The sequence below is a fragment of the Biomphalaria glabrata genome, chromosome 9 (assembly GCF_947242115.1).
Source record: "Biomphalaria glabrata chromosome 9, xgBioGlab47.1, whole genome shotgun sequence".
In the NCBI taxonomy this organism is placed as follows: Eukaryota; Metazoa; Mollusca; class Gastropoda; family Planorbidae; genus Biomphalaria; species Biomphalaria glabrata.
Window position 1 is genome coordinate 28721691 of NC_074719.1, and position 288358 is coordinate 29010048.

At 35.8% G+C, this 288358-nt stretch overlaps 15 protein-coding genes across 40 annotated transcripts in view; 9 read left to right on the forward strand and 6 right to left on the reverse strand.

Annotated features, from left to right (window-relative positions):
• Positions 1 to 1201: 1201 nt before the first annotated feature.
• LOC106056743 (transcription initiation factor IIB-like) lies at positions 1202 to 19573 on the reverse strand. Of its 2 annotated transcripts, none has more exons than XM_013213584.2 (10): positions 19476 to 19573; positions 11420 to 11527; positions 10060 to 10141; positions 9844 to 9951; positions 9442 to 9528; positions 5318 to 5447; positions 5128 to 5237; positions 4354 to 4448; positions 4131 to 4207; positions 1202 to 1673 (listed from the first exon to the last, which is right to left on the reverse strand). In XM_013213584.2, the coding sequence occupies exons 1-10, from the start codon at positions 19493 to 19495 to the stop codon at positions 1540 to 1542; spliced, it is 951 nt and encodes a 316-aa protein (XP_013069038.1). In that variant the 5' UTR covers positions 19496 to 19573; the 3' UTR covers positions 1202 to 1539. The 2 variants fall into 2 exon arrangements, with proteins under 2 accessions (XP_013069038.1, XP_055898769.1); XM_056042794.1 differs by lacking the exon at positions 19476 to 19573 and adding an exon at positions 15680 to 15726.
• Positions 19574 to 19675: 102 nt separating this feature from the next.
• Positions 19676 to 31513, forward strand: LOC106056744 (endonuclease G, mitochondrial-like). Its single transcript, XM_013213585.2, has 5 exons — positions 19676 to 20052; positions 24532 to 24703; positions 26090 to 26202; positions 30059 to 30140; positions 31273 to 31513. Exons 1-5 carry the CDS (start codon positions 19676 to 19678, stop codon positions 31465 to 31467), a joined length of 939 nt encoding a protein of 312 aa, XP_013069039.1. The 3' UTR covers positions 31468 to 31513.
• Positions 31514 to 33135: 1622 nt separating this feature from the next.
• Positions 33136 to 64792, reverse strand: LOC106056742 (endophilin-B1-like). 5 transcript variants are annotated; one of them, XM_056042791.1, is made up of 12 exons: positions 64521 to 64792; positions 60280 to 60421; positions 59778 to 59906; positions 59257 to 59390; positions 58543 to 58635; positions 54227 to 54247; positions 53676 to 53708; positions 49687 to 49701; positions 45025 to 45114; positions 44261 to 44361; positions 40556 to 40748; positions 33136 to 36373 (listed from the first exon to the last, which is right to left on the reverse strand). In XM_056042791.1, exons 1-12 carry the CDS (start codon positions 64596 to 64598, stop codon positions 36266 to 36268), a joined length of 1137 nt encoding a protein of 378 aa, XP_055898766.1. In that variant the 5' UTR covers positions 64599 to 64792; the 3' UTR covers positions 33136 to 36265. The 5 variants fall into 5 exon arrangements, with proteins under 5 accessions (XP_055898766.1, XP_055898767.1, XP_013069035.1 ...); XM_056042792.1 differs by lacking the exon at positions 54227 to 54247; XM_013213581.2 differs by lacking the exon at positions 53676 to 53708.
• Positions 64793 to 64807: 15 nt separating this feature from the next.
• On the forward strand, positions 64808 to 80403 carry LOC106056740 (uncharacterized). Of its 5 annotated transcripts, XM_056042783.1 has the most exons (14): positions 64946 to 65107; positions 65640 to 65780; positions 66080 to 66212; positions 66351 to 66495; positions 67087 to 67257; positions 67578 to 67692; positions 67803 to 67876; positions 68701 to 68945; positions 69540 to 69671; positions 69914 to 70014; positions 71496 to 71652; positions 72125 to 72214; positions 76945 to 77077; positions 78184 to 80403. In XM_056042783.1, the coding sequence occupies exons 3-14, from the start codon at positions 66092 to 66094 to the stop codon at positions 78383 to 78385; spliced, it is 1686 nt and encodes a 561-aa protein (XP_055898758.1). In that variant the 5' UTR covers positions 64946 to 65107; positions 65640 to 65780; positions 66080 to 66091; the 3' UTR covers positions 78386 to 80403. The 5 variants fall into 5 exon arrangements, with proteins under 5 accessions (XP_055898759.1, XP_013069029.2, XP_013069031.2 ...); XM_056042784.1 differs by lacking the exons at positions 64946 to 65107; positions 65640 to 65780 and adding an exon at positions 64808 to 64864; XM_013213575.2 differs by lacking the exon at positions 65640 to 65780 and having other exon boundaries at positions 64938 to 65094.
• Positions 80404 to 81466: 1063 nt separating this feature from the next.
• Positions 81467 to 94275, reverse strand: LOC106056741 (uncharacterized). 2 transcript variants are annotated; one of them, XM_013213579.2, is made up of 5 exons: positions 94141 to 94275; positions 88800 to 88910; positions 85228 to 85380; positions 83275 to 83396; positions 81467 to 81591 (listed from the first exon to the last, which is right to left on the reverse strand). In XM_013213579.2, the coding sequence occupies exons 2-5, from the start codon at positions 88905 to 88907 to the stop codon at positions 81495 to 81497; spliced, it is 480 nt and encodes a 159-aa protein (XP_013069033.2). In that variant the 5' UTR covers positions 88908 to 88910; positions 94141 to 94275; the 3' UTR covers positions 81467 to 81494. The 2 variants fall into 2 exon arrangements, with proteins under 2 accessions (XP_013069033.2, XP_013069034.2); XM_013213580.2 differs by having other exon boundaries at positions 94183 to 94218.
• Positions 94276 to 100826: 6551 nt separating this feature from the next.
• Positions 100827 to 117197, forward strand: LOC129928322 (uncharacterized). Of its 10 annotated transcripts, XR_008779923.1 has the most exons (6): positions 100827 to 100945; positions 102929 to 102986; positions 106230 to 106562; positions 107572 to 107631; positions 114625 to 114815; positions 116392 to 117197. XR_008779923.1 is itself a non-coding variant. In XM_056042195.1 (5 exons), the coding sequence occupies exons 3-5, from the start codon at positions 107586 to 107588 to the stop codon at positions 116614 to 116616; spliced, it is 462 nt and encodes a 153-aa protein (XP_055898170.1). In that variant the 5' UTR covers positions 100827 to 100945; positions 102929 to 102986; positions 107572 to 107585; the 3' UTR covers positions 116617 to 117197. The 10 variants fall into 10 exon arrangements, 5 of the variants coding, with proteins under 5 accessions (XP_055898170.1, XP_055898168.1, XP_055898169.1 ...); XR_008779924.1 differs by lacking the exon at positions 107572 to 107631; XM_056042195.1 differs by lacking the exon at positions 106230 to 106562.
• Positions 117198 to 117258: 61 nt separating this feature from the next.
• On the reverse strand, positions 117259 to 125839 carry LOC106056739 (coiled-coil-helix-coiled-coil-helix domain-containing protein 5-like). Its single transcript, XM_013213574.2, has 4 exons — positions 125611 to 125839; positions 123709 to 123849; positions 122190 to 122359; positions 117259 to 117473 (listed from the first exon to the last, which is right to left on the reverse strand). Coding segments are annotated over exons 1-4 (342 nt in total). The 5' UTR covers positions 125613 to 125839; the 3' UTR covers positions 117259 to 117444.
• A 5408-nt stretch (positions 125840 to 131247) lies between these two features.
• On the forward strand, positions 131248 to 133484 carry LOC129928358 (uncharacterized). The gene has a single exon (XM_056042552.1). It carries the CDS (start codon positions 132005 to 132007, stop codon positions 133205 to 133207), a length of 1203 nt encoding a protein of 400 aa, XP_055898527.1. The 5' UTR covers positions 131248 to 132004; the 3' UTR covers positions 133208 to 133484.
• Positions 133485 to 139611: 6127 nt separating this feature from the next.
• On the reverse strand, positions 139612 to 179464 carry LOC106058557 (E3 ubiquitin-protein ligase MIB2-like). Of its 2 annotated transcripts, XM_056040562.1 has the most exons (13): positions 179326 to 179464; positions 178307 to 178530; positions 172816 to 172987; positions 171335 to 171447; positions 166733 to 166924; positions 165714 to 165868; positions 165009 to 165252; positions 162864 to 163035; positions 162624 to 162730; positions 157503 to 157700; positions 145167 to 145288; positions 143783 to 143890; positions 139612 to 143311 (listed from the first exon to the last, which is right to left on the reverse strand). In XM_056040562.1, exons 2-13 carry the CDS (start codon positions 178506 to 178508, stop codon positions 142805 to 142807), a joined length of 2292 nt encoding a protein of 763 aa, XP_055896537.1. In that variant the 5' UTR covers positions 178509 to 178530; positions 179326 to 179464; the 3' UTR covers positions 139612 to 142804. The 2 variants fall into 2 exon arrangements, with proteins under 2 accessions (XP_055896537.1, XP_055896538.1); XM_056040563.1 differs by lacking the exons at positions 139612 to 143311; positions 143783 to 143890 and adding an exon at positions 143899 to 145008.
• A 7062-nt stretch (positions 179465 to 186526) lies between these two features.
• LOC106058559 (uncharacterized) lies at positions 186527 to 192454 on the forward strand. Its single transcript, XM_013216015.2, has 4 exons — positions 186527 to 186620; positions 187520 to 187670; positions 189591 to 189734; positions 190395 to 192454. The coding sequence occupies exons 1-4, from the start codon at positions 186602 to 186604 to the stop codon at positions 190816 to 190818; spliced, it is 738 nt and encodes a 245-aa protein (XP_013071469.2). The 5' UTR covers positions 186527 to 186601; the 3' UTR covers positions 190819 to 192454.
• A 31831-nt stretch (positions 192455 to 224285) lies between these two features.
• LOC129928385 (uncharacterized) lies at positions 224286 to 225320 on the forward strand. Its single transcript, XM_056042607.1, has 2 exons — positions 224286 to 224515; positions 224921 to 225320. Exons 1-2 carry the CDS (start codon positions 224286 to 224288, stop codon positions 225318 to 225320), a joined length of 630 nt encoding a protein of 209 aa, XP_055898582.1.
• Positions 225321 to 241900: 16580 nt separating this feature from the next.
• LOC106079420 (uncharacterized) lies at positions 241901 to 250277 on the forward strand. 2 transcript variants are annotated; one of them, XM_056039997.1, is made up of 5 exons: positions 241901 to 241999; positions 242472 to 242611; positions 245473 to 245623; positions 247323 to 247472; positions 248854 to 250277. In XM_056039997.1, the coding sequence occupies exons 3-5, from the start codon at positions 245535 to 245537 to the stop codon at positions 249245 to 249247; spliced, it is 633 nt and encodes a 210-aa protein (XP_055895972.1). In that variant the 5' UTR covers positions 241901 to 241999; positions 242472 to 242611; positions 245473 to 245534; the 3' UTR covers positions 249248 to 250277. The 2 variants fall into 2 exon arrangements, with proteins under 2 accessions (XP_055895972.1, XP_055895971.1); XM_056039996.1 differs by lacking the exons at positions 241901 to 241999; positions 242472 to 242611 and adding an exon at positions 242099 to 242398.
• Positions 250278 to 252351: 2074 nt separating this feature from the next.
• On the reverse strand, positions 252352 to 264066 carry LOC106079419 (Golgi-associated plant pathogenesis-related protein 1-like). Of its 2 annotated transcripts, XM_056040741.1 has the most exons (7): positions 263838 to 264063; positions 262470 to 262513; positions 260662 to 260676; positions 257267 to 257370; positions 253396 to 253526; positions 252883 to 252951; positions 252352 to 252678 (listed from the first exon to the last, which is right to left on the reverse strand). In XM_056040741.1, exons 2-7 carry the CDS (start codon positions 262482 to 262484, stop codon positions 252545 to 252547), a joined length of 468 nt encoding a protein of 155 aa, XP_055896716.1. In that variant the 5' UTR covers positions 262485 to 262513; positions 263838 to 264063; the 3' UTR covers positions 252352 to 252544. The 2 variants fall into 2 exon arrangements, with proteins under 2 accessions (XP_055896716.1, XP_055896717.1); XM_056040742.1 differs by lacking the exon at positions 260662 to 260676 and having other exon boundaries at positions 263838 to 264066.
• Positions 264067 to 266544: 2478 nt separating this feature from the next.
• On the forward strand, positions 266545 to 276652 carry LOC129928111 (uncharacterized). Of its 2 annotated transcripts, none has more exons than XM_056040739.1 (5): positions 266545 to 266679; positions 268175 to 268327; positions 269562 to 269685; positions 271450 to 271589; positions 276344 to 276652. In XM_056040739.1, the coding sequence occupies exons 2-5, from the start codon at positions 268197 to 268199 to the stop codon at positions 276516 to 276518; spliced, it is 570 nt and encodes a 189-aa protein (XP_055896714.1). In that variant the 5' UTR covers positions 266545 to 266679; positions 268175 to 268196; the 3' UTR covers positions 276519 to 276652. The 2 variants fall into 2 exon arrangements, with proteins under 2 accessions (XP_055896714.1, XP_055896715.1); XM_056040740.1 differs by having other exon boundaries at positions 266573 to 266679; positions 268134 to 268327.
• A 3142-nt stretch (positions 276653 to 279794) lies between these two features.
• The window catches only part of LOC106058151 (uncharacterized), a 23902-nt gene continuing 15338 nt past the window's right edge, over positions 279795 to 288358 (forward strand). The window contains exons 1-2 of one of the 3 annotated variants that reach the window (XM_056040738.1): positions 279795 to 280109; positions 284310 to 284464. In XM_056040738.1, the coding sequence (XP_055896713.1) occupies positions 284372 to 284464 (93 nt within the window). In that variant the 5' untranslated portion in view covers positions 279795 to 280109; positions 284310 to 284371. The remainder of the gene's footprint in view (positions 280110 to 284309; positions 284465 to 288358) is intronic. The other 2 variants (XM_056040737.1, XM_056040736.1) reach the window with 2 other exon arrangements.

Consider the following 288358-nt stretch of genomic DNA (forward strand, 5'->3'; position numbering starts at 1 on the left):
TCCCCTTGTTATGAATGCTAAGTGTTGCACGTGTTGTGAACTGAGTGATTAAGTCTTCGTTGAATGTGCGATAGAATGTGTTAAGTCAGTATGGTCTTGCTCCCGGTCCAGGAAGGTTGGACGTTTACTTCCTGGACTGGTATATATGCATTTATATATTTATAAGTTGATGGACTGGTGTTTTGTGTATTTCATAAGAGTGATATAATTGTGTGCTTTATTAAGTATTATCGATATTCGTGAATATAAGGAGTTAGAGTTGATGTATATTAAGTGTTCGTATTTGAGTTAAGCAAGTATTGAATTATAATTGAATAACCAAGAAAGTATTATTTAATATGCAAGAAACCCGCTAGTGAGCCACAGGAACAAAGTCAAGAAACACAAGACAAGAGACAAGCAGCAGCAGCATATATATAATAGAACCCCTGACACGTATTTCGATGAAATGTTCTTCATTTACCTATGGTCTTAAACACAAACATTTGAATTCATCTGTTGCTATGGAAGCCAGATTGTAGTAATTTGTAATGAGCTTTTAAATGTTTTAGCATGCTTTTAAATGTTTTCCATTTCAATTGAATAAAAGCCATACCATGATTGTAGGTCCAACCACACCTGCATGAAGGCCAGTTATCTGTAACTCAGGGAAGGGAATGCTTCAAATGATAAACTTTCTGGCTAGTATAATCATCGACATTTGTACAAAGCTCTTTATCAGCTCTGTCAGTGTGGTACACATGTTTGAACACGTTCTTTCTCCCACTGTTGGATCAAGTGGAAACTTTGTTCCAAGCAAAACAGGAAGCAATAAAAAAAATTAACCAATTAGTTAATTAAATATCAAAAAGGGAAATAAATCTTACATTATATATATGGCTGTAAATGTGGAGTATTTAGAAAAATATTTTGCTTGTTCAAAAGTCTATTCATACATGAATACAATTGTTTGGGCAGCTGGTGTGTGTGTTGGCATTGCAATGGGTGCTATCATTCACAAGTATAAAAAAAGATCAAATAGAGTTGTCTACCCATGTCCTTTTATAATGTTCAAGCTCCATAAAAATCTCATTTCATGACACGAAAGACTAGCTAAACAATTCTTAATTGTTCAATTTCATATAACTATGAAAATGATTGGTATTTTTTTCTGCAAGACAATTGGACTGGACTATATTCACACAAAATTAACAACAAACTATGGTTTATAATCAGTTTATTCATCACTGACTAAAAATATTAAACTATAATGTGTGTGAGAAAACAAATGATTTACAAATGACATCATTTACATACAAAGTGTATTTCTACACCTGTGAACACCTCTCTATGTTTAGAAACAGAATTTCCCAATTTTTATTGCACTCTCAATTATTTAGTTTCTATGTAATTTACAAACATTTTTATGGCATAGAAAAAAAAAAGGAAAAGTGTTTCATGCAGACAATGAGACATGTGAAAACAATTTGATTTGAAACTTTGATTTGAGATAATTAGTTTTTTTTTGTTAGGTAATACAATTGTCTTGTCTTAATAACTTCAGTTGGCTGGCAGGGCATCTATTGGTGTATAAAACTTGAAGTCTTTGGGGAATAATTCCTCTGCTTTTGGAATCATTGACTTGTAGGACTGCCTGATGGTTACTTCAGCTACACCAGCAATGTCACCAATTTCTGAAAAAGTTAAGAACTTTTTAAAACACTTCAATTCTCTAGCCAAATTGTTCAATTTGTCAACAATAGTTTACAAATCTTGCTAGGAGACATAATCAACATAACATAAAAATAAACTAAATGGAAGGTCAAACTCTACTGGTTAAATTTAAGAGTTCATCTTAGGTTAAAATTAAAAACAATTGCTTAACAAGTGTCTTACAGATGTAAGGTGGGCTCAGCACCATGTTCATTAGTTAGGCCTTAAAGTACTGAGTTAACAAACAAATAGTGTCATTATCAAGGCTGAACTTAAACAATTGTACTTTCACCCAAATCAATACAGTGATACTTCAATGGAGCTACTGTGATACTTCAAAGGAGCCATTGTGATACTGCAAATAGCTGTTGTGATACTCAAAGGAGCCATTGTGATACTGCAAATACGCTATTGTGATGCTTCAAAGGAGCCATTGTGATACTGCAAACAAGTTATAGTGATACTTCACAGGAGCTATTGTGATATTTCAAATGGGTGTTTATAAGGATATTTAAAATTTATCTCTTAGAATGAAATTCTGATAAATTAAAAATATTTATTTTAGAAAGAAAAAGTGATTAACAACAAATTATCTTAAAATAATCCGTTTCAAAGAGAATTCTTTTGACAATAATATAGGACACTTCAGAAATGGCAATATTTAGGCCATAAAAGCTCAAATTAATTTCAAATGAACATTTGATTTTGTACTATGCAGACATACAAAATTAAACATTTGAAGTTCTGTTCACCATTTCAACAATAACTTTCTTATTAACTCTTTCAGTGCTCAGGGAGTAACTTCGCTAGTGCTGGTGAGTGCAGCATTACTCTCAAAAAGTAACTTGGTAGATAATATTTATTTCACTCTCAGAAAGTTACTTAGAAGATATTTATTTAGCTCTCTTCATAAAGTTAAACTTTGTATTTCATTCTCGTATTTTTATTTTCCAGATGTGACAGTGATTGTTATTTTTTTTTTTTGGTAGTCAATGGGATGTAGGAACAAAAAGACAAAATTGTGTTAGTGGTTCTTCTTTTCAGTTTAAATTACAGTACCAAAAAAAAAAAAAAACAATTTCTTAGTGCATTTGTTCACCATTAATGAAATAGAAAGTGACATAATGTGTGAAGTTTTGTGATTTTTCAAATTTTATGGATTAAATGTATAATTAAAAGGTTAAATCTTTCAGTACCGGTATCAATTTTAATCAATTTTTTAAAATATATTTTCTTTTTCCATACTCAGTTTAAACTCAATAAAAAAAATATTTCCTTGAATAATTTATTTTCTAAAACTTTTGTAACCAATTCATTTTCCTTTGAAATAAAATTAAATATATGTTAGATTCTAGAGTAAAATAAGAAAATGCAGTTAGTTTTAATAACTCCACCCCATCGTACATTTTTGTTTGTCCTGGAAAACTCCTTTTTTTTGTTCTATCCAAATAATACCTATTGAAGTGAAGTGATTGCAATGACATAACACATGAACTGAAGAGCAAAAAAAAATGTTGACAAACACCCAGTTCTACGTCACTGAATCTCTGCCATTCAACTGAGTCATCTAAAAAGAACAATTTGAACAACAGCAGTTATCTGCCTTGTGGTAAAGAAACATTTAGCACTTAAGTCTGTTAAGTACTCTATGCTTTATTCATTGGCCTTCAGTCTTAGAACAACTACGGTTCATCCATGTGGAGCACCTTTTGATGTGACTGTAGAGGCCATTTTCTGTAGAAACATTCCTGTCCCCATAAAATGCAGGTGAAAGTGGCATTTGATTTGGCAGTAGAGGATGCCAATACTTTTTGGCTGTCCATAGCTTTCTTAGTCACCATTTCTAGGGCTATGTCTATAGTTAATCAACATGAATATCCACTGTTTTAATGTCACGTTTTATTGCATCTATGTATTGGAAGTGGGGACAACCAATTTTTCTTTTGAGAGTTGCCCATAGAGAATGACTTTGGAAATTCATTTGTCCTCCATATAGGATGGCAATGTCTGAGGGTGGAATATATACTGATGCAATCTCAGCAATGAACTACCCCAGTGTTGCTCATTCTGTCTGGCCATGTTATTTTCAAGATATGGGGAAGACAATGCAAGTGGAATGTGTTTGTGCTCTTGCTTCACATATGTGATATATGTTTAGCTACTGTACAGTAGGGTACTCAGGACACCAGTGCTGTAGACATGCATCTTAATTTTCTTGGAGAGTTTATTATTTTCTACAGACATGCAAATTTTGTCTATAGAAGGTTGAAGCAGCTTTCCCAATGAACTTTTTGATATCCTAGGGAAAAGTCATCTTTGATTGTGGAGCCTAAGTAGCAGAATTCATGCACAACATCTGGCAGGGATTCATGATAAATAATATATTATCATATTGAAATTAAAATAAAATGTAATCTGCCACTTGAATGAATTGTTACCTTTAGCTGTCTTCTTGTCCTCAGAGGCCTGTGATGCCATATAAATGGCAGCAGCAGCAACAGATATTGGACTTCGGCTAAGTAAAATTATAAAAAAAAGGTTATTAGCCAAATAGTTCAAATGTAACTATTTGTTTTTTTTTTGCGTAACACAAATAGGGGTCACATTATGAATCTAATAAGTGTAGGGTAAAAAATGGAGAGAAAAAAATAGTTAATTTACCCAGGCACAAGATCCATCTCAACAGCTTTTCTTGCTATATGTGTTGCAGCTTTCTGAACTGATGCAGGCAAACATAAGTTGGAACAAAATCTAGACTGGGTTAGAATAAACAAGAGCAAGAGTTTTAGATCTTCCAATTTTATTGTTACTGAGTGTACTGAGTTGGAATTGATACTCTTATTCAAAGTACTAAAGATATGAGTGGTGGACTTTGTGATCCTTTTATGAAGAATATATTAAAGCAATAATCCTCATCTTTATTAAGCTCTCTTGCAAAAGCCGTGGACAGAAACCCTGCTGTTATGCACTGTGCATGCATGTTTCCCAGACCTGTCGAGATGGAGATCAGTTAGTCTGGTGCAGTTGAGAAGAATCTGAGAAATAGTTTCCTCTACCTCCTTACAGCAAGGTCACCATGAGTCAAAATTTGGCCTCAGCTAATTAAAACACGAGCAAGCGGGACAATGGCTGTGCCATAATAGCTTGCTCTGCCTAGGAAGCCTACACCAAGGGAGGTGAGGTCAGAGAGTCTTATGTGCTGACAGAATCTACAGTCTTTTTTGAAGATGGCAAACATTTTCTAAAAGCTAATATTTGTGTAAACAAAGCTTGAAAGTCATTAAGTAAAAAATACTCCTTTAACACTACACTAGACTAGGTCATGACATTAGAACAATTTATTTGAAAACTTTAATAATAAAATGCGTCAATCTTCACAAAAATCAATACTATATTTTAAGATACTGATTGAATTATGGTGTGTTCAAAACTTACCATAAAGTCACCTGTTGTGATCAGATCAACATTGGTTTCCAAATTCTTCAGGATCAGTTTAAAAACACGTCCAATTTCCTTTTTACTTATCTTCGACACAGCACAGATTTCTAAACATCAATCAGATATTAAAAGGTCAGGGTAATTATAAAACAAAATCTTTATTATCCTATGACAAAACACTATCTACCTTTCAAGGTTCTTGGTACTCCCTCTTGTCTGCAAGCAATGTACATACAGGCAGAGACAATGGCATCATTACTTCGCCCTTTCAATGCTTTACTGTCATGAACTTGTTTGAACAGGGTACTAGCTCGATCCTAGAAAGATGGTTTATGTTAGAACATTAAAATTCAAAGAAGTTACAAAGCTTTCAGAATGATAGGTACTAAAATGATTGCCAATCACTAACTATTATTTTGTTATGATTGTTTAATTAAATGTGTATAATCACGTCTAACCCAAATAAGAAGAAAAAGAAGAAACAGACACTTCAACTGCAAGGGGAGGGAATAACAACTGTAAGGGAAACACAAACAAAGTTTTTCTAACAGATTTCTGACGTCATGATGTCTGATTTCTTATCTTTGTATTATCCTATTGGTTATCTCAAAACTGCTCTTTCATTGAAATCATCTCTGCAATGAAAGAGAAGAAAGATGTTCCTGTGACAGACCGATTGTGAGTGTGCTAGTATTATTGCTAGTGGGCTGTCTTCTATTTCTAAGGAACTGGGCTACTATGATGTAAGTGTGCTAGTATTATTGCTAGTGGGCTGTCTTCTACTTTTAAGGAACTGGGCTACTATGATGTAAGTGTGCTAGTATTAATGCTAGTGGGCTGTCTTCTATTTCTAAGGAACTGGGCTACTATGATGTAAGTGTGCTAGTATTAATGCTAGTGGGCTGTCTTCTATTTCTAAGGAACTGGGCTACTATGATGTAAGTGTGCTAGTATTAATGCTAGTGGGCTGTCTTCTATTTCTAAGGAACTGGGCTACTATGATGTAAGTGTTCTAGTATTATTGCTAGTGGGATGTCTTCTATTTCTAAGGAACTGGGCTACTATGATGTAAGTGTGCTAGTATTATTGCTAGTGGGCTGTCTTCTATTTCTAAGGAACTGGGCTACTATGATGTAAGTGTGCTAGTATTATTGCTAGTGGGCTGTCTTCTATTTCTAAGGAACTGGGCTACTATGATGTTAGTGTGCTAGTATTATTGCTAGTGGGCTGTCTTATACTTTTAAGGAACTGGGCTACTATGATGTAAGTGTGCTAGTATTATTGCTAGTGGGCTGTCTTCTATTTCTAAGGAACTGAGCTACTATGATGTAAGTGTGCTAGTATTATTGCTAGTGGGCTGTCTTCTATTTCTAAGGAACTGGGCTACTATGATGTAAGTGTGCTAGTATTATTGCTAGTGGGCTGTCTTCTATTTCTAAGGAACTGGGCTACTATGATGTAAGTGTGCTAGTATTATTGCTATATTGCTAGTGGGCTGTCTTCTACTTCACTTATGAGGAACTGGGCTACTATGATGTAAGTGTGCTAGTATTATTGCTAGTGGGCTGTCTTCTATTTCTAAGGAACTGGGCTACTATATGTTAGTGTGCTAGTATTATTGCTAGTGGGCCGTCTTCTACTTTTAAGGAACTGGGCTACTATGATGTAAGTGTGCTAGTATTATTGCTAGTGGGCTGTCTTCTATTTCTAAGGAACTGGGCTACTATGATGTAAGTGTGCTAGTATTATTGCTAGTGGGTTGTCTTCTATTTCTAAGGAACTGGGCTACTATGATGTAAGTGTGCTAGTATTATTGCTATATTGCTAGTGGGCTGTCTTCTACTTCACTTCTGAGGAACTGGGCTACTATGATGTAAGTGTGCTAGTATTATTGCTAGTGGGCTGTCTTCTATTTCTAAGGAACTGGGCTACTATGATGTAAGTGTGCTAGTATTATTGCTAGTGGGCTGTCTTCTATTTCTAAGGAACTGGGCTACTATGAGGTAAGTGTGCTAGTATTATTGGGGGACACGACAATTCGTTCACTGACATTTCGTTCACCGACAAATCGTTCACGACTTTTCGTTCACGCGACTATTCGTTCACCAGACATTTCGTTCACCAGACATTTCGTTCACGCGACTATTCGCTCACAGACAACTTGTTCACCGACAGTTGGTTCACGACAAATCGTTCACGCGACAAATCGTTCACTATCAATTCGTTCACAGACAAATCGTTCACAGACAAATCGTTCACTGGATATTTCCAAAAACAAAAAATTGCTAGAGATCGGTCCTGATCCAAAATTCTTTGTAAATTTTTGTTTGTTTGTTGTTAATATTTTGTTAACGAGGACAGTATGTGATAAAAAATTATACTGAAAAGAAAAAAGAGATCTTACAAGCAAGCTGAAACATTTAAATGGGACCTCACTTTACTATAGGTAACATTTTTACTTTCAACATGTAGGCCTTCTTTGACACTCATGTCCATCATGTAGTCTTGTTCGACCTACCCATATTTGCTTATCTTCTTAATAGCGGTCCAGATGTTTAATTAACATACCCATTTTATTGATATCTTTATAACAAAAACAAATCTTATCTTATATAATACAGACGTTTCTTCAAAAAGAAGATGATTACGTCCTACGCGTCATGCATTCTGCCAAGTCGCTGGTTTTCCTGACTAGCTCAGAGAGATAATTTAGCTTTTTAACAATGGTACTAGATTTGGTACAATATATGATTTCACTGTTCAACTCTGAACGTCACGTACTAGATACAGATCTAAGGTTAATACTTATCAATTAAGACATCTCAGAAAAAAACAACTAATTACATGTACAACACTATATATATATAGGAAATATTTTGGTTCCCAATCAAAAAATTATAATTTATCGCAATACAACAAAATAAAATTGTTTCAATAAAATTGTTATTGAAGTCCAAGCAATCAATCACATATAGAAATAAGTTAACTAAAATAAAAATAAAATAAAACTTCTTTTAAACTTGATGGAAAGTACTATACTATAGTGTCTAGTAGATATTTTCAATGTTAACAGATAGAACATGTGTATAGGCAATGTCCAATAAAGTTTTATTACTTCCAGAGGAGCAAGTCTGTCTAGCACTCCACTAGGTGTTAACTAGAGTATCCAGATGAATGGGTAGATTCCCGGTAGATGAACAAAAAAAGAGGGGGGTGTAAAGGTATATTAAAGGTGAAAGTAAAAATGTTACCTATAGTAAAGTGAGGGCCCGTTTACATTTTTCAGCTAGCTTGTAAGATCTCTTTTTTATTTTTTTTATTTTAAGTATAATTTTTATCACATACTGTCCTCATTAACAAAATATTAACAACAACAACAACAACGAAATTTAATAAACTCGGATTAGACCTGATCTCTAGAATTTTTTTGCATTTGGAAATAATAGCTACAAAAGTTTTAATGTAAATAAATTTAACACGCGACGAAAATATATAAAATTAACGCTATGTTACTATCCAGTGAACGATTTGTCTGTGAACAATTTGTCCGTGCCGTGAACGAATAGTCGCGTGAACAATTAGTCGTGAACCAACTGTCAGTGAACAAGTTGTCGGTGAACAAGTTGTCTGTGAGCGAATAGTCCGTGAGCGATATGTCGCGTGAACGAATTGTCTGGTGAACGAAATGTCTGGTGAACGAAAAGTCGTGAACGATTTGTCGGTGAACGAAATGTCAGTGAACGAATTGTCGTGGAACCGTATTATTGCTAGTGGGCTGTCTTCTACTTCACTTCTGAGGAACTGGGTTACTATGATGTAAGTGTGCTAGTATTATTGCTAGTGGGCTGTCTTCTATTTCTAAGGAACTGGGCTACTATGATGTAAGTGTGCTAGTATTATTGCTAGTGGGCTGTCTTCTATTTCTAAGGAACTGGGCTACTATGATGTAAGTGAGCTAGTATTATTGCTAGTGGGCTGTCTTCTATTTTTAAGGAACTGGGCTACTATGATGTAAGTGTGCTAGTATTATTGCTATATTGCTAGTGGGCTGTCTTCTATTTCTAAGGAACTGGGCTACTATGATGTAAGTGTGCTAGTATTATTGCTAGTGGGCTGTCTTCTACTTTTAAGGAACTGGGCTACTATGATGTAAGTGTTCTAGTATTATTGCTAGTGGGATGTCTTCTATTTCTAAGGAACTGGGCTACTATGATGTAAGTGTGCTAGTATTATTGCTAGTGGGCTGTCTTCTATTTCTATGGAACTGGGCTACTATGATGGGGAGTCAAAGCCTTCAGAAACAACACTTACCACTAACATCTTGGGAAGATTCAATCTGTCAGCCATTTGATTGATTTCTCTAATTGCTGTAAACAATGCTCTGTCTGAACTATTGATCTAGAACAGACATGATTACAATCATTACAAAACATTAGATATTGCTGGCAGGTGGTATCAACAGTTATAGTAGCACCTGATAGTTCTATTACAGTTCTAGTTGAAAATGATATGTACTTAAAATGATAGATTAGAAATTTTTTATGAAGCTACAGTATTACTAATACAGTTATTTTTTTAAATGCTCTAATAACTTTAATCTGTTGGCAATACTGGATAGACTAAGAATACTGTTCACCTTGAAGTGATTTTAAAAAGATAAATATTTTATCTTAGGTAAAAAGAGGCAAGCTCTAATTGCACTAAGAAATTCACCGTTCGTCTGTTTCTATACATAGGTTTTCCAAATTCATCTTTAAGGCTGTCACTTGCAGTCCCTGTAGCAATCATGGTTGACATGTCACTTCCATCAAATAGTGGATTCTGGTATCACAAAAGAGAACAATATCATTAGATAATCTGATGTAATACAAGCCTTTAGAAAAAGTAATTGTCATAGGCAAGCGCAATACTTTAATGACCAAGATTTACCTCAGCTGCACCAACACGAGAGTTGTCTTTGGAGTTTTTCTCATTACTAAACGTTCTCCATTCTGATCCAACATCAATAACTCTGAGGAAATTGTTGACAGTTCATTCAAAGTATGTACAACATGCAAGATAACTTCTCATTAAATTAATCTAGGAATACGAAAATGTTCTTGAAAATGTATTATGTGACAAGAAAAAAATTCATTTCGCTTAGACTTCTTAACGTCAGTTTGACACGGTCCTAGTGTGTGGATCAATGCTGGCATTGCCAGTGCTTTCTAATGAATTTTTTTTTTTTTCTACCCTATATGTTCTAAATTTCTTCAAACTTTACGTTGAATAGTTTCTCTATGCTTAAGATCTGGAATTTCCTATTTTCAATGTTTTTTACATAGAAAGATGTATTTAAAGAGTGTGGGCTTAAAAAGGCTTTATTTTCTTTAGATGATTTCTGGATGGTAGTCATATGAGATAATGAACTCTAGATAATCATTTTATGTGTTTTTAAATAAGTTATATATAAAGTTTTGTGAAAGAATGAATAAATAGTGTTAAAATATTTTCTATTCATTTGGATCATAATATATATATATTTTTTTTTTTTCTCCCATATTGGATCTAGAATAAAACTCAGAGACCTGCCCAAAATATGTAAGTTTTCATTTTTTATTTCCATATAAAAAAAAAATATAAAAAATAATTTTTGCTTTCATAAATATTCATTTGTCTTATACAAAAGGGCATGAGTTCTCCTTTAATTCTATAACAAATATTTAATAAACAAAATAGTTAAGATTTTAACCAAAGCATGCTAGTGCACTCTGAAAGTGCAGAAAAATTCATTCTATCCAAATGTGGAAAATAATTTAGGAAAGAAAATAAGATTAAAAGGAAGATTTTAACAGGGTCTATATTACATATATATTCTTCTCCTATAAAGATAAGAAAGGGGAACCTTTTTATGATGCATAAAACCTGAACATATAAAACCAATCCCTTAAAAGTTTAGTAGAATATGATTTGTTAGTGCAAAAATCATCCATTACCTACAATTATATTCCAGAACCAAATGATCTACAATTTTTAAAAAATTCATTTTACTTATAATTTTTATTCAGAAATGTAGAAAAATTTAAAATAACCAGGTTTCATTTTCATATAAAATTCAGCTTTAAGAAAAATACCATTTAAATATTTTTAAAGCAAAACTAAGCATTAAATCTATAATAATAATTTTTCAATAGGTTTTTATAAGGACTTTAAGAATACCTAATATGAGTTTAAAAAGTTCACTTCAACTATGACTAGCTGCAAATACAAGTGTACTTTCCAAACAAAGACATAATGTCTAGAGATGTACCTGTCTCCAACCACTAAACCACATAAAGAACAAATCATGTCTCCAGCATGGTAGTCTTCCACCAATGGAGTGTCAGGATGCTCTCGACAAAACACTTGGGCTGACAATCTAAATATTGTTAAAGGCAAAAAATTTTTATATTTTAAGCTTGTAATAATAGTGTGCTGCTAAAGAACTGGCTTTAGTTAGGTTAAGTTAAGAAACAAATCCTACTGGATCCACAGCCTCTCCATTAACTGTAGGGAGTTTGACTAGTCATTTAGATCCATAGGTCAACTTAAAGGTTAATTAAATTATATTAGTGCAACATTACATAAATATTCTTAGCCACTGAGAACGAGGATATGCCAAAACAACACAATAAAAAATACCAGAGAAAGTGTTTTTTTATTGTTTGTCGTAAATAAAGTTTCAAGGGCAAATGAAAGAGTTCCTGGGTATACCCTTACAGTCTGTTTCAAAGAGTTCCTGGGTATACCTTTACAGTCTGTTTCAAAGAGTTGTTATTAAATCACAGATCATAACCTGTGTTCTGAATTTCTATTCCTACCTAGATTTGTTTGTGCTTTATTAATTTTGAAATCAAGTTATATTACAAGGATGCAAAAGCACTTGACTTTTCATTACAACTGAAATGCAACCAGCTTAAGTAAATAAACAACTTGACATCTAACTTGAACATGAAAGAGAGAGAGAGAGACAGAGGTATACGTGACACACAATATATTTAGATATCTGAACTATTAAGGTGCAAATGCTTAGTGAAAATTGATGCATATTCATAAGACATGGTAGTGGTATGCACTTTCATCCTGATAGTTTAATCCTAGTGTGCTTCCCATGCAGGAGGTTTGGGCTAGGTTGTAATTATCTTCAGTATTGAATGTCAGAAACTGTCACATCAAGGATATTCACATACATTTTTCTGTCTTAAAATTGCAGTCTTGTATTAGTGAAATTAATATTATTTGATTCTCGTTCCCAATTAACTTTCTGTAACAATGGAGAACTTGGTACTTCCATAGCATTAGTTGCTATATGGCAACCTATTCAGACTAGTAATAAGTACTATTAATAGTAGATTAAGATTAAGTCCTCTTTTTTATTAATTCAAAGATGAGAAAAAGATGAGAAATAAGTGCCTAGTACTAGGCATCAATAGGTGTTGATTCACTCAAAAGCCTACATGTCAGAAAATTCTAATTGAATGTCATATAATTTTCATTTCATTGCATTTAGAAACAATGTTTAAATTGTATGAAATACTAGACTATCTATCTAGAATATTCTAGAATCTATCTATCTAGATTTAGATAATTAATCTTTAGAATTAATTAATTAAGATAATCTATAATTAAAATAAAAAAATATTGATTAAAAAGAAACTCAGAAAGATTAATTTAACGAAGTTTTATATTATTCATATTGATTTAACAATGATGATTCATTTTAACTAGATCTAGATCAATCTATTCTAATTCTAGATTAATCTAGATTTATATTCTATAGTAGAGATCTAGATCTAGAGCAGGGGTCGGCAACCTTTTGAGTCGGAAGAGCCAAAAATTACAATTTACAAAATTTTTTAATTTTAAAGAGCCACAACGTTTTTTTTTTTCCTTGCCAACAATACGTAGTACTCACATTACTGTTTGTTTAATGAAAAAAAAAAAAAGAATGTTTTCATAAGACAAAATATTTATTTATTCATATATAAGTAGTGTTTTCACAGCAGTAGATAATATATATATATATGGCATTATTAGATAATTGTTTTGTTTATGTTGGTAGCAAATAAAGCAGTTAAACATTTATTTGCAACACTAATTTGTACTTCAATAACAAACAATTAAACAAATTCAATGGGAGCGATGGCTTTGGTTTTAGAAAGTTAAATACATTTGGCTCATAACTTTGTTGTTTTTTAGTTTCAAACACGACTCTAAATTTTCATTTGTTTGTTGGCTTCTTACTTTTAATAATATCATGCAAGAGAACGCTTGCTCGGACGAATATATAGATCCGAATATAGCACTCGAAATGCAAACTTCTTCACCTCAATGTTGCAAACTGGAAGATTATTCCTTGCGCCGAATCAACTCGCGACATTTTTTTTTTTTGAAGATGTCCACCTGTTGCGTTACGTACATGCATTTCTGGACTTTCAACTCTTCCAACTTGCTTTTCAACTCTATAGATTTTGAACTCCACAAAGTTTTACTTTCAATCAATGGCATTTCTAGAAATCCAGTATCAATTTCAAATGGATCAATGTGGATTTGGTTACTATATGTGTTGATTTACTAGTAATGCTAGAATGATTTTGTTACTTTGTAATTCTTTATAACTGTCATAGAAAACTGTCAACAAATTCATCTTTGAATTATATATTTTTTGTAACTGTGCTGAAGTAATTCGTGTCAACAGTTGCACTGATCTTATCGCGATATTTCTTTAGACATTGAAAAAAAGTAACTTACCGCTCTTCTGCAATAATTTTTTTTTTTTAAAAAGAAGCCTAATCTTCTACCCTAACATCGGCTGGGTTTCCATTTCCTTGTGGTTTAACATTCAGTTCATTTAATTTCGCTGTTATGTAAAGTTAAAATTTTTGCAACCTTTTGTCGTTCTCTAATTCAGGGTGATAAATATCTTTTTCATTTAGGAATGTATTTAATTCATTGAAGCACAAACCAAAACGTTTCAACACCTTACCTTTGGAAAGCCATCTCACACTTTATTGTGAAGGAGATCGGAATACGCTTAAGAATTCTTTAAATTGACGTTGGTTAAGTGCTTTTGACAAGATGCTAATAACAATCTTACCGAAATTATGACCTCAACTATTTTGGCCTGAATCGTTTGGTCTAAAAGCGCTTCGTGGTGTATTATTCAGTGAAACGTAAGAATTTCGCAATTTATTTTGCTTCGAAGAATCTTAGTTGCTCCTTGTTATTTAAACGATTTTAATGTCTTCAAGGTATTTTTGCTCGGCATACGCTCTATCATCCCCTCTAGTTTGTCTCCAGAGCAGTAGCAATCCAAGTTCTTCTTTTGGAACTTGGGAAGACATACATGACAAAAAGGTTAACTTATCCTTGTCTTTTATGTTGCAAAACTCATCTATAGCAAGTGACAAGACAGAAGAATATTGAATATCTTCCACCTGCAAATATGTTACATTTAAAGACATTTTAGCTATTCTATCTTATACTGTTTTAGCTTTGATTTTTTTTTCAAGTTTGTTTTTCGAAATCATGAAAATGTTTTCCAGATGCACGTATAAAGCAGTCTTTGACATACCATATGTAAATGGTTGGCCTTTTTGTGCAATTTCTAGTGGTACGTACTGGTACCCCATCGTTTGCCAGATCAGCATTACTTGTAGATTGCTTCTAACTTTGAGAAGATAATTCGCTTCTAACTCATTTACCTGAAACAATAAACTATACGTCACAGCCGAAAGCTAATTAAAGCGTACATAGAAGCATCAGACGACGGCGTCATTCAAGAGCTTCCTACGGACTGATTACAGTGACAACGCTTGTAATGGGGAAGGGGTGTGGTGAAAAGCGAGTACAAGTGGCTGAAGACAGAATCAGTGCCTAATCCTCGTTAAACGATTCAGAACTTTTTGAAAAAAAATTCGACAAAATAAATAATATTTGCGTATGGAACGAAAGAGCCGCAGCTTCACATCCAAAGAGCCGCATGTGGCTCGCGAGCCGCAGGTTGCCGACCCCGGATCTAGAGTAGACTCTATATTCTATAACTATATTATTCTAGATGATTTTAAATTGCGTCTGACCTTTCACTACAAACATCATGATCATGATTTAATTTGTCTTTGATTATCAACACCGTCAACAGAACATTCGGTAATTCTGCAGGAGTTCAAGGGGCAGCCATCTTTGTTATTGTTTAGACTGTAATCTTAAATCTTGGGTTTTCTCTCAGTTTTGGGTTTTTGTTTGTTTTTATTTTTGTGGCTAAAAAATATGCTAGATCTAGCAATCTCCCTCTTTTTAAGCATAAGGCGAAATTCTAATAGGCTTAGATTTACATTTAAAACAAGTTAATATAAAAATGAGTATTAAAAATACAAACATTTGTTAAAAAACAACAAAGATAACAACATATTATGATATTAGATCTATACATATAGATATAGATCTAAATTTATAGATCTAGATCTAAATTTATAGATCTAGATCTAAATTTATAGATCTAGAATTGGTAATAGTTTAGATACGCAGATACCTTTGCCGACCACTATGTTGTTTGTTAAGCATATTTATCTCCCTTACCTATATTGAACTTTTAATAACTTTTTTTAAAGAGAGTTTTTGTTCTTATGCTGTCAACTTATGATTTTTTAAGTGTATTTACTGAAATGAAGGTCTAAATAAAATGTTATTAATAAATCGATGAACTTGTTGTTTCTTCTTTTTTTTTCTACTTATGAAATTATTAATTAAAAAATATATGTTAACAATTAGATCTATAATTAATATATTAACTCACCAAGCAAAGCGAAATAATGATAAAATAAAAAACAAATATGCATGAATTAAATGAAATGAAACACGCATCTAGATATACATGTTATGTTTAATTATTATTATTTTTTGAACAAAATTATGCATTCTGACTTAGTGATCTTTTTAGAGCAATGACAATAAATGATATAGATCTAGTATGGGAAACTTATTACTATAAGAAATAATACTTTTATGTTTATCTGTTGATGATTAAGACTACAGTTAGATCTATACATTTCTAACGAAATTTGAGCGCTCTCTATTTTCGTAAAATCACACCACGAAGAGAAAGAATTTTATGAAGCTGACACAGATCAGTGTCCCTTTCTCTTTCGCCGTGAGGTCTTCTGAGTGGAGTCTACTGTCTACCAGAGATTGTTTGGCGTGTGTTTTATGATCAGATAGGACTATTGTCTGTGTTTATAACTCTTACCACTCCACCTCTCTTGGAGGGAGGATAGGTCGAGTGTAACTAGATCACGAACGTCTTTGTTAAACGTTACGTAGCACCTGTTAAACTATCATGTTTCACAATCTGAAATTTACTTTGCGTAGAGTGGGGAACAAAAGCCAATGTATAAAGAAATAGATAAGAAGCATATACACTACTATTTGGATAATTTATGCATCTTTACTTTCGGAGTTCATTAAAAAAAAAATCCTCACCTATTACACTAAATTTGTTTAAGATGTGTAGTTGTGGGGGGGGGGGGGGGGGGGTTAGCGACTCCACCTACCAACCCTTCTCTTCACATGGATCCACTAGCGCCCATGTATTACATTCCGTTACGGAGTCCAAAGCAAGTTTTTCTCTCCCGCCGTACCGTACAGGTGGCGATTGTCTCCGTTTATTCTTACGTACCTTTAAACCCTCGCTGCGTCGGCCGTCACACGCGATCTTTGTCTTTACGGCAGAACTAGGTGTGATGTAACATCACCTTCCCCTGCTCAGAGCTTCGCCGGCGCCGTGGTCATATTAGGTCATCTACTGCTAGGATCGCTGGTATGCTCATAAAGGGAGAAGGGCAAGGTACGGTGTTTTACTTGGTCAAAATTTATCCTTCTTCGCCTTCTTTGTCGGTTCGTTTCACCGAAATGGAGTTCTACTGAGGTCTACGTCGGATGAGACTAAGACTGAAACGTGACGCAACATAAACCATGTCACGATCAAAACTCTCTTGGTTGTATCCTATAATGTCGGCCAGCTTCTACAGATAGTTATGTACGACTAAAACTCCCGTGGTTGGATCATATCGTGTTGGCCGGCAGTCTATAAGTAGTTACATCAAGAAGTAGTTACGTATGACAAATACACTCTGACTGTCATAGATTCTAGTCCCCCTCCCCTATTTGGTCCACAGAAGTAGTGACATACTATTTTTATCTTGAAGCTCTTTCATCTCATTAAAGAGATTTGATAAAGCCTTTGATTTTCATCGCCCCATCCCTATTTGGAGCCATCACAAGGTTACTAACTGTGATGCCATTGTAACATTTCCCGAATCTGTTATAAAAGGAGTTCCCTTCCACTCTTCAGTCCTATCGTTACTTTCTCTACCTTGTTGTAGATATTGCTTGTTCTTATATTGTGCATTGTTTTTCATTCAATATGATTATAAGTTTCCGTACATAATAAGAGAAGGATAAAGAACTTGTACTTATAGCTACCATATTTTTTTTAACAGCAGCATATGGAGCTGATGAAAAAAGATACCACATGGGCCACAACTGCAGAAATGCTTGCAGCTGCTACACTACTGCAAAGAGACACCTATACATTCTCACCAAACCACAACAAAACAAAATACTCATGGCTATTATTAAAACCTTTATTTCATGATGCAAACACATACATACTATCTCACACAGACAACCATATATGCTGCAACATAACACTATTGCATACAAATGGTAATCACTTTGATGTGGTTGTACCACAAGAGGCCACATGTAACTGTTTTTTGTCAAATCCACTGCTTGGAGCATGATGCTTTAGCCTAAATTTTTAAGTGTTGATTAATATTTCATCTTACAATCTATTCAGATTAGATCTATTTAGCTATTTGATTTTTTTCTTGCATGCTTTTAATATTTTAAATAACATTTAATGTCTATTATTTTCATGTATTTAAAGTCAGGGTACCGGTATCTATTTATTTAATTACTTTTATTTTGCCAATAAAAGATATTTTGTTAGGCTTAGAGTTATTTTTTTTATTTTTCTATTAATTTTTTTGTCTGTTGTTATTACTTTAACTACATGATTTTAATTTCGATTTTTAGCTATTTTTCAAAGTACAAAAGATTGTTTGCATTTTAAATGAATTTTAATATTAGATCTAATAGCTGCTAGAAAGAAAGACAAAGCAGCAACAGAAAAAAAGTTGGCAAGTAATTCAAGGGAGATAGTCTAGTACTAAGCCTTAAAACCAAAATGGCGTATTTCCAATGACAATATATGGTAATAAGAAATAAAACTTAAAAATATATATTTTAAAAACTATTTATCTCCGAGGAAAACAAATTACATATTTGTAATCTGCATTTTTTTCTGCATATTCTGAAAATATAAGAGAAACCTAATTTAGCGTTTCTAGTGTCGTATACTAATACCCTAGAATTTTCTAGGTCTAGATCTACATTTATAGATCTAAATCTAAATTTAAGATCCATACATTTAGATATTATGGGTCATTTCAAAAGACATATAGATAAAGGACGATAAAAATACTTAAATAGTGGTAAAAAAAAATCAGAATAATTCAGAGTAGATTCAGACAATATTTAACAATTAAAAAGAAGACAGAACAATAAGAAACGTATTGTATTGACACCAAGTTAAAATTAAAAGAAAAAATAGCATTGCTTTGAAAACACGGAAGTAATGTTAATTCTTGGTATTTTTTAAGACACTATCTTGGGATTTCTTTGGAACATAAACAATAACAAAATAGTAACAAAGATGGCTGCCCCTTGAACTCCTGCAGAATTACCGAACATTCTCCAGAATACTCTAGACTGTCTCTAAGTTAGTCTAACTCTACTCTAGATTCTAGATCTAGACTAGAACTTGAGTAGAACTAGATCTAGCTAGCAGCTAGACTTACTAGACTAGAACTTTACTAGAAGTAGTAGAAGTGGACTTAGTGAAGTGGTTAGTCACCGTCCGGTTAGTGGCAATACTCATTGAGTCATTTTTACTGAGCATACTGAGGGCATACTCAGATACTCCCAACTCCAATAGTGGCAATAGATGAATAGTGAGTGGATTATGCCATTAATCTGATTAATCATTATCATATGGCTATGTTATGTATCATGTATGTATACTTACTATACTATGACTATGTCGTCACTATGCTATGGATACTCCCTACTCTAGACTAGAGAGCTAATACTGTCTCTAGATTTACTAAAATACTTAATAGATCTAGATAGGTTCTATATTAAGTGCCTTTAAATTCATTTTTATTGTCATTAATAATCGAAATAATCTAGCGGTATGAAATACTCACTGTCTACCTCCCGACGTCATTTTTGTTACTAGACTAGGGAGTTTTAACTACAGTAGTTAATACAATTTGTCGAAAAATGCGATTCGTCAGTTAGGAACTTCCTTTAAAAATAAAAACAGCTATGGCGCCTATGGATGGAACAGAACAAATAATATTTTAAAAATAAGCTGTTCACTGTAAACAAACAAACAAAAATAACAATGCTCATACGGCATGTTTCAACTGTTATAACATCCTGCTGTGCGGGTGTGTATATTGGTTATAAGTATAAAGAAAATGTAGCTTCTGTTAAACACTACTTTCTTTCAAATATTTATGCGAAAAGTGCACCACCGTCTACGAATGATTCACTTGTAAACTCAGAAAACAATGTGAATATCCCCTTTCAAAGCGAATCGAGCAAAAGTAAGGTCGTCAGTAACGCAGGTCAAATAGTAAAATATGGATTTCCTAGTACAGACAATCTCAGGTCTTACGAAGATTTTATGTTGTCTTATGATCGGAGAACAAGGACTGCTAGTTGGGTGCTGGAACATTTAACTCCAGAAAAAGTGAACCGTGTTGATGGAGTTGAAAGGTACTTAAGTTAAAATCTTAATACTTAGTCTTAACTTGATAATAGTAAATAATACTAGATTACAACTAGATTAACTAGATAGTTTAGAGTTTAGATAGTAGATCTAGATCTAGATTAGATCTAGTCTAGAATTTGAGAATCTAGACTACTATTATAATTATAGACTAGTTTATATTTTTATATTTAATATATTAAAATATAAATATATACATTTATATATGGACGTCTATATAGACTATAGACTATTAAATTATAAATATACTTTAATATATACTATTACTATAGTCTATAGCAGTGTTCCTTAAACTTTTTTGTCTGGCGGCACAGTAAAAAACTAAAAAAATTTCGCGGCACACCATGAAGAGCAATAGTTATTTTATAATAAAAAGAAAAAAAGATTTTACCTGTTTTTAAGTATTACATTTAATGTGTAAGGTGTGCCTGTTTTTGAGAGCAAATGCGATCTAATCGAGGCTCCAGAGCCGACAAACAAACTTGCATTTCATTGTCTATTGTAAAGAAGTCTCTCTCTTTTCTTAGACTTGATTTCAGTCAGTGCTGAAAATCCAAACTCACAAAACCATGAAGATGCAAATGGAAGAATTATTTTGATTGCTTTTAAACTGATTGCAGGATACAATTGAAATCCAAAACACATCCAAGCTTTTCTCGGCAAAACTTGACTTTAGAAATGCATCGTTTTTAAAATCAATGAGCTGCTCTGCTTCTTCAGTTGTCAGATTTGTAGCTTCATTGTTTCCAAAGGATAGCTGACCCATCCATATTACTTCCAACTGTTGGAAATTAATGCTGCAATGCTGACTGCAGGTGTGTCAAAGTGTCCAGAATTTCGGGGGTGATTTCTTTATTTGAAGCACATTTATTGTAAGTAGGAAAGCAGGACTCCTTTCGAGATCTTACTTTGCCACAAAGACAATTTTTCACTAAATGACTTTCAGTTTTGAGAATGCAGTGATGATGGTTTTCTATGGTCCTTGAAGACTTAAATTCAATGAATTTAATTTGTCAAATTAATCAGAGAGAAATGTCACCTTAACCCACCAGAACTCGTCATGAATAGAAAATCCAAAGTCTTTTTTTTCAGCCTCCAAGAATGAAATCAGCTCAGCCTTGAGTAGGACGACACCTTTAACACTTTTCTCCTGGAGAGCCAACGAACATTGGTGTGATACAGGAGACATTTGTAGTCTGAATCCATTGCTTCACGAGCTGAGAGAAAAGTCAGGATGCAAGCGGTTGAGATTTGATGAAATTTACAACTTCAATCACTTGATCCAGAACAAACATCAAATCTTTCGGCAAAGATTTAAAGGCAAGAGCTTCTCTGTGGATCATGCAGTGAACAATTAATACATTTGGATTTTCTTGAAGCATGGAAGGACAGCCTTCAGTGCAAACGCTGACACAGTTTTTCCACTGTAGTTTGAATAGCAAAATGTTTTTGTTCACCACTTTGACAATATCTATGCATTTGGTCGTAGTTGGTAAGTCTTTGCAAAATAAGAATTCGTTGACACATTTTTCATCCATTATGAACCGAATAAAAGCTAGCAGCTGGGCTTTGCTGCTAACATCAGTGGATTCATCAACTTGAAGAGACCACAGTAGAGACACTTCATCGCCAGTCACATCGAAGTGTTCGCAGATTTGATCTTGTAAATCTGGCGATAAATCTTCAATTCTGCACGAGATAGTATCATTTGACAAAGGAACTTTTAAAACTTTTTCTGCGGCATCGGGTCCAAGGATAGTTTCAACAACTATTGCTAAAGCTGGAGCCATGACTGATCCAGCCTCTGTGTGTGCTTTCTTGCGTTTTGCTAATAACTTTTCTGCCAGCTTTAGGTAGTTCGTAAGTTTCTTAGCTTGTTTGTTTTGTTGAGCCCTGATGTTTTCCAAGTATTCCTTCGGTTGCGCTTTTACAGCTAGGTGTTTTGTTCCCAAGTGTCTCTTCAATTTGCTTGAAACAAGCGCTTCATTCGACAGAGTTGGATTGCAGATCAGACAGAATGGCAATGGAGCATCTTCAGGTCCGAAGATATGAAACCATATCCGAAGTAATCTTCTTTGTACCTTCGTTTGGTTCCTAGCTTTTCATTTAACGCTTTCGAAGTTTCATTCTTGCTAACGTATTTCTCCATGGATAACAATGAATGGCACTTATTGATAATTTGTTATTATTGGCATACACATAAACAATTTACATGAAACACATCGCTTATTATTATCGTTACCAATTCAAGAACTGCTATGCGTCTGCTAAGGCGGTCTATATTTGAGTCAATATATGTATAGTGGACAATTCCATAACCTGAAGAGCTAACACCCCTTTCCGTCACTATGGAGCGATCCACTAGTATTACTGGTCGTTGCAAGTGGGGATGTCATCGCAACATAAAATAAACATTTAATAGTAGACAGACCTGTGTAACGCTGCACGTGTGGTGTTCTGAAAATTCCCGCGGCACACTTGCAAATCTTCGGCGGCACACTAGTGTGCCGCGGCACACAGTTTGAGAAACACTGGTCTATAGTTATAAATAAAATAGTATAGACTATATAATAATATATCTAGTCATAGTCTTTTAACTTATAATTATATATTATAGACTATTATTTATACTTTATATATTTAGATCTATACTTATAATTAATTATAGAGTAATAATTTTTATAGATATAGATCTAATTAATCTAATTTTAGAGTAAAATTGCTCTATCAAATCTATGAAATATATAATTATATCTATATAATGGAAATATGGTATGTATACTATATCCTAGTCTTAGTTACCATAGACATAGTTAAATTTCAATTTAAAGAGACTTTCTTTTTTCAGGCATTTCTACTTGTTAAAATTGTTAGTTTATAATGAACTTTATAAATGATTAATTTCCCTTTGAAATCTAGATCTTGTGTAAATATGGTGGCTGAAGTCCAAAATCTGAGATTTAAAAAAACAAACTTTTTGTGATGTGAATTGATTAGTTTAGGACATTTAAGGTGAATGTTTAAGATTGTTTAAGGAACCTTTCATTTTTATGTGCATGTGATTTTGTGAAAGTCACATGGGCAGATTTGATGAATGAACAGCTGATGTTTAGTGATTAGATTCATTAAAAATGTGTATAAAGACTGTTTGACTAGCTGTTATTTTGTTTGCTTCTGGTTGTGGTCTTTGAATTAAAATTAGTTGATCTTAAAAATCTTCATAAACTACCTCCCCAAGGCAAATGTGGCTTAGATAACTTGAATTTATTATGTTAAAAATAAGTTACCAATTAACATGACGTGATGATTTATGCATACTCATGGTGTTTTTAGGGTTTTAAATCTTTCTAGTGGTGCAGTGGATTTGTCCCATCAACTCATTGATTGAAGTATGATTGAAATAATTCTTATTTATCAGTTCAAACACAAAGCATGAGCCTTCTGCTGACTTACAATTATAAACTCATTGAAAAAGATATTGTCTGATAAATTTTTGTTGTGCAATATTGTAACACAACACTAGCTGACTTTCTATAAATTTTGTTTTGGCCAGATTAATTATGCACATTTAAAGAAAGAAAAGTTACTTTATATAATATAATGACTATATACTACTTAGATCTAATTAAAGAAATGTTGGTAAAACTTTCGATTAAAGGCCTCTTTTGAAGAATGTTACGCAAGGTTACGAAATGTCTTGTATTCTGTAAATAGAGTTGATCTGTATGCATTCATTTTGATCCTCCTAAATATATTTGTAACCATTCGTAGTCAGTTGTTATATTGTTATATTTCTGGTGGTGGTGCAGAAGGGGTAGTAGTGTTTATGTAGTCAGCCAACACAAATTGACCCAGGCCAAAGCTAGATGAGTGGTCAACTGGGACGAGCAGCGATGGTCAATTGCAATGACTGGAGAAGTTTCTAGAGACATCTAAAGTGAACACTGCTCATGCTAGTCATCTCTGATGTAGTCATGTGATCAACCAGAATGGTCAAGTACATTCTGTCGGTTTCTGGAAGGCCAGCGGGGGACCCTGTATACATCAAGACAGTTCACTACAGACAACATGGTTCAGTGTGGTTCTGTATAGCACATTATGATGGTGCAGTGAAAAAAGTCAGTCCTGAACAGTTAAACCCAGTACAAGTCCGGGATAAAGTGGAGAAGCCATGGGAATTAGATAGAGTGGCTTGAGAGTTGATACGTGGTATGGTAATTAAAGGTGAAATATTTGTACAGCCAGTGTTACATATGGCAATTTCTAAAGTATTGGCTGTGATTTATTGAACATTTAAGTTTTAAGTTACTTTGGAGCCCTGAGTTGTTAATTTCTTTGAGTTGGTAGTGTCGTTTAGAGCAGTTTGTAGAGACTGGATAGTGAGAGCCGTTACAATAATATAAGGTCTGACTTGAATAATTTATTAACAAACATTTACTTAAATTACTTAATTTTGTTCTCTCAAGGTCAAAATTGAAATTTCTAGAGGATGAATCCATTCATGGTTACCATAGAGCCACAAATAAAGATTATTTAGGAAGTGGCTATGATAGAGGCCACTTAGCTGCCGCAGCCAATCACAGACAATCATTAAATGCCATGAGCCAGACATTTCTGCTTTCCAATATAGCACCTCAGGTTTGTTTGACTTAAATAACAGTTTGTGAATAAATTTGAGCTCTTTTACTTTTTCAGAAATACTGGACTAGACAACACTTTATAAAGCCAAATTAAAATGGTACAAATGTTTTTTGTTTGCTTTTTACAAACATAAGATGCAGTCCATTTTTTAGTGGCCCCTATAGGGAAAAGTCACTATTTAGTATTGTCTTCTTTATCATGTTTGGATCTAAAAAAAAAACTAAAATCACTATTAAAATTCTGCTTATGTCTTGCTCAACATAGACTTAATGGCTACTTTTTATCTTCAAAATAGTTTTTACATACTAGTTCTCCATTTTGAAAACGGAGATTCTTAAATCTAATTTTTTTATACCAAGCATGATAGTCATAAGAAAAGTGAATAAACATATAGTTTTGTATTCTGTGACTTAAGAACTATTTTCTTTTTAGTCAAATAAATATAAGCTTAGTATTTCTTTTTGAGCTACAGATACTTAACGTCTTTCAAAATCTTACATTTAAAAACAAGCAACTGTGTTTGCATATTATATGCACATAGGTATATGCATTTTTAAAACAAGTATTCAAAGACAGTTTGCACTAATCCACAACTATTCATTGTACTTTGGTCCGAGTTGAAGTAACCTAAAGAAAGAGGAATGAGGGAAACTGTGAGGCTGCCAACACATTTGTGTGACACATACTACCTTGTTAATCTTGTTGACATTGACATTAGTACATCATTAGCATCAACAAAAGGGGCTCATTAATCTGAAGGAATGATTGAATGTTTTAACATTGTAGTAAATTTATTTGCCAGTTTCACATAGCCTGCTGTGACATTATATCCTAAAGAAAAATGCTGTGTTGTGTTTTAATCTGGAAAGTCTGACCTCAGTGTTGATTCAGAAAGTTTATTATACTTATGTTTTTCCTCAACATTCATCTTTTGTAGGGTTTTTCTTATTTAGGGTTGATAATGATTACATACACAAAAGAGAACTTAAACTGACCACCAGCTGCGTTGGATGTAGCAAAATATGTAGATAATAGCTACTGACTGCCTACTGCACTTCTCTCTAATCTTCAGACATGATGACAAACCTTATTGTTAACTGCTTGTTAAAACATGGCCTCTCCATTAGAAATTATGGTTAGAGAAAAACCATGCTAAGTTCATAGACATATGTCTCATGAACCAAAGAATGATTGCTTCATAGTGCTTTGTATTGTATATTATTTCTTTATTAGGGTTACTATCAATTGCTTATTTTAATTTTCTACTTGTATCACATGATGTTCAAGTCCAATAAGTCAAATCATTTAAATATAGTTTATTCTAAAACATATTTCATGTTATCTTGTTTGGTGTACATTACACATGTTCTGTTTATTTAATAGGTCGGAGCAGGATTCAATAGAGATTCATGGAATTCTTTAGAGAAGTATGTTCGGGCTTTAGCCAGGAAGAACAAGAATGTTTATGTTTGTACTGGTCCTTTGTTTTTACCCAGGTAAGGCATTTTTAGACAAAAAAGTTTTAGAGAAAAAATATAAAATGAAAATGTGGTCTTCCAACATGAGAAACCACTATTAAGCAAAGAAGTAATGCTTTCAAACATACATGTCAATTACTGACACCAAGACCAGTCAACTGATGCAGCACTTTAAGTCTCTCTTGATTGATTAGTAAAGAGCTTGTTGATCTAATAGAAAATCTGGTTTGAATCTTTATAAATTCAAGATAGTTTGCTTGTTATGTTTTCTTAATAAAACATTTGGAAAGTAGTATAGATCAGATCTAGTTGTAATGAATAAAGTATTTGAAAATAACCTAAGTAAATTGACGAAGAGAATTATTTGACATGGTTTTATACTATCTAAGTTTTCACTGGGGTTTCACTAGACTTCTTAATATTGGTCCTTATATATATCACTAAACCTATCCCTTAGTCTGTTGGACCTTTGGAGCACCACATATAATCTATTGACTGTCTTTCTCCAGTCCTTTCTGTCTTTTGTCTAGACTAGTCACTTTCAATGACTGGCCTGTCCATTCTTTAATGTTGTCTTCTCATCACTTTCTCTGTCTGCCTCTTCTTCTTTTCCCTGGTACTGTTTCCTACAGGGAAGTTATTGCCAGCCCCAAGGATCTCATTATATGGCCATACAGTTTAAGTTTGCTTTTTTTTTTTTTTCCCAGTGGTCAGTAGGTCATCGTGGGGCCCAATAACCATTGTGATCTGTTTTGAATTTCCTCATTGTGAAGCAATCTTTTGTAAATTAGAAACAGTAGTGTGCCTAAGATTGTTCCTTGAGGTACACCTTAGTTTACTATTATTAGTGTTGATTTGGAGCCATTTATTATTACAGTTTGTTCTCTTCTTATCATTATCAACTAACTTCATTTGAGTGAGGGCTTGGGAGGCTCAAATCTTCTCTTGCAAAAGCCCTGGACAGAAACCCTGCTGTTTTGTGTAATGCATACATGTCACCATACAGGTTTAGATTTGTGGTTTCCAGATGGAGATCAGCAAGTCTGGGGCAGTCAAAAAGAATATGAGACATTGTTTTCTCTTCTTTCCTGCAGCAGGGGCACTGTGAGTCAGAGTTTGGCCTTAGCCATGAGAAATATGAGCCAACAGGACAGTGGCCTGTCCTGCACTGTGCTACAATAACTTACTCAGGCCTAGACAGCCTCCACCATGGGGAAGTGTGGTTAGGGCGCCTCAGACTCTGCAGGCTTTTTCGGATTTGTCGCAGCACTCAAACCTTTTTTTATTCTATTTTTTGGATTGTAGCCAGAGCATGATGAAAACTCACAGTCTGCTTGGTGGGTGATGCTAGCCCTCCCTGGTGGGCCTAGGAGTCAGCAATGGTGTTGCCAGTGAGTCAGAGCCAAGAAACTTGATGTAGGCTCCATAGCCTGCTCTTCCAGAGTATTGATGCAGACCCATCAGTATATACAAAAATGGCACTGGGCTTGGAGGCATTGATGGTCTCCAGTGCTAGAATTTGAAAGTTGTTTGATGAATGCCTTAGCTTAGTGTCGTTAGTGTCTACTACTTTCAAGCCTATGTTTGGGTCTTTGGGTGACACTAAGGGGGAAGGGGATGAAATCATGGAATGTTTTTTCTGTTGGTGGAGAGGCCAGCTTTATCAGATAGTCTAGTTCTCTAGTGGCATGATGCATAAAAGACTGCATCAGGATACATCTTCTGCATCTCCAACCATCCACTAGTTTTCTAGCTGGAAGGTATTCATCCAGCCTTTTATACCACTCAAAGTAAAGCAAGTTAGTATTGACTGTTCCTTCCTAATGTTTAGTGGACCTACATTAGCCTTTTTTTCAGCTGCATTTACTGGGCTTGTCCTAAAGGTTTCACAGACAAATCTTAGTGTTTGGGACTGTATCTTATTGAGCTACGGCATCCTAGAGCCATAAATGTGCACATGGAGACTGTTGTCTGTGATCAGGCTGCTCCAATATACAATGATCGAAGCATGTCTGATCAGGCTCCCCACTTCGTGGATGCCAGCTTCCGCACAATGCAAAGTTTCCCTGAGGCCTTTCTTACAACATCCTGGATGTGCTCACACATTTTTAGTTTGTGATCAGTTACACAAGGTACTTGGCTAGCTCCTCCATGCTGAGAGCCACTCCATTAAGGGAGAGCCGGAAAGGCTGCCTGAAAATGCCAGTCCCTATCAGGAAATCCTGAATACATTGATGCAAACCAATAATGCCAAAGACTATATTTTCATTTTTTAAGCAAGCTATGGTGGTGAACTTTGCCAAATGCCTTAGAAAAATCTAATAGCATGGTGTTTATTTGCTCATTATTATCTAGTCCCTTTGAAAAATCACCAATTAGTCCTATAAGTTGAGTTTCACATGACCTATATGTCCAAAAACCATGTTGTTATGGAGCGAGGATATTATGTATGTTTATATGAATGATTTATGCTGTTGCTACATATTATGTGTTCCAGTACATGTGATGCTGGTTAGTGATACTGGTCTGTAGTTTCCCTAATCAGATTTATCTCTTTTTTTTAAATATGTTAGTTGCATTAGCTTCTTTCCAGTCCCTCATTCCCCAACCCTGATTAAGGGAAGCCTAAAATGTATTTTGATCACTGGGGCTAGCTCAGGGTTTAGTTCTTTGATCAATCTTGCTGGAATACCATCAGGTCTAGATCGATGCTTTATTGGGTTTTATGCTAGCTAATAGATTTGGATCCCTTTTTCTTGTATATCTATATCTCCAATGTTTTTGACTTGGTTTAAGCTAAGCAAATTGTCTTTGTCTCCTGGGCCCAAGAATGCTGATGCAAAGTATTTATTTAAAATGTTAGCTTTAATTTTGTTATCATTATGGAGCATTTCCTTTTCTTAGATTTAATGTTAGGCCATACATTTTTATGGTTATCCACAGATATTACTTTGTTTATGTATTCACTCTGCAAATGTCTGCTAACTTTTTGGGTTAGGTGTAAGCAAAAGTACCACTCATTGGACAAGATATCTCTTAAACTGTCAGACGGATTCACATGAAATATGGTACACAGGTTCCTTTTACATCCTAGGTGCTCACTAAAAACTGGTTTTGACAGATTTGCAACCAGTTAACCGCAATTTGTGAGAAACCACAAACGTTTGTTTGTTTGTTTTTTCAGTATTTCCCCAAAAGGCAGCAGTCTATGTATAAAGCATTTTTAAATATTGCACAAATTTCATATTTTTAAAGGAAGTTTAAAAGCAAGTCTTGTAACAGGTACTATTTAGCCTTATGTCATTTCCGCTTCCTTTTAGTCATAATCTAAATAAAAAAACAAAAATAATCCTTATAGCATTAAAATTAAAAAGATAAGTCTAGAATAGTCTAGATTCTTATGATTTAAGAACATAGATAAAATGTTTAAAACTTACCATAGATGCTATATATAGATTCAAAATCTGAAGAGTATGTGGTCATCAATTGGAGGATCCTTTAGACCAGTGATGAGCAAAATTTTTGAGGAGCGGGCCAAAGAATTAAAGATTTTTTTTTGTTTCATTACAATAAAAAGAAAAATGTTTTTGTTAGCTATGTAAAATGTTTTACATTTTTCGGATGTTCCTTCAGAGTTGAAGATAATTTACTTCCTAGTCCAAACCTCCCGCAGGGCAATGAGGGATATGAGTGCGCAGGGTTTGAACCCCGGACCATTGATAAGTCAGAACAATAGTCCAGCACGCAAACCGCACGCCCAGGCAGCCATCCTATATGATTTTAGTGAAAAATATTTTTTTCATTATAAGTATTTTAAACTTTAAGAAATGAAATTTAGGCCACTAAATCATATTTTGTTTTATTACTTTTCCAGAAAAGAGGCAGATGGCAAACTCTATGTCAGATATGAAGTGATTGGGGAGAATCACGTAGCAGTGCCCACACATTTTTTCAAGGTACTTCTGTACTTTAAGACTGGTCACTAATTGAATTCGGCCTATTGGTAACTGATTTGTGCACGAGACTGGGAATGTGTAGAATACTGTAGCAGTCCCTTCACCTATCCTTTAGTTTGTTTGACCATTGGGGTACCACACTAGATATGTTGACCATCTTTCCCATTCCTCTGTCTTTTGCTTTGGGTAAAATCTCTTTCAATGACAAGCCCATTCATTATGTTGTCTTCCCATTGTTTTCTCTGTCTGCCTCTTTTTCCCTGGTACAAGTACTGTTCCTGAAAAAAAGTCTTTGTAAGCTCTGAGTGATATGGCCACAGAGTTGTTTTTTTTTTACAGTAGTTAGCAGGTCATCATGGGGTCCAATCGCTGTATTATTCCTGATCTAATCTCTTTATTTGTGATGCGATCTCTGTATGTTATACCTAGGATACCTCTTGTCAGTGTCCAAGATTCGCAAGCTTATAAGAATGTGTCTGTGACCAGGAAAAACATTAGTCTCGTTTTAGCGTCGAGGGCTATGCCTTTGTCTTTCCAGATTGTTATGAGTTTAGCAAGTGCTGCCATGGACTGTGCCATTCTGGCCAGTAGTTCAGGTTTGGTTCCTTCATTTGAAATGATAGTTCAAAGGTATTTAAAACTAATGACACTGTTAGCTTTTCACCCCCAATACTGATGTCTCTTTTAATCAATTATATAACACAAAAAAAGTCCTTTTAAAACTATAATCTTGTTTATTAGCTTTCACGCCCTCTAAAGATACCCACTTACCCACAATATCCATCTTTGAAGGCCACTGGTACAGTCTCTATTTATTAGTCTAATTTACAGAGCTATTATTTTAATTTAACTACAAGCCATCATGTTAAGCATGTAGAGTATGTAGTACAAAATATTTATGATGACACCTATGTGAATAAAAGATCAAATTTGGATACAAAATAATGTGTTTATTACCAGTTTAATAAATTATGGAATCATCTACAATTATGTAACAGTAACAAAAAACAAACTTTATGTATTATAATTTGACTTAACCAGTGTTGCATTCCACCAGCAACCTACCTAGTTGTAATAAAAGATTTTAGATAGAGATATACCGGTACTAATATCAATTTTTTTGTTTGTCCAGGTCTTAGTTGTAGAAAATAGCCAGGGCCAGTTTGAGCTGCAATCTTATGTAATGCCGAATCAGCCTTTACCTGAAGTTCGACTACAGAACTATTTGGTTCCACTAGAAGTCATTGAGAGAGCTGCTGGTTTACTCTTCTTCCAAAATATTCCCAAAAAAATGTTTACAAAAATTAATGCCAGACAGACTCCTTAGAATCTAGTAAATGAGACTGATATGTTTGATTAAATTGTTAATTAGCTCTTTGTGTTTCAATGTTTCTTTATTCACTAGACTGTGTAAGGGATTGAACAATTTACTTAGGTGAACTGCTAAATGTATGATGTAATGGTTGTAGCCTTTGTGGTCAAACTATTAATTGCTCCTTTTCAATGTTTGAATGTTTTTCTGTAGCTATTGAGGTTTTTGGTGTGGGATCACTAGTACTGGGCTTTATCCGGGAAGTGGGGTTATCTACGAAGATCTGATTTATGAATGTGTGAACATGTACTATTTACATTAGATTTTTACCAAATAATTAAATTTTTACTACCTTTACTATTTTAACTGTGAATAGACCTTTATTTTAATGATATGACTATAGAATTTGGCCCTTGTTGTTTAGAGAGAGAGTACATGGCCTAAATTGTGCCGATGTGCCTAAAATCAAATCAAATCACTAGTCCCATGCTTTCTCACCTGAGCTTGGGACTGGTTATGGTGCAGCTGTTCTTAGAAGACCTGGGTACCAGGTACTGTGGCACCAGTTGGGTAGAGGCTGTGGAAGTTGCTATAACTGCTCTCCAAGGTGAAAGATTGCTGCTCTAAGTCTCAAATGACCAAACACTCACCAAACTACTGGTACAGGAAAAATGATGTGTCCTAGTACCCTAGACAATTTTTTTTATTACAAACAGTACACAGCAGAATGAAGAAATATGTTCTGTATGAGGAAATTTGGTAGCAGTGAAATTCTACTTGTGGAATAGTACCAAAAATGTGTTTCAAATCTACATACTTTATTAAGATGTCTGAAATACTGGCCCCAAGATAAACCCTTTGGAATAGAAACTGCTGCACAGTCCATCTCAGAAATATGACATTATCTGAACCCTCCAATAGTGATATTGAGTGGAAAGCGTGGTCGAGAGGCCAAGTGCGCTTGAACTTGGCTTGTCTACCTAGAAGGGGGCTCGAGGTTCGACACCCGACTCGGGCAGAGTTGTGTTTACTGAGCACCTAAAGGCAGCACGGAAAACCAACTCCTAGATACCCCCTCCCCCCCACTGGTCCACAAATGAGATTGGACCAAAGCGCTCTGAGCATGCTATAAGCATGAAAAGTAGTGCTATATAAAAGCTATAAATATAAATATATATATATATGACCAAAAAATTGTATACACAAGGAAAATTATTTAACAGAGTTTGATAGTAGCTGTAATATGTTTGTGTTTGTACCACACCAGCTGATAGGCAGCTGTGAGTTTGTAATTGGAAAAATTCAATTTTAAAGAGTCCCATAAGTAGCCTTTGTCCTATAATTTTTTAGCAATGAGTTAATTGGTATACATAGACATTACTACAAACAAAAAAAACCCCAGTAAGTTTTGCACCTAGATCAAGAAGGCTATGGTGAAAGAAAGGGATTTTCAATGAAGCTTTTAATTTTTAAATTCTTAAAGTGACAGATGAGCAGTAAAAAAAAAGGATTTTAAACAATTGAAAAAGTGTTGGGGGGGGGGGGGGTAGTGTTGCTAGAAACTTTTAAATAAGATTTGCAGAATGCTGTTGGGTTTCATTTGCATTTCACAAGTTGAGATCATTTCAACATTGTTTAAGTAGCTGTATTTACAGTTTTAAAGAAAAAAACAAACAAGTCAAATTGTTTTTGCTTGTTCTATTTATTAGCAATGAAATGTTAATCCTAAGCTTCTTGATCTTATGATGATAACATTTGAGCATCAAACATGAGATTGTGACATATATAGAGACTAGATCTGACTAAACAAATATGTGACCTTGCTACCAGTCAGAGTTGAGTTTGTGCTAGAGAGGGAGGGAGGGGACTGAACCTTTTGTTGTCAGACCACAGGTTCAGTAAAATAGACCAGAACATCTTTAATATCACTAAGAACATTATGTTCAATAATATCTGATTAATTTTTAGAAGTGATTATGAATTTTTAAAAAGTGACTTTTAAAAAAAAAATGTTGAAAGTCATTCAAAAGAACAGAGTGACGTGAACCAAAAGGTCAATTCTGATGTTCACTTTTGTGTTGTATAGAGCAGACAAAGATCAAAAATATTTTCATTGTGTTGGATGCTCTCTTCCTAAGTAACAAAGTGGGGGTGCAGTGATAGATGCTAGCTACTAGGGTGTAATAGACAAAATAATGCTACACACTGAATGATTACATTCAACTAAACCCTGGAGTGGGGAGAGAATGTGTTATACAACACATATACAGAACCCAGTCCAAGATAGTACAATCAATGTTTTGTACACACAGCAATAGGTCAAGTTGAATTCCAGTAGAAAGCAAGGAGAAGAAACTGTGCACCAAGAAGAGTCAGTGCAGTGCACTCAATTCTCCAGACTGTATTGGAATGAAATAGAATTGATTCTAAACCACAATCTTCAACATAAAACTAAAAATATCCTAGATCCACATTATGCTGGGTAACAAGATGGCATAGATGTGTTAGTCACAGAAACATTCAAAGTGCAGCTGAACTGTAGTGTTCACCTCATTGGTTTATTGAACATGCATAGTTCATGGACCTTGGTAACCATTTCAATGTGTCACAACAGGTGAACAAAATGTTCAAGTAAATATGTTCAACTTTCAAGACATTATAGGTCCAATGAATAAACGTTCTCTACAGTGGGTGAGTGTCCATTCATGTCTAATGTATACACATAAAGAAAAGCACAATTCTAAGTCAGGAAATGAAGCAAGCTGGAAGAATGAATCAAAGTTCAATCCAAACACTAGATTGTGACTCTAGTAGAACTATGAGATGGGAGAGAAATCTATTTTCTTTGAAAATAAAATAAAATGATCAAGAAACACAAGATAGCAAAGTTGTTGGTTCAATGGAACAAACAAATGGGGAAGGGAGGGGGGGGGGTTAAAAAAAAGTAAAATATGCACTAGTTTTGGCTTCCCAAATGCCTTCTCTGTAATATGTAATGGACCAAAGACTGAATTCATTTTGAATTCATAGGTATGAACTATCTATATAATTTATGGTCATTTGTATTTTCATAATTTATATATACTTTCATGAAATGGTTTTACCTAGCTGAATAATAGCTAAACATATAGATACAAATATATGCTGTATTTTAATCATTTTAACATATGGAATTATTGATTATTGTAAAACAAAAAAAAAAGACTGAAGAAAAGAATTAAATTTCACACAACAATGTTGAAATAAAAAAAACCTACATAATTTTAAAGTTTGAAAGTTCAATATTATCAATCCAGGAATAAAAATGCAGCAAAAACAATTGGGTGCAACAATTGGATAATTGATAAGAACACAATACAACTTTCTAAAGTTACATCCCTTGTAGCACCCACATTTAACAGTATAAAACATTCCAAGTTACCTCCCTTGAGGCACTGGTAGGGATATAGTTCCTAGCAATACAACAAACTGTTTCCATGGGAAAGTCAAATGCATACTGAGTGAAAACAAGGCTAAATGGTTTAACATATACATAGATAGATAGTTTCAAGAATGAATTCAACCACTACATGACAATGTTCAATTAAAATAAATACATGTTCAATAGTACAATAATCCCAACAGCATCAAAAGCATAAAATAATAGTAGAAACAATAAGAACATTTAAAAATTTTACTTAAAGAATTAATCAGCTGGAAATATGAACTCATATTTGTGAATACTTGAATGGCTAGCAAAAAAACAATGATAGCTTTAAACCAATTAAAACTAAGCCAGGAAATAGCGAGTCTTTTCTTGGTGCACATCACATGCTAAACATCTTAGTGGTTGGCAATAGAAACCTTTGTATCAAGCACAGTAGTTGATCACTAGACAGTCAATACATAAATATGTGGGCAATGTATTTGCTCATGGTGTTTGTCAGAGCTTTGTTCTTTCAATATTTACACTTTTAGATTGAACAACTGCATTCTAGACAAAGTTGTTCCTAAGAAGTTCTATACATTAAACAATTGAGGGATTTCCTTATTCCATTCTGTGACTCAGAGTCCTAGAAAGTTGCTTTCCTCCAAAAAACAAACAAACAATGTGTGCACAAATACAATCTGTACATCTGTTTACAAACTGTGTCTATAGACTAGTCACATAGTCTTGGTTCAAACCAACAAGAAACAAAGCATTGCACAGGTTGAAGAGAAGTGCAGGGTCAAGAATTGACTTCCTACACATGACTGGACTGTACAGTCTATGTCTAGATCATTTCTAAGTGTCCATGGTGTTTTGAATGTTCGGTGTAGTGTAGTAACAGCTACATATAGGTTTTGTTCATAGTGTACAGGCAGAAATAATTAGGTGTGTGGCTCGATGTTAAATTAAAATATTACATTTTCAAATCTTACAAACTCAATACCTTGACAGTCTTGTATTTAGTTATATGTCTAATAAAACTCAAACTCTAGCTTTATCATTGATATAGATGAATTATCTATTGTGAGCTAATTTTACATTACAATTTGATAAACATATATATATATATATATATATGTTTATATATTGAACATTCCTCTAACACTGAAACTTGTCTTTCTCCTAGTAAGTATTTATGTCATTGTGTTCTGTTAGTTATACTTTAACATCAGGTTGTCAAAGTTAAATGCCATTCTACTTCTAAATATCAGTTAACACCAACCTATTTTCCAGACACCTGTAAAGGAAATAAGCCTCTCATAAGTAAAAAAAAACAACAACAACAACAACAAATTCTAAGTTAAACAATAGAAATCCCATAACCCCCTAGAAGACAGCATTCTCTTATTCTAACACCTTCAGGTAAGTGACAGGAACTTTCCCACGCTGAGAACCACGTTCTGCCATCAACCAATCTGGATCTAGGCCTTGAACTCTATACACCATAATCAACTAGCAAATACAACAAGAAAAAAAAATGTTTAAAATTATAAGATACAAATTAGAATAGTTTCATTATTTAAAATGGTAAATATTAAAAGCAGATTAATCATTCATAAATATTTTCCATATTTGAATGTGTTTTGAATGAATAATATACATATGAAAATGTTTGAACTTTAAATAATTAATAATGAGCAGCTTTTGAGTTGTTTTGTTTTATTGTTACAATGCATATATAGATTTTCTGTGAAACAAAATGTTAAAGGAAACAAAAAAGAAGTGCCTATTTTATGGTTGAATAAAAAGTGCATCTAATATTCTTACAACTATTAATGATTCTGCTCTGAACACTGAAAGAGGCATGAAAGTGTACATTAGGCTTACAAAAGATATTTTAAAAATGAAGTCATTTTTTTTTTACTAAATGGCCAAAGTTGCAGACAATTTCTTGAAAGTCATTGACCTTAAACTTGTTTTAATTTTTAAACAAGAAAAACATAAAAAATGCTTTCAAAATTCCTAGTTAACTCTTTCAGCCTGTTTTGCCAGTATACTGGCAAAACAGCTATACCTCATAGCCTGGTTTGCCAGTATACTGGCTTTTGGGGGGTGGCTTCTAAAATTAGTCCGTTTCTTGTAGTTAGAGTTTTTAAAGTTATTTCTAAAAACAAAAATAGTAAAAAGAAACGAAACCTTCCTTTTTTAAGCGTCTTTGTGCAATAACCTGGATTATTTTTTTGTTTTATTAATATTTTAATTAGTGTGTTGCTTAGTAAACATAAACAAACATGGATGCTATGCCTGGATGCAGTGGTGTTAGTGGTAGGCCTAAAAGATTGACGGTAGCACAAGCTACTCAATTGTTTTTAGCTTTAGAAAGTTCTAGTGATAGTGATAGTGAAGATGATTCAACATATTTGCCAGAAAATCATGGTGTAGATGATAACATTGTGAAGAAGAAAAGAGCTAGATATGATGATACTGTGGTTGACTCAGATTCTGACAGTGATAGTGGCAGTGAAACTAACAATGATGGGACTGGTATTATTGCTACAATTCCAGAACCAGATGATTTTAGACCTAGAACTAGTGGTAATAATGATGGGTGGCAATGGGAGAGGGTTGCTGACAATTGTCCTGTCAGTACTGCCAATACATTTAGAATGTCCCAGCCTTCTAAAAGTGGAGTCAATTCTGAGTTAGATTTGACAAGAGATTCTACACCATTTGATGTTTTTACCAGGCTAGTAGATGGTTGTATCATGACCTTTTTAGTTGATAGCATAAATGATTATGCTAAAATTGTGATTCAAAAACACAATCCTCCTACTGTCAGGTCCACTTTTAATAATTGGACAGACACAAATGTTGCAGAAATGTACAAGTTTCTCGCAGTTTTTATTTCGATAGGTCTACAAAACAAAAAGTCTGTCAGGGACTTTTGGTCTAATAAAGACATATATTATCAGCCATGGTTTAATACCATGTTTACAAGAGCTAGATTTGAGCTCTTGTTCTTTAGCATGATGCATGTAGGTGAAGCGGTCTCGGTCGGTAAGGATAAAGTTGAACCCTTCGTAAAGATGATGTGTTCAAATTTTCAAAAGGCATTTTATCCTTTTGAGGAGGTTGCTATTGATGAGATGGTGATAGGATTTAAAGGCAGGTTTGGACCATTACAGTACAACCCTAGTAAGCCTGAAAAGCACCACATAAAAAATTATGGCCTGTGTGATAGCAGTACAGGTTATGTGATAAATCTTATTACTTATTATGGAAGTGACACTTCTTACTCAGACTCATCCAACAGTATTACCAGCCATGCAGTCAAAATATTTGATACCCTTCTACAACCACTTCAAAGTGGGCATCATATTTTTGCTGATAGATATTATACATCAACAGATCTCTTAGAATATCTAACTCAGAAAAGATTTTATTATACTGGGACAGTCAACTTGGCTAGGAAAAATTTCCCTGCCGAGCTCAAGAAGCAAAAGCTGCGTCACAGAGAAACTCAATTTTACAAGTCTGTGGGCAGTATAGATGCTCTTTGTGTGGCATGGCAGGATAAGAAAGCTAAGAAGCCTTGCATTATGGTGTCCACAAAATCAACCAATCGCATCATTAATGTGCAACAGAAGCGCAGTGTTGTCGAGAAGCCAGAAATGGTTCACGACTACAATATGATGATGAATGGTTGCGACAGGGCAGACCAAATGCTCTCTTATTATTCTGTGCATTCTAGAAAAAGCATGAAATGGTGGAAGAAAGTCTTCTTCTGGATATTAGAAATTGCACAGATTAATGCCCTCATCATTTATAATGCCACACAGGTTACATGTGACCAGCCTTCAAAAAAGCTTTCTTTAAAAAAATTTAAAGAAACTTTAATTGATGGTTTAGTTGATGCTGCCACTGCACTGGGTGATGTTCCCAGACAGGTGAAAGTGAAGACTGTTAAAGCTGACAGCAAAATAGCACCTGGGCCTCATCTTGTTCATTATGAAGAGAATGATCGCCCTTGTGTCTATTGCAAGAGTCAATCACAACGGAAGCGCACTAGATTCTTTTGCTCGGGTTGCCCGTCGCAACCTCGGCTCTGTGTGAAACATTGTTTTCGTCTATACCATGAGGATCTGGCAAAACAATAGCTTTCAAGTAGTGGCAGTAGCATCAATGTAATGTAAATAAATGTATATATATGTGTGTGTGTGTGTAAAATGTAAATATTATTCCTATTTCACTGGATATTGTTTTTTGCCAAAAATGATTTCCAATTGGATTTACAACTCTACGCGTCTAAGGTAATATCTGTTTTATAATCTTCACTGCATGTTTAAGTGTTGTATATCAAATTATTCAGAAATGAATCTTCTTTCTAATTAATAAAAAGTATTTAGTCAAAATGGTCAATACAAACAAAATAGAGAGTATATATTGATGTTATTGCAAAGAAAAAAAATCTGCAAAAAAAAAATGACTATGATCTAAGACATGAAATTACAAATTATTTACATGTAAGAGAATAAAGAAAGGGTAAAAATGAATTCTTATGCATATCTATGTAGTTTGATATATAATTTATGTTGACTGTAATAATAAAGAAATTTTAAAAAATTATTTTATAATAGATATGGAAAAAAAAGTAGTTTAATTAAAATTAATGCGATTTAGAAAAAAAATTAAATTAAAATAAATAAGCAAGAAATTAGGAAAAAAAACTTCATTTATGTTTATCAAAATGAATTTACTTTAAAATGAGTACAAAATATACTCTTTTCAAGCAATATTATACATATATTATGTATAACAAACCTAGACAAAAAAATTTTTTTTTACTCTTTTATTTTTTTCCTTCCTATTCAACCTGTAAAATCATCTATACAAATTAAATAAACTACAAAAAGATTAAAATAGTTGTGTTGGTGACGATCTTTTCTTTAATTTGATATATAACTTTATTTATCTGTGATTTACCGTTTATGAGATAAAAAATATTTTCATCACCCTATTGTAAACAAAAACTGGTAGCCATTTTTGCCCGCATCCATTGCTATTTTAGCAACAGGCTGAAAGAGTTAACCAAATGTATAAACCTACTATACTATGATATTCTAAAGATAGGCCCTAAGATCTAAACCTAGAAGAAGATGCACAAAATGTTCCTAAACATTAATTGATTAAACTTTTATAGATGTTCCATTGAAGATAAATATTTTCTAGTTCTCTAGCCAAATTTAAATTTATTTCTTTTATACTTTGAAAAATTATAACAGGTTTTCCAATGTGTCCAAATGATATACATCAACAGTCAAATTTCTAGGAAAATTATTAAAGCCATTTTCAAAGAATTGAGTCTAGGTTCCACCCAGAAGGTACGAGTTGAAGAGAGGTATTCTAAAAAATGCAATTTAATCACCAAATGTATAATTATTATTTTTTTATTCTAGAAGACGTAATAATAATTTAAAAATGTCTGTATATTTATTGGTTAAGCAATCAAGTCTAATAATAAAATAATTGTATTTTATTTAAGTTTATTTTACTTTTAAGTTAATCACATTAGCTAAGAAATTTAAACTATTCAATTTCAAACTTAACATTAAAAGGTAAAAGAAATTCTTTAAAAATGTTAAACTTCTTGCAAAAAGAAAATGAGAAGCAAGTAAAGTCATAAAGGGCCATTACCTCATCTGCTAGAAGCGACAATTCCGAACTATCAGCAGCATCATAGTCATAGAGGGCCTTGGCCTGGCGCTTCTCTGTGGGTGTGGGGGCCGTCACCTCTATTGAAGGAGGTGTATAAGTATTGGAGGGGGCAGGCAGGCTGCTACTAGAAGAAGAGGTATTGTTGTTTGAGGGGCCACCACCAACAGGGTAACTGGAAGCAAAATGAAGAGACACTTAACCTTTCCCCTCTTCAAATCAACAAAAGCAAAATTTAAATATAGAGAAAGATATATAGATACAAATGTTTGAATTAAATCAAAAGGTGATTATTCTTATTGTTTTAAAAAACAATATTTTAGTTACTAATTAGATAAACGGGACCAAAGTAATAAGCACACACACAAAGTTCCCACACTGATAAAAAAGAAATTTTGTTATAAACCATAAACTATCAGCATCTTTCCAGCACCACAAATTAATTACAAAAAAATTGTGAAGAAGAAAAAATTTCAAAAAAAAAAAAAAATTAATTACTTTGTAGTAGAAGCTTCAGGGTCAAAACTGAGAGAACAAATAGGAAATCTACATTATTTGGATCCTCTCAAGAAAAGACTATAGCAGAGGTGCCTACATCCTAAAAGGGAAATGTGTATTCCCAGACCTGGAAATGTGTATTTTTCCTAAATATAAAGAAATATACTCATGAAAGACTAAAATTCATTTAAGCATGTAAGATACACGAAACGAAGCAATCCTAAAGTTAACACAGCATAAAGTTATATAAGACATTATTCTGTTCATATGTCAAAATATTTACACTTTTAGTCTTTGTCAGAGTTTTCTAGAATATGTTAGAATGATGCCGTTTTAGTCACTTGGCAATGATTTTATGATCTAAGTGTATTCCACTTTCCATAATAGCGGCAACAGAAAATTCATTTAAAATAATGAGAATTTTTGTTACAAGTGAAACTAGACTTAAACCCAATGTAATGGTTTGCTTAGCTGGATCAGTGACATTTAATTCTATAAAAGTAGTTTTGTTTATAGGTCATTTCTTTTCAAGGTATCCAGACACTGGAAATATTTTATCAAATTGTGAAGAATTCAGATTTTTTTCTTTCAGACCATTCTTAGCAGAGTTATCAATGAAAACTTTGGCATCCTGTACAATCACTAATAACAAACATTTTTAAAAGACTTTTTTTCAGGCAGATAAAGTTGTAAGATACAGCTATTTTTTTTTGGTTTCTGATGCTTGAAGTTTTTTAGATGTGTTGAAGGAGAGCGCAAGCACACTCAGCCTTGAATTCCCCTTGATTTCATTCTTTGAATTTAGGCTTTCAATATAATGGAACCTAGCTAGTCGATAGTGACTATAATAGTAGCTTTCAATCTGCCACAGAAGATACGTTCTGCAAGTCAGGGAACATCAGTTTGATTCCTTTTATCATGCTAAGAGAAAGGTTGAGCTCAACCGATAGTTCTACTATTAAAACCTCGGCTCTTCTCACTTTCATCTCAAAAGAACTGAATTTGGTGGTTTACAAAAATTGAATCTAGATCTAGATTGGCTTTTGATGTGCAACAATCTCTCGAAAAAAATTGTAGTCTCTATTGTGAATGCGAAATACTAGATTTAGACCTATACTATACAAAGTTAGAAGAGTCAATTTAGCCCCTTTTATTTATTATACATTCCATAAAGGATAAGAATTTAAAGGAGATCAATAAATCTCTTCATAATATGGCAGAAATTGCTTTTAGATCTAGATCTATCTAGATCTAGTTACAGATATCTAGAGCCTTGAGCTACTAGACCTAGATCTATTCTAAATCTATATATAATTAAATGTACTTTATCTAGATTAGTTCTAAATCTAATCTAGTAGATCTAAATACTAGGTCACATATCTTATCTTATCTTATATAATACAGACGTTACTTCAAAAAAGAAGATGATTACGTCCTACGCGTCATGCATTTAGTCATGCATACATAGAATATAGAATCTAGACTAGATCTTCTTTTTGAAGTAATGTCTGTATTATATAAGATAAGATAGAATTAGATTTCCGTAAATTCTATTATAGGTGCCTGACATCGTAAAATCTCTAGTTCTAGGCTAGATCCCATCATCTTGATGAATTAGAACTAATCAATAAATTAATTCCCAATCAGTTCATCATCATCATCATCAAACTCCATTAGAGTGGGGGCTTGAGAGGCTCAAATCCTCTCTTGCAAAAGCCCTGGACAGAAACCCTGCTATCTTGCGTAGTGCACAAATGTCGCCATACAGGTCGAGAATTTTGGGTTTCCCAGACCTGTCGAGACGGAGATCAGCAAGTCTGGGGCAGTCAAACAGAATATAAGGCACGGTTTCCTCTTCTTCCCCGCAGTGGGGGCACCATGAATCAAAATTTGGCCATAGCCGCGAGAAATATGAGCCAACAGGACAGTGGCATGTCCTGTACTGTGCTATAATAGCTTGCTCAGGCCTGGACAGCTTCCACCACGGGGAAGTGCGGTCAGGGCGCCTCATGCGCTCCCAGACTCCACTGGCTTTTTGGGACTTGTCCCAGCACTCAAACCACTTTTCCATTTCTGTTTTTTGTATTATAGCTAGGGCTTGATGAAAGCTTACAGCTTGTTCAGTGGGTGGAATTTGCCCTCCCTAGTGGGCCAAAGAGTCTGCAATTGTGTTGCCAGTCACACCTATGTAACTCGGTACCCACTGCATTATTACAGGGGTGCCATAGCGTTGTTTAATGTTATGTGAAGCCATGATGACAGTGTTGATATTGGGGGGCCATGGTCTGAGGCTTTGCAAAGCCTGTAGTACAGATTTTGAGTCAGTGACCACAACAATTTGCCCTCAAATGTCTCTAGCCGACTTGAGAGTCAATGACCTTTAAGGCTTCACAGACTGCCATGGTCTCCGCATCAAAACTGCAAACACTACCATATGGTCCAAAGATTTTGACTGTGTAAGAGCCAAGAAAGTCGATGTAGGCTCCATAGCCTGCTGTTCCAGAATCTATTGATGCCCAATCAGTTAGAAGAATTAATATAAACTGACAAATCAAAAGGACCTCCGCTTTATTTAGATCAGTAAGATCTTGTAAACATTTAAATCTTTGCGTGTTAGCAGGTGCGAAAAAAAAAAAAGCTATCTTGTGGTAGATTAATAAGAATAGCCCATTCCCATTGACGCACTGATCTATATATATGATTAGCAAGAGATAATTGTTTTTTTTTTTTTTTTTACTTATTAATTTTAATTTTGCTTTAGAAGGGGAAATGCGTATTTTCAGATGATAAACTGTACTCGCGTATTTTCGTGTCCATTTGCGTACAAAATACGCAAGAAGTGTACTTGTAGGCAACTCTGCTATAGATGATGTATACAACTCTAGTATTGGCCCTGCCTTTTCCAATTGATAAAACTTGAAATTTGCCAATAATTTTGTGGAAAAAAAAAATCATGTCATGGTGCTAAAATTATTGTAGCTGAATTCAATTTAAAATGAAATACTAAAGAAAAAAAACATGATTAAATGTGATTGTAGATAAACTTACAAAAAAAATCAATAAATAAATCAGTAAATGTTTCTGCCTAAAGAAATTAAAAGAATAGAGTTGAGCCAATTTCCAATGAATTCTTTCAGACAGTCAAAGAAGTTCAGGAGAATCATTTCAATAGAAACCAGGCAGACTTACCTTCCCAGTTGTTTCTGTAAGTCAGACATGTACTGTTGGCATTGTGCAAAGAAAGTCATCTGAGCTTCAATGAATTCATTCAGACATTTCAGATGATGGGCCTACACCAAAGAAACAGAACAGAGCTTTAACACACATAAGATGAAGAATATACTTATACAAAGTTGTGACAGTTAAGTCTCTAGAAACATCAAGACTACCGTTCAATCATCATAGAATGATGTGACAGTGAAGTCTCTAGAAACATCAAGAGTACAATCATCATAGAATGATGTGACAATGAAGTCTCTAGAAACAACAAGTGTACAATCATCTTAGATGATGTAACAAAGAAGTCTTTAGAAACATCAAGAGTACATCTTAGAATGTTTACAACATCCTTCAAAAAGGAAGATTTTTAGGTTTAAGTATGTTACTTTATTTTTACTGCTGCTTACATTTGTAATGTTGTAAAGTATCACATTTCTTTTTTACTGCTGCTTACATGAGTAATGTTGTAAAGTATCACAGTTTATTTTACTGCTGCTTACATGAGTAATGTTGTAAAGTATCACAGTTTATTTTACTGCTGCTTACATTTGTAATGTTGTAAAGTATCACAGTTTATTTTACTGCTGCTTACATGAGTAATGTTGTAAAGTATCACAGTTTATTTTACTGCTGCTTACATTTGTAATGTTGTAAAGTATCACAGTTTATTTTACTGCTGCTTACATGAGTAATGTTGTAAAGTATGGCACTTCTATTTTTTTTTAGTTACTTACATGGGTACTGTTGATTCCCTCCAACAATATTTTTGTTATCTCAGCCTGTCTGTCAAACTCTGACTGAGCTACACGCAGATCTGACTCAGCCTGTCAACATACAATTGATAGCATAAACTAAACTAGTCAATATGATCCCACCTGCATTGCCATCAATTAAATAAGGAACTGTTTCCATCTTTAACCATTGAATGCATTAAAATACAGATTTCTAACATTGACTAACCAAACTAAAGTTTCCAAGGCTGTCAGGGGATAACCATATTAAAAATGGGATTGCTCTATGTTGGCATTAGAACAAAAAAGACCACAATCATCTGTCCATGAATACATAAAAAACTAGAGATGTTTATATAAGTGATACTAAATATAGAATGATAAATACTATCTATTACACTAATTGAATGGATCTTTTAGTTCATTGTGTTGGTTAGCAATGTTTTAATTGTATACATTTATCATAAACATCTCAGCTATGATGAGGTCTAGTATATAGTCATTTATAATAGCAAAAGAATACAAATGCAAATAGAATAGGGATAGACCAACAAGTACAATACAGAAGATATCCCAACAGAAAATCCATTAAGTTATCTTATACAATAGCAGAAATACACAGCATTGCTTGTGTTTATACTAAAGGCTAAAAGAAAAGACAATACAACACAAAAGATTTTTATTTTTACCCCCCATCCATTTTTTCCCTTTTTTGTCATGGTGGCTGGGAGGGGAGTTCTAACATTATGGACTCATCATTGATTAAGCATTCCTGCTAGTTTCATTACAATTAGTCAAACAGTGTAGATTTCTATAAATAATCCTAAACCTTCATTTTTTTTTACTTAAGAGACCAGCCATGGACAGTACAAGCAAAGTGCAGCATGCAAGCTACAACATCACCATAGTAACATTTTTTGTTTTCAGCAGAATTCATTTTGTATAATGAGATCCATACAACAAAACAAGAAAAATAAAAAAAAATACTTAAAAAAAAAAAGCTTACATTAAGCATAATTGTAACAAGTAGTTTGGATCAGTCATATAATTATATTTGTAATAAGATCTTGACTAACAATAATGAGCCTGTGCGATTAGAAACATTTTTACCAAATGTTTTTTTTTAGCGCTATTTCATACTTTTAGCTTTCTCACTACGCTAGGATCCTATCACTTTGTCTGGACCAGTTGGAAATGGGGAGGAAAAGAAAGTTGGTGGTATCTGGTTGAATGTTACAGTCATAGCTTTTGAAATGCATTTGTACAAAAAATAAGTTGAATGACCTGAATTCAAATTCAAAGGCTCAAGCCTCCCCAAGTCAACATGCTAACCATTGTGTCAACAAAGTGCTTAAGAAAATATATAAAGGGGACTAATTCAGCTTATAACACCACATCAGTCAAATACAATTTCTTTCCCTTGTTTGATACCAAGCAAAATAATTAATAACCAATAGTTAATTAGTTAATAGTTAATTAACAAATTGGTTAATTTTATTTTATGATTCTTGTTTTGACAGATAAAAGAAATAATTGTCAAAAATTTCAGCTTGATCCTTGATAGGTGTGGGGAAAACTAACTTGAACAAACTTTTTACCAGACAGAAAGTCAGTTGATATAAGCTTTGTAAATATTTGTGTGCAGATGAGTGACTAAGATGGGGGTGTTAGTCTAACTTCTAAGAATTTAGAATTCAAGTTTTATTTAAGGAGTTGAATTTTGTTTGATGAACACCTAAAGGCAGCATGGTAACCTTCCAAATAATTCACATTTAAACATTGGACCAAAATGAGCTGCGCATAAAACTAAAGTGGAGTGGAGAAATGGACTACAAAAATAATTCTGTCTACTTGCTATTTTACAGAGCCACTATGTCAAATAGCAAGCAGACATTAAAATTATTAATTACAAATAGGAAAACCAATCATCATTCATTAATTCTAATATTTTTTTTGGTTTAAAATTTGAACAGTAGAGTGTGTAAAAGCACCAGTAAAAAATGTGTTCATATTTTAGCAATTAAAACCTTAAGTTATATATTCCAAAGTTTGTGTGATCTGTCCAGTCAGACAAATAAATAAGTACCTTGTGTGATCTGTCCAGTCAGACAAATAAATAAGTACCTTGTGTGATCTGTCCAGTCAGACAAATAAATAAGTACCTTGTGTGATCTGTCCAGTCAGACAAATAAATAAGTACCTTGTGTGATCTGTCCAGTCAGACAAATAAATAAGTACCTTGTGTGATCTGTACAGTCAGACAAATAAATAAGTACTTTGTGTGATCTGTCCAGTCAGACAAATAAATAAGTACTTTGTGTGATCTGTCCAGTCAGACAAATAAATAAGTACTTTGTGTGATCTGTCCAGTCAGACAAATAAATAAGTACTTTGTGTGATCTGTCCAGTCAGACAAATAAATAAGCACTTTGTGTGATCCATCAAGTCAGACAAATAAATAAGCACTTTGTGTGATCCATCAAGTCAGACAAATAAATAAGCACTTTGTATGATCTGTCCAGTCAGACAAATAAATAAGCACTTTGTGTGATCCATCAAGTCAGACAAATAAATAAGCACTTTGTGTGATCCATCCTGTCCAGTCAGACAAATAAATAAGCACTTTGTATGATCTGTCCAGTCAGACAAATAAATAAGCACTTTGTGTGATCTGTCCAGTCTGACAAATAAATAAGCACTTTGTGTGATCCATCCTGTCCAGTCAGACAAATAAATAAGCACTTTGTGTGATCCATCAAGTCAGACAAATAAATAAGCACTTTGTATGATCTGTCCAGTCTGACAAATAAATAAGCACTTTGTATGATCTGTCCAGTCAGACAAATAAATAAGCACTTTGTGTGATCCATCAAGTCAGACAAATAAATAAGCACTTTGTGTGATCCATCAAGTCAGACAAATAAATAAGCACTTTGTGTGATCTGTCCAGTCTGACAAATAAATAAGCACTTTGTATGATCTGTCCAGTCAGACAAATAAATAAGCACTTTGTATGATCTGTCCAGTCAGACAAATAAATAAGCACTTTGTGTGATCTGTCCAGTCTGACAAATAAATAAGCACTTTGTGTGATCCATCCTGTCCAGTCAGACAAATAAATAAGCACTTTGTGTGATCCATCAAGTCAGACAAATAAATAAGCACTTTGTATGATCTGTCCAGTCTGACAAATAAATAAGCACTTTGTATGATCTGTCCAGTCAGACAAATAAATAAGCACTTTGTGTGATCCATCAAGTCAGACAAATAAATAAGCACTTTGTGTGATCCATCAAGTCAGACAAATAAATAAGCACTTTGTGTGATCTGTCCAGTCTGACAAATAAATAAGCACTTTGTATGATCTGTCCAGTCAGACAAATAAATAAGCACTTTGTATGATCTGTCCAGTCAGACAAATAAATAAGCACTTTGTGTGATCTGTCCAGTCTGACAAATAAATAAGCACTTTGTGTGATCCATCAAGTCAGACAAATAAATAAGCACTTTGTGTGATCCATCAAGTCAGACAAATAAATAAGCACTTTGTATGATCTGTCCAGTCAGACAAATAAATAAGCACTTTGTATGATCTGTCCAGTCAGACAAATAAATAAGCACTTTGTGTGATCCATCAAGTCAGACAAATAAATAAGCACTTTGTGTGATCTGTCCAGTCTGTCAACAATTCCATTAAGATGATAAAACAAAAAGATGAACAATAACAAAAATGAAAAAAAGAATAGATTCTATGCCACTCTTAACTAGATGAATTCCCAATGAAGTGTTATGGAGAAAAAAAACACATAGATCACATTTCATGTGACTATCTTAGAAACTTCTATTATATCTTAAATGTATATATATATAGAATTCATAATAATCATCTAAACATTACTGTCTCTGGTTATACAAGTTTTTCATTTGTTCAGCCGAAAAGAAACAACATGTGCTCTATTCTATTGAAAAAAATAAATCAATTAAAGCTTAAATGGCCAGTAATGTATTGAACTATTCAAGAAAAAAAGGATGAGAGGCCAATGTAAAAATTAAGTCAGTGATTATTCCTATATTACGAATTGTGTTACATTTTGTCAATGTATACATTTGTTTCACTGTGTCATGCAATACAAGACTGTTCTTCCTCTCATTGAGTCTTTAATACAAGTGTTAGTCAAGACTCACATCCTAAAATATCTGTACCTGAAGCTAATCTACATAACAGTCATTTCAGAATAGCATTTTTCAAGTTGTACAGCTCTAACCAACATAACAATACCAGAATAACTTGTTTTTAGGACTTTCTTTTAAGATCTACTAAATCTTGTAAGTATACTTTACTCACTAGAGCTAATATCAACTCTCAAAGCATTTCTTAATCTTCTTCATATATAGGCTCAATACTTCAATTTTTTTCTTTTACACTTAAACTTTTAACCAAAAGAAAAGAAATTTGCAACTTATGTCATTTAAAACTGTCAGTATATATTGGTGAAATTTAAACTGTTACAAAAGTGAAACTTTTCAAACACAGTATGGGGAGTAATTAAAGTTTTAAATAATGTTAGAAATAATTAGGAGTTTCTAAGATAATGAAAGCATCCAATCAATGTCCAGGGCAACAAAAAAGAAACTATAATCAGGCAATAAATGAAGAACACTTACTTTGGCAATATCATCCTTGTGGAGGCAGAAGACAAAAAAGAAAAAAAAAAGATTTATTTTACTTTCCATCATCTGTTGGATCAATTGATTCCAGCAGTAGTATATACATTACTTATCCTCTTTAAAATCAAATCAGCTCTCAATAAAACTTATAGCTAAGAACATTGTATGTCAAACAGATAATTTATCCAACCATAGCTGATTATTATATCACAAGTTATATAAAAGGAAAACTAGTACTATGTTAGACACTAATGCTGACAGTAGACACACTTCACTGTAACTGATGCTAAAGGTAGACACAAGTCAAGTGATACATAACATCAAGTGAGGAGGCACTACAACCAGGATCCACCACATTGCATTACAATATTCACATAGATACCAAGATTACTGTTGATGTTACTTTTCTTGACAAACACTGGAGAACTGGGTGTGTAAAGTGAATCAAAACAGAGAAATATTTGTAGTCATGACTTGGCTTGTGAACAAATTGACAAAACATGAGCAAAGACTCTAATTTAAAAAGTGTTGGTCACTGATTGGTCAATCAATCAGATATTATGTTTAGAATCTAGATAGACAAATCTTGTTGATGACCATTGTGTTTGTGTTTGTCAAGAATGTAAATTAGTCTCCAAAATTTAATATAAGAGTGCAAAGGAATACAAAAAAAAAGGAAATCTTTCTATGAATACAGGTCGTGCATACAATGTTCATCTCAATACATGTATTCAAATTAACTTAACCAAACTATAGGATAACATAGTCAAATCTGTCCAAAAAAAAAAAAAGCCCTTCTGTCAGAGTTGCTTAGATCCTCCCTGTACTCTAATATCAAAACAGCAGATGTAATGGATTAATCAATAAAAGCAACAAAACAAAACCTCATGATGACTTGCTTTATTTGTGTCAAGATATTGGTTGCAAAATGTAAAGACAAAGTTCAGGGGAGATGACTCACTTCTTGAACCAAGAATGACATTGAGCAATGTATAACTAGAACAAGCTCCTTTGTTTTCACAGCTTTGTCACAAGAGAAGGCTTAATCTGCAATATTTTAAGTTTCAATATCACTGCCTGGTATGGCAATCTGAGCATTAAAAATAAAAATAAACTTTATAGAATCCTTAATGCTGCTGGCAAAATCATTGGCAAAAAACAAACCCCATTTGGGCAGTTGTTTGAGACAAACATCTATAAAAAAGCTAACAAGATCCTCGAAATAAAGAATCACCCTTTGTGTCAGGATTTTGTGATTTTACCATCACAAAAGAGATACAAGACACAGATAGCAAAGACAAACAGACACAAACACTCTTTTGTTCCCCTGGCAATCAAATCATTAAATAAGAACAATCTGGTATAAACTTTGTCACATGTAAATTATGAGTGAGTCTGGTGTGAATGTACACTTTGGTTTCTTATAGTTATAATGTTTTTTGTTTGGTGTAATGCACAAATTGTAAGACAAATTTCCTTAAGGATAATAAAGATTATTATTATTATTATTATTAATCTATTTACATACAAGAAAGTTCTCAAACAAAACAGATCAAGAAATTCTAGTCATAGTCATCACTTCCACAAGAGAAGGACAATAAGCCAAAAGGACTGCAAAAATAAAGATATACTCAAACAAACAAATGTATAGAACTGAAGAAAAAGAAGAAGAGTTCCATGTTCCATCTTCTCACTGAATTCCAGGTCAAATAGTTTTCTATCAAAGTGAAAAGTTAAAATCTTTTGTTTTTCATGGAGCATGAAATGTTATTGAAGAATACAAATGTTACTTTGTTATTGAAGAATACAAATGTTACTTTGTTATTGAAGAATACAAATGTTACTTTGCCATGCAATCAAAGTGACATTTATTTGTTCTTAGACAAAATATTGGGTGATACTTTATCATAAGAACAAAAATAAAGAGAAAGTTAAGAAATAAAAAAATAATTCTCTACAATATTGTAAACTTTCATTTCTATTCTAGGTCTACAATACATTTGTTAAAAAAAACAACCATCCATAAATGAATTCTACATTCAAATCTACTCATCTAAATACTACACTAAATCATGCCAGTGATTGTGGTTTAACAGTTAGAGGTTTCCATGCATCCATTTAAAAAAAAATTTAAGACTAATCTAAATATTGTTTGATTTGCTATTGAAACACTTTTTTTGTATACCCAGTACTAATGGCAGATTTGCTGGTCTTTTAATATCTTGGTTAAGATCAGAAAGAAATTAAAATGAAATATTGAAAAAAATGTAAAACAATAAAATGCCATTATTGATGTCCAAAATCTCTAGAACTAGACACTGGAGGTCGACAGAATAAAAACAATCATGTCAAATTACCCTATACAAAACAAAAGATACATTAGGAGAAATAGTCAATGTGGCATTATAAACATAGATCTTGGTAAAACAAATTAAGAGTTGTACAGGCAAATCTGGACATCAGGCATTTAGAATGTAAAATATATCTGAGAATTCAAAAGGAAAAGGGAGAGAACCAGATCACATTTCTTTTACTAACACTACAACCAAAATGTACAGGCATCAAGTTGAGTTTCTTTGTCTATTTCAACAACATCATCATCCTAGAATGAATGTAATGATCATTGTCATTAGACTCATCAATTATCTTTACATTTGTTACAATAAAGAGAACAGCATTAGCAATAAATTATAGTAGTAGTCAGTCATGTCAAATCAATTCAATTACTTCATTATATATTCAGATACTTCTGGATTATGTGACACAACATCAACTGAGCTACTGGTACATTCTGGTCTCTCTTTCTCTATAGGATATTATTGCCCTATTATAAAAACTGGGATCCTCAACATTACATTGAAAGATGTTTCCCTAACCCTTTGACTGCCAACATTACAGTGAAAGATGTTTCCCTAATCCTTTGACTGCCAACATTACATTGAAAGATGTTTCCCTAATCCTTTGACTGCCAACATTACATTGAAAGATGTTTCCCTAACCCTTTGACTGCCAACATTACAGTGAAAGATGTTTCCCTAACCCTTTGACTGCCAACATTACAGTGAAAGATGTTTGTCTAACCTTTTAATTACCTACATTAAAGTGAAGAATGTTTCCCTAACCCTCTAATCAGGGCCGGTCTTACAGGTTGCGGGGCCCTATGCAAAATGGATTGCGTGGGGCCTAATTTGGGTTGTGATAAGGATAATAAGTGAAAATTAAGATTTTCTATTAGAAAAGAAATTCGTCTTTGCCTTCTATTTATAATTTACTAAGTACAAAGTCAATGACAAATTAACAGTAGATAGTACTTTTCAAACAAAAAGCTGATAAACATTCAGATGTCTTAAAGATTTACTATCGACTAGCAAATTATCGCTTTTGTTTTTTTTTCTCTAAGAAGTTGAGATAGATTTATATCTATATTTGTATGTCAGTGACTATTGAAGTAAATTAAAGTATTTGAACTTCTTTTTTTGGCTACCATTCGGCTTATTATTACATTTTTAGTGAATGAAAGCTGACAATGCCGTTTTTTTTAATCGCGAGTAGGATTGGCGCTTTCCATAATGAATGACATCCCGAAATGACAACTTTGTCTGTTTTAAGATTTGCATGAGTTTTCAGAAGATTTTAATAATTTCAGGAGATTTTCATGACTTTTTTTTATATTTTATAATTTCAGGAGAATTCCAGGACCCTTTAATGATAAGTTAAAATGGTTTAATTTAATAATTTACACCTAGAATTCGCATCGTGCGGCCTATGAAAGTGCGGGGCCCAATGCGGCCGCATATGTTGCAATGGCCTAAGACCGGCCCTGCCTTTAATTACCAACATTACAGTGAAGAATGTTTCCCTAACCCTTTGACTATCCCAAAAAAGTGGCTGTGGTGTTGCATACAAAATTAAATCAAGCAATCCACAGCAAACAACAAGCAAGGCTATCAAACTAAGCAACTATTCTGAGGCAACAATGAGACAACCTCAGCCATGATGTATGGGTGGCTTGAAGCAGACTAACAGTTCACAAGAAACACATGAACATTACCAAAAGCCAGAAGAAAAATTTGTGGTGGAAAAAAGAATTGAAACAATAAATAAGAAGAATGAATATATTCAATCCCAAAAATATCTGCACAAAATTCTCAAATTGATCTAATGCTAAATGAAAAAAAAAAAAAAAAAGATTCTTGAACTATTTCAATTGAATGTTTCCTTCAAATAGAAGATTTGAACATTAACAAGTATTGAAATCATTTACAATCACATTCTTTTAAATCAATCCTTTAATATTTTGACACAAATAGGTTTTTTTTTTATTAAAGGATATTTTTTTAGTAACAACATAATTCACTTTTCTAAACATTGTAAAATTTGTTCAATAAAAACAAAAACACAAACATAAAAAAAAACAAAAAAAATTGTACAAAACAATAAATAAAAAATCAATATTTTGGGAAGAAAAAAAAATCACTGAACTTGACTTGAAGCATGCACTGGTGAATATAAAGTAGAGAAACATGGAGGTACAAACCTTGGTACAGGCCTTCCCATCCTAAATGACAAAGTGAGAACCAAGAGGAGGGAAACAGGTTTGTTTTAGACAGACATAGAACTTCTAACTGGATGATGACAATTACATTCAATTGTTTCTACACAATAGCCAATAAGAAGAGAGATCACTAGAATTGTATAGACTATACTAGCTGATACCTTACTTTGTATCAAGTGGAGAGAAGTTGACAGAAAGTGATATTTTATTTAGAGATGAATTTTCTATTTTATGCATTTCAAAAGAAATATTTGTAGTGTTTACAATTTTCCTGTAAGCTTGAAAGAGGTCTATTATTAAGTCATAGAAACTGGAGTGGGATTGGCAATGATGGAAAAATAAAAATAATCTCAAAGGTTTAAATCTATATCACAGAAAAAACTTTATTGATTTATCTGAATTTCTCCAACTTAAGGATTATTTAAATGTTTATTAACTGTTTACTCTTTTCCTTACCATGGTCCTGGAAAAATGAACAAAAAATGTTCAAAGTTCAGAACTCTTTCAAATTATTACTTTTTAATTTAAAAAACTGTATATTAAGTTCTCATGTCTGCTTATTTTCTTTCTTCATTATTGACACACAAAAGCAGCTCCCAGGGCCAGCAACATTTGAACAAGTAGAACAAGAGTCAAGTAAAGTCAAGGTAGAAGGTGACATTTATCCATCTTGGACTCTTCCATTGGAGACATTTAAAAGTTACAGCAGTCAGGCCAAAGAGCATGTATGGATTAAATTTGAAGAGATTATCACACTATGATTTTATGTAAAAAATGGAAAAAGTGGGTTACATCTTTGAGTAAGAATCCCATAAATAGGAGATGGAAGATTTACCATCTTTGGCTATTATATTAGGAAAAGCAAAGCTAAAAAGACATTTTATCTTTAAAAGCTAAAACTGTGAAATTGTATGTGTCCCTCTCAGACTGTTCTACCCAAAGGTGTTTTATTGCTAATGGAGGTCTACAAGGCATGCATTATGAGTATGTTACAGTATGGCAGTGAGTCCTGGACTACCTATGCAAAGCAAGAGAGAAAATTAAACTCATTCCATTTGCGCTGCCTCCGGAGGATCTTGCAAATCACATGGAAAATGAAAAGAGAGTGTGCAATAACTGATCCCTGCACTAGCTTAGACATGTTTGACTCCACAGCCACATGAAAAGAGAGAGTGTGCAATAACTGAGATCTCTGCACTAGCTTCGACATGTTTGACTCCACAGCCACATAAAAATTGAGAGTGTGCAATAACTTAACTGAGATCTCTGCATTAGCTTAGACATATTTGACTCCACAGCCAAATGAAAAGAGAGAGTGTGCAATAACTGAGATCCCTGCACTAGATTAGATATGTTTGACTCCATAGCCAGGTGAAAAGAGAGAGTGTGCAATAACTGAGATCCCTGCACTAGATTAGACATGTTTGACTCCACAGCCAAATGAAAAGAGAGAGTGTGCAATAACTGAGATCCCTGCACTAGATTAGATATGTTTGACTCCATAGCCAGGTGAAAAGAGAGAGTGTGCAATAACTGAGATCCCTGCACTAGATTAGACATGTTTGACTCCACAGCCACATGAAAAGAGAGAGTGGGCAATAACTGAGATCCCTGCACTAGCTTAGACATGTTTGACTCCACAGCCACATGAAAAGAGAGAGTGTGCAATAACTGAGATCCCTGCACTAGATTAGACATGTTTGACTCCACAGCCACATGATGAACCATAGTCATTACGACCGAAGGATGCCAACAATGGATTCCTCATAGAATTCTGCTAAGCAAGGGCTTGATCAAATCCTATCTTATAAATCTCCTGGATAAAAACTCTTGTTTTACATCATACAAGTTGACATAATACACTGTTTCCTCTTCCTCTCACTCAGTGGGGTTTGGCATGAGTCATGCAAAATAAATACAAAACTAGTGGGGTAATGCATGTCCTGCACTGGGCTATAATGGTATTTGCAACAGAATCAGTGATCAGTGCCAAAGTGTTTGACTACCTTTAGTGAGGTCATGATGATGATGCTTTGGCGATAATGGTCATAAGCTTGTAGTGAATGCAATACTAACTTCTAATAAGTCATCATGACAATCTGGGGTAGATATTTTCATATACCACTCAAAAATTAAAGAAAGGAAACTGTGAAAACTAATTTCTTTCTATTTCTATTATTGGAGAGCTCAACTTTTCCCACAAGTCTAGAAATCAGATATAATTTACTGCCAGCTATGTTCATCTTTACTTATTGTCAAGTTGAATATTTGTTTTCTTTTTTTGACAGTACTGTACTTTATCAAGCAGTTTGATATACAGCAGACATTTGCAAAGGATTGGTGAGTCATGGATATGTGTGTCTGAAGATAAAACTAAGGCTGTTCCACAGGAAAATTCAAGGATTCCAATGAAAATAAATAACTCCAAAGCAACCAATCATTGAAAACTTAATAAGAGCAACTTTTGAATCAAGTAAATGTGCAGGTTTCAGCTTACTAAGTAACAAGAAAAACAAAACAAAAAATACTAAAAAAAAACAACAAAAACAAAGCTTATACAAAAAGTGTAATTGTATCGATTAGTTTGAATCAGTCATGTAATTAAATTTGTAATAGATCTAAACCAACAACAATAAACCTATGCGATTACTAATGTTTTTACCAATTATTTTAGTTTAGCGCTATTTCATGCTTTTAGCTTTCTCAATACCCTAAGATCCTATGACTTATCAGGACCAGTTGTGAGGACGGGGAGAGAAAGAAAGGAATATCTGGGTGGAGTTTACAGTAATTGGTTTTAAAAAGCAAAAAGCTAACCACTTTGCTAGTGAGATACTTATGACTAAAAAAGATTCTATAGTTGTATATTGTTTGTTTCAATTTCAGAGCAGTGACCTATAAAGGGGACTAGTTCAACTTATACCAACACTTCAGTCAAGTATAATTTATTTCCCTTGTTTGAGATATCAAACAAAATAATTAATAACAATAGTTTATTAAGGTAAAAGAAATAATTGTGCGAAATTTCAGCTTGATCCAAGATTGGGTGTTAAAGAAATCCTGTGTACTAACTTTTTATTAGACAGACAGAGCGAGTTGATATAAGCTTTGTAAAAAGTATAAATATTGTTTAGATTTTTTAAGCTAGGAACAAAACATGGACTAGTCTCTACTAGGAAAAAAATATATTTTAAAATTATATAACAAATTTCTTAAACTGTTTGAAATTAACTGAGTAGAATTTTTAATCCTGAACAAATGTGTAAAAGAACACCAACCACAGTCCATCAGATTGAAATATTAACTTTTAGTGTTTCTCAAAGGCCTGTATTACATATGGACTCACAAATGTAATTAGTTTGAATTTCTTCAACTGAACTATTGAGAATACAAATATTTTGTTTTTAGTTACTATTGTAGTTTATTTCTGGAACCTGTATAGTTAGAAAAAGATTAAACAAGAAAAAGGAAATGCATACATTTCTAGCTAGTCATTTACAATATACATTCTTTATTATACATATGAAATCTTGTTTTTTTTATTACTATTCCTATACATTTTAAATAATTTCAAGTTAATGTCAAATTAAGTTTAACAAGAAGAATATTTTATTGTTCTAAAAATTAATTTAAATAAAATATAATAAAGTTTAAAAAAAAAATTTGAACTAGTAACTAGTACTTGAGTCAAGTAAAAATCAAAATGCACATTGTAGTTCAAATAAGAATCTAGTTTATTTGTATCTTGTTTAACCACAAAATACAATATCACAATTTTCCTTCAATAAATATTACAATGAACCATACAAAATTAAAAAAAAAAAAAAAGATTCTAGAATAAAGCAAAAGTATTGCAATTTTCAAAAATATGCATTAATATAGTTTTAAAGAATTTGTTGCATTTAGAGAATTTGATGCAATTTTGAGAGAAAACCCATGAAGAACTAAAAGTAAATTTCTCTGTACAACAAGACTTCATTGAGACACTAGAACTTAAGTTTCCTTGCCTAATTATTTTTTAGTATATTTGGTATTGTCACTATAGATCAGTTTAAAAGCATACACAAAATCTGAGGACTTACTATTAGTTCAATATTTATATGTTCATGAATATAACTGCTTCAAATGTTCACCCAATTGTTTAGGTAAATGTTCCTTTAGCAGACATGTGTTAGACTCAAGCAGCACATTAGTTTTCATTAGCAGTATAACAAGTGGTGTTCAACTGAATATTAAGCAAGTCATCCTGGATTCATGCTAATTTTACTGATGCATCATATGCACCCGAGTCTTCTTACCTGTTGTGTAGAGCTTTGTGATTTAGCTTTCCTTACTCGGCTTTTACAGGCATCCAGGTCAAGTCTTTTGGTCTCTAAAATCTTTTTTTCTTTCTGTCAAATACAAATCAACAAATAGAAGGTTTCATGATATATGGTAGTGAATTGTAAAGAAACAATTTGAAGGCTTCATGATGTTTAGTAGTGAATTCTAAAGCAACAATTAGAAAGTATCATAATGTTTAATAGTGAATTCTAAAGCAACAATTAGAAGGTTTCATGATGTTCAGCAGTAAATTCTAAAGCAACAACTAGAAGGTCTCATTATGATTGAATTCTAAAGCAACAACTAGAAGGTCTCATTATGATTGAATTCTAAAGCAACAACTAGAAGGTCTCATTATGATTGAATTCTAAAGCAACAATTAGAAGATTTCATGATGTTCATCAGTGAATTCTAAAGCAACAATGATACTTAAAAATAACTATCTTAATTCTTTTTTTTTTTCACAAAATGCATTAACTAACATTTATTTCTAATTTATTTTGAGCAATCACACTGAAACAACTATATGAATATATAGTGTTGTCACAATCAAAATAATAAGTAATCCAAAAAGTGCCCATGAATTTAATAAAACAATTATAGTGTTTCCTTTTTGAATGAATTATTAAAAAAAACAAGACATTAGCATTATAGTGTTCCTTGGAAGTCAGTCACAACAACAAATTTACCAATATGGTTTTCATATCTCCTTCCAAAAAGTTGGACAGAGGTTGAAGGAAGTTGTTGACAGTGCTGGTAACAAAGTCTCTTTCTGCATTGCCAATCTGAATTTGAGACTGACCACACTTGACAAGTGCATTACCTAGGGATGGAAATATCCATCAGACATACAACAGTGACAATAGGCACACACACACAACATTTTAAAAGAAAAGAAGTAAAAAAAAAAAAGCTAATAGATAGTTACCATCAACTTTGTTATTCAAGATTATACACTTTAGAAAATATCTATAGATCTAACATTGAAGTGTTTACCAGACTGAGCATCACTAATGTTAATGTGCATCAAAAGTATATTGGAATTTGACCATAGGATTTAGCACGCTGGATAAATTCTTATTTATTAGAAATGTTTTTGTTAAAATTCATTTTAATAATGGGAAAATAGTAACTTTAAAAAATATTTAAAATAAAAATAAATACATAACTGTAATAATTCCCACTAAAAGCAAAGACTTTTCCTACTAACCATATGAAGTTCCAGGACCAAAGTCATTTCCTGCTTCAACCATTGAATTGCCTAGAATCTCATACTGTGTAGTTCTATCTTTTTTTTTCTTATCCAGTTTCTCATAGAGTAAATCTTCCATACGAAGATCTAAATATGGAAGTACGAAATCTTATCATTTAAACAGGGACAAATATATTGATACAGCTATATTGAAATCATAACCAATGTCTACAACCAATCTTAACAAAACAAACCATTCAGCACTCCTTATAAAGAAGTAAAGAACTCAACATGTACTTGCAATAAATAGAAACAATTCACAAGAAACACATGAACATTAATAAAAGCCAGACAAACTTTTGTGGTGGAAAAATGAAATGAAACAATAATTAGAAGAAATATGTGCACACAAAATGTTCAAACTGATATTTATCAAATGCTAAAAAAAATTTCTTGATCTATTTTGAGACTAATTAATAGACTTTACTTGACATATTAAAACTTGAGATGGAATACTTACTAGGATTGGGTTGTAGTAAGGTATCTGTGTGTTTTAAAAGAATTTCTGACCAGTATTTCGTTTTATCTGATCTCTGCATCAAATTTTCAAAATGAGCATCTAATTCTGTTTTCTCTGCAGTGCCAAGTTTCTCCTCTGTGAACTAAATAAACAGACAAAAATATCTGAAGGTTAAAGGATTAACAAAAACATCTGAAGGTTAAAGGATTAACAAGAAACATCTGAAGATTAAAGGATTAACAAAAACATCTGAAGGTTAAAGGATTAACAAGAAACATCTGAAGATTAAAGGATTAACAAAAACATCTGAAGGTTAAAGGATTAACAAGAAACATCTGAAGGTTAAAGGATTAACAAAAAACATCTGAAGGTTAAAGGATTAACAAAAACATCTGAAGGTTTTAAAGGATTAACAAAAACACCTGAAGGTTAAAGGATTAACAAAAACATCTGACGGTTAAAGGATTAACAAAAACATCTGAAGGTTTAAGGATTAACAAAAACATCTGAAGGTTAAAGGATTAACAAAAACATCTGAAGGTTAAAGGATTAACAAAAACATCTGAAGGTTAAAGGATTAACAAAAACATCTGAAGGTTAAAGGATTAACAAAAACATCTGAAGGTTAAAGGATTAACAAAAACATCTGAAGGTTAAAGGATTAACAAAAACATCTGAAGGTTAAAGGATTAACAAAAACATCTGAAGGTTAAAGGATTAACAAAAAATATTGAAGATTTAAGCTGAAACAATCTGTTACTGTTGGGACAAGCTTTTGATACAAATGCAACAATGGATTAGATTATGTGACTTGCAGGAAGACTGGGAGACAGCAGGAAAGATTCAAACTTGGGACCTACACAACGATAGTCTTGAAACCTTAAACCACATAAATGGCATAATCATGAAAGTTAATAGATCTGAGTATTACTTGACTATATAGACATGTCTATAATAGTATTTAAGATTTATGATTTTTATTTTAAATATTCAGATAGCCATACCAGGCACTGATGTTGAAACGTAAAATATTGCAGACATATTTGAGCATGGTAAAACATTGAAATTTTTTTTTCAGTCACTAAAGGAGGATATTTATCTTAGTAATCTTAATCTTTGTTGCCCTTTTTTGATGGTTTAATCAATTTTTGTAGTTAAATTTAATTTGTCTTAGACGGTATTGAGCTATTTAAAAGTTTAGACTTTAAATGTTTTATCCAGCTCCAGAAACACTAGATCATTTTCCTTCTTTTCCTTACAAAAGTTGAATATTCAATCAATTCATGATCTGAAAACCATGACATAATTCAAGGACTGTTTTCTTCAAAATAGAAATGAAAACAAAGAATTTTCTTTTTTTTTTCACATTTAATATTACAAATTATAATTAGAGTATGCTTCAATGTTGTTTTAGTTTCTCTGTGATGATCAATTATGCTTGAGCTTTCAAGGAGAGCTGCATCATCTGACAACTAAATAAATAAATAAATATCTGATTGTAGACAAAATTTAAAATATATAGGATGGCATTGTCTAAGCTTTTATTGCTGGGATTTAATCAAAGCAAAGTTTACAAACTTTGTACAAGTAAAGATCATTCAGTTCAAACATTGAAACAAGTTTGTCTAAGCATGAAAGTAATGATACAGGTTTATAATCATGTTCATTTCCATTGGTTTCACAATCTTTGGTACAGGTACAATTATGGACAACTTTCACACAGAGATAGTATTTCAAGGTTGAGTAATGAAGTGGAGAAATTGCTAAAGAAGGTTAAGCTAGTTGCTCAGCATATATACTGTAAGTTTTAGAATTTGTCTGTTTATCCCATCAGACCATACCAACATGGCTTTAGGAAATATAGATCATGTGAAACTCAACTAATAGGACTAATTGATGATTTTTCAAAAGGTTTAGATAATAGTGAGCAAATAGAGATGCTATATTATTAGATTTTTCCAAGGCTTTTGACAAAATTCACCACCATAGTGTGCTTAAAAAATTTAAATATTTTGGCATTGATGTCCATTGCATCAGTGGATTAAAGATTTTCTGATAGGGAGAGAACAAACTGTAATAATAAATGGCTCTAAATCAACACCAATAACAGTAAACTCAGGAGGCGTACCTCAAGGAACAGTCTAGGTCCACTACTAATTTAATTTACATGATTTACCAAACTGCATTAGTTCAGGAACAAAAGTCAGATTATATGCAGATGATTGCATAATATATAGAACAGTAAAAACAACACAAGATATATGTGAAGAAACAAGTCCTTTTAAGTATAAACTGCCTTTTATTGTGATGCATTCAAACATAACATATTTACAAGGCTAACATTATCTATAGATGACCAACTCCACTAGAAGACTTCCTTCTGCATATTTTCAACACACTTGTTACTTCCCGCAAGTCCCCCAACTCTCCGATAAACAACACTTGACCACACATAGTAACCGTGTCACAACAACATAGAAATTTTACAAAGAGAATTAGATGAATTACAGAAATGGGAATCAAACTGCAGCATGTCTTTCCACCCAGAAAATTGTCAGTTATTAAGACTAACAAAAAAAAAAAAAAAAACTAAAACAAATAAAATCCACTTATCTTATTCATGGTAAACCAGTAACACAGACTAAAAACGCAAAATACCTAGGTATTATAATAAATGAATAACTGTCATGGAATCTCCATATTGATGAAACTCAAAAATCAAACAAAGCATTAGCGTTTATTAAAAGAAATTTCTATAAATCAAATAAGAACATATTTAACTAAAATGTAATTTAACCTTGGTTATGCCAATAATAGAATATATATGCATCCTCTGTTTGGGACCCCCCAACTCAAGCAAACATTAAGGAACTGGAACAGACACAAAATCGAGCAGTGAGATTCATAACAAACGACTATTCACATTCACGTTTTTGTAACACCTTTAGTAAAATCACTAAATTTAGAAAGTCTTTAGGATAGAAGACTCAAAAGTAAAGTAGCAATGATACATCAAACACTGAACCATAATCTTTAAATCCCACAAACCTCCATGACATTTATTATAACATTTAATAGTAGATCTAGTATTAGTAGTAAATTTCTATCTCACAAAGCTGATTTATGAACTTTACTTGTTTAGAATGTAAATATTGAAGGAAATAAACAAATTATCGGGTCTTGAGCTTCAAGAAATGTCAGAGTGACCCAGAGAGGTGTTGACAAAATAGTGGTGTTGTGATGGCAAAAAATAACAAAATATTTTAAAAGTGGGATCAAAATCGTATCAAAAAATGTTTTTTCAAATGCGCTTTAAAATTCATCACAATTTGTGCGAAGGTGTTTAGTACACAAAAACTATTGGAATATATGCAGAATATTAGCCTTTACAAAGCCTGACGTTTTTATTTTTGTTCACAAAATTTTTCTATATAGACTATCACCAAAACTGCCCATGGCCATTATTTTCTTTGTTAAATAGCATTTTCCACTTTATAAGCACCAAGTACGACTTACAGCTATAAAACTTGGTAGAATTATGGCCAGGCATGTAATCTAATATGAAAAAAAAAAATTAACCTTTGTTCTCTATCCTAACTTCTGTATTGGTGAAAACAAAAAGTGAGATTTTCATTATAAGTAAAAAAAACGTAATTAACTTTAAAAAAAAATCCTCATTAAGCATTAAGTCGGCCATTGTCTAAAGTAATTGATAACACAACTTTAAAACTTCTCACATTTCATTCAAAAGTGTAATAAATTTCCAAGTGCAAAAAAAAACATCAAAATACGCAATCTCTAATTATCGGTCGTTTTTCTTCTGCGCTTCTGTTTTTTTTCACATAGCTATACTATAATATATATATATATATAATCTTTAATTATTCTTTATATATCTACAAAAAATACATCTAATCTAGAAATCTAGATTAGTAGATAGAATCTAGTAAAATCTAGATCTAGTTAATAAATCATTTAATGAGACTACATTTAGTTTACACAAAATCAGGATTTCTAAGTTACAGTAATGAGTTAAGTTGAGTTTAGTAAGTAGGTTCCATTGCATTGTGAATGATTGTGATCATTTTGAAGTTTTTATTGAAGTACCTAATGATAATCATAATGTGACATAATCATTATATTGTCTATTGTATTATTGTCAATATTGACATAGATCTATAATCTATTTTAGTATTTATTTAATAATTTTATTGATAATCACTCAGTCACAGTGTAATCACCTGAACTGCTCTGTTAAAAACTGTAGAAGCTCCCCCTGCAACCTTTTTAAACTTGGCATTAAGTGAATTTAAATCCATTTCAAACTCCTTGTTAAATAGATCAATTTAAACAACGAAACTTGTCTCTTTTTTTTCTGCCTAGCTAGACTAGATTCAATATCTAGATCTAGTTTGTAGTCTAGATATCTAGAACTACTGTATAATTTAAGAATGAGTAAAATCAATAGTTTTGACGTGCCTATCTGCCGAATGAAAAGTCACTTCCGTATTCCTCGGACAAAAAATATTTGACCCGAAAATAATTGACCCGAAATGAAAATATATGGATTTTTTTTCTAGTTTTTGTAAATAAAAGTAGATCTAGATCTAGATTTATAAAACTTATAGGAAAATAATGATTTATATATATATATATATATATATATTTAGTCTACATGAAACTAATTACTTTCATATTTTGAAGTTTTCAACACAAAAATAATTTATAACATTGTTGTCATTGACTACTTGTCAGGCATTGTATTGTTTGAAAATGGCGTATCATAATAATGGACTCTGATGGAAGACCACAACAGTAACTGTTTTATGTAGATGAAATCAAATTGTGTTGATATTAATACATTTTGTGATAGAAAGACAATAAAAATATTTAGATCAAGATTTATATATAGATCTAGATCTATGGCTCTAAATTTAAAATGTCTGGATTTTATTATTTAAAATTTAATATTATTAAATTTTTAGAAATTTGAAATTAGGTTACTGTAACTGTAGACTTAGAATGTTACTATCTGCTAGACTAGATTTGGATCATTATTTATACTTTATAAGCTTTTACATATCTAAATATTATACATTTTCTAAACAATCAAATATACTAAAAAGTTTGTTTTACCGGCTTCTTTTATGTTGAAATAAATTCAAATAGATTAAAAAATATGCTATATGCATATTATTATTGTTTGTGTGTAAGCTATAAATTAAAGTGTCAGAAATGATTTCTAGTTATCAATTATAGTGATTTATATAGTCACAAAGCTATACTGGCAGTTAATTAGGTAGAACAATATGCAGTATATTGTATTGCCTAGCATATCTCTGCAACTTGCTGTTCAAAAGGTATGTGTGCTGGGCTGTCATTTGGCTGTCTTGATGGTCCTGGGTTCATATACACTACCTGCTACCAGTCCCCATCATCCTGCTGGAGGTTTGGGCTAGAAAGTAGATTATCTTCAACTCTGAAGGAACATCTGAAAACATGTAGAACATTTTTGTTACAACTTTTTGCATATAAAGATTATTCCCTTACATAAACTTTGTGTACTTCATAAGAAACAAAATAAGAGATCTAGATTACTCTGGTAAAGCCATTTTATGCTTTTCTAATTCTGACAGTTTAATTCTTTTGATTTTGCTTTTCAAAAGCTTCATATAAAGTAACCAAAGAATTAATGACAATAATAGATTTAAGTTTATCTAATTACAAGAAGTTGAAGAGATGATAAGAAGTTATAATAAATTAATACTGCAGTGTCAGTAAACTGTTTATTTTATTTCAGGATTCAAGTAGAATGATGAATAAATTAAGATGTGAAGCTCTGTGTCAACATCCTCATTGTTGGTTTGTGCATGATCAACATGGTGTGGATGTACCGACAAAGTCTCATTCTTCAAATAGGCCTATAGAAACAGGTCACATATCAAACTGATATTGTTGTTGTTGTTTTTTTAAATAAAAAATATATTTATTTATTTTAAACAGTGAATGAAAAGATAGTATTGATTATATCCAACCCACCCAAAGTAACTTAGTTATATATTTCTGAAAAGATTTACCAACACAGAGTATCCAAAACCTATTGGCTGATTATGGTATCCATGAATGCAGCTCTAATCTTCATGATTCAGTTTCAAAAAATATGATTTGGAAATTATCTTTGCATACCTTCAAGCAAGAGACTCCAATAAAATCAAGGTATCATAAATTGGATGGGGTTTTTCTTACATAGAAAAAAGTCTTTATATTCATTATTTGAATTAATGACAGTGTCACGGAAGAATGTGTGTTTGTATGTATAATCTAGTTTTACACTCTGCGTGAATGACCAGAAGTGTGTTTGTTGGCAGAGAGTGGTTAGACAGAGTCCAGCTTGTGTGAGATGCCGTAAAGATTATTAAAGTTTATGTGTTTGATCGAGTGTTACTTGTTTGTTTATAAATACAGCTGAACCAGGAACACCTAGATGTATCGAGACCTAAGGTAGTTTGTACCCAGTTATAAGTAGATAGAGTTATATAATAGGAAAGCTGTGACAGACAGAATATAAAGAAATACAATAATACACACAGATTTCTTGTCAGTATTTAAAACAAAAATTATTTGCCAAATTATTTATCATGATGATTAAATGACTTTGAACATTGTTGTCTGTAAATCTTCTAGGATTGATGAAAGAGCTTAATTCAATACATCTAGGCATGTCTGTAATTCATAAGAGAAGACAAGATACCAAACATGTCTTAAATTACATAAACATATGATATAATTGTATGTACTTATTTTCAGGTACAACTCAACAAATCCAAATTTGGAAGAATATGGACAGAGCTACTTCCCTTTTACAAATCATATGAATCATTTAAAGACATTTGATACAGACTTTCTAAATATAGACAGAACATCAAAACAGTATATCTGGGTTTCCAATTCAAATGAAAAGCTCCAGAAAAAAAATCAGTAAAATACATTTTACTTTTTCCTGTACTAATAATAATTAAAAAAAAACAACAACTATCAAAAACATTTTAATAACTGAAAATAAGTAAATTTAAAAGATCTTAAAATATTACACTGACCAAGCATTTCCAACTATTTAATTTATTTTAAAACATGACCAAAAAAATATAAAGTTAAAGGTGATTAGATTTGCTACAAATTTTGCAGTGTACAAAAGCTTGCTAGGTAAACTCAATTTTTGAAAAATTAAATATAGGCCTACTTTTAATAATGAATTTATCATAACCACAGTCATTTTTTTTTAAACTTTATTTGGATAGATTATCATCATTGAAAGATAACTCTCACACTTCATTAAATACAGCTGACAAAAGTGTCACAAAACTTTTTCTACCCCTAGAGGAAATTCATGCCAAACAAGGAAGTCCCGTCAAGGTTTGTTCCTTATATTTTACATAAAATAATTAATGTCACTTAAACTAAATATCATCTTGTAGATGTGCATATTAAATTTAACAGGTTTATTTTTTTGTTTCTTATTCTAGCACATTAAAAAGGTCAGAAAGTTTAATCTTCTGCCTAATACAGCACAGAAACCAAAAAGCTCTTCAAAGAATAAGTGAGTAAAGTATGAAAACAAATGAATTAAGTTTGAATAGTGTCTTGATTGAAGAACATGGTGAAGAGAAATTTTTGAATTTTCAGTAGGTCAATCCAATGACCCTAGTCCCAAAGTCTACAGCAACATCTTTGTATTTTCAGAAGGTCAATCCTGTGACCCTAGTCCCAAAGTTTGCAAAAACATTTTTGTATTTTGAGAGGGTCAATCCTGAAAACAAAGAAAAAGAATAAGAAGGTCAATCCAATGACCCTAGTCCCAAAGCTTGCCTAAACATCTTTATATTTTCAGAAGGTCAATCCAAGGACCCTAGTCCCAAAGTCAACAGAAACATCTTTGTATTTTCAGAAGGTCAATCCAATGACCCTAGTCCAAAGTCTGCAAATAATCTTGTTTAGGCGATACAACAGATTTCCTCTGTTTGAAATAAAAAGACTTTCATTCTCCAAATAGAAACATAAAACACAATAGAACTTCATTTCAATAACAGATTCACAAAGTAGACTTAAAATGAAGCTCCTAACTTATTGACTGACCCCACTTATTGCCTTCCCTTATATTTATATCCTTTCTGAAATTAGCTTCTCCAACAGACAAGAAAGGACCAGAACCTTTTTTTATAAATTGCTGTTGTTTCTCAGACTGTGAACATGCTGTTTATTTTTTATACACTATATATATATTATATTATTATATATATATAAACATTGACACTTATGTGAAAGGTATATAAAATATACATGATGTCTGCTAGCAAGAAAACTAATGCTGTACCAGTGCTGCAATCAATCTTTATATTGACTTCATCTTTTTTTGCTTTACAGCATTGATCAAAAAGTATTATCCAGAAACAAATCAACTGTTAGTGTAGAAAACACAGCAGGCCATGGACACCTTTTACTTCAAATAAATCATAAAGACACAACAAATGTATCTATAGAGACTTTAAATTCAAATCAAGGAAATCTAGCCCTGCTTGAAAATCAAAGAGAAATAACCCTGCCATCAGTTAACTCTCTTGTACCAGTGTTACCTCTTGAGTCCAACCTACAGCTTTCCAACAAAAACAGTAAGTTCGCTTTTATTTATTGTGCCTTCACAAAGTGTTTTTAATTTATCAATCATGAGAACTGATAGGGCAAGAAATAATTTTAAGAAATTTATTTATTTATTAATTAATTGATTAATATTAATTATTTCTTTCATGAAAGTTTTTACAAAGAATTAAATGTAACTACAAAAATATTCTTTACCTGTTACAAAAAAGCCCTAAGATATTTTTTATATCTACAACTATTGACTATCATAGTCATGTTCACAATGTCACCTTCAACTTTATTATATTAATGTATCATTTTAAGTGGAGATTTTCCACTCTGCATTTATTGTGACATGAAAAAATTAATTTTAAATTATTTTTTACTTTCATTTTTTAAAGGCTTCACATTAAATGTTAAGTAGCATTCAATAAATAAAGAGTCATTTTGTACAGTTATAAAATATTAAAACAACAAATTTACATAAATATATACATATATATATATTTTTTTATTTCATATGTCAAATAATATGAATGCTCTTAATTATGTTTAATTTTGTGCAGAAATCTCTGTATTTTAGTTTCAACTTTGTTAAAAATCTCATATATTTTTTTATATTTCAGATAGACAGTTAACTGTGCTTCAGCCATCAACAAAAATTTCTTCCATTTCACTTGGTCTTCCTGAACTGCCATCTGGTGTCAAAATCACAAAACCATTTTCTTATAAGAAAAAGGACCTAAATTTTACATTAGGTCTATAGTTTACCTACTTATTGTATGCTACAGCTCTAATTAGTTATGTGTGCATCTCCATTCTCAATCTTAATAATGTAATCCATGCTATGATATATACAAGTCATAGTTAACGCTTCTAGGACAGAAATAATAATAGTAGAGCTTTGAAATTTCCTTTCATTTTATACTAGTTCTCATACATAATAGAGAAAATTATTATTTCAAGTTAAATTCATTTTTTAAAAAATACTTTTCCTTAGGTCCTGTATTAAGTGCACTCTCCACACTAAGAAGTGATGAAAGTACTAGCAACAGAGAAGACAAAGTCGATTTTCCGCAAAAAGATTTTACAATTCAAGAGGTAGGCTTTTAACATTTATGAGATGATGCGGCTGACCTATTGGCCTATTCTGGTTTGACAAAAAAGATGAAAGGCCATGATAGTTCCAACCACAAGATTGGCTAGCCAGTGCTTCTAACAGCCAATCAGATTAATTTTTTTTTTAAAGTTAGCTTATATAGTGCTTAGTGAAAACTTCAATATGTCAGAAAGTGAAATAGATGAAAGCATACTCACTGATTCTGATTTTAGTGATTGATCGCCCTAATAATAATCAGGGCAGTAATGAGGAGGGCTTTAAATCTAGGTCTACACTAGTAACACTTCTAGATCTAGTAATGTTGATGATGCCCATCCATGGTAAGATGGTTAATGGTTTAGAGTTAGGAATGAGGAGCTGGATAGAGAAGACCCATATCAGTTTTTGGTTACTGGTAAATATGCCCCGAGGGATTAGCACCCTGTACACTGTTGTATGCTTTTTTAATTATCAATTTAGTTAAGATATTAGTTGTAATAAATATGATGCCAAATTTCTGACCAACAAACAGATCACATGAAGATGTCTGAGTCATAAATTGGTGACTGTCACTGTGGCCAAAATGAAGGCCTTTATTTCCATGATATAGTAGGGGGGAGGAGGAAAAGTCTCTGAAGGGTCTCCACCTTGTTTCCCTAAACTCAAGTAGCAGGACTTAGTCAGGCCTTGTTTCCCTAAACTTAAGTAGCAGGACTTAGTCAGGCCTTGTTTCCCTAAACTCAAGTAGCAGGACTTAGTCAGGCCTTGTTTCCCTAAACTCAAGTAGCAGGACTTAGTCAGGCCTTGTTTCCCTAAACACAAGTAGCAGGACTTAGTCAGGCCTTGTTTCCCTAAACACAAGTAGCAGGACTTAGTCAGGCCTTGTTTCCCTAAACACAAGTAGCAGGACTTAGTCAGGCCTTGTTTCCCTAAGGCCTGAAACTTCTTAAAAACCTCTTTCATTTTTATTATTTTTTGTGTGTGTAAATTTTTGTGCATAGATTATGTAAATTAGCTTTACTAATTTTAAAAAAATGTTAGTATTTCAGTTGGATTCTTTAAGATTATATTAGTTCATTCATTTCTCTTCAATAATAATAATATTTTGTATATGTAAAATAATTGGTTTAATTTTTATTAATGTTTTTTGTACTAGAAGTGCTCAGTCTGTAAATAGTGCTCCGTCTTCTTGGCACCAAATGTGCTAAAAGTCACTGTCTCAAAAGGGTTAATAATCATTCATTGCTACAAATATAACATAGAGTTTAAATATCAGTGTCTCAACAGATTTTAGGAGAGTGTAATTCTAATTAAAATTGCATTTAATTTAAAGCCAAAAGTTTAAGTTGAAATAGACATTAAGTTGGTTTGTTTAACATAATTTTTTAAATGTTAATTTTACTTTTTTATGAAATGTGTATTTGAAAAAATGTTTGTCAGGCTATACTAATGTTTTCTCTATCAACTTTCCCCTCAAATTTAGGTTTGCCAATGCACTGCACAATCACCTGTACGTTCAGTTTCTGTCTATTTACCTGATCCATCTGTTCAATCATACATAGTGACACAAAAGATAACTTCCCCAGATAAAAAAGAATCCAATGAACATGCTTCAAATAAACAGATGCATGAAACATTTGGTAATCAAGTTTATTAGCTACATTATTGAATCAACCATTTCTTTTGTAACTTTATTCATTTAAAGTTCATTACTACTGTAGGGGTCATCAGATGTTTCATATTAGTTAATATATATATATATATAGGCCTATATATATATATATATATATATATATATATATATATATATATATATATATATATATATATATATATATATATATATAAAGAGTCCATGTTCCTATCTCTTTTTTTGGACAATTTTTTAATGTATTTGATTTTGCTTCAACTGATTTCAGTTTTATGTTATACATAATTAATATTATAATTAATAAATAATGTTATTTGCTTTATTTATTGCTTTTTTTTATTTTATTTTATTACAAGAATCGAATTCTAAAGTTTAATCACAGGTTACCATATATACAGGTTACTAGTACCAGCACTTATCAGAAATGAATTTACTTTGTTTTAATTGTTGACTTTCTTCAGATAACAAAAGAACTCTTACACCAATGGAAACTATATCAATATATTCCAATCCAAACAGTGCAATATCTCCTGACAAAATATTTGAAAGTGGTATGTAACTATTCTATACTAAATATTATTACTCTAATTAGTGCCTATGTCCCCACACTATGCTCGCTTCAGGAGGACAAAGACAAGTTCTATGAAGACCTCAAAGAAGCCATTGCGAACATTCCTCAAAAAGAACATATGATCCTTCTAGGTGACTTCAATGCCAGAGTAGGATCAGATCACACTACCTGGCCAGACTGCCTTGGGCTTTTTGGAATCGGAAAGATGAATGAGAACGGACAAAGACTGCTTGAATTCTGCACATACCATAAGCTCTGTATTACCAACACATACTTCAGAACAAAACCACAGTACTGTGTCTCATGGAGGCACCCTAGGTCTGGGCACTGGCACCAGCTGGATATGATACTGACACGAAAAAAAGGACATTGGAAATATACTGCTGACACGTAGCTACCAAAGCGCGGATTGTGATACTGATCATACTTTAGTGTCCTGCCGGACAAGACTGCTGCCAACTAAGATCCACACATCACAGGGAAAAAGAAAATCACGCCTGAATCACTAGCACAAAAAAACCTGATCTTTGCACCGAATTTGAGAACAAATTAGAGGAAGCTTTTAAAAACTTCTCTGTAACTGAGGTAGAAAAAAGCTGGACGTTTATGCGTGATACAATCTACCAAACATCATCACTGGTCTTTGGAAACAAAACCAAGAAAAGCGAAGACTGGTTTGAAGCTAGTCTACCAGAAATGGAAACTGCCACTACGAACAAGAGAGCAGCCATGCTAATCTACAAGAAGGATTCCACCCCAAGCAACTTAAAAAGGCTCAGAGTTGCACATAACAATGCTCAAAGAGTAGCGAGACAGTGTGCTAACAAATACTGGCAGGAGCTATGCGAAGATATTCAATCTTGTGCCGACTGTGGTAACATAAGAGGACTATATGAGGGCATGTGTGCTCCGCTCAAGTCAAAAGATGGCTCAATCATCTGTGATCGTGCGCTGCAAATGGAGCTATGGGTAAAACACTATGCAGAACTCTACCAGATTGAAAACGCCATCTCACCAAATGCTGTTTCCAGCTTCTCATCACTTCCAGTTTTGATGGAATTAGACGAAACGCCCTCAGTAAAGGAGCTGTGCATAGCCATTGACATGCTTGCACATGGGAAAACACCCGGAGGAGATGGCATTCCTGCTGAAGTCATTCAGGCTGGAAAACATGCCCTAATCAAACCACTCCATGAACGCCTAAGCTTGTGCTGGGAACAAGGAATGGTCCCCCAGGAATTGAAAGACTCCAACATAGTTACAATTTATAAAAATAAAGGCGACCGCTCTGATTGTAACAATTACAGAGGCATCTCACTGCTTAGCATAGTCGGAAAGGCTTTTGCTAGAGTATTATCCAGAGTCGCAGTGTGGCTTTAGGGCAGGTAGATCTACAACAGATATGATTTTCTCACTGCGGCAGCTACAGGAGAAGAGCAGAGAACAAAAGCAGCCCCTCTTCATAGCATTTATTGATTTGACCAAGGCCTTTGACCTTATTAGCAGAAGCGGTTTGTTTGCTGTACTAGAGAGAATCGGCTGCCCAAATAAGTTAAGAAAACTAGTGTCAGCTTTTCACGAAAATATGCAGGGCACTGTTCAGTTCTTCCTCCAGACCATTTTCCATCAAAAGCGGTGTAAAACAAGGATGTGTACTGGCCCCTACACTATTTGGCATCTTCTTCTCAGTCGTACTAACCAGTGCTTTTAAATCCCTGGAAGACGGAATATATATCATTAGCAGATCCGATGGAAGGCTCTTTAACCTGGCACGTCTTAAAGCCAAAACGAAAAGGCGTCGTATCTTGATAAGGGAGCTGCTGTTTGCCGATGACGCGGCACTCGTATCTCACTCACAAGGAGGTCTACAGAAGCTAGTGAACGCCTTAGCAGCTGCTTGTCAAGAGTTTAGCCTTACTATAAGTCTCTCCAAGACCGAAATCCTGGCACAAGACGTCGCAGAAATACCTATAATACATACTGGGAACCACACCCTTTCAGTGGTGCAGGAATTTACTTACCTGGGTTCAACAATTGTCAGTAACCTAGACTTAGACATCGAGCTGACAAAAAGGATAGGAAAAGCTACCACAGCATTGGCAAAACTCTCCAAGCGCGTCTGGGAAAATAGTAAATTGACCACAGCGACCAAAATTCTTGTCTACAACGCCTGTGTTGTGAGCACTCTCCTTTATGGCAGTGAAAGCTGGTCAACATACATGTACCAAGAGCACAGATTGAATAGTTTCCACTTGCGCTGCCTGAGACGCATAATGGGCATCTCTTGGAGGGACCATGTCTCCAATCAGGAAGTTTTGAGATTGGCCAATATGAACAGCATGTATGCTCTCCTGACACAAAGAAGATAACGCTGGCTCGGACATGTCACCCGCATGCCAGATGGTAGAATCCCGAAAGATATCTTATATGCTGAGCTTGTGGAAGGAGTCAGACCCAAGGGCCGCCCAAGACTAACATATAGAGATGTCTGCAAGCGAGACATGAGAGCCACAGGCATCAGCGAAAGTATGTGGGAAAACATAGCCAAAGACCGGAGTGCATGGAGACAGACTGCGTGCTGGGACAACCCTTGCTGAGAACAAAAGAATTGAAGCGGTCTTAATCAAGAGGGAAAAAAAAGAAAGCTGCCCTGCCCGCTAGCCCTAAATCAGAGGCATACACATGTACGAATTGTGGCAAAGTCTGCCGTTCTAGAATTGGCTTGATTAGTCACACCAGATTCTGCCCCGTCTCAAGATTAAGCCAAAACCAGTGACTCATTTGGGCGCATCCATTGCCTTTCGAGACAAAAGAAGCCATATATATATATATATATATATATTGTTATAAACCTGGTGGTGGCACAGATGGGGGTAGTGGTGTGTGTGTAGTCAGCCGACGCAAATCGCCCCAGGCCAGCGCTAGACGAGCGGTCAACCGTGACGAGCTACGACGGTCAGCCGAGACGAGTGTCAACATGACGGTTCGGGAAGGATCGCCGTCGTGAACAGAGCTCAGGAGCGTCACGAGGAATGTAGTCATGTGACGAAGCTAGAAACGTCGAGCGATGTTCCGTCCGTTTCTAGAAGGCCAGCAGGGACCCTATATAAAGAGCGGGGGTGTCACAGTCAAGACGGTTCACGACAGAAGGTCCACTACAGCCCGGTCGACTACAGCACAGTTCAACGGTGTGGTTCTGTACGAAGCATTACGACGGTTTAGTGCGGAGTACTGTCAAGTACAGTTGAGACGACTGGCGCCTTGATCTTGGTCTGTGATCAAGTCCGACACAACGAGCCTAGTGTGTGAAGTCAGTCCTGAACTGTTGAACCCAGTGCAAGCCCGGAACGAGACGGAGAGGCCAGTGCAAGAGTTGATACGGCGGTACGGTGTTATCGGAGAGATATTTGTACAGTGTACGTTTTGACAATTGTACAGTATTGGCTCAGATTTATTCAACTATTAAACTGTTACGTTATTTTGGAGCCCTGATTTGTCAAGTTCTTTAAGTTGGTGGTGTATTGTGCAGTTTGTAGAGAGACTGGATAGTGAAATTCGTAACAATATATATATATATATATATATTATATATATACTTTATGAAATAACGTGTGCATATATTGAAACTTACCATTTTACATACTCTAAATGCAGGCCTACATGAAACTGAACAATACTTTGAAATAAACTGTTCACAACTAGTGATAAAATGAGACTCATTTATAAACCAGCCCTAGACATTTAGTATGCTATTGAGCTATCACAGAGGAAAAACATTGAACATCTAAACATCCATTTTTTTAGTACTAAATTTTACATTTGTATCTACAACTGATGGTGATCATTTTATCTATAGATATAATAACTTTAAATACAAATAATGACATAGAGGACAGATTAGGATATAATGAGTGCAATCCAATATAAACATTACACAATTTAATGAAGGACTTGGTCTTAAACAATCATGGCACATTTTGAAAACCCTTTGCTAGTTCTGCAGATACTATAGGGGCAATGTCTAACTAATATGTGGCTTAATTGGAGATCATGTTCACACTCAAAATTGATCACAATAATCTATTGTCTGATTGTTTAGATCCTGTTTACATTCTTTCAGCTATAAAATATAGGAGAGAGAGAAAAGAGAAAGCAATAGAAAGAAATGTGAAAGTGATATAATGGAATCCAAAGAAAAATGTAAGAAAGTGAAAAGAAGAAGATTGGGAGAGATTTTAAAATAAATGGAAAAACAAGGTCAAGGACACCATAAAGAAAGATAACTGTATGCCTACTAAATAATAAAAATGTCTTTGTGCTACAAGGGAAAGAACTCAAAATTTTGATTCTACAGTGCTGAAAAGTGCATAAAATTATAAATGGTTTATAAAAATACTTATCTATACCTCTGTATTCTGTATAGTGATTAACCAAAAATACTACAATGGCTGTCTGACTATGAGGTATGTGCTCTGGACTATCATCTCAATGGTCCTGGGTTAGAACCCTGCCCACTGCCATCACAACTGTCCTTTGGAGTTTAAGGCTTGGATGTAATAATCTTCCATTCTGTAGGAACATCCAAAAAAGAAAAGTTAACTCTATCTGGATTCACCTCCAAAACAAGCTGCAATTCTGGTCATTTAATACTTCTTTGTTTACTATTTCTGAACATTTGGGAATTAACTTTTAACTTTGTGTCTTCTGCAGATACAGAAAATGTGTTAATGACAACTGTCAGACCTAGCTCAGTGGCTACCACTTCAACAGGTGCATGGCCTTCTGTCACAGAAGCAGTAGTAGAGCGCACTCTTGCCTCATCTAAGTCGCAGTTCCAATCTAGGTCAGCAACATATTGCACACACAGAGACTTAAAACAAAGTTTCTTTTAATGTGATTTTTGTAACATTCTTTTATCTATTTAGACTTCAACACTAGATAGCAACTTAAGTAAAACAACACTGAATAAGAACTTAAGTATAAAACACTAGATAAGCAGCTCCAAGTATAACTGTCATAAATAATTGTTATTATTACCACTACCTTAACAACTGTTTAAAAACAATTACATATTCTATTTCTATAGCATATATAACAAACTGTGAAGTATAAGCTTACAGCCCTAAAATAATATTTAAGACTACTATTTGCTGTTAATGGACAAAGTTCTTGAAAGACTTATTAAAGTCAAAATAGAATTTTTTTAAAGTCTAGTTGTAACTCTGCACTTGCTCCAATAATTGTGGTGCACACCATTTAGAAGATAGACAAGACAGAATCGCCAGCCTAGAGTAAAAGATAATACTGGGTTCTGCTGAACTGAAAGATAATTGTTGTTCCAAGGTTGTCAATGTTGATGAGCAACTTCCACAACCCATACTTAGACTTAGGTCCTCTAAGACCATTTGGCACATAAAGACAGCAAGCTCTCTCCACAGAGCTCAGTCACAGTCTACTTTCACTGTCCATACTTAGACTTAGGTCCTCCTACACCACTTGACACATAGGGCAGCAAGCTCTCTCCACAAAGATCAGTCATAGTCTACTTTCACTGTCCATACTTAGACTTAGGTCCTCCTACACCACTTGACACATAGGGCAGCAAGCTCTCTCCACAAAGATCAGTCATAGTCTACTTTCACTGTCCATCTCCTCCTTAGATCATTGTCTCTAGTGCCCTATTCATAAAGTTGCTTGCCATAAATAGATTGCAATACTTACCAGGCCCACAAGCCATAAATAGATAGCAATACTTACCAGGCCCACAAGTCATAAATTGATAGCAATATTTACCAGGTGCACTAGTCATAAATTGATGGCAATATTTACCAGGCCTACAAGTCATAAATTGACAGCGATACTTACCAGGCTAACAAGTTAAAAATTGACAGAAATACTTACCAGGCCCATAAGTATTGGTTAAATGAAATGTTACCTTTTTTTTTTCAGCAGAAAGTTAGAAGAACATAAATCTAAGGTTCAAAGTGCTGAAATTCTAAAGATGGCTAAAAGTAAAGGTCAGTCTCCGGCACCACCTCCTCCTTCCCCAGAACTACGCAAACATACAGCACTAGCACTTCAGAATGCTTCTCAGTTGAATGAAGTCACTATTGATACTTTGGAAGAAAATGATGCTCGCACTCTTGCATGAGATGTTATGTTTAAAAATTGGTGATTTGTAAACTGGTTGGGTCAAAGAATTGTATTACAACTATATGACATTAATATCATTTCCATACACATTAAGAGACATTGTAGGCTACATGTTTATCCGATTTGAACAATAGTCTCTTAAGGTTTGGTAATACATTACATTGAGTGTATTGCTTTTTCTTTTAATATTGCAGACATTATTATTTTTAACATGTTACTTTTCAGACAAATTTTTACATATTATAAAATTATTGAGATCATACAAATGTTTTATTGTGACAACTTTTACAACTTGAAATTGTTACCTCCCCTGTTTTCATGATTAACATGCATAGTGCTGATTGACTCACTCAAGCCATAATAACATGAGGGACAGCTATCAACCACAAGCTATTGCTTTTGTTTTGTTGACACCCTTGCCATATCAAATGTTTTGATAGACAACAACTGGCATTTAGATTGCTAGAATTAGTAGTAGTGAAAAACTAGAATGAATTCTGTTCCACAAATATTTCAATCTATTTCCCTAGCAAAGAAGCTGGAGTTTAAATATTGTTTTATTTTCTTGATTATGCTTCAGATTGGTACAAACAAATATGTCTTTAGATTGGTACAAACAAATATGTCTTCAGATTGGTACAAACACATATGTCTTTAGATTGGTACAAACAAATATGTCTTTAGATTGGTACAAACAAATATGTCTTTAGATTGGTACAAACAAATATGTCTTCAGATTGGTACAAACACATATGTCTTTAGTTGGTACAAACAAATATGTCTTTAGATTGGTACAAACAAATATGTCTTTAGATTGGTACAAACAAATATGTCTTTAGATTGGTACAAACAAATATGTCTTTAGATTGGTACAAACAAATATGTCTTTAGATTGGTACAAACAAATATGTCTTCAGATTGGTACAAACAAATATGTCTTTAGATTGGTACAAACACATATGTCTTTAGATTGGTACAAAGAAATATGTCTTTAGATTGGTACAAACAAATATGTCTTTAGATTGGTACAAACAAATATGTCTTTAGATTGGTACAAACAAATATGTCTTTAGATTGGTACAAACAAATATGTCTTTAGATTGGTACAAACAAATATGTCTTTAGATTGGTACAAACAAATATGTCTTTAGATTGGTACAAACAAATATGTCTTTAGATTGGTACAAACAAATATGTCTTCAGATTGGTACAAACAAATATGTCTTTAGATTGGTACAAACACATATGTCTTTAGATTGGTACAAAGAAATATGTCTTTAGATTGGTACAAACAAATACATTATAGAATTAGACAAAAAGCTAGATCTTAGAAGTTGTTTTTGAGTTAAATCTTAAAAATAAAAAAGACATTCTTCTTCAATTCAATAGCTACATAAAAGATGCCAAACATGAAGAATGTCATTTTCATCCTATATTCAACATTTAATAAGATTAAGAAGTCAAGATGTTCTGTATATAAGCATTGGCATATTAAATGTATAATGATAATATTATTTTGCTTTAGAAAAAACAAACTTTGCTGTTCTCTATAGTGATTATCACATAGGCCTAGCTCTTTGTTCATCTATTTTTGTTATTGCTTTGTGCCTTGAAGGCAGTGTGCTCTTATTCTCTACTGATATGCTCAACTTTTTTAATGAGGTTTATGAAGTAATCATGAAGAAGTCGTGTTAAACTATCATGCCAGATCATTTGTTCTGGTTTCCTTTTATGTTCAGCATTAAGAAATAGTCTTAACATTTTGCATGTCTTCTTTCAAAATGAAATGATTTGCTCAAATGTTAGGTTTCGGTTTTTATCAGCATCTTTTTTTTTTAAACTTCACCATACAATTGTTGAAGTTCATACAATTTTAGTAACTGTCAAGTTTATGTTATGGATTGAAGTATTAAGTGATAAAATACATTTTAATTCAAATTTTAGAAAGTTTGATGTGACAATTAGTGTCTTACTGATGAATTGATAACAAAGATTAAAAGATTTGCAAAATTTTTATATTGAAATTGTGTGTATTTTATGTTAGAATGTCTGTATCTAGCAGTTTCTTTATTTGTGCACAAGCAAAATTCATATTTATATGGAATAAACTACCTTAACATAATCCTGAAATAAAAACTCCAATACCTTCCTTAAATCAACTCAACAAGTATCTCTGAATTATAAAAATCAATTAAATGCAATAATATCACTAAGACTAGATTTAACAATCCAAATGAATAAACCAACAAACCCAAATCTAGACTTGTCTTTATACTTTATATATTAACTATTTTAAATCACTATCTTTCAGATTTTTCCAGCATTAAATACTGAATGGAATTTTTTTAGTTACTTTTAGTAGGAAATACTAGTTACAATTTTCACTACGAACAAAGTTAACAGCATGCCTCTTGCTCTTGCCAGATTGGTTAACAAAAGTGAATAATGAACAAAAAAATGTCTTTGTCTAACAATAAAAATGTTGGGGATATTAAGAGACACTTGTTTACAAAAATATTTAATTATCTTCAAAATATTTTACCGAAAAAAAGTTTTAATATTTACAAAAATATTAATTTTAGTACAAAAAATGAGTTTTAATATTTAAACTTAAAACTTTACAGTAGTTTTAGTCAAAAACTAAAATTCACTTGTATTCTATAGTATAACTGGGTGGCCGGTTCTGATTACATAAACTAAAACCCTAATTAATAACTCAAAATCACATTCAGCAATATTTCCATATTATTTTTCTTAGAGATTTGCAGATGCCATTATAAAATATCAGATGAATGAATTCAGCTTCTACTTAGTAAAGGAAATAGTTTTTCTGAACAATGGGACATTCATGTGTAATACCTATTAGAATATTTAGAGATATTACCACTCTTATATAAATGAGTTTGAAATATGATACCAGTTACCAGTAACAGAATAAAGTAGTTACTGATTTGTACAAATTTTATGCCAAAAAACAAATCCTATACAAATCTAAACTATACACACACACATATATATACTGACAGAGACAAGCTACTCAAGCACACATTCAAGTCATAGGCACTGAAAACTTGAAGACTTTAAATGATTCCCATTATCTATAGGGACTATTTCTTTAATTTGTTCACAAATTGTACTCCTTCTTTAAAAAAACCAGCTTGTCCATCAATAGTTTTAAACAAATCATCTTTGTGTCTTTTCCTCCTGTAAAGATAAAACAAAAGGATCAAGTTAAAGACCTTTATTTCAATGATATTGGGTTTTCAATATTGCAGTTGGTGATTTTAATATAGTCTTTGATTTGTGGCATTCAGAGGCACTCAATTTAATGTTTAAGTATAGAATTAATTTCAGATCACAATTTATTTAGTCAACTGGTATTAATAGCTTTGAATTCTAATTTTTAAAGTTTACAGAATAAAATTGATTACAGATTGATCTCAAGCCCTGACAATCTAATCAAAGCTTTTAATGGCAATCTAATCAAAGCCTTCAATGACAATCTGATCAAAGCCTCCAATGACAATCTAATCAAAACCTTCAATGATAAACTAATCAAAGCCCTGAATGACAATCTAATCAAAGCCTCCAATGACAATCTAATCAAAGCCTCCAATGACAATCTAATCAAAGCCTTCAATGACAATCTAATCAAAGCCTTCAAGGACAATCTGATCAAAGCCTTCAATGACAATCTAATCAAAGCCTTCAATGACAATCTAATCAAAGCCTTCAATGACAATCTGATCAAAGCCCTGAATGACAATCTAATCAAAGCCCTGAATGACAAACTAATCAAAGCCTTCAATGACAATCTAATCAAAGCCTTCAATGACAATCTGATCAAAGCCTCCAATGACAATCTAATCAAAACCTTCAATGATAAACTAATCAAAGCCCTGAATGACAATCTAATCAAAGCCTCCAATGACAATCTAATCAAAGCCTCCAATGACAATCTAATCAAAGCCTTCAATGACAATCTAATCAAAGCCTTCAAGGACAATCTGATCAAAGCCTTCAATGACAATCTAATCAAAGCTTTCAATGACAATCTAATCAAAGCCTTCAATGACAATCTGATCAAAGCCCTGAATGACAATCTAATCAAAGCCCTGAATGACAAACTAATCAAAGCCTTCAATGACAATCTAATCAAAGCCTTCAATGACAATCTGATCAAAGCCTTCAATGACAATCTGATCAAAGCCTTCAATGACAATCTGATCAAAGCCCTGAATGACAATTTAATCAAAGCCTTCAATGACAATCTGATCTTCATATCTATTGACTTGATAAGTCTCAGCACACTGTCCTTTGAAATAACTTAAGCACTTTTAAACCTCAATGACACACAGCTAGCATGGGTTTGAGGTTAGGGTTTTCTTGTTAGACTTTGTAAACAAACTTTTCAATTTATTTTCATTTCTCATTGATTAGTCCAACAACTGACTGTCACAATAGACAATATGCAATCAAATATTTTCTTTTTTAACAAAGCAGCTGTTGATCAGTTTACTAGTTTGAGAGTGTCAAGAGAAGAGAGTACCAAGGGAAAGGAGTGCCTCGGTGGGTGGGTCCATAACTGAATTTGGTGGTGATTAAAAGTTAGTAGTATTATATAAGCATAATAAGCACATATATAAATGTTCTCTGATGGTTGAGAAAGCTGATCAAATGTAAATGTAAATTTTTTCACAATTTCGACCCATTTTATTGTATACTAAATAAAGTCCACCCAATAAGTCCTAATAAACAATGAATTCTAATTGTATATATTGGTTTGTCTATGAGACTCAATTGGTTTGAACAAAAGTATATCCTAATGTGCTAATATTAAACAGAAGCAATAGTTACTAATAACTACAATAAAATCAATCATATTACCTGTCTGATTTACTTTTCTTCATTGCTGTTTTTATTTCTAAACCAGATTTTTTATTTTCTTCCTCTTGTTTCTTCTTCAACATTTGATATTCTTGAATATGATAGCAACGATTCTTTGGTGGCTGCAAACATAAAGAAATCTTTCATACATACATATATATATATACTAGCAGTTCACACCAGCTACACCCATTGATTTGTTCCCAGGCTTTATATTGCTTATTATGGCCAAAACAATTCCTTCTTTTTTTTTATTAACTTCCAATAATAGGGGCAGATTTTAAGCATTCCCCATAACATACTTTTTAACCCATGAATTAATATATGTTACAATTAAATAAAACTGCCCACTGTCTTTCTTTTTCCTTCTCTCTCTCTGTGGACTCCACATTTGTTTGAAATTTCATACCTACATGAATCAGTGAGTGGTGTTTAAGGAACATAATACAGATGATGGGATGGATTTGGCGGCTAATCAAAAGTCCTACATAAAGTCAAAGTTGTAAATATCTTCATTTATCAAATCTACATCATCTTGCATAAGGGCAACTTCAAAATAGAAAAATCTAGCTTACTTATTAGCTTAACCCTCAGAACAACCTGGCATTAAAAAATGGATATAACTATCTCTTCAAAGAATTGCTATATTAAAATTGCACCCTATTTCTGAATTTAAAATTGAAATAGGAATACTTGCTATGATATCTAAGTATCTTTGTGAATGACAACAAATTAAAGTGAACAACAAATTAACAATATTATAATTTTTTTATAATTTTTGTGTGTGTGTTTGTCACAGTTATCCTGGGTTATTGTTTAACACCTGACATTTCAGATAATAGCCTTAATTTCAAAAGAAGTCTGCTTTTAAAATGCTGTGACTGTTCTTTAACTAATATGATTATTCCTTCTAGGAAATTGAGTTTCTTCTTCTCTGCATTCTGAAACTCCAACATAAATGTGTTAAGCCCCAGGAAGTCCATGGACTCAGCCTGCTTTTTAGTTTGGGTGTGTTTCCATAGCTTTTGATCACCCCAAATCATATGCAAGGCAGCATTTTAGTTTCAGAGTTGTCTCTCCTAAAAGAATTACTATCTCTAGTTAATGAGCTTCATCTACTCCGGTTTAGAATTTAAGCGCCCTATACTCGCTTTTTTGCAATCATTTTCCTGGATTTTATTAGATGTTTTTAAGAGGTTGTAACTCCTGCCCTCCATTGTAAATAAGCAAAAATAAGCAACACAGTTACAGACCAAAGATATTAATAAGGAGCTGCTTTAACTATTATTAAGCTACATAGCTAGTAGAATTAGGAAATTGTTTTATTTAGTGTGGGGTAATTTAGAACTAAAAGAATAAGTAGGGTTAGACAAGAAATGAGATCAGTTGAGGTTAGACAAGAAATGAGGACAGTTGAGGTTAGACAATAAATGAGGACAGTTGAGGTTAGACAAGAAACGAGGACAGTTGAGGTTACACAAGAAATGAGGACAGTTGAGGTTAGACAAGAAATGAGGACAGTTTAGGTTAGACAAGAAATGAGATCAGTTGAGGTTAGACAAGAAATGAGGACAGTTGAGGTTAGACAAGAAATGAGGACAGTTTAGGTTAGACAAGAAATGAGGACAGTTTAGGTTAGACAAGAAATGAGGACAGTTGAGGTTAGACAAGAAAAGAGGACAGTTGAGGTTAGACAAGAAATGAGGACAGTTGAGGTTAGAGGCTAATAAGAGTAATGCTGAGACTACATATAGAGGTTAAACAATATTGTTGTTGAAAATGCTGAGGGATTGTTTCAAGAATAGTGGCTTACAGAGCTGTCAGAGTATCATAACACTAGTTGTTACTTTGGTTGTGGCTGACACAATTTTATATCAATACCAGTGTTTATCAAGCATGCAGCAATGCATTGAATGTACATAAGTAGCAGGACTAAAGAAAGTTCAGTCTTACCTTGGCTCCTAATTCAATCAACAGATCAACTTTAGCTTTGTCTTTGTTCTGCTTATCCATACCATGTATAGCCAACTTTCTAATATCATATTTGGCTTGCTTTTGGTTGAATACTTTAGATTTTGCTAAAACAGCATCCGACTTATCCTCTTTCTGTGGAAAAAAATTAGTTATTTTGTAACAAAATTGAACAAAAAATAATGAATTTTGTTTTAAAAGATGTTTTGTTTGTGAAATTAAAATTTAAATTAAAAATTCTTAATTTTGGTTGGTCAAAGCTAATTATTCAAAGGGTGCTAATGAGGTGATGGCTGATGGGTGTGGTTATACTTATAAACAAACGCAGCTCTCAATATAAGTAAAGTAAGTAACCCTTTCAGCTTTTCGATCTGTTTCTTGGCCTATGGTTAATGAAGGTGTCATGTGGCCAGCACATGAGCACAATGACCAACCGCCTTTACTTTTCCCCAATATCAAATACCCATTAGAGTGGGTGAAATCAAGGGCGCCCTAAAAATCCCAAAATTCAAGTCTTCACCAGGATTTGAACTAGGGACCCCTTGTTTCAAAAGTCAAGCCTTTATCACTCAGCCACTTAACCGTCTCAGCTCTAATAAGCAATAGATGGAGAGAAATGGCAGTTCATCATTTTACTAGCCAAAGAACACTGCTGTAAACTTTTGGCCAATGAAACAAGCAAACTTCTATTCTATAGACCTAAGTTATAAATACATTAGTTTCCTTCTAGACAGGAATTAAATAGACCCCATTGACTAAACCAGTGATGGACAAACTACGGCCCACTGGCCAACTCCAGCCTCTGAAAAGGTTTAATCCAGTCTGCCATATTTTTTAAAAATAATAATTAAAATTTTTTTCATTCACAATGTAAGAATTCAAATGTTCCATACCAGATAAGACAATGGACTGAGAATTTGAATTAGAATGATTTACTCAAAGTTGTTCCATGATTAAAGTTTAATGAGTAGCCTCAAATAAATATTGGTGTATGTTTTAAGACCCCCCCCCCCTCAGTCCACACAACTATAATGGGTAAATGACATAAGTTGGGGACAAGTAAAGGTGGTTGGACATTGTGCTGGCCACACAGCATCCTCATTAATTGTGGGTCACAGAAACAGATGAGCAGATATGAACAGATATATTGCAAAGTGTGGAGGGGTACTTCACTTTGTTGAATTGTATTCAAACATGTTGGTAAAACCTTTCAACTATAACATTTCGAATAAAAAAGCCAAAATTTTCCAAAAAGAATCAGTAAGCTAGCAAATGTTTCGTTTCAATTTGATAGTTCTCTGAAAGCCTATACACATGCAAGTTATTGTTGTTTATAATATTGTTTAAAAAGAAAAACACTTTCTCTGGGAAAATTTGTTAAACATAGCATGTTTCCAGTTAGCACAATTCTGTCCAGCTAAGAAAAAGAATTTTTAAAACCAAGTTTATCCCAAAAAGATATAAGTGACTCAATAAATAAAATAAAATTTACGTCAAAGTTAGCCTAAAAATTGAAGGTTCTATGTTCTGCTCCAATACTACTGACAAAATCTTATCTTAATCTTATATAATACAGACGTTACTTCAAAAAAGAAGATGATTACGTCCTACGCGTCATGCATTTAGTCATGCATATTAACCAATGACTTAAATTCTGCCAAGTCACTGGTTTTCCTGGCTAGCTCAGGCAACCCATTCCATGCTCTAATAGCACTAGGGAAGAAGGAGTATTTGTACAAATTTGTCCTAGCATATGGGACGAGGAATGTGCCTTTATCTTTGTGTCTTTCATAGTATTTTATTAACTTTTGTTTTTGTAATTGAAGATTATGGTTCAGTGTTTTATGTATTATTGCTACTTTACTTTTGAGTCTTCTGTCCTGAAGGCTTTCTAAATTTAGTGATTTTACTAAAGGTGTTACTCTAGTCAAATGTGAATATTCGTTTGTTATGAATCGCGCTGCTCTATTTTGTGTCTGTTCTAGTTTCTTAATGTTTTCTTGAGTTGAGGGGTCCCAAACAGAGGATGCATATTCTATTATTGGCCTAACCAAGGTTAAATAACATTTTAGTTTTATGTTCTTATTTGATTTATAGAAATTTCTTTTAATAAATCCTAATGATTTGTTTGATTTTTTTATAGTTTCATCAATATGTGGATTCCATGACAGTTTTTCATTTATTATAACACCTAGGTATTTTGCGTTTTTAGTCTGTGTTACTGGTTTGCCATGAATAAGATAAGTGGAATTAATTTGTTTTAGTTTTTTTGTTACTCTTAACAACTGACATTTTTCTGGGTGGAAAGACATGCTCCAATTTGATTCCCATTTCTGTAATTCATCTAATTCTCTTTGTAAAATATCTGTGTCTTGTGTTGTTTTTATTGTTCTATATATTATGCAATCGTCTGCAAATAATCTGACTTTTGTTCCTGAAGTAATGCAATTTGGTAAATCATTTATGTAAATTAAAAATAGTAGTGGACCCAAGACTGTTCCTTGAGGTACACCTGAGTTTACTGTTATCGGTGTTGATTTAGAGCCATTTATTATTACAGTTTGTTCTCTCCCTATCAGAAAAACTTTAATCCACTGATGCAGTGGACCATTAATGCCGAAATATTTTAATTTTTTAAGCAAGCTATGGTGGTGAACTTTGTCAAAAGCCTTAGATAACTAAATAACTAATGTTAGTGTTAGAGCACAGTTGTTATTGCATTGAGCAATCCTTAAAGAAAGCAACAAAAAAGGTCAAATATTTTTGATGCATTTGTGGAAAGTCTAAGAATTTTGAAAGTACCTACATCAAAAATAAGTATTATTACGATAGAGTGAAGCTCCAAATATAAGGACACTATCTGGATTTGTTTGGATCTTGAGGCAAGTTGATAGTGTGTATTGGAAAGGAGACTTCAAGAGATGAGTGCTATTAAAAAAGATTGAGATATTTTCAAGTAGAACTTGTCATGTGGATTAAGAAGTAGTGAGAAGTAGTAGGAAGTAGTGACACCAACTTGAAATAATTGAACTGCTATCAATAAATAATCATCTGAAGCATTTCTAAAAGTTCCAAATTAGACGTCTACAGGGGCTTGTTAAAAGTTTTCCAAATGTAATATCTCAAGCGGAAATATTATGTGCAATGTTTATTATTGTAATATATTTTGTGAGCAGCTTAGAACAAGCTAAATGTCAGAAACAGAATGACGGATGAACTACTCTATTAATTTTGTCCAAAACTGAACCAAAATTAAGAAGAACTATTATCGAAACATTCTCAGTTTCATACATCGCATAAGTTAAATTGTGATATTAAATCTGATAGTAAATTTCTGTCTTTTCTTACTTAATTAAAGAAATTATGGCTAGCCAAAATTTTTTCATTCATTTTTTGGCCAGCTCCTCAAAAAGCTTGCCCGTCGTTGGCAGTGTGGCAGTAGGGGCTGAGAGCAATGCTTTTCAAAGCTCCAAAACAATGTATTAATAATCAAAATGTCACAAGTAAAAAATAAAAACACAAGTTTGATTTTTTCAAAAAAAAAGTTAAATCACCTTTTTATTTGCAATGGGTCTCCCAAGCACAGATTCTTGTTTGTTTCGTTTCTGAGGATTCTGAAACACCACAACTTCAACTGTTTTGTTCTTAACAGAACTCATCATTTACTGAAGCAGAAACAAAAATCAGTTTGTCAAAAAAAAACTTTACTACTAAAAAAAAGTATGATAATACCAAATGTTTTATTAAATCATTTTTGTTTATTACAAGATCAGTGTCTCTAAACGAAGATAATATCAATGTTTGTTTGTAAAATGTTTTACATGTTTCGGATGTTCCTTCAGAGTTGAAAATAATTTACTTCCTGTTCTAAACCTCCCGCAGGACTACAGGGGATGGCAGCAGATAAGTTATGAACCCAGGACTATCGAGACAACCGAAGGACAGTCTAGTGGATGTACCGCATGACATAGCAGAAGCCATCCATAAAGTTTGTAACAAAATGATATACTTTTAACTGTGAACTATAGGTACACTTTAACTATCAGTATGAAATATTTAATTTTGAAAAAAAAAGAAAACAAAAAGAAGAAAGCGAGGCCTATGGCCCTTAACTATTATAACCCTATGGTCAATGAGTCATTGTTCTGTTGGTTCTTATATAGCATAATTCAGGCTAAAGTTGGAATCATTGAATGAAGAGAAAACTGTATCTGATGGGTAAAGTTTCCTTCACACTTTTTAATGCATTTTTTTAGATCTAATCTAGACCTTCTATAATCATCTCTAGAGGCTTTAGTACTACCGGTATATATATATATATAGTTCCTCCTTCGTGGTCGAAGATGAGCACATTTCTCATTTCCTATGGACTTGAAGATGGCTGTTAAGTCTAATCCTTGCTTTAAAAAGCCGCTGCAAATGTGGCATGGGTGGGTTAGGTCAGTTGCAGATAGGTCTGCTTCTTCTCTCAACTTTTTGTTGGTTTGGCGCTCTTTCGCCCTGGCCACTCTTCTTGCTTCAAATCTTGAGACTCTGAGACTCACAGCTTCACGCCATGAGGAGCGATCGAGAACTAGTGCTTCCAAGCCATGAATGTCAATATCACATTCCTTAGAGGAGCTCTTGAGAGTGTCTTTGTAGGGCTTGTATTGGCCTCCTTGGGAGTGCTTTCCTGCACACAACTCCCTGTACAGAAGTCGTTTGGGAAGGTGATTGTCTGGCATACTGACTACATGTCCCGCCCATCAAAGTTTCGACCTTTTTACTGTCGCATTGATACTGTGCATGTTGGACAGCTTTAAGATTTGTGTCTGGTATGTGGTCGCACCAACGCACCTTATGGATAGTCCTTAGACAGCGTATATGGAAGGAGTTTAGCTTTTTGGTGTGGCGCGAGTATAGGGTCCAGGAATCTGATGCATATAGGAGTGACGGGAGAACTACTGCACTGTAGACTTTCAGTTTTGTGAATATTTGCTAGTTAATAGATTAAGTACTTTGATTTTTCAGTTGCGGCTGATTTTTTTGGTTACCAGAAACAATTGCTTTTATGCAGCAGTTTGGAGGTGGATAAGAATTCATAATATCTTGTTACAATCTGATTTTAAAAATCAAAATCATGTTTAAAATGGTTTAAAAGTGCCTATACATGGACCATTATAGATCAATTTATTCTTTGACTTTGGATTTATACTGTGTTATTCTATTGGTAAGTTGACCACTAAGCTTAATTGCATACATTTTGTTGTTGTTCTTTTCGACATGTAACCTCAATCTAATAATAAAAAAAATTTCTCACTGTTTATTAAATGGTCATGGTTGACTTTGAAATTAGGATAAACATGAGACATATGTATTGCTGATGAAAATTTCATTCACTTATCTCTAAGACTAAGGGCTAAAAAAATTATTGATTCTCTTTATAATCTTAGCATTTTCATTGTAAAGCAGTGGTTCCCAAACTTTTTTGTCTCGTAGACCCCTTGCCATGTTTTCTGGTTTTCCGTAGACCCCTTGCTTAAGTTATACTGAATTTTTTAAAATTCATCAATTTCAAATTACACATTTTGTTTAAAATAATATCTAACCAGTGACACAAGGAATGAAAAAGTAATTTAAAACTACATTTTAAGTTGAATCTATTTTTTAAATAAATTTATTAACAAAATTCAAATTTCAACCCATTAGTTAATAGTTAACACGTACAGCATACAATCACTAAACACATTGGAAACATTTGTTTTTCAAGGCTTGCAAGCTCACCATCCGTTGCTACAAAGATTATTTTTCATATACGGATTTGTTGTTTTATGAAGTAGTTCTTCAAAACATTAAAGATTAATGTGCCTAAAGTATCACGGTAAAAGTTTTCACAAAGAGCAGTTTTTCGTGGATTTCTTGAGCCATAATAATTTGAATAAAAAAATCATTACCAGACAAGGTTGATTCAGCCAGCTTTATAGAGAAATATGTTGATTGCAGAAATATGTCGTTTGCAAAGACTTACATAAGAAGAAAGAAATATTTGACTATATTCCAACAGAGCTCAAGAATTTAGTGAACTCTTCTACAAATCCATCGACTTAACAACCGATAAGTCAGAGTTTGCATGGATGGTTCTCAGAAAACCTCCACAAACGGAGGAGCTGGAATATTCATTTAACGGCCAAATGGAGAAAAAATAATTTAAAAATTAAGTTCATTGTAACTAATAAGCTCTATGACAACCACAGAGAAGAAATACGAGCACTGGAGCTAATAGCTACCATGCTAGCGAATCAGCCAAGTTCACCAAACAGTTACATTTAGTCCTTCAAAGCTTGACAAACTCTGATGCTTCCTAAATAAAACAACTCATGATGCTTGGACTGATGTTTGGTTGTCACCTTGCCTGCTCGCAATCCCGTTGGGAGATTTGGGATTGGATGTAATTATCCACATAATCTGAAGGAGCATCCAAAAGATTTTGTACAAAACATATTGTGTGACCTTGTAAAGCACAACAACAGCAAGAACACTTTTCTCCAATGTTGAAATAGAAGGAAATAGAAGGCTGGCTGACTTGCCAAATGTGAGAAAACAAATACACACTTGAACATAGCACTCTATCAGGAAGAAATAAAGAAATTAATAGTGAATTGTAAAAATGAGAAATGGACTTACAAGCTCTTATTCGATATACAAGGAAGATGAAACCTATTATAAACTATCCAACAGAACCACCTATAACTGCTCACATCAGAACCGTACACATTATAATGAGAAAATATATGATCAGGAAGCTTAAAATTGGGACCATTGTAATTAGCCCTTTTATAGTCTCACCAGAGAATGCCAACCATGTCTTCAAAATTGCATTCTTCATCAAGAGCCCCAAAACAAGACACCGGCCACAAAACCCAAACATGAAATTCTTTTAATGATATAAGTTTGTGTAAGAGTTTTTTACAATTTCTTCAACAGCTGGTAAAAATCAATATCGTGTGAAGTTTTTAGTATTTTACTATAATCATCATCTTCTCAATATCTGGTCAAAGAGAGATTTTGTGGGTGTATTCTGAACTTTATCTTTGAGTGTTTGAAAGTTTTGCAAAACTTTTATCTTTTTATCAGGGTGGCATCATCTCAAATGATCCTACAGCTTTACCTGCCTTGCATGTAGCAAAGTCAGACAGTATATATCATAAAAATTCTATTTCCTAAATAGAATTCAGCTCAATAGGAAGAATTAACAAATGTTTCAATCTATCTACGAGAATTTTTGACCTCAAGTAATTCTTCATTAGTTTGAGGCGCGAGAAGCTTTTTTCACCAGATTCCATAATAACGGGTATTGCATAATTTAATGCCGTTTTTTTATCGCGGCGTTTTCCAAAAAATGAAAGACACCCCAAAATGACAATTTTTGTCCATATATTTCAGATCTGTATGAGTTTTCAAAAGATTTTAATAATTGCCAGAGATTTCCAGGACTTTTTCGCATATATATATAATTTTGCAAATTTTAGATTTCCAGGAGCTCCTGTTAAATGAGGAGGCCGCAGGAAATCTGTTATAAATAAGTTATAAAATATTACTATTGAATAATTTACACCTAGAATTTGTGTGGGTCCTATGAAAGTAGGTCGACTAGTATATAGTATATATTTTATTATGTAATCATCATCATCATCAAGCTCCATTTAATTTGAGTGAGGGCTTGAGAGGCTTAAATACTCTCTTGCAAAAGCCCTGTACAGAAACCCTGCTGTCTTGCGTAGTGCGTATGCATCACCATACAGGTCGAGAATTATTGGTTTCCCAGAGCTGTCGAGGCGGAGATCAGCAAGTCTGGGGCAGTCAAACAGAGTATGAGGTATGGTTTCCTCCTCTTCTTCCCCACAACAGGGGCACCATGAATCGAAATTTTGCCATAGCCATGAGAAATATGAGCCAAAAGGACAGTGGCCTGTAATGCACTGTGTTATAATTCTATAATAGCTTGCTCAGGCCTTGACAGCCTCCACCGCGGGGAAGTGCGGTCAGGCCCTGACTCAAGGTGTTCCCAGACTCCACTGGTTTTTTGGGACTTGTCCCAGCACTCAAACCACTTTTCTATTTCTGTTTTTTGAATTATAGCCAGGGCATGATGAAAACTTACAGCCTGTTCAGTTGGTGGAATTTCCACTCCCTTGTCACTGGAGGGCCAAGGAGTCTGCAATACTAATAGTGTTGCCAGGTGTTTATTTTATATTATATAATAATAGATCTAGATCTATAATTCTGTAATTAATACTGTAATAACTTAAGTGAGGCAACTCAACGAGGACATAGACGTTTATTTACATAGAGACATGACAAACACAAAGGGCATCTGCCTTGAGTACAGCATCTCCATATTGGCTCTCTACTTGGGCGGAAATCGTTAGTCTCTTATGTCAAAATCTGACTTGTCTGGTCTAGTGCGCACCTTCTTTCTGCGTGACTATCTTGGATGGCGGTGCGCATGGCAAAGTCATAACAATAGTAATTATTAATATATTTAATATTTTATATTTATCACTAAGACTAGTCACTAAGTCATCTAAGTATATTCATACTATTTTAATTTTATACTAATTTATACAATATTTTTTTTATATAGAGTCTAGTTACTCCAGTAATTTAAAAATTTATTATTTATTTTATATTATTCTTAGATTCTACTTATTAATTTTTGTTATCCTTTATCATTATGAACTTTATCATACATTATTGATTATGATTTATCTGTATCATAATGTCATAATCATACTTTATGACGTTTATGATTATGTTGTTTTCTGTCTCTGATATAGATCTAGATCTAGTACAAGACCTAACTAGATCTAGATATAAGTTTATTAGAGTCGAGTAAAGAAACATAAAGTAGAGTACCGTGGTATTTTAATATTGGATTAAATAGCAAATGGTAATCACCAATGCTCTGAAAACGTTCATGCTCGTTTATTTACATTTAAAAAGATGCGAAACTACTTATTTCGTCTTTTACATTTATTTTTAAAGCAAAAGTCTCACTGGAGAAAGAAAGACAAAACAATTTATATATGTTTACTCAATATATAGATCCGGCATGTCAAACACATGGCGTATACTTATTTAATCATTTCTATATTTCTGTACCTGGGACGGCCTGCTATTATTACTGCTGATTATAACTGCTGAGATACATGCTGCTGTATCTAATATTGCTGCTATTACTCTGCTGTAACCTCTTGCTGTAGATCTAAATCTAGTGTTATTTTGATTTTGTTTCTGTAGTGTTGACTTAGACGGCTTAGTCAAAGTTAGTCTGTTCTTAGTGAATAGTAAGGTACTAACTAAGGTGTTCTTGTTTTAGTGTTAGTGTTATGGGTTGGTTGTAGTAGTAGAAAATTGTAGATCTAGACTAGTTTATTGTAGTGTGTTTGTGTAGATCTAGGTCTAGTGTAGTAGTTGTCGTGATTTAGTTAGATGGGTGGTTTTATCAGTTTGTGTTAGATAGTTGGTTTGGTCAGTTTGTGTTGGATAGTTGGTTTGGTCAGTTTGTGTTGAATAGTTGTGTTGGTCAGTTTGTGTTAGATAGTTGGTTTGATCAGTTTGTGTTAGATAGTTGGTTTGGTTAGTTTGTTGGTGTTTGTAGTAGTGTAGGTTTAGTAGCAGGGGGGTTAGTATTAGTTGTAGTGGTTAGTGTATATATTATATTTTTTATTATTGATTTATTTTTGTATGTAAATAAAGTTTCATTTTTAGTATTTAATTTCAAGTAAAGTTTCGTTGGTGCTTTCATTTAGTTTAGGTTAGTATAGTTTAGTATGTCTGGTTACTTAGGCGATGCTAGCCCCTTGGTCGTAGACTGAGGTGTCACAGATGAAACCCACCCAGTAGAACAAACATCTGCCTACTGTTATAATGTCACGTCACTAGTGACATTGTTTACAAAATGAGGACATTGTACCTATCTCAAATCAGGTCAGCGTACCCACGCTTAAATGCCAGAAAGACGCCAATTAAAACTTAGCCCAAGACTACAGCAGGGAAACAAAATTAACATAGCTTAAATTACAAACACAGTTCCTAGTGACACCTCATTGTTCACAAAATGAGGACATTGTACCTATCTCAAATCAGGTCAGCGCACTCACGCTTTAATGCCAGAAAGACGCCGATTAAAGCTTAGTTCAAGGCTACAGCAGGGAAACATAATTAACGTAGGTTAAATTACAAAAACAATTAAAAGGAAAATTAAATGTAAACGGGTCAAGGATGGGTATTGAGATGTCATGGTTCTTTATTCTAAAGAAAGATATAAAAGGCGGAGTGTTAGCTTGAGACGAGAGGGAGAGCTAGAAATTAGTATAGTTCCATGGTCAGACTTAGAAGTCGCTAGTTTTTAAAGTAAATATTTACTCATTTTATTGAACATTTCACTGAATCCTGTATCTGTTATATATATCTTTTTACATAGGCCTACATTTTTTATTTCAAGTTCAAGTTTTAAATAATTAAAACTCAAGAAAACATATCAGCACTTTGTTACTTCATTGACTATTAAAGTGTTTGAACTATAATCAAGGCACCTCCGAACCCACATATGTCACAAGTTTATAGCATCAAGTTCAAGTTCAAGTTTTAAATAATTAAAACTCAAGAAAACATATCAGCACTTTGTTACTTCATTGACTATTAAAGTGTTTGAACTATAATCAAGGCACCTCCGAACCCACATATGTCACAAGTTTATAGCATCAAGATCTGCCAGTTAAATAAACATAATAAACACGTGACAATAAAATGTAATGTTGAGCAGAGAAAAGGTCTCACTCAGCGCCTCCTGACCTGCTCACAATAACAAGAAAATAAGACATCTCGCAATTATTCGTCCAGATTCAGCGACATGTCTAAGTCTAAAGTAAATCAAGCTGTTGTGTCACAAGTCACAACAGACGATGGAATTCTTCAATCTAGAGACAGATATGAGATTAGGGTGTATCGTATCCCCATTTCTCTTTCTTGTAGCCATCGAAAGTAGAACAGACGACCACCTCTTGTGTTATCCAGGACACAGTAGAAGGGTTTCATGAAAACAAGCACAGCAGTATTTATACATTTGCAATAAGCCCATGATAGAGTGTGGGGAAAAGGTCTATTTTTGAAGATGAAAAAAAAAAAGGACATCCATGGAAGAATGTACAGCTGGATCAGGACATTCTTAAAAAACAGAACCATCCATTCCCGATTCGAAGGTGCCATCTCTAGTAAAAAAAAAAGTTTGGAAGAAGGACTACCACAAGGTTCGCCCTTAGCTGCACTCTCTTTCCAATCTTCACGAATGACCTCCCGGACCTCATTTCGGTTAATAAGGCACTTTACGCAGACGACCTTTTAATTTGGACTACAGAGAAATATCCAGTGCTGACTAAATCCAAACTAAATAGAGCCCTCACAACTATCTCCACGTATTCAAAATTATGGAAAATGGAGTAGCCATCGAAGATAAACAGGCTGTGTAAACAAAACCGAGTTGGATTTGGCAGACGATATAGCATTACATTGAATTACAATTAAGTGTATACACGAGATGACGGATAAAGACGCCCTCAAAGCAATGCAACTTGGGTGCAGGTTACCCGTCAACTTGGTCATACAGACCTTGAACAAATAGAAAAGTTCACCTATTTAGGCAGTGTTATCTCATGCGATGGAGATGGTGTCGCATGTCAGCCAATCTGAACAAATAAATCAATAAGCTTGGAGATTAAAATCCAACTACTCAATACAATCATGATCTCAACGGCCACCTACGCTTCGAGACATGGAAGGTTGAAAAGAAGCTCAGTAGTGATGGCTGAGAGGGATCCTACGAATAACATACCGAGATATGTTACCAATAGAGAAATCTTTTCACGCACAGGGATTCGCCGTCTAAAGGAAATGTCGACTGAACGTAGATTGACATTTGTGAGACATATCAATAGACAAGAAAAAACATGATTACCAAAGTCAGTCTTAACATTTAACCCAAAAAGAGGAGCGCAAAAATAAGGCCGTCAGAGTCTAACATGGTGTAACACCTTTTTAGAAGACCCGAATTTCATGGGCACCAGCTAGGAAATGGCTGTGTCGCCTTAGACTGTGGATAGAGCTTGTAGTTCTATGCGTCGAATGGCGCGTGAGGGGCTTAAGTCTATGTGTTTCTCAACCTTTTTACAATAAAAAATGTTACGTTCGCCACTCAACTGGTCACATAAGTTGTTTGGGGGAGAGCCCTAAATTGATTCAGAGTTATCCGGGGGTGAAGCCACGGGCGCCAATAGTTTTTTTTACATTTCTGAGCTTCAAAACTCTTTCTCCTGGCGTCTACCACGCATTATTTTTCTTATTATAGGAAGATTACAAATCCAATGGAATTAAATTAAGAAGGTTTGGGACATGTTGATATTGAAGTGTGAGAGACATTCGAGGGAGTCATTTGTATTTTTTAAAGCTGCATTTCGGAAAAGTGCATTTTTTTCGACTTGGGTGTTACCCCCTGGTGGGTGTCAGCCTGTGCGCCCCGCACCCCCTAGTGACGCCACTGAGTGTCGCCAAGGTGTATGTTAGGTTTACTACCAGTCGCTAGGCTCCTTTAATAAAGTCCAGTGAATAGCAGAGTTGTTTTGTTGTTTTTTTACGTACATTTTTTTAGATAGAAGTGTAGAGTTGTGCTTACTGAGCACCTAAAGGCAGCACGGAAAACCTTCTCCTAGATACCCTTTCCTCACTCAACTGGTCCACAAATGAGATTGAACCATAGCGCTCTGAGCATGCTATAAGCATGAAAGTTGCACTATATAAAAGCAATTTTAAAAAAGACCGGAACTAAAGCTTGGTTCTCAGCGCTCGCAAGGGCGAGTGTCTATTGTCGTTCCAATAGCTCAAGCTACAACAAGGCCTCAAAGAATGAAGGGTCAGAATGTAATGAAGCTGAATTACGTGTGAGTAGATAGATATATATTTGCCTATATGCGATTGGACTCCACGATGACCTGCTAATTAGTGTAAAAAAAAAAAACGGAAACTAAAACTTTATGGCCATATCAAGATCTTCGGGGCTTGCAAAGACCTTCCTTCAGGGAACAGTATCAGAAAAAAGAAGAGGCAGACATAGAAAGCGATTGAAAGACAACATAAAAGCCTGACAGGCAAAAGACAGAGAGGAATGGAGAAAGACGGTTGAAAAATCTTGTGTGGTGCCCCAACGGTCCAACAGACTAAGGGATAGGTGAAGGACAGTTTAGGTGAAGAGTAGGGAGGGGAATAACCCCCCCCCCCCCAAAAAAAAAAAAAAAAAAAAACCTGGCTACGCCCATGTAGCAGCAGATGACACAGATGCTCGAGTAAGTTTAATTTTAATTTAACTTTTACACTATACTATACACTGTACGTAATATCATTTGCAAAACGTTAGACCGTACTTTTTGCTTTGTACAAGCAGCACGCAATGAACTTAAAACACTACTTTGATGTCTTCTTGGTTGTGTTTGGCCTAATCAATTTGCTGGTCGGCATGGACATTTGATAGCACTCCCATTGTTTTTTTCCTTCTCTCCCCCCCCCCCCCCCTTTTCTTTAATGGGATGATAATGTTACCGAAAAAAGAGGGTCGAGAGAGGGTTATACGGCCAACCGACATCCTATACCATTTCTTTGCCGATGACTCACAGTTATACGATTCCTCAGTACCCTCAGAGGTGTCGCATCTGGCAGAGAAAATCAGTAGTACCGTTGCAAGGGTGAGCGATTGGATGGTTGAAAATAAGCTCAAGATGAACGAAGATAAGACAGAAATAATTAAGATTGGCACTCGGAACAACGTCTCAAAAGTTGAAAGCACAGATTCTCTTTTTATTACGAACTACCAGGTTCCTTATGTCCATGTAGTGCGGAATCTTGGAGTTTTTTTTTCGACTCAACACTATCTTTCGACCCACACATAAGTCAGCTCTGCAAGGGTCTTTATCTGCAGCTGCGTAGATTAGGCCAGATCCGACCATATTTAACAACGGAGTCAACAAAAACGCTAGCTGTGGCATTCATACTCTCCCGCCTTGACTACTGTAACGCCGTGCTAGCAGGTATACCAGATGACAAAATAGCCAAGCTGCAACGTACTCAGAACAAATAATACTTAGAAAAACAAGACAAGATTCTGCTTCTACGCTCTTGCGCACGCTCCATTGGCTTTCCGTGAAAGCGAGAATCGATTACAAGGTCGCCACACTTTGTGTACGCTCCATTGGCTTTCCGTGAAAGCGAGAATCGATTACAAGGTCGCCACACTTTGTCATCAGTGTATATATAACAATGAGATGCCCTTGTACCTTAGCGAACTGATTACTCCATATGTCCCCCAGAGAGCCCTGCGCTCAATAGACTCAACGCTTTTAGTGGTGCCTCGTTTCTCCCTCAAAAGGTACGGTCTGCGGGCTTTTTCAGTGCACAGGCTAAAGGTTTGGAACTCACTCCCCATTGATCTCAGATAGACAACATGCTACACCACTTTTAAGAAGAACATTAAGACCTATTTGTTTAAAACTTTTTTAGATTAGTTTATGATTCACACTGTCATGTTTATGTTTGTAATGTTATTACAGCGCCTTGATCCTACATTTTGTTTGTTAACAGCGCTTTATAAATAAAATTATTATTATTATTAAGTTAGAAAACAAACATTGACATAACGCAGAGAAAATGATTATAGCCTTTTAACGATAATTGATAGGAATTACAGCTGCGAAATTACAGCTCACTTAGGTTATAGAGTGTACTTTCTGCTTAGTTGTCCTAATTAGATTCATGTTTGGTATTTTATCGTCCCTGGTAAGTGCGAGAACTAGTGATAGGATGGAATGAGTAGGCAGGACCAAGAGTTTTATAGTGTAATTTCATTTCAATCTCATTAAAGTTGCTATTGTATGCCTAATGTAAATACCTTTCAAACTACATACATGTTTAAATGAAATACATTAAATAAAATACATTACATGTCTGCAAGATCGGCCACATCTAATTTCCGATACATTATCAAACTTTATATATTTTGAAGAGAATTAGGCTTACATAAATAATATGGTGCATTATTTGTGGTCCGGGTTTTAAAGCAATGACCCGGCCGATTTTGATACCCAATCCGCCCCTGTTGGAAGATATGATTTTAATAGAACGATGTAACATTTGTCAGCCCTGCCGGACACAAAACTAAGAGCATACATTTATAATTAGGTCTTTTATTCGGAACTAAAACTGTTAGCCTAAAATGTTGCACTCATAGACCTCCTAGATTATACTCAATGAAGACAAATGGCAATGTGTTTGGTGTGTTAGTGCTCCAGAGTGTCGCCACGATGATTCCGAGTTCCAAACTGCCCCTTCCCTGAGGTGTGGGCTGGAAAGTGATCATTTCATCTCTAAAAGGAACATCCGAAACAAACTAGGGAACTTAGTAACTGCAACAACAACAATAATTTAATGCCTCTTTAGCTCTCTTCAGAGCTTAAATTAGAGCAATAAAAGGAAATTTCCGATAATGATTATTAATTAGTGCCTTTTGTATTTAAACATGTATAAACATCAGTAGACTCTAGACTCTAAATGCTGTATGATGCTGCTCTGTACACAGTATGCACACAAACCACTACAGGAAACCAAATTGATTTCATATGTAATACTCTTTGGTAGAAAAGCTAGATTTTATTGTTATTACCACTACAGAATTAAATATTCTACGCTCTTCCGTTAGTAGATAGTGTTTGTTGGCATCATTTAAGTTCAATTTAGATTTAGAGTCCTTGGCATTGTTTAGTTCATTGCGAAAATCTCCATTATTATGATTATATGATTTAACCATGGGCACTGCTAAAATTGTCTATTAGCATGACAGATGGATCACAGTAGACCTATTAGGTATACAATAGAGCATTAAGAAGACAGTATTTGTATTGTGGTGTATTGTTTCCTCCCTATTCAGTTTGCACCATCGAACGAGACGGGGAGAGGTAAGGGGTTCAGCAAGAGAAATTTAAATTATTTCTAACAAATAATCATTGACTATAATCTAACACTTACCGACTGTCTTAACACAATCTTGGAGACAATTTGGGGGAAACATTGTTCCTCTCGCTTCTAAACTCTCCGATCTCTTGGATCTCAGTCAGACCAAGTGTTCAGGAGTTCTGGTTTCCGCACACTGCCTTTACTGTTTTCGTTTTTTGTGTGCACTAGAAACTAATCTTTTACAGTTTTTGTGTGCACTAGAAACTAATCTTGTACAGTTTTTGTGTGCACTAGAAACTAATCTTGTACAGTTTTTGTGTGCACTAGAAACTAATCTTGTACAGTTTTTGTGTGCACTAGAAACTAATCTTGTACAGTTTTTGTGTGCACTAGAAACTAATCTTGTACAGTTTTTGTGTGCACTAGAAACTAATCTTGTACAGTTTTTGTGTGCACTAGAAACTAATCTTGTACAGTTTTTGTGTGCAATAGAAACTAATCTTGTACAGTTTTTGTGTGCACTAGAAACTAATCTTGTACAGTGTTTGTGTGCACTAGAAACTAATCTTGTACAGTGTTTGTGTGCACTAGAAACTAATCTTGTACAGTTTTTTAACGATCGTCACGTGACATGCAACAACTAGACATTTCTTTGTATACATTCAACGTACAATGTAGTTCTGATTAGGGATTGCTTGAGAATGTAGCTGTCATTAAAGTTCTGGAATCCGAGACCTGCCCGGTGGTGTGACTTCACTAATACCTGCCGGTGGTGTGACTTCACCAATACCTGCCGGTGGTGTGACTTCACCAATACCTGCCCGGTGGTGTGACTTTACCAATACCTGCCCGGTGGTGTGACTTCACCAATACCTGCCCGGTGGTGTGACTTCACCAATACCTGCCAGTGGTGTGACTTCACCAATACCTGTCGGTGGTGTGACTTCACCAATACCTGCCCGGTGGTGTGACTTTACCAATACCTGCCGGTGGTGTGACTTCACCAATACCTGCCCGGTGGTGTGACTTTACCAATACCTGCCCGGTGGTGTGACTTTACCAATACCTGCCGGTGGTGTGACTTCACCAAAACCTGCCGGTGGTGTGACTTCACCAATACCTGCCGGTGGTGTGACTTCACCAATACATGCAAGGTGGTGTGACTTCATCAATACATGCAAGGTGGTGTGACTTCACAAATGCATGCAAGGTGGTGTGACTTCATCAATACATGCAAGGTGGTGTGACTTCACCAATACCTGTCGGTGGTGTGACTTCACCAATACCTGCCAGTGGTGTGACTTCACCAATACCTGTCGGTGGTGTAACTTCACCAATACCTGCCCGGTGGTGTGACTTTACCAATACCTGCCGGTGGTGTGACTTCACCAATACCTGCCCGGTGGTGTGACTTTACCAATACCTACCCGGTGGTGTGACTTCACCAATGCCATATAACCATATTATTTCATCATTGTCACACTAAAATAGTTTAAAGCTCTCTAGCAGTATGTTTCTAATGGCTACGCATATTCCCCCCCCCCCTCCCCAAACCAAGTAAAATTTTTAGTGCTACTAAATTTATGATATAAGGTATAGTCCTGAAGACTGCTTTTATCAATAGCTTCTGTTTTATTATTATCCAATTTAGTTTCAGACAATCCTACTAAGTCCAATGTATTGATCATAGGCCTACTTACAAAGTCTGGGTAATGTAACTTTCTCTCTTAGTTGTTCACGTACATTTATGTTGTCTAATTGTAATAAATCGGTTTTGCTAGTGTCAATGGCTTCAGGGCCGGTCTTAGGCCACTGCAACCTATGCGGTCGCAGTGGGCTCCGCGATTTCATAGGCCCCGCGCTAATTCTATTTGTAATTATCAATTGCAAAATATATACGAACATTTTTTGGAAATGTCCAGCACTAATTAAAATCTCCTGAAAACTCATAAAAATCTCATGAAAAATAAACAAAATTATCATTCATTATGGAAAACGCTATTCTTACGCGCGATAAAAAAAGGCAATGTCAGCTTTCATGTAAAAAATGTAATGATCGGACAATTTTTTTCCCATTACCGGAAGTTCCAATACCGTATTTACTTTTATAGTCACTGGCATAAAAATATGCCATAGGTTGCAAGATTCGTAAAGTAAAGTTAACTTGATAGCAATTTTGTACGTAGAAGAGAATGAATAAAATGCAAAGCCGAATTTATTTTCTAATACAAAATCTTAATTTTCACTTACTATCCTTATACTCACCTAGACTAGGCCCCGCGCAATCAGTTTTGCATAGGGCCCCGCAATTGCTAGGACCGGCCCTGAATGGCTTTGTCCTATGGCTTTTGAGTCTATCATGGTAAAGGCTGCAGATCTTTTAAGAGCTGCTGTTGGGGTGAATGTTGTTGGTTTGGTTTTCATTGAGGTAGCTGGTACTGTTGGGTTAGTTGTTGGAGTGGTTGTACTTGTTGCAATGAATAATATTGGTTATTGATTTTGCTGCTCTTGCTGAAATAGGTGACATTATTGTTGTTTTCGATGCTGTCCTGGTGATTGTTGTTGAGATGGTTTCCTTGGAGATAGCTAGGGCGGCTAGCTACTTTACTCTGTCGAGCGATTGAGTCTATCTTTGTAGCTCTTACGAGGGGTACCTCTGTTACGCCGTCCTCCTTTGGAATGCGGACGTTTCCCATGCTGGATAATTGTCAGACCCAGCGTAGCTGTCGAATGAGTGCTTCTAAACTGTCCAAACCAGCTTCCAGCAGAACATAGTTATTTGTAATGTTGTCTTGCCAGCTGTCGAATGAGTGCTTCTAAACTGTCCAAACCAGCTTCCAGCAGAACATAGTTATTTGTAATGTTGTCTTGCCAGCTGTCGAATGAGTGCTTCTAAACTGTCCAAACCAGCTTCCAGCAGAACATAGTTATTTGTAATGTTGTCTTGCCAGCTGTCGAATGAGTGCTTCTAAACTGTCCAAACCAGCTTCCAGCAGAACATAGTTATTAGTAATGTTGTCTTGCCAGCTGTCGAATGAGTGCTTCTAAACTGTCCAAACCAGCTTCCAGCAGAACATAGTTATTAGTAATGTTGTCTTGCCAGCTGTCGAATGAGTGCTTCTAAACTGTCCAAACCAGCTTCCAGCAGAACAGAGTTATTAGTAATGTTGTCTTGCCAGCTGTCGAATGAGTGCTTCTAAACTGTCCAAACCAGCTTCCAGCAGAACATAGTTATTAGTAATGTTGTCTTGCCAGCTGTCGAATGAGTGCTTCTAAACTGTCCAAACCAGCTTCCAGCAGAACAGAGTTATTAGTAATGTTGTCATGCCAGCTGTCGAATGAGTGCTTCTAAACTGTCCAAACCAGCTTCCAGCAGAACATAGTTATTAGTAATGTTGTCTTGCCAGCTGTCGAATGAGTGCTTCTAAACTGTCCAAACCAGCTTCCAGCAGAACATAGTTATTAGTAATGTTGTCTTGCCAGCTGTCGAATGAGTGCTTCTAAACTGTCCAAACCAGCTTCCAGCAGAACATAGTTATTAGTAATGTTGTCTTGCCAGCTGTCGAATGAGTGCTTCTAAACTGTCCAAACCAGCTTCCAGCAGAACATAGTTATTAGTAATGTTGTCTTGCCAGCTGTCGAATGAGTGCTTCTAAACTGTCCAAACCAGCTTCCAGCAGAACATAGTTATTAGTAATGTTGTCTTGCCAGCTGTCGAATGAGTGCTTCTAAACTGTCTAAACCAGCTTCCAGCAGAACATAGTTATTAGTAATGTTGTCTTGCCAGCTGTCGAATGAGTGCTTCTAAACTGTCCAAACCAGCTTCCAGCAGAACATAGTTATTAGTAATGTTGTCTTGCCAGCTGTCGAATGAGTGCTTCTAAACTGTCCAAACCAGCTTCCAGCAGAACATAGTTATTAGTAATGTTGTCTTGCCAGCTGTCGAATGAGTGCTTCTAAACTGTCCAAACCAGCTTCCAGCAGAACATAGTTATTTGTAATGTTGTCTTGCCAGCTGTCGAATGAGTGCTTCTAAACTGTCCAAACCAGCTTCCAGCAGAACATAGTTATTAGTAATGTTGTCTTGCCAGCTGTCGAATGAGTGCTTCTAAACTGTCCAAACCAGCTTCCAGCAGAACATAGTTATTTGTAATGTTGTCTTGCCAGCTGTCGAATGAGTGCTTCTAAACTGTCCAAACCAGCTTCCAGCAGAACATAGTTATTAGTAATGTTGTCTTGCCAGCTGTCGAATGAGTGCTTCTAAACTGTCCAAACCAGCTTCCAGCAGAACATAGTTATTTGTAATGTTGTCTTGCCAGCTGTCGAATGAGTGCTTCTAAACTGTCCAAACCAGCTTCCAGCAGAACATAGTTATTTGTAATGTTGTCTTGCCAGCTGTCGAATGAGTGCTTCTAAACTGTCCAAACCAGCTTCCAGCAGAACATAGTTATTTGTAATGTTGTCTTGCCAGCTGTCGAATGAGTGCTTCTAAACTGTCCAAACCAGCTTCCAGCAGAACATAGTTATTTGTAATGTTGTCTTGCCAGCTGTCGAATGAGTGCTTCTAAACTGTCCAAACCAGCTTCCAGCAGAACATAGTTATTTGTAATGTTGTCTTGCCAGCTGTCGAATGAGTGCTTCTAAACTGTCCAAACCAGCTTCCAGCAGAACATAGTTATTTGTAATGTTGTCTTGCCAGCTGTCGAATGAGTGCTTCTAAACTGTCCAAACCAGCTTCCAGCAGAACATAGTTATTAGTAATGTTGTCTTGCCAGCGTATGCCAATTATGAATTTTGATATGAAAGCGTTCGAGGAGCCTTAAATAGCCTACCTTCGATAGAGCAACAAGGTCTCAGAGCCATACAAAAGTGGGATTAGAACCACTGCTTTATAAACATTGATTTTTTTTGCTAAGTGAAGATACCTATTTCGTCAATCGTCATACTTTCAGTTTGAGGTGACTATAAGCCCAAAAGCGAAACGGTTTCTATTTCTCTGTCTATTTCTGTTACGAGGAAATTTTGGTTTTGAGGTTTCCGGCGGAGAAAAAGTGTGAGGTGACTAGGCCCAAAAGTGTCTTGCAGAACCGAGGACCTCTGGTTAAACTCTCAGCGAAAGTCATAATTGATTGTTTGACGTCATTGTGCTCACTCAACTCGATATATTGTAAACAAAATAGAAATAATAAATGCGCATCCCTGGTGAAGTTGACTTCAGCTCAAGAAGAATCTGTTGAGGATGTACAGGCAGTTTGTTGTAGAACGCGCGAAAAATATTTGAGAAAGTACGTATTTCTTAACACTAGACAGGGCCATCCTTAGGAATCGCGGGGCCCAATTTAATGAATGCTTGGGAGGCCCCCTTTCTAGATTTATTTATACAGTAACAGCTATTACTATTAATTAGATATGCATAAGAAGCAATAGGGGCCAGTGGGTTAATTAAAGTGACGTCAATCGTAGTTTTTATCGTACGCTACACTCAATACGTTAACCCTTTTAAGTCTTACAGTTTTTAAAGCCTGTGACAAGAGCCATAGGGATATGCTAAATATAAAGTGCTGGGCCGCAGCCAGGCGCGGGGCCCAATTTGAAGCAATCGGCCTAAGGTCGGCCCTGACACTAGACTTTGACATTTTACAAAGCTTTTATAAACTCACGCTGTCTGCCTGTCCGTCTGGGTGGAATCTTGTACACGTTACTTCTCACAATTCCCTTTCTCGAATCAGCTTGAAATAATTGCACATTATTCAACAAAGGAATCAATCAAAAAATTATAACAAATTAGTTAATTATTCGCAAATAATTAATTTAGTTGTATATGTAGGCCTACTAAGGGAAGATAAGCCTTGTGTAGAGAATTAGGTCGTTCGCATAAGATTGTAAACTAAATAGACTTAATTCGACGAGAAAACCATCTATATGTATAAGTACTTGAATACTTGCTATATACGTCGGTTTGCCTCATGGAGAGACTCGACGCCTCCACAGTGCCAATTCAGACTCGCGCAGCTTTTTGTTTGTTTAAATAGCTTTGAAAACTGCAGCTCGGAACGTCCTTCACCCCGCGATTGGTTCACAAAAGGGATTGCGCACTGCGTGTTCTAGAAGATGAAAGTTGCGCTAAACAAAAGGTATTATGAAAGTATTATTAAAACTAATAGTTTCAATCGCAAAAATATATTATTGTTAGTCTAGATTTATTTTACAATAAATACACGATTGATTCAAATTAATTCATGCAATTTCGCTCAATATAAGCTTTTTTAGAAAACATTTTTTTTTAAATTTCAGTAATTGATCAAAAAATGCACACACTGAAGGCAATATGTAGTTTGTACTTCATTTCCTCAGGTAGGCAATCTGTAGTTTGTACTTCCTTTCCTCTGGTATGCAATCTGTAGTGTAAGCCTATACCTCCTTTCCTCAGGTAGGCAATGTGTAGTTTGTACTTCCTTTCCTCAGGTATGCAATCTGTAGTTTGTACTTCCTTTCCTCAGGTATGCAATCTGTAGTGTAAGCCTATACCTCCTTTCCTCAGGTAGGCAATCTGTAGTTTGTACTTCATTTCCTCAGGTAGGCAATCTGTAGTGTAAGCCTATACCTCCTTTCCTCAGGTAGGCAATCTGTAGTTTGTACTTCCTTTCCTCAGGTATGCAATCTGTAGTGTAAGCCTATACCTCCTTTCCTCAGGTAGGCAATCTGTAGTCTGTACTTCCTTTCCTCAGGTATGCAATCTGTAGTTTGTACTTCCTTTCCTCAGGTATGCAATCTGTAGTGTAAGCCTATACCTCCTTTCCTCAGGTAGGCAATCTGTAGTTTGTACTTCCTTTCCTCAGGTATGCAATCTGTAGTTTGTACTTCATTTCCTCAGGTATGCAATCTGTAGTGTAAGCCTATACCTCCTTTCCTCAGGTAGACAATCTGTAGTTTGTACTTCCTTTCCTCAGGTATGCAATCTGTAGTTGAAGCCTATACCTCCTTTCCTCAGGTAGGCAATCTGTAGTTTGTACTTCCTTTCCTCAGGTATGCAATCTGTAGTGTAAGCCTATACCTCCTTTCCTCAGGTATGCAATCTGTAGTTTGTACTTCATTTCCTCAGGTAGGCAATCTGTAGTTTGTACTTCCTTTCCTCAGGTATGCAATCTGTAGTGTAAGCCTATACCTCCTTTCCTCAGGTATGCAATCTGTAGTGTAAGCCTATACCTCCTTTCCTCAGGTATGCAATCTGTAGTTTGTACTTCCTTTCCTCAGGTATGCAATCTGTAGTTTGTACTTCCTTTCCTCAGGTAGGCAATCTGTAGTGTAAGCCTATACCTCCTTTCCTCAGGTATGCAATCTGTAGTGTAAGCCTATAATTCCTTTCCTCAGGTATGCAATCTGTAGTGTAAGCCTATACCTCCTTTCCTCAGGTATGCAATCTGTAGTTTGTACTTCATTTCCTCAGGTAGGCAATCTGTAGTTTGTACTTCATTTCCTCAGGTAGGCAATCTGTAGTGTAAGCCTATAATTCCTTTCCTCAGGTATGCAATCTGTAGTGTAAGCTTATACCTCCTTTCCTCAGGTAGGCAATCTGTAGTTTGTACTTCCTTTCCTCAGGTATGCAATCTGTAGTGTAAGCCTATACCTCCTTTCCTCAGGTAGGCAATGTGTAGTTTGTACTTCCTTTCCTCAGGTATGCAATCTGTAGTTTGTACTTCCTTTCCTCAGGTATGCAATCTGTAGTGTAAGCCTATACCTCCTTTCCTCAGGTAGGCAATCTGTAGTTTGTACTTCATTTCCTCAGGTAGGCAATCTGTAGTGTAAGCCTATACCTCCTTTCCTCAGGTAGGCAATCTGTAGTTTGTACTTCCTTTCCTCAGGTATGCAATCTGTAGTGTAAGCCTATACCTCCTTTCCTCAGGTAGGCAATCTGTAGTCTGTACTTCCTTTCCTCAGGTATGCAATCTGTAGTTTGTACTTCCTTTCCTCAGGTATGCAATCTGTAGTGTAAGCCTATACCTCCTTTCCTCAGGTAGGCAATCTGTAGTTTGTACTTCCTTTCCTCAGGTATGCAATCTGTAGTTTGTACTTCATTTCCTCAGGTATGCAATCTGTAGTGTAAGCCTATACCTCCTTTCCTCAGGTAGACAATCTGTAGTTTGTACTTCCTTTCCTCAGGTATGCAATCTGTAGTGTAAGCCTATACCTCCTTTCCTCAGGTAGGCAATCTGTAGTTTGTACTTCCTTTCCTCAGGTATGCAATCTGTAGTGTAAGCCTATACCTCCTTTCCTCAGGTATGCAATCTGTAGTGTAAGCCTATACCTCCTTTCCTCAGGTATGCAATCTGTAGTTTGTACTTCCTTTCCTCAGGTATGCAATCTGTAGTTTGTACTTCCTTTCCTCAGGTAGGCAATCTGTAGTGTAAGCCTATACCTCCTTTCCTCAGGTAGGCAATCTGTAGTTTGTACTTCCTTTCCTCAGGTATGCAATCTGTAGTGTAAGCCTATAATTCCTTTCCTCAGGTATGCAATCTGTAGTGTAAGCCTATACCTCCTTTCCTCAGGTATGCAATCTGTAGTTTGTACTTCATTTCCTCAGGTAGGCAATCTGTAGTTTGTACTTCCTTTCCTCAGGTATGCAATCTGTAGTGTAAGCCTATAATTCCTTTCCTCAGGTATGCAATCTGTAGTGTAAGCTTATACCTCCTTTCCTCAGGTATGCAATCTGTAGTGTAAGCCTATACCTCCTTTCCTCAGGTAGGCAATCTGTAGTTTGTACTTCATTTCCTCAGGTAGGCAATCTGTAGTGTAAGCCTATAATTCCTTTCCTCAGGTATGCAATCTGTAGTGTAAGCTTATACCTCCTTTCCTCAGGTAGGCAATCTGTAGTTTGTACTTCCTTTCCTCAGGTATGCAATCTGTAGTGTAAGCCTATACCTCCTTTCCTCAGGTAGGCAATCTGTAGTGTAAGCCTATACCTCCTTTCCTCAGGTATGCAATCTGTAGTGTAAGCCTATACCTCCTTTCCTCAGGTAGGCAATCTGTAGTATAAGCCTATACCTCCTTTCCTCAGGTATGCAATCTGTAGTGTAAGCCTATACCTCCTTTCCTCAGGTAGGCAATCTGTAGTGTAAGCCTATACCTCCTTTCCTCAGGTATGCAATCTGTAGTGTAAGCCTATACCTCCTTTCCTCAGGTATGCAATCTGTAGTGTAAGCCTATACCTCCTTTCCTCAGGTAGGCAATCTGTAGTTTGTACTTCCTTTCCTCAGGTATGCAATCTGTAGTGTAAGCCTATACCTCCTTTCCTCAGGTATGCAATCTGTAGTTTGTACTTCATTTCCTCAGGTAGGCAATCTGTAGTTTGTACTTCCTTTCCTCAGGTATGCAATCTGTAGTGTAAGCCTATACCTCCTTTCCTCAGGTATGCAATCTGTAGTGTAAGCCTATACCTCCTTTCCTCAGGTATGCAATCTGTAGTTTGTACTTCCTTTCCTCAGGTATGCAATCTGTAGTTTGTACTTCCTTTCCTCAGGTAGGCAATCTGTAGTGTAAGCCTATACCTCCTTTCCTCAGGTAGGCAATCTGTAGTTTGTACTTCCTTTCCTCAGGTATGCAATCTGTAGTGTAAGCCTATAATTCCTTTCCTCAGGTATGCAATCTGTAGTGTAAGCCTATACCTCCTTTCCTCAGGTATGCAATCTGTAGTTTGTACTTCATTTCTTCAGGTAGGCAATCTGTAGTTTGTACTTCCTTTCCTCAGGTATGCAATCTGTAGTGTAAGCCTATAATTCCTTTCCTCAGGTATGCAATCTGTAGTGTAAGCTTATACCTAATTTCCTCAGGTATGCAATCTGTAGTGTAAGCCTATACCTCCTTTCCTCAGGTAGGCAATCTGTAGTTTGTACTTCATTTCCTCAGGTAGGCAATCTGTAGTGTAAGCCTATAATTCCTTTCCTCAGGTATGCAATCTGTAGTGTAAGCTTATACCTCCTTTCCTCAGGTAGGCAATCTGTAGTTTGTACTTCCTTTCCTCAGGTATGCAATCTGTAGTGTAAGCCTATACCTCCTTTCCTCAGGTAGGCAATCTGTAGTGTAAGCCTATACCTCCTTTCCTCAGGTATGCAATCTGTAGTGTAAGCCTATACCTCCTTTCCTCAGGTAGGCAATCTGTAGTGTAAGCCTATACCTCCTTTCCTCAGGTATGCAATCTGTAGTGTAAGCCTATACTTCCTTTCCTCAGGTATGCAATCTGTAGTGTAAGCCTATACCTCCTTTCCTCAGGTATGCAATCTGTAGTGTAAGCCTATACCTCCTTTCCTCAGGTAGGCAATCTGTAGTTTGTACTTCATTTCCTCAGGTAGGCAATCTGTAGTTTGTACTTCCTTTCCTCAGGTATGCAATCTGTAGTGTAAGCCTATACCTCCTTTCCTCAGGTAGGCAATCTGTAGTTTGTACTTCATTTCCTCAGGTAGGCAATCTGTAGTGTAAGCCTATAATTCCTTTCCTCAGGTAGGCAATCTGTAGTTTGTACTTCATTTCCTCAGGTAGGCAATCTGTAGTTTGTACTTCCTTTCCTCAGGTAGGCAATCTGTAGTTTGTACTTCCTTTCCTCAGGTAGGCAATCTGTAGTGTAAGCCTATACCTCCTTTCCTCAGGTAGGCAATCTGTAGTTTGTACTTCATTTCCTCAGGTAGGCAATCTGTAGTGTAAGCCTATAATTCCTTTCCTCAGGTAGGCAATCTGTAGTTTGTACTTCCTTTCCTCAGGTAGGCAATCTGTAGTGTAAGCCTATACCTCCTTTCCTCAGGTAGGCAATCTGTAGTTTGTACTTCCTTTCCTCAGGTAGGCAATCTGTAGTTTGTATAAATTTTCCTCAGGTAGGCAGTCTGTAGTTCGTACCTCCTTTCCTCTGGTAGGCAATCTGTAGTTTGTATCAATTTTCCTCAGGTAGGCAATCTGTAGTTTGTACCTCCTTTCCTCTGGTAGGCAATCTGCAGTTTGTATCCACTTTCCTCAGGTAGGCAATATCTATTTAGTTTTTTTCCTTTTATAGTCTAGGACAGGGATGGGCAAACGTTGTAAGAAGCGAGCCAAAAATTAAAGGAAACCTTTTGGTGTCCATATTTTTAGCGGCCCCCCGAAAGCGGAAAAGACGCTATTAGTTTTGTGCGAAATGTCTGTCCGTCCGTCCCATTTAGATCTCGTAAACTAGAAAAGATATTGAAAATCCGACATCACAATATTTTAGACCATTCAAAGTTCTGAAGCAACGGCTACTTTTTTTTTTCTGAAAGCGAAAAATCTAATTTTTAAAATCAGTTATGCAAGCAACTTTTTAAAGAGAAAAAGCTAACTAGTTTGCATTATAAGTTAGACCTAATTTAAAACAAATAGTAATCTTGTAAATTTCATTTTCCTAAATATTTTATTGCGGGGTAGTCAATTTTTGTATTTTTTTTTTGAGTATTCGAATAAGAAGTTGAGCCTTTTCAAAACAATTAGATTAATTATAAGACATCAGTTAGGCCAGGGGAGTCGCGATGGCTGAGCGGTAAAGCACTTGGCTTCCGAACCGGGGGTCCTGGGTTCGAATCCTGGAGAAGACTGGGATTTTCAACTTTGGAACTTTTGGGAGCCTCTGAGTCCACTCAGATCTAATGGGTACCTGACATTAGTTGGGGAAAAGTAAAGGCGGTTTGTCGTTGTGCTGGCTACATGATACCCTCGTTAACCGTAGGCCACAAAAACAGATGAACTTTACATCATCTGCCACAAGGTCTAAAAGGGGAACTAGTTAGGCCAGGTTCACATCTAAATTTACATTCACTTTCACCTATTCTTTGATCCGCGGGACCGTTGGGGCACTACACAAGATCTGTTAACCTTCTTTCTCCATTCTTATCTCTCATTTGTCTTTGAAATAATTTCATTTGGATGTTCTTTCTGAAAATATTAAAGCCTGCCTGGGTGGACCACTTCGGGGGCCGATTTTGAGTTTGTGTTTCCACACAAACTGTCTTTTGTAACCTTGTTTTTTTTATTAATAAAATACAGAAATTTAGTATTTGATTAAATGATATTGACATTGAACTACAACTAACGCTGTATGGCGCTAAGAGAGTTTCGATAATAGTTCTTAATTTGGTTCAGCTTTGGGTGTAGTTAGTATTAATAGTTAACAGAATATTTCATTCGTTAATCTATTTCTGACATAGCTTTTTCTATGCTGCTTACAAATATATTCTGATATAAAACGCAATGTTTCTACAACTTTTTAACATACTTAAAATATTTTTAAAATCCTTTAAAAAAAAAGCTTATATTATCTAAGAGGAAGAACTCCGTACATACAATATTTCTCAATAATTTAGAAGTTATTTCCATAATTCAATATCAAACTAAATAATTAATTACCACCATATGACCTCCTTCAGTCGCAAAGCGACTGTGGATCATTTTACAGAAATGAGATAAATGCCTGGCATTAGCTCTGGTCGGAGCGATGTCGCCCACACGGCAGCTCTCCCCCCCCCCCTCAGCTAATGTATCAAAAGGAACGGCAAGTGCCGCTATAGTTTCAACTTGATCCGTGAAAGGAGTATGAGAGAAATAGCATGTACCAAACCCTACATATTTGTAAACACTGAAGGATTAATTTCCCATGTTGGTATCAAACAACATTATTAATTACCTGTAACAAAATGAAGATATTGGGGGAAGGAGTAGGCCTACTCAGTGTTACAACAATCCTAGAAGGGGTACGCATGGATCAAAAGTTTGGGAAACAGGTCTAGACGCTTAGCAGCTTTTTGTAAATGCGATCAATCTTTCTTCCCATACATTTACTTGAGAGCGATCACTGAACAACAAGCAGTGCTGACAGGAGCACACAGTTTTTAGAGTAACACAACCAAATCGAGGTAGTTTACTGAGCGCCTAAAGGCAGCACGGAAAAACCTTCTCCTAGATACCCCCCCCCCCCGACTGGTCCACAACTAAGATTGGACCAAAGCGCTCTGAGCATGCTATAAGCATGAAAGTAGCGCTATATAAAAGCCATACTTTTTTTTTTTATAGTATTTAACCGTTATTAGTTTTCAGTACACAAAGCTGCTAAAACCCCGACCACTTTTTGTTGTTTTTTTTGGTATCATTCCCATGGTCTTCTGCGGGCCCTAATTTGTTATGAGTCCAAGCGAATTGAACCCCTTTGCGCCATGGTAACTACGCCATTATAAGTCCCCTAATAATCGTGGGCCCGGGTTCATTGAGCCTCTTCACAGAGTGTACTAAAGAAATAAGCGAAACGGTTTGTCCCAGCTCGAGTCTTGTACTTGTTCACTTGTTTCTCTTCTCTTTCAGTAAGTACCATGAAACTGTCGCTTACTATTGATTCCTATGAACCCAAATGTTTGAAATGTGTATTCACTGACAAGGTCACGGTGTCGGCATCTTTGACATTTAACGATACGATCAAAGATTTTCCAGACAATATTTTTGTAGAATTGTATCAAAATGAAATGGGCAGCGAGCCAGCCAACCCGTGGGAAGTGGTAAGTCACCAACACAGAAACATTTCTCTTCTTCTTATATAATACAGACGTTCTTTCAAAAAAAGATTATGATTACGTACAAGGCGTCATGTATATTAACCAATGACTTAAATTCTGCCAAGTCACTGGTTTTCCTGGCTAGCTCAGGCAACCCATTCCATGCTCTAATTGCATAGGAAGGGAGCATTTATACAAATTTGTCCTAGCATATGGTACGAGATATGTGCCTCTATCTTTGTAATTTATTAAATTTTGTTTTTATGTTTGAAGATTATGGTTCAGTGTTTTATGTATAATTGCTACTTTACTTTTAAGTCTTCTATTCTGAAGGCTTTCTAAATTTAGTGAATATTCGTTTGTATGAATCTCACTGCTCTATTTTGTGTCTGTTCCAGTTTCTTAATGTTTTCTTGAGTTGAGGGGTCCCAAACTTAGGATGCATATTCTATTATTGGCCTAACCAAGGTTAAATAACATTTTAGTTTTATATTTTTATTTGATTTATAGAAATTTCTTTTAATAAACCCTAATGCTTTGTTTGATTTTTTGATAGTTTCATCAATATGGGGATTCCATGACAGTTTTTCATTTATTATAACACTGTGGTATTTTGCGTTTTTAGTCTGTGTTACTGGTTTACCATGAATAAGATAAAGTGGAATTAAGTTGTTTTAGTTTTTTTGTTACTCTTAATAACTGGAAAGACAATGCTCCAATTTTATTCCCATTTCTGTAATTCATCTAATTCTCTTTGTAAATTTCTTTATCTTGTGTTGTTTTTATTGTTCTATATGTTATGCAAAAGTCTGCATATAATCTGACTTTTGTTCCTGAACTAATGCAGTTTGGTAAATCAAGTAAATTAAAAATAGTAATGGACCTAAGACTGTTCCTTGAGGTACACCTGAGTTTACTGTTATTGGTGTTGATTAAGAGCAGTTTGTTCTCTCAGATAATCTTTAATTCACTGATGCAATAGACCATCTATGCCAAAATATTTTAATTTTTTAAACAAACTATGGTGGTGAACTTTGTCAAAAGCCTTGGAACCTTTGAAAGGAATAAAAACATTTTCTTTTATCCAATTGGTTATTAAAATATCGTGTGGAATCAAATCTTTTCATCTTCCGGGACATCACGTGTGGCTAAAGAGACAAAATCATTTGATGTCTGAAAAGCACAAAGTTTGATGTCTGATAAGCACACAGACTTGAAGTCGATAAGCATGCAGACTTGATGTGTGATAAGTACATAAACTTGATGTTTGATAAGTGCGCACACTTGATGTCTGATAAGCACATACACTTGATGTCTGATAAGCACACAGACTTGATGTCTCTGATAAGCACACAGACTTGATGTCTCTGATAAGCACACAGACTTGATGTCTCTGATAAGCACACAGACTTGATGTCTCTGATCTGATAAGCACACAGACTTGATGTCTCTGATAAGCACACAGACTTGACAAGCACCAATGTTTGATCATGAAACTTCTACCCTACTTCTTGTACTAGCTCTTCCATTCAATTCCTAGTTTTATTTTTAATGTATTTTCTGTTTGTTTTCTTCTCAGTACTGTCATCTAGCTCTTCGCATGTGCTTCAGAAATGAATACAATGATGCCACCTGTAATTGTAAAGTTGGAAAACTATTTCAAGTGCTCTTCAGAGTCACGCTCTTGAATGTAGACAATATGAGAAACCAAAAACTGCGTCTGCGTTGGACTCATGACAGTTGGATTCATAATGAAAGACAATTTTTTGATGATTTGCTAGTTAGTAACATTTATCAGTGGTAACGCTCTCTATAGACCTGGTTTTATTTACATAGCTAGTACATAAGAATAGAAATGTGCAAATCATGTCACTACAGATCACATTAGTTTGTAGGAAGGAAGTCTGACTACATTATATCTTATCAGTCTAGCAATGCTCTAATTCATCAACCTAATGGTGACTAGATTTTGTACCTCGTGTTGTATTCTGTGAATTGAATGTTGAAATAAACTTTTTTTTTTTACATTTTCTGTTTATTTTGTCTTATGAAACTGTCATTCCTGACTTAATAAAATACAAAAACAAAAAAGAATGTTTTCAATGAACTGTTCCAATTTTTTGATGATTTGCTAGTTAGTAACATTTATCAGTGGTAACGCTCTCTATAGACCTGGTTTTATTTACATAGCTAGTACATAAGAATAGAAATGTGCAAATCATGTCACTACAGATCACATTAGTTTGTAGGAAGGAAGTCTGACTACATTATATCTTATCAGTCTAGCAATGCTCTAATTCATCAACCTAATGGTGACTAGATTTTGTACCTCGTGTTGTATTCTGTGAATTGAATGTTGAAATAAACTTTTTTTTTTTACATTTTCTGTTTATTTTGTCTTATGAAACTGTCATTCCTGACTTAATAAAATACAAAAACAAAAAAGAATGTTTTCAATGAACTGTTCCACTTGGTCCAGATGTTTACTTCTTTCAATGAGATGTAACAACAACTGTACAGACTGGATTCCAACTGAACTCAAACTAATGCTAGGTCACTAACAATCAAAGTCTAGTGGAGCTCCAACAGTTCTGTAGCCACACCATTTACTCTGCACTCTCTTTATGGTGGTCTATTCTGAGTTGGAATCAACATTAGGAACTGAGGAAAAGGAACGAATTATAGATTTTAGAACAAAGACTTAACAAAATTATCAAAAAGTTCTTAAAATAAAGAAACAGACCAAATTTTAGAAGTGATCAAAGCAAGCGTGGGTGAGTGTATAAACTGAAATACAAGACTAAAGAAAGTTGCTATTCTAATATAGAATTACCTATTTCTCCAATGTACACATACCGGTACTTCCAATTTTTTGGTGCTACACTATGTCTAACCCTTACCAACCCCTTCTGAAGAACCTCTGTAACTCACACATGGTTTCAATAGGAATAAAGCAACAGCAAGAAGCTATAAGGGTAAGCAACATCAAATGGCATGAAGCTACAATGGTAACCAACAGCAAATGGTATGAAGCTACAAGGGTAAGCAACAGCAAATGGCATGAAGCTACAAGGGTAAGCAACAGCAAATGGCATGAAACTACAAGGGTAAGCAACAGAAAATGGCACGAAGATACAAGGTAAGCAACAACAAATGGCATGAAGCTACAAGGGTAAGCTACAGAAAATGGCATGAAGATACAAGGGTAAGCTACATCAAATGGCATGAAACTACAAGGGTAAGCAACATCAAATGGCATGAAACTACAAGGGTAAGCTACATCAAATGGCATGAAACTACAAGGGTAAGCTACATCAAATGGCATGAAACTACAAGGGTAAGCAACATCAAATGGCATGAAGATACAAGGGTAAGCAACAGCAAATGGCATGAAGATACAAGGGTAAGCAACATCAAATGGAGCTCATATTTTATGGAGACAAATACAGAGCATTTGAAATTTGATTATTTTTGAAGTAATTAACACTATTATGATAAAAATGTCTTTAGTTGTTCTTTACAAATGTTTTCTTCAAGGTAAGTTCTGTAATTTATATGTTAAACATTTAAATATATATCACAATCACATTATACAAGTAATGTGTCATAAAATAAAATCTGTCTCCGATACTGGAACCAAATCTATGAACAAGCCAGTCCAAATAAGCAGCTCAACTTTCAAGCAACAAACATTGTCAGAAACCATTACATTCTAGCAAAAAGGTCAATGAAAGAGCAGTGAATAGAAAATTCTTATTCTTTTTTTTTTACACTTACAACTGGGTAAACCCAACGACATAGTTGAAGAATAAAGAAAACAAAAATAAAGGAAAAAAAATGAACTCTAATTTTTGTTTTTTTGGGGGTATCCCACTACATGAACATGCATCCAATCAAAGTCTTAAGGACAAGTTAGAAAGTCTATTATTTAATAAGAATATTGTTTTCAGTTTTCTGGAAATGTTTTTCCTATTTCAATAAATTTGTCTTAAACCTTGTTTTAAAATTTAAAAAAATAAAGATTTTAAAGCTTTAAACCAGTGTTCTTCAACCTTTTTTGGTCTACCGCCCCCTTTCCATATTTTTTCTTTAAAAAAAAATCTGCCAGCACTCCACTCTAAGAAAAAATACTAATAAAGAAGCGTGAGAAAGCAAATTTGAATAAAATGTAATTTATTTATTAATTTTCATGCTGTCAATAACAGATCATTAATTTTATAACTATTATACCAAAAATGATGCCAATAACTGACAGTGACTATATACAAAAATGATGTCTATAACTGACAGTGACTACATACAAAAATTAATCTTATTGTCATGACTTTCTTTCAATACCTTTGAATTATATCATTGTGTTGTTGAATATTAGGGCCTTCTATTTTAAGGTTTCATTGTAAATTTGGTTATATTTTTTAATATAAATATTAGTCTAGCTGAATTCACTAAAAAATGAAAGTTAATGGGAACCCTGTGCCTCCTGCAGTCTGACAATAATAGAAATGTCAAGCTTTAAATTAGTTAAAGCAAGACGAAGGCCTCCTCTAGTGGCTACATTTAGTCTACATTTCTTTGCTTACTCATTAAGTTTGTCTCACACTAAATACAGTTTAACCATGTATATTGATGGAAAAGCTAAAAATAATTCTCTTTTCGACCACAGTTTTGGAATTTTACAGGAACATTTAAGTGCAGCCATATCTCTATTGTGCATCCAATGTTAACATTCTTTTTACTGAAGACATAATTTTGTAAATTCTTTTATTCCTGCAACTCAATTTTAACAGTAATAGATGTTTAAAAATGTTCATTTACATTAAAAAATTTTTTTTATTTATTAACATCCTAGAAGCGAATCATCATTTCTTTAAAGAGCATTGTTATGTGAATTGCATAAATATCAATGTCCTTAGGCAGTAATTCCTCAAAAAACAAGTGACATTGAAAAACTCTTTAAAATAGATTTACTATCTCAATAAAAGAGAAAATGATTTAATCAATGAATGTCAATTTCTTTCCTTGCAGTTGGATTTTGGTTTCATTCATTTGCGATTGGATGGTTGAGAATATGTTCAAGATGAACAAAGACAAGACAGAAATAATTAAGAATGGCACTTGGAACAATGTCGAGAGCACAGATTCTCTTTTTATCACAAATTGCCAGGTTCTTTATGTCCATGTAGTGCGGAATCTTGGAGTTTTCTTCGACTCAACACTATCTTTCGACCCACACATAAGTCAACTCAACAAGGGTCTTTATATCTGCAGCTGCAAAGATTAGGCCAGATCCAATCATATTTAACAACGGAGTCATAAAAAAAGCTAGCTGTTGCTTTCATATTCTCCCACCTTGACTACTGCAACGCTGTGTTAGCAGGTATACCTGATGACAAAATAGCCAAGCTGCAACGTATTCAGAACAACGTCGCACGTATAGTCCTAAGGAAAACAAGACAAGATTCTGCTTCTACGCTCCTGCTCCATTGGCTTCATGTGAAAGCGAGAATCTACCACAAGGTGGCGACACTTTGTCATCAGTGTATCTACAACAAAGAAATGCCCTTGTAACTGAGATTTGATCACTCCATATGTCCCTCAGAGAGCCCTGCGCTCAATAGACTCAACGCTTTTAGTGGTGCCTCGTTTCTCCCTCAAAAGGTACGATCTGCGGGCTTTTTCAGTGCACGGACGAAAGTTTTGGTCCTCACTCCCCATTGATCTCAGACAGACATCACACTACTTTGAAGAAGAACATTATGACCTACCTGTTTAAAACTTTTTTAGATTAGTTTGTCATTTTAGCTGTCGTGTTTGTGTTTGTAATGTTATTACAGAGCCTTTAGCCTACATTTTGTTTGTTAACAGCGCTTTATAAATAAAAATTATTAAATTATTAAGCCTACCATGTAAAACAAATCTTTTTTTAAGTCATCACCAACAGATGAATTCTGAAATTGTATTAAAGAGCTTAACAAAACAAGCAACTCCCTTTTGAAATCCAGCAAACCTCAGTTTACAATAAGAGTTTAACATGTTGCTCATAATGTGTTTTACAGAACTGTTGAAAGATGATCATAGTTTCCGCAAGGGTTTGTATATAATTTACAGTTTTTTAAATTTGATTCAAATAGGAATGAAATTGTTGCCTGTGTATCACAACTGATAAGGTGGATAGTGGATAGATCTTGATCATCTTGATGTATATTACTTATGAAGCCTTTGTAGCGCCCAACCACAGATGTCACAATAAGCTATATAACTATATAATTTTGAATTACCAAAAAGATAAGTCTTTTTGTGTCACATTAAGTTTTTAAATATTTGAATTTCAGTTTAAATAAATTTAATTTTTTTTTGGCAGGAAAAACTCTGCAATTTGCTAAGAGGCTACTAAAACACATTCTGCTTTTCTGTATTTTTTTTAAAGGTTGTTACAATAGTAGAAAAATGTAAAATTGTTAATGAATATTCTTAAATTACTTTTTGGATATTGCGCTATGTTCGTGAACCAGCTTGGTTTCATAATCTCATTTGAAAATGTCCTTCAAAGTAGAACAATGGAATACTTTTTATTTGGTGGCATTTCAATATCGAAAATTCCGACCCTCCACGCTAGCTATTTTTCCTCAAGACTGACTTTGTTAATGTTTTCATTGTAAAAAAGGTTAAATCATCCTATTTTAATGTCAGCTTTAGTTTTATTTTTAAAATAAAATTTACATGTTAATATACTAACATAGTAAATAAATAAATCTATATTTTAAAAAGCGTATTACTTAGTTTGTTTATCAAATCAGAAACGTTTACGCATGCAAGAACTTAAGACAATAGATACCCCCCGATTGCATAAATAGAGTCAGAATTTAAACAGAAAAAGGGAATTCCGGAACTCAATTTCTAATGTTGTTTCTGTACTTAAATTAGATTAGAAGCAATCTAACTATATAATGTCTATGTTTAGTTTGCCAGCGTTAATGTTGAAGAAATTTATTTGTTTTGTTTCAGTGAACCTCTAGTTTATTTCATCTCTACATCCCCCTTTTATGCCCAGTGCCCTGCTACCATCCCCCTTTTATTCCCAGTGCCCTGCTACCACCCCTTTTAAGCCCACGCCCTCCTACCATTCCCCTTTTATGCCCAGTGCCCTCCTACCACCCCCTATTGTGCCCAGCTGCCTACTGCCCCTTTGGCTCCCATCGCCCCCTGTTGAAGACAACTGCTTTAAACCCACTCAAGAACACACAGATATCACTAAATATTATTTTCATTATTTCATGATAAGACTGATATCTCAATAAACTTTGAAGAAAATGATCTTTCTAACTCCTAAAGAAATGTTTAGAACAACCTTATTCTGACAAAGCATAAAAGACATACTTGTATTACTAGCAGACAGTCCATATGTCTTTAAGGCATCCTGAGCACAAGAAGAGAAGACATTGAAAAAGTCTGTACATTTTTCTGGCTCTGACTGGAACTCTGTCATACAAGTTTCATACACATGAAACTGTTTCCCACACACTTGTTTGATGTGAACTATTTCAGGACTGAAGAGAAACAAGCACAACATGGACTGAGACCAAAAGTGTGAAGTTTATCTGTTACTTTAGTTCTGTATCTTTAGAATCATGATTGGCAACAGAAAAGAAAGAATTAAAACATTATAAAATACTTAGCGACTTAAACTACTGATAGCATTCTTGATTAAAAGCAAAAATATTCAAATACTAATGTTCAGCAATATAAATACTAAAGTTCATCATTATTAATATCAATATTGAGCAATATATAATGTACACTTTATAACTCGTCTATATCACATTAAATAAATATTTTAAAATTATCAGACATTAATGACAGATCTGGGTGGCTGCCTGGTCATATGGTATGCACTCCTGACTTTCATAACGATGGTCCCTGGTTTGAAGCTTGATTGCCTTCCTCTGCAGTACTTCAGAAGGTTTGGCTTAAATTTCTGAAAGGACTTTTGAACAAGATCTAGTTAATATTGACCAAAAGAAAGCACAACTAATAACTTGTCTAGATAAAATATTACAGATTTTTTAATATTATAAATTGTGTTCCCAAACATGACTTAATATTTAAGGACAACTTTTGATGTCTATCTTCAGTTTCTTAGTGGGGCATGGTGACAAAGTGTTAAAGCACTTAAATTCTGAACCAAAGCATGATGACAGAGTGTTAAAGCACTTGAATTCTGAACCAAAGCATGGTGACAGAGTGTTCAAGCACTTAAATTCTGAACCAAAGCATGGTGACAGAGTGTTAAAGCACTTGAATTCTGAACCAAAGCATGGTGACAGAGTGTTAAAGCACTTAAATTCTGAACCAAAGCATGGTGACAGAGTGTTAAAGCACTTAAATTCTGAACCAAAGCATGATGACAGAGTGTTCAAGCACTTGAATTCTGAACCAAAGCATGGTGACAGAGTGTTAAAGCACTTGAATTCTGAACCAAAGCATGGTGACAGAGTGTTAAAGCACTTGAATTCTGAACCAAAGCATGATGACAGAGTGTTCAAGCACTTGAATTCCGAACCAAAGCATGGTGACAGAGTGTTCAAGCACTTGAATTCTGAACCAAAGCATGGTGACAGAGTGTTCAAGCATTTGAATTCTTAACCAAAGGGTCTCAAGTTCAAATCCAAGCGAAGACTATCACTGTGTGAGCTTTGGGATTTTGAGGACCACCCAACTCTAATGCCTGACATACATCAGGAACACACTCATTAACTGTCACAGAAACAAAAGAGCTTTATATCATCTGCTCCATAGATTACAATGTCTGAAAGGGGTACCATTTCTTTACCATTTAAACAGTTACTATGTCTCACTTCATAAGTCAAATTTTAAAACAACTCTGGTCTGTACTCACTTGGTTTCAGCACATTTCGCTAACTTCCTTCGTTCCAAATCACAGTCTATCTGCCAGGTGTGTGGATGCAGCTGAATACATTCACCAAACATCATAAGATATTTGGAACAATGTTTCTCCACTAATCTCATCGAGTACTCCCTGTAGTAATAAAAAAACTATATTTATCAAAAATTCCCTCACAATAACTACTAACTAAAAATATCATTTTTGACTTGTCAAGATGATTGCAAGCACCAGAAATTACCACAAGGGCTAACTTTTCCAAACTGACATAGTTTCAATCTAAACTTTAAAAACTAATACAACTTACCCTATAAACATGCCCATTACGGCCCAGTATCAGTTTTAATTAGGGTTATCCCCCTTTGCCCTAATTGCAGCCCTAAATAGCCCAAATGGTGCATACCGTTTGCACATTGGCGTCATTAGGTTCCCATTAGGGACCAATACGGGCAACCCTAATCGTGCCAATATCGGCCCAGAATGGGTAAACCCACTTACGGAAAAGTATATCAAGACTTAAAGTTATTTACATTTAGAGCGAACGATTTTATGTAAAAAAATGTTTTGTAAACTCAAATTTGAAGGTTAATGTGCATCAAATAATTAAATGAATAAACATGTATCTGTATTTTCATGTGTAAAATAACAAAATAATGTTTTCTTGAATGAGAGCTAATTTAGGTCTAGAGATTTTCATCTCTGCTGCGCAAGCGTGACCTCTCGGTCTTGTCTCATCATTTAGACACAGCATGTAGATCTAAACATGATGGCCTAGATTTATAAGATACAATACTTTTATAGAGTTGGGCAACTTTTTTTTTTGAGGGTCTTAAGTTTGTTTTAGGGCTACAATACATACACTAGTCACTACAGTCTAAGTTAGTACCCTTGCCAAGGAACATTTCTGCCAAGTTTTATCAACTCACTCAAGATCAGTGAAACGGTTTTGATTTCTATACTGGGACATCTATACACCTTACTTTCTACTTTTATTACTTTATATATTAGATTATATATCTATAGATATCTATTATATATATATATATATATATATTATATATATATAACTATAAGAAGAATCTTCTTTCAGTTTTTTTTGTAAGCTAAACATCAAACAAATAAAAAAATAAAATAAACTACCATATAACGTAACCATAGCCATTTTATAATATAGTAATAATAGTACTATTTAACTAGAGTTTAGAGTAGTTTAGACTTATACTACTTATAGAATATTAGATCTATATAAATTTATAGAATATAGATGTAAAATCTAGATGATCTACAATACTTAGATTTTTAGATAATCTTATCTTATCTTATATTTATAATACAGACGTTACTTCAAAAAAGAAGATGATTACGTCCTACGCGTCATGTATTTAGTCATGCATATTAACCAATGACTTAAATACTGCCAAGTCACTGGTTTTCCTGGCTAGCTCAGGCAATCCAGTCCATGACTCTAATAGCACTAGGGAAGAAGGAGCATTTGTACAAATTTGTCCTAGCATATGGGACGAGGAATGTGCCTTTATCTTTGTCTTTCAGAGTATTTTATAAAATTTTGTTTTTGTATTTGAAGATTATGGTTCAGTGTTTTCTGTAGATCTATAATTGCTACTTTACTTTTGAGCCTTCTGTCCTGAAATGAAGGTGAAAAGTGAAGGGTTTCTAAATTTAGTGATTTTACTGAGGGTGTTATTATATTTGTTATGAGTCTCACTGCTCTATTTTGTGTATGTTCCAGTTTCTTAATGTTTTCTTGAGTTGAGGGGTCCCAAACAGAGGATCAGGATGCATATTCTAGATCTAGAAAATCTATACTATTATTATTCTATTATCATTATGATACTAACAATACTTATACTGAAGTTAATTAATAGTTATACTAACATGATTGAAATGTAGGAGTAGATATAAACTGGGTCAAGTTCTATATAGATCTACTTTAACTTCATTTTCTCAGTATAAAAAAAACGCTGGTTGTCAAAGAAGCATTTTATTTTTAACTCAATGCAAGACTGGAAATGTTATTTAAATCTAGATCTAGATCTAGATTCTAGATCGAAGGTGCCGATCTAAGTGACGGTTACTTCGATCTAATTTTTTTTACTGCAGTTACTAGTCTACACTTTAAGTCAAAGAATTTAATACCGGTATCTAGATCTAGATCTAATTCGAATTGTTAGAATGTCCTATAAAGAGAAATTATAATAAAACTAACATTACACACCGGCTACGCCCGTTGATTTGTTTATATTGCAAACATCCCAACCTTTTTTTTTTTTTTGAAAGTTCAATAAACGAGCCACATTTAATGGTTTCCCTTAACATTAACATACTTTTGAGATGTGAATTATTGAAACCCGAGCATTTCCCACAAAATGGTATGCCATTAGCCGTGATTAGGCCTGTAGATCTATGTAATCTATGTGTAAGCCTAATTCTCTTCAAAATATAAAAGGATGTTTAATTTGATATTTAAATGACGTTTTCCGCTCAATTTATGTGCATCATTTATGCATGTGTGTAGTCTCAAAACTATTAACAGCCCTTTAGCAAACCTGAGGAGTTTGAAATGAATATCTATATATATCTACATATTTATATATATATATCATGGGCATAGTCGGGGGGGGGGGGGGTTAAGGGTTCACCCCCCCCCCCCAAATGAAATTCCCTTTCCGCAGGGGAGGGTGGGGATCGGAATTTAGTGACTGATTTTTTGCTTTGATTTTGTTTATTTTAGGTAAGATTTCAATACTAAACTTTCACTTGCCCCAGCACAGCCAATGGGGTTTTGAGTTTAAAACCCCTACCAGGGGTTTTGAGTTTAAACTCCCCTACCAGAGGGTTTTGAGTTTAAAACCCCCTACCAGGGGGGTTTAAGTTTAAAACCCCCTACCAGGGGGTTTTGAGTTTAAAACCCCCTACCAGGGGTTTTTGAGTTTAAAACCCCCTACCAGAGGGTTTTGAGTTTAAAGCCCCTTCAAGCTGGGGGTTTTGAATTTTAAACCCCCTCTTCTATAAAATAAAACAACAAAAAAAATGCAAACGACAATCCCCAAATTCCAAGAGCACGCAGTTAAGGAAGATTTTGATTTTAAAATTTACGATAAATCCCCTCTTCAATTTAAAAAAAGAAAAGTACACACTCAAAATTTTATGAGCGTAGCCAAAAGGGGTTTTGAGTTTAACCCTCCCCCCCTCTTCAGTAGGGTTTGAAGCTAAAAAATACCTCTTCAATATAAAAAAAAAAAGTAAATTATGCACTCAAAATGTTATGAGCGTAGCTATATGGGTTTTGACTCAGTTTAGAGTTTAACCCCTCCCCCCCCACCCACCTTTAGCGGGGTTTGAAGGTAAAAAAACAACTCTTTAATATTAAAAACAAAGCAAATTATACACTCAAAATTCTATGAGTGTAGTCAAAGGGGTATTGAGTTTAAACTCCCCTCCAGTAGAGTTTGAAGCTAAAAATACCTCTTCAATATAAAAAAAGCAAATTACACACTCTAAAATCTATGAGCGTAGCCAAAGGGGTTTTGAGTTTAAACCCCCACCAGTGGGTTTGAAGCTAAAAAATACATCTTCAATGTAAAAAAAAAAAAAAGCAAAATACGCACTTAAATTGCTATGAGCATTGCCAAAAGGGGTTTTGAGTTTAAGTCAGTAAGAATAGCACATTAGGTTTTTGAAATAAAACTTTTTAATAGCAGGAAAATGCACTGTAGATACTTCAGATTCAGAATATACATTTTGTTGGCTTTTAATACCAGAAATAGTGCTTGGCGGCGGGGCTCCTAGCGCTCCCCCAGACCTCCTTGCTGGCAATGGCGGCGAGTCTACAATTTTTCCAGGAAGAGCCTATTCTAGGGCACAATAAGCGTCTTCCGAAAGAATGAAGGGTCAGAATTTAATAAAGATTCCGTATGCTAAAGGAAAAACAATGCTTGACGGTTAACACAAACAACTATACACACTACACTAGGACTACATGTGTAGGCTCATTAGGTATATCTGACCAAGTTGATGGTCTGAAATTCAATGAACACATACATCTGACCACTATACAAGGCAGATTGCACTTTACTTATGAGAGATTTACAGTAGTAACTAGTTAAATATATACTAACATTATTTACATTGACCTTCCTACACACATCCTTTACAGTTGGTGGCATCGTACGTACACACAGACACACTCATGCTATTCAGATTTTTAGAAATACTGTTAAGCTTGAATAAATCAATCAGTAACTGAGTTTAAAACAATAAGGTCTATAAAAGGAAAAAAAATATAACCAACCAATATAGGTATGTTATTTATCAGTTTCGTAAAATGTTCAGCAACACAAGCTATTAACAAGACACTTAGGTATCCGGCTCCGGCCCCGGCCGAATATCAGATTTTACTATCCGGTCATATCCGGCCCCGGCCGGATATCAAAAAGTACTATCCGGTGCACCCCTAGTATACACACATACATACATACATACATACATACATACATACATACATACATACATACATATAAATATATTTTTTCCCGGAGGGGGGGGGATTTATATGGTATGAACAGTATAGAGGGACTTCCTTTGGTCCGACAGTTTTGCTGGGTAGGGCACATATCACGTATGGGATACGAACGTATGCCAAAGGCAGTCTTTTTTAATGAGCTAAAAGGTGGTCGACGTAACAGAGGCGCCCCACGGAAACGCTTCAAAGACCAGCTTAGGCGTCAACTTTCCTTGGCTGACATAGAAGAGAGCACCTGGTTGCATGCGGCCTCAGAACGAGACAGCTGGAGGTCACTCGCGAAGGCCGCGGGATACACATTTGAGACCAAAAGAAAATCTGCTGCCGAGGACAAACGCAGACGGCGAAAAGAAAATCTAAATCAGTGGTTCCCAAACTTTTTTGTCTCGTAGACCCCTTGCCATGTTTTCCGATTTTCAGTAGACCCCCTACATATTTTGTATTGCATATTTAAATTCATCAACATTTTAAAAATAACTAATTTCCAACTGTATTGAGTTAAAGAGTGAAAAATTAATTTAAAGCGACACTGTAAGTACAGTGTAAGTTATAGAGATCTACCTTTTTTTTTTATTGATAAAATTCAAATTTAAACCAATTAAATAAGAATTAATATAAGTTACTGGAATCACTAAACACGCTGGAAATATGTTGTTTTTTTATAGCAAGTTTATCATCCGTTGCTATGGATATTATAGGAATTTCATGTTCTATGAAGTAGTCCTTCAAACATTAACCATTAGATATCTAGTTAATTAATTAATTAATTTGCCTTAATTGTAAAAGTTTTCGCAAAGAGCAGTTTCTCATGTATTTCTTGATCTTTCATGTGTGGCTCAAATATTGGGGCTGCGGAACTGTTTTTACTAAAAGGAGAAGGAGCGAAAGCGAGTAACTGTCGTATAAACCAGTAAGCTTTTGGCAGGAAGGGCTCATTAGCCTTGTCCATCTACCTACCTAGCAGAAGGAAAAATGAATGCAAAACTCTGCTGCCTCGCAGCTATACCCAAATATGGGAAAGGTTTCGTGGGTCTTCCCTGAAGAAAAATAAGGAGCAGACACAAAGCACTACACCCTGTCAGAGCCTGCGACGCCCCTGATCCCAAACTCGTTTGCAAAGAATTGCATAAGAAGCTTTTAATTTTACAACTCTTGCCACCTATGAGTCCATGAACTATATTGTTGCTTAAAGAAATTCTTTTAATAATAATCAGATATAGGTTTGTGTAAAACAGATTTTAAAACTACAACAGCTGGTAAAATGAATGTTTTATTTATATTGTTTTCCGTATTTTGCTATAAGTAAAGAGATATTGTAAGCCGTTCACAAACCATCATCTTCTCTATATGATGTCTAAGAGATTCTGTGGGTCTATTCTGAAATTTATCTTTGAGTATTCGAAAGATTTTCAAATCTTCACCTGTTTTGTCAGGGTGGCATTGTCTCAAATGATCTTCTAGTGTAATTAGTTTCATATCGTCATAAAAGGGCACTTATGCAAACGCTTGTTTGACAAGGAAGGAATGAATCCCAATTTTAAATAATCAAAGCTGTAAAATCTACATTATTTTTGTGAAACATTAGTTACATGTAGACAAAATTAAGCTATTTACAAAATTAAGCTATTTAAATAAATATAGAAATTAAATACAACAATTTTTCGTTTGAATAGCAGGATAAATATCTAATGGATTAGGTAAACATAATATATTGGTGTATGAAAGAATTACATTAATGGGATGTAAAAATTAAAGTCACGACCTTCTTAAATGAAAACTATTATCGTAGACCCCCGTGGACAACTCGTAGACCCCCAATTTATTTTTTTCCTTTCGTAGACCCCCTGGAAGTCTTCGTAGACCCCTGGTGGTCTATATAGATCACTTTGGGAATCACTGATCTAAATCGACCACCTGCGGACAATGGTTGTGCTTGCCTGGACGTGTCAAAATATGTAGGTCACAGCTGGGACTGCGCATCCACGGGAAATACTGCATTCCTCACTGATCTTCGGACTCGAAGACAGGCCTTATTATATATATATATATATATATATATATATATATATATATATATATATATATATATATATATATATATATATAGGGGAAAGGGGGGTAAAACGTACCACTGTTTAATTCGTACCACCGAAAATTTTCATATTTAGAAATAGTCTTTAAAAATAAAAAACCTGGCATATTGACCTACAACTATAGCGTCATCATTCATGTTAATTTTATGGAGCTTAAACAAAAGACACCAAAACGGTAAGGCTTTATTCATTTTTACCTTTTTTGATGTAATTTTTGCACATGTTAGAAATCGTATAATTATCTAATGAGGCAACCTATCATGTTCCAAAAGCTATTGCATTGTTAACCAACCTTTCCTCTTGAAAATAATGCCTCAGTACATCAGTTATTTTTAGACATGTTAATATGATAAACCGTTATGTGGGCTGACCCCTTGAGGTAAATCGTACCGGCGCCAGGAGGGTAACAAGTACCGGAAGTACTAATTATCCGACATTCGGTACTATTTAGCCCCACAGTTGATCTCGACATAATATCTAGATGTAGATCGAATGACTTTCTTATTTTATGTTTTAAAGCTAGAATTAGTAATTGCTAAAGATCTTTCTACTATCTAGATCTAGATTTATAATATAATCTAGTTCTAGAATCATATTCTATCATCCTCTATACTCTACTCTATGTCTATGTAACAATAACTTTCTTTATAATTATAGACTATAGAGTCTAGACTAAAAAAGATAATTAAGGTACTAAATCTAGTAGATTTAGATTTAATAAAATTAAGGCTATATCTAAATTTTAGACTAAACATAATCTAGCCCTTAACTATAAGTAGATCTACATTTAAAAAAAAAATAAATAAAATACCATATAGACTATAGCAATCTATTTAATAATCATTTACATTCATTATTTTTTTTACCCAGGGGCAGAGATTCAACCTGGTCCCCGGAGGATCTTCAGAAAGCCTTAGAGGCATTAAGGAATAAATATGGTCTCAATGAAGTGTCTAGACTTTACGGTATACCTAAACCAACTCTAAAAAGACACTTAGATGGAAAAAACAAGTTTGCGAATGGGAATGTAGTACAAAGAGGTAGAATGACAGTTCTCCCAGCAGAGCTTGAGAATGAACTTGTCAGTCACATCAATCAACTGAAAGGAATGCTGTTCGGCCTGACCAGAAACGATATAAGATGTCTTGCATACCAAATAGCAGAAAAAAAATGGCTTGTCTCACAAATTTAATAAAACAGAAGGAATGGCAGGAAAAGACTGGTTTAGATATTTTAAGAAACGTCACAATCTGAGCTTGCGACAACCTGAAGCAACATCTCTTGCGCGTAGTACCGGTTTTAACAAGATAGCAGTTAACAGATTTTTTGACAAACTTGAAAGCATCATTACAGAAAATAAATTAGATGCTCTTAGGATCTTCATTACCGATGAAACAGCGCTCTCAACTGTCCAGAAAAAACAGCAAAAAGTGGTGAGCTTGACAGGAAGGCATCAGGTGGGGAAGTTGACCAGTGCAGAAAGAGGTCTTACCACCACAGCAATATTTTGCGCTAATGCAGCAGGAAATGCTATTCCACCTATGCTTGTCTACAAGCGAAAACGGATGAAGGGCGAACTTTTAGATGGTGCTCCTCCAGGAACAATCGCTGTATGCAATGAAAGTGGCTGGATGACTGCAGATAGCTTTTCAGAATGGATGGATCATTTTATAAACAGAACAGTGTAAAACCATCAAAAGAAAAGCCTGTTCTTCTAATCTTGGATGGACATACCTCTCACAGCAAAAATTTGCAAGCCATCACTGCTGCAAGTAACTCTTGTGTTATTATGTTCAGCTTGCCCCCTCATACTACACATAAGCTTCAACCTTTGGATGTCTCGTTTTTTAAGCCCCTGCAAAGCTGTTATGTACAAGAGTCAGATAAGTGGCTTTTTAATCATCCAGGTAGAGGAATTACTGTATTTCAGGTGGCTACCATCTTAGGTAGAGCATACCCAAGAGCAGCTTCGGTCGCAAATTTTGCTAATGGTTTTTTGAAATGTGGCATATGGCCTTGCAATCGACATATATTCACTGAAAGTGATTTTGAAACCTCCATTTGCTCAGTTATAAATATTCCTGTAGAACCCATCCCTTCAACCTCAAATTCCCAACATGATCAGTTGTTAGTGCAGTCATCATCAGACTCCTCAACAATAGTTGCAACATCCCCACTCACTTCATCAAATGAACCACGATTTGGTGCAACTGCTCAAAGCTCCATAAATTCAAATTATTCTCACCTAGAACTTTCTATATCTGCGTACAATGCAATTCCAACAGAGCCTGACGGCAGATGCTTTTTTAGAAGCATTTGCATTTCATTACATGAACATCTCCAGCTAACTGACATAGATTCAAGTGAAGTTGTATGTAGCCTGCAAGTTAAAATACAAGAAAAGGCATTGGCAGACTCTCTTAGAGCACAAGTTGTTGACTATATTTGTAAAAACATTGAGCATTATATTGACCTTGATGCAGCAACATTGTGTGCTGACATGCCACATGCAAAATTTGACAATATTTTTGAAAGGCTAGATAGTATTTCTAGACCAAATACTATGGTTGGCGAGCTAGAGATAATAGCAACTACGAAGCTGCTCAGAAAGCCAATTGTCATTATGAATGCAACTAGTAATGTTGTTTTAAAATATGGCATGAATGATTTTCCTTCCTCCCCTGCAGTAGTTATTCGATTTACAAATATTGGAGATGATGTAGGCCATTATGATTGCTTAATTCCTTCTCGGCAATCAAAGTCTAAATACATCCCTGTAACTGCAATCTCTCCTATCCCAGTAAAAGAAAAACCCCCCATGGATGTTAAACAGAAAAAAAAAATCTTTTCAATCTGAAATTTTAACTTCCAGTCCCTATAAAAAAAATTCTTGTGGATACTTCAATTGCAAAATAAAGTAAAAAACAACAAACTTAAATTATTCCTGCAACACAAAAGAAAAAAAAAAGTAAAATTTCTATTCAGTTTGGTCAGAATGAGAGTGAGAAAAGTCAAAATTGGTATTGTTTTATATGCGAAGAAAACCTTAAAGAAGATATGATACAATGTTTAATATGTGCTTCTTGGGTGCATATTGCATGTGCAGGTTGTGAAAATGCTGCTACTTATACTTGTGAGTTATGTTTGTGAATCTTTCTGCATTGTTATGTATATATATAGTTGGTACTTATTACCTTCCATGCTGGTACTATTTAGACTCTTGGGAGGGTAAATAGTACTCTTTTTTTTTTTGTTTTGTATTTTTCTATTATAATATTGTTATAAACTTGGTGGTGGCACAGAGAGGGGTAGTGGTGTGTGTGTAGTCAGCCGACGCAAATCGCCCTAGGCCAGCGCTAGAGGAGCGGTCAACCGTGACGAGTTACGACGGTCAGCCGAGACAAGTGTCAACACGGCGGTTCGGGAAGGATCGACGGCGGTCCGGGAAGGTTCGACGTCGTGAACAGAGCTCAGGAGCGTCACGAGAGTTGTAGTCATCTGACCACCTAGAAACGTCGAGCGGCGTTCTGTCCGGTTCGAGAAGGCCAGTAGGGACCCTATATAAGAGCGGAGGCGACGCAGTCAAGACGGTTGAGAAAAGGGGCTCAATACAGCAAGGTTCACGACAGAAGGTTCAGAAAGGAGGTTTACGACAGAAGGTCCACTACAGTCCGGTCGACTACAGCACAGTTCAGCGGTGTGGTTCTGTACGGAGCATTACGACTGTTTAGTGCGGAGTACTGTCAAGTACAGTTGAGACGGCTGGCGTCTTGATCTTGGTCTGCGATCGAGTCCGACACAACGAGCCTAGTGTGTGAAGTCAGTCCTGAACTGTTGAACCCAGTGCAAGCCCGGAACGAGACGGAGAGGCCAGTGCAAGAGTCGATACGGCGGAACGGCTATTAACAAGAGAGATATTTGTACAGTGTACGTGTTGCCAATTGTACAGTATTGGCTGTTACTTATTCGACTATTAAAGTGTTACGTTACTTTGGAGCCCTGAGTTGTCAAGTTCTTTAAGTTGGCGGTGTATGGTGCAGTTTGCAGAGAGCCTGGATAGTGAGATTCGTAACAACTGGTGTCAGAAGTGGGATCGGAACGGAGTGGATCGGATCTACTATGGCTCGTCTGAAACTGCTGTACGAACTTGAATTTAGAGAACTGAAGGAAGAACTCCGTGATCGAGATCTGAAAACGAGCGGAAATAAAGAAACCTTACAAGCACGCCTCCGAGAATGTATAGTTGAAGAAGAGGAAGATCCAGACACGTATCTGTTTGAAGTCGCACCAACTTTAAGAGAGTTCTTGCACCAACAGCTAGATGACTGGAAGGAAGAGTTGCGGGCTATGAATACGACATGGAAGAAGTCCAACGAAGAGACCTGTACCAAGCTTGAAAAGATGTATATTTCGGTGAAGGAAATCACGAGCCCCGTGGTGAAAACGATGGACGTGGTGGAAGAAACCCTGTACGACCAAAGAGACTTGAAAGATAAAGGAGCTGCGCCATCGTTAAACAATGAACTACTAGCCACCCAAAGCTTTGAAGAAATATGCAGTGACAACGGCAATGCTGATGAATGTGGTGCTACCTGTCAATCTGAAAACAGGGAGTACAGACCTGTGGAGCCGAAAGAGACAGATGAAGAGACAATGGAAGCTGCCCATAGTTCGAACGAAGCTTGTGATGCAGCTGTACCTGATATGAGCACCTCAAACAGCAAGACATATCAAGTGAATGTTTGCTCCGCGTCCAAGCATTTTGCTGAGGAACGTTTGCAAGTTGCAAGTGGCGTACGAAGGTGGGACCCTACTGGCGCTTGCCCAGATTCTAAGACCAGCGAGAGAAGCCCTGATGGTGACCATAAGAACCCAATGAAATCTGACGAAGCTGTTGAGGGACATTTGCAAGCTAAGAGATACCAGCCAGGTCCGTACCCAACAGCCGTTGGTCCAGCTGCCAAGACTGGAGAGGAAAGTCCTGATGGCGGTAAAGAGAATCCAAGGCAGTCTGACGTTGACATTGATGGACATTTGAAAGACGAAAGTAATCGACAAGGTCTGAAACCAACAAGTGATTGGCCCGATACTGAGACGAGAGAGAGAGGTCCTGATGGTGGTGAAGAAAGTCGAATGGAGCCTGAAGCCGAAGACGAGGGACCTTTGCACCTGGAGTGTTGCCAACCTGCCCCACGAGCATGCACTCCAGACAAGGCTGAAGATGATGATCTGTTCCACAATTCCCTGTCCTGTGGATTTGAATCCCATCCCAGTCCTTCTTCGCAAAGCCCTATGAAGCCACCTCTTTTGCCAACAATCTTGGTAATCCCTGCCCTTACATCCTATACCTCTCCATGTGTCAATTGGCTGCCCTCACTACCAAACGACAAGAGAGCGATGCAACTACAACGTCACTGCAACAAGAAGACGATCAACTGGAGGAAAAGAAGAAGGCGGCGTTTGCTTAGTCCAACGTGCATGGTGATGCTACCAAGAATCAACTGCAGCCACATGAAGACCAACTGGCGGAGAAGAAGAAGAAGGCTACTTTTGTTGAGTGCAAAATGGATGACGATGCGACAACGACGTCGATGCAACCAGATGAAGGCTAACTGGAGGAGAAGAAGAAAACGTTTTCTGAATTCAACGTGGATGGCGATGAAAGCACGACGGCGAGGCAAACAGGTGAAGGCCAACTGGAGGAGAAGAAGGAAGATGACTGCAACATGGATGGCTCCATCAAGCTCAAGAGGCAAGCCAACTGCCACCGATCGACCCCCACCTACAGCGATGAAACTTCACAGCCAATGCCATGATGTTGATTCTGTCCGGGACGGACAGATCTAAGGAGAGGGCAGTGTTATAAACTTGGTGGTGGCACAGAGAGGGGTAGTGGTGTGTGTGTAGTCAGCCGACGCAAATCGCCCTAGGCCAGCGCTAGAGGAGCGGTCAACCGTGACGAGTTACGACGGTCAGCCGAGACAAGTGTCAACACGGCGGTTCGGGAAGGATCGACGTCGTGAACAGAGCTCAGGAGCGTCACGAGAGTTGTAGTCATCTGACCACCTAGAAACGTCGAGCGGCGTTCTGTCCGGTTCGAGAAGGCCAGTAGGGACCCTATATAAGAGCGGAGGCGACGCAGTCAAGACGGTTGAGAAAAGGGGCTCAATACAGCAAGGTTCACGACAGAAGGTTCAGAAAGGAGGTTTACGACAGAAGGTCCACTACAGTCCGGTCGACTACAGCACAGTTCAGCGGTGTGGTTCTGTACGGAGCATTACGACTGTTCAGTGCGGAGTACTGTCAAGTACAGTTGAGACGGCTGGCGTCTTGATCTTGGTCTGCGATCGAGTCCGACACAACGAGCCTAGTGTGTGAAGTCAGTCCTGAACTGTTGAACCCAGTGCAAGCCCGGAACGAGACGGAGAGGCCAGTGCAAGAGTCGATACGGCGGAACGGCTATTAACAAGAGAGATATTTGTACAGTGTACGTGTTGCTAATTGTACAGTATTGGCTGTTACTTATTCGACTATTAAAGTGTTACGTTACTTTGGAGCCCTGAGTTGTCAAGTTCTTTAAGTTGGTGGTGTATGGTGCAGTTTGCAGAGAGCCTGCATAGTGAGATTCGTAACAATATAAATAACTCAGTCTTTAAACCTTGTACATTTGTAGTATGTGTTGTTGTAAAGCTATGACATCAAAAATAAACATTCTTTTTGCCAAACTTTTTTTTAATGAATTTTCTCCCTTAGGGGTACGTTTTACCCCTCTTTCCCATATATATATATATATATATATATATATATATATATATATATATATATATATATATATCATGGGCGTAGCCAGGGTGGGGTTTTGGGGGTTCAACCCCCCCCCCCCCCCCCCCCCGAAATGAAATCCCCCCCCCTGGAGTTTAGTGACTGATCTTTTGTTTTAATTTTGTTTATTTTAGGTGAAATTTTAATACTAAACCATCACTTGCCCTAGCACAGCCAAGGGGGTTTTGAGTTTGAAACCCCATACCAGAGAGTTTTGAGTTTGAAACCCCTACCAGGGGGTTTTGAGTTTGAAACCCCAAACCAAAGGGTTTTGAGTTTTAAACCTACTACCAAGGGGTTTGAAGTTTAAAACCCCCTACCAGGTATTTTGAGTTTAAACCCCCTACCAAGGGGTTTTGAGTTTAAAACCCCCTACCATGGGGTTTTGCTTTTAAATCCCCCTCTTCTATAAAACAAAAAAATGCAAACGACAATCCCCAAATTCCAAGAGCACAACTTAGGAATATTTTGATTTTAAACCTCTCTCCAAAATTTACGATCAACCCCTCTTCAATATAAAAAAGCTAATTACACAATCAAAACTGTATGAGCGTAGCCAAAGGGGTTTTGAGTTTAAACCCCTCTTCAGCTGGGTTTGAAGCTAAAAATACCTCTTCAATATAAAAAAAAGCAAATTACGCACTCAAAATACTATGAGCATAGCCAAAGTTATTTTTTAGTTTAAACCTTCCCTCCAGCGGGGTTTGCAGCTAAAAAATAAATCTTCAAAATAAAAAAAAACATTTCGCAATCAAAATGCTATGAGCGTAGCCAAACCTATTGGGTGTTTTGAGTTTAAATTTCCCATCAGAGGGGTTTGATGTACAAAAATACCTCTTCAATATAAAAAAAAAAAGCAAATTACACACTAAAATTCTTTGAGCGTAGCCAAACCAATAGGGGGTTTTGAGTTTCAACCCCTCTCCTCCACATAGCTTTTTTAAAAGTTTAAAACCCCTCAAGATAGTTTTGAGTTTAAAATCCCAATTCAGAGTGTTTTAAGGTTGAAAGCCTCTCTCTTCAATATTATTTCTAAGGCAAACTACAGTCACCAAATTCTATGACCGTAGCTTAATGTGGTTTTGAATTAAAAAAACAACAACTCCAGATATATTTAGAATAGAATGGTTCTGATGCTTCCTAATCGGGATGATTTAGTCTCTTAATAGCAAAATAAAAAAACTGTATTCTTTTGTTGTCAACTATTTTCAATTAATTGTATAGAAGTGAAATAGAAATTTGTTACTTAATTTAATTTTATTCCGAAATTGGAATATTAATAGACGTATGAAGAATTTATCAGGATTAGAAAATTGGAAAAGAAGGGCATCCGGCTACAAATACAATTGACAAGCAAATCGTTGCTATGATTGATGTAAAGAATAAAAACAATGGGATGATAAATTGCACGGACTGTTTCTATAAAAGTATAATATTTGACATTTTGGAACCATATTAATAAAGAGTCTGAATTTTCATGACATAATGGAAATGTTATTTAGATAAAGCCTAGCTATAGCTGAAAGTACATCTGTAATGTTCAAAAGTTTACAATGTTTTAGCAAACGACGTAAAAGATATTAGTGTCAGAATGACTGTAAGCACCTTTGTATTTTGTTTGAGAGCACGTCTGACTTAGCACAAATTAATCAATTTCACAAGTCTTAAGATTTTAAAGAAGGAAAAAAAAGCTAATGAGATCAACTTATTATCTTAAAATGTCTAGAGAAGGGTGAGCTTAATTTATATGTGGGTATGAAAATGCAGCTTCAATGTCTGGAACCATGGAGGAAAACAGGAAATTATTAAGAACCAACAGAAAAGCTGTTTAATAGATGTGTATAACATTCACTCAATCTATGTGGTCAACATTTGTTTTAAAAAAAGTTTTTTCGTTCTGAAATTATAGCCACTACAGGGCAGCTTAAGATCTTTTTTTTTTTACCAATCATTACTTTTTTTTTTTTGGGGGGGGGTTTACTAGAAAGCCAATGATACACACGAGTAGGCCTATCTTTAAACTATTGATAATGTGGTGATTAATTAAACCTTTTCTTTAACAAAAGCATAACACGTTAGCGCAAAAGTGTTATTAAAAATTAGGCTGTTCTGAAAAAAAAACAAAACACTGTGATTCAGGAGGAAAAAAAAACAATAATAAAAACAAGAAGAAAATGTCAGGCAAGCAATCGCAAGTTGTCGGACTTACTCTTTAAGAAGAGAAAAAAGAGGTTCATTCTTATGTGCATTGATCGTAACGTTGAGCTTCAACTCCTACTGGAAGCAAGCATTGATGTAGCAGATACATTTGGAGCTATCCAACCAGAAATTCTTTAGTTCAACAACCGACGAAGTATTGTAGATGTCAGTTTCAATTAGTGGCGTATATGACATTCAAAGGCGACATTCAAACAGAAATACAAGGACTGAGAAAGGGTCTAAAAGCAACAAAATTTATTCTTGAAGAAAAAAAAAACATTGATAGTGCATGATTCATATGCCACTAAGACCTTAAAGAATATTTCTAAATCATTTAACAAAGCCATCAACCATTTGTAACCATCTGCATATGTTTGGCTTCATGGGAAAAATTATTTTTAAATTAAAATTAAGAAATGTTTGAAACAAAGGAACAGATGACACTTTCACAACGGAAATTGATTCAAAATGAAATCGTTAACGAAAAGACATTAACTTTGATTAGGTTAATGGTAGGTTTTCAAGTTTGAAATCCAGAAAAAAACAACAACAGTGTAATTTACTTATGCTTGCATTTTTGTAAAATTGAACTATACATTAATGGAAATATCTTCGATTTCGAAGATTAATGATGCGTGCAGAGTTTCACATGACTACACAAACCCAGTGAACTATAATTAAATTCTATTAAACAATTTCAAAATTTAAAAGGCACTCATTTTATAGATGTTCAACAATCAAATAACACAGGTAATTATAAACTAGATGTATTACTGCTCAACAAAAAAAAAACGAAACAAAAATTTAAAGGAGAGGGGGGTGACACCCTGAGCTGACCACACAGGGTGACACCCACCCTAGTGACGCCACTGGGCCTAATTAAATGCTTTGGAGACTTTTTGATATTATAGATCACAGACGTTTCTTCAAAAAAAAAAAAAAGAATATAATTACAGAACAGTTAAAACGGAATCGATTATTTCGATCCTAAGATGATTTTTACAAAGCTTATTTCAAATCACTCTTTCTTTCTTTACATTGGTATTGTCTAGTGCGAACGCAGCACACTTAGATGATACATTCTATTTCTCGATAATTTATTTTAGGTATGTTGCTATGGTTTTAGATGTTTCATCTTGTTTGTTCCATTCTCGTCTGTGTCCCAGCAGTCTACTGAGAATAGTTTCTCTGCACCATGGTTACTTGCATATGTAGCCTAACTATTCCAAAAAAGATAATGTCAATCAACTCCAGTAGCACTTTTGCAAGAATGTGTGGACCAAAGATATTGCTGATTATGTTTTTGTTCTCACATATTAATGTCCTGAGCTGTTTCCGAATTTTCAAATAACTTCTGTCATTGACAAGCAGTACAGTCTATCGACTTCTAGGACTGATGATGTGTAGCAGTACAGTCCATCGACTTCTAGGACTGTGATGTGTAGCAGTACAGTCCATCGACTTCTAGGACTGATGATGTGTAGCAGTACAGTCCATCGACTTCTAGGACTGTGATGTGTGATAGTGAGATGCTAATGATGTTTCAGCAGCACGAGGCGTGATAGATTTCAAAAAGTGTTTGGACTGCAATCATCTTCAATAGGATTTGAGAAATGTGCTCATCTTCGATCACGAAGGAGGAGCTATAAATATATATACATTAGTACATTACACGTACACTATGTTTATTTTATAGATACAGCAGCACATTTGTATTAGCCCTCCATCAATGCAGATCTACATAATGAGAGATATTCTATTCATAAACTTTGAAAACATACATTCTAGTGAATAATTAGAGAGATTAAATTCACAAACTTTGAAAACATACATTCTAGTGAATAATTAGAGAGATTAAATTCATAAACTTTGAAAACATACATTCTAGTGAATAATGAGAGAGATTATATTCATAAACTTTGAAAACATACATTCTAGTGAATAATTAGAGAGATTAAATTCATAAACTTTGAAAACATACATTCTAGTGAATAATGAGAGAGATTATATTCATAAACTTTGAAAACATACATTCTAGTGAATAATTAGAGAGATTAAATTCATAAACTTTGAAAACATACATTCTAGTAAATAATTAGAGAGATTAAATTCATAAACTTTGAAAACATACATTATAGTGAATAATGAGAGAGATTAAATTCACAAACTTTGAAAACATACATTCTAGTGAATAATTAGAGAGATTAAATTCATAAACTTTGAAAACATACATTCTAGTGAATAATGAGAGAGATTAAATTCATAAACTTTGAAAACATACATTCTAGTGAATAATTAGAGAGATTAAATTCATAAACTTTGAAAACATACATTCTAGTGAATAATGAGAGAGATTATATTCATAAACTTTGAAAAGATACATTCTAGTGAATAATGAGAGAGATTATATTCATAAACTTTGAAAAGATACATTCTACTGAATAATTAGAGAGATTATATTCATAAACTTTGAAAACATATATTCGAGTGAATTATTTCTAGAAACGTTTTGCACACATTCACATTCGAACCTGTTCAACTTCAACTCTTTGAAAGAACAACATCAGCAACAACAGTAACAACAACAACAACATCAGCAACAACAGTAACAACAACAACAACAAAGTATTTCAATAAAATATTACACAAAAAATTAATCTTTACAAAATTCAAACATGAAAAATCAAAGTAAGAAGCTTGCTCACAGTTCGATATATGAAAAACATGATCCGGTTAGGAAGACACTGCCAAATCTTGGAAACATTGACAGAAAGAGGAAATAGAGTTCTAGGCAATTGTTCAAAGACAACACCATAATGGCTGGATGAGTTATATGTAAAGGTGAACACAAGTGGCAAACACCTTGTGCACTCAACGATTCAAAGAAGGACGCAGAGTGAGTGTAAAATAAAAACAAAACACTTAAGATACAAAAGTAAATACACAAATAATACCTCTCCCCCCCCCCTCTTTTATCATTTAAAAGCGAACTAAAAGGACCAGGGCTTATGAGGTGATTGGTCTATACCAATTCCTACAGTAGATGCAGAAAGTAGATTGTCATATAGTTGGTCACATAGTTGGTCATATAGTTGGTCACATAGTTGGTCAATGCCAAGAGGTGAACCGGCAAGTCACTGGCTTCGTTCTTGATGTTTACTTCTGACCGAGAAATGACTTGGTTGGAGCCTCATCCAAAAATTTTTACTACATAAGTCAGTTATTGTGATGAAATCAATAGAAATCAAAATTACGTGAAAGGAATGTGTCTTCATTCTTACTGTACAAAAACTAAATTGATGACTGAAATAGGTTCTGTATTAAAATGTACATTTCATCAAACTAATAGGTTCAATTCTCTTGAATTCTTCCATGAACAACTAATGACATTTCTTTGATAGAGTCATTTGGAAATTTGAGGTGACAAATAATATTAAGAAATAAATGTTCGTAAAGTGCTTTCAATCTTGCAACGACACATGGGACAATCTTTCAGGTCAGTCGAGCATGTGTCACAAGAAACCAAGTGACCACAGGGCACAAAGGTCATACTGACATCATTCTCCAAACAAATCTTGCACTGGTGTCGTTCTTTGAGCTGGCGATTCTCTTCTGCAAGCCTCTGGTTCTCACTGAGCGTTTCTGATGCATTGACTCTATCAGACGTCAATATAGAGCCCAAAGTGACATCAGCCTTTTGATTTTCACTTATGACGACTTCACTGGTAGATTGCTCCATGCCACTAGACGCTGACCTCTGTTGTTGCGTCTCTAAAACTTTGTCCATTAGATCTTCCACGGTACTAAAATAGCCACGGCCTTCTGAAAACTGTTTCAACGTAACATCTTCAATAGTCCGCCGGTCAAAGCCTAATTCTATCACTTTTCTAACCACAGAGGAATCCATTGGGCTGCAAGTGACACTGGTTAGGCTATTAACCTGAAAACATAAAACAATCACAGGTGATACTGGTTAGGTTATCAAAATGATAACATAAAACAATCACAGGTGATACTGGTTAGGTTATCAAAATGATAACATAAAACAATCACAGGTGATACTGGCTAGGTTATCAAAATGATAACATAAAACAATCACAGGTGATACTGGTTAGGTTATCAAAATGATAACATAAAAAACAATCACAGGTGATACCGACGTTAGTGCCGACACATTGCTTGGCAGAATTCTTTTGGACTATTATTAGTGAGAGTTCAGTGTACAGAATACGCAGACAAAGAAAAGCTGATAGAGTTTAGTTTGAGTTAGATACTTTGATGTAGACAATTCAGGCGGTGCATAAAATCCTAACAACACTTTTTGGTCAAGGACAAACGATGATTTTTATCGATCACGTTCTAAAATTACATTTAAAATAAAGAGAAATACATTTGATTAAATGCTCATTACCTTGCTTAGGGCATCTTGATTAAAACACCATCTTTTTCCATCTCCATATTTCACAATGGCAGCATTGTAGCTGAATATTTTATCTACTACACCATTCAAACATACATACTGAAATACAGCACGCATACACATACTAGTTAGGTACAACAATAAATCAATCAATACATAAATATGCTTTGGGATTAGTCACGTGATGTAATGAAAGAGATTTTATACAATTAGGAATGCTACGTAATAAACTTCTGAGCGTGTGCCCTTTGTTTTGGTTCTTGAAACTTGGAATTCAAATTGTATGAATGAAACTATACAATTTTTTTTATTTAGAAAATAGTTTTTAGGTTTATACATACATCCATCAATTTCCAGTGGCACTACAGCACATGGAGGGCCCTGGCCTGAACTAGCACATCTCTCCATTCTGATCTATCCTGTGGAGGGCCCTGGCCTGAGACTAGCACATCTTTCCATTCTGATCTATCCTGTGGAGGGTCCTGGCCTGAGACTAGCACATCTCTCCATTCTGATCTATCCTGTGGAGGGTCCTGGCCTGAGACTAGCGCATCTTTCCATTCTGATCTATCCTGTGGAGGACCCAGGCCTGAGACTAGCACATCTCTCCATTCTGATCTATCCTGTGGAGGACCCAGGCCTGAGACTACCACATCTCTCCATTCTGATCTATCCTGTGGAGGGCCCAGGCCTGAGACTGGCATATCTTTCCATTTTGATCTATCCTGTTGAGGGCCCAGGCCTGAGACTACCACATCTCTCCATTCTGATCTATCCTGTGGAGGACCCAGGCCTGAGACTAGCACATCTCTCCATTCTGATCTATCCTGTGGAGGGCCCTGGCCTGAGACTAGCACATCTTTTCATTCTGATCTATCCTGTTGAGGGCCCAAGTATTGAGCCCAAGTATTGAGCAGATTTTCTGTAACTTTTGTCAGCGTCTAGGTTTCACTTGCATACATAACTTCTGGTCTTAGGATTGTTTTGTAGATAGTTTTCTTAGATATGTTTGCTTTGAAGTATAAGTTGTGTGCTATTAGAAAGCTCTGTTGCATGCCGCTAGTTGTTCCTTCTTTACTTCTATCATTAGGTCATTGTTGGAACGTCCTAAATATTTAAAGGGCTTTCAAACTTGTGGTTAGTAATTTGAAGAGATTGTTCTTTTGTCTGATTTTCTCCAGTCATTAGAACATACTTGGTTTTGTTTTCGTTTCTAGCTATAGTAAAAAAAAAGGTATTTTGGCTGGATAAAAAAAAAAGATATTTTGGCTGGATACAAAAATGTCTAGCTAGATAAATGATCAGATTTATTAAACATTTATTTTATTAGTCATTAATTAGTAGACGTCATCAAATCTCATACATAAACTCTAACCTTTCTCATGTCCTCATTCCAACCTCCATGGCCATTTTGTAACAACTTGACCAGGTCAGCATCGTAACAACATCTGACTGTATCCCCGACATTAAGTTCACATGGAGAGACCTCCACTTTACCTTTAACAACATTACATGAATACACTTCAGACAACAAAACTTGAGCTACACTTCAGACAACAAAACATGAGCTATACTTCAGACAAAAAAACATGAGCTACACTTCAGACAACAAAACATGAGCTACACTTCAGACAACAAAACATGAGCTACACTTCAGACAACAAAACATGAGCTACACTTCAGACAACAAAATATGAGCTACACTTCAGACAACAAAACATGAACTACACTTCAGATAACAAGACATGAACTAATGTTCAGATAACAAAACATGAGCTACAATTCAGACAACAAAACATGAACTACAGTTCAGATAACAAAACTTGAACTACAGTTCAGATAACAAAACATGAACTACAGTTCAGATAACAAAACATGAGCTACACTTCAGACAACAAAACATGAGCTACACTGCAGACAACAAAACATGAGCTACACTTCAGACAACAAAACATGAGCTACACTTCAGACAACAAAACATGAGCTATAATTCAGACAACAAAACATGAGCTACACTTCAGACAACAAAACATGAGCTACACTTCAGACAACAAAACATGAGCTATAATTCAGACAACAAAACATAAAATACACTTCAGACAACCAAACATGAACTACACTTCAGACAACAAAACATGAGCTACACTTCAGACAACAAAACATGAACTAGAGTTCAGATAACAAAACATGAGCTAGAGTTCAGACAACAAAACATGAGCTACACTTCAGATAACAAAACATGAACTACACTTCAGATAACAAGACATGAACTAATGTTCAGATAACAAAACATGAGCTACAATTCAGACAACAAAACATGAACTACAGTTCAGATAACAAAACTTGAACTACAGTTCAGATAACAAAACATGAACTACAGTTCAGATAACAAAACATGAGCTACACTTCAGACAACAAAACATGAGCTACACTTCAGACAACAAGACATGAGCTAAAACGTAGACAAAAAAACATAAGCTACACTTCAGACAACAAAACATGAGCTACACTTCAGACAACAAAACATGAGCTACACTTCAGACAACAAAACATGAGCTAAACCTTAGACAACAAAACATGAGCTACACTTCAGACAACAAAACATGAGCTATAATTCAGACAACAATACATGAGCTACAATTCAGACAACAAAACATGAACTACACTTCAGACAACAAAATATGAGCTACACTTCAGACAACAATACATGAGCTATAATTCAGACAACAATACATGAGCTACAATTCAGACAACAAAACATGAACTACACTTCAGACAACAAAACATGAGCTACAGTTTAGACAATAATACAAGAGCTACAATTCAGACAACAAAACATGAGCTACACTTCAGACAACAAAACATGAGCTACACTTCAGACAACAAAACATGAGTTACACTTCAGATATTAAAACATGAGCTACACTTCAGACAATAATACATGAGCTACAGTTCAGACAACAAAACATGAGCTATAATTCAGACAACAAAACATGAGCTACACTTCAGATAACAAAACATGAGCTACACTTCAGACAACAAAACATGAGCTACACTTCAGACAACAAAACATGAGCTACAGTTTAGACAACAAAAACATGAGCTACAGTTCAGACAACAAAACATAAACTACACTTCAGACAACAAAACATGAGCTACACTTCAGAAAACTATACATGAGCTACTGTTCAGACAACAATACATGAGCTACAATTCAGACAACAAAACATGAGCTACAGTTCACACAACAAAACATGAACTACACTTCAGACAACAAAACATGAGCTACACTTCAGACAACAATACATGAGCTACAGTTCAGACAACAATACATGAGCTACAATTCAAACAACAATACATGAGCTACAGTTCAGACAACAAAACATGAACTACAGTTCAGACAACAAAACATGAGCTACAGTTCAGATAATAAAACATGAACTACAGTTCAGACAACAAAACATGAGCTACACTTCAGACAACAAAACATGAGCTACAGTTCAGATAACAAAACATGAGCTACAGTTCAGATATCAAAACATGAGCTACACTTCAGATAACAAAACATGAACTACACTTCAGTTAACAAAACATGAACTACAGTTCAGATAACAAAACATGAGCTACACTTCAGACAACAAAACATGAACTACACTTCAGACACCAAAACATGAGCTACACTTCAGACAACAAAACATGAGCTATAATTCAGACAACAAAACATGAGCTACACTTCAGACAATAAAACATGAGCTACACTTAGGACAACAAAACATGAGCAACACTTCAGATAACAATACATGAGCTACACTTCAGACAACAAAACATGAGCTACACTTCAGACAACAAAACATGTGCTATACTTCAGACAACAAAACATGAGCTACACTTCAGACAACAATACATGAGCTACAGTTCAGACAACAAAACATGAGCTACAGTTCAGACAACAAAACATGAGCTACAGATTAGACAACAAAAACATGAGCTACAGTTCAGACAACAAAACATGAACTACACTTAAGACAACAATACATGAGCTACAGTTGAGACAACAATACATGAGCTACAATTCAGACAACAAAACATGAGCTTCAGTTCAGACAACAAAACATGAACTACACTTCAGACAACAAAACATGAGCTACAGTTCAGATAACAAAACATAAGCTACAGTTCAGACAACAAAACATGAGCTACACTTCAGATAACAATACATGAGCTATAATTCATACAACAAAACATGAGCTACAGTTCAGACAATAATACATGAGCTACAATTCAGACAACAATACATGAGCTACACTTCAGACAATAATACATGAGCTACACTTCAGACAACAAAACATGAACTACAGTTCAGATAACAAAACATGAACTACAGTTCAGACAACAAAACATGAGCTACACTTCAGACAACAAAACATGAGCTACAGTTCAGATAACAAAACATGAGCTACAGTTCAGATAACAAAACATGAGCTACAGTTCAGATAACAAAACATGAGCTACACTTCAGATAACAAAACATGAACTACACTTCAGATAACAAGACATGAACTAATGTTCAGATAACAAAACATGAGCTACAATTCAGACAACAAAACATGAACTACAGTTCAGATAACAAAACTTGAACTACAGTTCAGATAACAAAACATGAACTACAGTTCAGATAACAAAACATGAGCTACACTTCAGACAACAAAACAGGAGCTACACTTCAGACAACAAAACATGAGCTATAATTCAGACAACAAAACATGAGCTACACTTCAGACAACAAAACATGAGCTACACTGCAGACAACAAAACATGAGCTACACTTCAGACAACAAAACATGAGCTACACTTCAGACAACAAAACATGAGCTATAATTCAGACAACAAAACATGAGCTACACTTCAGACAACAAAACATGAGCTACACTTCAGACAACAAAACATGAGCTATAATTCAGACAACAAAACATAAAATACACTTCAGACAACCAAACATGAACTACACTTCAGACAACAAAACATGAGCTACACTTCAGACAACAAGACATGAGCTAAAACTTAGACAACAAAACATAAGCTACACTTCAGACAACAAAACATGAGCTACACTTCAGACAACAAAACATGAGCTACACTTCAGACAACAAAACATGAGCTATAATTCAGACAACAAAACATAAAATACACTTCAGACAACCAAACATGAACTACACTTCAGACAACAAAACATGAGCTACACTTCAGACAACAAAACATGAGCTAAACCTTAGACAACAAAACATGAGCTACACTTCAGACAACAAAACATGAGCTATAATTCAGACAACAATACATGAGCTACAATTCAGACAACAAAACATGAACTACACTTCAGACAACAAAATATGAGCTACACTTCAGACAACAATACATGAGCTATAATTCAGACAACAATACATGAGCTACAATTCAGACAACAAAACATGAACTACACTTCAGACAACAAAACATGAGCTACAGTTTAGACAATAATACAAGAGCTACAATTCAGACAACAAAACATGAGCTACACTTCAGACAACAAAACATGAGCTACACTTCAGACAACAAAACATGAGCTACACTTCAGATATTAAAACATGAGCTACACTTCAGACAACAAAACATGTGCTACACTTCAGATAACAAAACATGAGCTACACTTCAGACAAAACATGAGTTACACTTCAGATATTAAAACATGAGCTACACTTCAGACAATAATACATGAGCTACAGTTCAGACAACAAAACATGAGCTATAATTCAGACAACAAAACATGAGCTACACTTCAGATAACAAAACATGAGCTACACTTCAGACAACAAAACATGAGCTACACTTCAGACAACAAAACATGAGCTACAGTTTAGACAACAAAAACATGAGCTACAGTTCAGACAACAAAACATAAACTACACTTCAGACAACAAAACATGAGCTACACTTCAGAAAACTATACATGAGCTACTGTTCAGACAACAATACATGAGCTACAATTCAGACAACAAAACATGAGCTACAGTTCACACAACAAAACATGAACTACACTTCAGACAACAAAACATGAGCTACACTTCAGACAACAATACATGAGCTACAGTTCAGACAACAATACATGAGCTACAATTCAGACAACAATACATGAGCTACAGTTCAGACAACAAAACATGAACTACAGTTCAGACAACAAAACATGAGCTACAGTTCAGATAACAAAACATGAGCTACAGTTCAGATATCAAAACATGAGCTACACTTCAGATAACAAAACATGAATTACACTTCAGTTAACAAAACATGAACTACAGTTCAGATAACAAAACATGAGCTACACTTCAGACAACAAAACATGAACTACACTTCAGACACCAAAACATGAACTACAGTTCAGACAACAAAACATGAGCTACACTTCAGACAACAAAACATGAGCTATAATTCAGACAACAAAACATGAGCTACACTTCAGACAACAAAACATGAGCTACACTTAGGACAACAAAACATGAGCAACACTTCAGATAACAATACATGAGCTACACTTCAGACAACAAAACATGAGCTACACTTCAGACAACAAAACATGTGCTATACTTCAGACAACAAAACATGAGCTACACTTCAGACAACAATACATGAGCTACAGTTCAGACAACAATACATGAGCTACAATTCAGACAACAATACATGAGCTACAGTTCAGACAACAAATTATGAACTACAGTTCCGACAACAAAACATGAGCTACAGTTCAGATAACAAAACATGAACTACAGTTCAGACAACAAAACATGAGCTACACTTCAGACAACAAAACATGAGCTACAGTTCAGATAACAAAACATGAGCTGCAGTTCAGATAACAAAACATGAGCTACAGTTCAGATAACAAAACATGAGCTACACTTCAGATAACAAAACATGAACTACACTTCAGATAACAAAACATGAACTAAAGTTCAGATAACAAAACATGAGCTACAATTCAGACAACAAAACATGAACTACAGTTCAGATAACAAAACATGAACTACAGTTCAGATAACAAAACATGAACTACAGTTCAGATAACAAAACATGAGCTACACTTCAGACAACAAAACATGAGCTACACTTCAGACAACAAAACATGAGCTACAGTTCAGATAACAATACATGAGCTACACTTCAGACAACAAAACATGAGCTATAATTCAGACAACAAAACATGAGCTATAATTCAGACAACAAAACATGAGCTACACTTCAGACAACAAAACATGAGCTACACTTAGGACAACAAAACATGAGCTACACTTCAGATAACAATACATGAGCTACACTTCAGACAACAAAACATGAGCTACACTGCAGACAACAAAACATGAGCTACACTTCAGAAAACAAAACATGAGCTACACTTCAGACAACAAAACATGAGCTATAATTCAGACAACAAAACATGAGCTACACTTCAGACAACAAAACATGAGCTACACTTCAGAAAACAAAACATGAGCTACACTTCAGTCAACAAAACATGAGCTATAATTCAGACAACAAAACATGAGCTACACTTCAGAAAACAAAACATGAGCTACACTTCAGATATTAAAACATGAGCTACACTTCAGACAATAATACATGAGCTACAGTTCAGACAACAAAACATGAGCTATAATTCAGACAACAAAACATGAGCTACACTTCAGATAACAAAACATGAGCTACACTTCAGACAACAAAACATGAGCTACACTTCAGACAACAAAACATGAGCTACAGTTTAGACAACAAAAACATGAGCTACAGTTCAGACAACAAAACATGAACTACACTTCAGACAACAAAACATGAGCTACAATTCAGACAACAATACATGAGCTACTGTTCAGACAACAATACATGAGCTACAATTCAGACAACAAAACATGAGCTACAGTTCAGACAACAAAACATGAACTACACTTCAGACAACAAAACATGAGCTACACTTCAGACAACAATACATGAGCTACAGTTCAGACAACAATACATGAGCTACAATTCAGACAAAAATACATGAGCTACAGTTCAGACAACAAAACATGAACTACAGTTCAGACAACAAAACATGAGCTACAGTTCAGATAATAAAACATGAACTACAGTTCAGTCAACAAAACATGAGCTACACTTCAGACAACAAAACATGAGCTACAGTTCAGATAACAAAACATGAGCTACAGTTCAGATACCAAAACATGAGCTACACTTCAGATAACAAAACATGAACTACACTTCAGTTAACAAAACATGAACTACAGTTCAGATAACAAAACATGAGCTACACTTCAGACAACAAAACATGAACTACACTTCAGACAACAAAACATGAGCTACACTTCAGACAACAAAACATGAGCTATAATTCAGACAACAAAACATGAGCTACACTTCAGACAACAAAACATGAGCTACACTTAGGACAAAAAACATGAGCTACACTTCAGATAACAATACATGAGCTACACTTCAGATATTAAAACATGAGCTACACTTCAGATATTAAAACATGAGCTACACTTCAGATATTAAAACATGAGCTACACTTCAGATATTAAAACATGAGCTACAGTTCAGATATTAAAACATGAGCTACACTTCAGATATTAAAACATGAGCTACACTTCAGATATTAAAACATGAGCTACACTTCAGATAACAAAACATGAGCTACACTTCAGATAACAAAACATGAGCTACACTTCAGATAACAAAACATGAGCTACACTTCAGACAACAAAACATGAGCTACACTTGAGACAACAAAACATGAGCTACACTTCAGATAACAAAACATGAGCTACACTTCAGATAACAAAACATGAGCTACACTTCAGACAACAAAACATGAGCTACACTTCAGACAACAAAACATGAGCTACACTTCAGACAACAAAACATGAACTACACTTCAGACAACAAAACATGAGCTACACTTCAGACAACAAAACATGAGCTACACTTCAGACAACAAAACATGAGCTACACTTCAGACAACAAAAACATGAGCTACAGTTCAGACAACAAAACATCAGCTACACTTCAGACAACAAAACATGAGCTACACTTCAGACAACAAAACATGAGCTACACTTCAGACAACAAAACATGAGCTACACTACATCTCTACGACCTTCTTGTCTGTACAAAGTTAACATCAAGTCACTGGAACTGTGACTCTCTGGCAAACATTTTTTACATTTTTTTTTCTCTCACTTCTTATTCTCGGATCAAGTTAAAGCTTTGCACAATTATTCTTTGTACCTGACAAAACATGAATCAATAAAAAACAAGGTTACAAAAGACAGTTTGTGTGGAAACACAAACTCAAAATCGGCCCCCGAAAAGGTCCATCCAGGCAGGCTTCAATATTTTCAGAAAGAACATGCAAATGAAATTATATCAAAGACAAATGAGAGATAAGAATGGAGAAAGAAGGTTAACAGATCTTGTGTAGTGCCCCAACGGTCCCGCAGATCAAAGGATAGGTGAAAGTGAATGTAAAGTTAGATGTGAACCTGGCCTAACTAGTTCCCCTTTTAGACCTTGTGGTCTATAGGACAGATGATGTAAAGTTCATCTGTTTTTGTGGCCTACGATTAACGAGGGTATCATGTAGCAGCACAACGACCAACCGCCTAGAGGAGGCTCTTATAGTTTGAACACCCCATCGAATTTTCCTTTTTGAACGGGTCGCGTGTTTTTGTTTGTAATTCATTTCTTTTTATGTTTGGAGCTAAAAACGACGTCGGGACTGCGCATGTCCAATTTTTGATAAGTTCCGGTAATTTTGTTCCGTTTTTCCAAAGCAGATGGCAGTTATTTAGATTCTCGGTAACCATGTATGCTAAGCTGTTGTTTTAACCTCCCCCGGCAATTCATACCCATATAAGGGATGAAGGCTATATCATGAGCCTGTTTGATCGTAGGCTGATGGGCATATCAAAATAAGCTTCCAAACATCTTTAGAAAGACATTCCAATCACATTTATATCGTTAGCTGTTAAATAAAATTAAAAAAGGGGGTGTCCAAACAAATAATAATGAATTCAGCTTATTCTCCTTTTTGAACACAGCAAAATCGTATTAAGAAATATTATTGGGATTAATAAATCTATGATTTTTTCAATGAATAAACATGACCTAGATAGAGATATCTAGAATATATAACTTATGAATGAAAGAAAAAGTGTAGGCTGCTAATTTGAAGCCAGAGACCATGCCCACTGCATGTGATCACGCAAGATAAGCTGGCGGTGAGGAGAGGTATACACTCAGCGAATAGTGTCACAAACTATCCAACAGGCAGTGGAGGGAAGGGGGAGAGAGTCATGAAAAGAATTATAAGCCTCTATGGGAGGGAGGGGATGTTAAGGTGTCACAAAACGAACATCCAAATTATGAAAACAAGAAGAGGGTCCTTGGATGAGAGTTAAAAGAAAGACAGAGAGAAAATACAAGTAGCCTAGTAGAAAATATCATGTTTATTAAATTAAAATAATTAATTTATAGCTCTATAATCTATATACATTTATTTCTGTCTGTTTCTACACATAGATTATATAGGTATTTAAATAAATAAACTATATACGATATATATATATATATAATCTCTCTCTCTCTCTCTATATATATATATATAAAGAGAGAAAGAGAGAGAGAGAGAGTATATGAGGAAATAGACTACAAATAGATATTGCGAAATTGAATCTACTTCTTTTACTACAATCTAAATAATTTTTAAGTAACACAGATATAATTTATTAGCAATTACATAGTGGTGTTCAACACCGGTGCTCACTGTTCAACTAAAGGAGAAAGCCCAAAAACTGCGTTCAAAATAGGAGCATGAAGTGACCTAATTTATTTTAAAATAAAATCTTGACTATGTAATACAAAGGAACACAGCTATTTTTATAGTACTTTTGTTGCAGAATAAGAATCTGCTTTCAGTTTTTTTGTAAGTTAAACCTTCACCAAATAAAAAAATAAAATATAAAATTGACCTAGTTCCCGAAAGTCGGTGTTCAGTTATAAGAATCTACCATATGCTTTTCCCCAACTAATGTCAGGTACCCATTAGGGCTGAGTGGACTCAGAGGCGCCCAAGGATTCCAAAGTTGAAAATCCCAGTCTTCACCAGGATTTGAGCCCGGACCCCCAGTTAGGAAGCCAAGCGCTTTGCCACTCAGCCACCGCACCTCCCTTGGCTTATCTGATGTCTTATAATTGACCCAATTGTTTTGAAAAGGCTCAATCTCTTATTTGAATCCTTATTTCCACAATAGAAATTATGTTCATAAAAATGAAGTTTATAAGATTACTATTCATTTTAAATTAGGTCTAACTTATAATGCATACTAATTAGCTTCTTCTCTTTAAAAAACTGCTTGCATAACTGATTTTAAAAATTAGATTTTTCGCTTTCAGAAAAAAAAAGTAGCCGTTGCATCACAACTTTGAATGGTCTAAAATATTGTGATGTCAGATTTTCAATATCTTTTCTAGTTTACGAGATCTAAACGGGACGGAAGACAGACGGTCAGACATTTCGCACAAAACTAATAGCGTCTTTCCCCTTTCGGGGGCCGCTAAAAATTAACCAATTAGTTAATCAATTAAATAGTAGTATGTAATTACTTTTGTTTCCTATAGTAGAAAGGGAGCTAAACCTGCCACCTTAAGATAATTGGAAGTAATTTTCTTTTTTCACCTTAAGTACCACAGGTTTCTTCTTGTTGTTGAAAATACTTATTCGTCGAAGGTGATAATATGTTGTAGCTGTGATGCCGGGGATTCTGGATCTAAGTATGTCTTAGAGATTCAAATAACTAAGATCCTTTCAGTTTAAATACATAACTTTAATTCAAAAACTCGGAATCACAATAATGTAGAGAATATACAAAATAAAACTGCATCAAATGAATATCTTCTTTCGCAGTTGGGAGACAAATAGATTCAGATGAATACTAGATCTAATTTCACAACTAATAAACAATATGACTTGTCACTTCAAATTACATCTCCAAAACTAATTGCTCTAAATCCCTTTTTATCCAATCGTTTCCTTAACTCCTCCCCAACGCTTGCTTTAACCAATCCAATCATTCCCTAGGAGGCGCTACCTAACGCGTTTCCGATGACGTCATGGGTTTTTCTATGCACATGCGGGTGGGGTTTTCCATACTGGGATAAAAATATACTAAGTTTATTACCCTAGCTTAGGTTTATTTAAACTTATACGTTACACTAAGATATAAGCTTTTTAACAACTCTTTTTTATTTTGCTTGTTCATAAGTTTATTTGGGTTTATATTATCTATACGACCTCGTCCGTGGACATGATTTTAAAAAGTTAAGTTGGTTTGTTATTACCACGAAGTTTACGTGGGATGTTTTCAAATAGTAGCCTCTAGTTGATTTAAGTTATACAGACTCTATCGTGTAGATAGATTTAGAACAGACAGAAAATAGGCTGTGAGATTTATAACAAACTAGTCAGCCCACGGCGTAGCATACGCCGTTATTTTGCAGGGCCGGCCTTAGGCCAATGCAACCTATGCGACCACAGTGGGCCCCGCACTTTCGAAGGACCCGCGCTAATTCTAGGTGTAAATTATTAAAATAAAAATTTTATTTATAACTTATAACAGAATTCCCGCAGCCTTCTGATTTACCAGGAGCTCCTTGATAGCTCCTAAAATTGCAAAATATACGAAAAAGTCATGGAAATCTCAGGAAATTATTAAAATCTTTTGAAAACTCAAAAAAAAAAAATTACCTGAAATATATCGACAAAAAATTGTCATTTTGGGGTGTCATTCATGAAAAACGCCAATCCTACGCGCGATGAAAAAAAACGTCATTATGCAATACCCATAATTGTGGAATCTAGTGAAAGAAGCTTCTTGCGCCTCAAACTAATGAAGAATTACTTGAGGTCAACAATTCTCGAAGATAGATTGAAACATTTGGTAATTCTTGCTATTTAGCGTGATCTTTGTAAGAAATAAAAATTTTATGATATACTGTATGACTTCGCTACACGCAAGGCCCGTAAAGTAGTCCTGTACGTAGTAAAGAGTGAATAAAATGTAAAGACGAATTTATTTTCTAATACAAATTCTTAATTATCACTTATTATCCGTATCCCTAACCAAACTTGGCCCCGCGAAATTCGTTTCGCATAGGGCCCCACAACGGATGAATCCGACCCTGCTATTTAGTGACGGGTGAATAAAGAGTAGATTACTTGTGCTCCTCCACCCCCTCTTTTTTCGCCGCTAATACTACGTGGGGTAAAAATAAAAAAGAGTGATCTTTCCATGACTTCTTGGTCACAACGGTTAAGTCCGGCCCTGCTATTTTGTGACGTGTGAATAATACTTGTCTACCCCTCCCCCTTTTTTTTCGTAGGGTAAATTTAGTCCGTCCGACCTGCAGAAATAAAAGAGTGATCTTTCCTTCACTTCTTGTCCAAACTCTTGAGCCATGAAGAGAATTATATATATAGATGAACAAACATTTGATTAGAGTAACACCATTAATAAAATCACTAAATTTAAAAACGCTTTAAGGACAGGAAATCTACAAGAACACAGACTAATGGTATTTATGTGTTTTTTTTTTTTAAAGATTTGTATATGGAGTTGTCGGTACTTACCTAATATAGGCAAGTGATCTGGATAGTAATATCCTCCGCTTGAAGAAGAGACCACCTTTAGATCCACGTTTCCCTGGTAACCAACACGGTAAGTGTTTGTCTTTTCATTGGCCCACAATACTTCAGCAGCACTGTTGGCTGTATCTGTAGCGTCCCAGGACTTGATGCTCAAAACAACGCCATTCGCTACACTGCCAGCTAGAAAAGAAACAAAACAAAACCCAAAGAAATAACTTTCACGTAGCCGTGAGCAGTGGCGTAGCTGAGAGAAAGGAGGGGTGCGGACAGGTGAAATCCATCCAGGGGTAACAGAAATGGGAAAAATTAAACAGAAACTACTTCCAAAAAGAAGATGATTACGTCCTGCGCGTCATGCAACTAGTCATGCAACTAGTCATGCTTGTTAATCAATGACGTAAATTCTTTCAAGTCACTGGTGTTCCTGGCTGACTCAGGCAACCCATTCCATGCTCTAATAGCACTAGGGCAGGGGTGGGCAAATTACTAACCGCGGGCCACATGCGGCCCGCCGGAGTGTTTTTGCGGCCCGCCGCAACCTACAGAAATTAGGTGTGCCCACAGTATATACATATAAAAATGCAAATATTAAAAATGATATCTAAATAAATTATTGAAACTGTCTCATTATAAAAAGTTTTAAGTAAACGAAGATTATGCTTATTAACTATACATCAATACACTCAATTCAAAACACAATCTCTGAGTGTTGGGTAGGCTTGAAACAAGATGGCAAGTGTAACAGCTGATGGAGCTCAATCTTTCACTGGAAAAATAGTTTTTTTTGTGTTGTTTTTTTAAATATCCCAACCATAAACTCTAAACTGGAAAGTTTGCACAAAGCTGCATAAAATTTCAAAATTAATTTCATCATGAAGTCATAGCAATGGAGCTTATCAGAGCTAGGGACTATAACCACGAGTAGTTCCAATTTATGAACAAAATAATTTAATGCTACCTTAGCATGGAGAATGTAAATGAGAAGAATATAAAATATCAAGGACGAAATTGTTATATTACTTGTAGGACATTGACTGAGACCTTGTTACCAATATTTCTAATGAAGAGTGGAAGAAAGATTTCATGTTTTTTTAAAATCAATTTCATTGCAATCGATTGCTTGCATATGAAGTGTAAATACATGCTAAATTTTTTCAAACACGGCTTTCCCATTTCAACAATAAAGCAAAAGAAAATAGTTTTTGTCATTTTCCTTTGCTGAAAGGTGAAACTACTTCTAGTGAAATGATTAACAGTACAACGCTTATTAAGATTTCTTAATTGTGCAATTTATAAAAGCAAATTTTATGACGTCAAGAACCAGTTTTCAATACCATTCAGCTCCAGAGGACAAAGCTCCAAGCAAAGAGAAGTTCCTGTCAGTTTTTCTACGGGACCCTTATGGGTGCCAGAAGCTATATTTCCACACTTAAAAAAACTTTGCTGCTATTCACACTATTTGGGTACACATACATCTGTTCTTCTTCTTCTTCGTTCTCATTTTACATGTTGGAGGGTTCAGATCAGTAATCCTATACCTGAGATGAAACGCGCAGTGGTTTCCAGATCAGGCAGTTCTCCGAGTAGTCCTTGGCGGGCTTTGGGGCCAGAGTCTTGTTCGGATCTCTTGATTTAGTATGCGCCATTGAAGGACATGGTCAGCATTCTCTGGTGATGTTCCACAAGGGCAGGTTTCGCTCGTCCCGACATTTAACTTCTGGAACATATATTGTCTCATTCAGTGAAGAAGTATTTTTTGTAAAAACTAAACGAGTATAATTACTGGTCAATGTTGACTGACTATAATTTGACAGCAGTCACAGGGGTAACAACTAATAAGATCGTTTTACAGTTCCCGAACATTATGCACGAGTGTAAGAAGTAAAATACTGCACGTTAAGTACAACTGTATATTTGTGGCGATATTGTGATGTAAAAAGACAACAGCAATTTAAAAAAAAAACGTAAAATTTGTTTCAAACATTGCTAACTCTTATATATATATATATATATATATATATATATATATATATATATATATATGTGTGTGTGTGTGTGTGTGTGTGTGCGGCCCGCCATTCCCAAATTGTTTTTAATGCGGCCCTCGATACAAAAAGGTTGCCCGCCCCTGCACTAGGGAAACAATCTAGAAGGTGACAGTTTGTTTTTGATATCAAGCCGAATTGAAAGTAAAATGCTGACCTCTAACGCTTTACAGGTGCTATAAAATATAACTTTGTATTTTAATACTACTACTAATACATTGGATTTTGAAAGGACTTTCGCGTTCTTCAAAGCATTATCGCGTTCGGGAAGTTCCTAATGTGAGACTTTATTGATTCAAGAGTTTAATAATTAATGTTCCAAAAATTTTTTGCGCATTGTTTACTAAGTCTAGATCTAAATTCTTATCATTGGAATATTAAAAGGAGTTCTAGATCTAGACATTCGCTTAACCAGGATTCTCTCTCGGGGAGAAGGGGGCGGGGTAAAAAATGTTTTTAAATCTAACATTCATTCATTTTGAAGCTAAAAACAATCGCTGACTAAGTTGCATAAAAGAGGAGAAGTCTTTGTAAAAAGTATTTTAGAGAAGCGTTCTTCTGTAAAAGGAATAAAATGATGACATCAGTTCTGATATAGGACTAATATCTACTTTATAAAGTAGAATGTGAGGCGTATGTATGTATGTATGTTAGGAATAGAAATAAAAACCGCTTGACCAATCTTGATAAAACTTGGCAGAAATGTTTCTTGGGTGCTAACTTAGACCGTAGTGTATGTATTGTAGCCCTAAAACAAACTTAAGACCCTCAAAAAAAAAAGTTTTCCAACTCTATGAAAGTATAGTATTTTTTAAATCTAGGCCATGTTTACTATGTTGACATGAGAAAAGATCGAAAGGATTTAGATCTAGATCTAATTTTAAGAACTACACTTTGCGCAGATAGTTTTTTACTTTGACACATGAAAATACAAAAGAGAGTCATTGATTTCATTATATAATAAAATTAACCTTTAAATGTTTGTGTCTCAAAAGCATTTTTTACATGAATTCTTTCCTAATATCTGCGAATTCAGATTTCCTGACGAACATTCATTCATTAGACAATACCGTAATGTTAATCATCTTTCCATTCCTAGGTCTAAAACTCTAATTCCACTCTAATATGATATAACTTCTCTTCGCAAAGATAGTTTATATACTTTAACACATGAACATACTAATTATAGTCCATTCATTTCATATTTGGATCAAATTAACATTCAAATTGGATATTCGCGTAATCTAATAGAAAAGGTCACGTATGCGCAGACCGAAATGTTTCGAAACTCTTTTTTCCTAGGTCTAAAACACTATTTCAGCTCTAAGATGATAGAATTTCTCTTCGCAAAGATAGTTTTATAATTAAAAACATTAACATACTATTTATAGTTCATTCATTTCATATTTTAACCAAATTAACATTCAAAATTGTTTTTCTAAAGCATTTTTACATAAATCTATATTCGTTCGCCAATGTTTTCATAAAAAATTGAATTAAGGTCAGTTAGCTATTTTTAGCTCCATTCATAATATTTTTTAAAATCATGAATTCATGCATTCGCTTTACTTATAACATCATTATTTTCTTTAATCGTTTCTACTGCACTAAATCAGTGACTATATCAGCAATACGCAAGTTAAGACCCGAGGGCAGCGGGTAATATCTGTCTAGTTCTTTTTAAAACTAAGTCTGGAAAGAATTGGGCTTGATTGATCTGTCCACCTCATGCTGCTACAATGTCTTGAATTGACGAAAGAGAACGGAGCCAACATAAACCTATAGTTTTAATTCCTGTGTAGAAAATAGTCATTACTTTGACTTTTTAACATTCTATATTTGAATAATAAATATTAAAATAACAATAACGAGAAACATTGTAAAAATAGAATCCACGCATATGACTAGGTGTGTGATGACCTTGTGGTAGAGCGATTAGCCTTAAACAGTGTTCATGAGTTCGAGTCGCGGTGAAGATGGATTTTAACTTGTAACGGTAATTTTCTGAGGAAGTTTAAGGTCGTTGATATCAACATTAAATATCAATATCACATTGCAGTGGATGCCTGGACACATTGGCATTATGGGAAATGAAAAAAGGCAAGGTTCATCTATGGAACAACCAGATAGACCTGTTAACTACCTCACCCTAAAGTCAATGTTAGTCAACAATCACAAAGAGGAGTGGCTCGACCAATGGGCATCAGAAAACACAGGCAGAGTCATGTACAAAGAAATGACTATGCCTAACAAACTGGACAGTATTAACTTTCTCCCCCGCAAAGAACAATCTACAATTTTTCCAACTAAGAACAGGACACACTCCTCTATTAAATTACCATCTGAACAAAATAAACTCCACACAACTCCCCACTGCGCCCACCCTTTGAAACCTTAAACCATATCCTCTTTGAATGCCCCTCCCTAATCCACCTTAGGCAGACCCTACTTCCACTACAGCCCAACATAACCAACACCCTGTACGGCAGTGCTGAACAACTGAAGAAAACAGCACACTTTTTTTCCTTGGCACAGCCTGCAAAAGAGCTCACAGCTCAGCAGCAATAAAAGCTGGCTAGAAGAAGAAGAAGAAAGTCGATGGTCGTTTGCTGGCCACGTGACAACCTCGTGAACAGTGAAATATGATTTCCACATTCCTCGCAAGGTCAGTGAATGTAAGTAAGGACAACACTTTGTTGTTCCCTAAGGGACATTTGATTTAAGTAAACTGACACTGCACCGGGTGACATTAACTCTGGCCACGCCGCTGCTCTCGGGATCATTTATTGATAAGTCTAAAAGCAGGGATAGGCTTACATTATTATGGAAGATACAAAAAAAAAAAAACAACAAGCAGATAGAGTTAGTGAGTTAGTGTCTTGTTCTAAACCACGAGAGTGCACCTATGTGCACGTTCCTAGTGTTCTCATTATGCCATACAGTGAGGACTTTGTGTTTTCTTGTTTAGCTTCTTGGTGGCAGGCGAGCCCAAATGCATTGCTGAGTGATAAAACACTTGTTACATGGACACAAACATAGATCTAATTAGAGCATGTACCATCTTGATCTTTCCACTTCCAGTTAGGACCACGACAAACTACAGCATCAACAAATATCCCTTTCATCAAAGTCTGTTCACTGTCACAGCGTCGGGGAACTTTGAACCTAGAAATACACAAGAAATTTAGTGCGCTAATGTTTGGATTCAAACCATTGAACACCACGTTTGACGTTTATGAGAAAATTAAGGAAAAAAAATGAAACAAAAGAAAAGTAGAACTATGTACTCATGCATTACCTCTTATTGGTTGAGTTGGCATATCTCCAGAAGACATGGGTTATATCATGCTCATTATGATAGTAGCAGGAAGAACAAAGGTCAAAGTTGAAACATGAAACACACTTCCAGCGAATACCTTGTAATGGAGTCACGTGACACGAGTCACAGCTTATACTGTCATGCTTTACCCCTGCCGTATTCAAACAAAATTGTTTTTATAAAGTTGATATCAACTGTCTGTCTGTCAGTCTGTCTGCGCCTAATTTCTCCCACACTCATTTTCGGATCAAGTTGAAACTTTATTTATTGTACCTAAAAAAAAAATCATGAATCATTAAGCAAAAACATTTACAATTGGACCTCATTCACTAATCGCAAACAAACAACATTTAGCCACGTGATAATATTGATTAAACAATGAAAAAAAAACTGTCACGTGACAGCCTGTGTGTATTACGTAATTAGTACAGAAGAGATAGAGAACCACGTGGCTAAATGTTCACGATTGGGGAATGAGGTCTATTAATTATTGCTAATGAATTCATTTCGTTCTCTATTGATAGGTATGACTAGAAATGCACAGTTAGTTCCCTTACATGCACTATTTTTTGCACATCTTAGGCACATCTACATATTTTTAAAGTTGCAATTATTTCAACCCCCCCCCTCCCCCGCCTACGTCCTTTGATTTGTTCCCAGGGTCTATATTGTTTAGTTTGCCACGGACACCCCTTATATTTTCTTACTTATAACAACATAATAATATAAACGCCCTCCCCCAAAACACTCACGACTTTTCTCTTGCCCACCTTTTTGGCCCCCTAAAAACTTGAATCTGTTACATCCAGGCCCCGCATTATAGTGCTACACTTCCTAAACATTCTATGTGTCCATGACTTGGATGATTTTATTTCCCATCACTCACACAGACACCCTTGTTGGCCGCCTTCACTCACACAGACACCCTTGTTGGCCGCCTTCACTCACACAGACACCCTTGTTGGCCGCCTTCACTCACACAGACACCCTTGTTGGCCGCCTTCACTCACACAGACACCCTTGTTGGCCGCCTTCACTCACACAGACACCCTTGTTGGCCGCCTTCACTCACACAGACACCCTTGTTGGCCGCCTTCACTCACACAGACACCCTTGTTGGCCGCCTTCAGTCATACAACGACTCTAGGGTTCATCTCGTAGAACACTTTTTCATGTGATTGTGGAGCTCTATTATCGAGAGACACTCCCGTCCACATGTATGACAAGTTAAGGTGGCATTCTCTTTGGTAGTAGAAGAGCTCATGCCTTGTAGACCTCCATTTCGGTCACTGTAGTGAGCTTCCGGTTTTCCCAAACTCTTGGTCGGAGTCTCGCGAAGGTCGATGCCTTCTTTCTTTAGCTCCTCTTCTAAGGACAAGTCGTCTTGAAAAAAGCAAAATTTGTGCACGGCTTCTACTTTCATGAGGATGGGGGGTCGTGTTATATCACACCATAAGCCTTAGAAAACAGTTCTACACATAATCTCTACAAAAGTGTTCGACCTATCAGCTTCTTATCGAAATATTGAAAAGGCTCCCTGATGTTTCCAAACACCATCAATTTATTTATCAAGTATTAAACATCATCTTAAGTTGATTAGAATCGAGGTTATAAATTCCGTTTCAACTTTTTGTAGATCAAATTATTAAAAAATTTTTTTTGCAAAAAATAAAAAAAAATGTACAAAAACGTTAACGCGCGAATAGGGACTTGAACCTTTGTCCCTCAAATAAAAAATCTGACGCTCTACCGATCGAGCTAACCGAGTTTTATTTACTCAATTTACGAAGACATTACGCACAAAAAAGTAAACGTTCTTAAAAACGGAAGCAAATCTTGTACTTTTCAATATGTCGGCTTCACAAAAACATATTCGGTCAAAATTGCGAATAAAAAAATTGATTTTGGTAAATTTACTCGCTGGGGTTTTGATCATGAAAGTCTCTTAGTTGTCGTAGACCAAAGGTAAGTGATAACAGGTTAATGTTCGTCTTATTTTGTTTAGTGCAGAGTGAGGGAAGACTTTTAGAAATGTTTATAAGATTGTAGTGAAATTGACATTTAGCCTCACAAAAATTACCCATAACCCAGGGCGAAAACATTTGTGTTTGTAAAGCTACTGACCAGTTGGTCCGCTGTCCAGAACACGTAGATCATAAGAATTGTTCTCGCCCACTCTATAAACAGCTCGAGATCCAGTGTCCCAAGTGACAACGACACAGTTCTCCCTGGGTGTTTCGGGTTCAGAGCTTCCTACCTCTGACACAGTTCCTACATTGCCTTCACCGCCATCTTGGTCGGTCCATTTCCAGTCTGGACCTCGAACCACTCGAAGTCCTGGTTTAATGGTCTCTTCGCTCGATGACACCTTTAAATCAAGTGTGAATACACATTGACACAAATGACTAAATATAATCAAACAAGTACATACCAATATTAATCCATTTTACAAAGCTTATTATAAAAGCTTGTGTAGGTCACAGCTAGGGTCATACGGCTGTGGGGAATATTGCATTCCTCATTAATCTTCGGACTCGAAGACAAGCTTTATTATTATACAAACTTATATGAACTCACTCTGTTCATGTCTGCAGATGCAATCTTGTATAAGTTGTGTCTCTCACTTCCCATTCACTCCCCACAGGCAACATAATGGGGCCTAAATAAAGTCTACGTACCAAATACACGAGTAAAAAAGTACATTACAAAATAGATGGAGGGAACAGAGTGAGTGTCAAGGAAGTTGCTCAACTAGATTTATGGGACTGATGCATGTTTGTATAGAGATCGTTTGTAAACATGTTGTAAGTCTGTACACGTTTTACTTACAACTTCTCTCATGGCAGTCAACATGTCAGGAATCCCTTCACTTACTGCAGCATCTAGAGATCTCAGGATGTGTTCATGCAGTAAGGTACGAGCGAGAAAAGAAATCGATTCGTCCTCAGATGACTCCTCGTCTGTTTCAACGGCATCTTTCACGTCTTTGGACAATAATAATAAATAACAACAAATAAAAAAATAACAAGATAAGTAATGGAGTTTATGTTTTTTACACAGACTCGTGGTGAACGCTGTGTTTAAGTTGATTGGTAAGCAGTGCACGTCAAAGTGTGTGGGTGTGTCTGGGAGGGGATGGAGGTTTATAAATAGTTTTGAGCACGACTAACATCAACTTGAAATGACATGAAAGTTTTGATTTTTTGACATACAACTATTTCACTTGTGACCTTCTAGTAAGTGCTAAGTTACATCTAAGAAGGGAACTATTTCTACGTAGATTTAAAGTTTTTAAGTTCTTCTAGAAATAAATGTTTTGAACTGATCTGCTCACGTAAAACAGAAACAGTTGAAATCTGGAAGGGATTTAACTCTTGTATTGACTAGAGACACATCTAAAACAGAAACAGTTGAAATCTGGAAGGGATTTAACTCTTGTATTGACGAGAGACACATCTAAGAAATCTTAGTTCTGAATACATCACTTAAAACTTTGTTCAATGTTAACATTCATCAAGTAAAATATTCAACACTTTAGGCATTCAACAATTTAGGCATTCATAACAAAAAAGTTTAAACATCCATCCCTCTAGCCATTTAGTAGTTGAGTAGTTGCTAAAAAAAAAGACTAGATACAAATAAATTCCCAAATCCAAAGACACACACACGTGACAGTTTAAAGACACACACACGTGACAGTTTAAAGACACACACGTGACAGTTTAAAGACACACACACGTGACAGTTTAAAGACATACACACGTGACAGTTTAAAGACACCCACACGTGACAGTTTAAAGACACCCACACGTGACAGTTGGAGCCTTATGTTTTCTTCTAGAACTTACCTACCAAGGCCAAATGACTTTTATAATAGCAACCACCTGAGGCTGGCTGAACACATTTCAAGTCTACTTTGCCTTTATGTCCCACTCTGTAATTGTAACTCGACCCATTGGACCATTTCACTTCAACCTTAGTTCGGAATGAAGGCTCCCAGTCTGTAATGTCAACAACTGTGCCCTTTGAACCTTCACCTCCTGATGCAATCACAAAAACAGAGGAAAAAATGATGTACCTGTTTTTAATATTAAAATAAGAAATAAAAAAAATGAAAATAAATTAATTTGTATGTTGTTATGACATTTTGATTATATAAGATCAATGGAGATTGCACTTTACGTGGCTACGCAGATGTGACCTGCATACTGTGGCCAAACTAAAGACAAAACCATTTTGTTGATCAGAGGTCAATTTAGTTTTCCAACCTACACCCTCTGTCTAGTTGTCTCCAACCTACTCCCTCTGTCTAGTTGTCTCCAGCCTACTCCCTCTGTCTAGTTGTCTCCAGCCTACTCCCTCTGTCTAGTTGTCTCCAGCCTACTCCCTCTGTCTAGTTGTCTCCAACCTACTCCCTCTGTCTAGTTGTCTCCAACCTACTCCCTCTGTCTAGTTGTCTCCAGCCTACTCCCTCTGTCTAGTTGTCCCCAACCTACTCCCTCTGTCTAGTTGTCCCCAACCTACTCCCTCTGTCTAGTTGTCCCCAACCTACTCCCTCTGTCTAGTTGTCTCCAACCTACTCCCTCTGTCTAGTTGTCCCCAACCTACTCCCTCTGTCTAGTTGTCTCCAACCTACTCCCTCTGTCTAGTTGTCTCCAACCTACTTCCTCTGTCTAGTTGTCTCCAACCTACTCCCTCTGTCTAGTTGTCTCCAGCCTACTCCCTCTGTCTAGTTGTCTCCAACCTACTCCCTCTGTCTAGTTGTCCCCAACCTACTCCCTCTGTCTAGCTGTCTCCAACCTACTCCCTCTGTCTAGTTGTCTCCAACCTACTCCCTCTGTCTAGTTGTCCCCAACCTACTCCCTCTGTCTAGTTGTCCCCAACCTACTCCCTCTGTCTAGTTGTCTCCAACCTACTCCCTCTGTCTAGTTGTCTCCAACCTACTCCCTCTGTCTAGTTGTCTCCAACCTACTCCCTCTGTCTAGTTGTCTCCAACCTACTCCCTCTGTCTAGTTGTCTCCAACCTACTCCCTCTGTCTAGTTGTCCCCAACCTACTCCCTCTGTCTAGTTGTCCCCAACCTACTCCCTCTGTCCAGATGTCTCCAACCTACTCCCTCTGTCCAGATGTCTCCAACCTACTCCCTCTGTCCAGTTGTCTCCAACCTACACCCTCTGTCTAGTTGTCTCCAGCCTACTCCCTCTGTCTAGTTGTCTCCAACCTACTCCCTCTGTCTAGTTGTCCCCAACCTACTCCCTCTGTCTAGTTGTCTCCAGCCTACTCCCTCTGTCTAGTTGTCTCCAACCTACTTCCTCTGTCTAGTTGTCTCCAACCTACTCCCTCTGTCTAGTTGTCTCCAACCTACTCCCTCTGTCTAGTTGTCTCCAACCTACACCCTCTGTCTAGTTGTCTCCAACCTACTCCCTCTGTCTAGTTGTCTCCAACCTACTCCCTCTGTCTAGTTGTCTCCAACCTACTCCCTCTGTCTAGTTGTCTCCAACCTACTCCCTCTGTCTAGTTGTCTCCAACCTACACCCTTGTCTAGTTGTCTCCAGCCTACTCCCTCTGTCTAGTTGTCTCCAACCTACTACCTCTGTCTAGTTGTCCCCAGCCTACTCCCTCTGTCTAGTTGTCTCCAACCTACTTCCTCTGTCTAGTTGTCTCCAGCCTACTCCCTCTGTCTAGTTGTCTCCAGCCTACTCCCTCTGTCTAGTTGTCTCCAGCCTATACTCTCTGTCTAGTTGTCTCCAGCCTACTCCCTCTGTCTAGTTGTCTCCAACCTACACCCTCTGTCTAGTTGTCTCCAACCTATACCCTCTGTCTAGTTGTCTCCAACCTATACCCTCTGTCTAGTTGTCTCCAACCTACTCCCTCTGTCTAGTTGTCTCCAACCTACACCCTCTGTCTAGTTGTCTCCAGCCTATACCCTTTGTCTAGTTGTCTCCAGCCTATACCCTTTGTCTAGTTGTCTCCAACCTACTCCCTCTGTCTAGTTGTCTCGAGCCTATACCCTTTGTCTAGTTGTCTCCAGCCTACTCCCTCTGTCTAGTTGTCTCCAACCTATACCCTCTGTCTAGTTGTCTCCAACCTACTCCCTCTGTCTAGTTGTCTCCAACCTACTCCCTCTGTCTAGTTGTCTCCAACCTACACCCTCTGTCTAGTTGTCTCCAACTTACTCCCTCTGTCTAGTTGTCTCCAACCTACTTTCTCTGTCTAGTTGTCTCCAGCCTATACCCTCTGTCTAGTTGTCTCCAACCTACTCCCTCTGTCTAGTTGTCTCCAACCTACTCCCTCTGTCTAGTTGTCTCCAACCTACTCCCTCTGTCTAGTTGTCTCCAGCCTACTCCCTCTGTCTAGTTGTCTCCAACCTACTCCCTCTGTCTAGTTGTCTCCAACCTACTCCCTCTGTCTAGTTGTCTCCAACCTACACCCTCTGTCTAGTTGTCTCCAGCCTACACCCTCTGTCTAGTTGTCTCCAACCTACTCCCTCTGTCTAGTTGTCTCCAACCTACTCCCTCTGTCTAGTTGTCTCCAACCTACACCCTCTGTCTAGTTGTCTCCAACCTACTCCCTCTGTCTAGTTGTCTCCAACCTACTTTCTCTGTCTAGTTGTCTCCAGCCTATACCCTCTGTCTAGTTGTCTCCAACCTACTCCCTCTGTCTAGTTGTCTCCAACCTACTCCCTCTGTCTAGTTGTCTCCAACCTACTCCCTCTGTCTAGTTGTCTCCAGCCTACTCCCTCTGTCTAGTTGTCTCCAACCTACTACCTCTGTCTAGTTGTCTCCAACCTACTCCCTCTGTCTAGTTGTCTCCAACCTACACCCTCTGTCTAGTTGTCTCCAACCTACTCCCTCTGTCTAGTTGTCTCCAACCTACTCCCTCTGTCTAGTTGTCTCCAGCCTACTCCCTCTGTCTAGTTGTCTCCAGCCTACACCCTCTGTCTAGTTGTCTCCAGACTATACCCTCTGTCTAGTTGTCTCCAACCTACACCCTCTGTCTAGTTGTCTCCAGCCTACTCCCTCTGTCTAGTTGTCTCCAACCTACACCCTCTGTCTAGTTGTCTCCAACCTACTTTCTCTGTCTAGTTGTCTCCAGCCTATACCCTCTGTCTAGTTGTCTCCAACCTACTCACTCTGTCTAGTTGTCTCCAACCTACTCACTCTGTCTAGTTGTCTCCAACCTACTCCCTCTGTCTAGTTGTCTCCAGCCTACTCCCTCTGTCTAGTTGTCTCCAACCTACTCCCTCTGTCTAGTTGTCTCCAACCTACTCCCTCTGTCTAGTTGTCTCCAACCTACACCCTCTGTCTAGTTGTCTCCAACCTACTCCCTCTGTCTAGTTGTCTCCAACCTACTCCCTCTGTCTAGTTGTCTCCAACCTACTCCCTCTGTCTAGTTGTCTCCAGCCTACTCCCTCTGTCTAGTTGTCTCCAGCCTACACCCTCTGTCTAGTTGTCTCCAGACTATACCCTCTGTCTAGTTGTCTCCAACCTACACCCTCTGTCTAGTTGTCTCCAGCCTACTCCCTCTGTCTAGTTGTCTCCAACCTATACCCTCTGTCTAGTTGTCTCCAGCCTACTCCCTCTGTCTAGTTGTCTCCAACCTACTCCCTCTGTCTAGTTGTCTCCAGACTATACCCTCTGTCTAGTTGTCTCCAGACTATACCCTCTGTCTAGTTGTCTCCAGACTATACCCTCTGTCTAGTTGTCTCTAGACTATACCCTCTGTCTAGTTGTCTGATCAAAATCTTTGTATAGAGAAAATGTACTAAATCGGCGGTGCCCCACGCGTGACATAATCACATACAGAGAAAGACAGGAGGAGCACCGGGAAGAGCTGGGAAGCCATTAAAAAACTAGCAAGAGACCGTGGAGAGTGGTGTGCTTTTATTAAGGCCCCACGAGGAACGCAAAGGGAATCTGAAAATGATGATGCATCAACTGTTAAATGTATAGTAAAATCGTTAGAGCCGTTTTTGATACTACTGTCCAGGTTCCACTTTCCACTCTCCCCTCACCCACCCACCCTCAGTGAAGTTCTGACTTGATTAGAGGTATTGAAAGAGCTCATTTCATGATTGATTCAAAATAATTGATTTTTTTTTCTCTCACTATAAGTTGTTGTTTTTCAAAAGTATTTTTATCAAGTAATTTGTTAACCCTCTATGTCTGTCTTCAACAGTAGCTTGTGGTCTTCAATGTGTATCTAGAGAGGTATTTGTTTAGCAGTCTCATCAGTTTAGCAGTCTCATCAGTTAAGCAGTCTCAGCAGTTGAGCAGTCTCAGCAGTTGAGCAGTCTCAGACAGAATCAATGAGTGTTCTCTTCTTCTCTTCAGTGTTCTCTTCCTAATACGAAATAGAAATCTTATCTTTATGACCTCCTTCAGTCGCGAAACATTGCTCATACTGTGATACTAACTTGAATCCAAATTAAAATGTACATATCAAACATACCATCTTGGGCTTCCCATCTCCAGTATGATCCTCTGGTGACTGTAGCACCTTTAAAAATACCTTTAGCCTGGCATTTCTGTTTTTTAATGTCCTGTCTTGGTGTGACTTTAACACTGAATAATAGAACAAAAACAACATATTTACATTTTCACTATTGCGCTCAGACTCTATCTTCATGAAGAACATAAAGACCTACATAAAGACCTACATAAAGACCTACATAAAGACCTACATTAAGACCTACATTAAGACCTACATAAAGACCTACATTAAGACCTACATAAAGACCTACATTAAGACCTACATAAAGACCTACATTAAGACCTACATAAAGACCTATATAAAGACCTACATTAAGACCTACATTAAGACCTACATTAAGACCTACATAAAGACCTACATTAAGACCTACATTAAGACCTACATAAAGACCTACATAAAGACCTACATTAAGACCTACATTAAGACCTACATAAAGACCTACATAAAGACCTACCTGTTCAAAACATATTTATATTTATTTGCCCACTTAATTTTTTTTCTCTCTCTTATGTTCTCAGAGTGTCTCGAGCCTACAAAAAGCCCTTTTATTCAGTTTGTTAAAAGCGCTAGTGTAAATTAAATGATTCCTATTGTCACAAGACGCTAGCAGTGTGCTGGCGCCTGCTTGAACTGCTCGTGGTCTAGGGTGATTCTGGAGGCCCGACTGTTGACGCTGGAACTTTGGTGGCTTTAGCCCTGTCGCGATTTGGTGTTTGTCTATAGAATTAACATATAAAAACTAAACACCGGAATATAGTTAGAAAAACGTAGGCTTATAACTTTATTTACATCCAGGATAGAATCTTCCAAATAAAACATTTACATACAGGTACATCAACAACTGGTGACTAAACTAAGATCTCTAAATGACTATGAACGTTAGATTCTACTATAGTTTTCTCGTACAATCTTAGGAAGACAAGCAGGAGCGGGAAATACGACCGTCCGCTCTACAAAACCCACGCCAACTGTCCGTTCGTTTTCAGAGCCAAAATCCCTCCCACGTGGGCTACCCCGCAACACAGTGGTTACGTCCCCTTGCATCATCAGTGACGCATAACCTCAGTGGTTACGTCTACATGCATCATCGGTATCTGACCAGTGATGACGTAGGCCGCGCCAACTGCCCCTTTCCCCAAATTTCCCAGGTCACCCCGCCCTCGTTATGGCCTAGGTCCCCTCATCACGCGACAACAAAATAAACATTAAAGCACAAAAACATACTAATTTCCCCATCCAATGATAAAATAAATCTAATTCAACTAATTAAAATATATTAAAAACATAAATAATTGCATTAGATCTAAAATATAAACAACAGTAAACAAACTTAAAACTTTCCACAATAACTAAGGCCATGGTAGTGGACTGCGGTTGTTCTGCTACACACACACACGGTTGTGGGCTCACAGCGGTTTGTGACACCTGTTAAGCCTTACCTAGAAGTGGAAGACTTGTCAAATCGCAGGAAGTAATGAGATAGGTCATGTTTGTCTTGGTTGTAACAGGCTGAGCACAGGTCAAAGTCTTGGCAGATACCACACTTCCAGCGAGTTCCTTTGATTCTGTCTTCCCCACAGCCATCACATGTCACCGTTGGATGTTCCACACCTAGTGATACATATTACATTGTACAGACTTTTATGGCCAGATAGTAAGAGATAGTTGTAAACATTGTCTAGAAAATAAATAGTTTTTCTGTCTCATTAAAACAAAAAAGTTGAAAAGTGTTTGTTTTAATGAAAGGTGTAAAACACCAGTCTTTAAACATACAATTCTATCCACTGGAAGTAATCCTTCTTAAACAAACTGTGTTCCAAAAATTAAATTAAAACTCTCCCTTTTACAACCAAACTATTTGAAGTGTTTTCTTAGTGTGGAAATAAAAAGTAACATTTCTAAATGAGAAGTTAGGTCGTTAGAAAAAAGTTTAACAAAGTCAGTACATACACATATCTATTTACACTGTAAGGGCAATTATGTGATGTTGCTAGTTCAGGCTGTCTTGAAGTCAACCAATTACTCTGCAATCGTTTGGGTGTAATTGTTCGGGTGTATTACGTGTAGTTGACCAACAACACAAACAAGAACTGGCACATCAATTGTAACAGGTGAAGAGATGTAGTCAACGATGATGAACAAGTTAATATATATTTATTATGATAAAAGGCCACAGTAGAAGTCTCTGTCACTAAACACGTCGTTACCCTGGAGTGTTCTAACGCTAACTGATTTTCCGGTCTCTAACCCAACATATCCCAAACGTCACTAGTCCCGTTCAATATGCGTCTACTATGGTGCGTCGCTAAATAACTAAAATAACTAACCTATATAAATAAGGTGTCTAACAGATTCCTCCCCCCCTTGAAAAAAAAATATGTCAATATTTTTCCACTACTGTCAAGTCTTACAAGGGCATTTTCAATTTAAGGGGAAGACAACAAACATAAAATCTTGACATCTTCATCTTGACTTCTTCATCTTGACATTTTCATCTTGACTTGACAGTTCTTCATATTCAATGTCAATGTTCATAACAGTTCATAACATTCCAGAATCATCCTCCTTAGTACACAGTTCATCATAGAGGAAAATGTGGCATCCTATGGGCATGTCCTACACATCTCAAATGTTCTTCACTGGCAGTAATCTGATAAAATACAATATTTCAAAAAACAATTACAAACTTTATTTACACATTCAATACATTTTTTCTTACCACCCTTTTATACGCTTTTGTCCATTTTTCTTTTATACTCACCCTTTTCCATAGAACTAACTTTCGTCAATGATATATGAAATGATTCACACAAAAAAAAATATCCATACTTACTTTTAAATGCTTAACATCAAATTTACTTATCTCCCTTTTCCATAACATATAAATGGTGTCAATATATTAATATATATTACATACTCAATATAATCATAGTTTATTTACAAAATTGTTTCACTTCAATGTCATTCTAGACAATAAATCAGCTACAATATTCACAGATCCACTAATAGCTTTCACTTCAAATTTATACTCCTGTAGTGCTAAGAACCATCTATAAACACGACTGTTTTTCATGCTCTTTTGCTGTATATATTGAATAGGTTTATGATCAGTTAATAATATGAATTTCCTTCCTATTAGATAACTCTCTAGCTTAGTAATTACCCATATTACAGCTAAGGCTTCTCTTTCAATGACACTATATTTTTTCTCTGCCTCTGACAATTTTCTACTTACATATAATATAGGATGTAAGTTATCATAGTTCTGCATTAAACAACCACCAATAGCATTACCAGATGCATCAGTTGTGACATAAAATATTTTGTCTTTATCAGGTAGTCTTAATATTAGTTCATGACTAAAAACATCTTTAATTCTGTCAATAGCTTTCACACATTCCTCATTACAAACTACTTTTTGAGGTTTTCCTTTTTTAAGTAAGTCATTTAGTGGATTCACTATTTCTGCTAAGTTCTTTATAAACTTTCTGTAATACTTTACTATTCCTAATATGCTTTTAATTTGTCTTTTTGTTGTAGGTATTTCAATATTAAGTACTTTCTTTATGTTATCTTCAATAGGGCTAATCATGTTGTTATTTACTTTATGTCCTAAGAAAATTATTTCCTCCAATCCTATTTCTACTTTTTCTGCTTGAATTGTAAGTCCACTTTCTTTTATTATTTTGAATACTTCTTTTACATCTACCAAATGTTCCTCCCAACTATTATTAAAAATACATATGTCATCCAAATAGCAAATAACATTTTCTTTGTTTCCAATTATCATGTTCATCATTCTATTAAATGTGGCAGGTGCATTTACTAATCCAAAACTCATATAATTCCATTGAAAAATACCATATGGTGTTACAAATGCTGTGTAAGGTTTTGCATTTTCTGTTAAAGGTATTTGCCAATAACCTTTAGTTAAATCTAATTTAGTAAAAAATTTTGCTCCATTTAATTTATGTAAAATATCCTCTATATTTGGCATTGGATATGGGTCAAATTCTGTGATGTTGTTAAGTTTCCTATAATCAATACATAACCTTATATCTCCATTCTTCTTTTTGGCTATCACAATTGGTGAAGCATAAGGAGATGTTGATGGCTCAATTATACCTGATTCTAGTAAATTGTCTATTTCTTTCTTTACTTTGTCTTGTAAATGTAGCGGTATTCTATATGGCTTAAGCTTGATAGGTTTTGTGTCTGTTACTTTAATGTCATGTTTAATAATATTAGTTTTTCCTGGTATGCTGGAAAAAATTTCTTTGTATTCCTGTATTATTTTAGTTATATCTTTTGACTTTTCCTTAGTTAAATTATTAAGATTAATCTTTTGCCAAGTTTGATTCTCTTTTGTTTCTATTACAGGTATTTCCTTAATATCATTTTCATTGTGATTTTCATTTGTTATTATCATCAAGCATTCTTCTCTTTCTGAAAATTTATTTTCTATTTCCTCCTGAATGTTTTGTATCAACTCATCTTCTCTATCATGATACAGTTTCAAATTATTTATGTGATATGTTTTAATTTTCCCATTTATTTCAATTTGATAATTCACATCACTAATTTGTTTTATCACCTTAAATGGACCTTTCCATTGTTTACCAATTTTATTTTTCAGGTCATTTATCAATATTAATACATTGTTTCCTACTTCTAGTGTTATCAATTGTCTTTTCTTATTTATATTCTCATGAGCACTTTGTTTGTACTTCTTATTGTTGTTATATGCTTGAGTCCATATTTCTTTCAATTCTGTTGTGATTGTTGTTTCACTGTCATTATTTAATTTATTCTCATTGCCTATTAGATTTTCTTTAAAAACATCTAATTCATCTCTGGGTTTTCTTCCATGTATTATTTCATATGGTGAAAATTGTGTTGCTTCATGGATGTTGTTTCTATGAGCAAATAGTACATAGTTAATGTAATGATCCCACTTGTTCTGATTATTCTGAATTATTTTTGTTAGTGATCTTTTTAATGATCCACCATATCGTTCACATAAACCGTTACTCTCCGGGTGGTAAACCGAAGAGTATATGTGTTGTATATTGTATTGTTTAGTCCATTTCTTAAATTGTTCTGACTTAAACTGAGATCCCTGATCACTCAATATAATTTTAGGTATACCATGTCTTGTAATTACTTTTTGAGTTATGGCATTAATGATATTTTCTGCACTTGTATTTGATAATGGGATTGCCTCTGGGTATCTACTAAACATGTCTATTACTGTTAAAATGTATTTGTTATTATTTTCAGTTTGAATTAAAGGACCTATTAAATCAATAGATACTTTCTGAAATGGTGCTGTAGGTTCATCCATTTCTTGAATAGGTGCTTTATTCACTAGGCTTTTGTTAGATCTCTTTTGACATATGTCACATGAGTTTATGTATTTGTTGATTGTTGCTTTCATTTTGGGCCAAAATACTTGTTTTGACAAATTCCTATAACATTTCTTTACTCCCCTATGTGCTGCTAAATTATTATCATGTGTCATGATTAAAACATCTTTCCAATATTTCTGTGGTAAGACAAGTTGTTTTATTTTCTTGTTATCCTTACTTGTTTGTCTAAATAATATTTTATTCTCTATACAAAATTTCTCCATTGGATTATTATTGTTTTTATCTAATATTCTTGAATAAATTTTCCCAATAATATTGTCATTCATTTGTTCTAATGCAAATGTGGGTGTTGTTTCTTTTTCACTTTGAGATATTTGTGTTTCAAGACTATTTTGTGTTTCATTTTCTATCTCTCTTTCCTTAACATCTGTATTTTCTATTTGTATTACATTACTGGTTTCTTCTTCTTTATCATTACTTATTACATTTATTGTATTTTCCTGTTTCTCATCTTGTTTATTCATTGATCTTGTTATTACCATACTTGTTATATTTTGTGTTTCTATGTTTTCATGATTTTGTCTTATGTTTTTGTATTTGTTTTGCCAGTCTTCTAATTCTTTTCTTGAACATTCTTTAACTCCTTTTATGTTTCCTACTAACATATCATATCTCATTTCTGGTATTGCAATGCCATCACAATAACCAGTGAAAAATGGAGTTTCAATGTATACCCTTATAGCTTTAAATTCCCTTACAGTGCCATCTGCTAATTCTACTTTCTTAGTAAACCCTTTATACCAATGAGGTTTGACAAATTTAGTTTTTACTGCCAAAGTGTTACAACCTGAATCTCTGATTAATTCCACTGGAATTCTATCTACAAACCCTGGGTACACTGCAAAATTGTTCCTATTTCCTTCCATGAAATATACCCTATCTGTACCTTTATTTTTGTATTCCCTACTGTAACTCCTATTTCTGTAATTTTCCCTGTCATTCCTATCTCTACTCCTATATCTACTGTTATTTTGTTCATTGTATCTATTTCTACTGTGATGTTGCTAGTTCAGGCTGTCTTGAAGTCAACCAATTACTCTGCAATCGTTTGGGTGTAATTGTTCGGGTGTATTACGTGTAGTTGACCAACAACACAAACAAGAACTGGCACATCAATTGTAACAGGTGAAGAGATGTAGTCAACGATGATGAACAAGTTAATATATATTTATTATGATAAAAGGCCACAGTAGAAGTCTCTGTCACTAAACACGTCGTTACCCTGGAGTGTTCTAACGCTAACTGATTTTCCGGTCTCTAACCCAACATATCCCAAACGTCACTAGTCCCGTTCAATATGCGTCTACTATGGTGCGTCGCTAAATAACTAAAATAACTAACCTATATAAATAAGGTGTCTAACAATTAGCACAATTAAGGATTAGTTGATTGAGATGTAATTTTAAATTTTTAATTCCAATAAATGTCTAAATATTTGAATGTTGATTTAAACATTTGAATTGACTTGAAGGTAACAAGATCAAAGAATGAATCAACTCACAAATTTGAGCATTATCAAAAATTAACAAGTCATAAACATTGTTCCGTCCACCCTTGTACGACTTCCGGGTTCCATTGTCCCAGACAACAGTCACTTCTGTCAGATCAAGTTCACTCAATGTTCCAACACAGCCTTCACCTCCGTCTTCAGTCCCAGAAGTCCAGCCTGGACCTCTGACCACACGTAGTCCAATGAACGTCATTAGGGGATGGAAACCTCCAAACCTGCGAAAAGTAATAATTGAGCCTAACGAAACATACACAGACGTCCACTAGCTTACATATAGTTTCTGACCTACATCAAGGTATACATTAAAATAATGGGCCTACATGATGTTTTTAAGTTTACAAGGCGCTACATTAGGGTTTAACTTACATCTAGTGTCTACACGATGTTACAACGGACATCTAGGGGCTACTTGATGGTACAACGGACATATAGAGGCTATTAGATGGTACAAAGGACATCTAGGGGCTACTTGATGGTACAACGGACATCTAGTGTCTACATGATGGTACAACGGACATCTAGGGGCTACTTGATGGTACAACGAACATCTAGGGGCTACTGATGGTACAACGGACATCTAATGTCTACATGATGGTACAACGGACATCTAGGGGCTACTTGATGGTACAACGGACATTTAGGGGCTACTTGATGATACAATAACATCTAGGGGCTACTTGATGGTACGACGAACATCTAGGGGCTACTGATGGTACAACGGACATCTAGGGGCTACTTGATGGTACAACGAACATCTAGGGGCTACTTGATGGTACGACGGACATCTAGGGCATAACTTATGGTAAACCCATCTAGGACAGCATTGAGATAAAATTGGTCTGTACAGAATCGGCTTGTTTAGGACAGAAGAAGCTGCCTAATTTAAGTATAAGCGATTTTCACCAGCGATTCATCTGAGCGCATCCACTGCCTTACGAGACAGGAATCATACATAGCTATATATACTTATAGTTAGATGTATCTCTTAAAAAGTCTGTTTGAAGTCTTACCTTTTGAATCACTTCTAAGATGAAACCAAATCAAACACTCATGAAAACAATCACGTAATTTCTAGTCGTTGTTTTTCTATTATTTTTATTATCAGCCGAGGCGCTATCGGGAAAATCCACTATTACAGGTTCATATTTATTCTTGAAAATCCTAAGTTTGACCCACTAGGCTCCTATAGATTTGACCAAATAGAATGTACTGGGTAAATCCAATGAGAACTTCAAGATTCTCTTCAGACAACGTGTTGTACCCTTGCCGTTTAGATTTCCACTTAAGGTTTGAGATGAAACGCATCCCTTTAATGAGCCTTTTGACTCGGGGAAAGGATTTTATCCCGTGGCCAGGATGAGGAATTGGCTCTTCACCGATTCCACTGTCTGAAGCCTCTCCAACAACAAGGTGATAATTTAATCAAATCCGTTTGGTCATGGGTCACGGTACCTTAAGCATGACCCATGCGAGGACGGAGGCCGAGCCCACGGGGGCCCTCCATATTCTTATAATGTGCCATTATTAACTTATTGGGATTACATTTTTTTTATTTCATGGAATGTGAAATATATACATATTTTTAATGGGATTGTTTGTGATTGTATGGGATTGTTTGGAATTGTTTGGGGCTGTATGGGATTGTATGGGATTGTTTGAAATTGTATGCGATTACTTTGGATTGTATGGGATTCATCGACACATAGAATGAACAATTATAAGAGGTCATCAAAGTGTATACATTTATTAGTTCTTTGTCTTCCTATTCAAAGATAATGATAAAACAATATTCGTAGAATAAGTATTTTGTCTCTTTGGGAAGGAAGGAGGGGGAGTCGCCAATTGAAATAGTTAACATGGAAAACAATTCTCTGAGTATTCTTAAAGTATCTTCAGAATATCCATCTCAGAGTCTCTCTAAAATGTTCATCTCAAAGTATTTCTTGAATGTCCATTTCAAAGTATCTCTAGAAATTCTATCTCAGAGTCTCTCTACAATGTCCATCTCAAAGTGTCACTAGAATATCTATCTCATAGTGTCTCCAAAATGTCCATCTCAAAGATATTTTCAAATAAATAAAATGTTCCTAACCTTTCTTCATAATAAAAAATGAAATAATTTAAACTTCTATTTAACTCACGTTTGATGAAACAGTAACTGCTAAGTTGTAGTTAGACCAGTCGAGGTCAGGTTATAATACCAAGTTTCGCATAGACAATATGAAGTCATTTTATAAGGCCAGTCTGTAGATAGACAATATGAAGTCATTTTATAAGGCCAGTCTGTAGATAGACAATATGAAGTCATTTTATAAGGCCAGTCTGTAGATAGACAATGCGAGGTCATTTTATAAGGCCAGTCTGTAGATAGACAATATGAAGTCATTTTATAAGGCCAGTCTGTAGATAGACAATGCGAGGTCATTTTATAAGGCCAGTCTGTAGATAGACAATGCGAGGTCATTTTATAAGGCCAGTCTGTAGATAGACAATGCGAGGTCATTTTATAAGGCCAGTCTGTAGATAGACAATGCGAGGTCATTTTATAAGGCCAGTCTGTAGATAGACAATGCGAGGTCATTTTATAAGGCCAGTCTGTAGATAGACAATGCGAGGTCATTTTATAAGGCCAGTCTGTAGATAGACAATGCGAGGTCATTTTATAAGGCCAGTCTGTAGATAGACAATGCGAGGTCATTTTATAAGGCCAGTCTGTAGATAGACAATGCGAGGTCATTTCAAAACTTCCAGAGCTCCGATGACTATAAGCAATGTTTTTTTTAGCGCTACCGCCCATTAAAATATCAAAGAACATAATGTAGACTAAACGAATACTTACTGTTGCTATGGTCTTGAATCTAACTTGCAGGCTCCCGTCATGCAGGTCAACAGTTCTATACACTATTTGCATTGACTGATAGAAGATAACCACAATAGTGCCAAGTAAGTGGCTGAGTAAGGACCGAAATCAAAGTTGCCTATTATGTTGTGTGTGTGTGTGTGTGTTTTCTTATGTCTAAATAAGTCTACAGAGAATTAAAACTGTCTATTATTGAAGTATAAGTAGTAATGTCTGAAAATTAAAAAAAAAAGGAGTTTGTGTTTCATTTCTATGTGGTTCGATTTTTTTATGCAAGCTAATCAGATCAAAGGGAAGATTCTCATATTTCTGAGCATGACAAACTTGAGGAAGAACTTATATTTCAATAAACCGTTTCGTTGTTTAAGATATGGCGACATAGCTACCTACCTTTTATACTAATTATAGTAGTAATTGTTTACAAAACAACAACAGTGAACTTTCTGGTATATATCTTGTGGTTCAATGATGACCAATTTTATCCTCCAGGGGGCTGAGGGCTTTGCACTGGGATTTTGTGTCTCCCCATGTAATTTGTGCGCCATTTTTCACAGTGCGAAGCCATGATGCTTCATCATCTTCTTCTGTCACCCAGGTGGCTGGGTCAATGCTAGAAGCTTTGAGGGTGTCCCTGAAGGACTTTTTTTGTCCATCCTGTGAGCCCTTTCCTTTTTTTAATTGGCCATGCAGAGTCGTTTAGTTATGCGGGGTCTTCCATTCTGCAAATGGGGCCTGCCCATCGCAGCTGCATCAGGATTGTGTGGATGCTTTGCAGGCCCGCTCTTCGAAGGACTTTAGTATCTGGTATTTTTCTTGCCATTTAACATTCAGCATTTTTATGAGACAGGTCATGTCTTTTTTTTTGCATGATTTCTAAATACTGCCCACGTTTTTGGACTATGACATCTCGATAGACCCCTAGCTTTGGGTTTGTGGTGATAACTCTACTATTCCAAACATTTTTAGACAGTCTGCCATAAAATGCACTGGCATTTGCGATACACAAGTCGATTTCATTATCGATCCTTCCGTTTTTGAGAGTGTGCTGCCAAAGTAGGTGAATATGTCCACTGTATTTATTTCCTTTTCATTTATCTTAATGCTTGGATCCGAGTAGGCTTTACCTGGAGCAGGAAAATATAAGTCTTCATTCTTTTTGTATTTATAGTGAGGCCGAAGTCTGAACATGCTCTTGAAAAGTCACTGATGATGTTCAGATCCGACATTTAGGGCACATTCATCAGTAAATAGCAGGTAGATGATTACTCCAGGTAGATGATTACTCCAGGTAGATGATTACTCCAGGTAGATGATTACTCCAGGTAGATGATTACTCCAGGTAGATGATTACTCCAGGTAGATGATTACTCCAGGTTTTGTTTTTGATTTTGCTTTGAGCCAACTCGGGTTGAATAGGCCAACATCAATTCTATAATGTATACAGTTATTATCTGTATTTGTGAATGCATCATTTAGCATAGCAGAGAGAATAATACTGAAAAATGTGAGTGTTAGGACACAGCCTATTATATCCCGTTTGATACTTCGAAGGGCTCTGATGGTTCTCCACTTTCCTGGTACTTGCTGTAGCCTGTCTATTGCCTCTTCATTTAAGATTGAAGGTGTATTGAGAACTTTTTCAATAGCTCGGCCCAGGGTTTCGTCTTTTCTTTCTTGTATGAATATCAGAAACTACGAACTAATAATATGAACTAATAATATGAACTAATAATATGAACTAATAATATGGCATTGTCTCCGATTCCGAAGATTAAGGTTGAGTGTATTATTTCACGTGACCACGCAAAAAAACAGTTGCAACCTGCATATCTGATGCAGACAAGCTGTTGTCTGTCTTGGGTCTGTTTAAGTTTTCTTTTCGTCCTCTGCGCCTGATTTCGACATGGGCTTTCTCTGGGTCTGTATGTTTCGCAACATTCTCAAGATCTCTCCAGCGTTCATTAGCCATTTTCTGCCAGCTGCTTTTCTCTAATTCATCGAGGGCAAAATAACGTCATCCGCCTTCAAGCTCACCAAAAAGATCAACATTAATATGCGGTCATCCTTATTATGGAGTGAAGGCATCTAGCGTTCAAGGAATCTTGAATGATACACTCAGGGCCATACAAAAGTGTGGCGTTAATTTTTGATGTAGGTAAAAAGACCTAATCCACAATACTCTCAATTGGATGCGACAAAAGTCGCTATTGACGTTAGCCAGAGGGTGGTCTTTTTTTTACATACATATATTGAACTATACCCTGACGCATAGTTGGACACTGTGCTGCCTATGTAATAAAGTCTTCAACAACAATAAAGAAGTAGCCCCTCCCATTCACTTGTGGAGCTAAGTTGCGTTTAGGTCTTCTGGAGCATGACCTTCGTTGTTCAGAGCTTGATAGAACAAACGAGGCAGCTCAGCAAGTAGATGTCGGAGTGTGCAATAAAGGCGCACTATTCCACATAAAGAAAATACAGTAACAAACATATTTCGTGTTGTAGTATATGAGAGTTAACAAGAACTTGTCTCTTTTTAATAATGTAATAAATAGGTGGTGTTGATTGTTGATCTTTTAACAAATAAAATACAAAGGTTTAATTGAATGTTTTCATCGCGAATTGTGGCCGTTCAGATTGCTAATCTCAATACCGGTCTCTAAGTGGGTCACCTAAGATGTTACAGTAAAATGTGTACAAAATGTCATGAGAATCTGTTTACTAGTTTAAGCTGGTTTAAGTCAAGTTTACGAGATCTTTTGATAGGTACATAAATCACTAAACTATATATTGTTACGAATCTCACTATCCAGGCTCTCTGCAAACTGCACCATACACCACCAACTTAAAGAACTTGACAATTCAGGGCTCCAAAGTAACGTAACACTTTGTTAGTTGAATAAATAACAGCCAATACTGTACAATTGGCAACACGTACACTGTACAAATATCTCTCCTGTTAATAGCCGTACCGCCGTATCAACTCTTGCACTGGCCTCTCCGTCTCGTTCCGGGCTTGCACTGGGTTCAACAGTTCAGGACTGACTTCACACACTAGGCTCGTTGTGTCGGACTCGATTACAGACCAAGATCAAGACGCCGTTCGTCTCAACTGTACTTGATAGTACTCCGCACTGAACCGTCGTAATGCTCCGTACAGAACCACACCGTTGAACTGTGCTGTAGTCGACCGTGTTCTGAACTCTTGTCGTGAACCTCCTTTCTGAACCGTCTTGACTGCGACACCTCCGCTCTTATATAGGGTCCCTACTGGCCTTCTCGAACCGGACAGAACGCTGCTCGACGTTTTTAGGTGGTAATAAAGAAAAAAAAAACTTAAAGAGTTTTAAAACTTCCTATATACATATATAGGATTGTAAAGACTTTCAAAAATATTATTTCAACAATGTATATAATTGTCTTTACAATCCTATATATGTATATAGGAAGTTTTAAAACTCTTTAAGTTTTTTTTTTCTGTTTATTTGTGTTAGGTTAAGCTTGAAGACAATGAAGAGTAGCCTTGCTCCTATTTTAGCAGGCTTTTAAGTAAAGAGGAATACGATAACAACAAGGCTTTTGTGTTTTGAGCTGTTCTCGTGACAGACGAAACAAACCTACACAAAACAGAGCGTCCTCTTGATCAAAACAAAGGCTATCAAAAACTATGTATCCATTCATTGACACAGCCATTTATTAAGGCTAGGAGAAGCCAAGTCAATGGTCTAAACATGTTAGATAATAAAGTATCAATAAATTGACTTTCAAGCCAAACAGACTGAACTAGCGTAGTGCTGCGTACAGGTCTATGTAATGTACGCTATTTGTACACGTCTCACTCGTGGCTATTGATTTGAATGCTAACAATGTTTTGTATGAAATCTAATTGCACCTTGGCCTGTGACAACATTAGCAGCTAGTTAAGTCAACAGTAGATCTTGGGCTTTCTTTTGACATGTTAACAACAAAGGTCCAGCTCACTATTTCAAACACAACATGAGCTAACAACAAAGGTCACATTCACTATTTCAAACACAACATGAGCTAACAACAAAGGTCCAGGTCACATTCACTATTTCAAACACAACATGAGCTAACAACAAAGGTCACATTCACTATTTCAAACAAACATGAGCTAACAACAAAGGTCCAGGTCACATTCACTATTTCAAACACAACATGAGCTAACAACAAAGGTCCAGGTCACATTCACTATTTCAAACACAAACATGAGTTAACAACAAAGGTCCAGCTCACATTCACTATTTCAAACACAACATGAGTTAACAACAAAGGTCCAGCTCACATTCACTATTTCAAACAAACATGAGCTCATCAAAGTCGGCTATTTACATCACACACAAGTATTTAAAACCCATCCATTTTTGGGGAGAAGGTGTATTTAGGGCTATATTGGGATTTAATTTTTTACAATTTCCTTTGAATAAGACATTGTCATACTAAGCTTTTTTCTTGTTCAATTTGACCAGAGACTTCACCCACTAAATGTCGTTCACTTGTCAGCACTGTAGAAGCCAATGTCTGAAATGTATCGCTGGTAGCACAAAGTCATTTTGTTAATTAATTCAGAGTGATCTTTTCTTGACGCGTCCTTGACATTGTTTATGTTAATTTTGTCCTCCACTTTGCACTTCCGGGCGTGTTTCCCCTCTAGGTCATAGCACTCAAACATTTCTTTCTATCGCTTTCTTTTCCCTTTTCTCTCTGACTGTTACTTATTGCTCACAGAACATTACAGTAGTAACTTAAAAGAAAGGAACAAATAATAGACAAAAGAATACTTTTTAAATACTAATCTTATCTAATGGAAAGAACCACTTGTTACTGCCATTTACTGAAAATCCCAGTGTTTAGCTCCCTTTCTTTTATATATTTAAAAAAAATAATGTATCCTTAGTAAATGATTAGCTAATTGATCTTGTCAGGCTTAATGAATCCGAGAGTTAGACATGGGAGGAAACAAATCAAACCTTTTGCCAGACAGACAGACAGACAGACAGACAGAGTGAGTTGATATAAGCTTTGTAAAAATGTATTGAATAAATTATACGTATTTTTCTTACATCATATCTATATGTGTGTGTGTTATACATTTTTTTTCCTCCTTAGAGAGTATGAAATTTTTTTTTTGTTTTTATTTTTTTTTTTAATGTAATGTGACGTTCTTATTCAAAACTAGACGAAAAAAAAAACACGTGGGTTTATTGAAAAAAAATTACAATTCACTATTTTTTTTATTGCATGCAGAACACTCACTCAACATTCCTTTGAAGTAAGTTAATATTAACACAATTAGGACAAAGTTTGAGTGTTCCATTCAGCTAGACAGAACAGAAATGGAAGCATATTTACTGAACTAGTGCTGAGATGTAGGCATGGTGTGTTCAGGCTGAAACTATTCTTCTAAAATGTTCATTCCAGTGTCAGGTAACATGTTCTACTTACTAAAGACAAATGACGGATTTTGATTATGGTCAAGCAATACCGTAAACATAATGTTTCTTAATCAAAGAAAAGAAACAAAATATTTGATAACTCTGTAAAGAGTATGCCATGTAGGCCTTGGTATCAGTTCTTTATGTAGGCTGTAGCCAACCAATTTGATGGTCAAAGTTTTTTGATTAAATACTTTCTGAGTTGAATGAAAAATGTCACAGAATGAATACAATGCCTAGATCTAAACAGGAAACAGTACGTAATATATGTTTAGATCGACGACAATCTAAAGTTTAGTTATAGCTAAAAATATGACTCCTATAAAGACTTACTTACTTAGACTTAGGTCCTCCAGCGCCCTTCGGCGCATTGGGCGGCAAGCTGTCTCCATAAAGATCTGTCACTGGCAGAGGGGGCTCCTATAAAGAGTGTGTTCATTTCACATTGTTTAGATCTCACAGAGATTGTGCACTTAATGTTTAGATCTCACAAAGATTGTGCACTTAATGTTTAGATCTCACAGAGATTGTGCACTTAATGTTTAGGTCTCACAAAGATTGTGCACTTAATGTTTAGGTCTCACAGAGATTGTGCACTTAATGTTTAGGTCTCACAAAGATTGTGCACTTAATGTTTAGATCTCACAAAGATTGTGCACTTAATGTTTAGATCTCACACATTTTGTGCATATAATGTTTAGGGATCTCTCAAACATTGTGTACTTTTCAAAATCTTTATATATCGCAAAGATTATGTACATAATGATTGATTTGATATCACAAAGATTGTTCACAAAATATTTATATTTTTGAAAGATTGTGTTTATAAAGTTTAGATTTCACAAAGATTGTGTACATAATGTTGAGATGTCAAATGGTTATATCTTTCAGCTCTTCTTCTGATACTTTCTGAAGTCTGCTCTTGTCGTGAAATTCACTGGAAAAAGGTTCCAGGCAGACTAGAAAAATGCGGTCTTCAACCTTTAAATGTGTCTAGAATCTTAAAGTCAAAAACAGACTGTGCTATAGTTTGTAGTAACAGGTGAAGTATTTAGACAAGTTGTAGCCAGAAAATTACTTAAATTAATATTCATTCTATTAATATAAACTGTTATTTTTATGTTCATAGCTAAATATAACCTCTTTGACTGTCAATATTTATCATAATCTAAAAAGACTACTTGGTCAATATAAACCCATGAAAATGTGACATTTTATCTTGCAAAATTAGGAAAATCGTTCAGATCAGAAAATTGTTGCATGTTATACCAATTCAAATCTTAGTCCTCTAGTACGTAATGTTATACCAATTCAAATCTTAGTCCTCTAGTACGTAATGTTATACCAATTCAAATCTTAGTCCTCTAGTAAGTAATGTTATACCAATTCAAATCTTAGTCCTCTAGTACGTAATGTTATACCAATTCTAATCTTAGTCCTCTAGTAAGTAATGTTATACCAATTCAAATCTTAGTCCTCTAGTACGTAATGTTATATCAATTCTAATCTTAGTCCTCTAGTACGTAATGTTATACCAATTCAAATCTTAGTCCTCTAGTACGTAATGTTACACCAATTCTAATCTTAGTCCTCTAGTACGTAATGTTATACCAATTCAAATCTTAGTCCTCTAGTACGTAATGTTATACCAATTCTAATCTTAGTCCTCTAGTACGTAATGTTATACCAATTCTAATCTTAGTCCTCTAGTACGTAATGTTATACCAATTCAAATCTTAGTCCTCTAGTACGTAATGTTATACCAATTCAAATCTTAGTCCTCTAGTACGTAATGTTATACCAATTCTAATCTTAGTCCTCTAGTACGTAATGTTATACCAATTCTAATCTTAGTCCTCTAGTACGTAATGTTATACCAATTCAAATCTTAGCCCTATAGTAAGTAATATATTTGTTTACAAAGCCTATATCATCTCACTCTGTAGGTCTGTTTGTCAGATACACATTTTGGTCACGTCATTTGTCCCAGTTCCCATTGAAAGCTGGAGATGTACTAAAAATTAATGACGTGACTGATTCAAAATAATTTTTAAAAAACTTTTTATTATTCTTCTTGTTTACGATTCGTCGTATTAGCTTTCAAAATGTTCCTGGGCTTAAGACACTGGCTAGAGGAACATGGGTAGAAGAACCTGGAAACGGATTTCGAAAACGGCTCTAACGACTATTTTGAACGCGTTCATTGGGTATTCCCGCACTCGACTCGAATGTTTCTTTGAATTCAGTAATTAGGTGAATAAATAAATAGCCGTTCAGAAATATTTTGTGCACCGTTTGATACAGAAATCATCAGCTGCACTGAAAGAACTAATGTATAATAATATATATATATATATATATACTACAATTTATCAATATCAAATATCAATACCATAATTCTAATTAGATCCAGTATCCTAGTCTAGGCTATAGTCATTTTATGTTACTTTGAAATCTGAATCTATAGTCACCAAACTTCATTTTTTTTTTAGAATACTATACTCTGAGTAAATTTATACATGGTCGTGGCTAATGTTTTTTTTCGTGGAAGGGGTATGGAGCGAAGTAAAAAAAACAACAATTCATTAGTTATTGAGAGCGAACTAATCGCTCATACGAAAAGTGATCAGGTTTAGAAATGGGCATGGATAAAACAAAACTTTGATGTGACTTGTTTTCAATGTAGAAAGACTAAGATCTCTTGATCTATGCTCCAATGTCATCGCACAAGAAAATTAGTTTGCACTTCTATGTGTTAGTTCTAACGTACGGAATAGAGGGGGAGTGTTTTGGTCCTAGACTTCAGTCTCTAAATATTTCATTTACAAGACGTATTTGAACTTCGATAGCCATTTACGAAATTCGACCAGAGTAAGAGCAGTAACTAAGTAGGGACAATGATTGTATTGCTACATTGATTCTCTTTCCTCACTTAATGATGACACTGTTCATTTGATTTCAGTTTCAACTGTCGCAGTTTTATGTACAACAAAACGACTAAACTGTGTACATTGTACAAAGGGTTCAGTGCGTACTCAGAGCCACCAAAGAGTGTACTAGGTGATGTGTATGTAGCCGATGCTTGTGAAGCTTACCTTGATTTTAGGTGAGTTGTTGAAGGCAATGACAAACTGATCATGTGATCATAGAAGCAGACGTCATCTCTTGATTTGATAAGACTTAAATGCTTACCTCTGGCCATGGTTAGGGTCAGTGCTCTCTATAATGGCCTTCTGGACATGGCTAGGATCAGTGTTCTCTATGATGGTCTGCTGGACATAGCTAGGGTCAGTGCTCTCTATAATCGCCTACTGGACTTGGCTAGGGTCAGTGCTGTCAATAATGGTCTGCTGGACATAGCTAGGGTCAGTGCTCTCTATAATGGTCTACTGGACATGACTTGGGAAAGCGCTTACTATAATGGTCTACTGGACATGACTTGGGTCATCAGTCAGTATAAAGGTCTCCTGGGCATAACGTGGGTCACTGCTAACTATAATGGTCTACTGGACATGAGTAGGGTCAGTGCTCGCTATAATGGTCGGATTTATTAAGAAGATCTACGATGTGATGTGAGTGTTTCGTTGGGACGTGACTTCAAGCCGTTCTCTTCCGATACTAATCAGGGATTATTCTTTTCTTCCAATTACTCAATGTCTCTAGTGTAATGTCATCTGATATCTGTTCTATTAGTTCTTGAATCAGTTTAGGTTATTTCTTGTTTATTACTTACAAAGCATCACGTGACAACTATTCTTATCCACAGCCAAAAACCCATTGTACAACTTTTTATCCCTTCCACTATATTCGTGGCTTACATCTACCAAGCTCTCAGTTATCAAGATGCCCTGGCTACCTGTGGATGTCTTCAGTCCACGATGTTTACAGTTAAGACCATGGACAGATATACTTTTCTTATTGCCCAGGAGGGGCTAAAATATTACGAGTGGGTAGGCCTGGATGATATCAAGACAGAGGGCACTTTTCTCTGGGCAGATGATGGAAAAAAGTTCACTGATTTGGCATTAGAGAAACTTCTTTTTGATTTTGGACAACCGGACAATGGTCACAACATTGTTGATGAAGATTGTGTTATCAAGAAACGTCTAGAAGACATAACAGCAGGGAAACTAAATGACGTGTCTTGTAATTTAACTGCTTTCTTTATATGTGAAAAAGTCAACTGTTAGCATCTAGCCTAAGCAGTAAAATCAGGTTTACATATAGCCAACATTTTGTACAAATGTAGCTTATTTATACATTTAATCTCGCCCAAATGTTTTTTAATCGACCAAATTAAATGCCGCCTGTATATTTCGCAGATATTGTTTCGCTTATAGAGATACTTAAAATTAATATTGTAAATACAGCTTAAACATGACGTTAAAATAGAATCTAAGACAGCTTATATACAGCAAGGGACAACAAAACATATTAAGTAAACAATAACCTTAAATGTAGTTTTAGTTAGGTTTAAACGGCTTAAATATTCTCTTAAAATGGAATGCATAAATATCAAAAAGATATACAATTTAATTTTAGCTTCATTTAGCATTAGACAGGTGTTTTTTTTTGTTGTTGTTTTTCTTGCAATAAAACCAAAGTCCAGATTTCCAATTTTTTAGTTTACCAACACAAACATTAACGCGTGCTAAATTATATTTTTTTAAATTACTAATTGTATAAATATATATTTTTTTTAGTTCAAACTTAAGATTAAAATTGAAGTTCTGGAAACCTAAACATGAAAATTAACATGTCCAATCTGGCAGTAAGTGTACCAAAGTCAATGTCATGTCCTCTTCCCAAACATCAAGTTTCAGTTTCCTGAAATCTGAGCAGATTTCAAAGAGGTGCAAGAAATCAAATGTCCAGTGCATATTTAAAGAGAGGAGAAACACAAAGTCCATTTGATAATGAGTTTTGATGTTGCTATAAATAATTCCCTGAATGGTCACACGATGAAAACTTTGGTTTGACCGTCCTAATTCTTTCAAACTATAAACATCTTACAATTACAACGGGCTTATCTCCTTTACGTCATTTTATTCTGAAGACGTCACTGACGGTTATTACCGCACTCGACGTCACTGTTTCTTTGTATTCAGGAAGGAGTTGAATCAATCAATCGAGTTCTATGAACATTTTGCACACCTTCTTGGGCAGACGTTTCAGTCCACGTAGTCTTGTAACATCTGGGCTGTTCATTAAAGATTTTAATTATGCAAATGTCACAGGGAAGACTCCTCGCAATAGTGAAGCATTACAAGAAATAAATAGAATGAGAAATTATAGACCATCAGCTTCCTAAAGAGGGAATTGATTTTGACAAATACTTATTACAAAGCTTCTATCAACTCACTCTGTCTATGTGTCTGTCTGTCTGGAAAGTTTGTACACGTTATTTCTGTGACACCCAATCTCGGATCAAGCTAAAATTTTGCACAATTAATTCTTTTCTCGACAACACAAGAATCAAAACAAAAAGTAACCAATTAGTTAATTAAATATTGGTAATAAATTACTTTGTTTGATATTTCAAACAAGGAAAAGAAATAGTATTTGCTTAAGTGGTGGTATAAGCTGGATTAGTTCCCTTTATAAATTGTCGTCTGAGGCTTATTACAAATTTAATTACATGACTGATCGAAATTGATACATTCAATTGATACATTTAATGTAAGCTTGTTTTTTAAGCATTTTGTTTTTGTATTGTTGTAATATTACTTGTTATGTAACATATTTAAACATTTCTGAGAGAGAATGAAGTAAATATGGTAACTTTGGAGATGTACATTCTTTTTTATTTTTTAGATTCATTTGAAAATAAAGGCATCAAAAGTATGTATTGTTTTGATGTTACATTGATCTCCTTCAATTCATATCATGTCTCTGCATTTGCAATATTGATCATTAATAAAGAGAGCTGGTTATAATTTTCAAATTGATTTTTTTTTTCTATTTATAAGTTTAAATTATTTGCGTCTACACGCAGGCCAACTCTCGTATACACATAGATATTCTCGACGCACTATAGAATTAGCAATATTACCTCCTTTTCATTTGCCTTAATTCCAGAGCAGTGTTTCTCAAACTTTTTCTGGTAGCGACCCCCTAGATACTAAACAAATAAGATAGCGATTGCGCTCCCTTTAGCCAGTTGGTGACCTGAGCAGCGCTGTTGGTTCCTATAGGCAGGTTCGCAGGAGCTATATAAACGTAATGAAAAAAAAAGAAACTTAAAGCCATAGAATTAAAACTCAATTCCAATTTTATTTTACATACATATAATATGTTTAAAACTTTTTTTTTTGGAAATCTTTATTCTACTAGCAGTACACAAGCGTTGATTTGTTCCCAGGCTTTACATTGTTTATCATCTTATTTTTTTTTATTTAATTATTTCTTTTATTTTGAATTTTAATTAACGACCATATTTTAACGATCAACATGACCTACTTTTTCTTAGCCCGTGAATTAGTGTAGGGAAATTCAAGGTCCTTTCTCTTTTTCCTTCTCTCCCTCTCTCTCTCTCTCTTTCGCTCTCTGGAGCCCCCACTTTTTTTTTTACTTGCGCTCCGACATAGACTTTTGACTTGATTTGGAAAGTCCCGCTTCATACCACTCCCCCGACAAATACACCAACTCATAGTCTTGTAAAGTGAATTCTAGTACATCACTTGACTAGTTAGCTCCCCCCCTCCTCCAGCGCTTAAGTTGACTTAAGCTGTTATTTCTTTAAGTCCCTAACTGCGTTGGAGTCTCAGCAGCTGTCAGCAAGAAGAAGATCTTCCGTGAACTTAAGGAGATCAGTGTTTAAGAATATGTAATCACCCACATACCTACACATCGACACACCTACACATGGACACACCTACACATCCACACACATACACACCTAAACACCTACACATCCAAACACCTACACTTCCACACATCTACACATCCACATACCAACACTTCCACACATCTACAAATCCAAATACCAACACTTCCACACATCTACACATCCACATACCAACACTTCCACACTTCTACACATCCACATACCAACACTTCCACACATCTACACATCCACATACCAACACTTCTACACATCCACATACCAACACTTCCACACATCTACACATCCACATACCAACACTTCCACACATCTACACATCCACATACCAACACTTCCACACATCTACACATCCACATACCAACACTTCCACACATCTACACATCCACATACCAACACTTCCACACATCTACACATCCACATACAACACTTCCACACATCTACACATCCACATACCAACACTTCCACACATCCACACACTTACACTTCCACACATCTACAAATCCACATACCAACACTTCCACACATCCACACACCTACACTTCCACACATCTACACATCCACACACCTACACTTCCACACATCTACACATCTACATACAGACACTTCCACACATCTACACATCCACACACCTACACTTCCACACATCTACACATCCACACACCTACACTTACACAAATCTACATCCCCACACATCCACACACCTACACTTCCACACATCTACACATCCACACACCTGCACTCCCACACATCCACACACCTACACTCCCACACATCCACACACCTACACTCCCACACATCCACACACCTACACTCCCACACATCCACACACCTACACTCCCACACATCTACACATCCACACAACTACACTCCCACACATACACACACCTACACTCCCACACACCAACACATACACAAACCAACACATACACACACCTGCACTCCCACACACCTACACATAAATACACATACACACACCTACACTCCCACACACCTACACATACACACACCTAGACTCCCACACACCAACACATACACACACCTACACATACACACACCTAGACTCCCACACACCAACACATACACACACCTACACATACACACACCTACACTCCCACACACCAACACACCCATACACCTACACATACACACATCTACACTCCCACACACATACAGTTCCACACATCCACACACATACACTCCCACACATCCACACACCTACACTCCCATACATCCACACACCTACACTCCCACACATCCACACACCTACACTCCCACACATCCACACGGATGGCTGCCTGGTCGTGCGGTTTGCACGCTGGACTGTCGTTCAGATTTATCGATGGTCCCGGGTTCAAACCCTGCCCGCTCCCATCCCCCGTTGTCCTGCGGGAGGTTTGGACTAGGTGTGACAAGTCAAAAACTCGCTGTCAGAGTCACTCTAAATTATCACAGCATTAATTATTACTTTTCCTTATTTATTTATTTTATTTTAATTATTTGTCCATCCTACCCCTAAATCATTCACCCGCCACACCTTTTCCGCTCCAGGCTAGACTTAGTTGACCACCTTGGAGATAGCTAAGGCGCGTCCTTTCATTTATCTGCCCTTGATCGGGGAAAGGTAGACACACAATCTCTTTTGTCTTCCCGCCGGATGTCTGAAGGACGGTCGCGGTTGACACCACCTTGGTTTGAATGCAAGCTAATCCTTCTCCCCCCCCCTTCTCTCACGTCTCTCTTTGATCTAAGAGATTACCCTGGTCAACACACCGCGTAATATTCCAAGGTGCGGCTCCCACCTCGAGTCAAATCCACCCACGTGTAAGATAAATCTTAGCCTAGGGCATTTCCTGTGTCCGCCCGCACTTTCCAGGCTTATATAAAGTAAACCAACTCAAATCAGACTCTCTTCCTCATTCAAGCTGAGCTATCGAGTCTGGACTATATCACTTATTCTCACTCCTAGAGGAATACCTGGTGGTAAGCCGAACTTAATCACAAGTTACATCTTAGTTACTTTGTGCTATTTCCATTGGATATTATCATGTGTATTTTGCTTAGTTCATTTATATTTAATTAGTGCATTGTGTATTTCTCATTGGCGTAAGTAGAAAACATAAACATGCCCTATGTATTTATTTAGTATTGCATTAATCTATTAATGCTACGTTGCTCAATTGATCGTTGATGCAATCATGTATATATTTGTACATCTTATTTTATTTCCTTTATCTCGGTTGACCGCCTTGATAACCTTACTAGCGCACTAACGCTGCGTCTAGAAAAGATATACGAGTTATCTCCCCTGTAGTGAATTGTCTCCCCTGTACTCATTTTACTCTAAGGAGAGTCGCGCCGCTTGAAGGGACACCCTCTCCATTCAAGCACGCTTCATTGTTCTCGACCCACGGTCATATGTAAACAAACCATCTGGGTCGCTGACCACCGCCCATCCCCCCCCCCCTTCTTTCTCTATCCACCTGTGTTGTTTATTTGAGATTATTATTTCCCCTTTTATGTACATTTTTATATTATTACTTTCCCTTCTATGTGCATTTCTATATTGCTACTATCTGCCATCTATTCCCCAAATCCCATTTGTCATCATCTCCCCATTGTGCTCTAAAGCAATTTTACCAATCTGACGAATGCACCTCAGTCGAGGGCATCGATAAGATGTATGAGAGACATGTCCTAACTTGTCTTTATTTATCCGCAGCCTCCATCAGGTGTCTGCCTATTTATCTATTGGATTAATCACCTATCTATTTGCTATCGAAAATCACCTACTGCCTATTTAGTTGCCATCGATAATCATCTATTGCCTATTTTTTCATTGGATCAACGATCTATTTACCTGCATCTGTGCTTAGTGCTATTCAGCACTGCACTTGCCTACTGAGATCTACTCAACTCTACCACTTGGCGCTATCGGCATTGCCCGCCTATTCGACAGCCCACCTGTCAAGCTATTAGGTGCGACGTCCCTATAGATTCAGATCTGTGTGCGACGTCATAGCTACGCCAACCCTCTGCAACTCACTGGACATATCCTGTCAACTACGTTGCCCACGGCAGATCAGCTCTGCCCGCAGTAACCTTGTGCCCACGGTAGCCGGCCACCCGCCCTACTGTGCCCACTTCAGATATTAGAACTTGGGATTGAGACTCCACAAGAACTATATCACCGGCGTCCCTCTATCTGCTAGAGCGCCACCTCCAGCTGCAGAACCTCAAGCCAGGACACAGCCAGCTGCGACATCAACAGGAAAACCAGCTAAGTCAGAGGACAAAGTGACATACTCTCTTATTAAATGCACGAGTGATGATTAAATCTAGTATTCACTAGAGATAGATGCAACCCCCCCCCCTTTTTCATTCTTATATGTATATTTATGTAAATAAATATTCTTTTATTTTAAATTTTGTATCTATCTTTCATTGCTTGTCTCGTTGCGTGCCTGCTCCCGATTCATATGCTGATAGGTTGGTGTGTGATAGCTTTAAAAATAATCATCCCCTAGACATAAAACGCGCCAAACACACGTCACATTCCCCCACCTGGAAGGAACATCCGAAACATGTAAAACATTTTACAACATTTTTACAAACACACACCTACACTCCCACAAACCTCCACTCCCACACATCCACACACCTATGCATCCACACACTTACACTTCCATACACCTACAGTCCCACACACATACACATCCACACACTACACTCCCACAAACCTCCACTCCCACACATCCACACACCTATGCATCCACACACCTACACTCCCACAAACCTTCACTCCCACACATCCACACACCTATGCATCCAAACACCTACACTCCCACACACCTACACTCCTACACATCCACTCATGCGTGCATCTATACTCTCTTAAACTACTGAACTACTTCAATGGACCTAACATATATATCCATAAGATAGACCTATTGATTTACTACAGGTCAGTGGCTTTGTCACTTTTTCAGTTTAGCTTAGAACACATAATTTCTAGGTCAATGACTTAAGTCACTCATTGTTTAGAAGTATTTTAGAAGTTAGTTTCCCTGGTCAAGTAACTAGATCTACATAAAATCATTTGTTAATCTCTTCTCTTCTCGTGCATCCATTATGTGTGTGTATCCATTATGTGTGTGTATCTATTATGTGTGTGTATCCATTATGTGTGTGTATCCATTATGTGTGTGTATCCAGTATGTGTGTGTATCTATTATGTGTGTGTATCCAGTATGTGTGTGTATCCATTATGTGTGTGTATCCATTATGTGTGTGTATCTATTATGTGTGTGTATCTATTATGTGTGTGTATCCATTATGTGTGTGTATCCATTATGTGTGTGTATCCATTATGTGTGTGTATCCAGTATGTGTGTGTATCCAGTATGTGTGTGTATCCAGTATGTGTGTGTATCCAGTATGTGTGTGTATCCATTATGTGTGTGTATCCAGTATGTGTGTGTATCCATTATGTGTGTGTATCCATTATGTGTGTGTATCTATTATGTGTGTGTATCCATTACGTGTGTGTATCCATTATGTGTGTGTATCCAGTATGTGTGTGTATCTATTATGTGTGTGTATCCATTATGTGTGTGTATCCATTATGTGTGTGTATCTATTATGTGTGTGTATCCATTATGTGTGTGTATCTATTATGTGTGTGTATCCATTATGTGTGTGTATCCAGTATGTGTGTGTATCCATTATGTGTGTGTATCCAGTATGTGTGTATCTATTATGTGTGTGTATCCATTATGTGTGTGTATCCATTATGTGTGTGTATCCATTATGTGTGTGTATCTATTATGTGTGTGTATCCATTATGTGTGTGTATCTATTATGTGTGTGTATCCATTATGTGTGTGTATCTATTATGTGTGTGTATCTATTATGTGTTAGTATCCAGTATGTGTGTGTATCTATTATGTGTGTGTATCTATTATGTGTGTGTATCCATTATGTGTGTGTATCTATTATGTGTGTGTATCTATTATGTGTGTGTATCTATTATGTGTGTGTGTATCTATTATGTGTGTGTATCCATTATGTGTGTGTATCCATTATGTGTGTGTATCCATTATGTGTGTGTATCCAGTATGTGTGTGTATCCATTATGTGTGTGTATCCATTATGTGTGTGTATCCATTATGTGTGTGTATCTATTATGTGTGTGTATCTATTATGTGTGTGTATCTATTATGTGTGTGTATCCAGTATGTGTGTGTATCTATTATGTGTGTGTATCCATTATGTATGTGTATCCAGTATGTGTATTTATCCATTATGTGTGTGTATCTATTATGTGTGTGTATCCATTGTGTGTATGTGTGTCCATTATGTGTGTGAATCTATTATGTGTGTATCTATTATGTGTGTGTATCTATTATGTGTATGCATCCATTATGTGTGTGTATCCAGTATGTGTGTGTATCCATTATGTGTGTGTATCTATTATGTGTGTGTATCCATTATGTGTATGTGTGTCCATTATGTGTGTGTATCCAGTATGTGTATGTATCTATTATGTGTGTGTATCCAGTATGTGTGTGTATCTATTATGTGTGTGTATCCATTATGTGTGTGTATCCAGTATGTGTATGTGTGTCCATTATGTGTGTGTATCCATTATGTGTGTGTGCATCCATTATTTGTGTGTATCTATTATGTGTGTGTGCATCCATTATGTGTGTGTATCTATTATGTGTGTGTATCCATTATGTGTGTATTCATTATGTGTGTGTATCCAGTATGTGTATGTGTGTCCATTATGTGTGTGTATCCATTATGTGTGTGTGCATCCATTATGTGTGTGTATCTATTATGTGTGTGTGCATCCATTATGTGTGTGTATCTATTATGTGTGTGTATCCATTATGTGTGTATTCATTATGTGTGTGTATCCATTATGTGTGTGTATCTATTATGTGTGTGTATTTATTATGTGTGTGTATCCATTATGTGTGTGTATCCATTATGTGTGTGTATCCATTATGTGTGTATTCATTATGTGTGTATTCATTATGTGTGTATCCATTATGTGTGTGTGCATCCATTATGTGTGTATTCATTATGTGTGTATCCATTATGTGTGTGTGTATCCATTATGTGTGTATTCATTATGTGTGTATCCATTATGTGTGTATTCATTATGTGTGTATCCATTATGTGTGTATCCATTATATGTGTGTGTATCCATTATGTGTGTATTCATTATGTGTGTATCCATTATGTGTGTATTCATTATGTGTGTATCCATTATGTGTGTGTGTATCCATTATGTGTGCATGCATTATGTGTGTGCATCCATTATGTGTATGTGCATCCATTATGTGTGTATTCATTATGTCTGTATCCATTATGTGTGTGTGTATACATTATGTGTGTATTTATTATGTGTTTATCCATTATGTGTGTATCCATTATGTGTTTATCCATTATGTGTGTATCCATTATGTGTGTGTGTATCCATTATGTGTGTGTATCCATTATATGTGTGTGTATCCATTATGGGTGTATACATTATGTGTGTATCCATTATGTGTGTGTATCCATTATGTGTCTATTCATTATGTGTCTATCCATTATGTGTGTGTATATCCATTATATTTGTGTGTATCCATTATGTGTGTGTATATCAATTATGTGTGTGTATCCATTATGTGTGTGTGTATCCATTATGTGTGTGTATCCATTATGTGTGTATCCATTATGTGTGTATCCATTATGTGCGCATCCATTATGTGTGTATCCATTATGTGTGCATCCATTATGTGTGTGTGTATCCATTATGTATGCTACCATTATGTGTGTATCCATTATGTGTGTATCCATTATGTGTGCATCCATTATGTGCGTATCCATTATGTGTGCATCCATTATGTGTGTATCCATTATGTGTGCATCAATTATGTGTGTATCCATTATGTGTGCATCCATTATGTGTGTGTGTATCCATTATGTATTCTACCATTTTGTGTGTATCCATTATGTGTGTATCCATTATGTGTGCATCCATTATGTGCGTATCCATTATGTGTGCATCCATTATGTGTGTATCCATTATGTGTGCATCCATTATGTGTGTATCCATTATGTGTGTGTGTATCCATTATGCGTGTGTATCCATTACGTGTGTATCCATTATGTGTGTGTGCATCCATTATGTGTGTATCTATTATGTGTGTGTATCCATTATGTGTGTATCCATTATGTGTGCATCCATTATGTGTGTCCATTATGTGTGTGTATCTATTATGTGTGCATCCATTATGTGTGTATCCATTATGTGTGTATCCACTATGTGTGCATCCATTATGTGTGTATTCATTTATGTATGTGTGTATACATTATGTGTGTGTGTATCCATTATGTATGTGTGCATCCATTATGTGTGTGTCCATTATTTGTGTGTATCCATTATGTGTGCATCCATTATATGTGTGCATTTATTATGTGTGTATCCATTATGTGTGTATCCATTATGTGTGTATCCATTATGTGTGTATCCATTATGTGTGTATCCATTATGTGTGCATCCATTATGTGTGTATCCATTATGTGTGCATCCATTATGTGTGTCCATTATGTGTGTGTATCTATTATGTGTGCATCCATTATGTGTGTATCCATTATGTGTGTATCCACTATGTGTGCATCCATTATGTGTGTATTCATTTATGTATGTGTGTATACATTATGTGTGTGTGTATCCATTCTGTGTGTGTGTATCCATTATATGTGTGTGTATCCATTCTGTGTGTGTGTGTCTCCTTTATTTACGTTCTATTGCTGTTGTAGTTCCAACTATTTGTTGAAGTCTAGAACAAAAGCTCATGGTTACTGATGCCCAACCAATGACCCGAGGACTATATTCGGACATGTCGGCAACACAAAGCACTGTGAAGCCTCAGTGACACGGCCTCATTTCATTTCATGATTGTTGCTGGATGGCAGCCGTTGTCCATGCTGAAAAATAGGACGCCACTGATGAAATTCAAGAAACGTGTCTAATTGTATCAGATTGATGAACCTAGTCAAGCAGAACTCTTTCTAAACACATTTTTTCCTTGAAAGATCCTCTAATATCTATTCTTTATATTTTGTAATGTGTTTGAGATATTTTAAACAAAAAATATAATGAAACGCGACACAAACCAAGAAACACGATTCTACTACAAGATGTAGGCCCCCAAATAATTGTTACAAGAGATCTTCAAACATTCTAACATTACAGAAAATAATCAACTGTGTCAACTCAACGGAAATATTGATAAAAAGTCTCTGACTATTTTTCTTCAATACGTAAAGGGTTAACAGGAACGCAAAACATTTCTTGAATTCTTTTTGCATCTGTGTCTCTGAACATAGTTTTATTTAAAATAATAATGGCGAATGGAACTAGTGAAATAATATTTAAAAAGTAAAAGTCTAGATCAATATTGCAATTCTATAATCTCTCTGTGGCATTTTACGTCTCGAGAGACGATCTTTTCCCTTTGCAACTTCTTGTGTGACTAAAGAGGCCAATCCTTGATTTTTTTTGTTTACATTTCGAAGTAGTAAACTAATAATATATGGAGACCTAAGCCTGAGAAAATTCAAGGTGTAATGACTTTGTTGGTTTTGTGTTCATAAAGAGCTGAACTTCTTGATACCAAGAACGATATTGATAAGCTCAATCCAACTCTCTGGTGGGCCATCAAGCCTGTTTCTAGGCTTTTACTTTGTTGCAACATACTTCTAAAAAACCTGCTACTAGTTCGTAGCTTCTTATTGAACCATCCTGGTACTCTTCAGACGAACTGGATGGTTGATCTTTGTTTCAAATCAATGTTAGAATGTGTAGCAGTTCAAAGTTCATGATGGTGTTCCTAGAGTGGTTTGTTTTCGGTACACAGAAGAGCTAATACAATCAAGTTTACTTTTCTAAATACGTTGGACTGATCCATTTAGGCCTTATTTCTTTTAATACTTCATGGAACACCTATTGAAGTCTCGCGGTGTCCACAGAACACAGTTTTGGAAACACTGAGTAACCAGATGTTTTCTTGTAGAGTAATGTGTAGGCCTATTAGTCTTGTCTTTAGTTGAAATGTATATTGGATATACACTTAGACTTCAGCTAAGATACTATCTTTTAAGTTGTATAAGCAGCTAAGACGTTTCTAGTAGGCTAAATGATTAATAAGACGCGTTTCAATAATGACACTTGGTGAAGCGAAGTCTTCGCATTGTCAGTAAAGAAAATTTCCGAGCTATCAATAATTGATAAGAATTCCCACGTTCTAAACTTCATTCCTGTTTATAGTTAGTTTGTCTGGAGCAGGGATGGTCAACCCATGGCTTATGCTCCAAAAGTGGCGCATTAAGTGATTACAAGTGGCGCATTAAGTGATTACAAGTGGCGCATATCCAATAGAGAATCAAAGAAAAAGCGCTGTAGACAAAGTCACCGATTTGTAGAAGACAAAAGTTGAACGAAACATTGAGCTCATCGGTCTCACGTCCAAATCGACCCAAAAACCCAGATCATGATTTGATTTGACTTTTAGAATCAGATTGTTTCCGTATCCATGCAAGCTCTTTCTTATCACTAGCATTGGAAGAATCTGCTCAGTTCAGCATTTATATAAGAGGAATGGATGAGTTTTCAACATCTTTAAGAACGTATAGGTCTTTGGTCAATCCTGAGAAGAGAGTTCTTCAGAGGGTCAGACCTAAGAATGTTTAAATGTCTAGAAAATCATCAATTAAATTTTGTTGAACTCCTAAGTGACTGATTTAATTTTTAGGATCGGCTTTGTTCCCGTCAAGGAGTGGAAGAGTTGCTGAAACTATAAATAACTTATCTCGACATACGCCCTCGTCCTTTTCTGTGTGTTGGACAAAATGTTGAATTTTGTTTTGATAGTAGATCTAGTTGTGAAATGTGTGAATTAAATTAGAGGCAAGAAAACTAGAGCAAGAGGATTAAACAGAAAATAATGTAAAGATACGCTGATCTCATCCTTATTGCAAGCTGCGTTGGTTTTCTAATGGACAAGTTCTTGGGAGATTTTAGAAACCGACAAATAGAAGATAAAAAGCTGAGACTTGTGTGTGTGTGATGACGCATGGATGTTTGATTTAGTATTTTTACTGACTGTTACTTGCCATCTCAATACCTAACTTACTGACTGTTACTTGCCATCTCAATACCTAACTTACTGACTGTTACATGCCATCTCAATACCTAACTTACTGACTGTTACTTGCCATCTCAATACCTAACTTACTGACTGTTACTTGCCATCTCAATACCTAACTTACTGACTGTTACATGCCATCTCAATACCTAACTTACTGACTGTTACTTGCCATCTCAATACCTAACTTACTGACTGTTACTTGCCATCTCAATACCTAACTTACTGACTGTTACATGCCATCTCAATACCTAACTTACTGACTGTTACATGCCATCTCAATACCTAACTTACTGACTGTTACTTGCCATCCCAATACCTAACTTACTGACTGTTACTTGCCATCTCAATACCTAACTTACTGACTGTTACTTGACATCTCAATACCTAACTTACTGACTGTTACTTGCCATCTCAATACCTAACTTACTGACTGTTACTTGCCATCTCAATAACTTACTTACAGCCAAAATAAACAGATTGGCTTGAGACGTTTGACTTTGTGTTTTTGTTTTCACCCACTCTGCAATATTCAAAGTTCAATTCGTGACTGAAAGCAACAGACAGTTCTTGACATTCAAATCTCCTTGTTTTAGATCATTGTCATGGAGGAAAATGTTCTGTTACTACTGAAGGATGCTCTGAAGTGACAAGCCAAACTTTGGGCGAATGTCTATAGTTCTCGAAAATGTTCAAATGGTAATGATCGCTATGAATGAAGCCTTTTAGATGAATTTGTGATTAATGAAAGTTCCTTGAGTTTATTTAAGCATTAAATTTGTGTTCAGATTAATAATTTCTATTTGTAGATTTAATATTTTGCTCACAATGTGAAAACTTACTAATGTAAGCATACAGTAGTTTTTCAGCAAATCTTTATAACCCCTTGTCAATGTATCTTGTATGATTGTCTTCATCAGATTATTCTTTTAACTGTGGAATCGAGTCAAATTCTTGTTCCCTGACGGAAATGTTTACAGTTTCAACTTCCTATTGTTGTGGATTCTTGTGTTGTCAGGTGCAAAACATAACTGTGCTAAATTTCAACTTGATTCGAGATAGGGAGAAATACAGCGTACAAACATTTGACCAGACAGACAGACAGACAGAGTGAGTTGATAAAAACTTTGTCCCTGAGCAATGCTTCTCAGCCTCACCATGGCACTAGGGTGAAAACGATCGTTAGAGAGGACCATTAGGCCTATAGGGAAGCAAAAAAGAAACCCCGTTGGGGTGCCTAAGGACCGAGTTTATTGCATTGGCGAGGATGGAAGAAAGCCCTAACAAAATTGTCCTTATCCAGATACTGTTGCTTAAAGTACCGTTATATGGATAACACCTGTTTGGCTGATGTGGTACAGAGAATGAATATTGAAGAGTTCCTTTGATGTGCTTGGCCGTTGGCCTCACTTTAAATCCAAGCGCTTTGGGATATTAGCCATCTGGATGTAATCATTTACATTTGCTTGGATCTTTCCCAGACAGAAGTTTTTGTTTAGACAGGCAGCTGGAGGCAAGCTTCCATAGGTCAAAGTTGTAAGAGTCATAGGCTCAGCTCTTAGGACGACAAATAGAAAGAAGAAAAAGAGAAAAGCTTTGTGAATCTTCAGTGAACAACAAAGTGAATAACAAAGTGAACAACAAAGTGAATAACAAAGTGAACAACAAAGTGAACAACAAAGTGAACAAGAAAGTGAACAACAAAGTGAACAAGAAAGTGAACAACAAAGTGAACAACAAAGTGAACAACAAAGTGAACAACAAAGTGAACAAGAAAGTGAACAACAAAGTGAACAACAAAGTGAACAAGAAAGTGAACAACAAAGTGAATAACAAAGTGAACAAGAAAGTGAACAACAAAGTGAACAACAAAGTGAACAAGAAAGTGAACAACAAAGTGAACAACAAAGTGAACAACAAAGTGAACAAGAAAGTGAACAACAAAGTGAACAACAAAGTGAACAAGAAAGTGAACAACAAAGTGAATAACAAAGTGAACAAGAAAGTGAACAAGAAAGTGAACAACAAAGTGAACAACAAAGTGAACAAGAAAGTGAACAACAAAGTGAACAACAAAGTGAACAAGAAAGTGAACAACAAAGTGAATAACAAAGTGAACAAGAAAGTGAACAAGAAAGTGAACAACAAAGTGAACAACAAAGTGAACAAGAAAGTGAACAACAAAGTGAACAACAAAGTGAACAAGAAAGTGAACAACAAAGTGAATAACAAAGTGAACAAGAAAGTGAACAACAAAGTGAACAACAAAGTGAACAAGAAAGTGAACAACAAAGTGAACAACAAAGTGAACAACAAAGTGAACAACAAAGTGAACAAGAAAGTGAACAACAAAGTGAATAACAAAGTGAACAAGAAAGTGAACAAGAAAGTGAACAACAAAGTGAACAAGAAAGTGAACAACAAAGTGAACAAGAAAGTGAACAACAAAGTGAACAACAAAGTGAACAACAAAGTGAACAACAAAGTGAACAACAAAGTGAACAAGAAAGACATGGAACATTTTGTTTTCTATCAAATTGTCATCATCACAATGACTAAACAAAATGTCAAATGTGTTTAATGTGTTTACTGCGTTTAATGTGTTTACTATGTACATTATTAAGTAGGTAGATGACTATAAACTCCAGGAAGAACAAAAATCCTACTATAAGGGGAGGTAACTCTGAACATTTATATCTATTTCTTCTTGTCTAGAACAATGGACTTCACATTTTTTATTCTAAACCAAATTAAAATACGACACGAGAACCTTTCTTTAATTGAAACTAGGTCTGCAAGATAATCATTCAACAAATCATTCACCAACACTAAAACAACGAATTCTAAGGAAAACAATGCATGGAATTGTTTCTGGGCCTGTCAAAGTGGTTCTCACATTTGTTTTTCAATTCATGGACCCTTTACACGCCATATGATGTTATCGGATCCCCAACACGTCCAAATCGCATATTTCTGAAGCTGCTGACATAATGAAGCTCTCCGCAACTGTGTGTGCTCTGGGCACAATACAATAATATATGATCCTTAAGAGCTTTTTTATTCACTGTTGTTGCACTGCTGTTTTGTTAACTTCTTGTCACTTTACATTTCAAGAGGGTTGGTCTTTTAGTTCATTCTAATTTGTGACAAGATGACTCTTCAGTGCAGTAGGTCTCAAACTTTCGTTCGATAACTTATTGAAACATTCGACACATTGTGGCTGATCAAGTTTGTCTTTGTACGGTAGACATCTGAATAGAAAATACTCAGTAGAATATATTGGACAGTATTTTGCCTAACATTATTATTATTATAGCTTTTATATAGCGCTACTTTCATGCTTAAAGCATGCTCAGAGCGCTTTTGGTCCAATCTCATTTGTGGACCAGTGGGGGGGAGGGGGTATCTAGGAGTTGGTGCTGCCTTTAGGCGCTCAGTAAACACAACTCTGCCCGAGTCGGGTGTCGAACCTCGAGCCCCCTTCTAGGTAGCCAAGCCAAGTTCAAGCGTACCACGCTTCCCATGGTGCAAACTCTCGTACAGCATCGTGTCTCAGTTCATTGTCACTATTTCCTGGAGATATTTACTCTTCTTCTGATGTCTGCCTCCAGTTTCAACTATTTACATCTATAATCTAACAATTAGGTGGGCGTGCGAACATGTAACCAACACGAAGGACCGCGCTGTGTAAGTTAATCTAACAATTAGGTGGGCGTGCGAACATGTAACCAACACGAAGGACCGCGCTGTCTAAGTTAATCAAACAATTAGGTGGGCGTGCGAACATGTAACCAACATGAAGGACCGCGCTGTGTCTAAGTTAATCAAACAATTAGGTGGGCGTGCGAACATGTAACCAACATGAAGGACCGCGCTGTCTAAGTTAATCTAACAATTAGGTGGGCGTGCGAACATGTAACCAACACGAAGGACCGCGCTGTGTCTAAGTTAATCAAACAATTAGGTGGGCGTGCGAACATGTAACCAACATGAAGGACCGCGCTGTGTGTAAGTTAATCAAACAATTAGGTGGGCGTGCGAACATGTAACCAACACGAAGGACCGCGCTGTCTAAGTTAATCAAACAATTAGGTGGGCGTGCGAACATGTAACCAACACGAAGGACCGCGCTGTGTCTAAGTTAATCAAACAATTAGGTGGGCGTGCGAACATGTAACCAACATGAAGGACCGCGCTGTCTAAGTTAATCAAACAATTAGGTGGGCGTGCGAACATGTAACCAACACGAAGGACCGCGCTGTCTAAGTTAATCTAACAATTAGGTGGGCGTGCGAACATGTAACCAACACGAAGGACCGCGCTGTGTAAGTTAATCAAACAATTAGGTGGGCGTGCGAACATGTAACGAACACGAAGGAGCGCTGTGTGTAAGTTAATCAAACAATTAGGTGGGCGTGCGAACATGTAACCAACACGAAGGACCGCGCTGTGTAAGTTAATCAAACAATTAGGTGGGCGTGCGAACATGTAACCAACACGAAGGAGCGCTGTCTAAGTTAATCTAACAATTAGGTGGGCGTGCGAACATGTAACCAACACGAAGGAGCGCTGTCTAAGTTAATCTAACAATTAGGTGGGCGTGCGAACATGTAACCAACACGAAGGAGCGCTGTCTAAGTTAATCTAACAATTAGGTGGGCGTGCGAACATGTAACCAACATGAAGGACCGCGCTGTCTAAGTTAATCTAACAATTAGGTGGGCGTGCGAACATGTAACCAACACGAAGGACCTCGCTGTGTGTAAGTTAATCAAACAATTAGGTGGGCGTGCGAACATGTAACCAACATGAAGGAGCGCTGTGTGTAAGTTAATCAAACAATTAGGTGGGCGTGCGAACATGTAACCAACATGAAGGACCGCGCTGTGTGTAAGTTAATCAAACAATTAGGTGGGCGTGCGAACATGTAACCAACACGAAGGACCGCGCTGTGTGTAAGTTAATCAAACAATTAGGTGGGCGTGCGAACATGTAACCAACACGAAGGACCTCGCTGTGTGTAAGTTAATCTAACAATTAGGTGGACGTGCGAACATGTAACCAACATGAAGGACCGCGCTGTGTGTAAGTTAATCAAACAATTAGGTGGACGTGCGAACATGTAACCAACACGAAGGACCGCGCTGTGTCTAAGTTAATCTAACAATTAGGTGGGCGTGCGAACATGTAACCAACACGAAGGAGCGCTGTCTAAGTTAATCTAACAATTAGGTGGGCGTGCGAACATGTAACCAACATGAAGGACCGCGCTGTCTAAGTTAATCAAACAATTAGGTGGGCGTGCGAACATGTAACCAACACGAAGGACCGCGCTGTCTAAGTTAATCAAACAATTAGGTGGACGTGCGAACATGTAACCAACATGAAGGACCGCGCTGTGTGTAAGTTAATCAAACAATTAGGTGGGCGTGCGAACATGTAACCAACACGAAGGACCTCGCTGTGTGTAAGTTAATCTAACAATTAGGTGGACGTGCGAACATGTAACCAACATGAAGGACCTCGCTGTGTGTAAGTTAATCAAACAATTAGGTGGGCGTGCGAACATGTAACCAACACGAAGGACCGCGCTGTGTGTAAGTTAATCTAACAATTAGGTGGACGTGCGAACATGTAACCAACATGAAGGACCTCGCTGTGTGTAAGTTAATCTAACAATTAGGTGGGCGTGCGAACATGTAACCAACACGAAGGACCTCGCTGTGTGTAAGTTAATCTAACAATTAGGTGGACGTGCGAACATGTAACCAACATGAAGGACCTCGCTGTGTGTAAGTTAATCAAACAATTAGGTGGGCGTGCGAACATGTAACCAACACGAAGGACCGCGCTGTGTGTAAGTTAATCAAACAATTAGGTGGGCGTGCGAACATGTAACCAACACGAAGGACCGCGCTGTCTAAGTTAATCAAACAATTAGGTGGGCGTGCGAACATGTAACCAACATGAAGGACCGCGCTGTCTAAGTTAATCTAACAATTAGGTGGGCGTGCGAACATGTAACCAACATGAAGGACCGCGCTGTCTAAGTTAATCTAACAATTAGGTGGGCGTGCGAACATGTAACCAACACGAAGGACCGCGCTGTGTGTAAGTTAATCAAACAATTAGGTGGGCGTGCGAACATGTAACCAACATGAAGGACCGCGCTGTGTGTAAGTTAATCTAACAATTAGGTGGGCGTGCGAACATGTAACCAACATGAAGGACCTCGCTGTGTGTAAGTTAATCAAACAATTAGGTGGGCGTGCGAACATGTAACCAACACGAAGGAGCGCTGTCTAAGTTAATCTAACAATTAGGTGGGCGTGCGAACATGTAACCAACACGAAGGACCGCGCTGTGTGTAAGTTAATCTAACAATTAGGTGGGCGTGCGAACATGTAACCAACACGAAGGACCGCGCTGTGTCTAAGTTAATCTAACAATTAGGTGGGCGTGCGAACATGTAACCAACATGAAGGACCGCGCTGTCTAAGTTAATCAAACAATTAGGTGGGCGTGCGAACATGTAACCAACACGAAGGACCGCGCTGTGTCTAAGTTAATCAAACAATTAGGTGGGCGTGCGAACATGTAACCAACATGAAGGACCGCGCTGTCTAAGTTAATCAAACAATTAGGTGGACGTGCGAACATGTAACCAACACGAAGGAGCGCTGTGTGTAAGTTAATCAAACAATTAGGTGGGCGTGCGAACATGTAACCAACACGAAGGACCGCGCTGTCTAAGTTAATCTAACAATTAGGTGGGCGTGCGAACATGTAACCAACACGAAGGACCGCGCTGTGTAAGTTAATCAAACAATTAGGTGGGCGTGCGAACATGTAACCAACACGAAGGACCGCGCTGTGTGTAAGTTAATCTAACAATTAGGTGGGCGTGCGAACATGTAACCAACATGAAGGACCGCGCTGTGTCTAAGTTAATCTAACAATTAGGTGGGCGTGCGAACATGTAACCAACACGAAGGACCGCGCTGTGTGTAAGTTAATCTAACAATTAGGTGGGCGTGCGAACATGTAACCAACACGAAGGACCGCGCTGTGTGTAAGTTAATCTAACAATTAGGTGGGCGTGCGAACATGTAACCAACACGAAGGACCGCGCTGTGTGTAAGTTAATCAAACAATTAGGTGGGCGTGCGAACATGTAACCAACATGAAGGACCGCGCTGTCTAAGTTAATCTAACAATTAGGTGGGCGTGCGAACATGTAACCAACATGAAGGACCGCGCTGTCTAAGTTAATCAAACAATTAGGTGGGCGTGCGAACATGTAACCAACATGAAGGACCGCGCTGTGTGTAAGTTAATCAAACAATTACACGATCAATAACCAGACTGACTCTCGGGCTTGTTGGCTAGAAACTATCAAAAGAAGTTTTTGACTTTCTTCTTTGAATGGCGTGATAAAACTTGAAACAGGGACCATGAATAGTTTGTAAAACAAATAAATGTGATATTCATGCGCAAAATCGAAGGAACTAATAGTGAATAAAAGAAATGGGAAATGGACAAGCTCTCAGCCGAATCACAAGAAAGATGACGCCTTTTATAAACTATCCCGACAAGATCAACGTCAAATCTTTCCACTCGGGACCGGACACAAAAGAGTAACATATGTACTGGAAACTCAAACAAGGAATCAGTGAAATCTGTCCATGTGGAGTGTAACCAGAGAATGCTGACCATGTCCTTCAAAACTTCAAAGCTCCCTTATTTGGGAACCACTGCGCAGTTCCTCTCGTGTAATGGTCTCTAGTTATCTGAACACTCCAACAGTTCATCTCATGTATTGGTCTCTAGTTATCTGAACACTCCAACAGTTCATCTCATGTATTGGTCTCTAGTTATCTGAACACTCCAACAGTTCATCTCATGAATTGGTCTCTAGTTATCTGAACACTCCAACAGTTCATCTCATGAATTGGTCTCTAGTTATCTGAACTCTGCAACATAATGATGAGAACGAGGAAGAAGAAGAAACATGCGGAAAATGTATTTCTATAACAAAAGTGTTATTAATCATTGGGTCTGGCCAAGCTGCGTCAGTGTTATTAATCATTGGGTCTGGCCAAGCTGCGTCAGTGTTATTAATCATTGGGTCTGGCCAAGCTGCGTCAGTGTTATTAATCATTGGGTCTGGCCAAGCTGCGTCAGTGTTATTAATCATTGGGTCTGGCCAAGCTGCGTCAGTCTTATTAATCATTGGGTCTGGCCAAGCTGCGTCAGTCTTATTAATCATTGGGTCTGGCCAAGCTGCGTCAGTGTTATTAATCATTGGGTCTGGCCAAGCTGCGTCAGTTTTATTAATCATTGGGTCTGGCCAAGCTGCGTCAGTGTTATTAATCATTGGGTCTGGCCAAGCTGCGTCAGTTTTATTAATCATTGGGTCTGGCCAAGCTGCGTCAGTGTTATTAATCATTGGGTCTGGCCAAGCTGCGTCAGTGTTATTAATCATTGTGTTTGGCAAGCTGCGTCAGTGTTATTAATCATTGTGTTTGGCAAGCTGCGTCAGTGTTATTAATCATTGGGTCTGGCCAAGCTGCGTCAGTGTTATTAATCATTGTGTTTGGCAAGCTGCGTCAGTGTTATTAATCATTGGGTCTGGCCAAGCTGCGTCAGTGTTATTAATCATTGTGTTTGGCAAGCTGCGTCAGTGTTATTAATCATTGTGTTTGGTAAGCTGCGTCAATACTAGTGTCAATATTCATAGAATAGTTCGTAATAGACAAATTAAACAGTAGTAAGGGGCCAGTGGATTATTATTCAAAGTATACGATGGTATTAAACTGGCTTTTTGTGAAGAAGTTTTAAAAGTTGTAAACCATTGACATCTTTCTGTGGACCACCCAGGGTCATTTATATGAGTGCTTTTTAAAATGATGCCATATGCCTCGATTGTAAAACTAGTTTTTTATATTTTTTTCCCCATTGTTTCATACCCCACAAATGGCTGCACTTAGCGCATGAGAAGAACGATGAAGATCACGTGATCTGGTCTTTTTGTTATCAGACACAAAGCAACATATTCTATTCCCCTTGGAATAGTTTGTATTCACACTCAAGTCCTCACGCTTCTGAATTGAGCTCTTGTTGCGGAACATGTTTAGATAAAAGTACTTAGTCATTCTAAAGAGTTGAATAGACAATTAGGAAGGGCTCTTCTCTTGAAAAGGAAATTGTCTGTATATATATATATATATATATATATATATATATATATATATATATATATATATATATATATATATATATATATATATATATATATATATATACACCTTTCTAGCTAGTACATCTCTTGTGAGACTAGCAACATGTACCACTGTCTACAAGTTACAAGATGGATCTACTCGTTCTGTACTTAGGTAGTTGTCACCAAACTTTCACCTTTAACACTTTGTAAAATGTGTTGCTCGTTATTGTTTTGAATTAAATGTATCTACATTTTCTATTTTAGATTCATCCGTTTTTTTTTATAATTCAAAGCTTCTATTTCAATTACAGTTTTCGTTTCAGTTTCCGTTGTGTTATATAATGACAGTACTGAGTGATATAATTCTTTTGTGACAGTCTAGGCCAGCATTTCACAAACTGTGTGTGTCTAGGCCACCATTTCTCAAACTGTGTGTGTCTAGGCCAGCATTTCTGAAACTGTGTGTGTGTCTAGGCCAGCATTTCTGAAACTGTGTGTGTGTCTAGGCCACCATTTCTCAAACTGTGTGTGTGTCTAGGCCACCATTTCTCAAACTGTGTGTGTGTCTAGGCCACCATTTCTCAAACTGTGTGTGTCTAGACCAGCATTTCTCAAACTGTGTGTGTGTCTAGGCCAGCATTTCTAAAACTGTGTGTGTGTCTAGGCCAGCATTTCTAAAACTGTGTGTGTGTCTAGGCCACCATTTCTCAAACTGTGTGTGTGTCTAGGCCAGCATTTCTCAAACTGTGTGTGTGTCTAGGCCACCATTTCTCAAACTGTGTGTGTCTAGGCCAGCATTTCTAAAACTGTGTGTGTGTCTAGGCCACCATTTCTCAAACTGTGTGTGTCTAGACCAGCATTTCTCAAACTGTGTGTGTGTCTAGGCCAGCATTTCACAAATTGTGGTCGGTCTCGGCAAGCATTTCTCAAACTGTGAGGCGCAAAGTCTTCACAAGGTTTCGCCCCGTCCTGACAAGAAAAGGATGGGGTAGACCCTGTCCATTTATTTTTCAAGTGGCAAAAAAAAAATGTTGTATTTTCATTTTACTTATGATTCCATATTTGTTTAGCATAGTAATATGACAATATTACTAATATTACATTTCAAAAATTGAAATTAAAAAAAAAACAACAACAACTGATTTTGCATATACAACAGTGCTAATTATAGACGTTTGTGCTGGAATATACCTCGAAGACTATTGAGGCATGCTGTGTCCGTTCCTACAATAGGCTAAATTGGTCTTGAAGATCTGAAGAGGGGAGATATTTTGTATTTGGACTGGTAGTACCGACTCATGATCAGTAGAGAACAGCGTTTGCCTTTTTTTCCTTATGTGAGTCTACATGTGTACGCCAAGAATCATTGACAACTTTTGAAAGAGTAAAGGAAGAACTCGACGTTGTAGACATGGACATTGTGCCTAAACTTACAATAAACCAACGTGACTTACGTTTCAGTTCCATTGCCATGCAAGGAGGCCATTGTTTACATTAGAAGAGACTTGGTGGTTGTAGTTTTGAAAGATAACTTTTATATTATTTCACTTGATATATGTTTCAATACATAGTTTCTATATAAGTATGATACTGAGAGTAAGACATATTAGCAAAGATAAGATAGAGATTGTACTTTTAATTCTAATTATATTTATAAATGTCTTAAGTAATGCAAAGCTTAAATTAAAATATTAGGTTCTTTGAATAAACTATAATTCTGTAATTGTTTTTTATGTTGGCCCTTTTGGACTATGAGTTTGGCCACCACTAATCTAATTGATGGTCGACCTTCGAAAAGGATGTTAGCAAATATCCAATCTCTTAGTCATGGCAAGTCTTTCCCTGTGGTCAAGTGTTTCACTGCCAATGACATATGGCGGAGAATGTCTCACTAGGAATCAAATAAATATTGTTTACTTAAAAAGAAAAACACTGTCGTCTGGCTATTTTTTATATCTGCAAATTTCTGAACATCTAGACTCTAATTTTCTGACAATATATATGAAAGTTGAAGAAGATTACTGCCAGTGGAGGATACTTGTCGAGAGAAGCATACTGAGAACATTTTTCAAGACTTGAGTGCCTGCAGAGTGTCATATTGCCACATAATGATATGAGAAACTGTACTTGTTGTAATGAACATGAAAGACACAATTGAAGTTTTGGGAACTGTCAGGACTCTGGTTATAAATTGAACTCTAGACACAATCAAGGAACTACCAAGATGTCAAGATTTTATGTTTGTTTTGTCTCTCCCCAAGAAATGAAATGCCCTTGTACAGACTTGACAGTAGTTTGTATTAATTTAGACTAATAGAAAAATGTATTGACATATTTTTTTTCCAAGGGGGGGGGGGGGGAGGAATCTGTTAGACACTTAGTTTGTAAGTTAGTTAGGTAGAGATGCACCACGGGTTTTGAAAGTGACTAGTGACGCTAGGACTTAATTGGGTTAGAGACTACTTAGAGACAGACAATCAGTTGGTGATAGGATTCTATAGGGTTAGGACGTATTTTATCCACACAGACATCGACTGTGGCCCTTGTGTTGGATTAAATCTAGTTCATGAAAAAAAATATATTGACTTGTCCTAAACAGTTTTAACATTTTTTAAAAACAATGAGAAAAAAGTCCGTTGTAGACGCAAGGAGAATGAATTTCTGAAGCTCAAAAAGCAAGAAAAACGCTTGGGTCCTGGGCTTTCGGTGTACAAAACATTTACAAATTATCTTCTTAACACTATTTCCAAAACAAAAAGACTCAACGGAATAGCAATCATTCACTAACTTTGGATTCCAAACATATTGTATAGCAAAATATAAAGTTATAGTTATACCTCTGTAAGTTTCTTTTTCGTACCATCCCGGACTAAAACCAATCAAACTAAAAGCAATGTCACAGAAAAAAACAAGCAAAAAATAACAAACTAGTCGACCCACGGCGTAGCATACTCCGTTATTTTGCAGGGCCAGCCTTAGGCCAATGTGGGAAGCGTGGTCGAGAGGCCAAGTACGCTTGAACTTGGCTTGGCTTGGCCCCCTAGAAGGGGGCTCGAGGTTCGACACCCGACTCGGGCAGAGTTGTGTTTACTGAGCGCCTAAAGGCAGCACGGAAAACAAACTCCTAGATACCCCCTCCCCCCCCACAAATGAGATTGGACCAAAAGCGCTCTGAGCATGCAATAAGCATGAAAGTAGCGCTATATAAAAGCTATAATAATAATGCAACCTATGCGACTATGCGACCGCAGTGAGCATCGCACTTTCAAAGGACCCGCGCTAATTCTAGGAGTAAATTATTAAATTGAACCATTTTATAACTTATAACAGAATTGCCGCAGCCTTCTGTCGATTTACCAGGAGCTCCTGGAAATCTCCTGAAATTGAAAAATAAACGAAAATGGAAAATTATAAAAATCTTTTGAAAACTAAAAAAAAAATTCCTAAAATATATAGACAAAAAATTGTCATTTTGGGGTGTCATTCAAAATGGAAATCGCCAATCCTACGCGCAATGAAAAAAAAGGAATTATGCAATAGGCCTACCGGTAATTGTTGAATCTGGTGAAAGAAGCGTCTCGCGCCTCAAACTAATGAAGAATTACTTGAGGTCAACAATTCTCGAAGATAGATTGAAACATTTGGTAATTCTTGCTATTGATCGTGATCTATTTAGGAAATAAAATTTTTATGATCTACTGTATGGCTTCGCTACACGCAAAGCTCGTAAAGTAATTCTGTAGGTAGTAAAGAATGAATAAAATGCAAAGATGAATTTATTTTCTAATACAAATTCTTAATTTGCACTTATTATCAGTATCCCTACCCAAACTTGGCCCCGCAAAAATCCGTTTGTATAGAGCCCCACAACGGTTTAGTCCGGCCCTGCTATTTAGTAACGGGTGAATATAGAGTAGATTACTTGTTCTCCCCTCCTCTCTTTTTTTTTCGCCTCGTGATCTTTCCGTGACTTCTAGGTCACGTCCACATGCTAACGTCCGCCCCTGCTATTTATTGATGGGTGAATACTACTTGTTCCCCCTCTCTTTTTTTGTCGCCGCTAAAATTACGTGGGGTAACTCTAGTCCGACATGCAGAAATAAAAGAGTGATCTTCCACTTACTTCTTTTTGTCCAAACTGTTGAGCCATGAAGAGAATTATATATATATATATATATATATATATATATATATATATATATATATATATATATATATATATATATATATATATATATAGTCAACCCACGGCGTAGCATACTCAGCTATATTGCAGGGACGGCCATAGGCCACTGCAACCTATGCGACCACAGTGGGCCCCGCACTTTCATAGGACTCGCACTTTTATAGGACATGCGCTAATTCAAGTTGTATAAATTATTAAATTAATACATTTTATAACTTAAAACAGATTTCCCGCGCCCTCCAGTCGATTTACCGGGAGCTCATGGAAATATGGAAAATGCCAATCCTACGAGCGATAAATAAAAACGGCATTATGAATTAGCCGTAATTGTGTAATCTGGTGAAAGAGGCTTCTCGTGCCTCAAACCATTGGCGTCACTAGGGTGGGTGTCACCCGGTGCGGTCAGCTCATGGTGTCCCCCCCCCCCCCCCCCGCATCCCAAACCTGTTTTTTTTCATTTGTTTGTTGAACTGTAATACATCTAGTTTATAATTACCTACGTTATTTGATTGTTGAACTGTAATACATCTAGTTTATAATGACCTACGTTATTGGATTGTTGAACTGTAATACATCTAGTTTATAATTACCTACGTTATTTGATTGTTGAACAAATTTAAAATGAGTGCCTATTAAATGTTAAAATTCAGTTTACAAATCAATTTATCTATATAGCTCATAGGGTTTGTGTAGTCTGCACTCATCCTTAAACTTGTCTTATCTTATATAATACATCGTTACTTCAAAAAAAAAGAAAATTATTACGTCCTACGCGTCATGCATATTAACCAATGACTTCAATTCTGCCAAGACATTGATTTTCCTGGCTGACGCCAAAGATAGGAAGATGGTAAGAAAGAGTTGAAGGCTTTGTTCAATGATTCAGAGATATTCTTTATTGTCTTAGTAGCATAGGAATCATGCTATGTCTATTTGAGGCTATTTTTTTTTTTTTTTAACCAAATGCATTCATATTTGGTATACATATATATGGAGTTAATCTAATGTAAAAAATGTAAAAAAAATCTTTAAAATTTTTTTGGTTGCCATGGAAACGCCGCCATATTGGATTTTTAAAGGTAACTTTAAGCCGTATCTACTCCTACAGTATTTGTTGAAAATGAATGAAATAACTTGAATTCAATACTCAGACAATGTATCTAGAAAGATATAGACTTAGAAATTGAATAAATCTTTTTACTTTTTAAATATTTTTATTCGAACTTATGATATGTTTTTTTCTATAAAAAATGACAATTTTGGAGACAAAATGTTGAAAATTAAAAAAATGAAGACAAAAATTGAAAAACTGGCTCTATATAATGGAACTACATTATGTTGTTAACATATATTCCAAATTTCATAAGAATCCATTAATAAATAAAAAAGTAGATACAAATTGAAGAAGGTGACCAAAGCAAAAATGTGATTATCGAGAAAAACACCTAAAAAGAAACAAGTCTTTTTAAAATGATTTAAACAGTATTCTCCATAGGTAGGGCCAATTTTTTCAATTAATTTTATTTCCCTGCAAGCTTAAGCTGCTCTCCTTAAGTGACATCTGTGTTAAATAGCTTTATTTCTCTTTTATACTGAGTTTGACAGGTTTTTTTTTAGGTCCCATTTTTTGAAAGCTGATGACTATGAATAGTAATGGAAACATGCAATCATTTTTTAAGTCATACAAAAATCCAAAGCCAAATTTCCAACAGATCCAAGGACTGAAAAGTTTATTCTTTTAAATTAGATACATTTTGTTTTGCTTTAGTTACTTTTGGGTGAATCATCTCATTTGCATTCTGGGTGGCTCCCGAGAAGCGCCACTGTAAAGGTTTTGATATGACAACTGCCGATACAAATGTTCCAAGAGATTAGCAAATAAATCATATTTTAAGAAATGCTAACACATTAAATACTTTTACAGGAACTTTGTCCAGTGGGACAGCAAAGTTAAAATAACACCATGAAGAAACTCCGGTTGGGTGATGTGGTTTGGTAGAAGAAATCCAGTGGCGAATAGTGGCTAAAATGGCATTTCTTATTTTGTCCACATGATGATAATTTATTATAGCTATTGCATAGCATGTAGAAAGTTGTTTTTTATAGCATTCTTAGTTGAATTACCATAGCCCAGGTCACCTAGGCTGATCTTACCCTAGCCCAGGTCACCTAGGCTGATCTTATCCTAGCCCAGGTCACCTAGGCTGATCTTACCCTAGCCCAGGTCACCTAGGCTGATCTTACCCTAGCCCAGGTCACCTAGGCTGATCTTATCCTTACTTCAGACTAAAACATGGCTGAGAACCAAGTAGTTCCAAACCTGTAAGGCCGCGACGAATTGTTCTGTTGTACGACACTACCTTGAGGCTCAGACTGTGGCTCAGATCTGTTCATAAAACTCTCAAAAACAACCTGGTGTTTCCATCAGACAAGGTTGTTTATCTCTGTGTAAACTTCTGCCCTGATCTTTTCCATAAAATTTCAGTTGATTGCATCAATGCCGAAGAACCTTTAAAATAAAAATAAAAAAAAAAGATTGTAAAGTCAGCTGAATTATTTTTTTAAAATAGTTTTTCTAAAAAAAAAAATATAAGTTAGTTTTAATAATATCAAAGAAATACAATGTGATTTCTTTTTTTATTTATCTATATCCAGAAATTTAAGTATTGTATTGTATAATATAGTCTAGAATTAGCCCAGCCCTATGTACAGTAAAAAAAAAAAAAATAGATCCATTGATGTTTGTTTTTTCTACAATAGTGATATCATTTATATCGAAAGTTAGAATAGTTAGATCTAGATCTATTTCAATAATAAAAATTATTTTACCTGGGTAGTTGAGTCTTGTTTCCAAAGTGAATGTCAAAGTGGTAACTAGACTAGAACTTGTAGAGAAGAAAATTAGTTATTATCTAGACTAGGTCTAAGTCTAGATCAGATCTTGTAGTAGTGAAACTGTTGATAATCCAGCTAGATCTAGATCACATGTGTATTGCAAGCTTTGATAGGCTTTGGCTTTAGGCCTACTTGATTGAGAGGCACCAGTTATCATGTGGTAAGGATGTTTTTGTTTAGATCTAGTTGATCATGTTGATGGGAATATGAATGAATAATCAATATAGCGATGTCGATAGGGCCTCATCTCAGCCTAGCCTGCCGGCTAATAGTCTTATAATGTCTAGATCTAGAATGACGAATCTAGACTAAGGTCTATTCTTTTTAGTTTTCATGCTAGATCTAGATTTAGAAGTTGAATAATAAGTCAACAGGTAGAGCATCTAAAACTATATCATCAATGAAACGTAAACAACCATGTTTTGTTTATGTTCAAACTAATGTCGATAGGGGGCGGAAGCCCAATGCCGACCAATCATTTTGTCGGAAATAATAAGATACTATAAATAAATATATTTTACACTCTTGGTGACCACGGGTTTCCGTTCAAAGCCGAAACGCTATTTATATTATTTCGGAGATACGGTTATTTTAGGAAAGTGTAAGAAACGACGGTTTCATTGATGCCAAATATGCCTAGGTCGAATATGACTACTCAAAAGTATTCAATGCGTTACCAAGGGTATTATTTACATGTAGATTCGGAATTAGATGAAATAAACATTATACATGCTGTAGAAAAATGACTAAAAACAATATTTAAAGTTAAAAATTACATATTTCAATGTTCAAAACTTGTAGATAAATGGATAAACTTTCAAATAATGAAATAAAAAAAAGTTCGATTTTTTAATTTTAAATATCAATATTTTGCTCCATAGTGGTGGTCCTCCTCCCCTTAAGAAACTCAATCGTCTCAATCAGAACCATTCTTTTGACAACTCGCGTACTTTCCCTTTTGCTCTGGATAATGTCCTTCGTAAATCATGTGAAATGGGCAGATGCCAAGAAGAAAAATCCCCTAAAATATTCAAGGACATCATTCGACATTGTGACATCCCCTTCATCTTGGCTAGAGCTTCTACAGATCTATTTATTAATTGTGAATAACATGTTCGAATAGTTGTCCACTATCGTTTAGTTTCTTAATTGTCAGTTATTCCCAAAGAGCATTCTTTAACTTGGGTGTCACCCCCCTAACGGGTGTCACCCGGTGCGGACCGCACCCCCCGCACCTCCCTAGTGACGCCACTTCCTCAAACTAATGAAGAGTTACTTGAGGTCAACAATTCTGAAATATATATTGAAACATTTGATAATTCTTGCTATGGAAGAAACAGAATGATTATGATATACTGTATAACTTTGCTACACGCAACGGCTAGTAAAGTAATTCTGTACGTAGTAAAGAATGTATAAAATGCATAGACGAATTTATTTTCTAATACAAACTCTTAAATTTCACTTATTATCCGCTTCCCTACCCAAACTTGGCCCCGCGAAATCCGTTTCACATAGGGCCCCACAATGGTTAAGTCCGGCCCTGCTATTTAGTGACGGGTGAATATACATAGTAGATTACTTGTTCTCTTTCCATGACTTCTTGGTCACAATGGTTAAGTCCGGCCCTGCTATTTAGTGACGGGTGAATATACATAGTAGATTACTTGTTCTCTTTCCATGACTTCTTGGTCACAATGGTTAAGTCCGGCCCTGCTATTTAGTGACGGGTGAATATACATAGTAGATTACTTGTTCTCTTTCCAAGACTTCTTGGACACAATGCTTAAGTCCGGCGCTGCTATTTAGTGACGGGTGAATATACATAGCAGATTACTTGTTCTCTTTCCATGACTTCTTGGTCACAATGGTTAAGTCCGGCGCTGCTATTTAGTGTTTGTAAAATGTTTCACATGTTTCGAATGTTCCTTTAGAGTTGAAGATAGTTTACTTCTTAGTCCAAACCTCCCGCAGGACGAAGGGGGATTGGGAGCGAGCAGGGTTTGACAGACCAGCGTGCAGTCATCCGTAGCGACGTGTGAATACCACTTGTTCTCCCCCCCCCCACCTCTTGTTTTTTCGTGTGGCTACTATCCACAGAAATAAGAGAGTGATCCTTCCTTTACTTCTTGCTCGTCCAAACTGTTGAGCGAAGAAGAGAATTATATTTATAGATTCTTTTTTAAAAAACAAATCTAATCTAAGGGGAAGAACTCCTCACTTATAACAATATCTCTCAATTGACTAATTGGTTATTTTTTTTGTTAGGTACCATAAATGTTTATTTAAAGTTTCAAGTTAATCCGGCAGCTAGAGATTTACTTTGGTCTGTTTACATTTTAAATCTTTTTTTGAATATGGCCTGTTGTTTACTATTATTTGTAAAAAAAAAAAAAGTTTAAATAATAATAATAATTAAACTTTCATTCCAATGAAATAAAAATTTTAGTGGAGATTAACGGATTTACAATCACATAAATGAACAAAAATAAGTTGAGCCTTTGTGAATTAATTAACTACGGATGTAATTGTAGACCAAAAGTTTAATTTTGGTTCGTTTTAGTTTTGATATTAACCTGTAACTGTTTGATCACAACTCTTTCTTGTTTTGTGCACGTACTTTTGGTTCAGATTTACTGCTTTATGTGGTAGTTACAAATAGATCTAAATAATGCAGAAACTACTTTAGGCCTAAGTAAACAAACGTATTTCCAAGCCAGAGAATTTCTTTTTTGCCAAAAGATTTTAGTAGAAATTACAAAACATTAATGTATGAAATTTTATGTTCACATGTTCAAATCAACTCAGTCTGTCTGTCCCAATTACTTCACAAGATTGCTACTACAATTGATATAGTTCAATATAAGAAAATGTCACCAAAAGTCTGTGGTCCAGAAAGACTAGACATTGGGTGGACAAGTCTGTCTAAGATGACATGCTCGATAGAGTGCAGAAAAAAGTAAGTATTAAAATGACTTTCTCAATCATTCAATCAACCAATCATCAATCAATCTGCCTGTCGTCCTCTAGGGGGTGAGGAACGCACCAGGTGACACACACTAGTTGTGCCACCCAAGTGGAAAAAATGAACTTTGAAAAAACAGACATCTTCATAAAAATATGTAATTAGCCAGATTCAAAAGCCAAAAAATGGTTGTATACAATTATGATTAATAGGGAATAATGCAATGGCAAGTCATTGTATTGATTTTGTTGTTTTGATAAATAGTGTACACGAATACTGCAGACATGATAATTTGGAAAACTTTTAACAGCAGTAATTGGGCTACAAAAAAACAAGTGACAGAAAAATTATTGCAATGATTAGCGTCAAGAAGAACAATTGAGGAACATCACAATGTTTCTAGACAAACAGAAGTTGGTATTTCGTAGTCAATTAAAGTTGGCTCTTCATTGAGTTAAGGACATTTTCTTGAAACTGTGGAAAAGTTATTTAAATATGACACAGTATTGAAATAATATCTTACAAGATTGCAAGTCAGCGATGCACAAAACAAAATGTTAGTTTCCAACCTTGTACCAAAACTTTATATTTTAGCTAACCACGAAGAGGATATATTTACTTGAGACATACATCCTGCTGCAGGACACTCTAGTTATCTTGTGTCATGGCACAACTAACTGAGATCTCTGAAGTTATACAATTTATTGAACAGTAGGGATGGTTCGAATGACAAAAATGTTTTAGAATTTTTCTCTTTAAATTATGAGCTAAAGCTGATGGTGTTAGATCATTTAAGTGGGAGCTAAGACTGATGGTGTTAGATCTTAAACGTTTGAGTTAAAGTTGATGGTGTTAGATCTTAAAATGCCTGTAAAGTGATGGGCTTAACCTATTGTAGTGCTCATGGATTTGATGATGCAGCCATAATGTCTGGAATTCATGAAGGGCAGGAGTACAGGCAAAACAGACAATTTCACCATTGACTTAAGCTGTCAGGTCAAAACAGACAATTTCAATGAATGTGTTCACCATTGACTTAAGCTGTCAGGTCAAAACAGACAATTTCAATGAATGTGTTCACCATTGACTTAAGCTGTCAGGTCAAAACAGACAATTTCAATGAATGTGTTCACCATTGACTTAAGCTGTCAGGTCAAAAAAGACAATTTCAATGAATGTGTTCACCATTGACTTAAGCTGTCAGGTCAAAAAAGACAATTTCAATGAATGTGTTCACCATTGACTTAAGCTTATATGTGACGGTGATTGAAGCTCGATACCGTCGCTCTGAAACTATAGACACTGAAGGCGCAGCTGAAAGGCAATTGCTATCTGTCTGTGAATGCATGCATACAACATTTCATTGCTTAAAGAGAATCGCCACTGGCCACAGGTTTATTTCTTTATTGACCATGTCCCCAGGTTTCCTAACAACTGTTTTGGTTTCCTCTACAACCGAGTGACCACTCAGTGTGTACCTACATCTGGACTTAGTCCGTACTGGACACCTCCTACTGTAGACGAAGGATCCTTCTACTTTCAAGATGTGTGCAACGCGTATCCTTACTTCAAGTAAGTAGTGTACATTTAATACGATTTTTATGAGCTTGTATTTTCCGATCTTGTGTACATGTTTTGTACACTGGGAGCCAATGGCCAAACATAAACCCTTCCACTAGCCAAAACACTGAGACTAAAGTTTCTTAGCTTAAAATTTGCCCTGTTCCTTAATCTAAACTATTCTAAACCGAATCTAACACCTTACATTAATTATCAAACCACGTTGAAGATTGGCAAAAATATCTGATAAATAAATCTTATAAACTCTATATAAAGTCACTTGACCAACACTGATCAAAACACTAATTATCAAATCACGTTGAAGATTGCCAAATAATATCTGATAAATAAACATTATAAGACTCTATATTAAGTCACTTGACCAACACTGATCTATATACTTTCTGTTTCTTGCAGGCAAAGAACTGCAGGCTACAACACTTTAACAGTAGGCTGGTTCAGTAACCCCCTCAACTACAGTCAGGCTGGCAGGTCCTGTGCGTGTTTGAACGCTCGCCTATTCGTAGCCAACGAAACCAACAGGCTGCTTATCTACCAGGCTGAATCTTTTGGTGTCACTTCCGCCTGGTTAGGTCTGGATGACATCATCTCAGAGAATACTTTTATTTGGGCTGACGGACAACCGCTGAGCAGTTATATGACACCACAAATATTTAATTTACTTATACCAGATATCGGCACTAGCAATAAAGATTGTGTAGCCAGGAATTCTTTTGACAATTTCTTTTCAGAAACTGATTGCTCCGAAAAACTTGCATATATTTGTGAGAAACCCATGTGTGAGATTATTAATTAACATAAATAAAATAAGAATGACCAGAAGTTGAAGTGTACTTTCTTTTTCTGTGTATCTTCAAAATATTCTTCCCTTCTACTTTCCCTCCAGATATATCTTTCTTTTTTTTATCGACATTTATCTTTTGTTTCTGTTTTCACAATGATGTAATTAAAAATAATTTTCAACATTCTTACAAAATTCATACAAACGTATAGCTAAAATAAAATGCTTAAAATTTATACTTAAGCTGTATATCGCTTTCAAACACAGAAAGTACATAGCACACATGACAGTGTACTTTGACTTATTACGGGATTAAGTAATTTCAAAGATGGTTAGTAGTCAAATTCAAATGACCTTTTATTAAAATACACAGCTTAGACAAATTGGAATGACTGGTTTAAAAATACACAGCTTAGACAAATTGGAATGACTGGTTTAAAAATACACAGCTTAGACAAATTGGAATGACTGGTTTAAAAATACACAGCTTAGACAAATTGGAATGACTGGTTTAAAAATACACAGCTTAGACAAATTGGAATGACTGGTTTAAAAATACACAGCTTAGACAAATTGGAATGACTGGTTTAAAAATACACAGCTTAGACAAATTGGAATGACTGGTTTAAAAATACACAGCTTAGACAAATTGGAATGACTGGCTTAAAAATACACAGCTTAGACAAATTGGAATGACTGGTTTAAAAAGGTTTAAAGATGAACTAATTCCATAAACAAAGAAAGACATTTTAAAAAATCGACACAACTGTTTGCACTGTCAAGTCTCATCTTATAACGTGACACAACTATTTTTAGCGGCCCCCGTAAGGGGAAAAAGCCGCTATTAGGTTTGTGCAAAATGCCCGTCTGTCCGTCAGTCCGTCTGTCTGTCTGTCCGTCTGTCCGTCTGTCACACTCAGATCTCGAAAACTAGAAGAGATATGAAAAATATTATTTCATCATTAATTGCAGCTTGAAAAGTTTAGGTGCAGCGGCTACTTTTGGTTTTCTAAAAGCAAACCGTTTAATTTATAAAATTAATTATGCAAGCGATTTTTTCATAAAAATACACAAATTCTAAAACAATTACGTAAATGTAAGGGAGGCAATGTTACAATATGCTAACAAAGATGGACAATTTTTGTGCATTTTCAGTATCACTAAGTCAAATATATTTTTAAAATGTACAGGAAATGTTTACAACAAATATAAATAATAGTTAAAGATGTTTTTTCTGGTCAACTAGCTGCTAAAATTAAAAGTAAACATTTCTGTTTGTTTATAAAGGCTAATAATGCATTTTGTATGTAAATATCACGCACATTTTTTTTAATGGACTTTTTATGCAGCGATTTTCGTGCAGTAGAGTAACGTCGCTACATGTTCAGGTGCTAAACCAATTCCTTAAACTTTTTTTAAAAATCAGATTTTATTTATTTTTTGTTTAGTGCCCCCATCCGAATAAAAGAAGATTATTTTTGTGCGTTTTGTCTGTTGGTCGGTCTGTCCGTCACGATTAGATTAAAAAAACTAGAACTCTAAAAGCTATTGAAAATCTGATTTACACTTTAATGTTCCTCCGGTAACATCTCAATAGTTTTAAGTATCTAAAAATTGATTGTTCCGGATTTTTTTGTGCAAAACTAATCAACCCCAACAAATGTTTGTTTGCTCTTCTAATTTATATTACATTCAATTTCCATGCTTAAACGTTGCAAAAACACATTATCAATAATATGTTGTTCCGTTTTTTATGTAAATAGCATATTAATGCTAAATCAAAATCTCTATACTGACTTATATTTCATTAAGTGTAAAAATGTTCCGGATATTGTTTTATAAAACATGAATTATGCCTAATGATTGTTTGAAACCGCATAATTTACTAATATTACACTTATATTACTTGACAATGCGTCACTATAATTTGGTTATCAATATCAAATTGTTCCGTATTTTCATCTTTAAACAAATTTTAAAAATATCGACAATAGGTTGTTCAGGGCTTTAAAAAAAAGTAATTTACTAGAATTGATTACTGAAAATTACTTTTTAGACATTTAATTTTCTTGCTAAAACATAACATAGAAGTTTTGTAATCGATAAAGAAAGTTCCTGATTTTGTTTCTTACAAATCGTCGCCAAAAATTTCCGAATTTATTTAAAAATCTACTAAGGACAAATAATTGTTTGAACTCCCTCTTCTAATTAATAAACAAATAATCTTCTCATTTACGAAATAATGTTATTCCGGATTTTTTTTGAAAAATATTTTAACTCACTTCTCTCTTACAGTACAACTAATTTTCTACCTAAACCATAAAAAAATCTTATTATCGTTAATATTATGTTCCGATTTTTAAGGAAAACAACATCCAAACACCAAAGTAAGGTATGAAAATCTCTCCACAAGGTTGTAGTTCTTCTAAGTTTTATACGAGACCATCCAAAAAAATTAATTAACGGTATTACATTTATCAGAAATTCTCTTTTTCTTTTACTATTTATACAAACATCCGGAACAATCTATTATATAAACTTTTCAATTGTGTTCATACCTAAAAATTATTGCGATGTTTTGAAACGTAAAATAAAGGTTAATCAATTTTTAATAACTTTTAGTTGTTGTTTTTTTATATCAAGATGACGGACAGACCGACTGACAGACAAAACGCATAACAATGCGGCTTTGATCCTTTTTAAATAAATTCTATTAGAACTCAGTGCACCAATGTCTATGAACCCTCGTTAAATATCTCGTGTAAATAAAGACTTTTTTTTTATTGTACCGGTACTAGCCTATTGTGAGGTAATGGAATTTTTTTTCTTTGACGTCATATGAATGGACTCCTTAAATGTAATGTTAAAAGAACGCACTCGGTGCACCAATGTCTATTAACCCTCGAAAAATTACTCGTATTAATGAAAACATATTTTAGTCTAACTAAGCCGTGTGACGTAGTGTTTTTTTTCCTTTGACGTCATATGGAATGAATTCTTTTAAAGAAATGCTAAAAGAACGCACTCGGTGCATCAATGTCTATGAACACTCGATAAATGGCTCGTATTGATGAAGGCGATTTTTAGTCTAGCTAGGCCGTGTGACGTAGTGTTTTTTTTTCCTCTGACGTTATATGGAATTAATTCTTCAAATGAAATGAAAAAAGAACTCGGTATAGTAATGTTTATTAATCCTCGTTATGTGACTCGCGTTTAAAAAAGGAATGATATCTTGATTTAGATCTAATCTAGATTTTTTAAACTAGATCTAGATTTTTATTACAGTATATCTAGATCTGGATTTATATTCTAATTAAAATTATTTTAGAGTCTAGATCTAGAATTTCTGCATGACGCATAGGACGTAATCATTTTCTTTTTTTGAAGTAACGTCTTTATTATATAAGATAAAAGCCGCTATTACGTTTGTGCAAAATGTCCGTCTGTCACACTTAGATCTCAAAAACTAGAAGAGAAATGAAAAATATTATTTCACCATGCGATGCGGCTTGAAAAGTTTAGGTGCAACGGCTACTTTTGGTTTTCTAAAAGCAAACCGTTTAGTTTATAAAATTAATTATGCAAACGATTTTTTTCATAATACACCGATTCTAAAAGAATGCATAAATGTAAGGGAGATAATGTTACAATATGTTAACAAAGAAAGAAAGTTTTTGTGTTTTTAACTAAGTCAAATATATTTTTTAAAATGTACAAGAAATGTTCACAACAAATATATATATATATATATATATATATATATATATATATATATATATATATATATATATATATATATATATATATATATATATATATATATATATTAGTTAAAGGTGTTTTTTCTGGTCAATTAGCTGCTAAAATTAAAAGAAAACATTTATGTTTGTTTATAAAGGCTAAGAATGCACTTTGTATGTAAATGTCACGCACAATTTTTTAAAATGAACTTTTTATGAAGCGACTTTCGTGCAGTAGCGTGACAAGCAGCGGTAAGACATGGTACTAATCAGTTCCCTCAAAATTTTTAAAAATAATAATTTTATTTATTTTATGTTTAGTGCCCCATCAGGATAAAAGACGCTTATTTTTGTGCGTTTTGACTGTCGGTCGCTCTGTCCGTCACGTTTAGATAAAAAAAAACAACTCTAAAAGCTATTGAAAATCTGATTTTACCTTTAATGTTCCTTTCGAAACATCTCAATAGTTTTAAGTATCTAAAATAGATTGTTTCGGATGTTTTTATGAAAAACAAATCAATGTTAACGAATGTTTGTTAGATCTTCTATCTTATATTACATTCGGCTCCGGTCGGATATCACTACCGGATAGTAAACCGGATAGTAAAAAATACACCTATTTAATATGCATAAAGTGGACCTCGTTCCATTAATGTCTGTTGAAGAATGTATTAATGTTTATATTAAAACAAAATAATGTGCTTAAAAATAGAGCCATTATGAATATGCACTAAACATCGTTTATCATAAAGACAAGGCGTGTTAATAACTTAATATAAATGGAAATGAAACTTTACATCATAAGTGCGCTTTACATACAGAGCAGCAATGGCTGGCACTTTTTTTTTTCAATTTGTCTTGACCATTGAGTAGGTTAGTTAACATGTTAAAATGCTACATTCCTTGACTACGTCATGCTAACCAGACGTCTGTCTAGCTGTGCGGGTATATCTCCAGAGGTAGAGATGAACAACTCCCACCCCTTTTATTTGTTTAGTCCATCACATTGAGTTTTTTTTATAGGTAGGCGACCACAAGTTAAATACGATGGACGTAGTTTTAATGTCAGCGTATTGACACGAGAGGTCACACCTTTCGAGCGAACTGAGTTTGTTTACGTAGTAGTTAATCTTTATTAGGGGGGTGGTGGTGGACCACAAGAGCCACACCTCTAAGGTAACTAGGTATATTTCTAGATGAACAACTCCATCCCCCTTTTATTTGTTTCGTTCATCACAATGAGTTCATTGATTGACAGGTGACCCCAAGTCAGATACGATGGACGTAAGCACTCTCTAGAGGTCACACGAGGGAACTATGTTTATTTACTTAGTAGTTCATCCTAATGGGGGGGGGGGGGGGGCTGGACTGGATTTCAAGCCAAACATCTACACGGTTTTCCGGACAAAGAGTTATTTGGAGAAAAATCTTAATCACGTGGGCTAGAGGCCACACCTTTTCAAGTGTGCCGAGTTACTTGAACATAAATCTCAATTAGTAAGCTGGACTAAAGATCAAACGCATCTAAACGAGTGACCTTTAGCTACACAGAACACAAACCGCGAGATTATATAGCCCAGTAAGCCAGTAACTAATTATTTTGTAGAAGACACGACCAGGGCTATCTTTAAATGGAGAGCTAAACACCCCCTACTCTTTATTTTATTTGGTCCTTGACACCCAATTTATTGATAGACATTTACCATTTTTAAGCCAGAATGAAAAAACACAACGTGCTAACAAAGGATATTACACTGTCAATAAATATTACTGTTAAATAGTTAACGTGTTAACTTGAATATTACTCCTGCAGTTAAGTGTCTTGATTTGATAACAATATTCTTAATAATCAGTGACAGTCAATTAACTCCTTGTTATTACTAATTTTTGAAGTTTGAATAAATCAGTCAGTAACAGAGTTTAAAACAATAAGGTATATAAAAGGAAAAAACAAACCAACCAATATAGGTATGTTATTTAACAGTTTCGTAAAATGTTCAGCAATACAAGCCGAATATCAAATTTTACTATCCGGTCATATCCGGCCCCGGTCGGATATCAAAAAGTACTATCCGGTGCACCCCTAATATATATATATATATATATATATATATATATATATATATATATGGCTCCTTTTGTCTCGAAAGGCAATGGATGCACCCAAATGAGTCACTGGTTTTGGCTTAATCTTGAGACGGGGCAGAATCTGGTGTGGCTAATCAAGCCAATTCTAGAACGGCAGACTTTGCCACAATTCGTACATGTGTATGCTTCTGATTTAGGGCTAGCACACAGGGCAGCTTTTTTTTTTTTCCCTCTTGATTAAGACCGCTTCAATTCTTTTGTTCTCAGCAAGGGTTGTCCCAGCACGCACAGTCTGTCTCCATGCACTCCGGTCTTTGGCTATGTTTTCCCACATACTTTCGCTGATGCCAGAGGCTCTCATGTCTCGCTTGCAGACATCTCTATATGTTTGTCTTGGGCGGCCCTTGGGTCTGACTCCTTCCACAAGCTCAGCATATAAGATATCTTTCGGGATTCTACCATCTGGCATGCGGGTGACATGTCCGAGCCAGCGTAATCTTCTTTGTGTCAAGAGAGCATACATGCTGTTCATATTGGCCAATCTCAAAACTTCCTGATCGGAGACATGGTCCCTCCAAGAGATGCCCATTATGCGTCTCAGGCAGCGCAAGTGGAAACTATTCAATCTGTGCTCTTGTTACATGTATGTTGACCAGCTTTCACTGCCATAAAGGAGAGTGATCACAACACAGGCGTTGTAGACTAGGATTTTGGTCGCTGTGGTCAATTTACCATTTTCCCAGACGCGCTTGGAGAGTTTTGCCAATGCTGTGGTAGCTTTTCCTATCCTTTTTGTCAGCTCGATGTCTAAGTCTAGGTTAGTGACAATTGTTGAACCCAAGTAGGTAAATTCCTGCACCACTGAAAGGGTGTGGTTCCCAATTTGTATTATATATACAAATGGGGGGTTGGAGTTTAGTGACTGATTTTTTGTTTTGATTTTGTTTATTTTAGGTGAGATTTTAATACTAAACTATCACTTGCCCGAGCGCAGCCAAGAGGGTTTTGAGTTTACAACCCCCTACCAGGTGGTTTTGCAGTTGAATCCCCCTCTTCTATTAAACAATACAAAAAAATAATAATAACGCAAAACGACAATCCCCAATTCCAAGAGTATAGCTAAGGAAGATTTTAATTTTTAAACCCCATCCGAAATTAACGATAAACCCCCTCTTCAATACTATGAGCGTAGCCTAGAGGGGTTTTATGTTTAAACCCCCCCCCTCCAGCGGGTTTGAAGCCAGAAAATACCTCTTCAATATAAAAAAAAAGCAAATTACACGCATACAATTCTATGAGCGTAGCCAGAGGAATTTTGAGTTTAACCCCCCCCCCCCCCCTTTTTTTTTTCAGTGGCGGTTGAAGTTAAAAATACCTGTTCAAAATTTTAAAAAAAGCAAATTAAGCACTCCAAATGTTATGAGCGTAGCCAAAGGGGTTTTGAGTGTAAACCCCCCTTAAGCGGGGTTTGAAGCCAAAAAATTACCTATTCAATATCTCTATATATAATTCTCTTCTTAAATCAACAGTTTGGACGAGCAAGAAGTAAAGCAAAGATCACTCTCTTATTTCTGCGGATAGTAGCCACACGAAAAAACAAGAGGTGGGGGAGAACAAGTGGGTATTCATACGTCGCTACGGATGGCTGCGCGCTGGACTGTCAAACCCTGCTCGCTCTAAATTCGTCTATGCATTTTATTCCTTTTTTTTACTACGTACAGAATTACTTTACGAGCCTTGCGTGTAGCAAAGTCATACAGTATATCATAATAACTCTGTTTCCTACATAGATCACGCTCAATAGCAAGAATTACCAAATGTTTTAATCTATCTTTAAGAATTTTTGACCTCAAGTAACTCTTCATTAGTTTGAGGCGCGAGAAGCTTCTTTCACCAGATTACACAATTACGGCTAATGCATAATGCCGTTCTTATTTATCGCGCGTATGGTTTGGCATTTTCCATATTAAATGACACCCCAAAATGACAATTTTCATCTATATATTTCCGTATATTTTAAGGACTATTTCGTATATTTTGCAATTTTGGGAGATTTCCTGGAGATCCTGGTAAATTGACAGGAGGGAGCGGGAAATCTGTTTTAAGTTATAAAATGGTTTAATTTAATAATTTATACACCCTGAATTAGCGCGAGCCCTATGAAAGTGCGTGCCCTATGAAAGTGCGGTGCCCACTGCGGTCGCATAGGTTGCAGTGGCCTAAGGCCGGCCCTGCAAAATAGCGGCGTATGCTAGTATATAAAAAAAAAGCAAAGTACACACTCAAAATATTATGAGCATACATAAAATGGTTTTGAGTCCTCCCCCTTTTTTTTCAGCGTGGTTTGATGCTAAAAAATACCTCTTCAATATAAAAAAAGTAAATTACTCACTTAAAATTCTATGAGAGTAGCCAAGCCAAAGGGGGTGAGTTTAACATCCCCCTCCTCCAGAAGGCTTTTTTAAAGTCTAAAACCCCTCCAGGTGGTTTTGAGTTTTAAATCCCCTTATAGAGAGTTTTGAGGTTGAAAACCTATCTCTTCAATATTCTCTCTATGGCCTCCTTCAGTTGCGAAGCAACTATGGATCATCTCATGGAAATGAGATGAATGCCTGGGCATTAACTGTGGTCGGAACGATGTCGCCCACACATCAGTTCCCCCCCTCCACGCAGCTGATGTATCCAAAGGAACGGCAGCACCGATACAGATTGGGGTCAGTGGCGTCGCAGGCTCTGCCAGAGTGTAGATCTGGGTGCTGCAAACTGCTTATGGTCGCCAGCTCCTGATTTTTCCTCAGGGTTGACTTCCGAAGCCTTTCCAATGATTTGGTATAGCTGCAAGGCAACATAGGTTTGAATTCAGAGTTTTCCTTCTCCTAGGTAGGTAGCCAGCCATGGCTAACGAGCGCCTCCTGCCCGAAGTTAAGGTTAAGGCGCCAGTTACTCGTCTTTGACCCTTCTCCTGTTAGTGACAACAGTTCCGCTGGACTCAATATATGAGCCACACGTGAAGGCCAGGAGTTGGACTGACTGTCAGAGGCTATTAGAGACGCACGCCATTAGGAAGCATTTTATAGGTATTGGAGTGCTTACATCCATTACCACTTCCGGCAATGACAACCTTGCGGAACCTCTTCAATATTATTCTAAAGCAAACTACAGTCACTAAATTGTATGAGCGTAGCTAAGGGGGTTTTGAATTTGTTAAAAAAAAATTCCAGAGATTTTTTTAGTTTAAAAATCCCCAACAGATGATTTAGACGATAAAATTTCCTTTTTCGATATAAAATCTAAAGCAAACTACAGTCACCTAATTCCAAGAGCGTGGCCAAGAGAAGTTACAAATTGCTACCAGTGGCTGGGCTCCATCAATAAAGTGCAGTGAATAGTAATCTACCAAAATTGAAAAAGACTAAATGTGGCTCAACAAAGATGGCTAAGACTGATTTTAGGAGTCAGTTATAGAGATCAGGTCTCAATAAAGAAAATCCTATGACGAACTAGGAGTCGACCCTTTAGTAAGGTTGTGACAGAGCGTCGCATGAGATTTGATGGACATGTTCTTCGACAAAATAAATTACGCATAATAAGAGTTGCCATGACATGGAGGCCATTACGAGGAAAGAGCAAAATGGACATCCTAGTACAACTTCACGCCACACTTTCATAGAGGTCCTCAGAGCAGGTGGGAAGAGGCTTCAGACATTGCCAGTGACAGACTTTTCTGTAAGCAGCTTGCCGCCCAATGCGCTGAACGGTGCGGGAGGATATAAGTAAGTAAGAAAAGCACATTAGGTTTTTGAAATAAAACTTTTAAGTAGCAGGATAATGCACTGTAGATACCACCAAATATGCATTTTGTTAGCTTTCAATACCGAAAATAGTGCTTGGAGGAGGTGCTCCGTCCAGAACCCCGCTGAATTATCTTGTGGAGCTCCCCCAGACCCCTTTGATGGCAAAGGCGGGGAGTGTACAATTTTTCGAATAACTCCAGGAAAAAAATCATTCTAAGGTACAATAAACGTCTTCCGAAAGAATGAAGGGTCAGAATGTAATAAAAATTAATTATGTGTGCGCGCGCACACACACACATATATATATATATATATATATATATATATATATATATATATATATATATATATATATATATATATATATATATATATATATATATATATATATATAGATAGATAGATAGATAGATATATAGATATATAGATAGATATAGATATAGATATATAAATAAATATATATATATAGATAGATATAGATATATATATATATAAATAAATATATATATATAGATAGATATAGATATATATATATATTGGCCGGGGAGGGGGTAAGAAAAATCCTTCAAAACACCCCCCGAAAAAAAATCCTGGCTACGCCCATTTCGGAAAGAAAATTTTTAATAGATTTTAGTTTTTCTTTATATTAACAAGACGGACAGACAGACAGATAGACACAACGCACAAACATGCGGCTTTTTTCTCTTTAAATGAATTCTATTAGAACTCCGTGCACCAATGTCTATGGACCCTCGTTAAATATCTCGTGTTAATACATACATTTTTTTGGTACTAGCCGATTGTGGCATAATGGAATTTTTTGTCATTTGACGTCATATGAATAAATTCAATAAATGTAAAGCGAAAGAAAAAACTGCACCAATGTCTGTGAACCCTCGACAACTTGCTGGTATTGATGAAGACATTTTTTAGTCTAACTAAGCCGTGCGACGTAGTGGATTATTTTCTTGACGTTATATGGAGTGAATTATTCAAATGAACTGCTAAAACAACTCGGTATAGTAATGTTTATTAAACCTCGTTATCTGACTCGTATTTAAAAAAAGATTTAGATCTTGAAATGACATGCTAGAAGAACTCACTTGGTGCACTAATGTCTATCAACACTCGACAACTTGCTCGTATTAATGAAGACATTTTTAGTCTAACTAGGCCATGTTACGTAGTGGAATTTTTTTCCTTTGAATTCATATGGAATGAATTATTCAAATGGACTGCTAAAACAACTCGGTATAGTAATGTTTATTAAACATTCAACTCAACAGATACATGTCACACAGTTTCCAGGACTCTTAACTGTGTTGTTAACCCCACCCCTACCCCTGTCATTTCTTCTACCACAGAGTTCAGCAGTTCCCTACTAAACTGTTTTATTTACCACCCCACCCCTATTGCTCCTCACACAACAGAGGTCAGATGTCCCCATCAAAAACCTATAATTCGTGATATTACTCCTCCGGTGTCTTCAAAATGTGCTACGCCTCTGGTGACTATATACTCCAGTCTGCTTAAAATAATGCACCTCAACGCCCAGTCATGCAGTAACAAAGCTCTTGAGCTTGCAGATACCATCACTGATGATAGCTACGACATCGTTTTCCTTAGTGAGACATGGTTTAAAAAGGTTGGTGATGAGCCAAGAACCACTGAGCTAACCCCACCAGGCTTTATTTTAAAGAGTCTCCCTCGAAAAACAGGCAGCGGAGGGGGTCTAGCAATACTGTACAGAGATAGTCTAGCCAAGTATGTAACAATAAGACCTGAAAGCTCAACGTACACCACCTTTGAGATGTGCGAGTTTCGCCTTTCCCACCACAGTAGAACACTGACTTTTATTTTCCTGTACCGCCCACCACCAAGCAAAAGAAATAAATTGACAACAAAAGTTTTCATCGAAGAATTTCAAGACCTCCTTGACAGTCACATATCAACAAAAGATCTATTTGTCATAGGCGATGTGAACTTTCAATTTGACAGTGAAAATGAGACATACGCGATGTCGCTGAAAAATGCGCTAAAGGATCGCAACTTAGACCAACTGATGAATGTTCCGACACACATCAAAGGCCATACTCTTGACTGGATTGTTACAAATGCAAGTGAGCTTATAGCCAAACTCAATGTCTCAGACCGCGGCTTGTCAGATCATTTTCTTGTACACTTTTAAATGCGCCTATCAAAAGCAAAAAAGCCAAAGAAAAACGTGACTTCCCGTAAACTTAAAGCCATAGACATTGCCTCCTTCAAAATGGACGTGACCTCTTTGCTGTTGCAACAGAGCAGCACAGACGTTCTCAGCAATTACAAATTACTTGAAAAAGTTGCTGGACAGCCATGCACCTCTTGTCACACGTACAGTCTCAGTTAGGCCATCTGCACCCTGGTTGACGGAAGACATAAAGACTGCCAAACTTATTCGCCGACGTGCCGAACGTGCATTTCAAAAGACAGGTCTGACGATACATCGACAAATATATATCCTAGAAAAAAACAAGGTTAACCGTATGATTAGAGACGCAAAAGCTAGTCATATTCGACAAAAAATCGAAACTTCTGATTCTTCAAAGGAGCTATTTAGGATCACCGCTGAAATGTTAGGGGGAGCAAATAACGAACGTTTGCCGTCATCTATCCCAGTATCTGAACTTCCTGATTCCTTCAATAGATTCTTCATTGGGAAGATTGAGCAGATTAGAAAAGACATGCCATCCCTCTCATCACAGCTTGACCACTCTCCAATTTTTCAAAATACTCCTTTTTGCGAGTTTCAGCGTGTATCTGAAGATTATGTCAAAAGTACTATTTTAAAGATGCCAAATAAGTCATGTGACCTTGATCCTATTCCAACTTCCTTGCTCATTGAATGTTTAGATAAGCTTGTACCAACAATTACTAACATTGTGAACTCTTCACTGACTTCACGCATTGTACCACAGCAATTTAAGCATGCACTTGTCAGGCCCTTATTAAAGAAATCCAGTCTTGACCCGGAATGTCTAAAAAACTATCGCCCGGTATCAAATCTTCCCTTTCTGTCAAAGCTTCTGGAGCGCATCGTGTTAGCGCAAATACTTTCTCATCTTGAACAGTACTGTCTCTTGGAAGAATTTCAATCTGCATATAGGCAGTGCCGTAGCACAGAGACAGCAGTGGTCAGGGTACTAAACGACTTACTTCACAATTCCGACAAAGGCCACATATCAATTCTTTCCATGCTGGACTTGTCCGCAGCCTTTGATACGCTAGACCATGAAATTATGATGGCCAGATTCTCTGCAACTTTTGGTTTAGCAGGAGTCGTCCTAAAAAGGCTTGGATCCTACCTGACGGAACGCACCCAAAGTGTCGTTGTTAGCGGGACGGAATCAACAAGCTTACTTTTGAAGTACGGAGTACCCCAAGGATCAGTTCTAGGCCCAGTACTGTTCACTATGTACACATATCCACTCAGCGGTGTCATACGGCCAACCGGCATCTTATATCATTTTTTTGCCGATGACTCACAGTTATACGATTCATCAGTACCATCAGAGGTGTCGCATCTGGCAGAGAAAATCAGTAGTACCGTTGCAAGGGTGAGCGATTGGATGGTTGAAAATAAACTCAAGATGAACGAAGACAAGACAGAAATAATTAAGATTGGCACTAGGAACAATGTCTCAAAAGTTGAAAGCACAGATTCTCTCTTTATCACGAACTGCCATGTTCCTTTTGTCCATGTAGTGCGGAATCTTGGAGTTTTCTTCGACTCAACTTTATCTTTCGACCCACACATAAGTCAGCTCTGCAAAGGCCTTTATCTGCAGCTGCGCAGATTAGGCCAGATCCGACCATATTTAACAACAGAGTCAACAAAAACGCTAGCTGTGGCATTCATTTTCTCCCGCCTTGACTACTGCAACGCCGTGCTAGCAAGTATACCTGATAACAAAGTAGCCAACCTGCAACGTATACAGAACAACGCCGCTCGAATAGTCCTTAAAAAAACTAGACAAGATTCTGCTACTACGCTCTTGCGCACGCTCCGTTGGCTTCCCGTGAAAGCGAGAATCGATTACAAGGTCGCCACACTTTGTCATCAGTGTATATATAACAATGAGATGCCCTTGTACCTTAGCGAACTGATTACTCCATATGTCCCCCAGAGAGCCCTGCGCTCAATGGACTCAACGCTTTTAGTAGTGCCACGTTTTTCCCTCAAAAGCTACGCACTGCGTGCTTTTTCAGTTCACGGACCAAAGGTTTGGAACTCACTCCCCATTGATCTCAGACAGACAACATGCTACACAACTTTTAAGAAGAACATTAAGACCTATCTGTTTAAAACTTTTTTAGATTAACTGTCATTGTAACTCTCGTGTTTTTGTTTGTAATGTTGTTACAGCGCCTTGAGCCTACATTTTGTTTGTTAACAGCGCTTTATAAATAAAATTATTATTATTATTATTAATAAACCTCGTTATCTGACTCTTGTTTAAAAAAAAAAAAGATTTAGATTTTGTCTAAATTTTTAAAACTAGATCTAGATTTTATACATTATATCTAGATTTTTTAAACTAGGGGAAGGTGGGGTGAAATGTCACAAGGGTAAGTTGTCACAAACACTATATCGATATAATGTGATGCGCTATCAAAAATGTGAAACTACAGCTGAGATGTTTACGGAAACATTTACAAATAGTTATAAAATGAAGTCGATACCTTTTCGCATTTTAAAATTATCACGATTCATTGTTTTTGACTGTTCGGAAAGTGGAATTTTATTTTTGTGTAATTTTGTTGAAAAACACTTATAATTTTGAGATGATTGTCTAACATTACACTGTTTCATATCTCTGTGTATTAGTTACACATTGAAATTAGTTTTTTTCAAAAAGCTCGACCCAATAAAATGTTATTAAAATAAATGTTCTGAAAATTGTTGTGGGGCAAGTTGTCACACAGGTTGGGGTAATTTGTCACAGTTGTGACAACTTGCCCCAATGAAGATTAAGCATTTTGAAAACAAATTTTAATATTAATATTTGTTTATTAATAATTATTTGTTTTATTGATTCCTTTTTATGGTGATACCTAATAGATACCTAAATAGTATTAAGCGACTTTCTCTTTAAATAATGCTGTTTACAAAGGTTATGCCAGCATCAACATACAGAAAAGATGTTCTCCTAGCGCAACATTCATTTTAGGAAAGAAGTCACCTAGTCCTACTATTTAGATATGTTGGAAGTGGGTGCATTGCTGGAAGAAGTGAACAGATATTTTAAAAATATTATATAGAAAAAAATAAGCATTATTTTGAAGAAAAACCTACAGCTTTTCTTGTTAGGTCCAAAACTTTTCAGAACCTTCACATATATATCATTATTTCACGACGGCCAGTCAAGGAAACTACTACAAGAACAAAGTCTTGACTTAATATGCTATTTCTTTTAGACATAGCAAGATATGGTGATTTTTTAAATGTGTGACATTTTACCCAATGCCTGTGTCAACTTACCCCGGTGTGGGGCAAATTATCACAACCTCAACCCAGCCACTTTTTTGTTGTATAACTTTGATAAATAAAGAGATAAAGTTTATTTCATTTACTCTAATTGTTGTCTGAATGTTTAAGTAACAGCATGTTAAGTTTGGTGAGAATCAATGAATTTTAAATATGTTTAAAACATCAAAATCTGAAAACTGTGACAACTAGCCCCACCTTCCCCTATATTGTTGCGAATCTCACTATCCAGGCTCTCTGCCAACTGCACCAGACACCACCAACTTAAGGAACTTGACAACTCAGGGCTCCAAAATAACTTAACACTTTAATAGTTGAATAAATAACAGCCAATACTGTACAATTGGCAACACGTACACTGTACAAATATCTCTCCGATAACACCGTACCGCCGTATCAACTCTTGCACTGGTCTCTCCGTCTCGTTCCGGTTTGCACTGGGTTCAACAGTTCAGGACTGACTTCACACACTAGGCTCGTTGTGTCGGACTCGATCGCAGACCAAGATCAAGACGCCAGTCGTCTCAACTGTACTTGACAATCCTCCGCACTAAACCGTCGTAATGCTCCGTACAGAACCACACCGTTGAACTGTGCTGTATTGAACCTTCTGTCGTGAAACCCTTTTCTGAACCGTCTTTACTGCGACACCTCCGCTCTTTATATAGGGTCCCTGCTGGCCTTCTAGAACCGGACGGAACATCACTCGACGTTTCTAGCTTCGTCACATGACTATATCCCTCGTGACGCTTCTGAGTTCTGTTCACGACGGCGATCCTTCCCGAACCGTCATGTTGACACTCGACTCGGCTGACCGTCGTAGCTCGTCACGGTTGACCGCTCGTCTAGCGCTGGCCTGGGGCGATTTGCGTCGGCTGACTACACACACACCACTACCCCCCTCTGTGCCACCACCAGGTTTATAGCAATATCTATATTTATATTCTAATTAAAATCATTGTGGATTCTAGATCTAGAATTTCTAGGTCTAGTTTAGACTAGATCAAGATATAGAATTTCAATTTCTAGACTTAAAGTGTAGATTTTGATTTCTAAACGTCTAGATCAATATTGCAGTGTTATAATATACTAAAACTAATCTACTATTTTTAAATTTAATGTTGCATTCCGTCTATTGATAGATTAGACTTTTTAAAAAAATCTAAATTACAACTAAAGTATTCCAAATTTATATTTTAGATCTAGATCTAGTAGATATAGATCTTAAGAGTGCTAAATCAGAAGTTTAGTTTAGATAGATCTACACCCTTACTCTAGTTCCATTTCAATTAAAATGCCAATAGCTCTGTTGTTAACTGTGCTGAGATATCGAAGTAGGCCTACAAGCAAGATATCTATTCTTTTCTTTCTTTTTTTTTTCAATTACAAATCAATGCTGAAAGATTATCTAAAATTGCTCATCTGACATATTGTACACATCCGGTAGATGTCATACCGTAATGTGTAATATTTCTCTTTATCAATAATAGGCTTTTAGTTTGTAACCAGTTTGTTATTAGGTTGACAGCAATGACTGGTCGTGCGGTTAGTGTGCTATTGGTTTTTTAATTTAAATTTGTAGGGTTTATTTTTTTTAATTTAAAGTGCTAAAAAGCCCCAAGCTTACATGTTGAGAGCAGCTCCCATTGCGTCTGGTATAAAGACACGCTTACATACTCTTGTCTTTTGTGTGCAGGAGACCTGACCCTTCTCCTGCACTCAATACATTCTGTGTATTCAAAGAACATTTGTTGACAAATAAAGTATGACCCGCGGAAATTTCTACGTTAAATTACTTAATAATTCTAACCAGTTGAATAGACAATAAGTTGGGAGTTTTCTTTGAAACAGGGAAGTATCTATAACATCAACATTCGTCTCCTTGTCATTTCATAGTTACAGATGCAACTCGGTACAAGATGGATTATTTCCTTACATGCCTTGGTAATATTAACTACTCTTTAAACTTCTTACGTTTTTATAATAAATATAGTTATACGTTTTTTTTTAATTTCAGTTTCATCAGTAGCCTATTTCAGTTTCATCAGTAGCCTATTTCAGTTTCATCAGTAGCCTATTTCAGTTTCATCAGTAGCCTATTTCAGTTTCATCAGTAGCCTATTTCAGTTTCATCAGTAGCCTATTTCAGTTTTACATGTAAGTTTTTATACTTCAGTTTTAGCTTTTAGTTGAGTCATTTCTTGTAACACAGAGCGGATGTATGCACTACAGTCTAAATCTTATTCAAATTAAAATTTACCATCATTAAAACCAACAAAACAAAGTATTTTAAAAGGAAGAAATAAATAAAGATGCACATATCTATATGCATACACACAGACCATTTTCATATTACTTTTTTGAAAAACATCTAGAGTCTAGTCCACGGGCGTAGCCAGGATTTTTTTTCGGGTAGGGTTTTGGGGGGGGGGGATTTTTTTCATCGCAACTCTTATTATGCGTAATTCATTTTGTCGGAGAACATGTCCCGCAAACCTTATGCCACGCTTTGTCACAATCTTACCAAGGGGTCTACTCCCAGTTCATCAAAAGGATGTCCTTGATTTAGACCCGATCTCTATAACTGACTCCTAAAATCTGTCTTAGCCATCTTTGTTGAGCAACATTTAGTGTTTTTCAATTTCGGCAAATGACTATTCACTGCAGTTTATTAATGGAGCCCCACCACTGGTAGAAATGTGTAACCTCTCTTGAATACGCTCTTGGAATTAGGCGACTGTAGTTTGTTTTAGATTTAATATCGAAAAGGGAAGTTTTATCGTCAAAATCATCTGTTGGGGGTTTTAAACTAAAAAATCTCTAGAGTTGTTGTATTTTTTAAAAATTCAAAACCCATTTAGCTAGGGTAATAGAATTTGGTAACTGTAGTTTGCTTTAGAATAATATTGAGGATAGAGGTTTTCCACCTCAAAACGTTCTGTAAGGGGATTTTAAACTCAAAACCATCTGGAGGGGTTTTAAACTTTAAAAAAAAAGCCATCGATTGGAGAGGGGTTTAAACTCAAAACCCCCAATTGGCTTGGCTACGCTAAAATAATTTTAGTGTGTAATTTGCCTTTTTTTTATATTGAAGAGGTATTTTTTAGCATCAAACCCCTCTGAAGGGGGTTTAAACTCAAAACCCCTTTTGGGAACGCTCATAGCATTTTTAGTGCGTAGTTTGCTTTTTTTTTACACTAAAGATGTATTTTTTAGCTTCAAACCCGCTGGGTTAAACTCAAAACCCCGTTAGGCTACGCTCATAGATTTTAGAGTGTGTAATTGGCTTTTTTTTATATTGAAAAGGTATTTTTTAGCTTCAAACTCCGCTGGAGAGGAGTTTAAACTCAAAACCCCTTTGACTTTGACTACACTCATAAAATTTTGAGTGTATAATTTGCTTTGTATTTAATATTAACGAGGTATTTTTTACCTTCTAAACCCGCTGAAAGGGGTTTAAACTCAAAACTGAGTCAAAACCCATTTAGCTACGCTCATAACATTTTGAGTGTGTAATTTGCTTTTTCATATCGAAGAGAGGTTTATCGTAAATTTTTGAGGGGGTTTTAAAATCAGAATTTTCCTTAACTGTGCTCTTGGAATTTTAGGATTGTCGTTTGCATTTTTTAATTTTTTTTTATAGAAGAGGGGGGTTTAACTGCAAAAATCCCTGGTAGGGGGTTTTAAACTCAAGACCCCTGGTAGGTGGTTTTAAACTCAAAACCCTCTGGAAGGGGTTTTAAACTCAAAACCCCCAGGTAAGGGGTTTTAAACTCAAAATCCCCTGGTAGGGGGTTTTAAACTCAAATACCATTGGCTGTTCTGGGGCAAGTGATGGTTTAGTATTAAAATCTCACCTAAAATAAACAAAATCAAAGGAAAAAATCAGTCACTTAATTCCGATCCCCCCCCCTGCGGGCACTGTGATAATATATTCAGCGGTTTATATCTACTCTAAAGCACACATAGCTTATACTTAATTTATTTTACATGCTTTAAATGTTCTTTTTAGAATTAAATATTACATCCTAGTACGGGAATGTTGGTGGGCAAGATTCAAACCAAAAACCACGGAGACGACAGTGCAGCGCTCATACCATACGACCACAGGCAGCCAAAACAAAAGATAGCAGAGATTCCATTGAACGTGTAGCGAAGCTTCAACTTGTTACAAAGATCTCAATGGTTTAAATATGAAAATCTGTTGTGTACCACAGCTACCATAGAAGGACAGAGATTTTATTCTATTGATTCATGTCATTATTTTAGCCAACAGCAATGTTAGGAATCCAATTATAAATAGAAATGAGATTCTTTCTCCATTTAATAGTTGACGTCATTTATATTTGTTTCAACTACTCAATGCACATACAGAGAAATCAATGTTCAATGACTTGTCTACATTATGTAATTGACAGTGGATGTTATTTCATAATTGGTTCTTATCGCCACAATAACATTCTGTCTGCGTGTCCAACATTAGACGCCATTCACACTGGCCCAGACCGAGACCAATTGGTATAGAAGGCCTGAATACTGACCTGCAACGTCACAACCTGTGGGCAGTTTAGACCAATAGCTTGTTTCCACGTCACATGTCTATAGGAACCCCGCTGGGGGGGGTAGCTTAAAGCGCTCCTCAGACCCCCTAGGTGAGGGCGCGTTAGGGTTTACTGGGCGTTAGTGTTTGGACAAAAATCGTCCCCCTCACTCAATAGTTCTGGATCAGCAAGTGATACAGATAGCCCTTTTTTCTCTTCTTCTTCCAACTGGTCTACACACGTGATTTGAGAAAGCTGAAAGCATGACCTTGCGCTTCACATACACCATTGGTCAAAATACTTGTAATCATACAGATTTAATACTGTTAGTCTAGATCTATTACATATTTAATGACATGACTGATCCAAACTAATTGATACAACTACATTTAATATAAGGTTGATTTTTTAAAAGTAATTTATAAATGTTTTTCCATGATTTTCTTGTGTAATATTGACATGTGTTTTAAACCGCAGTCTGGTTGTCCCAACAAATCTACCAGATCAGTGCAACTATTGAGGGAGGATACTTTCAGAAAATGTCACCAAAAGTCTGTGGTCCACAACGACTGGGTATTGGCTGGTCAAGTAGGTCAAGGATGACATGTGTGGCAGAGTGTAGACAAAAGTAAGTCTTGTGATCAACTGTCCAATCAATAGATAAATTATGCATCAATATCATTGTCGATCTATCTGTCCATTTGTTGGCACTTTTGTTTATCTGGATTGATAGAAACTGGCACGTACGCATTGTCTATATTTAGCTCAAGGTTCGCCGGCAAGATTTCAGCTAGCTCGGGAAAATCCTTGTATACAGAAACCTTTTATTAGAATAATTGTAATTGGTCAGAAATGTTAACTATTGTATGTTAAGTTGTATTTTATTGGTCAGACTGATCGGCCATGCAACAAAGAGATATTAGTCACGTGGTAACGCCGTAAAGTCTGGGAAGATTCTAGATTGCCTCCAGTCTCGAGTGGAAAAGTGTTAGGGATATGACATGAATTAATTAAAGTCTCGAGTTGGAATTCAAAGGAAGATGACATAAATTATTATATTGTGTAGATCATTTAATCAAATAGAAATATATTAACCGTTTTATTTAATTACAGTTTGCCATTGTAATTATTGTGAATAGCTTTTCCAAGTTTTGAATTAAAGTATTTGTATTTGACGAGGAGAAGTTTCTTCATTGAATATATTAATAATATACTTAGATCATCTTATCAACTAGCAACTTCTAGATGATCCTCTCATCAACTGGCAACTTCTAGATGATCATCTTATCAACTAGCAACTTCTAAATGATCATCTTATCAACTGACGATTTCTAGATCTTCGGCAATCACGATCATTGGTTGTGCAGTTCAGATCAAGATAATCTTCAACGTGACATCTAGCACACCAGTAGATCGTGACAGAAACCAACAACCAAGCACGAGAAATCAAGGGAAAGCACAATGTCCAGATTGGGTGACACTGCTAGGTCAATATTCCTCTAGCCCAGGGGTTCTCAACATGTGGGTCGCGACCCCCTTGGGGCTAGAATAAAAAAATTTTACAGGGGTCGCCTAAGACCATCGGAAAAATAGATTTTTGTCTTAAAAAAACTCGAAATTGTGCAATATTTTTCCTGGGTAGCTACTTTTTTTTTTTTTTTTTACATATAATTGTCATTCAAGAATAGACAATGTTTGACATGTTTCGGATGTTCCCTTAGAGTTGAAGATAGTTTACTTCCTAGTCCAAACCTCCCTCGGGACGACGGGGGATGGGAGCGGGCAGGATTTGAACCCTCGACCATCGATAAATCCGAACGACAGTCCAGCGCGCAAACCGCACGACAAGGCAGCCATGCGAACAACTGAATCATAATCATTGCAAACTTTGTAATTTTCACAGCATAAGAATTTATTTGAAACAGTTTAAAATACTATCCATCAAACGGTGTGACGAAAGGCTCCGTTTCCAATTACCACATAAGTAAAAACATGAATAGGTTGATCACGATATAAAAGTAAATCAATGCCAAGTCATATAATTACAATTTCAGTCATTTGTGGATTATAACATTAGCAAAAACATGATTTTACGGCTGGGGTTCGCCTCAAAGTGGACAATTGTAAAAGGGGTCGCGGAACAAAAAAGGTTGAGAACCGCTGCTCTAGCCTATCTGCCATCAACAAAGCACACACACACACACACACACGTACTTGGTCTGCCATCAACAAAACACGCACTGTTACCAACAAAACACACACACACACACACTATGTCTGTTACCTACAGCGTCACGTATTCATTCCTTTACTGACCATGTCCGCAGGTTTGGTAACCAATGTTTTGGTTTTCTGTACAACCATCAGACAAATCAGTGTATACCTACAGCTGGTCTTAGTCCGAACTGGACACCTCCTACAGCAGACGAAGGATCCTTTTACTTTCAAGATGTTTGCAACGCGTATCCAGACTTCGGGTAAGTAGAAATTATTTCACAACGCATATCTTAAAGTCTAGTAGGGAATCTGCGTCATTATCCCCATTGACCGTTAGAAAGGATTTTCTCCAACAGGGGTGGACCAGTAACTCTTCACTTCAAGTCCTGTCTGAGGATTCCACATTTTTAGTGACCATTACTTGGTTGGGTCATACCATATGTGGCCAGACACAGAGTTAACTACGGGCATTTCTTCCTTTTCTTAGACTGTAAAGTACAAGTAAAGGTCACCTTTCAGAGGGCAGGTGATGTTAAGGTCATCTGTTTCTTTGGCCAACGGTTAACGAGCAAGGTGTCATGTGGGCACCACAACGACCAACTACCTTTACTTTCCCTAACTTAAGTCAGGTATTAGATGGCTATTAGAGAGATGGATGGACTCAGGGGCGCCCTGAATAGTAATTATCCAGTGTGATTCTAACCTACGATAATATGTAAAAACTACTAATTATTTTTTTTAAAATTATGTTCCACTTATATACGTATTAAACAGATTTTTTTTTTTTGTAAATGTAGTAGGAATATAACAGAACTTAATTAAATTAGCAATACATTTTTTAAAGAAAATATTTTTTGACAAAAAAATTAAAAACCGTTTGCATAAATGTGTTAAAAATATGGTAAACAGTCATCTCCCTTACTAAATAGCCTCCCGTGTTTATCACTGTTTGTAGTTTAATAATGAATAGTTGTAAAAATGGAGTATTTTTATGAAAAAAAAACTGCTGGCATTGTTGATTTTAAAAATTAAAATTTTTGTTTTTAGAAAAGAAAGAGGTAGCCATTGCATCAGAACTTTGAACGGTCTAAAATATTGTGTTGGATTTTCAATATCTTTTCTAGTTTACGAGATTTAAACGGGACAGACCACACAAAACTAATAGCGTCTATTCCGCCTTCGGGGGGCGCTAAAAATCAGAAGCGTAAATATATGAATTTATCTATAATCATAATTACAACGTTTTGAAATGTCTTCTTCAAAAGCATGTCTTTAAATGATAATTTTATATACATTTCTGACATATAGCATTGTCTATCTCTTACAATATTTACATTTTATTTTAATGTTATTTACTTGGTTGATATGCGAACAATAATTTTTTTTTTTTGCCCTTTGAAAAATAAATTTAATAGTTTGGTTCCCTCCTCTCCTTTTGTTCAATCAGAACCCACCTTTAGAGGATGTTGTATCCCTTGTGAGGTGGTCACGTCCCTCATTGATAGGACGTCGCGCCACATTTGGAGAAACATTGACGTAAAGGTTGCTTATGACGTGGTTCTAAGGGAGACAACTATATACAACTCTAATAGAAATGTTATTTGTATTGCCCACCAGTGATTCTTCTTGTTTCTCTTGCAGACAACTGTCTATGGGCTACAACACTTTAACAGTCGGCTGGTTCAGTAACCCCCTCAACTACAGTCAGGCTGGCAGGTCCTGTGCATGTTTGAACGCTCGCCTATTCGTAGCCAACGAAACCAACAGGCTGCTTATCTACCAGGCTGTAGCTTTTGGTGTCACTTCCGCCTGGTTAGGTCTGGATGACATCATCTCAGAGAATACTTTTATTTGGGCTGACGGACAACCGTTTGACAGTTACATGGAAGAGCAAATATTTGGATTGTTTTACTTTAATAGTGACACTGAAGACTGTGTAGCCAGACATCAATTGAATAACTTTTTCTCAGAAACATATTGCTCCTCAAAACTTCCTTATATTTGTGAGAAACCCAAGTGTGAGATTCCTGCATAGACCAAACATTTAGTTACGGTCTGGGGTTTATCATTTTATCATGAATGATTTTTTTTATATCTCATTTTTTTTCTTCTCTCTCGATCTCACTTTCTTCCTCCACCGCTATTATTGTGTTCTTATATCTTCTTATCAATTCTTTGTTTTATTCATGATAGGATAATAAGGCTTAATGAGGAATGGAGTATTTCCCGTGGCTACGGAGCCCCAGCCGTGACCTACATATTTTGCCAACTGTCGGACCTATAGTCTCTCTATACTGTCCATACCGGTGTTCGCAGGACATCGCTGTTTGTAGTGCGGTCTTACCAGCGTATGCCCATGATGGAGCGCAAACATTTTTGGTGAAAGCTTTGAAGTAGTCCTAGTTGCTTTCTGTATAATGCCCATGTCTCAGATAGGAGGGTTCAGAGAACCACTGCTTGGTAGACATTGATTTTTGTAGGCAGGCGGAGCGATTTATTCCACCAAACTCTTGCCTGGAGGCATTACTGGCCCTGACCAGATGGTGATCAACTTGCATTGAAAGCGAGGCGTCATTTCATACTATGCTTCCTAGATGATAGGATGGATACAAACAATAATAATGCCGTTGATAGAGCGATTGTAAGGAACTAATATACGTTGAATCATATAAGTTTAACACTTTGAACAAATAAGATAGATCCAAAACAGTGAAGTCCTAATGTTGTTGAGGCTTGTTATCTGTCGCAACTTTATAGGGATCGAGTTCCAAAACTATTATCAGATATGGCTAAAAATGTAGGGTTTGTTCCCTTTGATAAGTGTATTTCTCTCACACTCATTCTCGGATCAAGTTGAAACTTTAAACACTCAATTATTCTATTTAACAAAATATGAATCAATTTAAAAAGTAACCAATTAATCAATTAATTATTAGTAAATCATTTATTTGAATATGAAAGAAGAGAAATAACGCCTTGAGCTGTTCCACTTAGATAAGCTTTTTTCATTTTTAAAGGAATTTTAAAAATATTTTTCTTGATAATAAATATATATTTGTTTTAAATTTGCCTGTGTCAGGTCTCTAGGAGATTGAATGATATTTTCTTGTCAAAGGACAAAATAAAGCACGCATATGTTTAAAGGCTGTGGTAAAACTATTTCCGAAGACAAGCGAAGACATCAATATATCAATCGACCACCGGCAGACTATGGCTATGGGTATGACAAAATATGTAGGCCACTGTCGGGTCTATCCACCTGATCTAATGACTTAATCCACAAGTCTAAGAAATTCTAAGAACCAATACAAATACCGAAGCAATATAGAGTATTACGGTGTATGCGTCGTATCAGACATTAAGATGTAGGTTCTGATTAGAACTCAAAGATACAAGTTGCTACGATACGATACGTTAATAAACATTTTAGTTTTTTCTAGTTGCACACTAGAGCAATCTGCCTTGTTTGTTGAAATAGCAAACTAACAATAATGACATTCTAAAAGGAATAAAAAGCTAAAACAAACTTCAACAGGTTGACAACAATCAATAAAGTGAACTGTAAACTTGGCCACACATGTCAGTCAACCATGAAATGTGATCAATCGATTAATGTGAGCATTTTTTTTAGAAATAAAATTATCAGACGGTGTTCAAATGTATCACAATAGAGCTATGTAGCACTGTGTACGTGGAATAAGGAATGTAGCAGTGTTAGAAATGTCATGGCATGTAGCAGTTTTAGATATTTGTGTGAAATACTAAGTCCACACTAAGTGATGTGCCTGTTGGATTTTGAAATGAGTTGAAAACATTTAGTCTTTGGAATTGAGTTCCTAAGATTGGATTTGTTTAATGGAGACTCCAAATGAAAGGAAGTATTCAAAAGTTTTGTCAAGTTGAGACGAGAGAAAGAGATGAAAGAATATTTTCATTCAAACTTGTGATCGATCAAGTGATTCATACTTACGTCGACACACTGTGACCTAAAACAATCACGTGATCACATTGTTTATTGGTCACGGAGATGTTGATCTTTACTAAGAAATATATTCTGACGTCATAGGACTGAGAAAACGTTTAGAAAATTTTCAGAGAAAACTTTTCAAGGATTTATCAAGTCTTAATGTGAACACTGGTTGGAACCACTGGCGGAGCCAGGGGTGGCCGAAGGGGAGATCGCCCCAGCCCCACTTGGACGAATTTTAGTTTAAAAAATTGCACAATTTGTATACGACTTAGTACTTAATACTAAATACTCATTATTTCTAGTTCAACCTATTTGTGGAATTATTTTGTATTCCCCTTCTAGTATGTTTGGTGGGGAGGGGAGGGCGCGATGGCATCAATCCCGCCCCCACCCTTACAATAAATTTTCGAGTGGGGGGCGGTCCAATTTGTTTGTAGAATCCCAGCTTGTTAACAGACTCAAATACATATATGATTAAAACTTGTTATTAATATTTGTACCGATCTTTATATTATGTCGTTCCCCTGTTGTTCGATTGGGCGGGGTGGGGAGAGGTGCCCTTTCCACCTAGACCCTTTAATTGGGAGGGGGGGGCGGTCCTATTTTTGTGGAGAAATAAAAGTTTGTGAACAAAATTAGATATGTTTGAGCGTCGTTCTGTTGATGTCTTAAGCTGACCAAAACAGGCCTACTACAAGAGGTCTCGCTTAACATGAGGATAATATTACGATAAATACACCTAATAAAGATATATTTACGCTACTTGTGCCTCGATTGTCAGTCACACTTTAGGATCGGCCCTTAATCCGAAATTACTTTATTTCACTAAATCTGATCTTGTGAAAATAAAATCGGGTCGGTTCAGAAACTAGTCGAGACTACAACAATGTTCCTGCAATGTTTAGGAATAGACTTATTTGTGTCGCCTTTAGAGTTAGCATTGAGTCAAAGGTTTCTTTTACAAAGCCCCCACAATTGTATTGGCACCGCCTGAGTAAACTTGACATATAGCAGTTGTATTCTTTAAGAAAGAAATGTGACTTGATGGTACAACATTCCACACAAAACACAGTGGGTAAGCACGACTCAGGTGCTTCTTTTATTGCAAGGGAAGACAAACTACAACAATTTCTTGTCAAGAGGTGATTGCATACTAACAAAGTCATTCGCATTTTTACATACTTTTAATCCTTTATTTTTAATTTATGGATTATAAAATGTTATTATTTATTAAAGTCTTTCTTGATCCAATGATAGTAGAGAAATAGCTGCTATGATGAAGTAATAAGACAGCCAGGCGTCACTGAGTTCCAAATGTTACATTGATTGCATAGCCAGAAGTCTTCATAATGCTGGTCTGAGTCAAAGTGACGTCATCCAGTCATTTCCAGGGAGGTAATTAGCAACATAAATGTACATGCCATTACTTCCTCGTTCACGTGACCGCCCTAGTCCCATATGTGTCCAGTCTTTGCACAGGTCATAGGTCACGTGGGCTGGAATAGATAAAGACAAACGTAGAGAAGGTCAATGAGAATCGTTCAATTTCTTGTATTCAAAAAATAATGTTCAAAGTGTCTTGAACATCACCTAAGGTTCAATCACAGTTGTCAAGTAGTTAATATAAACAGCCCAGTTCACTGCTGACATGTATTTTGCAAATGTGAGTTCTAACATTGAGCAACAATAAACAGTATTACCTATTCCCTGTCTCTCTCCAAACATTGAATGTCTCTGATCACGTGACCACATCTGTACAAGACCTTCACCTTAAATAGAATCAATACTTTTAGTACAGTGTTCGTCACTAGTTTTTTAGAAACAATTCAACATTAATTTTAAATATCATTTATGTTAGGAACAGCAGTCTTTCTGTGTTTCAAGTCATTCTTCTAGTCCTTCTGTGTTTCAAGTCATTCTTCTAGTCTTTCTGTGTTTCAAGTCATTCTTCTAGTCCTTCTGTGTTTCAAGTCATTCTTCTAGTCTTTCTGTGTTTCAAGTCATTCTTCTAGTCCTTCTGTGTTTCGAGTCATTCTTCTAGTCTTTCTGTGTTTCAAGTCATTCTTCTAGTCCTTCTGTGTTTCAAGTCATTCTTCTAGTCTTTCTGTGTTTCAAGCAACTATAAAAAAAAAAACTTAGCTCATCAGGAAACTCTAGAATATTAACTTAAAACCGCTAACCATTCATTATCTATTTCTGCAAACATCACTAACCATTAATTAATTCGTTATGTCCAGCAAGATTTTCTCCTGCGCCTTTCCTGTGATCTTGTGGGCTGTGCTGAAAAGTGTTAGTCTCTGCTAGGTTGTCTGCCCATGTTTGTGCCATGGTGTTCAGCTGAGCACTGAGAGAAGCAATAAGAGACAAATATTTCTAACAGCGAGCTTGAAGTCCCAATCAAGTAGGAAATAGTGACATTAGTGATGTCAATGAGATGAGACATTTATTATAGGATATTGACAAGGGTGCTGATTCTCTCGCTTGCTGTGGACACAAATACGAAGATTTCCACCTGTCATCACTTAACTTGGTATAGGACTAACTACTAAGATATTTCCTTGATTGGTTATATTTACCATAACTATTCTTTAGTTGCAATTTCGACCCAATATGTTTTTGAAATATAACATAATACAAAATGTACACATTCTCTTTCTTAATAGCCAAGATGCAACATATACAGAACAATACCGCACGAATAGTCCTTAGAAAAACAAGACGAGATTCTGCTACTACGCTCTTGCGCACGCTCCATTAGCTTCCCGTGAAAGCGAGAATCGATTACAAGGTCGCCACACTTTGTCATCAGTGTACATATAACAATGAGACGCCCTTGTACCTTATCCATATGTCCCCCAGAGAGCCCTGCGCTCAATGGACTCAACGCTTTTAGTGGTGCCACGTTTCTCCATCAAAAGCTACGGTCTGCGGGCTTTTTCAGTGCACGGACCAAAGGTTTGGAACTCACTCCCCATTGATCTCAGACAGACAACATGCTACACAACTTTTAAGAAGAACATTAAGACCTATCTGTTTAAAACTTTTTTAGATTAATTGTCATTGTAGCTGTCGTGTTTGTGTTTGTAATGTTATCACAGCGCCTTGAGCCTACATTTTGTTTGTTAACAGCGCTTTATAAATAAAATTATTATAATTATTATAATTATTAAAAGCTAAAAAACTTGTAGTTCTTCCTACTCGATTCAGCTTATAGGCCTAATTTTAATTCTACACCATACACCAATATATATATGTCATATCTATTTTGGATATGGAGATATTATAACATTACACAAAAATGTCGTGAAAATGTTCGAAAAGATGAAACAAGGCGTGGTTTTGTAAATAGTTATAAGAAAGTTATTTTCTTCAACTCTAACCTATGTAGCATATAATTTAATGTTTTAAACTTTGAAAACTAAAGATCTATTTCCTAGATTGGGGACGACTTCCCTTACAACTTGAAAAAAGAGTTTCGTACATAACAATCTGTATATCTAGGTCTGTGATCTGATCATTATCGGATAAGAATTGGTTTCCGTTTTTTCAGTCTAGGTATAATATATATATATAGGTCTGTGTCTACAAATTTACTGGGTTTTTTTAAAACCATGTACATCTAGATAAGAAGTCTTTAGCATCTGAAGGATTATTTTATTACAACTATCTTCTGTAAAAGCAACTTCTGTAGTTTATATAAAAGATTAGATATCAATGGAGATGTATTATATATCTAAAACTAACGCTCCAACAGTCAATGTGAGGCATATTAAATGTATATCTAAAATTTGTTTTTTATTGAGCGAGGGGGAGAAGGGAAGACATTTCACTTTTTTTTCCAAACTAAATCAAACTTAAAGCCAATCAAAAGTTTTCAACATTGACTTGAGGGGAGAGTGGGGGTTGTATTATTACGTTATTAACAAGCATTAGGTTTGGCTGGGTAGAGAGATAGAGAGTTCTTGAAAGATTCATGAGACTAACATGACTTCGGGAAGACGACGGCTAGCAGGGTTCGATCCATAGACCATCGAGTCGACAGTCCAGAGCGCCTACTAAACGTTTTGCCAAATAATCATATTGTTATAACTCTGCAATGCGCACCGCCATCCAGGCTAGTGCTAGAAGGTGCGCACTGTGATAGACTAGACCTAAAAGGATGTCAACATTAGAAAGAGGAGAACGACTTCCGCCCAAGTAGAGAGCCAATATGGAGAGATTGTGCCTAAGATAGATGTTGTTTTGTGTACCTGTGATGTCGTGTAAATAAACGGCTATGTCTCGTTGAGTTGCCTCACTTAAGTTATTACAATATCAATAGGCGAAAAGGGGAGAGAAAAAAGAATTCAATGAACTATAAGGTCTGTGGAGGGAGAGCGATAGAAATTGAATTGTTGAACCTAACAGATACTACAATTTACATGTCAAAAGTATATTTGGGAAGCGACAAAATCCGGACCGTTTCATTGGAAACAAATTAAAAAAAAGGGGGGGGGGTCTGCCAGGAAACTATGTGCCAGAGTGGAAAGACGCAAAGGATGCAAAAAAGAAAAGGGGTGGGGTTACATATTTTTTGACAGTTGATGTGAAAAAACAAGAAAACCATTGAAAAATACTTTTTTAAAATAAACAATACCTCTATTATACAATTTAAAATATAATTAAATATTTAAAAATACGTTTTAAAGAAATATATTGGATTCAACCCGGATATCGAGCCCGTGATTTTGACACTCATCTTCGTGAAAGTATGTCGTTAACAAATCGGCCATCGGGCAAGGCATAGTTTAACGATTATTTATTGATATAATTATATGGACATCTAGATCTAGCACTAGACTCTAGACCTAGTGTTCTGATTTAGAAATCTTAAGATCTAGTCTAGATCTACTTTTATATCTAGAATCAAGATGTAATCTATATTAGATTAACGTAAAAAAGTATTAGTAAAGCTTAGATATAATTTCACCACCACTTCAGCTAATTACAATTTCTTTCCCTTGTTCGACATACCAAACAAAATAATTTATTACCGACAGTTAATTTACTGATCGGTTAATTTTTTTTAAATTGATTTTTGTGTTGTCAGGTAAAAGCAATAATTTGGCACGATTTCAGTTTGATTCGAGTTTGGGTGTGGGAGAAATCACGTGTACAAACTTTTGACTAGACAGACAACAGACAGAGTAAGTTGATATAAGCATTGTAAAAATAGTAATAATAATAATAATATCTTTTATTATCCGTATGGAAATTTGTCTTACAATTTGTGCATTACACCAAACAAAAAAACAATATAATTTATAACTATAAGAAACCAAAATGTACATTCACACCAGACTCACTCATAATTTACATGTGACAAAGTTTATATCAGATTGTTCTTATTTAATGATTTGATTGCCAGGGGAACAAAAGAGTGTTTGTGTCTGTTTGTCTTTGCTATCGGTGTCTTGTATCTCATTTGTGATGGTAAAATCACAAAATCCTGACAGAAAGGGTGATTTTTTATTCCTAGAATCTTTTTAGCTTTTTTATAGATGTTTGTCTCAAACAACTGCCCTAATGGGGTTTGTTTTTTTTTGCCAATGATTTTACCAACAGCATTTAGGATTCTATAAAGTTTAATTTTATTTTCAATGCTCAGATTGCCATACCAGGCAGTGATATTGAAACTTAAAATATTGCAGATGTGAGCGTGATAAAACATAGCCAAGGCCTTTTCGCTAACATTAAACGAGGACAGTTTTCTTAGTAATCGAAATCTTTGCTGCCCTTTTTTGCTGATATAATTAGTATTTGCAGTAAAATTTTGTTTATTATTTAGGATAGTACCAAGGTATTTAAAAGTTTGCACTATTTCAATAGTCTCTCCAGCTACAGAAACAATATCTTTTTCCTTCTTTTCCCTACGAAAATCGATTATCCTTTCTCTGGGTTTTTTGACATTTAATAATAATAATAATAATTTAACAGGTACATTTAGTTAAGTTCAAAATCACTTTGAGGGCAACAAAAGACTTGAATTTATTGTATTAGAAAACTTAATCCTGTACTGTATAAGTAGATAAACTCAGAGCTTACCTGAACTGTGCAGGAGGCAGTTTGTGTTGTTTTCTCAAAGAGTTATGAGCTAAAAGAACATCTTTCCGTAACTCTTGCAGAGACAGGATGCGTGTGTTGTTCTTCTGTTCAGAATTAAACAAGAGCAAGTTAACAAAGGAAGTTGGAAGGTGGCCCCAGTGGCCCTTGGCGCAGCGGTTTTTATGCGAATTTTTTTCTTTCCCATTCTATTTATAGATGTTCCTTTTATGACGTCATTTCAAAGCCTGAGCGATCTGTTGTGTTGAAACATACAATGTTCTCTTTTGTTGTGTTTAAACATACAATGTTCTCTTTTTGTTGTGTTGAAACATACAATGTTCTCTTTTTGTTGTGTTGAAACATACAATGTTCTCTTTTGTTGTGTTGAAACATACAATGTTCTCTTTTGTTGTGTTGAAACATACAATGTTCTCTTTTTGTTGTCTTGAAACATACAATGTTCTCTTTTGTTGTGTTGAAACATACAATGTTCTCTTTTTGTTGTGTTGAAACATACAATGTTCTCTTTTTGTTGTGTTGAAACATACAATGTTCTCTTCTGTTGTGTTGAAGCATACAATGTTCTCTTCTGTTGTGTTGAAGCATACAATGTTCTCTTTTTGTTGTGTTGAAACATACACTGTTCTCTTTTTGTTGTGTTGAAACATACAATGTTCTCTTCTGTTGTGTTGAAACATACAATGTTCTCTTTTTGTTGTGTTGAAACATACAATGTTCTCTTTTGTTTTGTTGCTCACTTGTTTATCTAACAGACATAGGCCTTACCTCACACAATCCAATAATTTCTTTAGGCCTTACCTCACACAATCCAATAATTTCTTTAGGCCTTACCTCACACAATCCAATAATTTCTTTAGGCCTTACCTCACACAATCCAACAATTTCTTTAGGCCTTACCTCACACAATCCAATAATTTCTTTAAGCCTTACCTCACACAATCCAATAATTTCTTTAGGCCTTACCTCACACAATCCAACAATTTCTTTAGGCCTTACCTCACACAATCCAATAATTTCTTTATGCCTTACCTCACACAATCCAACAATTTATTTAGGCCTTACCTCACACAATCCAACAATTTCTTTAGGCCTTACCTCACACAATCCAACAATTTCTTTAGGCCTTACCTCACACAATCCAACAATTTCTTTAGGCCTTACCTCACACAATCCAATAATTTCTTTAAGCCTTACCTCACACAATCCAATAATTTCTTTAGGCCTTACCTCACACAATCCAATAATTTCTTTAGGCCTTACCTCACACAATCCAACAATTTCTTTAGGCCTTACCTCACACAATCCAATAATTTCTTTAGGCCTTACCTCACACAATCCAATAATTTCTTTAGGCCTTACCTCACACAATCCAACAATTTCTTTAGGCCTTACCTCACACAATCCAACAATTTCTTTAGGCCTTACCTCACACAATCCAACAATTTCTTTAGGCCTTACCTCACACAATCCAACAATTTCTTTAGGCCTTACCTCACACAATCCAATAATTTCTTTAAGCCTTACCTCACACAATCCAATAATTTCTTTAGGCCTTACCTCACACAATCCAATAATTTCTTTAGGCCTTACCTCACACAATCCAATAATTTCTTTAGGCCTTACCTCACACAATCCAATAATTTCTTTAAGCCTTACCTCACACAATCCAATAATTTCTTTAGGCCTTACCTCACACAATCCAATAATTTCTTTAGGCCTTACCTCACACAATCCAACAATTTCTTTAAGCCTTACCTCACACAATCCAACAATTTCTTTAGGCCTTACCTCACACAATCCAACAATTTCTTTAGGCCTTACCTCACACAATCCAATAATTTCTTTAAGCCTTACCTCACACAATCCAATAATTTCTTTAGGCCTTACCTCACACAATCCAATAATTTCTTTAGGCCTTACCTCACACAATCCAATAATTTCTTTAAGCCTTACCTCACACAATCCAATAATTTCTTTAGGCCTTACCTCACACAATCCAATAATTTCTTTAGGTTTTACCTCACACAATCCAATAATTTCTTTAGGCCTTACCTCACACAATCCAATAATTTCTTGATCTCAAATTTGTGCTTTATAATTGAAAGAGAAAGAGAGAGAGTGAGAGAGAGAAAGAGAGAGAGAGATCCTAATATATAGCTAGTAAAGATAAGAGATAAAAAAAAGTCGTGGTCTGAAAAACATTTTGTTGTCTGATTCCTTCAGGTAGACACAACAACAAAAAGAACACAACAACAAAAAGAACACGACAACAAAAAGAACACAACAACAAAAAGAACACGACAACAAAAAGAACACAACAACAAAAAGAACACAACAACAAAAAGAACACAACAACAAAAAAGAACACAACAACAAAAAGAACACAACAACAAAAAGAACACAACAACAAAAAGAACACAACAACAAAAAGAACACAACAACAAAAAGAACACAAGAACAGAAAAGAACACAACAACAAAAAGAACACAACAAAAAGAACACAACAACAAAAAAGAACACAACAACAAAAAGAACACAACAACAAAAAGAACACAACAACAAAAAAGAACACAACAACAAAAAAGAACACAACAACAAAAAGAACACAACAACAAAAAAGAACACAACAACAAAAAGAACACAACAACAAAAAGAACACAACAACAAAAAGAACACAACAACAAAAAGAACACAACAACAAAAAAGAACACAACAACAAAAAAGAACACGACAACAAAAAAGAACACGACAACAAAAAAGAACACGACAACAAAAAAGAACACAACAACAAAAAGAACACAACAACAAAAAAGAACACAACAACAAAAAGAACACAACAACAAAAAGAACACAACAACAAAAAGAACACAACAACAAAAAAGAACACGACAACAAAAAAAAAACACAACAACAAAAAAGAACACAACAACAAAAAAGAACACAACAACAAAAAGAACACAACAACAAAAAGAACACAACAACAAAAAAGAACACAACAACAAAAAGAACACAACAACAAAAAGAACACAACAACAAAAAGAACACAACAACAAAAAGAACACAACAACAAAAAAGAACACAACAACAAAAAGAACACAACAACAAAAAGAACACAACAACAAAAAAAGAACACGACAACAAAAAAGAACACAACAACAAAAAAGAACACAACAACAAAAAAGAACACGACAACAAAAAGAACACGACAACAAAAAGAACACAACAACAAAAAGAACACAACAACAAAAAAAGAACACGACAACAAAAAAGAACACAACAACAAAAAAGAACACAACAACAAAAAAGAACACGACAACAAAAAGAACACGACACTTTATCTCAACAAGATTCTACATCTATTACAATTCACTTACTTTAGAATTGGACGACTGTGTTACATACATTTAGAAGAACACATTGGTCAGTGCACAGACATCCAGGTTACCCAATAAACATTGAAAATAGAAAAAATAACTTTAGTTTGTGTTTGTAGATGTTGAGGAATTTACAAAAACAACAACACATTAGTTTGTGTTTGTCGATGTTGACACTATTACAAAAACAACACATTAGTTTGTGTTTGTCGATGTTGACACTATTACAAAAACAACAACACATTAGTTTGTGTTTGTCGATGTTGACACTATTACAAAAACAACAACACATTAGTTTGTAATTGTCGATGTTGACACTATTACAAAAACAACAACACTTTAGTTTGTGTTCGTCGATGTTGACACTATTACATGCACGTTTGTTATATGTTGATCTTCAAATGATATTTGATCCTATACACATATAAACACTAGCAGTAAAGACCGGCTACGTACGTTGATTTTGATTATTACGGCTGGAACACCCCCTTCTTTTTTTATTTTTTAATAAAAGGGCCACATTTTAACGTAACCTAGCAAACTTTTTTAGTCCTTGTATTAGTGTATCTGTTAGAATGAAATTTCACTGCCCACTCACTCTTTCCTTCTCTCTCTCTCTCTCTCTCTCTCATTCATCTTATTCACTCTCTGGAACCTCCATTTTTTTTTTTAACCTGCGCATCGTAATTTCTCCAACATAGACTTTTAACTTGATATTTCGAAGGTCCCATTTGAATGCCACATTCCCGTTCCTTTTCTGCATTTATTTTTCTATTTTGTTCTCTAAATAAGAAGAAATATCAACCTGGTTTATTTATTGTAGTTGTTTATTTGACTCCTTACTCTCTCTCTCTCTCTACCTCTCTCTCTCTCTCTCTCTCTTACTCTCTAGAGGAAAAAAAAGAATCTAGACCTATCTTTTTATTGTTATCTGGATCGGTTATGTTTTTATTTATTTAGACCGCGTTTAAAAAGGAAGCGGAAATGACGTTAGGCATATTAAAACAAGAAAAACATTTTTAATTTTTTTTTTTAAGACGCTATATACAGCATGAAATAAAATATAATAGATAAAAGAAATTAAAATATTAAAACCATAGACTTATATCTACTACTAGACTGGAAACCGGAAATAAATTCTTATCCGCGACTGATCGCTCGTGAACATTTTGTAGACAGTTGGATCAAGGCGTGGTTTTGTCAAGTAGTTCAAAGAAGTCAAGTTGTTTGTTTTTTTCAACCCTAACCTATGTAACATATAATTTTATTTTTTAGATCTACATATAGTAATTGATTATCAAAAATACACAAAACAATCACAATTTAGTGTTGCATTCTGTCTTTTGATAAAGAAGATTATGTATCTAAAAATTGCAAAATAATAATTATGAGACGAGAGTACTCTTATTTTTGATGTTCATTTACTAGATCTTGATCCAACTTTCTAAAACATTTTCACGACAATTTTTGTCGTGTTAAAACGTCTCCATGTCCAGCCTAGATCTAGTCTATAGAAGTCTATGATTAAAACTTTGGGAAAAGAAAAAAATTACACCAAAAAAATACGAAATTATGGGATTTTTTTAATGCGTCCTTTTGGGGAAATAGCGAAATAAAATACAAAGGTGTGATAGAAAGCTTGCTGTTTTTGGCTAATAGTGGTCATCAGGTTACGAATATGTCAAATCCGGTTCTTAGTGAGCGCCTAGGAATCAGTGATCAGTGGTAATATCTATTCAGTACATAAACATTTCAGTTTTTCTTTTGTTTTGTTTACATTTCTTCCATAATGCGCTATTTGTTCTTACCGTGCTACAGCCCATATTGATGTCACAATAAACTTCGCTGTAGTCTAAAATAGAATGAAATAATAATAATAATAATAAACTCGTACCTCACAGTGTAAGATAAATATCTTAAGTTCATTTTTAATAATAATTGTAATAAAACGTATTATTCTAGAGAAACTATGTTTAACAATGGGCTATGTTGCTACAAGTACAAATGATATATATATATGTCAGTCGCATTCAGCCTCAAATTTTTTTTTTTTAATTACGAAAGTTATATAATATAAAGCCACAGATACCGGTATATATGCTATATTTGATTTCTGTAAAAATCTATTTTAGTAAGGTGTTTTTTAGCGGCCCCAGAAAGGGAAAAAGGCGCTATTAGTGTTGTGTGGCCTGTATGTCCGTCCGTCCGTCCAGTTTAGATCTCATAAACTAGAACAGAAAATGAAAATCGGACATCATGATATTTTAGATCATTCAAAGTTCTGATGCAAAGGCTACTTTTTTTTCTTTTCTGAAAGCGAAAGATATTTTTATATCAATTATGCAAGCATTTTTTTCATAAAAATACACCATTTTTAAAACTATTCACTATTAATAGTAACAAACACAGGAGGCGTTTTAGTAAGGGTGATATCAATTTACCATTTTTTATGCAAACGGTTTTAGATTTTTGATCAAAAGATATTATTTTTTACAATGTTAAGTTAGGTAAGTTCTGTCATACTAAATAGTACATTTACAAAAAAATGTTAACTTTTTTTTTAAAAAGAAAAAATCTATTTACTATGCAAATAAGTTGTACATAATTTAAAACAACAAATAATAAGTAGTTTTTCATATTATCGCGTGAACTGCGAAGTGCACACACGACCATAAAACACAAAACGAAATGTTTTTTTTTCTTGAGGCTTTGAATAACAGATTGACTTTTCACAAAACAATTAGATCAATTAGGTACTCATTATAAGACATCAGTTAGGCCAGGTTCACATCTAACTTCACATTCACTTTCACCTTTCCCTTGGTCCTTTGGGGCACCACACAGGATCTGTCTACCTTTTTTTCTCCATTCTTCTCTGACATTTGCCTTTGATAGAATTTCATTCTGATATACTTTCTGAAAATATTGAAACCTGCCTTTTTACCTGATGGGTGCACCACTTAGGGGCCGATTTTGATTTTGTGTTTCCACACAAATTGTCTTTATAAACTTGTTTATTATTATTATTACACACCAAGTATCGAAACTTAGAAAAACCCAGGTTTTCTGTGAAAGCTTTTAGAAACCAAGCAGAAATACCAATTGAAACTAAGTTAACATCTTGGACATCACAGACGTTAGAATGTAGATACATTATTTCTATAAAGAGGTTTTACCTTTAGGACTATCAAGTGAATTATTCCTGGTCGTCCATTATCTTGTGTATTGGGTAGAAACTAAGTCCAACATTCACACAGTTAGTTTTGTAGTTTTCATTCAAAACAGAAACTTTCGAAATACATTGCGTTGAAAAATATATTCACTAGCACATACTAATAGTCATACACACCCATTGATGACACATACACACATACACAGACTAGCACGCAGGCTGAGATACCAAAGTATTATTGACTGAGTTTCTCTCAGTCCAGACCTATCTCCACTTCACACTTACTCTCAGGTGAAGTTCAATATCGATCTATTGGAACAGATTCAAAGATCAAACAATTTCGCTTTTAGTTTATGTGTTATATTACACGCGTGGAATGCATTCACTTTCATACCATTGATCTCTATCTACTGACTGCTAGTCGTTCTTGCCTACGTTGATGAAGTCGCAGCTGATTCTCTTGTTTAATTAAAGCAACATTTCATGGCTCGGAATGCTTTTTTTTTTTTTTTTTTTTTTGTAATCCTCCAAAAGAACAACCTGTCATATACCTCCCCCCCCCCCTCACAGTATGCTCTACTCAGTGTCCTCGTTCCCAGACATTTTGACCAATGAATGTCAAAATAAAACCTGCAAGTGTTGTCGACCTATTTGACTGTCCTGGTTTAAAAGCAGATTGTAAGACGAACAAGGAAGTCAATGGAGTAGCACCATTTCTTTAGGGCTAGGAACGTTGAGAAATTATTGAATTTTTTTTTTGGCGCTCAATATAATCATGTGTTGAACTATAAAAAAAAAAAAAGAGATACTGTATACAAATGTCACTTTTTGTTTGGCAAAACTCGACCCGCCCCCTTCCCCACACCCTTAAAAAAAGAGAGTCGGGGGGTGGTGGGGAAAATGCATCCACTGTCTTCCTTTCTGTAGGCTTAGCTTGTCATCAAAGTTTATCTTGTTATGTCATTAACGTTTAACTTGTTATGTCATTAACGTTTACCTTGTTATGTCATCTAGGTTTAGCTTGTTATGTTATCTAGGTTTAGCTTGTTATGTTATCTAGGTTTAGCTTGTTATGTCATCTAGGTTTAGCTTGTTATGTCATCTAGGTTTAGCTTGTTATGTCATCTAGGTTTACCTTGTTATGTTATCTAGGTTTAGCTTTTAAGCTTTTTATATAATCTGAGTTTAGCTTGAATTGTTACCTAGGTTTAAATTGTTAGGTCATCTAGGTTTAGCTTGAATTTTATATAGGTTTAGCTTTTCGAATCCATGGTTATCCTGCTAACCTGTTGAGCTTGTGTGTAAGTTTATGTTATAACACTTGGAAGTTTACGACCTACAGCTCTTATTATCTTGTGTTTTTTGATGTTCCTCTAAGTTTTAGGCTAAATTTGTTTTTGTTTTTTACTCATGGCGGATGTCTATAAATAGCTAGCTATTTGGTGTATCCTGTGCACAGAAAACAAAGGAAGAGTTAGAATGTCTGCTACATAGACTTATATATTAGACCTAGACTGGACACAGGAAAGAAATTCTTATCCGCGATTGATCGATACACAGACCTATACATATAGAGATTTTTATGTACGTAAACTCTTTTTTTTCAGGCTCTAAGGGGAGTCACCCCAATCAATCTTTTCTGTCTTAGAAAAGTAATGATCTTTAGTTTTCAAAGTTTAGAAATAATGCAAAATTATTTCTCGGATATTCACGCAAATATATGAAACAAAGCCATTTCCTGTTTGTTTCCATTGAGATAATGTTTCAAAAATCCTAGATTGAAATAATTCATGATAATTTAAATCATCTTATGTACATTTAAATAGATTGAATACCTAGATCTTTCAGATTATGTATCTGAAATTTACAAAACAATAATTATGAGACTAGTGTACTCTTATTTTTTATGTTCAATTACTAGATCTATATCTAAAAATTAAATGAAATGTTACATAGGTTAGGGTTGAAAAAACAACAACTTTACTTCTTCTAACTACTTTACAAAACAACGCCTTGATCCAACTTTCTAAAAAATTTTCACGACATTTTTTGTAGTGCTAAAAAATCTCCATGTCCAGTCTAGAGTAGTAGCCTATATATAAGTCTATGATTATGCTAGTATCTAGGAATAATGTCCCTTGTTGACTGTCGTTGTTACCCATTTAGAAGGTCTACAATAAAATTGTCCTCTCTTGAAAAGGACATTTCTCTTTCGTTTGTAAGCCAAACTTTTGAATTCTTTAGCTTTCAGTTGTGGACATTGAATACAACGTCGCTGACAACGTATGGACACAAAAACAGATCCTGAACTTAAAGACGATGTCTTGCACTCCGAAGATTAAGGATGAGGGCAGTGTATCACAGGACTACGTAAACCCAGTTGCGACCTGCATATTTTACCGCATTTCGTGCAGACAAAGCCGTTGTCAGATGGCGGTCTGTTTAATTTTTCTTTCCGTCTTTGCGCCTGTCTTCAATAATGGCTTGTCTTTGAGTCTCAAATGTTTGTCCTGCTGCCTTTGTGAGAGCTCTCCAACAGTCTCTTTCCACAGCCATCTGCTGCCAGCTATCCTCAATGCCAGTGTGGGCGAAGGGGCGCCTTAGTTGATCGTGAACTTAGAACAGCGGGAACATCTTCATCTTTTAGACTTCAGAGAGAAAGAAATAAAATATTTAAAAAAATACGCATTCTAAGTAAGCGGAAATTCTAAAAGACTTGTTTTAGTCCGTTCTTGTTGAACGCCTGGATCACTCCCGAGCCAGATCTCGATCAATGTTGACTTTGAAAATGACACTTTCTGAAACACAAACAAGACTTACACTTTGAGAATTAAACATTTCTTTTGGTAAGAAACATTTTTATAGGGATCTAATTAATTCAAACATCTCAGCATAAATTTCTTTACAAGATGCAAATGAGATTCAAGATGTAGTTAGTACTAGATGGAGATCGAGATCAAATATTAATAATAATATAAATATTTATTATAGATCTAGATCTCAATACAAGAACTAAATTTTATATATATATATATATATATATATATATATATATATATATATATATATACATACATACATATATATATTTTTTTCATTCTACAAAAGTTATTTTATAATCAAATACTATTTATCTTTTCTTATCTTATTTTATTTGATTCACCACAATGAACTTTATGTCCAGCTAAAAAAACTGACCAGAAAAAAAAACTGAAATGAAATAACTTTCTCTAGAGTATCACACAAACTGACCACAATGAAATAACTTTCTCTAGAGTATCACACCAACTGACAACAATGAAATAACTTTCTCTAGAGTATCACACCAACTGACAACAATGAAATAACTTTCTCTAGTGTATCACACAAACTGACAACAATGAAATAACTTTCTCTAGTGTATCACATCAACTGACGACAATGAAATAACTTTCTCTAGTGTATCACATCAAATGACCACAATGAAATAACTTTCTCTAGTGTATCACATCAACTGACCACAATGAAATAACTTTCTCTAGTGTATCACACCAACTGACGACAATGAAATAACTTTCTCTAGAGTATCACACCAACTGACAACAATGAAATAACTTTCTCTAGTGTATCACACCAACTGACGACAATGAAATAACTTTCTCTAGTGTATCACACCAACTGACGACAATGAAATAACTTTCTCTAGTGTATCACATCAACTGACGACAATGAAATAACTTTCTCTAGTGTATCACACCAACTGACCACAATGAAATAACTTTCTTTAGTGTATCACACCAACTGACCACAATGAAATAACTTTCTCTAGTGTATCACACCAACTGACCACAATGAAATACCTTTCTTTAGTGTATCACACCAACTGACCACAATGAAATAACTTTCTCTAGTGTATCACATCAACTGACGACAATGAAATAACTTTCTCTAGTGTATCACATCAACTGACGACAATGAAATAACTTTCTCTAGTGTATCACACCAACTGACCACAATGAAATAACTTTCTTTAGTGTATCACACCAACTGACCACAATGAAATAACTTTCTCTAGTGTATCACACCAACTGACCACAATGAAATACCTTTCTTTAGTGTATCACACCAACTGACGACAATGAAATAACTTTCTCTAGTGTATCACACCAACTGACCACAATGAAATAACTTTCTTTAGTGTATCACACCAACTGACGACAATGAAATAACTTTCTCTAGTGTATCACACCAACTGACCACAATGAAATAACTTTCTCTAGTGTATCACACCAACTGACCACAATGAAATACCTTTCTCTAGTGTATCACACCAACTGACGACAATGAAATAACTTTCTCTAGTGTATCACACCAACTGACCACAATGAGATCTTCCTACCAACGAGCGACAAGCGTGTATAGCACAAGTTCACACAGAGGCTCGACAAGACCAAAAGGAATGTCGACAGATGAAAGATTTTCTACAGATCCAGCCATCGTTACTCAACTAGATATGTAGGTGTTTGACCTTTTACACTTTTTAAACTAGATATGTAGGTGTTTGACCTTTTACACGTTTTAAACTAGATATGTAGGTGTTTGACCTTTTACACTTTTTCAACTAGATATGTAGGTGTTTGACCTTTTACACTTTTTCAACTAGATATGTAGGTGTTTGACCTTTTACACTTTTTAAACTAGATATGTAGGTGTTTGACCTTTTACACTTTTTCAACTAGATATGTAGGTGTTTGACCTTTTACACTTTTTCAACTAGATATGTAGGTGTTTGACCTTTTACACTTTTTCAACTAGATATGTAGGTGTTTGACCTTTTACACTTTTTCAACTAGATATGTAGGTGTTTGACCTTTTACACTTTTTCAACTAGATATGTAGGTGTTTGACCTTTTACACTTTTTCAACTAGATATGTAGGTGTTTGACCTTTTACACTTTTTCAACTAGATATGTAGGTGTTTACGACTTTGGGTCAACTAGATAAAAAGTTTTCATCTTATTTTATAAATTCTAATTATGTCTTTTGAAAGCTCTATTCGAAGTTTTCTTCTATTTTCAATGTAAATCTTGAAAGATGAAATGGCAGTGCAAGAAGATACTAAATGAAAGGTGTCAGAAAACTGCAGGACTTGACTCCTACTTCAGAGTTTGGTGAGACTGGGTCACGTGGGACAGAGGCAGCATGGTTGTCAGGGGAGAGAACAGCAGCCAACTCAAGGAAGCTTCTTTATTTATTTTGTTCTGGTGAAAGCTCTACAATGAAACCGGACCTTTGTTGACCAAATGCCCAGAGGCGATCGTGTCTGTTAAGATTGTTAATAAAGCGAGTGAGGTAGTCTACGGGCGGGGGAGGGGGGGCGCTCTGTGGGTCAAATGACCACTTGATCATCATGTGACAATTGCAGAAAAGTTAGCAATGTCGATTTGATTGGCGGGGGGTGGGGGTGTAATCTCGCTAGTGCTAAGCTCGCCCTGTATTTCTGTTAGGTCCGAGGTTTGAAACTATCACGTACTTATTCCTCATTCTTCCTCTCGCTAGGTCCTCGTGCTGCTCAACTGTTTGGACTTTCTCCGAGTGTCGTCATTCCACTTAATCCTTTGACTTCCCAAGGCTAGTGTGAAGGGGAACCACTTGTTATGCCTACGTAGACTCTAACTATGAGAGTATAAGCATGATTCTGGCTAGGTGTTACCATACATAGGTATCAACATTTCATATTTCTGGCTAGGTTTAAACCCAAGCTACTGACAAGTTTGATTAGAGAAGAAAAGATCAAAGACATTAATAGCCGAGTCACTCGCTCAACATCCAACTCACGAATGATACAGCCATTATATACACAGGAAGAACTGGTCAGTACGTCAACAACATAAATACATAAATAAATAGATTTGTTTTGATCAGAAAAATAACTCAATCTACACTACACTCTCCAAGACATGATATGTTTCCATTGGATATCTCTAAAGCTACAGCCATATCTGATAAAGGGAATAGTAAAAGAGTTTCAAAGTTTCCTCTTGAGAAGTGTAGGATCATTTCTAGCTAAAAAAATAATTAAAAGATTCAATTTTGTGTATGTTCTTTTGTGGAATTTCTATTTTATGTAAATTGTAATCGATATTATAAGTTATAATTTATGGTACAATTATCACAACAAATAGTCAATTTAGGGTTTCACCTTCTACCTATAATTTATTCAATTGATTACAGACGTTTGATGTTGGAAAGCGGGTTGCTTGGTATCGAGAGATACAATTGTTTATTTATTTATTTTTTAAGCTCGGACAATGTTAACAACTAAGTTCTACACTATTACAAACGAGGGAAATGATTTTGGTCAATAGAAATAAATTCAACTGTGGACTAAATACGGACTTTCATAGTAAAGCACAACACTAACATGTCAACAAGATGCCGTTAGTAAACACTGACATGTCAACAAGATGCCATTAGTAAACACTGACATGTCAACAAGATGCCATTAGTAAACACTGACATGTCAACAATATACCATTAGTAAACACTGACATGTCAACAAGATGCCATTAGTAAACACTGACATGTCAACAAGATGCCATTAGTAAACACTGACAAGTCAACAAGATGCCCTTAGTAAACACTGACATGTCAACAAGATACCATTAGTAAACACTGACATGTCAACAAGATGCCATTAGTAAACACTGACAAGTCAACAAGATGCCCTTAGTAAACACTGACATGTCAACAAGATACCATTAGTAAACACTGACATGTCAACAAGATGTCATTAGTAAACACTGACATGTCAACAAGATGCCATTAGTAAACACTGATAAGTCAACAAGATGCCCTTAGTAAACACTGACATGTCAACAAGATACCATTAGTAAACACTGACATGTCAACAAGATGCCATTAGTAAACACTGACATGTCAACAAGATGCCATTTGTAAACACTGACATGTCAACAAGATGCCCTTAGTAAACACTGACATGTCAACAAGATGCCATTAGTAAACACTGACATGTCAACAAGATGCCATTAGTAAACACTGACATGTCAACAAGATGCCATTAGTAAACACTGACATGTCAACAAGATGCCATTAGTAAACACTGACAAGTCAACAAGATGCCATTAGTAAACACTGACATGTCAACAAGATGCCATTAGTAAACACTGACAAGTCAACAAGATGCCATTAGTAAACACTGACACGTCAACAAGATGCCATTAGTAAACACTGACATGTCAACAAGATGTCCTTAGTAAACACTGACAAGTCAACAAGATGTCCTAAGTAAACACTGACAAGTCAACAAGATGTCCTTAGTAAACACTGACACGTCAACAAGATGCCATTAGTAAACACTGACAAGTCAACAAGATGTCCTTAGTAAACACTGACAAGTCAACAAGATGCCATTAGTAAACACTGACAAGTCAACAAGATGCCATTAGTAAACACTGACAAGTCAACAAGATGTCCTTAGTAAACACTGACAAGTCAACAAGATGCCCTGTGTTTTGTGAGTCGTGTTAGCACTTCAAACCAATCACCCAATTCCTTGTCTCTATCTATTGAGACTTGATCCTTGGTAACTCAATACTTTTGTGTCGTCCTCCTAGAAATCTCAACTCACCAGCAACGTTCGGACTTTGTTGTTTGATAAAAACGGTGGATTGAGAAAGAGATTCAGCTGGAGCAGCCGATCAAGTCTTAAAAGACCAGATTTAGGAACTGGATCATTGCCGCCGGCGCCTGGATGGTAAGGCCCCCCCCCCCCACACACACACAACAGTGTCAGACTATATTTATTATTCTTTTGTCTCTGAACTTAAGATTGCCTTCCACTGATATTAGTTAAATTATTCACACAAGATTTGTCATTCACTTTGTCATGTATATGTTTGTGTGTGGGAGGGGGGGGGGCTAAATAGAGCGCCAATGTTAACTCTTACTTCAATGCTCACCATTTATCTTGTTTCGGAAGGAATGGCCATTGTTTATGAACCTGAAAAAAAATGAAATGATAACCAGCAAATTGTTGATTGGGTTCCTTTTTCAATCCCACTTGTGTGTGTGCTACATCAGCGTTCCTTTTTAAATCTCACTTGTGTGTGTGCTACATCAGCCTTCCTTTTTCAATCTCACTTGTGTGTGTGCTACATCAGCCTTCCTTTTTCAATGCTGCTCGTGTGTGTGCTACATCAGCCTTCCTTTTTCAATGCTGCTCGTGTGTGTGCTACATCAGCGTTCCTTTTTCAATCTCACTTGTGTGTGTGCTACATCAGCCTTCCTTTTTAAATGCTGCTCGTGTGTGTGCTACATCAGCCTTCCTTTTTCAATGCTGCTCGTGTGTGTGCTACATCAGCGTTCCTTTTTCAATGCTGCTCGTGTGTGCTACATCAGCCTTCCTTTTTCAATGCTGCTCGTGTGTTCTTTATCAGCCTTCCTTTTTCAATGCTGCTCGTGTGTGCTTTATCAGCCTTCCTTTTTCAATGCTGCTCGTGTGTGCTTTATCAGCCTTCCTTTTTCAATGCTGCTCGTGTGTGCTTTATCAGCCTTCCTTTTTAATTGCTGCTCGTGTGTGCTTTAGCAGACTTCCTTATTCAATGCTGCTCGTGTGTGCTTTATCAGCCTTCCTTTTTCAATGCTGCTAGTGTGTGCTTTATCAGCCTTCCTTTTTCAATGCTGCTCGTGTGTGCTTTATCAGCCTTCCTTTTTCAATGCTGCTCGTGTGTGCTATATCAGCGTTCCTTTTTCAATGCTGCTCGTGTGTGCTTTATCAGCCTTCCTTTTTCAATGCTGCTCGTGTGTGTTTTATCAGCCTTCCTTTTTCAATGCTGCTAGTGTGTGCTTTATCAGCCTTAATTTTTCAATGCTTCTCGTGTGTGCTATATCAGCGTTCCTTTTTCAATGCTGCTCGTGTGTGCTATATCAGCGTTCCTTTTTCAATGCTGCTCGTGTGTGCTTTATCAGCCTTCCTTTTTCAATGCTGCTCGTGTGTGCTTTATCAGCCTTCCTTTTTCAATGCTGCTCGTGTGTGCTTTATCAGCCTTAATTTTTCAATGCTTCTCGTGTGTGCTATATCAGCGTTCCTTTTTCAATGCTGCTCGTGTGTGCTATATCAGCGTTCCTTTTTCAATGCTGCTCGTGTGTGCTTTATCAGCCTTCCTTTTTCAATGCTGCTCGTGTGTGCTTTATCAGCCTTAATTTTTCAATGCTTCTCGTGTGTGCTATATCAGCGTTCCTTTTTCAATGCTGCTCGTGTGTGCTTTATCAGCCTTAATTTTTCAATGCTGCTCGTGTGTGCTTTATCAGCCTTCCTTTTTCAATGCTGCTCGTGTGTGCTTTATCAGCCTTAATTTTTCAATGCTTCTCGTGTGTGCTATATCAGCGTTCCTTTTTCAATGCTGCTCGTGTGTGCTTTATCAGCGTTCCTTTTTCAATGCTGCTCGTGTGTGCTTTATCAGCGTTCCTTTTTCAATGCTGCTCGTGTGTGCTTTATCAGCCTTAATTTTTCAATGCTTCTCGTGTGTGCTATATCAGCGTTCCTTTTTCAATGCTGCTCGTGTGTGCTTTATCAGCCTTCCTTTTTCAATGCTGCTCGTGTGTGCTACATCAGCGTTCCTTTTTCAATGCTGCTCGTGTGTGCTTTATCAGCCTTCCTTTTTCAATGCTGCTCGTGTGTGCTTTATCAGCCTTCCTTTTTCAATGCTGCTCGTGTGTGCTTTATCAGCCTTCCTTTTTCAATGCTGCTCGTGTGTGCTTTATCAGCCTTCCTTTTTCAATGCTGCTCGTGTGTGCTTTATCAGCCTTCCTTTTTCAATGCTGCTCGTGTGTGCTACATCAGCCTTCCTTTTTCAATGCTGCTCGTGTGTGCTTTATCAGCCTTCCTTTTTCAATGCTGCTCGTGTGTGCTTTATCAGCCTTCCTTTTTCAATGCTGCTCGTGTGTGCTTTATCAGCCTTCCTTTTTCAATGCTGCTCGTGTGTGCTTTATCAGCCTTCCTTTTTCAATGCTGCTCGTGTGTGCTACATCAGCCTTCCTTTTTCAATCTCACTCGTGGATGCTACATCAGCGTTCCTTTTTCAATGCTGCTCGTGTGTGCTACATCAGCCTTCCTTTTTCAATCTCACTCGTGGATGCTACATCAGCCTTCCTTTTTCAATGCTGCTCGTGTGTGCTACATCAGCGTTTCTTTTTCAATGCTGCTCGTGTGTGCTACATCAGCGTTTCTTTTTCAATGCTGCTCGTGTGTGCTACATCAGCGTTTCTTTTTCAATGCTGCTCGTGTGTGTGCTAGATTCAAACTTTGATGGGCATAACAATTCTTACAAAAGTATAAAAAAATTCATCGAAAAACATTTTCTGAAACTTCCATCTGCAATGCTGATTGTCTTTATGGGTTTCTGCAGACGTCACAAATCAGCAGAAAACATCAAATTGGTTCTTGAGGTTTATTAAAAAAATCTAATTGGATTTTGAGTAGTAAACACATTGATGAACACATGTCACTTTGAAGAAAAAATCACTTACAATGATTCCTTGTTACATCAATGTTCTCACTTATAATGATTCCTTGTTACATCAATGTTCTCACTTACAATGATTCCTTGTTACATCAATGTTCTCACTTACAATGATTCCTTGTTACATCAATGTTCTCACTTACAATGATTCCTTGTTACATCAATGTTCTTACTTACAATGATTCCTTGTTACATCAATGTTCTTACTTACAATGATTCCCTGCTACATCAATGTTCTTACTTACAATGATTCCTTGTTACATCAATGTTCTCACTTACAATGATTCCCTGCTACATCAATGTTCTCACTTACAATGATTCCTTGTTACATCAATGTTCTCACTTACAATGATTCCCTGCTACATCAATGTTCTCACTTACAATGATTCCTTGTTACATCAATGTTCTTACTTACAATGATTCCCTGCTACATCAATGTTCTCACTTACAATGATTCCTTGTTACATCAATGTTCTCACTTACAATGATTCCTTGCTACATCAATGTTCTTACTTACAATGATTCCTTGTTACATCAATGTTCTTACTTACAATGATTCCTTGTTACATCAATGTTCTTACTTACAATGATTCCCTGCTACATCAATGTTCTCACTTACAATGATTCCTTGTTACATCAATGTTCTCACTTACAATGATTCCCTGCTACATCAATGTTCTTACTTACAATGATTCCTTGTTACATCAATGTTCTTACTTACAATGATTCCTTGTTACATCAATGTTCTCACTTACAATGATTCCCTGCTACATCAATGTTCTCACTTACAATGATTCCTTGTTACATCAATGTTCTCACTTACAATGATTCCCTGCTACATCAATGTTCTTACTTACAATGATTCCTTGTTACATCAATGTTCTTACTTACAATGATTCCTTGTTACATCAATGTTCTCACTTACAATGATTCCCTGCTACATCAATGTTCTCACTTACAATGATTCCTTGTTACATCAATGTTCTCACTTACAATGATTCCCTGCTACATCAATGTTCTTACTTACAATGATTCCTTGTTACATCAATGTTCTCACTTACAATGATTCCCTGCTACATCAATGTTCTCACTTACAATGATTCCTTGTTACATCAATGTTCTCACTTACAATGATTCCTTGTTACATCAATGTTCTTACTTACAATGATTCCTTGTTACATCAATGTTCTCACTTACAATGATTCCCTGCTACATCAATGTTCTCACTTACAATGATTCCTTGTTACATCAATGTTCTTACTTACAATGATTCCTTGCTACATCAATGTTCTTACTTACAATGATTCCTTGCTACATCAATGTTCTCACTTACAATGATTCCCTGCTACATCAATGTTCTCACTTACAATGATTCCCTGCTACATCAATGTTCTTACTTACAATGATTCCTTGCTACATCAATGTTCTTACTTACAATGATTCCTTGTTACATCAATGTTCTTACTTACAATGATTCCCTGCTACATCAATGTTCTCACTTACAATGATTCCTTGTTACATCAATGTTCTTACTTACAATGATTCCTTGCTACATCAATGTTCTTACTTACAATGATTCCTTGCTACATCAATGTTCTTACTTACAATGATTCCTTGTTACATCAATGTTCTTACTTACAATGATTCCCTGCTACATCAATGTTCTTACTTACAATGATTCCCTGCTACATCAATGTTCTTACTTACAATGATTCCTTGCTACATCAATGTTCTCACTTACAATGATTCCCTGCTACATCAATGTTCTCACTTACAATGATTCCCTGCTACATCAATGTTCTTACTTACAATGATTCCTTGTTACATCAATGTTCTTACTTACAATGATTCCCTTCTACATCTATGCACTCACTTACAATGATTCCCTGCTACAACAATGCACTCACAATGATTCCCTGCTACATCAATGTTCTCACTTACAATGATTTAATGCTACATCAGTGCACTCACTGTATCTTCTGTCTAGTTTACCTCCGATCTATCCCAAGCTCTGGACACACCCAAGCCTGGACAGTTATGAACAGAAGTGGCTTTCCCACAAACGACATCTGACGAGCGACTTCCTGAGTCCTACTACAAGGCATTGGACTAAATCGTATTCCTTACTCAGGATGTCAGAGAAACACAAGTCCAGACATTAACTTTGTGTCTTTTTTGTTTGAAAATCAAATCTCGTTGATTTTTATACATTTGTATTATGTTATACTTTCTTTTGACAGACAATTTTTTAAAGGTTTAATTGAGAAAGAAAATTAAAAAGTTACACATTTTTAAATGTGATTTTTGTTTGCTATTTGCTAAAGTAGTTGTTTGAAACGCACATTTAGAGAAAGGTTTTCAATGGGAACCACTTTGTAAGACTTGTCATTCAAACAAACGTTCATTGCCCTGGGAATAGAGAAAGTGCTCTTCTTTACCCAATACTTCCTCGCTACGACAGTAAATTTTTCTCATACTGAAATATCTTGTATGTTGACCTCAGGAGACTGATAAAGGAGCAAAGGTAATGAATGAAAAAAAAAAAAATTTGCTAATTAATAAAAACTTTAAATTTTTAGCTTTCTCGGAAAGGGGAATAACCGATATTAATTTTTTGTGGTTTGTCTGTCAGTCCGTTTGTCTCTGTAGTTCGCCACTAGTTATTGAAACTCATGAAATTTTAGAAATGTGAAACTTTTCAAGCAACTTTTTTGTTCGGAAAGCAAAGCATTTAAAAAAAAATCAACTCTGCAAGAAGGGAAAGATTTCTTCCTTCAATGAGAGATTGTTCCATCAGTTCAATAATCATTCAATAACTTTATTCAATGTCATTTATAAGATAAGATAATAACATGAATAAATCTCTGTATCCTGTGGTATCATGTCCTCAGTCGGACTATCAATACAAGAATACTGTTGTAACCCTGCCTTGCACAAGTGCTTGAGGTGTGCACTAGTGAACGTAAACAGGAAGACACTAGAATAGAGAGAAGAACAGTGCATCAGGAACTGTGAAGAATCTGAATGTTTGGAAACTAACAAGCCAGCTTTTGGTGCTGCCTGAAGGTTGTAGAAGGGACCTGGAGCGAAGCAGGGAAGGCTGTCGGGTTGCTGTCTAAAGGACTGGTAAATTAGTAGCAAGACTCTGAGGAAGTTGAAGTTATGTGATTGTCCTAGTGAATAAGCACCTGTCTTTATTTCCTGTTAAACTGTGTTGCGTTGCCTACCTTTACGTTGAGTGCCTACCCAAGAGCTACAACAATATGATTACACTTTCGATCCGTACACGTCTCTTCTTGGTGTATTCTATTGGCAGAGACAGTCTCAATGTTGTTGATAGCTTTTAGTTGGTAGCTACTGATATTCATACAGAAAATATTGAACCCTGCCTTTTTTCCTGAGTGACCAGTTCGGGTCTGATTTTGAGTTTATCCTTCCACACAATCTATCTTCGTCAACTAGCATTTCTTTACAATGTATGCGAACTAAAAGGACTTGAAATTGTCACATGTAATTTGGATAGCTTTGCAATAGACATAAAATCAAGATTCTTTCAAAATGGTTATTTAATAAAAAACTATATCTCGTTAGAGTAGACTATAACGATACCTTTGATACAGTGAATCAACAGCACTTTATTGTTTTAAATTAATTCTCAACGTTGAGTTTGATCTGCAGATTATCAGAGTCGATCAATTGTTGTAAATTACACAGCCAAGAGTACCCATGAAGAACACCATCTTCCTTCTGAAGTCATTCGCTTTCGAAAAAAAAATGGCATCAGATTTTTTCCCGGGTTCCACTCCAAAAGTGTGACTTGAATAGAGGTACTAGAGAATAGAGATAATAGAGAATATAGGTATTAGAGAATAGAGATACTAGAGAACAGAGGTATTTGAGAAAAGGGTACTAGAGAATAGATGTATTAGAAAATAGAGATAATAGAGAATAGAGGATAGAGATGTTATCATATTAGAGAATAGAGGTACTAGAGAGTACAGGCATTAGAGAATTGAGGTATTAGAGGATATATATATTTTAGAGAACTAAGGTATTATAAAAAGGTGATGACAATTTTGTTTTTAAATTGCGTTACTTCTGTACACCAGGTCATTACTTTGTGTTACTTCTGTAAACCAGGTCATTACTTTGTGTTACTTCTGTAAACCAGGTCATTACTTTGTGTTACTTCTGTAGACCAGGTCATTACTTTGTGCTACTTCTGTAAAACAGGTCATTACTTTGTGCTACTTCTGTACAACAGGTCATTACTTTGTGTTACTTCTGTAAACCAGGTCATTACTTTGTGTTACTTCTGTACAAAAGTTCATTACTTTGTGCTTCTTCTGAAAACCAGGTCATTACTTTGTGTTACTTCTGTAAACCAGGTCATTACTTTGTGCTACTTCTGTAAACCAGGTCATTACTTTGTGCTACTTCTGTAAACCAGGTCATTACTTTGTGCTACTTCTGTAAACCAGGTCATTACTTTGTGCTACTTCTGTAAACCAGGTCATTACTTTGTGCTACTTCTGTAAACCAGGTCATTACTTTGTGCTACTTCTGTAAACCAGGTCATTACTTTGTGTTACTTCTGTAAACCAGGTCATTACTTTGTGCTACTTCTGTAAACCAGGTCATTACTTTGTGCTACTTCTGTAAACCAGGTCATTACTTTGTGCTACTTCTGTACAACAGGTCATTACTTTATGTTACTTCTGTAAACCAGGTCATTACTTTGTGCTACTTCTGTACAACAGGTCATTACTTTGTGTTACTTCTGTAAACCAGGTCATTTCTTTGTGCTACTTCTGTAAACCAGGTCATTACTTTGTGTTACTTCTGTACACCAGGTCATTACTTTGTGCTACTTCTGTAAACCAGGTCATTACTTTGTGTTACTTCTGTACACCAGGTCATTACTTTTGATCTTTATCCCATCACTTGATGTCTTGTCAATTTTTAAAACTAGAAACAAAGGAAATAAACCCAATCTACTGTTGATGAAGATGAATAAGATGAAGTAATATGATATATTGAGCAATATAGAAAACACTTATCTTATCTTATATAATACAGACGTTACTTCAAAAAAGAAGATGATTACGTCCTACTCGTCATGCATTTATTTATGCATAATCAGTATCGAAATACCGGTCACATTGTAAACACTAGTTATGAAATCATTTTCACTAAACACTCAGCTCTTTTATCTTGTAGTTGTAAAAAAAAAAGGTTCCCTCTAAAACGTTCCCTGACTCGCAAAACAATGAGTTGTTCAAGTTTCCAACCTCCAATTGACTTGTTCATTATTCTCCTGATACTAGCATGTGAATGGTTTCATAAGAAGTAATTTGTTTAGCTTCCACCTAGCCCCCTCTCAAGTCGCGATGTAGTCGTGATAAGGAGTCTCATTGGGACAAGCTTGACTGATCAATGTATTTACCTGACTAATAGCTTACAGAATGATAGACTCAGAGAGACCTTGTTGGCTTCTTATAACAGGTTGTTGTTTTAATGATTGCAAGCCGAATAGAAATGATCGTTTTATAATGACACGACAGACGAGCTCAATTTCATTGTCAGACAAGAGTCAAGTCAAAGAGTTGTCAGGACAGTCTAGTGCTATGTGTGTGTATTGGAACAAAATACTTCATAAGTTTCATTCATCTGATTTATAGTATTATGATCTTCAATCATTATGTAAGTTTTAAAAATCTTAAAATGTTTTGATGGATGTGGACTATCAACTAGTAAGTCTAAAGTCTTATAAAATCATTTAGCGTTCCCTCTCTGTTTGTCGGTTTTTATCTCCCTTTTTTAACCATGCTAACTTTTTGTATTTTATCTTTTAAAAACACAACGGTAGGAATAAAGTAAAAAATATTTTTTTTAATAAATCAATGACAGACTCAACAAAAAGGAAATCAAATCATGAGGAAATGTTGATTGAATATGAAGGTAAAGATATTTTAATGATAAATATGACATCCTTCATCTCTCGGCTTCTGTTCTATCGAGGGACGCCCCTACCAGGCGGTACTAATAGATGCCGCCTATACTTTACTGTAATTGCTGCTGCTGCAAATGTTGGCTACAACCATTATTACGTCACACAAGAAGAGTAGCCAGTTCAGAGCTGAATTTCCCGCATTCAACTGAATCTTCTTCTAGAGTAAATAGAGAGTTTGTGAGCAATTGTCAACTCATTAGTTCAACAAAAAGACTTTAGGCAAAACACATTCAACAGTTGTAATAGACGCACACAAGTAGAAAAGATTTGACAGTGAGATCGTAGTTTTCAAATCCGACGGAACATTGCATTGCCCAGTGGAGACATTCTACAACTAGATTCATTCCATTCCCAATGTTTTAAGTAAAGTAGAACAAGAGACATCATACACCTATTCCTGCTTTCTGATTGGTTCCCCTCTCGTGGTCGTTGAACTGAAGACTGACTAGAAGGAAAGTTCTTAGTCACGTAGACAGTACAATGGCCGTCTAGTCGCAAGACACACCTGTTTCAAAGCTCCAGATGGCCATCACGGTGTACACTAAATTGTACTTCTCGTCTTCACTTCTGCAGCTGTCCAGTCAAAGCAGTAACATGAGTTTCAGTCTAACAGAGAACCTGAATTTAACTACTCCCTTAGTGACGCCTTAATCTGTTGAACCGTTGGGGCACCACACATGAGCTGTCGACCATCTTTCGCCATTCCTCTCTGTTTTCTTGCCTTGGATAGAATCTGTTTCAATGACAAGCCCGACATTCTTTGATATTGCCTTGGATAGAATCTGTTTCAATGACATGCCAGACATTCTTTGATATTGCCTTGGATAGAATCTGTTTCAATGACAAGCCAGACATTCTTTGATAGTGTCTTGGATAGAATCTGTTTCAATGACAAGCCCAACATTCTTTGATATTGCCTTGGATAGAATCTGTTTCAATGACAAGCCAGACATTCTTTGATAGTGTCTTGGATAGAATCTGTTTCAATGACATTCTTTGATAGTGTCTTGAATAGAATCTGTTTCAATGACAAGCCAGACATTCTTTGATATTGCCTTGGATAGAATCTGTTTCAATGACAAGCCCGACATTCTTTGATATTGCCTTGGATAGAATCTGTTTCAATGACAAGCCAGACATTCTTTGATAGTGTCTTGGATAGAATCTGTTTCAATGACATTCTTTGATAGTGTCTTGAATAGAATCTGTTTCAATGACAAGCCAGACATTCTTTGATAGTGTCTTGGATAGAATCTGTTTCAATGACATTCTTTGATAGTGTCTTGGATAGAATCTGTTTCAATGACATTCTTTGATAGTGTCTTGGATAGAATCTGTTTCAATGACAAGCCAGACATTCTTTGATAGTGTCTTGGATAGAATCTGTTTCAATGACATTCTTTGATAGTGTCTTGGATAGAATCTGTTTCAATGACAAGCCAGACATTCTTTGATAGTGTCTTGGATAGAATCTGTTTCAATGACAAGCCAGACATTCTTTGATAGTGTCTTGGATAGAATCTGTTTCAATGACATTCTTTGATAGTGTCTTGGATAGAATCTGTTTCAATGACAAGCCAGACATTCTTTGATAGTGTCTTGGATAGAATCTGTTTCAATGACAAGCCAGACATTCTTTGATAGTGTCTTGGATAGAATCTGTTTCAATGACAAGCCAGACATTCTTTGATAGTGTCTTGGATAGAATCTGTTTCAATGACATTCTTTGATAGTGTCTTGGATAGAATCTGTTTCAATGACAAGCCCTACATTCTTTGATAGTGTCTTGGATAGAATCTGTTTCAATGACATTCTTTGATAGTGTCTTGGATAGAATCTGTTTCAATGACATTCTTTGATAGTGTCTTGGATAGAATCTGTTTCAATGACATTCTTTGATAGTGTCTTGGATAGAATCTGTTTCAATGACATTCTTTGATAGTGTCTTGGATAGAATCTGTTTCAATGACAAGCCCTACATTCTTTGATAGTGTCTTGGATAGAATCTGTTTCAATGACAAGCCCAACATTCTTTGATAGTGTCTTCTCACACACGTACATATAGATATAGAAAGCCAAACTAGATAGTGTGTGTGTGTGTTGAGAGTCGATCAAATGGAGGATGCTAAAAAAAAACGTTTGTGTTTGTCATTCTAATCAAATAAAAAAAGGTCTAAATGTGTCAATGCGAGAGTGTGTGTGTCATTCTAATCAAATAAAAAAAGGTCTAAATGTGTCAATGCGAGAGTGTGTGTGTCATTCTAATCAAATAAAAAAAGGTCTAAATGTGTCAATGCGAGAGTGTGTGTGTCATTCTAATCAAATAAAAAAAGGTCTAAATGTGTCAATGCGAGAGTGTGTGTGTCATTCTAATCAAATAAAAAAAGGTCTAAATGTGTCAATGCGAGAGTGTGTGTGTTAGAGGTTTTAAGGTCAAAAAACAACATAGAGTAGATGAACAATTTCGATATTAAATGAAGAAGCCGAAGTCAGAGCGGAGGACTAACTCTTTTGTGGGCGGGAGGATGGAGGGGTGAGTAAGTCAGCGCGGAGGACTAACTCTTTTGTGGGCGGGAGGATGGAGGGGTGAGTAAGTCAGAGCGGAGGACTAACTCTTTTGTGGGCGGGAGGATGGAGGGGTGAGTAAGTCAGAGCGGAGGACTAACTCTTTTGTGGGCGGGAGGATGGAGGGGTGAGTAAGTCAGAGCGGAGGTCTAACTCTTTTGTGGGCGGGAGGATGGAGGGGTGGGTAAGTCAGAGCGGAGGACTAACTCTTTTGTCGGCGGGAGGATGGAGGGGTGGGTAAGTCAGAGCGGAGGACTAACTCTTTTGTGGGCGGGAGGATGGAGGGGTGGGTAAGTCAGAGCGGAGGACTAACTCTTTTGTGGGCGGGAGGATGGAGGGGTGGGTAAGTCAGGGCGGAGGAGTAACTTTTTTGTGGGCGGGAGGATGGAGGGGTGAGTAAGTCAGAGCGGAGGACTAACTCTTTTGTGGGCGGGAGGATGGAGGGGTCGGTAAGTCAGAGTGGAAGACTAACTCTTTTGTGGGCGGGAGGATGGAGGGGTGGGTAAGTCAGAGCGGAGGACTAACTCTTTTGTGGGCGGGAGGATGGAGGGGTGGGTAAGTCAGAGCGGAGGACTAACTCTTTTGTGGGCGGGAGGATGGAGGGGTGAGTAAGTCAGAGCGGAGGACTAACTCTTTTGTGGGCGGGAGGATGGAGGGGTGGGTAAGTCAGAGCGGAGGACTAACTCTTTTGTGGGCGGGAGGATGGAGGGGTGGGTAAGTCAGAGCGGAGGACTAACTCTTTTGTGGGCGGGAGGATGGAGGGGTGGGTAAGTCAGAGCGGAGGACTAACTCTTTTGTGGGCGGGAGGATGGAGGGGTGGGTAAGTCAGGGCGGAGGAGTAACTTTTTTGTGGGCGGGAGGATGGTGTGATGGGTAAGTCAAAGTGATATCAGAACTCAAGGGCCAAAAGTATGTGTTCGTGTACATGCCGGTGGGGGAAGTTATTAAGTGGGTCATTCCAAATCAAGTCAGAAGTCCATATCAGAGAACATTACGGTGAGCAAACAAACAAAAAAAAACAGATGGAGAAAGAGAGAGAAGGAGAGAGGGTGGTATCATTTCATTGTCATAGATGCACGGGCTAAAGACAGTTTTTTAATGGGGGTTAGGGTTTATTGAACATATAGATAGAAGAAGATGTTCCAACCACAATAAACACTCTGTAGCCTGGGAACAGATCAACGGGCGTAACCAGTGTGTCATGCTAGTGTTACCTCTAAAGTGTAGTTCCTATTGGCATATTGCGAAGATATTTAACAATATCAATAACCTGGTCCCACACATACACACAGACAGGGGAGACAACTCCAAACAAAAGTATCATGTTTCGTTGTTTTGTATTGATTGTAGGATCAATGTTTGATCTCTTTCTCAGGTGCTAGCCCATTGTCTACTTTCAGTCTTGTGCTTAACTTCCTGCCTTCAACTGAGACGGTCATGGATGAAGGAAGACTAGGTGCAGCCAAGCGTGGCTCCAGACGCATCAGGAAAGTCACCCATATTCTGAATGAGATTGTAAAGAATAAACAAGTAAGTGACACTGTCCTCAACAAGCTCTAGGGGGGGGGGATTTCTACTGCTGTAATAAACTTTAGGGATTCTAGCTTCCAAGTGACGCCCTCAATAGAGATTTACGTTTACGGAAAAGGATGGGCCGATAGCGTGTATGAAAATCAGTTCCCATCTGGCAACATTGGGCTCCTACATAAACAAAATCATTTCCCAAAATTAATCATTATATCATTTCACAGGGCGACCATAATCAGCTCCCGTCAACAGGAGGGGGCGGTCTCCTCAAGTCACGTGGCTGTCACATAATAGAAATATGGAGGGATTCCCCGTGGTGCTCGACTCAAGTCTCCAGATTTCAAAATCCCAAACTATGGTCTCATACAAGGGAATGGGGGGTTCTCCTGATCCACAATGTCTGTTCAGAGAACTCCTTCTGGGTTGTTATCATCATTAGTATCATTATCACCACTGTAACCCTGAAGTGGTACGAAGATGTGAGGAACTAGACTACTTACAGACAACTAGACTACTTACAGACAACTAGACTACTTACAGACAACTAGACTACTTACAGACAACTAGACTACTTACAGACAACTAGACTACTTACAGACAACTAGACTACTTACAGACAACTAGACTACTTACAGACAACTAGACTACTTACAGACAACTAGATCAACTGAGTGGTTTCAAATTTTGTTAAATGTCACCATGTTGATACGACAGTTTTACCTTATTTAAAAAGTCAAGCCTCCCAAATACAACTTCTCCTATTCTAAATAAGTCAGTTGTATTATACAACGTAATGTGTACATTGTATCGGACAACGAAATGTGTACATTGTATTGGACAACGTAATGTGTACATTGTATTGGACAACGTAATGTGTACATTGTATTGGACAACGTAATGTGTACATTGTTTTGGACAACGTAATGTGTACATTGTATTGGACAACGTAATGTGTACATTGTATCGGACAACGTAATGTGTACATTGTTTTGGACAACGTAATGTGTACATTGTTTTGGACAACGTAATGTGTACATTGTTTTGGACAACGAAATGTGTACATTGTATCGGACAACGTAATGTGTACATTGTTTTGGACAACGAAATGTGTACATTGTTTTGGACAACGTAATGTGTACATTGTTTTGGACAACGAAATGTGTACATTGTATTGGACTACGAAATGTGTACATTGTATTGGACTACGAAATGTGTACATTGTATTGGACAACGAAATGTGTACATTGTTTTGGACAACGAAATGTGTACATTGTATTGGACTACGAAATGTGTACATTGTATTGGACTACGAAATGTGTACATTGTATTGGACAACGAAATGTGTACATTGTATTGGACAACGTAATGTGTACATTGTATTGGACAACGAAATGTGTACATTGTTTTGGACAACGAAATGTGTACATTGTTTTGGACAACGTAATGTGTACATTGTATTGGACAACGAAATGTGTACATTGTTTTGGACAACGTAATGTGTACATTGTATTGGACAACGAAATGTGTACATTGTTTTGGACAACGTAATGTGTACATTGTATTGGACAACGAAATGTGTACATTGTTTTGGACAACGTAATGTGTACATTGTATTGGACAACGAAATGTGTACATTGTTTTGGACAACGAAATGTGTACATTGTATTGGACTACGAAATGTGTACATTGTATTGGACAACGTAATGTGTACATTGTATTGGACAACGAAATGTGTACATTGTTTTGGACAACGAAATGTGTACATTGTATTGGACTACGAAATGTGTACATTGTTTTGGACAACGAAATGTGTACATTGTTTTGGACAACGAAATGTGTACATTATATTGGACCACGTAATATGTACATTATATTGGACAACGTAATGTGTACATTGTTTTGGACAACGAAATGTGTACATTGTATTGGACTACGAAATGTGTACATTGTATTAGACTACGAAATGTGTACATTGTTTTGGACAACGAAATGTGTACATTGGACAACGTAATGTGTACATTGTTTTCGACAACGTAATGCTTACATTTCATGGGCGTAGCAGGTTCAACCCCCCACCCCACCCGAAGTAAAATCCCCCCCGGAATATAATGACTGATTTTTTGCTTTGATTCTGTTTATTTTAGGTGAGATTTTAATACTAAACCATCACATGTCCCAGCACAGCGAATGGAGTTTTGAGTTTAAAACCCGCCTACCAGGATGTTTTGCAGTCCACGCTTCTATACAACAAAACCAAAAAAAAAAAAAAAAAAGAAGGCTAACGACAATCCCCAGATTCCAAGAGCATAAGTTCAGGAAGATTTTGATTTTAAAACCCCCTCCGAAATTTACGATAAACAGCCTCTTCAATATTTTTTTAGTTTAAACCCCTCTTCAGCGGGATTTGAAGCTAAAATTACCTTCAATATAAAACAAGGTTACAAAGACAGTTTGTGTGGAAACACAAACTCAAAATCGGCCCCTGAAGTGGTCCACCCAAGCAGGTAAAAAGGCAGGTATCAATATTTTCAGAAAGAACATCAGAATTAAATTATATCAAAGACAAATGACAGAGAAGAATGGGGAAATGAGGTTGACAGATCTTGTGTGGTCCCCCAGCGGTCCAGCAGACCAAAGGCAGGACCGGTCCTACAGATTGCGAAACGGCTAGCGCGGTGCCTAGTCTGGGTAGGGATAAGGATAATAAGTGAAAATTTAGAATTTTTGTAATAAAATAAATTCGTCATTGCATTTTATTCATATTTTACTTCGTGTAACATCACGGTCAGTAGAAGGCAGTATTCCAACAAAAAGCCGATAAACATTCACATCTGCCTGTAAGATTTACTTTTTTAAGAGATCAAGACAGATTTAGATCTAGAATCTACATTTACATGCCACTGACTATTGGGCCTACAGTAAATTCGCCTTATTATTTTTATTTCATGAAAGTTGACAATGCCGTTTTTTTTTTTAATCGCGATTAGGATTGGCGTTTTCCTTATTTAATGACACCCCAAAATGACGATTTTGTCGATTTTTAAGGACATTTTTTATGAGTTTTCAGGATAATGTAATAATTTCAGGAGATTTTCATGAGGTTTGCGGGACATGTTCTCCGACAAAATGAATTACGCATAATAGAAGTTGCGATGACATAGAGGCCATTACGAGGAAAGTGCAAACAAGAACATCCTAGTACAACAAAGTGCCACCCTTTTATAGAGATCCTCAGAGAGGGTAGGAAGAGGCTTCAGACATTACCAGTGACAGATTTTTGTGGAAACAGCTTTCCAGCGAATGCGCCTAACGCCGGGAGGGTCTAAGTCAGTAAGAATAGCAGATTAGGTTTTTGAAATAAAACTTTTTAATAGCAAGATAATACACTGTAGGTACCTCAGAATATGCATTTTGTTGGCTTTCAATACCTGAAATAGTGCTTGGCTGCAAAGCTCCGCCCCGAAGCCCGCTGGAGAAGCTCACAGCGCTCCCCCAGACCCCCTTGCTGGCAATTTTTTCCACTAACTCCAGGAATTACCTTTTCTATGTTACAATAACCTTTTTCTGAAAGAATGAAAGGTCAGAATGTAATGACAGACACACTCACACACATACAAACATATATATATATATATATATATATATATATATATATATATATATATACATATATATATATATATACATATATATATATATATATATATATAAATAAATAAATAAATATATATATATATATATATATATATATATATATATATATATATATATATATATATATATATATATATATATATATATTAGCGAGTCCCTCCCGAAAAAAAATCCTCGCTACGCCCATGCTCAGCGTAACAACTGTAACAATAACAACATTCACACATACACACTCGCAACCAG

What these genes read in the sequence shown, in the direction of transcription:
- LOC106058557 (XM_056040562.1), bottom strand. Translation starts at nt 178,508, where the DNA reads ATGACGTTCATTGGACTACGTGTGGTCAGAGGTCCAGGCTGGACTTCT. An exon ending in AGATCACTTGCCTATATTAG is followed by an intron (nt 145,289 to 157,502) that starts GTAAGTACCGAC and finishes ATGTTGTTAAAG; the next exon opens with GTAAAGTGGAGGTCTCTCCA. An exon ending in ATCAAGATGCCCTAAGCAAG is followed by an intron (nt 143,312 to 143,782) that starts GTAATGAGCATT and finishes TTATGTTTTCAG; the next exon opens with GTTAATAGCCTAACCAGTGT.
- LOC129928111 (XM_056040739.1), top strand. Translation starts at nt 268,197, where the DNA reads ATGAGATCTTCCTACCAACGAGCGACAAGCGTGTATAGCACAAGTTCA. An exon ending in TATATACACAGGAAGAACTG is followed by an intron (nt 269,686 to 271,449) that starts GTCAGTACGTCA and finishes TCGTCCTCCTAG; the next exon opens with AAATCTCAACTCACCAGCAA. An exon ending in TTGCCGCCGGCGCCTGGATG is followed by an intron (nt 271,590 to 276,343) that starts GTAAGGCCCCCC and finishes TCTTCTGTCTAG; the next exon opens with TTTACCTCCGATCTATCCCA.
- LOC106079420 (XM_056039996.1), top strand. Translation starts at nt 242,374, where the DNA reads ATGGATTATTTCCTTACATGCCTTG. An exon ending in GTGGCAGAGTGTAGACAAAA is followed by an intron (nt 245,624 to 247,322) that starts GTAAGTCTTGTG and finishes CCATGTCCGCAG; the next exon opens with GTTTGGTAACCAATGTTTTG. An exon ending in AACGCGTATCCAGACTTCGG is followed by an intron (nt 247,473 to 248,853) that starts GTAAGTAGAAAT and finishes TTTCTCTTGCAG; the next exon opens with ACAACTGTCTATGGGCTACA.
- LOC106056742 (XM_056042791.1), bottom strand. Translation starts at nt 64,598, where the DNA reads ATGGATTTAAATTCACTTAATGCCAAGTTTAAAAAGGTTGCAGGGGGA. An exon ending in CACAAAGCTCTACACAACAG is followed by an intron (nt 54,248 to 58,542) that starts GTAAGAAGACTC and finishes TTTGTCATTTAG; the next exon opens with GATGGGAAGGCCTGTACCAA. An exon ending in TGTCGCTTCTAGCAGATGAG is followed by an intron (nt 36,374 to 40,555) that starts GTAATGGCCCTT and finishes TGTATTTGCTAG; the next exon opens with TTGATTATGGTGTATAGAGT.
- LOC106056743 (XM_056042794.1), bottom strand. Translation starts at nt 15,711, where the DNA reads ATGCTTAACAAACAACATAGTGGTCGGCAAAG. An exon ending in CTCGTGTTGGTGCAGCTGAG is followed by an intron (nt 9,952 to 10,059) that starts GTAAATCTTGGT and finishes TTGTGATACCAG; the next exon opens with AATCCACTATTTGATGGAAG. An exon ending in AGTACCAAGAACCTTGAAAG is followed by an intron (nt 5,238 to 5,317) that starts GTAGATAGTGTT and finishes ATTGATGTTTAG; the next exon opens with AAATCTGTGCTGTGTCGAAG.
- LOC106056740 (XM_056042784.1), top strand. Translation starts at nt 66,092, where the DNA reads ATGATGAATAAATTAAGATGTGAAGCTCTGTGTCAACATCCTCATTGT. An exon ending in ACAGCTTTCCAACAAAAACA is followed by an intron (nt 68,946 to 69,539) that starts GTAAGTTCGCTT and finishes TTTATATTTCAG; the next exon opens with ATAGACAGTTAACTGTGCTT. An exon ending in TGACAAAATATTTGAAAGTG is followed by an intron (nt 72,215 to 76,944) that starts GTATGTAACTAT and finishes TGTCTTCTGCAG; the next exon opens with ATACAGAAAATGTGTTAATG.
- LOC106079419 (XM_056040741.1), bottom strand. An exon ending in ACATAACGAATTAATTAATG is followed by an intron (nt 252,952 to 253,395) that starts GTTAGTGATGTT and finishes ATTCTATTTAAG; the next exon opens with GTGAAGGTCTTGTACAGATG. An exon ending in TGGAGAGAGACAGGGAATAG is followed by an intron (nt 252,679 to 252,882) that starts GTAATACTGTTT and finishes TATCTATTCCAG; the next exon opens with CCCACGTGACCTATGACCTG.
- LOC106058559 (XM_013216015.2), top strand. An exon ending in GCTATAGTTTGTAGTAACAG is followed by an intron (nt 187,671 to 189,590) that starts GTGAAGTATTTA and finishes ATTTGATTTCAG; the next exon opens with TTTCAACTGTCGCAGTTTTA. An exon ending in GAAGCTTACCTTGATTTTAG is followed by an intron (nt 189,735 to 190,394) that starts GTGAGTTGTTGA and finishes TCTTATCCACAG; the next exon opens with CCAAAAACCCATTGTACAAC.
- LOC129928322 (XM_056042193.1), top strand. Translation starts at nt 100,876, where the DNA reads ATGCTGTATGATGCTGCTCTGTACACAGTATGCACACAAACCACTACA. An exon ending in AAACCAAATTGATTTCATAT is followed by an intron (nt 100,946 to 107,571) that starts GTAATACTCTTT and finishes TTTAAATTTCAG; the next exon opens with TAATTGATCAAAAAATGCAC. An exon ending in CAGCCAACCCGTGGGAAGTG is followed by an intron (nt 114,816 to 116,391) that starts GTAAGTCACCAA and finishes TTTTCTTCTCAG; the next exon opens with TACTGTCATCTAGCTCTTCG.
- LOC106056744 (XM_013213585.2), top strand. Translation starts at nt 19,676, where the DNA reads ATGCTCATACGGCATGTTTCAACTGTTATAACATCCTGCTGTGCGGGT. An exon ending in CGTGTTGATGGAGTTGAAAG is followed by an intron (nt 20,053 to 24,531) that starts GTACTTAAGTTA and finishes TGTTCTCTCAAG; the next exon opens with GTCAAAATTGAAATTTCTAG. An exon ending in TTTCCAATATAGCACCTCAG is followed by an intron (nt 24,704 to 26,089) that starts GTTTGTTTGACT and finishes TTTATTTAATAG; the next exon opens with GTCGGAGCAGGATTCAATAG.
- LOC106056739 (XM_013213574.2), bottom strand. An exon ending in GCGAAATGTGCTGAAACCAA is followed by an intron (nt 122,360 to 123,708) that starts GTGAGTACAGAC and finishes GTTTCTCTTCAG; the next exon opens with TCCTGAAATAGTTCACATCA. An exon ending in ACTGTCTGCTAGTAATACAA is followed by an intron (nt 117,474 to 122,189) that starts GTATGTCTTTTA and finishes CCTTTTCCTCAG; the next exon opens with TTCCTAATGTTGATTCCAAC.
- LOC129928358 (XM_056042552.1), top strand. Translation starts at nt 132,005, where the DNA reads ATGGATGGATCATTTTATAAACAGAACAGTGTAAAACCATCAAAAGAA.
- LOC129928385 (XM_056042607.1), top strand. Translation starts at nt 224,286, where the DNA reads ATGCATGCATACAACATTTCATTGCTTAAAGAGAATCGCCACTGGCCA. An exon ending in AACGCGTATCCTTACTTCAA is followed by an intron (nt 224,516 to 224,920) that starts GTAAGTAGTGTA and finishes TGTTTCTTGCAG; the next exon opens with GCAAAGAACTGCAGGCTACA.
- LOC106056741 (XM_013213579.2), bottom strand. Translation starts at nt 88,907, where the DNA reads ATGATGAGTTCTGTTAAGAACAAAACAGTTGAAGTTGTGGTGTTTCAG. An exon ending in GACCCATTGCAAATAAAAAG is followed by an intron (nt 85,381 to 88,799) that starts GTGATTTAACTT and finishes TTTTTTCCACAG; the next exon opens with AAAGAGGATAAGTCGGATGC. An exon ending in AAGAAAAGTAAATCAGACAG is followed by an intron (nt 81,592 to 83,274) that starts GTAATATGATTG and finishes TTATCTTTACAG; the next exon opens with GAGGAAAAGACACAAAGATG.